Below are 243,793 nucleotides of genomic sequence, written 5' to 3'. Positions count from 1 at the left end.
TATATATATATCTTCATTGTAAAGGGTTTAAACAATGTTTTCCATGCATGTTCAATTACCCTTAATCAATTAATTAACATGCACCTGTGGAATGGTCGTTAAGACCTTACCAGCTTACAGAAAGTAGACATTTAAGGTCACAGTTCTTAAAACACAGGACACTAAAGAGACTTGTCTACCGACTGCAAAAAACACCCAAAGAAAGATGCCCAGGGTCCCTGCTCATCTGCGTGAACGTGCATTAGGCCTGCTGCAGGGAGGCATGAGGACTGCTGATGTTGCTAGGGCAATAAATTGCCATGTCCGCACTGGGAGACGTCTAAGACGGCGCTACAGGAAGACAGGAAGGACAGCTGATCATCCTCGCAGTGGAAGACCACGTGTAACAACACCTGCACAGGATCGGTACATCCGAATATCACACCTGCGTGACAGGTACAGGATGGCCACAACAACTGCCCGAGTCACACCAGGAACACACAATCCCTCCATCAGTGCTCAGACTGTCCGCAATAGGCAGTCCATGAGGAGGAGATGCACTGCAGTACTTCAAGCAGCTGGTGGCCACACCAGATACTGACTGGTACTTTTGATTTTGAGCCTCCCTTTATTCAGGGACACATTGTGAAACATTTTTAGTTTATGTCTTATGGTGTTGACTCTTTTAGTGTTCATACTAATATTTACACCTTAAGTTTACTGAAAGTAAAAACAGTTGAAAGTCAGAGGACGTTTCCTTTTTTTGCTAAGTATATATAGATAGATAGATAGATAGATAGATAGATAGATATACGAGATATTCTTATATTCTTGCTCATATTCCTGTTCCACTTCATAGCATTATAGTAAGTAAAAGTAGTAACTAAATTTTCAATATTTTTTTACAATGGTGGCTGGAAGTTGGTGTGAAATGTTGGGCATCAAGTAAACCTTTTTCCCTATAGTTGATATGTTGGAAATAGAAGAAATGGGCAGGCATAAGGATTTAAGTGACTTTGACAAGAACCAAATTGTGATGGCTAGAAGACTAGGTCAGATCAACTCCAAAACTGCAGCTTTTGTGGGATGTTCCTGGTCTGCAGTGATCAGGACATACCAAAAGTAATCCAAGGAAGAAAAGCTGGTAAACTGGAGACGGGGTCATGGACGGCCAAGTCTCATTGATGCACACAGGGAGTAAAGGCTGACCCGGGTCGTCCGATCCAATAGAAACTCTAGAGTAGATGAAATTGATGAAAAGGTTTGTGCTGGTTGGGATAGAAAGGTGTCAGAACACACAGTGCATCACTTTGTAGGGAGTCCCTACTGAATAATAGGCAGATGATCATAATGTTATTGCTTATAAGGCTATATATGCCTATACTGTACTTGCTTACATACACTATTATCTACTCTTCTGGTATATGCTAAACTGCATTTCGTTGCTGAGTACCTGTACTATGCAATGACAATAAAATTGCACCTACCAACATACTGACCTGATAGTACCCATCAGGATTTACACATATACTGGCTTTTAATCCTGGTATGGAGTGGGATCATATTTTCTGAACTAATGCATTTTATACTATAAATGCATCTTTCAGCACAAAATAAATCCTTCACCAAAGCACAAAACACAAATTATATTTCACTTCTAAAGGAGTAGCTACTGGCATGGAGTTGCCTGAGCGTTGAGGTGGTGGTTTCTACCAGGAGATCCAGATGATCCAAGCAAAAAAAATAATTGGTGCATCCCTGTATCCTGTACCACCTCTACCTTCTACCAATATACTTTAAAATACACACGTGGTGGTACATTTGCAGCGGGTATTGTTGCCATGTCACAGCACCAGGGTTTGATCTCAAGCTCATGTTACTGCCCGTGTGGTGCTCCACCTGTTCTTTCAGTGTCCATGTGGGTTTCTTAAGTGAGCTCCAATTTTCTTACACCTCTCCAAAACGAGCTCCGAGGTGCAAGTCATGCCAGATCTTTTAAATGGACAGTTTAAATAAATAATCATTCCTTCCTCTTTTCACTCATATTCCTAAGTGTTGATCACACTAGATTTCTAATGATGCAGAAATCAAATCTCTTTTTTCTTTTTCCTCCTAATTTTAAAAGAACAGCTTACCAAAGGTCAGAACAGAATAGTTTATGAGTGCTCTGCCAAAGACTCCCTGAGGGCAGGAGGAGGTTAACTTAGTTACGCTTCATTGCTGCTCTTCAGTCAGGTCGGTGCCCACGTGCCTCACACATGTCACTACCCAAAGCACACAATAATGTTTTGGTTAATTAACATTCCTCTTTGATCATTTGCCCAATTTTTTTCTTTTCTTTTTTCCCCCTTCTTTCTAAAACCATCTGGTGGGTATGTGATACCAACTAATGTGTTCAAAAACAATTGCCATCTTTTAATATGTAATATCATGATTAAATATGGATTTATAATGATGTTATTTCCTTAGTGTAAAGGCACGTGAGGCATTGGTGGCTCAGATATTTGAGGCTCTGGGTTGCTGATCGGAAAGGTCGGATCAAAAAATGATCCATTGTGGTGACCCCTAGAATAAATGGGTAAAGCCAAAGAAAAAAAAGGTAAGCAGGTTGCACATTCACTTTTTAATTTAAAATTGAATAGGATTAATAGGTCAAGTAACTTTTTAATCTATAGACCAGATCAGAATCATACTGTACTATAAACTTGAAAGCAACATTTTAATAATAAACTGCAAGCAAACTCCCTCAAGATGGCAACCAGCTACAAAAAGCCTGGCTGGTTTTAATATTCCTATGTAGGGCTATAAATGGGAGGTTAAAATAGGAATAAGCTCGTTGGTCTAATTATTCTTCCTTTTTTGTTGCAAGAGGCACTTAATCACTGCAGTTTTTAGTAAATCTGGGAAGATGCCAGTAAACAGTGAACCATTAACTATTTGCAGATTGTCCTTTCCCAACCAGCTGAACATCTGAATTTTATAAAACCAGCTAGTGGCAGGGCATCAAGGCAGCAGGTGGGAAGTTGAAAGCACTGCATGCTTTCTTTTTGAGAGAGAGACACAATAACTAGGTTTTAACTTTATTGCACGGAGTATGGCCTGTATGAGTGTCATTATTTGGCATTGAGATTTATGTGGACTATCTGTTATTAATCATTCCTTCTGCATTTCAGTCTTCAACAAGGCAGATTCATTGAGTGTGTTGACAAAACGGAGTCCAGAAGCCATTTATGTTTAGTGATTTGTTGTCAGGAACACTGACGCTTGGCTCTTGGAAATCATTGATGCATTCATTACTGATGTCTGTAGTAAACAACTGCCTGGGTGCAATATGACTAAGTTTTGCAGACACTTGACCATGACATCCATCACAGCTCACATCTCTTCTCTAAACTGCTGCCACAAAGCTGAAACCTGCACACAAAGCAAGGTTAGAGTGGAAGAACTCTATAAGGCCTATATTGACCGCAACCCCAATGAACACCTGGACTGGTATTCTCCAGGCCGGATAGTATATATGTTAAGGGTAAATTTTTTTGCAGTGTAATTTGTTGCTAAAAATTAAAATGACTGCTTTCACCAAACGTTCTATTGCTCGGTTTTTAAAGGTGTTCAGTGTGTGTAGGGTGTACTCTGTGAGATCCCCAGGCTCCATGTATGCTGACCATCATATGATGTGATGAACTGAAAAACAGAAGTCTTTGTATTTCACACACACAAGCACACACACACACACACACAAGCACACACACAAGCAAACCCACAAGCAAACCCACAATGTAGTAAGTGTAACCGATCTGCTTTGTAGCTTTAGGTGCTGTAGATTAACACTTGACTCTTTTTCACCAGAGGACGCTTTGCACTAGGTTCAGTGATCTGCAGGGAAAGAACTCAAAGGACCCTTTATAGGGAGGAAACGGATGATGTAATGCATAAAAAATTGGGGAGTTTTGACATGCTAGCAAGAATTATTCTGCTTAATCTGCAGAACTGCTATTCTAAACACTAATACTAAACACTTATGTTCTGAAAAGTGTACGTTAAAAATCTTAATGACACCTGTCAGTATAATACCTTAAGGTGTAAGTACCTACCTTCAGTAGGGTTATATGATCAATGTGGGAACCTAAACATATATGAAGTCAGGTTCAACAATATTGAATTTTTTGTTAATTTATCTGTCCATTACAGTATATTAAAGAAGTTACCCAATATATACAGTACACTACCAGTCAAAAGTTTGGACACACCCAATTCCATGGGCTTTCCTGATTTTTCTTTCATTGTAAGACAATCCAAAATATGCAATAATGTTTTATAAACAGTTGATATTGAGCTGTATTTGCTACTTACTGTATGCACTGTAAACCTTTCAAACAGCTCTAATAAGAGGTGCTGTTTGTTATTTGGTGATTTTTAGGGTGGTAACTCTACCGCCGACCTTCATGTCTTAAAATAACAAATTTCATCATGGTGCTTGATGGGTTTTGCAAATGCACTTGACAATATTGTTCTTGCAATAACTATTCAAGAAAAGCTGGCCTTTGTGCCTTAAAATAACAACTGGCTGCAAAATATTTTTTATATATATCGCCTCATTCTTAAGGCATCAAAATTAACTGGAAACACCAAAATAATCCTAAATTAACGTGCCAAAAAGGCATTTACTTGGCCAATCCCAAACATTTAATTTTTTTGCTTCTTGGGTTGGTATAGAAATATGGTCATTATCCAATCACATTGTGAAGCACTATTCAATAAGTTTTTAAGCATTTAGCTGAATGTGAGTAAATAATATAGCCAAATATTATCACTGGTTTACATCTTGTGTATTTACTTTGGGGACAGCTTCTTTGATTATCAACTTTGACACGGATATACAAAACTCCTGGAAGGTGTTCTTGATCTGGCCAACTGTTGTAGAGAGTTGTTCTTTACCAGGGAGAGAGTACTTGTGCCGTTCTCCAAAGTCTGCTTTCATGCTCCTCCATGCCTTTGGGTGCTCGGGAGCTCACTGGTGTGTTCTTTTTATTCAGGAAGGTACCACATAGTTGGTTTGGCCTCACATAACATTTCTTTCTATCTTTCTTTGTCAGATGGGTTTGTTTTGATATTTCAGTGTAATCATCGCTTTATTCACTGGCAGTAAAAGCGGTCATTTAAATTTTTTGTTCAGTGTTATCAGCATCAAATTCCAAATACAAAATGTGAAACTTAAATTTAGACCTCTTATCCGCTTAAGGAATAACCAACACCTGGCCATAAAACAGCTTAGCAGTCAACCATAAAATTACTCTTGCTTCCTTAAAAAGTGGTAAGGACATATAAATGTGGGGTATTTCCTACATTGTTCCTTACTTGCATGTAAATGCTCACATCAAAGCTGGAGGCGAGCTAATATTTATTATTTAATTAATCTAATATACTATGATGAACAGCTGCTGAAAATATGTGCCTGCAGACACACATTTTCAGTAGCTATTTAAAAGGCAAATCATTTTGTCCAGTGAAATCAACATGCTTTATTTGCACACAGTCTCATAAGACTCACAGGAAATCAGAGCGTAGGAAATAAACACCTCCAGATTTTGGCCATGAACATTAAATCTGAAATACAATGGGGTAGTAAAAACAGGGTCAGCCTTTTGGGGTAAGGTATTTAAATTGTTTTTTTTTTTCACAGCCTCAAAATATATAACTATTATATAATTGTCATAAAATCTGATTGGCAATGTGTAAAATTAATATAATTGGTCACACTGGACACACTATTATTTTAAACTATACTGTACAATATATATAGTGCGGCTACTGAAGCAGTGTAGAAAGTATTAAAAAATTAAAAAGATTTATTGCCTAAATAATGAGATCCATTGCCTAAATCCCTGCAACTGTCTTGCTGAACAGAACAGACACACAACTTGAGGTGACCAAGTCCCTCTCCTCACTCCTTAAAAACCCTGTGAAACTGGAAAATGTGCAAGTAATTCTGGAAAAGATTTCATGCTCCCAATGTGCTGGCGTAATCCATTGTTTAAATCTTCCTTTTCTTTGACCCTGAATGTGTGTGCGTGTGTAAGAAATGATGAGATCACCCACTACTGCTGGAAACCCCCGGTCTGTGCAGCTTGGAAACAAAAAGTAGGCGGTGCTTGTATAATAGACACAGAGTTGAACCATTCCCTGCATTCAGAATCTCTCCTAGCTGTAAACAGGAAACAGGTGAATAAAACCAGGAAACTGAGCAATGTTTTAGTCCTTTTTATTAAATTTTTACCAGCATGACTACCTTTACACAGACGAGTATCCCTCTCAGGAAAACAAAACAACACTTTTTTCTGGATTAGTTCAGAGGTAAATACATCAACTTAATATCTAAACACATTTCTTTTAATCATCAATTTAAGCCCCACTTTTTTTTTACATTTTGAACCTGTTTTAAGCGGGTTTGTTTTCCGTCCTGTGTAAAAGTTCCATAGCTGAAGAATTACATGCATATGACGTTTTCCATCACTAATCGATCATAATGCACATTATCGATAACAGTACTGTAAAATATTTCAAATAAATACCAACATATGGATGAATTTATTATTTTATATAAAGGTATCAAACTTTCCTTGCGGATCAATACTGAACACAATATGACTGTAGAAAGTTATCAGCTAGCTGAATAACACAACACTATCGCTTCCAGCAAACAGAAAAGCTCATTTGCTTCATATATCAGCAGTCTGAATTGCACTTAATTGACCTTTTTTAAAAAAAACTCACTTCCCAAACATTAATTGGGTTTTTTGCGCCTCAACAAACCAATTGTGACTTTCATGGCACTATTTAAGCTTGTTGATGCAAAATGTTTTCTGTTTCCTGAAATCACAATGCTTAAAGAATATGTTAAAAAAAAAAAGATAAAAAAAAAAAACTGGACAAAAAGAGGACACGAGTTCACTCATTTGTCAAAATACTATCAATAACACGTTACCTTCACCAAACAAAGCTATAGACACACCAATCTCCACCTGCAGACGCCGTGTCTAGCGTCTCTCATTTTTTTGTTCATTATGAGGCAAATAGGATTAATTCAGATTCCCATCACTTGATTTAAAAAAAAGACCTTTTGCGAAAACCCCTGAATTTGTTAATAGGGTCGCTGATCTCAAGAATTCCCTGCAATTTCACTTACCTAATGTCTAACAAAACACACGCTCATGAAACTGATTGTGTCTCGTTTGCACTTATTGCTGCTTCTAATCATCCTCTGAAGGAAGAAATCCTGGTCAATCCTCTTGCCTTCAGGAGAGGGAAACAACTACGAAAACTAAATCCTAGACTATAATTCTCTCTTGAAACAATGAAAGGCACTACTGGTCAAAACGAAGAGCAAAAATCAACCAACCAAAAAAGAAATTAAAATACCAACTCAAATGGAGGGCATGAAAGTAGAAGTGATTTATTTTATTTAAATCACCCCCACTTGGAGCAATCCTCTTCTTTCTGATTGGATTTTTTTTTTTCCTCGTATCAAATGTAAAACGGTGTACCGAGACTTGGCACGATAAATGAAGAGAGAATGAGACCATTCCAATTTGGAATTTCATTTGTAACGCTTGCAGAGAATTCGTGAAACCAGCAATCCTTTGAAAGCTTGAGCAAAGCGCCGTTGGAAGAATAAAAATCTTGTAGATTTTCTTCTTCTTGCAGGACGCTTTACTGTGTTAAGCCAAAAAATATCATCAAGTTTCTCCATGTTCACTTTGAGCTATTCCTAAGAATAATAAATAGACAAAAAAGCCCAGCATCTGACCACCCGGGATTTTGTTTTAGATTATGGCAGTAGAACAAACATGAAAAAAAAAAAACAAGAACAATAACTATATAAATGATCAAGTGACTATAAAAAATATAAATGATAAAATGCTCATAAATTCATTTCACAGAATACAATTAGGACTGGTTTGCAGTGTGAGTAGTCTGGATATGTGAGTACATCTTTGTTCTTTGCATACAGAGTGCATATACGTAGAAGAAAAAAAAGGAAAAAAAAAAAACTATCACTACCAATATATATGTGTAGTAATACCGTATACATAAACTGACTCACAATCCAAAGCACTACAAACCTAACCCTAGATTAATGATAAAAGCAATATATTCCTATATTAAAAGTGCAGAGTTTGCAAAAAAAAAAAAAATAAAGTAATAAAAATAAAATAACTACTAGTTATAGAATCATTTCTGTTTAACACATTTCTTTGTTTTTCAGTTTAAACTGAGAGTCTGAACTCTTGTGGGCGAGGTTGATTTGTAAGCCACGGCTTCCTATTAAATTTTAATTAATTTTAATTGTGTATTGTGATTCTTTTGTGAGGCCACACAGGACCCAAAGTAATTTTTTTATTTATATGTATATTTGAATTTGAGGTGGTCAAAGGTGTGAGCATACAGGTGGTGAACTTTAAAGTTTTTAGCATAGCATCCTGTTTGGTATGAGAAAATTATTTGCCAAGTTTGTATTGAATTGTATCAATAAAAAAAAACATTAAATCATATTTATAAAATTGTGATACTTTTAGAATTGCAATAAAGTTCAAATCAGCACCTAGGTATCCTGATAATATCTTATCAGGTGTTCCCTGGTGATTCCTATCTTAATACATATTTAGATAACATCTAACCATGTTAAGCTAGTTCGTACTCAGTTGTCAAATATTTCCTGTAAGAATTAAGTGTGGAAATTGTGTAAAAAAAAAAAATCAGATATTTTAGTCTCCTAGTGGATTTCCTTTGGTCTAAAAGCAGAACCAGTTAATCAGCATGATGGAATGGTGAGTTTCCCCACTCAGCTAGGAGCTGAACTTAACTGCAAAATCAAAAAGAAATAATGGATATTAGAATGTTGAGTTTAAAATTGTTTGAGTAAATCATTTAAAATTTTAAATTAAATGATCGCAAGAACTGCAGAGATCAAATGAAAAAGTCTAATTGGTCACCCAAAGTAAATAAGCAGCAATAGTATTAACAGGTTAGTCACCAGAAAACCACTGTGTAGGAAAGCCACTGGCTCACAAGTATTAAAACCCCGCCCAGCTCCTGTTAAGATTCTACCTGTCTTGCAAAAAGCATTACAGAAGAGGTCGCATGCATTTTAGTAGAAAGACAGGTGTGTGTTTTAATGCTGAGCCAGACAATAAGGAACCGGATTTGTAGGAATAAGTTCCTCAGACTCAAAACAGAACACTCCATGGACAATAAATAAAAAAAAAAAAACATACTGTAATCTGAATAAATGGTATTTGAGTGTATAAAAAAAATATCACATTTTAAACATTAATTCACTATTTTCGCCCATTTATTTCTTTTTATTTCTAAACTACCTAACCTTTGCTTGTGTCATAAAATGTTTTAAAAAGTCCAACAGATCTTAATCCTTCTGTTGTAGCTTCTAAAATGCATGAAGGAACTTAAAAGAGTGGTCAGATCCAAGCTGTGTGTTCACATGAGATTGTGAGAAAAGACGCGAGCGATAGCTTCGATACAGTACGTTATCTAAAGGCCTAGCAAGGGCTTTAAATGCAGCACAGGCAGAAGCAGAGTTGAGGACTGAGGTCTTCACATCTTCCACAGATTCGTACACACACAAACTTACACACGTGCATTTCCTCTGGGTAGGAGGAAGCTGGCCTGGGAGGGTTTTTTTTTTTTTCTTTTTACCTGAATAGTATTCCTTTATTAATGAATATATAATTCCTAATCATTTATACTTTCTCATCTGTCCTCAACCCTGCTTTTAGGCTAATAAAGCTAAAAAATTCATTTTCATCATCAGCATAAGTTTAAGATAACTACAAACCCCACACTCTTTTTTTTATTATTATTATTTCCCTAGCATTAGCTTGCTATTTTAAAGCTTTATTGTTTCTTTCACTAAACTACTAGTAGTGATGTAGTGCCATGGAAATATTCAGCTTGCGCATCACAAACCAGAACACTTAACACGGCTGGTTTGTTTCTTCAACATGGGACTTCAGCGCGTTACTGAAACTCATGTAAGAGGAGCGTGCATCGCGATATGACTACGTTATGAGAGGCGTAATTAAGGGAAAAGTGTTGAGGCAGAGGGAGCAAGCTGCTGAAAATGCAGTAGGAGAAGAGCAAGGGAAAGGCATCTGATATGAGAGGATTTACTCTCACACACACATGCCAATATACACTTACACACAAGCAGAATGACGACTAGCTGTCAGACACAAAGGACAGGGCTTTACACTGAGAAATGAACAGATGCCATAAAAAGCAAAAAACAGGCACTTTTCCAAAGGTGATGTTTTTGTCACTTTTCTGCATCGTAAAAGAATGTGCCTTGCGTGTTGTGCTCTTTCAAGTTGAATCACCACCCATCAAAAGGTGCTATTTTTATTTGTTATTAATTTTTCTTACCAATTAATCAAAATCTGCCTTTTTTTTGGCAAACCATGGAACCTGAATTCCTTAGCAGAAGTGCACTTGAATTTGAGAGAGGGAGCTGATTTTTCCCTCCTCTTTTATGCTCCAGTGTTATGGCTATGAAGTACTCTCTTCATTTTTGGATGGATTTATGTAGAGAGAAAGAGAAAGAATAATTATCTCCTCACGTAGAGCCCTGTTTTTAACGTGTGCTCGAGGTGGACAGTACAATATGTAGTATACATTTTTTCTTTTCTTTTTTTTTCTTTTTTTGCAGCCAAGAATCTACAGTAGCAAATTGCATGCAAACAATTAGCTATTTGGGTCTTGGCTAAAAACTTGAAATAAATACTAATAACATCCCACTCCTGCCCACAACCATTGAGTAAAGACAGAGCAGAAACCTCTCATAAATTTTTTTGGGAGCCCGTTGTTTTGTTTTCACTTTTTTTTTTTCTACTTTAGAACACCAGTGGTCCTCCACTACTATCAGAAGTGGAGGATTTGCATATTAAAATATTTATATACGTATACAATGTAAACATTAGTTACCTGATTAGAGAACGGGCTGCAACGTGTCCAAAAATGGTTTTTGCGGCAGGAGAGAGAGGGAATAAAAGGGCAGGAGGTGGTGATAGAGAGAAGGGAAAACGGGAAAAAGAGATCTACCGAGGTGTAGACGGCAGCTAGGTATACGCCACGAACGCACAACACAATGCCATTAGGTTACTAGTGGTCAGGAACACCACATGCGTGCTAACATATGCTCCTCTATATGGAGCTGCCACAGAAAATACAGCACCTTGAGTACAGAAGGAAGCAAACTGCCCTCTGGGAAACACATGAACGGCAGCTATCCTATGAGCCATCTTTCACCTAGCTACTGTCACACTGGTAGACATCAAAATAAGGCATAAAGATAACTTATACACCATACCATAGAGCAAAGAGCGAGCGAGAGAGCACATGTAAGTGGGGCTTTGTACATTGATCAGCGCTGTTTAAAAACATGCCACACAACACTTTTAGTCGCAGTAGATCTTGTACTTTTCGCTGCAGAACACAACCGGCGTTCCCAGGAGGCCGTTGGGCTCACCGCGCCCACCGCAGGTGGCAGTGAGGGATGGACTTACATGCGACTGTGCAGAGTTGTGAGCGGCCTTCGCCCGGGACGAGCCTGACTTGGACCTGCTGTTGGCTCCGCTCCGGCGAGTCTGCTCGTGGTCGAACTCGAGATCTTCTAGACGCTGCGTGAGAGCCAGCTTCTGCTGAATGGCCATGCGCAGGAGCGAGTTCAGGGTCTTCTTCTCATCCTCGGCTGCTGCCAGCTGCCTCTGCATCTCGTCCAGTTGGGTGACATACTCGTCACAGCTACAGTAGCAAGAGTGAGGGAGGGAGAGAGGGAGGGAAAGGTAGAGTACGTACAAATGTAGCGTAAGTATAAAAATCATTGCATTTTATTTATGGAGCACATCTAAAACAGGTACGTTGCCCTCAAATGCTTTAGACAAGAATATTCATATACACACATACAATCCATGAATGTATAAAAGTCTTCCAAGTGATAAAATAAAATTAAATAAAAATGTTAATACAAATCTTTGTGTGAAAATGTAAATGAATACCAAACAAAGGCATCTTTACTAGTGCTCTCAGAATTTGGGATCCCACTGTACACACATACACACACATACTTCACCAGTTAATTTCGTTTTTCTTTGTTTCAGATACTGTTAAGACTCTCACCCACCACTAGATGGCGCTCTTGAAATGCACGGGCCAATTCTCTTATTGTTTAGATGCTCAAAACACCCATATTTTTTCCCTGCTGGTTGTGTGAACAGTGCCTTTATAGCATGTAACATCCCTTCAGGGATTACAGGCTACAAACACAAAGCAACACGCACCAGCAGGAGAGACAGACACCGTGCAAAACATGCCTGGATATTGACCTCAACACCAAACCAGGCTATATTAATATATGCAGTGGCTATTTTTACGGCAGAGTCTAAAAGGTCAAGAATGTATGAAATTAGTAGATACTGGGTGACATACCACTTTTTATTTTAAAAAAAAAAAAGACAAAGAGATGCAAGGATCAAGGACGAGATACGCTGTCTCAGACCATAATGTTTTCCCCTCAGACTAAAACAGTGCACTCAAGAATACTAATAAAGATTAAAACCCATTAAAAGATTTAATGGTGCACTATTTGTTTGCTGATTATTTTCCATTTCTTTACTTCTCCCCATCTCTGGCTTCAGGTAACATGATGTGTCCAAATTCCTACAAAATATACCACACCTTAACAATCAGTTTCAACAGCTACTCCCTGGCTCCGAGCTGTGCACGACAAAACACGCATTGGACTTTACCAAGGTCAAGAGCGGCGTCTTCATTTGTAACTGAACACACCTCATTATATCTACTTAACCTTAACAGTTCTACAACTACACATGTTTAATAATGTTCAATAACGTGGTTGTTTTTAGGCTTGCTTTGCATTGTCTTATTAATGTTTAAAACCAGACCTAACATTTTTCTTTGGGGTCATAATCAGAATCCAGCCAGAACGATCTCTGCACTCAGAGGAAATCATCTCTGCTTCAGTCCTGACACTTTAAAAAAATGAAATAAAATCTACCATCCACAAAGCCAGAATCCATTGATTTAAATGTTTGCTCTAATGAACACTTTTTAATAAGTTTTTGCAGACCCAGACTTGTGGCTTCAGATATTTTAAATATACTTGATCTGGAAAAAAGGTTGAGATATCCATGAATGAGCCAACACTACTAAATAATTCTGCTCAAAGCTCAGCCAAGTCCAAGGTTTTTTTTTTTCCATCAAAGATGACATGCTATTGGCTGCACAGTTCTTTATTGACTGCTTCACCGTCGTTTCCCACGGGAATGATCTATGATCCCTGGAGTGCAGCTTCGGTGTGATTCACGCAAGCCTCTTGTTTGTGAGTGAAGACAGAGCCCGCATGCGTGTACGTGTGAGGCTGTGTGTGCTCCTCAGTCTGACCCAGACGTACACGTAGACTGACAAAGGAGATCAGCGAGGCTCCATTAGCCACAGTCTCCCCTTGGGAATGTTCGCTCAAAAGATGCAAAAGCTCAAATGGGGGGTGGGCAGACATTTTATTTCAAGGAAAAGGGGGTTGGGGGCACAAAAACAACCGTGTGTGGGAGAAGATGATAAAGCCGAGCTCTGGAGGACCCAGGGGTGGGTGGAGTCGTATTGTAAGACATGGTCACTGCATTGAAGCCAGTCAAAAAGAAGCTGAATGTTTCCTAGAGTTTTAAATGTACACAGTCCTCAGCTGTTTAAGCAACATAAGAAATGGCATGCTATAGTGACAAGGACATACTAATGTGAGGTTTAGTATTAAATAGTGGGTATAAACAAAATGGAAATGACACTAGGGTATTTCGGTCTTCACCTCTCCCTATGTTCTCATCCCTACTTCCAAATATGTGCATTTTAAAATAGTGAATCTTTCATATCATCACTGTCCATTTTTTTTCTTCTGATGTAAGACAGAATCATACAGTACAGTATTCTCTCATCATCTCCGAATGAAGCATCACTAAGCGTACCTTTTGAGACAGTTACCAAGAACCAGGCATAATAGGAAACAGGGTGGTTCTGCCTAAAAAAAAATCTAATTAGCATAGCATTACAATCCATCTTGCTCTTGGCCACAAATTATAAATGCACAAACGCGAGCCAATCTTTTCTGTTCAGAGCTTAGATGGGCTTGTACGAAATCTAATCTGTAAATATTAGAGGAATATACTGTGAGGAGAAACATATTATATGATGCTATATAAGACTATATGAGGTTTTGATAAAGCGGACATAGTCTTAGGTGTATTACATACCCATGTTACATAGATTAATTGTGCAAAATCTGTTAAGCCTGCAATGGTTTGGGAAACGCAAAAATATAGTAAAAAAAAAAGTAAGTAAATGTGATATGGGCTATAAAGCTGTGTCAGTGTCTGCTTCTGACCAGAAAGTTGACACCTCCATCCTAACGTGATCTGATACGACAGCAAAAAAAAAAAAAAAAAAGTTCTCTTTTTTCCTCTCTCTCTCTCTCTTTTTCTCTGTCTCTCCCTCATATACATGCTTTACTTATCAGGCTGCTGATGGTTTGCAATCGCAGCTACCCTGCGGTACAAAACAATATCGGTTTCTGTAGACTTTGTTGGTTGGCATAACAACAGCGCTCAACATAAATGTCTGTGCCTTGAGATAAACCATTTTCTTTCTCACCATAATTATTTAACTCGTAAAACTCAATAGCACCCAAACAGTATTAAAGTATATTCATAACATTTTCCATTACTCAAATATAACCTCACTTTTTCCTAGTTGGGTAAAAAGTTTAATATCAGCCACAAATCATAGTATAGCACTATTCATATAACAATGTTCTGTAAGATTATAATGCTGTAATACTACTTTACTGTATAAACACCCTGAATCCTTTCACAACCACATGGCTCTTTTTATGGAACACCCCAGCACCAAGCTAGTTCCTATTTGATCATCAAAGTTAATGGACTGCTGCAGGGACATGGATATAAAGTTACAAGGCATCTGGAAGCAGTCTCAGTGATCAGGTACAGATATAGGATTACTACAAGAGATGATCAGTAGAGTTAAAAGTCAGACCACCTCCAAGGAAATAGGACACAAGAACAACACACACCACAGACATCTATATCCTGCATATAAATGTCCATAAAAAAAAAAAGGTCGTATCTTTTACCATATGGACGTCTTGATAGTCTTGACTGAGAGTCAACACTTGGCCACTACTGCACATCCTACCTGTCTTGTGTCGTGCAATTTCTTTAATGGCACAGTAATTGCTACGTTTTTTGACTACTCACTACACATTACTGCAGAAAGACTTACAGTATGTTTAGGCAGCTGGTAAGGATTCAGCACAGCCCACAGATCAACAGCGTAAAAATTTAATTCTTCGAAATGCATGTCTAAATTGTTAGCAAAGCTGTGAAGAAAGTTAGTGCTCACCGTGTGGCAAACATGGCTCTAAGGGAGGAGAAGGTGGCAGCATCCTCCTTCAGGGCTTTGAGCTCATTGCGAAGCTTCATCATCGTCTCAGTCACCATGGCCTTCTCGTTCTCGTATTTGCTCTTCAGGTTTGCCAGCGCTACCTCAGCAGTCTAAAGGAAAAGGATAAAGTGGGACATTATAAGGCAAAATATCGAGAAGGCAAGAAGTCAGGTCAAAGTCTAATAAGGAGGAAAAACTTATCTTTTATAAGATGGATACACACTATTACCATTTCTCTCAAACATTGTTCAAAAATCAGTCTAAATGTGTGATAGTGAGCACTTCTGCTTTGCTGAGATAATCCATCCCACCTCACAGGTGTGCCACATCAAGATGCTGATCTGACATAATGAGTAGTGCACAGGTGTACCTTATACTGCCCACAATAAAAGGCCACCCTGGAATGTGCAGTTTTGTCTCACAGCAAAATGACACAAGCATTGAGGAAGCGTGCAATTGGCATGCTGACAGCAGGAATGTCAACCAGATCTGTTGCTCGTGCATTGAATGTTCATTTCTCCACCAAAAGCCGTCTCCAAAGGCATTTCAGAGAATATGGCAGTACATCCAACTGGCCTCACAACCGCAGACCACGTGTAACCACACCAGCCCAGGTTCACCTCCAAGATCGTCTGAGACCAGCCACTCAGACAGCTGCTGAAACAATTGGTTTGCATAACCAAACAATTTCTGCAAAAACTGTCAGAAACCGTCTTAGGGAAGCTCAACTGCATGCTCGTCGTCCTCATCGGGGTCTTGACCCGACTCCAGCTCGTCGCCGTAACAGACTTGAGTGGGCAAATGCCCACATTCGATGGCGTCTGGCACGTTGGAGAGGTGTTCTCTTCACGGATGAATCTCGGTTTACATTGTTCAGGGCAGATGGCAGACAGCGTGTGTGGCGTCATGTGGGTGAGCACTTTGCTGATGTCAGTGTTGTGGATCAAGTGGCCCATGGTGGTGGTGGGGTTATGGTATGGGAAGGCATCTGTTATGGACGAAGAACACAGGTACATTTTATTGATGGCATTTTGAATGCACAGAGATACCGTGATGAGATCCTGAGGCCCATTGTTGTGCCATACATCCATGAACATCACCTTATGTTTCAGCAAGATAATGCACGGCCCCATGTTGCAAGGATCTGTACACAGTTCTTGGAAGCTGAAAATGTCCCAGTTCTTGCATGGCCAGCATACTCACCGGACATGTCACCCGTTGAGCATGTTTGGGATGTGCTTGACCGGCGTATACGACAGCGTGTACCAGTTCCCACTAATATCCAACAACTTCACACAGCCATTGAAGAGGAGTGGACCAACATTCCACAGGCCACAATTGACAATCTGATAAACTCTATGCGAAGAAGATGTGTTGCACTGCATGAGGCAAATGGTGGTCACACCAGATACTGACCGGTTCTGAGTCCCCAGACCCCCAATAAAGCAAAAAACTGCACATTCCAAGGGTGGCCTTTTATTGTGGGCAGTATAAGGTACACCAGTGCACTACTCATGATGTCAGATCTCTATAATTCTCAGGCTCTAAACTATTCACATATTAGCAGGCAGCACAGCGTCCTGTGTGGTAAGAGCAAATTATTTGCAAAATTTCTAACAAAAGCTGAAAAAAAAAATGTTGCATTAGGATTTTTTTCCAAAATTGTAACAATTTTGAATTGCTGGGTTATATAAGGTGTATTGAATTGCAATACAAATCGAATCTGCACACAGGTATCGCAGTAATATTGTACTGGGCAGTCTGCTGAGAGACGGGAGCAGAAGTTTATACAGCGGCTTCAAAGTATTGACATGAACACTGTACACCCTGTAGGTTCTACACACCTGCTGAGGCTTTTATTTTTATACAGTACAGAGAACAGAAGGGTCAGCCGTCAGAAAAAGATGCTGTGATCCACCAGGAAAACAGGTGTGCCTAATTTTTAGTGCACTTCAACCACCACCGACCCCTCCTCCATGCCCCCTCTATTACCCCGAAATCCCAAAATGCTTTATCCTAAAAAGGATGGGTCATGGTTCTTAAAGTGGTGGTCCATATTATGTTTGTATAAAATAATTACTCTTAACACAATTCATTACAATATTGAAATGTTATAAGTAAAATGGCTACACTTCTTTCATCAAGAAAATATCTATCTATCTATCCATCTATCTATCTATCTATCTATCTATATTCATCTAAAAGCCTTTTTTGATTGTTTACCTACATTGATTTGGAAGTTGTAGGGATGTAAATAAGGTAAACTTTAACCTGATGTTGATTTTTTTTATAAAACTGCATTCTGTGAGTGAAAAGTTCAGATATAAAAAGAATTGCATGACACAAAACTAATAAAAGCATTACTCTCACTTTTAAGTTTAGTCTAACAACTCAATAGTAGAAGGCCATGAAATAAACATTTATTTTATTCAGTAAATCAGTTCTGAGTTCTGAGAACTAACCTGCTTGTTGGCTTTCAGGACAGTTCTCAAAGTGGCGATCTGCTCTCTCTTGGTGCTGAGAAGAGACTTAAGCTTGAGGATCTCTTCCACAGTGGCGTCGTGGTCGCGGTCAGCGGTGGGAACGAGCTCGGCAGAGGCCAGGCGCTGACGAGACAGCTCTGTGCTGCGGTCCACGGCCAGCTGCAGGTGTCTGATCTGGTCACGGATGATGGCCACCAAGTTGTAGATGTTCATTGGTTCCTTGCGTGGGTCAGCTACTGGGGAAGAGACAGGGGACGGAGATTCTGCCTCAGGGGTGGGGAAGAGGCCTCGTGTCAGCAGGATGGGTGAACGACGGCCACGGCCCTCGGGGCTGCCCCGATTGTTGCTGTTGGTGCCAGCGTTAGCTTTGCCCTCACGGTAGAAGTCGAGCATGACACGGTTGGGCGTCTCATTGTTGCACATGCAGACGTGGTGGTAAAGGTTGGCGAGCTCCTCGCTAAACGTGGCCAGCTCATCTTGTGCCACGCTCAGGCTTCCCTGGCTCTCGCCAGCTGCCTCACTGGCCCGACGTAGTTCTTTCTCCATCCGTGCCAGCTGCTCACGCTCTGCGCGGCTGCTGCACTCCAGGGTGCTCAGCTCAGACCGGAGTGACGCCACCTGGCTCTCCAATCGGCTTCTCTCCCCCTCAAGCTCTGACCGGCAGGTAGAGTATTCAGACTTCAGGGTTTTCAGTTCTTCCTTTAGGTGACCAGCCTCGGAAACAGCAACCTGGGATTTACAGGTTGCAAAAAATGTGTCAGTGAGAATTTTTTTTGTTTTGCATCATTTTACCAAACTTGTTTTATCTAGCAACGTTTGCCCATTCAAAACCACAGCCTTGCCTTATTCTGTACCCATAATCTGTCAATAATGTTGTGACAAAAACAAATACCATTAAATAACAAGTGCTATATTCAATGCTACATGGTTCCAGTCACACCTTGTATTTGCACTCCAGGATCTCAGGCCCGTTGATGTCCACCTCATAGTAGTCACTGTCCTCATTGCTGTCACGTTCCTTCTCGTTGTCCAGCGCTGACTGGCGCTCCTTGCTGGCATGAAGCTTGCGCATGGCGTTCAGATTCTCAGTAAGACGGCTTACCTTCTCATGCTCATCGGACAGAGCGCCATTGGCCTGCTCCAGCAGCTTTTGTGAGTCCTGCAGCGTAGACAGCAACGTCCCCTTCTCCCGCTCCACCTGACCGATCAAGACAAGATGGTCGAATAGCAAATGTTAAATATTTTTGATTCCATGCAGTGAGAATTACGAATATTAAAATTTATAGTTATGTTTCTGTGCCTTTCTTTACCATCATGACTTGTTTTTACATGTACAGACCTAAGAACAGTTTTGTTTTTAGTTTTTGGCCCTAAAAAATTGGAAAATAAAAAAAAAAAAAAAGAGAGAGAGATCGTGACTCACTTTGGAGCTTTTCATTTTAAAGCAAAACATGAAGTATGTCAAGTCAGCAGATCATTGTGTGTGTTAAGGCCTGGCTCTGCCACAAACATTTGCTTATATTAGTACTAAGGTTACATGTACACTGGATAGCTTTTGTTCACCTCTTGACTTTGGACCTGTATCTGTTTTGTGGCTAGAATATTTAGAAGGTTTTGGTTTTGTATTTTCTTTCTGATAATAAAAAAAAAAAAACTGATTTTGTTGGTGTTAAAAATTCTATTCCACATGTACACATACACAAGCGTGTGTGTGTGTGCGTGTGTGTGTATGTGTGAAAGGACTCTTGGGTTACCAAGCAGGACAAAATGCGGCATGAAGCTATTTTAGAAAAGATCATGTTTTATTCTTGAGTGTCAAAATTCTCGTTCACCTTCATTAACTATTCAAGAAGGTAATATGACAATACCCTCCACCTCAGGCCTTAGACCTTATGTGCCTGGATTAAATTAATGTTTCTGTTGATTATTATATAAACAAAAGTAATATTATAAATTTAAAAAATGGTCCAAAATTGTTAACTGTTGAGGTGATGTTTCACTTTAATATAAATTTTAGTAATGCACTTTATTCGATTCAAAATGTCATGAAGGCTGTAATGTGCTTGTCGATTTCTACACTACCATGTCCTGACGTGACCTAAATACACATCGGGTGGGATGGGAACTCGCATTGCTCGCTACTCCATGACTGAGCCATTATGCTCTCCCAGGGGCAGCCATGTTGGCTTGGCTATTTTAAAATGTACAGGATTGATTATTTGTAGGCAGACTGAGTGCTCTGAGAAAAGGGCAGTGAGAAAATATTGAGGATGGGAATCAGATTACTGTTTTACTGATAATCCTTCTGTATCGACTGAGAGAAATTTAATGTTCTTAGAGAGACCAAGATGTGTCTTTAAAAAAGCTTTGTGTGTTAGCTGTCTGACTTGCATACACATACTCTTGCAATGAATGCATACAATGCATCTCAGTTTCTATGGAAATGGCCCTTCCAGGTCAAAGTTGAAGAGTTGATTTCCTGACAGATGGCAGAGCTCACTGCGCCAAACGAGGGGTGTGGCCAGAGAAGCTACTTTCAAGCCCGACTAATGGGATTTAACCAGCAGAGCTGTCATCCAATCACAACAGAGAATGTATCATACTCAGGACACAGTGACAGGTACACTGGCTTCATTTTAGATAAAATACTAATAACATCAGATTATCTTGATTTAAATTTGCAAGTAATGTCCAAAGCACCATAATTCTCAACAACTGGTTGACTTATGACACTACTACAGTATACTGTTTAACAGCACTACGTAATACCTGCACAAGCTGTTGTTTAAGCTTCTGGATTTCACAGATGTTGAGTTCACTCAGCAAGTCGTCCACGAGGCTGGGGGCCGGATGGAACAACTGGCTCTTTTTGGGCGTGGACATCCGGTTGTCTTCGGCATCAGGGATCTTGTCAAAGCCGTTTTCGTAGCCGTGTATGGGGTCGTCGTTGTTGGGCTCGATCATCACATCCTCGCTAAACTTCAACCCATCCAGAGAGATGCTCAAGGAATTGTGGTACATGGAGTCGCCGATGTTCATGTACTGAGACAGTTCCTTCCTCATAGTTGCCTGGAGCACAAAATAAGATGCAATGCATCATGACAGGCAGTTTAGGTCGCAGTAAAGGTAAAATGGTTCAAAATATAAATATAAATTCATATAAGCTTACTAAAAAAATTTTTCATTGTTGGATTCTGTTGTTTCTTATCAAATACCTTAAAGCATGCCACGATGATATGAACTAAATAAACTGTATTAATCCTGAAGGAAGCAACTGGTTGCTGAATATAAGCTCCCATGACACAATTAATAGCAACTGCTCAGTGTATTATGTCTTATAGATAAATGAATGTAAATCACTGACACTCCCACATTCCAGAGTGACAACTGCAGGGTGCATAGAGGCAAATTTGTGTGTCTGGCTCGATAAGCATGAAGCAACATTGGGACACTACTGCATTTTTTTCCCCATTGTGTATTATCTGTAGCAGCTCTTGCCTTCTGCTCCCTCTCGGTCTTGATGGTTTCCAAAGCTTCTCCTAGTTGTCTCTCAGCTATCTCCTTCAGACGCAAGGCATCCTCCAACTGACTGTTTAGGAACTGCGTGTCTTCCTCCAGACGGCGAATCTCATGCTTCAGGCCCTCAAACTCCACCTACAAAAGACAAGAGGCCCGGGCAAATAAAAACATGAAACATTTTTTGATACTCTCTGGACATGGGCGTGCAGCCTATACATGTTATTATGACTCATGTGACTAAATGAATTTAGTGATTTATTCACGCTTACTAATAGCCAATTCATTAGTGGAATTAAATATTTATTGCGCAAGACTGACATCTAAAAAAGAAAATAAAGTTACCTGGCTCTGTTTAAGCACAGACACATGTTTCTGCAGAGCAATGTTTTCCTCCTCCAGCTCGCTGTAGTCCTGCAGCAGACGAGCTTCACGGAATTTGTACTCCTTGATGTCATCACGGAGTCGGGACCTCTGCAGCTCGACCACCTGACTGTTCTATAGGACAAAAAAAATATACATTTAGAGTGTTTACACGCAGCAGAGAGTGAAAGAGGGTGATTTTCAGTTGTCATGGAAACCACACATTTCATGATCGCACTTTGGATAGCCAAGCTGACACAGATGGTCAATGTGTGGGCAATGTACGTGTGTGAGACTAGGAAACAGCTGGTGAGGGCTTGAAAGTAAACAAAATGAATATTATATAAAAAAAAAATTCATTTTCTGTTTGCTGCATTTTTTTTTTTTTTTTTTAAATGGACTGAATGTCTATGCTGCAGTTATTTTGAGTGGACAATCTAAAATAGCTGGTCAGCTGACAGACCCTCACATTTATACTTTTCTTCATAAAATAAAGATTCACCATTCATTTTCCACTCCTCCCTTTACGCCTTTGTTTGCCATGTTACCACTTATTCCTTATTCCCCTCTCCAACTGTCTTTTTTCCACCACTTCTCATCAGAGAGGGAACGTATCCAAACCCAAAGGAAGCTCAGACAGAAACACACTGCAGCATATAACCGACTTTTTTTGGGGTCCTGGGAATACACAACCATTAGAGTATGTTTTTGCATCATACAGAGTTCAAACACCAAGCTAAACATAGACTCAAGTTCTAGGTAACCACACCCATTTCTACTCAGCAGGTGGCATCTAGAGACTTCTATTTGGCAAGAAGTCACCAGCCACATGTATACCAATAATTCTTTTATTTTCAGTATGAGGGTTATAATTAATTATCCACAGTGCAAAGTTCTCAAAAAAGAGAAAAAAATATCACTCTAGCCTAGGAATGCAAGGCTTTTTCTCTTTTTCTGGTTGTGTAAGCAAACTGAAAAAATAATAAGCTTTTAGGAACATGGTTTCAATATCTGAGTCTCATTAGTACATACTGAATAGCACAGTGTTGTATTTGCCATAAACTCAAATGGCTTGGAAAGGACACATTTTTTAAATTTTACAACGTTGAAGCTTTTGAAAGAGAATAATGGCCCTAGAATATGAGCCTCGGGCTTGCAACCTAATTCATTACAGGCTATACAGCTAGTTCATTAAACTTTATTTGGTATTGCATGAGAGTACAAGGGAGAGAAAGACTGGGAAAAGGGAACATACTGTATAAATAGAGAACTATTACTCAACTTCGAAAATTATTATTTTTTTATAACCACAAAGAAAAACATCCTAGCCTTTTGGTTTTCTACAAACTCACATGATGACAAATTGTGAATTCACAGGTCAAAGTTGACCTAGATAGAACTGTAGTGTTCAGTCATATGCTACATCACAAACAGCAAGGGGTGAAAATTCTTAAATGCTCCAGATAACTCATTGAATGTTGGCACCTTTGCAATTGATTGCAGTCAATTTCATAGTAAACATAAAAAAGAAACTCCACAAAACCCCCTTCTCCTCCACTTCCATGTTTTCAAATTAAGAACACATGGTTTGCACAGTAAAAATATTTTCTTCATATAGTATATCACAGCTTGCTGTAAAGCTGGGGTTAGAACACTAGGTTGACCATATTGATACTGTAAGTCATTTTTCGAGCAGGAAGGGGTTAACAAGACATGAGGCCCCATAAAGGAGCATTCTGCTAGGGCTTGAACCCGCGACCTTCTGATCAGCAACCTAGAGCCTTAACCCACTGAGGTACAACTGCCAGGAAGAGGAGACCTTGCAGCGCTCTTTCAGGAGGCATGTTGGACCAACATCATTGACCTATTGTTTTGAAACAGAAAAGACCAAATGACAAAAATAGACTTCAGACCTCCCCTGAATGACCTGAACAGAGTTCGAGTGACCTGGACAGAGTTCTGACCTCACCCCACTGAACAACGAACAGTTGGAATCCTAACAGCAGCATCTTATCTGATATCAGTGCCTGAGCTCGCTAATGCTCTTGTGATTGAATAAGAAAAGCACCAAAGATATGTTTCAAAACAGTGAAAATTCCTCCTCAGGACAATAGAGGTTTTTAAAAAATAATAATAATTATAACAGCGATAGAGAGATTATATCTGAAACTGAATGTTTCAGAAGCACACATGGGCATGGCGGCGAGGTATCAATGTTTTGGCCATACTGTATACAGAAGTCTACATTTAAAAGAACATCCCAAGATCATTATTGCACGTTACAGTACCATTTACAAAGGTTTTTTTTTTTTTTTAACCTTCTTGTTGAGCTTCTTTTGTTCACCCAGCTGCAGGGTTCTCATATTGTTCGTTAATAAATATTGAAAAAAAACACAGCTTCATTTTGATTCATACACATGTTTAACATTTTATACAAAGTTCCATAATTTTCTTTTGATTGTGTAAAGCTGATTTATGGTAATGACAATTGAACTGAATTGAGCTTTACTCAGACCAGTCAAGATGCAAAGTAAGGTCATGACCTCACAACCTGGGTCCTATTCAAGCACAAAGGCCCAAAGCAGTTGTTGTTATGGCTGGCTACATTTTCATAATATGGACGAGAGATAACCTAATAATGACTGAGAGCTGCCATTTCCTGCCAAAAAGAGAGGGACGTGGCCTGAGTAAGGATACAATTGGAGTCATGACCATGTCAGGACAAGATGAATGATATTTGCACAGGCAAGTGACCATGATCTCTCTAGGGACAAGCACATACAGAAGCATGGGGTTGTAATTTAGACAATTTGTGTTTTGGGGATTTCACTCTAGCATAATATTATTTTTTGGGGGGGGGTATGGGGGGGGGATTGGAGGTGGGGTGGCAAAACCACTTTGCCATGGTTTTGTTGAATACATTACCAGTGTTGAATGCTTAGTCGTGTTGTATATCTCACATCTCTTTGATAAGCATTATGAGTGAGGCTGTGGTTTAGGATCACTTTTATATTCACCAACACCAGCAGCAGCTCATGATCGCAGATTTTAAAAGTAATAATTACTTTTTTTTTGTTTTTATTATAATTACTAGCCAATAATAATTCAAGAGGCAGTTACACTCAATCTTACGCCATACAGCAACCCTGTAATATGGACCAGAAATCCCACAACATAACCCAGGATTCAGTCTATCAGCTAGTTTTGCATTAGTGTGCATTTAGGCATGACTACCTCAGTATACCTAAGGTGTGTGACAGAGATGGTGCGTTTCTTGTCCCACTTAATCAGGGTTTTCAGGTTTAAGCAAAATGTTCAGCACAGCTACAGTACATCTCCAAAATCACACAAAGGACCTGATGCAAACAAATGGGCAAAGACACACTATGTGTCTTGTGTGATCCACTGTCTGCACTTACACAATCTCTTTTGTTTGTGGGAATCTATTAGACTTAATAGCACTTATCGGTTGTCTGTAGAGCATTTTCAGATCATCCCAATTTGGCAACCCTGTCACTAAGCGTGTGCCTGCTGTTTCTCCTGAGTATGAGGGAGAACGATTCCTGCCCCAGTGAATTCCCGCTATAAATCACTGTCGTTACTTTTTAGTCGCCTAAAAAGGCCAAATTTGTATTTAAACAATATGAAGTTGTAAAACAAAATATTTTATTGAAAATCTTAATATACTACGGTATCTCTGGCCGCATGGATGAGCTGCCGGCACCCTGTCTTTATTGTGCAGAATGACAAACAGCTAGCTCATTGTAGCAGCAATACTCCAGTGTGCAATTTATATGAAGGGACAAATGTTTCCCTGGTATGTTAAATCCTCCAAATGAGTCTAAATTGAGTCTTTCAAGCAGAAACGGCATCCATGACAGCTGCGCTCTTCTATATCATGTCTTCCAGTGGGAAAGGTATAAGAGAGCTTACAGACTAAACATAAAAAAAATATATTTTAATCTTTTGTTTTTAGAGATGTCCTTTATGTGCTTATTATATAATTACAGCTTTAAGTAATCCCTTGACTGCAATTTAAATGTAATCCTAATAATATTACTAATAATTCTGTGCTGCACGTTTGCACTTCAGGAAATTACCGAGACATCCAGGCAGCATGAGACAGATTACAGATATGACAGAACAGCCATAACACCCCTCCCCCATCTCTCCCTAGTGCTTTCTGCATCTTTCTCTTTCTTTCTATCCTTCCCTCTAGCTCTGTGACTCACACCATCCCCCATCGCTTGCCTCCTGTCCATCGATTTAACACATTTTTTTTCCTTGACCTGGTTTTTATCTCTCCTCCCTCTCTGGCTCTTTCTCTCTTTTCATCTCTCCATCCCTTCCCCAATCTCTATCTTCTAGCTAGGTGTTGGATAAAAAAATAAATTAAAAAATAAAATGTTAACAATACTGCCTCCAGGTTATGAAATCTCTCTAGCGGATACCGACAAATGGTGGAAAACACATGCGCACACATGTACGTGCAGCAGCCGCTTGTTCAAGCAGCTCGAAAATACGTAAAAAAAAAAAAAAAAAAAAAGACTATGCTTTTGTTTGGAGTCAGCGAGAAAACCTGAACAGACTAATTTATTACTCAGTATTTTGTTTCCCCATAAAACAGAAAGAATAAATTCTGCTGAAAGACAAAGTGAAGGTAATGTGCTTGGATTAGTGTGTTAGGGACCGAGATGTTTGCCGTTATAAACTTCTGGAAGACCTCAATGCTGTAATACGATCTGAAGGTCGTGGCGAGACCTGCCTCCTGCCTTACAGCTGAATGTGATTCAGTTAGCTCAGTTGTGTGCGCACGTCGGTGTTCGTGTATGTGTGTGTGCACGCATTTTGGAAATGTGTGTATTTAGATGACCTACTCTATATGCAAGCCGAACACATGAATTATATTCAGTAATATTTATAATCTTCATATTATTAATCTGTAGAAATAATAGTTTGTGTTAATAATAGTAGTGTTTGTGTGCGTGTTTGTGTAATAGAGAGAAAGACACAAAGAGGTGTGGTACTACCACACATGATGGTGCAGTTAACTTCAAATGACAGTTTTCGAGGACATCAAATAAGCACCATGAAAAAGAACAAACGAATCAGAATTCTGTGATAATTTTAGAAACCCTATATATGGACACAGAGCCTGTGGACACCAGGAAATAAAAGTTAAGTAGTGCAGAAAATGTAACACAATGGCATGTTTTCTGTTTAGAGAAAAAATAGAAAAAAAAACATTTATTAGATATGGTTCAACCTGACATAAAGCAGTCATTTTTCCTATTAATGAGGTTGATTATTTTCCACTGAAGGCACAACCTGAAGCTGTTTACATAATTTGCTAAAGATTAACTCATTTATTCATCATCTATACAAATTTTCTTGTGTAGGTTCACAGGGTGGCCTGGAACCTATCCCAGGGCACTTAGGGTGCAAATTTGGGGTAATACAAGCTACTGTGCTTGTTTTGGGATTGTGGGAGGAAACCAGAGTGCTCACAAAGGTGGGATTCGAATCAACTTATCACCATTCTCAAATCTACAATACGAAACTACAGTGCATCATGACACACTCAAACTGCCAGCAACAGAGTAGTGCTGTGCTGAAAAGACATTTTTATATATTTAGATAATGTTAAAATTATTAGATTTTTTTATATCAACAATAATTTTATTTATGAAACTAAAAAATAAATGAAAACAAAACATATCTAGAGCACATACAGTATCGCATATTAGTAGTACACCGTGACATAACCCAGCCTTACAGTACTTTTACTTTCATGTTCAATTCCTCGTATCATTCCTGTAGAAGCCTCTCTCCCTTTTTTCCTTTTGTCTAGGTTGATAAGATAACAACAGCTCTTACGGAGAAACCTCGCATCAAAGTTCTCTGCTACTGAAGAGAATAGAAAAGAAAAGAGTAGTTCTCTACTACCCTTCCTGTGGTATAAACAGTCCTGACCTAACAGAACAAAATGCTAAAACCTTTCCATAAATGTTAAATATTACATTTTATTTAACATTCAAATAACTTTACCTTGTTAACACTTAAATGTTTTCCTCAATAAATATCAAGACCTCTTGTTATGCTAAATGATGTGGATGTACTTGAGTAAAAGTCTATCCACTTGTGATTTCCTAGGGCAAATATTACCTGAGTAAAAGTAAAAGTTTACTTGTGTACTTGAGTAAAAGTATAAAACACTCACCTTCATATTTACTTAACTATTAGTTCACAGGAACCTTTTTTTAAGGGTAAAAACCTCTCTCTTTCTCCTGATTGTGAATGTGCTGTTATTGCTGTCTGCAAACAGCTTCTGATTTCAAACGTTATGTTATTTAATGTGTTTTAAAGGAAAGGCAAGTTATGCAATTGCGCATAATAGTCAGCAAGTGCCAGTTTCAAATACTACATACCACTGTGGTTAGGTAGGACCACAACCATGCAGAGGCATAGTTAAGTAAAAGTACAGGTATTTGCAGTTACCTTCCACCTCTGCTTGTGGCCAATCAGAATCGAGTACTCAACAGCGCTGTGAAACAACCGTTTATTGTTCAGGGCGTCTGGGGTGTGTTCAAAAAATTGTGCTATAATGAAAGTGCGGAAAAAAATTCTACTTGGTTTCTCTTCTTGGGCGTCTCTCTATTCCAAGAAGGCACTGATTACTATTTATGAATTACTAAAAAGATGTTTACCCTAGGTGGAAGTTAATGTAAATCTCCATACTGTGTATGTGTTGTGAATGTGCTACGCTGCACACTTCTATAAATATTTGGATGGAGATTCTATTGCCTATAAATGGTGAATTAAACATTGCATGTGCACATTAGCGGCCCATTAGGTTCAGAGTTACAGCTGCAGCATTGATTCGCCTCTGAACACTTTGCAGTCACTAAGCGAAACCTTTAATCATTGCCGCAGCCTCAAAGTCTTTGAATCAGACTAACCGCTGCAAACACATGAAAGGTAAATCTCTGTTCGATGACTGTATTTATATCCATTTACACAAACAAAACTTGGCTGGATTAAGTACTGCGGCTGCTTTTATATGGTACCGCACTCTATACACCTCTGCAGAAATAACACAAGTTATCTTAAGATCTTTGTTCTCCTACACAATCTACTGTATTTGCCTTAAAGGAGTATTGTATTCATCTCGTAATATTCATACCATGATGCATAATTATAATATTAGAATTTTATATAAAACTTTGCAAAGTGAAGTTAATCCTTAATCATCTGCTTTTTAAAAAAAGGCATTTTTCTTTGTGTTCTTTCTCCACTGCTCCATGGCAGATTTCAGAAAAGCCCTTCCTGAACACATGCCTTACTGTGCTAGGACTTGTAGCTGCAATAAACAAAACCAGCAGAAGATTTACACCCACCCTACACACAAATACACACACACACACACAAATACACACACACACACACAAATACACACACACAAATACACACACACACACACAAATACACACACACACACACAAATACACACACACACACACACAAATACACACACACACACACACAAATACACACACACACACACACAAATACACACACACACACACAAATACACACACACACACACAAATACACACACACACACACACAAATACACACACACACACACAAATACACACACACACACACAAATACACACACACACACACACACAAATACACACACACACACACACACACACACACACTTCTCCTCCCACCAGCGAAGCAATTAGCCCTCTTTTTTTATAACGGCCTCCTGGCACCAAGTCAAGCTGTGTGCAAGCTTTTGGTTGGCATCTCTCAGGTATCTTTTATGAGAGACCATTTAGGCAGAACAGAAAATCTAACAAACTAAAATCATCATAAATGATAAAAATACCTCCTCCATTAGCAGGAATCAACTTTTTAAATATTTTTTATGTTAGTTTTTATGTTTAAATACTGTTAGACACTGAAAGCTGCAGCAGTTATTGGTGCTTAAAATATATATATTTTAACGTTTAACAGGCCCTCCCGGTAAAAATAATTATATTAATTAAAAAGCTTTATATTATATTTACACTTGATTTTTTGCCACATAGGGACTTAAATGGTGTATGTTGCACAAGTAGTTAAAAAATAAGCCTGGAAATGTGAATTAGAGGACAATTACTGTGAGGAGGTATTTATCTTACATTTATGGAATGAGTCTTCAGTGACAGCTTTATAACAGTTGCTACAGTATGTATACAGAGACCAAATTCCTTCAATTCAATCGAAATCCTTCAAGGATAAAGATTCCACCCTAAGTGTTTACATGGACGCAAGGTCTGCTAAGACTTGCATTTACATGCTCATAGCATTGAATCAGTATAAAACTCTTCTGCGTGTCCAAAGTGAGGTTGCCCGGTGTGAAGTGTTTAATCTGCTCGAAATATAACAGAAGTAGTAGTATTTTTTATCTAACTTGGTGGTTAGGTTAAACTTCCAATCTACAGTATGATTGTCAGATACTTTATGATGTATGAAATGTGAACCAATCAGTGCTTCTTAATCAGCTAGAGACCCAGTGGATGAAAGTAAAAGGAAATTCAGAAAGTTTACCAAATCAGGAACAGAAGCAAAATTTCCCACTCTGAAACGTCAACTAATGTTACCCTGACATTGGTCAAACATGTGCAGAAAGAATATACATATTTACTTAAGACAGATGCGATCGGATCAGTTCTAAGGCTAATATTTACATACTGAAAGGATTATTAAAGGTTTACACCATTCCTCTTGTTATGATTTAAATTAGGTCAGACTGTTCTGACTGAGGTGTTTACATAATGCAGGTTTTATTCTGATCTGGACATTATCAATATTTACATACTAACTTTGGAAACATTATGCATTCACTAAACTGAAAAAAAAAAATTTTGATTTTGAAAGTGTTTGTAAAGATTAAATAAAATAAACTTTTAGTGAGGGATGAAAGTGCAACGCTGCAAAGCAAAAGTTTGTCCTGGATGTCAAACACATAACGAGGCCAGGGGTAGCTCAGTGGTTAAGGCATTGGACTACGGTTCGTAAGATCCCAGGTTCAAACCCCACAACCACCAAGTTGCCACTGTTGGGCCATTGAGCAAGGCCCTTAACCCTCACCTGCATAGATGTATAATGAGATAAAAATGTAAGTCGCTCTGGATAAGAGCGTCTGCCAAATGCCCAAATGTAAACGTAAATAACGAGAACATTACTGCAAAAAAGGAATGCACAATAGTAATTTAATGTAGCTAAAAATTGTAATCAGAAATATAATTCAAATGACTGCACAGACCCAATGATAAGCTGTACTCCTTGTCAAGAGGGGAAAGAGAGAGATGGAAAAAAAGAGGATGGTGAAGGAACGACTCCAGCACTGCTCCATGATAACTGATAACATGAACTAACTTATGTTTTAACAACATAAAACATATCTACAAAGAAAATAGCCTGATGTGTCATTTTATAGTAAATAAAGATTGCTGAGGTATAAAAGAAATACTAGTAATAATACTAATAATAATAATACACATTAGTATCAATATCGCGAATCAATATCGCTCCTCGCTCACTAGCTAGGCGGCCTCCCCTTCTGGAGGTGTGCAGAATTAGGCACGGCTGGTGAGCCATCGCCGCTAATTATCCCGGGCTTCTCCCTGCGCTATAAAACACAGCGGAGAGTGTAGCTCGGAGTCTTTTGAGAGACTGGACGTTACTATGCGGCATAAGTGCGACGGGCGTGCAGAACGGGAAGAGCGGCATGCAAGTGGGGCAATAGAACGCGCCCCAGGGACTTTAAAAGCAGGGCCAGATAAAAGGTCTAAACTTTAATCACCGAGATCTGTTCTTTACCCGCAGAGAACCTTGTAATTCCAGTGTGTTGTGATCCAGCTCCTTTTTTCATCTGATCCATGTTGTGCGTGTTTCTACATGCGTCATGCGTTCGTAGACTGAAAAGGAATGTTTAAAAAGGAGGAAAGCCCACATTACAATAACTGCTTCAATTTCATCTGAGCTACAAATTTGTTCTGTCGCCTAAGGAGTCACAGCTGTTACACAGAACACGAAGGGACAAAGCAGTACCGTGTGTTTATCTGACTTGGTTGAAATGTGCCGAAATAAAGAAAAGGTTGACAGAAATTCAAGCACATCTCCACAGCTACTGAGTCGGAAAGGATTTGGCGCCTTAAGGTTTTTTTTAATGAAAAGATGCAGGACTATTAGCTTGACAGACATTATGCTTGAAATGTGATTTAAAGCACATAAAGGCTCAAAAAAGGGTTTTTTCCCCTCAAATTTTCACAGGGCAACCTTAATCCGTTATGCAAAAACGATAATTTAATTGCAAAACAGTGCCGTGTCTTCATTTCGTGTTACAAATTAAGTCTGCACAATTTCTGGAACGTGCAACAGCCAACAATGGGGTCGAGCTGGAAGATTTTCACAAGTAATTAACGAGGGATTAATTTGTGCTTGCGCAAGAGTGTATATGGACCTAGGCGTGTAAGTGGATTCCACTTGTTTCAGGTCATGGAGCAAAGGGCAAAGCTGGCATCATGCCTGGCACAGGTCCTTGCCAGATCAGATAGTGGGAGAGGCCAAGCAACAGCAGGACAAACCGCCGTCCACAGGGGATTTCAACACGATGGCGCTCTAATAAAGGCCAGTAAAAGGATATTCGTTGGCGGTTATTATCAGGATTACAATCTTTTTGACCTTGAACAGACAGAAATAACACCTGCATGTGTATGTGCAGTTAGCTAGCAATTATTGCACATCTGTTTTAATAGATCACTACAAAGCAGCTGGCTCTGAAGAAATCTGATGGAGTAAAAAGTCTAATTCACACAAGTCAGAATGCTATCATGCATTTTTATGTAGTAGGTACGCTTAAAATTTACTAAAAACTATAGCACATACTTCTGAATGTCGTACATTGGGTTTGGGGCGTCACGGTTTGAGAAGTTTTCAGTAATGTAAAAAGGTAGAAAAAGACATGAAATTTAATTTAATTTAATATGAATTTATATCATAAACATTTAAACTTGTACACTCTTGTAAACAGTGGCAAAATGGCCATATTCCTGAGGAATGCAGCAGTAAACTGCTCGCCTCGATCATTCAGAGATCATCAGTTAAATTCCCAGGTGATGAAATAGACATCCGTAACTGGGAATTTAAAGAAGGCCGTACTCTCTCACTCGCACTCAGACCTCAATCATAGCAACACTAACCAATCATGGGTGTCTGTGAGCTCGAGCAAGCGGAACGGATCAGATAGCACTTTCCTCAGAGTGTGTTTTGTGCCCTAATGGTGTGAGCGAAAGCTCAAAAAGATGTGATGGCGGCTTCCGGTGCATCGTAGAAAGCCCATGTAAGCCTACGTCCTCTCTGGTTGGTGGCTGTCGCTTATGTGGAAGTGCCACATCATGACAGGTGGGGACGTGAGGGATAATAACATATTTTGTTTAAATCATTATTTGCTGTTTGCTTCGGATGATGGCAGTTGCAGTTTTTGCACAACTTAGTAATACTTTCTTGATAGAGTAAATAGGGAGCGTGTTTTCATAATAACTAACACCAGCACAATAGAAGGCAACTCGGGGTTTTATTATCAAATCTGAGATTTTCTGTTTATGGAGTGACGATAAACAATGGTTGAAAATAAACTAAAAAAAAACTTCTTACTTTTAAATGAGTTACACTGTACATACACAAATTAGTTTTAGATCATTTAACATACAGACACTTTCATTTGAAAAAGAAAATATGAATTGTTCCTTTAACTTGGCTGGCTAGCATGCTGCTAACAAATAAAAAGTTTTTTCCTCACTTTGTCAATCGATCGTGTTAAAGACGTAAATTAATTTTGCCGGAAGTGCGATTGAATGCTGAGTTATATTTTAAATGAATTTGTCCTTATTAAGTCCTTAGTGGCATAATGCCCATTTCATTAACTTCAATCATCTGGATTAATGGAGAAAATCATCCTGCACTAGTTAAAGCTAACAGTTTTTACTCGGAGGCCAAAAGTATCGACAACATATGCCTTGTGTTATAGTTCTCCCTGTGTACAAAACAGGTGATGTCAATAATAAGTTTTCGCTTATCTGGCTAAAATGTTGTGCTAAATGACATCAGCTGGTTTATTTAATGGATGAAACAAACATGTGGCAAGACTTTTACTTTCTAATGTCCATTTCTGCACAAAAATTGCTACAACTGGGAAATTCTTAGGTGAATTGTGAACTTTTTTTTGTAACAAATTATTCTGATTATCTTGAACTTAATAATTAAAAAAATATAATAATGTTATTTAAATATTGAATTTCACTTTTGTCTCAATACTTTTGGCCACCATTGAACAAACATGTACTGGTACAGTTCTAACAGTAAAAGATTACAGTAAGTGATTAACACTAACAGTTCTGACGACATGGGTTGAAAACCCTGATATGATATTGGCAAGATTCATGAACGATAAGACTCATTGAACAGCCTGTGTAATGCTCACTGATGTGTGTAAGATTGGTCTTGTGAAACACAATAAACTGCTGAGTCATTAGTAGAATCACCTGCACAATGCAAAGGTCAGTATAGTGGCCAGCAATACAAATACAGTTGAATAAAGATAAATGTAAATATGACCATCATCATTAAACTATCAAAGAAAATAAACATTTTAGTTGTTTATGATTTTGATATACCATAACTCAATCATTTTTAAACAGTGATGACTAAAAATGTTATATTTTATAGTCCACCAAAAAAAAAAAGCTTCTAGTTTGCTAGCAGAAATGTTATTTCTTCTTCTTCTTAAAAAAAAAAAAAAAAAAAAAAAAAAACACCACACATAACTTTGTCTAGTTGTTTGTGACCTTGGGCAGGATACCATCTCTTACCTCCCTGAGCTCCTGGGCGATGGTAGACAGGCGCTCGTTCTCTGACTGTGTGTTGGTCAGGGAATTGCGTGCCTGTCTGAGCTCGGTCTGTAGCTCCTGCATGCGCTGCTCATAGTACGCTTCCTTACATGCTGACTCCTGGAGCAGAGATTCCTCCCGACTCTCACCATCAGCCGCCACCTTCCTCTGGTTGGAATGAGCCTGTCCAAACGCCTGGGGAAAAAAAAAGGAAAAGAAGAAAAAAAAAAAAGCATTCTGGTTAGGTACAGAAACAGCACACTTTTATATTAATACTGAATAATACCTAAACATGAGGATAGACAGCACTAAAGAACTGTGAATGATATATGGGTGTTTATATTTAGGAGCCTTTTGAATATTCTTTTTGCATGAATTATTTTCACACCCATTTCCAATGCCAGTTAAAATACACTAGCAACTACGGCTGCATGATTTGATTTAGAATTTAAACATATTTATTAAGACTCAAAACAAATATTGGTAGAAGAAGTTGCATTGTGGCAATGTATTTTTCTGGTCTCGTGTTTATTAGCTTCTGAAATTTCTCTTTTACAACAGGGCCATTGTGATCTTCGCCAAGGAAATACAAGACAGCATCAGTGATTTTCTTGTCTCTTTGATGTTTTCTCATTCGGCATAATGCCTGCAAGTGCTTCATATTAAATATTTATATTAATATTTAAAAAGAACCAAGTTAGTCTTTACTGGTCACCAAACCATGTACACACACACAACTCAGTCCCAAAACAAACAATGCACTAATAAACAAGGCTTTTGATTGGACAGATTTAGCAATTGTCACTGAGTCCATAAGTCACGTTCAATAAAGTTCAGGCAAAACTCAACATGAATATCTGAGTTCAAAGAATTACTGACTTTGTGTTAGGGGTGGGGATCACCAGGGACCTCTTGATACGATATTATCACAATATCTATCTATCACAATATCTTGATTCTGTATTGCAAATGCATGCAAACTTACATAACTTACCTATAAATATATAAATATACAATTACAGTAAATAACATTTATTTTTGAGTCAATGTGATGACACAAATCACAAAAGAACTGTGATATGTAACTGAATTGAATTGAACAGAAATAATAATAAAAAAAACTCAATTTTGTAGTCAGTGTGAGGATACATCCACAAAAAGGGAAAAAAAACATATACATAACAGATTTTTTACCCATCTCTATTTAACGTATTACCTTTTTTTTTTTTTTTTTTTAACAAAGACATATTCAATTTAAAGTTCCATGGTAAGGATTTCCCTGTTGTCTGCTGCTGCAAAAAAGAGGATATAGTTCTGTAATTTGTTAATCAGAGATAATAAAATGTACTCTGTCTTCAAACATGGAGAAAAAGAAAGGACAGAGTCTTGAATTCTGCTGAAAACTGAATGAGATCCTCCCCTAGAGAACCACCAAGGGCATCAGTGCCTGCAGATAATCTTTTCCCACTGCTGCCTAATTTCACTTGCTATCTTAACTGCTTAAACACAAAGAGAAAAGTCAGGTTGTTATAAAGCTCACGCAAAAGTGCACCAAGTCTCACGTGGCTTAGCTGAGCACACAGCTTACGAAAGTTTATCAAAAAAAAATCCATTAGACCAGGGACCAGTGGCCTGCCCTGAAAGCACACTGCAATCTTAAACTTCCTGTAATCTAATCTCTCAGACTTGGACCGTAGCCATGAGATCGACGGTTCAGATAATCCACATCGTGCGGGCCTTTGTTCAGGTCTTGCACAAACTTGTCCAGAATCATGATGCTTTTGCTCCGTCCTCACGACAATGTCAAACTTCTATTTATGGCTCGGTCACACTAGCTGTTTATCAGCAAACACTCACTATTTTTAACAGATTTTGTCATGAATGAGAACACAATGACAAAACTACCGGGACTTTAGGCTTGCCCAATTGTTGTTGTTTTTTTTGTAACACAGCATATGTTAAAAGTTGTAAAGGTACAGAGAAACACACAAATTAAAAGCCAATCTATACATATAATAAAACTGTAAAGTTGCCATGCCTGTACAGTACATTGAAATTTTTTTTTTTTGCGGGGGGGGACATTTTTTTGTCTGTTTGTGCATGCATCACATAAAAACTACTGAACGAATTTTATTGGGGTTTACTGGTGTATTTGGCCAAGCTTAAGGTTAAAAAAAAAAAAAAAGATCGACCTTGAAAAAAGTATTACTTCATCTCAAAATTCAACAGATGGTGCTGTAAATCTTTTAATACTGTACATGGTTATGAGTGTGCAGTTGAAATCTACTTAATAAACCCGAAGTAGCTGATGTGCAAGGCAGCACAACTGAGTAATTGTTTGGAGTGAGTTAGGAGTTTAAAAAAGTTGCATGATATTCTTAAACACATAATCTCTTAAAATAGCAGATTTTTTTTCTTTTTTTGGGCCAACAGATTGACACTTGATCTAGTTTTGAAACACACAAATCAGATTCAAGTTCCACTTTCGCCTCAGACTGACATTTTCATAAAGCTAAAACAGTGCTGAAAAAAAATGTTAAGTGCAATAACACTGCGGCTTATAAATTAACTTAAATTGTGATTTCTATGTAAAGTAAAATAATGATAATTCTAGCTGTAATTATTATATAAGTAACAGCTTCAACCCTTCACTAACTCACAAAGAGCTAAAGCGAGGAGGGAATGAAGGAGTTAACTATTGAACAGCCTCTGCATTGCAGCTCTACTATTCTGCAGAGAGGAGTCTTCACTCTCTTCTTCTCTTTCCCCTTCATTCTCCCACTTAATCACACACACACACACACACACACACACACACACACACACACACACACACACTCTCTCTCTCTCTCTCTCTCTCTCTCCCCCTCTCTTTCTCTCTCTTTATGTACACAGTGCCACTATAATAAAATACTGCATGTTTAAACATGAAGCTGTACAGATTTCCTGGAAGTCTATCCATTACGCCTGTCCCAGCATGCTCTGTGCATAACTCATTCCTCGGGACTTTGCTCCAGGACACTGATCTGCTGCTGCGAGTTAGACGATGCTCAGATTTACAAGTAGTCAGAACAGGCAATGAATGTTGGACAACACATCCTAATGGAATTCTGGAAAGTTTTCAGGGAAATAAAAAAATATATTGGTGGGAATTTTGCTCTGTCTGTGCTAGTCATGCAGTATGAAAGATGAAGGTCAGCATGATTATGCATACGCAGGATAAAGAGTGCGTGTGTATGTGTGCGTGGGTTTTTCTTCCCTTTGCATCATATGAAACCTCTCTGGTCACCTGTATGCAAAAACCAACCTCACGCTCTGCTCTCTCTTACTCTCGGACACATACATCCGCATGTGAAGAGTAAGAAGAAGAAAAAAAAAAAAAACAGGAGTTAAAGACCGTTAGAGACTGAATTATTTTTTATTTGAATATGCAATTGCTATTAAGATAGTTTTTTTCTTCCAGACACCACTAATTTCTCATATTTATTTATCCATCTACATCTATAAATATCTATTTTCCAAATCGTCTTACACACACACGGTCAGAGGGCAGGTGAATGTGTACTACCCTACTAGGGCCTCCAAAATACTTATTGACCAAAACTGTGTCAATAAGTAACAAGGCTCGGATTCACATTTTAAAAATAGGGAGATAAAACACTGTCAGCACAAAAAGAAAAGGTCACAGTGTGTCAGATACTGGGGAAAGAAAAATCCTCATAGTTTTTTCTTCCTTTACCACACTGCTACAGTATAATAAACACAATATTTTACCACCAACCAGTTACAATACTACAATGGGATTGGGGAAGGACAATACTTTCTCTTTGCCTTTCACACACACACACACACACGTATACACACACGTATACACACACGTATACACACACGTATACACACACTTATACACACACTTATACACACACTTATACACACACTTATACACACACTTATACACACACTTATACACACACACACACACACACACACACACACACACACACACACACACACACATACACACACATACACACACATACACACACATACACACACATACACACACATACACACACATACACACACATACACACACATACACACACATACACACACATACACACACACACACACACACACACACATACACACACATACACACACATACACACAAAACTCTATAAAGTCACTTCAGCCAGACAGGATGCAGCAACTTGGACTAACATTAGGTTAGTAAATTGTAAAATACAAATCCTTCCAACTAAATAGTGTCCCAGGAATTTAAAATGACAAAATAAAGGGAACACGAGACACGCAGATAGTTATCTGTAAACACACGTGGGGTGGGACCTTGCACGTTCTCGTCTTTCATCTCCCTCTCTACACATTCATGCCTCCTGAAAGTACCACTACAGCGCCTCCTCCATTACAGAGCCTTCTCTTCAAGGCTGTAGTCATCTGTATTCTTCTGTTCTGCATTGCCGTAGCATGACTTTCCTATGACATCAGTCTCAGCCTGCACAGATGACTTATCCAGCTGACCCCACTTCCTGTTTGAGTCAGGAAGGCAGCTGTTTCTTTTTAAAGTTTACTGGAGTGGCAGATTAAAAAACTGACCATTTTACAAACTAAGCCTGAGACCTTTAAAAAGACAACACAAAAGCAACACCCTGGCATTTAAGATTTAAGATATTTAAAAACTTAAATTCCAGCCAGGGTGTTGCAATATAACATACATATAGTATTTCATATTTCTTATAATAGTAAAACAAAGCAAAGGATAAACATCATGATTTATTTCTAACCTAGTAGTTTTCTATAAATTATTTAGAAATTAGTTTTTACAGAAAAAAAGATTCAGCTTGTTTTGGTTGTCAGAAAAAGATTGGAAATTCCTTATAATGTGTCTTAAAAAAATTACATCCTGAATTTTTTTTAAATAATGACAAATCAAGACAATAAGGATAATGTTATTTTATGCAAGAAAAATTGCAGTACAACAACCAATATTTAGTAAGAAGTCCTTTATTCTTTAAAATCTGTTGAATCCGAAAATTCGTCTGCAGTATTTTGGTGTCACTTGCTCAATTTCTTCCTGAAGATCAATTACAGACATTTCGCCACAGACGTTCGCACTTAACCTGAGAATTCCCTAGTTTTAGCCATTTTCGTGCACACAAACATCCCAGCTTTGGAAAGCGAAAGTTCACATATTTGCCCCATCGAGAAACTAAAACCAACAGATTCTAATTAACTCTTTAGCCAAACAGGCTTTAAGGAATAAGTGACATCACCCGTTTTGTGCACAGGAATAACTATAATACATGGCACATGTTGTCCTAAAACTTTTGGCCTCCGCTGTACTGTATGTGAAAGATATCTGATGTGGCACAGAACCAACCAGCATTCACGAATGTGGCAAAGGTCCCTTAATCTGATTAATACAGTTTGAACCACATGTACTTGTACTTGAGTCAAATCATTCAGCAAGTCTTGGCTTCAGCAGACCATTAGAAATGGAAATTCTTAACTGAAACATTTTAATACTTGTGTTTTTACATGAGACCAAAAAGCTTTTTTTCTTCCTAAAAACTTAATTTTGTGTGAAACAGAAAGAGAACTATCTCGTACATGTAAGACATGTGTCTCATCCTTGTATAATCTCATTTATCTAACTTTAGATACACTTAATCAAACGTCTAATGGATCAGATACAGCAGTTAATTAACTGTACATGGGGTGCGAAAAAGGAGAAAGGCGAAACCCCTGCATTTCATTTCAAACAAGATCATTTAATCCTCACTTTGTCAAGGTAAGCTTCACTAGTCAGCTGTACATGTACGACACTGCAGCATTTTATTACACCAGCATTAGTCAGGAAAACACTGCGGGGATTTCCATGAAATATTAATGTTTTTTCATCTTGGATATACCGAAACTATTTTTCAATTGTTCTCAAGATGAAAATGAAACGCTCCATCACAAGCAGACACATGAAAAATCATTAATAAGACTGACCCACCCATTTAAACGCTGGTTATATAAGGCAGTGTTGTTACTGTTCACTTGAGTCAACGCCCAAAAGAACCCAAGCCCAACTGGTTCCCACAGGAACACTGGCATTCAACCTTATACACACACACACATACATACACACACACACACAGCAGACCACATACACAACATACACACACACATCATTTCTCAGATACTCAAGAAGCTGGCAATCTTCCATCCCCTACCCCTAACGGACCAACAAATACCCACACGCATGCACACACACATACATACGTGTGTGAACACATTGTGCAGCACTTTTTGCTAGAGTTGTTATTGATTCTTACTACTCTGTTCTCTTCTCATAAAAGCCTGAAAACCGGAGTAGGGCACCAAGATCACCACAAATGTAGAAATTTTACAAAGCCCTTGTACACACAAGCTTTTTCAGCAACGTAAAATTGACTTATACACACACAAATGTTGCAATAAGTAAAAAGCTGTAAAAAGTTGTTATGCTGCGTTCACTTCGTAAGCGTAAGCTGTTTATGTCTAAAAGACAAAACTGAGATTTTCTCAGTTCTATAAAAACAAGGCACCGATGTGGTAAAGTGACAAATCTGATCCGGTTTGGATAATTCCTCGGGTCGCACATGGTTTACTCAGTTCCTCAGATGCATTTTCTGTCTAATGTTTAATGCACAATTCCATCTCTTATCTCTTACTGTATATTAAGCACAGTGACAGAAGAAAAAAATAAAGCTTGGGAAGAAGCAGGGATTGTCGGTGCATCTTTCTTTTCTCAAGATCTTTCTTTAAGAGAAAGAAGCATTCTGGATACAAATCATACATCAGATACAAATCAATCTAATATCTGGTGGCATCAGAGCACGGGATTGTTGACGTTCTGACACTGCCTGGTGGTTATGGGTCTGTCATCACACAGCCACAAGTGTCACCCTGCAATCAGGGCGGGTGAAACAAACAAGAATGGCAACTAACTGTGTTTGTCTACATTCCCATTGAGATGTACAGTAGTTCTTATCTCTTGCCATTACAACACTGCCAGGAGGAAATTAAAGGGTGGATTCTGCTATTCCTGACGATTGAGTTAGAAGAGATAATTGTTTTCCTCTCGCCCTTTTTCTATTCTCATGCTACACAGAAGTCTTAGCGTGGTACACCAGTTAACATCTGCTACACACACACACCCTTCAAAGTATTGCTTTACATACATTATTTTTGGAGTCTTTCGTTTGCATACAGAGCTTTTTCTATTGACAGTGAACAGTATCTTTATTAAGGCCATGCCAACTTCTATGGCTATATTCATGGCATGAGTCAATTTTAGTTATTTAGTATTAAAACTAGATAAGGTGCTTAAATTTTTTTCCGAGAACTGAATTTGGATTTACTTGTTTAAAAACTTTTTTAAAAAAGTGTCAACCGAATAATACAAGTTCAACAAAGGAGTAAAAGTATTATAATAATAAAAAAAAAAAAAATAGTCTGATGGACAGAAACTAAGGTTTTGCACGGTGAACACTGTGGTGGATTTTCTCTAGATAGTAAAAATTTTAGCGTAGCTTTTGAGTGTCCTATTCTGCATCTTGTATAAGTGAATTTATCCCAACGATTATTAAAAAGAAATTTATGTTTTTCACTTTCTCACCATAAAGTTTACGCCCACATAAAGTAGCTGATAATTTATTTCCTGCAGCCAGTACTCATAATAATTACGATGACTTATTTCTTATGGGTCTAATAAGACATGAACTTGTTTTCAGTTGGACATGCTGAAAAAAAAAAAAAAAAAAAAGTGCAGCAATTTTTTTTTACTTTTTCTTTCATTTTTAACTTTTGCACAAGGGCCATGATTTTCTATAGCGCAAAGAACTCTGCAATCCCAGCTTGCTTCCACACCCTGAGAAGACAGCTCTCTATTCGTGGTCAAAACACTTGTTTTAAAATATAAAAAGATCAAAATATATTTTAACGATTTAAAAGCTAAAGGAAGCAGAGATAAAAGTAATAACCCCATTAAATACATATTCAGTTTCATTTTCACTAATCCCAATTTAGGTAAACTAATTTACTGGATCATCATTATTTATTTATTTATTTATTTATTTATTTATTTTTTGATCAGGATATTAATAAGCTTGCCTTACAAACAAAGTATTAAAGACTCAGATGAACTCAGTCATTTATTTTTTTCCAGATCTTTCCGCCCTGTTGGACTGCTATTTCACCCCAACCCGGATGCTTCCTGTTACCGAGGGCCCCGTATTGAAGTAAACAGGAAGCAAGAATTGAATGGAGGGAAAAAGGGGGCAGAATCCTGAGATAGCTGCTGAAGGGTTCATGGATAAGCAGTAGACGGTACTGTAAGACAGGTTTACTTGTCTGAAAGAAAGGCTTGACTGATTAAACCGGATAAATGCATCTGTCTCGGGCTTAACTATATAACCTATTTTTAAAAATAAACAAAAGCAGAAACATTTCTGTCAAACAGTTTGATCACTAATGCTATATATGTGTTATTTTATAGTTTTGGAAAAAATCCAGTTTGGTGCTAAAATGTAAAAAAATAAATCCAATCTTTTGACTTGTGTGTCCATATTTTAGACTGGTTTGTACTGGTGATGTACTGTAAAAGATCATAGCATTTGTGCAATGTGATCCAAACATGTCAGTCCATTCTATCTAGAGCTATGAATCATGGAAAGACTGACAATCTGACTTTGATATTTTGACATTGTGATTTTCGATTCGATTCAATTTGAAGTATATAAAAAAAAACTAATAAACTGTAATATGCTGTGTAACTTGAGTTGATTCTTTAAATGTCATGTCCCAAACAGAGTGATAATCTTTGTCATTTTCTAAAATCATTTGATTAATTCTGAATCTGAATCACCCAACAACAGATCGATGAAGTATTAAATAAGACTCTTCACATTATAAACTGAAAGAACATTTTATACAAGTCGCAGTTCCCTGAAAATACAGCAGGAACCTCAGGGTGTCTAACATTCCTAAAACAGATAATCTCTTATCTGTTATAACAAACAGAGGAATATTTCTATTAGCTTTTTAAACATAAAACAGTTTTGACTGGCGCTTCATCGATGCGTTTCTGTGAACAAAACTGAAGGACCAGCATGTGACTGGAAATGCGAATACTCCCTTATTGTCTGACTTCTAAAACAAATTAACCAATGCTGATGCTGATTTTACATGGATTTGCATAAAGGAACAGCTTTCTCTCAGCCTGCTGGATCAGATAACAGAGCACCAGTGTAAAGCAGAAGAGCTTTCAGAAGGACATGAAGCAGGAGATCCATCTGAACTTTGAACATTCATCCGGCTGCCGACCTTCAGCTCTCGCTGATAACAGATGAGGTCAGCTGCTGTTTTTAAACACACTTCCTTTTCAAAGCTAACGAGATTACCCGTTCTGCTCTTCCTCTTTTATGTACAGCAGCAAAGAATAGATCCAAACAAGTGGAGTGACGAAGTGGAAAAATCAAACCTCGCTAAATTCAGCGGACACTGCAGGGAGATCCCATTTGTTACAAGAAGCAACGCTGAGTTTACTGAGGGACCAGCGCAAACCATTATTCAAAGTTTTTATATGATTAATAACACACACACAATATACATATTATATATACACAAATGCATATGCACAGATACAGTACACTCAATATACATATATACACAAATACGCACACGCACACACATACAGTATACACACACACACTGTATACACATACTGTATCACACATACACTGTATACACACACACATACTGTATAAACACACACACGCATGCACGCACTCGACCTAAAGCTTACTAGCTCCCTCACAGCGGTTATATCCGAGGAAAGCTGCCAGTCTCTGTAATCCAGCCTATTGAGGGCGTGTGGGCAGAGATTCAGACTCACTTACTGTAGATTTAGCGCTTAATTGCATCCTCTTGCACTCATTCATTCCCCCTTACACACTGCATTAACACAATCCTAAATGGGTTGGATTACTTCAGCAGGTTTACATTACAAACGCAGAGAGGACACTGTCGCCGACACGACCCCATACTCGTACTGTACCTTTCTAGAACAATTCTGCTCCAAGAAAAGTGTCTTCTCATCCTCTTCAGAAATATACTTCATTTAGTGTTCAGCTTTACAGTTCTGTGCAAAATTTAGTGCGATTAAATAGGAACTAAAATCCCTGGATAATTTCCAGCATCCTTCCTGCATCATTAACGCTCAGCACAGCTTTATTCGAACACATCTTTTCATATGTTAAACCTGAGAGGCCGACTCTAATCTCTTGATTTACACGTCCAAGAAACCATCCTTTGATAAGATGGTGCCCATCTTCTGAAAAGCCCAAGAGAAGGCTATTTAGGTACAAGAGGCAGCACTAGCCTTGGCACCTGCTACGATTTTCCCACGCCAGTGGTCGGTGCCAGGATTAAGGCAGAGACCCTAAGGCCTTGACCCAAAAAAAGAAATAAGGAGGCTCTCGAGACGTCCACCCGTTTACAGCTTCTTAAAAGCATGCCAAGCCAATCGGTGTTTGTCTTTAATAGTGTAATTAAATGTTTGTTTGTTTTTTTTAAATCCAGGCCATATCTCAGTTTGTGGGCAATTCTAGCAAGGCACAGTTGTATTTCACAGGCTGTATTGTCCTTTTAAGACATTTACGGCATTGACCATCGGGAACAATGCGAGTATGCAGCTGCTGCAGTGCTGCAGTATCAGCCGTGGGAGTGTGTGTGTATGTGTGAGCAAATGTGAATGCTTTCACTGTGTTCTTTACACACCCTACATAGTGCCACAAGGGTCTTTGTCATGGCAACAGAATGAAGGGTGTTTGTGTTTGCGCGTGTGCATGTGTGTGTGCGTGCCATCATGGCCTCTCACATTCCCTCATGACATTCTAAGTTAAACCTTGAATGTATCAGATCATATAGCACCGATACACCATCTGTTCTATATACATTATTATTAAACAAACAAAAAGGTGTCAATATTTGGCAAAGTGCAGAGTTAAGGCAGGTGACTGGTCATGACCTCTGTGTTCGACACCGTGCAGGGCAATGTACAGCACAGAAAAGCTGAGCAAAAGCATCTTCTTAGAGAAATTAACTGATTAAAATCGAACTGCAAACAGCTTAAACTGCAAAAGGACAAGGTGAAGGAAGCTGGAGGATTTTTTTTTGTCTGTTTCTGTAAAAGCAGAAACAAATGTGCACCTCTTTACTTTTCATTCGTTATAACCAATACTTTGCATAGCTCTGAGTGTTAGACTGTTGTTGATTGTTTAAATTAGAGATGCACTGTTACCTGGGATTATTATAGGTGATCAGTTGATTTCCTATGCATTCTAAACGATCAATTATGAAAAATGCCAACCAAGATAAATCTTTTTTTTTTAATTAATAGATAAACAGGAACTAGCCGTATAACTCAAACGTATGGCAAACCAGGAGATGAGATTTACGTTTGTACTAAATATACCATAACTTACCAACTCCATTTAGCTCTGTAGGACTGCAGAAGCTTCATATAAGTCGCAATTAGAACAAATGGATTCAGTTACACATCATGATTTTTTTCGTGGTAATTTATTGTCTCGCCACACTGACTCTCCACAAGGACTGCCAAGTTCCCCTAAACCTTAATACTGAAATATTTGAGATAAGCTTTTGCACTGTGCTGTAATGTTTATGTGGTATTTAAAGACTTTTTCTAATATATCTTGTAATATACAATAGAAATGGATTGATATCAATCACACTGAATACTCATAGACTAGAGTCACAAACAGAAATGAAAAACCTAACTCAGATTTTTGCCATAAAGCAAAAACTTAGACACTGCAAATACTAAAACTCTTAGTGAACAAGTGCAGCAATAATAGTAATAATGCAATTATGCAAAAGCTCGAAAGGGACCCAAATCAGTCAGACATCATCCTAACTGTAACCTACTACAGTCTGAACATCGGTACCCAGTCGAGACAGAAACCTCTATAAGCTTATAAAGAGATTGACTTCTGTCTCATGTCCTGGTTAGCCGTCTTGGTCGGAGTATATGGAAGAGGTTTAAACACTTGCTGTAATCCTAAAATGATGGACACTGTTGAAAACTCTCCGCTCTCACGGAATTTAGCTGGTATGGGTCATTAAGATTTTATCTCTGTTCTGTCTTCCGTGGAAATCATCCATCAGTATGATGTCACAGGCTCATTAAATGGGTTGTTATACAGACAGATACAGTCATAAAGCGCTGATGTTTATTCATGTTTAACTGTTTTAATGGTAGAATCGTTGTGTATATTAATTGGTGTTGGGCAATATAATGAATGATATCATAAAAAAGAAAAAAAATATTATTCATAAAATTCAATATCTGTAAAAAAAACAAACCAAAAAAAAAAAGATTTTTTTGTGCTAATCCTACTTTTTTAATATACAAGATAGACATTATATAACTCATTAAATAGTGGCACTACTGGCAATTCTGCATATTTAACCCATATATTTAATTGACCTGCACCTTAAAGTCAGATATTTAAAATGCATACACCTAAAAAAAAAAAAAAAACACCACAGGTCATGTATAGCAGAAATATCTTCTTAGTATCATAATTTATTATTATTATTATTTATTTTTTATTTTTTTGCTGTTTTAGCCCCTGACCCCAGTACAGGATTAAATTCCAACTCCAAAGTCAATTCATAAATACCAAAGACAAAAAGAACATAAATTCTAATGAAGAAAAGGGCCAACTGTGGACCGTTTTGCCCCTTGGTCAACACGGTGTGTAACAGCTGTTTCAGTCTCCAACAATACACTGTCATAAACCTGTCAGCCAAAACCTTCATCAGTCATTCTTTCCTTTTTTATTTCAACACAATAAATTATAAAGCAATAAAGAAACAATGATCCTACACAAATTTTCAGGTCCTGTCGTTAAATGTTCAGCATTTTATTAATATCAGCTTACCGTTGCACCTGGAGGAAAAAGTTCAAACGGTAACGTTCAGATGTTCAAAACCTTCCTTCAGCTTAGCTGTTTAAAAAAATAATACTTACATTTTTAATAGTTGCAATAAAAAATAGAACAGAGATTTGACACCTGAACTGGAAATTGACCAAACTGGAAATAAAACCTTCTGAAAAAACAGTTTCCAACTGTGCAAAATTGTATCATGCAAATTCTTCATGTGCACACTGGCCATGTTTAGAAAAATAATTAATCGCATTTCTCTCCACTGCAACCTTAAACCTTTTATCTAGTGGTCTACAGTTATTTCACACCATAATGTAATGTCTTACCACCAGGGGTAAAAGTAATTTTAAATTCTTACGGGTAGCCAAAAGGTAAAGGGAATAAACTATAGATGTGGTGGACACTCCTGTGACTTTCCTATAAGTTCAGTCCTGTATGTTTCTCATTATGTCTCTACTTATTCCACTTGTCCTGGTAAAAGAAAAGCTTTGTTACAGTGCATGTTACAATGTAAAATCCCACCACACAAAGTAGTGCTATTGTTCATGGGGTTAGAGAGGGATTTGGGATTCAGTCTTGTTGTACTAACTAGTCGGCTTCCAGCTCGCATTAGCTGTGGATACCGCGGTGAGGTAAACTTGTCAGGATGTTGGCGGAAGATCACACTCACATTAATTGATGATGAAAGATAAAAAAAAAAAAAACACTGAATGGTTCAGAGGGAATTTGGAATGATCTTGGTGCAATTATTAAGAAAAACTATTGTTTAAGATGACATAACATTATCAGATGTGCTTTCTTGCTGATAGTGCTTCCACAACTGGTTTTGAATGTGGGTTTTGGCAGACAGTACTGGACTATACTGGTCTGCGTTGACCCATGTTTACCACATTGTAATAGGTAAACTCGCCTTGTGTTTCTCTGAACAATGTAAAACAGCTGGTTTTTATTAACAATTTGCCACAAAAATGTTCACGTCAAGTAATACAGCAATTAATAAGGTATTTTTCTGACTTGCTCACAATGATCTAAAAAAAAAAAAAAAAAAAACAAGCAGGTGATGTTTATTCTGATAAAAGAAAAATGGTCCTTAAGATGATTACAAAAGCCACATCCTGTTTTCTGATAGCCTTTTTCTTTTTTAAACTGGAAAAGATTTACTGTCTTTTTGACCCATTTCTATTTTAAGGGTAAAAGCAGAAACCCCAGTGAGAGAGAGAGAGAGAGCGAGAGAGAGAGAGAGAGAGAGAGGACATTAAGAAAATCAGTACAAAAAGCATGACAGAATGGTGAAAAGAGAACAAAAGACAGATGACTAAACTGCAATAAACTGCTTTAACGTTTCCACTGCCTCCTCTCTCCCCCATTTTTCCTTCTCAATAAGGTCTTTTCAACTGCAAATATTTTCACCCTCTCTCCATATTTCAAAAAGATACGTCAGTGGGAGCAGCCGTGCCCACACCAAATGCTGGTTTCTGAGTTAAAGCGGTTGCCAGAATGTGTAATTTAAAGCATAATCAGAAAAAGGGGCCATTGTAGAGTTTTAGCCATGGATTTGCAACCAACAACAAAACTCCATGTAACAGAAAGAGACTCTCAGTTGAGGTTAAAAAACACACACCGATCCTGGGGTTTGTGGGCAAAACAGACATCTGCAAGACAAACCTACGCTTCTCTTCCTCAATATTTTGAACAGAAATGGCCTGCGAAGTAGAGCTCACCACACACTCCGCATTCCATCCAGTTTACTCAGACCATTCCTAATGTTTAAACAACAGCTGCGGCCGGCCACTTTCTCTCTTCTCTAAATCTCCAATATGACTCTGAAGAGAATGCAGATATCAAGAATATGTAAAAGAAAAAAAATTTATTAAAAATCAGCTTGAGGAATGACTACAGAGCTGTCGTTTATCTGGAGAGCTCGTTCTACATTCCCGACATGCCTGTGTGGGTTGTAACTCGTTTGGCAGGGTTGTCACTCTTTCCAGGCGGGAAAAGCACACTTCCTGCTTGAGATTTTTTTAAAATTTAAACTGAGCCCGCCATTTTTCTAACCGTGCTATATAAAGTCACATGATGGAGCTTTATGACAGTTGTGTAATAGTAGTGCATTTTCAAATGAGAAAATTGCATTATAGACAAGACTTAAAGGCACACATACCTCAGGTTCAGGATACCAGTTTATGTTCTCTTTTATCTTTTTTAGAATATAACACACTGTATTTATAGATGACCAGTCTGATATGAATGCACAGTATTAGTTCATATAAGTTCTAGCTTTACATTTACAACAGATCCACCATTTATTTGTTTCTGAAATTCTCTAAACGCTTTCTCCTTGTTGTATTCTTGTCCTAGTCCTAGTTTTTTATTTTTTATTTCAATGTCTTCATGTTTCTGATGTCAAAAATCCAAGTGTGTTAATACCACAATTGTAGTTAACATACATAATGCACTACTCCATGCATCTAGGAACCTCTGTAGTCCAGCTAGGAACCGTGGAGGCCAAAGGTGATTTACTCTCATTTTATGACTGTGGTAGGATCTCCAGTCAGCACTCACACGAGCATTAACACCCTACAGGCAATTACATGAACGGTGATTAACCTAACCTACATGTCTTTAGACTGTGGGAGGAAACTGGAGTACCAAGAGGAAACCCACCAAGCACCCCTTGCGCGCAGACCCGAGGCAGGAATCGAACCCTCGTTTGGATGTGCAAGGCGGCAGTGCTTAACAGTGCCACCATAACACACTACTGCTATTATATTATAGCAAATACTGACGCCACTGCTACTATTAATAATAACGAATTTAAGAGAATCCGTTAAAAAAAAAAAAGAATGCGCAATGCGCATGCGTAGTGGTATCGCGATAACTAGTAATGATCACACTGTCCACAGGATGCTATTAGGAATGTTAATGAATAACGTTATCACAGCCTTCCTTCGTTGTAAAGCAAAAAAACATTTTTTTAATTTATATTTTTTAATAATAAAAACGTCGAAAGCGTTACGGCATTCACGGCGACTACGTTTTCTGAGAGAACGCCGCATCCCTCAGACGCTAATAGGCGGCTATGAAGGTTACTGTCGACCTTGGCAGGATTCTTTTACGTTTCAAATAAATAAATATTTTTAAATAGCTTCGATATAAATGTAAACGTGTGCTTACCTCTCTAAGCTGGTCCAGCTCTTGTCGGACGCTGTCATACTCTCCCTCGAGCTCGTCGTACTGCTGCTTGAGCGCCTGCTTCTCCTCCAGCACCGCGAGCCCGTACTCAGCCGCCTGGATCTTCTCGCGCGTGGTCTCGTGCAGCTCGTTGGTCAAGCGCGCGATCTCCGCGCGCATCTCCTCCGTGGACATCTTGGACGAGTTTGTGAGGCAGATTCAATCCAACCTTCTGGTGTCACCGACAAAACCCTGGTATTTTTTGTCGGGGCGAATATTTTAGTTTCTTCTGCGCTTGAACATGTCAGCTTTCGGGCAAGAAGCTGATTTATTTTATTCTAACGATAAATACTGGTATTATTATTATCGTTGTTGTTTTTCTTTTTTTTTTTCCGTTCCTGCAGTACTACTCCATGGCCCCGGAGAGCTCAGCTGCTCCCCTGTCCGCTCCTTGCCTGTTAATGAGCGCAGTCTCCTCCGAGGAACCGTCAGCTGGCCGAGACTCCGTCCAGCTGGGAGTTGCGCTACTGAGCGGGGTTTCTGGGAAATGTAGTGCTCTGCTCGGTAAATATGCGGCGCTTGTGGAGACTAAAAACTCACGTCCCATAATTCAACGCAGGAGGTGTGCGCGCATGGATTACGGAAGCCGTGCCGTGTAGTGACGTGGAGCGCTCGGGAATTGTGGTGTGTAAGGAGCGCCATCTGTCAGCAGAGGGGTGAATTACAGAAGAGAAATCAATAAAACAATATCGAGCGTTTCTAATTAGCTATAAAATAAAATAAAAATAGGATTAAGGGTCATGCTGGATAATTAATAGAAGAAAATTTAGAATTCAATTTATTTTAAACAAAGCTAACAACTGTTGATTTCCAGAACGTTGCCACAGTGTTGTTTAAACTAACTAACCAAATAATTGAATAATTAACTAATGAACAGCAGGATATTATTTTTTTATTTCTTTATTTATATTGGTGCTATTTAAGTATAGAACATGTTAGAAAACCATGAGATAACATGAAGGGAAGGTTAGTTATTGAAAGAGGAAAAAAGGTATCCAAGAGCTTGAAAAGTGAATTTCCCTTGTACTTTGTAAAATAATTACAAGATAACATTGTGTTTGAAAGACACTGTAATCCAAAAGAACTTTCCCATAACATTATGAAATGGTTTTTAAAAAATGACCAAGAGACTAAAAACACTATTAAGTTAGTCTAGAGGCAGCATGGTGCTGTAGTGGTTAGCACTGTGGCCAGGCGCTGCCAGGGACAAGTGGTCGATACCCATCTCTGGTCAGTGTACATGGAGTTTGCATGTTTTTCCCTGTGCTTGATTAGGTTAATTGGCATTCCCAAATTGCCTGTAAAAGATGTCTGTAGGGTGTGAATGTGTGCCCTGCGATGGGTTGGCACCCTGTCCTCCGAGGTGCCTCGCCTTGTGTCATCTGAAGATGAATGAATAAATGAATGAATAAGGTAGTACGTTTCTGGATAATTTAGGGTACATATTTACGTGCACATGTTAAGGAAAACGGCATGTTCCAGTTTTAAAAATCTTTTTTTTTTTTTTTTTAATACTAAAGCTAATAATTTCTGCTCTATACTGTATATCTAATGTTTATAAATATTTAAGTTTTTATCATGTGAATAAAAAATACTACAAGTAAGATGACATGCACAGCTGCTTTATTAATAAAAAAATAATTCTAAAATTTATATAAAAATATATTACATTCAATTCTGTTGATTTCTAATATACATTTTTCTGTAAAAAAAAAGAATCAGTACATTTATTAAGTAAAAGTAAGACCTTGTCAAAATAAATATGAATTAACTTGCATACTATCAAAGATTAGATGTTAGAAATTAATATTTTTATTTGTCTTTGTACAGAAGTTAGCTCGAACATAACAGTGTATCTGTTGATTAAACAATAAAATAGCAATTCCTTTTATAGTGCATTCAGAAAGTATACACTTTTTTCAATTTTGTTATGTTGCAGCCTAAAACTATAATTGTTTAGCGGTACTTTGTTAAACCTTTGATTGATTTTTTTTTTGTTGATCTTTTTCAACCAGCTTTGCACACATTGAATGGATATTTTTTTGCCATACTTCCTTGCAAATCTTCTCAAGCTCAGTCAGATTAGATGGGTACAGTTGATGGACAGCCATTTGCATGTCTTGCAAGTCAGGGCTCTGATTGGCACACTCTGGGACATTTTACAGAGTATAGAATGGCCACTATGCATGATTCGCTTCACAGTAAGTTAAAGGTTTAGGACTCTTCTTCCAGGCTTTGATAATGTGTTGAACGGTTATACAAATCTCCTTAGTGGTTTCCTTTGCTTGATGCAAACTGCTTGATGCAGTGATGTTTGTGTGTGTTGTGATATAGTCTTCTAACACAGGTGGTGTAGACAGGCACATTATTTTAGGCCTACTGGCACTGATCACAGTGTTAACCGGGTGGCCTGATGCAACACATTTAGTTTTAACACCTGTCTCCTAACAGCTTTTAAATATAGTCTATGAAAACACGAACACAGCATTCATTTAGCATCAGCAGCTGTTGACATCACAGCTATTTAAATATTTAAGAAACCATACAAACATCTGAAGATAAAAGCTTTATTATATAAACAAGTGTGTAACTGGGTAACCTTTTAGGGTAAAAAAAAAAAAAAAAAACTTCATGAACACCATGTGTCAGATAAAGCATACATATTACATTCTAGCTATTTAATTGTTTATAATAATACTTTCAGTTATTTATTGGAGCTTTCATGCTTTCAATCTTCAATTGGGATTATTATACTATCAGACTGATTTTTATATTAATAACAATAATAATAATAAATATAAAACTAATAATTCAAATATTTGTCACATGTACCCTACAGCACAGTAAAATATTTTTTTCCACATACCCCAGTTAGGAAGCTGGGGTCAGAGCGCAGGGTCAGCCTCAGCAGATAGTGTGTCCCTAGAGCAGATAGGGTTAAGGGCCTTGCTCAAAGAGAATTAAAATAAAAATGATGTTAGTGAGGATTGGATTAAACCCATTTAATATGTAAGGAATAAAGTATAATAATTTAAATAATTGTAATTCTCAATACTATACCATTTTTTAAATCATAGACCCATGGCGGTTCCAGTTTAATAACCACTGGTCTATGCAGATCTGCTTTAATTAGAGCTAGAGTTTTGACTGGTTTCCCTTTTTTCTTTACCATTTCCGATTGCCATGTGTCCTAAATTTAACATTAGTTATAATATTCACTTTCGATAACTCTGCTTTATCTTGATCAGGGCCATGGTGCATCTGGAAACATTCCAGTCTGGGTCACCAGGCATGAGGTGGAGAGACACACACAACCATTCAGAGGCAATTAATCACTGATCTTCTAGCATGTTTTTGGGAGACAGGAATCTGAGCTCAGGATCAAACCCAGGACACTGGAGCCGCGAGGCGGTAACACTACCCACTGCATCATTACGTCACTCTGGTTTCAAGACATAAATAAATATAAACATTTGTATTAAAGTCATTACATTCCCTTTAACTGCACGGACCTTTCATCAAATATAATTGTTATATGCTGTACTCTATACAAACAAACTGGGGAATTATGGGTAAAGTATAAAGTGAGGACTGTACAATGGCAAAAACTCCCAGCCAAGTTTTTCACAAGTGCAAGTGGTGTTGAATGATTGTGTGTCTGGTTCCCACAGACAGATGTGTCTTTTCCAAAGTCTGGTGATTTGATTTTCAAGGATCAGGTGTTTCCCTTGCTGAACGTTTACAGGAGCGATTGCAGTGGGATCCAATCCACCTTGGCCAGGATCATCATTCACACATGTACAAACTTTTATTAGACACTTGCACCATTCAACTGTTTTACTGAGGCTAAGAGTCTCGTTACCATACAGTAAGTCTCCTATGAATATCAGCAGTTTTACTCATTCATTACAAGAAAATTATTTGAATGCCCCTGTACTAAATGTGTGAAGGAAATAAACTGAGGATGAAATGCTAATTTGTAAAAATAAGCCTTCTAATATTACCTGCACTATTGTGGCACTACATTTACATTTACATTTAGGCATTTGGCAGACGCTCTTATCCAGAGCGACTTACATTTTTATCTCATTATACATCTGAGCAGTTGAGGGTTAAGGGCCTTGCTCAAGGGCCCAACAGTGGCAACTTGGTTGTGGGGTTTGAACCTGGGATCTTCCGAACCATAATCCAATGCCTTAACCACTGAGCTACCCCTGGCACTAAATGATGTGATCCGGCTAATTAAATGGCCATCCTTTTATTACATCATATTTACCACAGTTCAGTGTGTCTTGGTTCCCTCACACACATTCTCATCTCTTAATAGATCAAAGCACCAGGACATTCTGAGTAAACATTCTACACTCTGATCATATTAACAAATTAGAATTGAATGAAACAACAATGCAGTCTTTTATCTCTATAAAACAGTTCCATATTTATTGCAAAATATTTTGTACAGTTAAACTTAAAAAAAAACAAAAAAACTGGAATGGACAGTAAGGCCAACATCAGAATGTTGCGTGCTGAACTGTACAAACATCAACAGTAACACTTTAAATACTCTTTTATCGCCGACGAACCCTATGCCTTTATCGCCCTCCTACTCTACGTCTGCTGCCGTCTGAATTCTCGCTATGAACATGCCAGTTGAATATATGCATCGTTTCTGAGATTAAATGGAATAGCCTTTTTCCAGAGCCATTCTAAGCTGAAATACAACCTCTGACGGGCAAGCTAGACACCACTGTTATACACACTACTGTATGTACTGCAATTACTGCCAAAAAAAAGTAAAAAAAAAAAAAAAGGACTATTATAATTCCCTTTATAAAAAAGAAAAAACAACAACAACAGGAATTTTGTTATAAACACACTTGACAACACAAAAGACAAGGCATTTACACACTCCTGCTATTCACATCTTGCTTCAAAACATGTCGAAATCAGATATCTTGGTTAAATGACACGGAGTTCATTGTTTAATAGGCTCTTTCTGAATGTCTACAGTTTGTCTATAGTACATATTTCCACTAATTCCAGCTATTTGCAAAGACAGGAAGGCTTTGATGTTACCCAAAAGTTTTAAATAAAACTCAAGTTTTGTGAAATCATAAACAAATACTGATGTCTCATAATTCATGAGAAGTTCACACAGACTTCATACACTTGTATGAAGAATTAATACACGTGTCTCATTATTTTTTTTGTTGATATGTTAAATTTGGCACTGATATTCATTTTTACTTTGCTAGCATGCTCAAGCTGTGATGCAGCAGGATCTCATCACCGACATTCCAATATATGTACATGGTAGCATCTCAACTAGCCCGGATACAGAATCTACAAAACCCCATTGCGTTTGATGTGGAGCGTAATACAAAATGAACTAGTAACAGTTAAAATAGATTTTCTTTGACGCATACGATACAGCGAGCCCTTCTGGAACAAAAACACACGCAACTCAGGTTAGGTTAAGGGAAGTTGAACAAATGTTAAGACACTTATTGACAAACGCACATTTTTTTTTTTTTTTTTTTTGGTGATTCTGTTGTATTTTACATTTTAACCTTTGAGAAAATTAACAACGAAAATAACCGTCGTATAGTTAGTGTTCGTCCTGCTTAGTAAACAGCAAACCCACAGGACACTTCCTTATCATAATGCATCACAAAAATAAGCAGCAGTCTTAAACAACTAATGTACAAAATTAGACTGGGAAAAAACGTTCCCACTTTGGGGACAAATAAAAAGAATAAAGGATTGGCTGAAAAGTCCCAGTTCAGATCTACGATCAGTTTATCCTAGATTAATGCGTTATGACATTAAAGAGCTGAAAACCTGATCTCTGATCGATATTGTTGCATCAAACCATACAAGCACAGAGGACATAAACGGTTACTTGAGACGTCACTCCAGAGGGCTGACATTTTCCGAATGCCATGCCATCCTTCAAAATTCATTCATTTCCTTCTTTAAAGGTTACAAAGACACTTTGATTGGATCGAATGTTTACGTTTCGATGCTTGACATCTTTCAGTCAGTGTCGTCCTTCAGTTTAGTGTCTCATACTCTATTTAAATCAACTTCCTTCAGTAAACTGACCCCTACGAAAAGTTAATGACCTTTTACTTATTCATTTTCTTTGCGAGTTAGCCTTTTGAATAAATTAACATCTAGAAGCAGCGCGGCGAGTTTCCTTGCTCAGCCCTCCTTCATTTGACCTCGGGGCTACAGGATGCCTTCACGCATAAATAATAATAATAATATTAATAATTAAAAAAAAGTCTGATTGCCTTAGAACACCACAAATGTAATCCATGTCACAATATATCATATAGATAATATGCATATCAGCATGCACTGTATATCCTTCACTTGTGGAAAGCTGTTTGGGGTCTACTGGGAGGGATCAGGAGGGACGCACTGTGTGTCGATGTGAAACTTAAAGTAGCAGTCTGTATGACTTCCAAAAATAGTCCAGCGCCATTCGTGGCTGTGCACCCAGCTGCAACAATCCTACATCCGTAGAGAGGTTTAGGAGGTTTTTCACAGGAACTCTAACAATAGCGTCAGTCTGTAAACATCTCCGAGCTACAGTGAGTCAGCAAATAATCAAATAAAAGGAGGAAATTTCACAGAAAGCAGTTGATGAGTCGCTGTTTAGTTTGGGGGTGACGCGTGCCTGCATTTTTCTTTTTGACGGAAAAGAAGGTGCACGCATAAACGATGGCCAAGTCCACACGAGCAGGACAATCATGAAGAGAAGTCAGGCTGATTGATTAAATACAGCACATCCTACATCCCCCCTCTGCCCATTCTCCCTACCCATACACACCCCCACCCTGCTCATTCTCCCGCCCCTCCAGTAAACCGTGACACACACCGTTCTGTATGTGAGCTAGCGAGCGGGCGAGTGCACACACATCGATCAAACGAAGAGCTGGATCCTCTCTCGGATGCTCTGCCGGCATATGGGACAGGTTTTGAGAGCGGAGCTGCACTCCATGCAGGAGGCGTGGCCGCACTGAAACACGAGCTTGATCTGGTTGTCGATGCAGATGGGGCAAGTGATGCGCTCCTCCATCTGCCTGTAGCGTGACTGCAGCTGCTCCAGCAGGTGGTGCTGTTCTGAGCTCTCCGAGTTCGGACTGCTGTCTACCTCTGTCTGGTCTGCGGGAGAAAGTGAGATTTGGTCATCGTCATCGGATCTACGTCTGTACCACCGTTTAAACCGCATGAAAAAATGCAAACTCGTCAAGATTCCTAACCTCAAAAAGCACAAGAGCTTAACGAAAGGTCTTACCTTGTCGTATTTTCTTGGTGATCGTGACCTGGCATTTAATGCATTTCTTCATTCTGTGAGCACATTCTGAAGAGAACAGGGATTGTAAATACATGCATGCTTTTTTTTTTGTCTTGTCTTTTTAGTCTTTATACACTAATCATTTAACCATATTTGCCATGCATTATCTTTATAGGATTCCAAGTTTAACATTACATTATAAAGTTCCAATCGAGTTATATACTGTAGAATGACTGCAGCAGAGTATCACATGAGGTTTAGTTGTGTCACACTAGATGATCTTAATAAACCATTTTAGTTAAAGACTCAAGAAAGGTTTTTCATGATTAGTGCTTGGAAGCATCATCATTTATTAGCTCCGTATATAAGCTTACAGGAAAAAAGGCTTTTGGTGTTTAATTAACAAAGTCTGCAGTCTGCTGCCACCTTCAGGTGAAAGGAACGATTGTAATGTGTTTACCGTCAGGTGATCTATACATCTTCTATACATTTTCTAATACACGCTTTTGAATCGACTTAATAACCATCATCTCACACCGTCATTCAACGCTCTTCACGGCAACACGTAAACATTATAGTTTATTCCAAAATTCAATAGATGACGCTGTATGTTTTTAAAAACGCTCGATTCCATCGATTCCAATTCCACCAGTTCCAATTCGAACAAAGTCGAGGACACATCTAGCCTGTCATACATTTTAAAAGAAAAGGTGACGGGGCGAGCCTGTTTGCATCTCTCTGCAGGCATGATCATGTGAAAAGCACTGCTGGAAAATCAGAGGCTCAGCAGAGGAACAATATCCTATTATTACCCTTGATTTTGGAGATATTGGAAGATTTTGGAGATGATTTTGGAGTATGAATGTCCTCGTCACCCTTACAAGCAACACTTCATGTGAAAACATTTGAAGAAGTGTGTCTTAGTGTTAGTGTGAGTCTTTTCACCTTCGCAGGCGACGCTGTGCTGGCATGGGGCGAAGAGCACAAGCAGGGCGAGCTCGGAACAGATGAGGCACTCGCTCGGGCCTGGTGCGCTGGGCATGACGAGGTTGGTCATGGTGTTGGGCGTTGTGTGGACCCGCCTCAGGCTGCTGCTCCCGCTCCCGCCCGTCCCACATGTACCAGCCTGCAGACTGTCACACACACACACACACACACACACACATATAACTAACCTTTTTCTTTTCCCCCTACCATTTTTGTATTCAGCCATGTTTATATTGATTACAGCTTATGTATTCCATTTGCAGACTTTTTTTTTTTTGTCATTTTACTTGAGTGTTTGGAATATTTCTATTCATTTGTATGAATGCCTGAAGTTAGCTTTACACTGATGCGACTAAGACCAGTGCATTTTTTAATTTAAAAGAACTACAGGCTTCCAATATACAGTAAAACATACAAGAAATGCAGGAAGTTGAAGGAATACTGAATAAACAGGCATACCGGTATTTCTCGGAGAAGCTCCTGATCAGCTGTAAGATGATGCTATCGGTCACCAAGTCCAGTGGACTCTTGCCTTTATGGTTGGCGTAGTTTATATCAGCACCCTCTTGAGCCAGAAAACAGGCGATGGCAGCCCCGACATTTAGCTCAGTGTTCCCCAGCAGCCCCGAGCCGCTCAACTTTGACACAAACACACACATAAACACATTCAGCCTGAGCTCTGTGTTGAAAGACTGAATAGCCTGACATTAATGAACTACTAATTTCTCTAACTCGTTTAATTAGGATATTACATATAATTATAATACAAATGTTCCAGAACACGATCTCCACAGTGAAGCATGGTGACGGTAGCGTTGCACCGTGGGGAGACGTGCATCAACCATTATTGAGAATTTTGACAGGGTTTGAATAGCACCAAATACCAGAGCAACGAGAGAAGTGATTCTTCTATAGATTCTTGAGACTGGTTCTAGTCTACCAAGAAGCCAGCCCAATTTTAACCAAACTAGGAATCATTGGTCAGGCAAAAACAGTCAAGAATTCAATCTGACAAAACTTATTGTCTCTTTTTGCTAAAAAGAAGAAGCAAAAATACCAGGATCCAAACAAGCAAAGCAGATCGATACAGTTCACAGAAGCTGGAACTGCAGCCAAAAGTGATTCTGTCAAGTATTGACCTAGGGTGTGAAAATTTATGCAACAAACAAATGCTTCTTTGCTCCATTGGACTATTTTGGTCCCCTGAAAATAGTCCTACGGTATGAATGCGAGAAGATGCACTTCTGATGAAGAAGTAAAGACAGTGGTGCATTCACAGCGCAGCCTAGGTTATTTTTTAATGAGGTAACAAAGAATTGTTGACAGACGGACAAAGTGTATGATAATATCTTAAAAATAAAATGTGTCTTGACTTAAATAAATACAGCCAGAGTGTGGATCATTTTTGACTCATATTATAGAGATTGAGTGATATCTTAAGGTGATGTTTAATACAACAACAAGTCAAACTTTAATTAAACTCCAAACCCGCAGCACCAGACACACACACACATTTCTGCTGATGCAGGAAAAACAACTTAACTGGCCACCTTAACGTCCAAGTGCATTTCTTCCTTGGCTCTCCCTCAAATTCAACCCTCTGAGCTCTAAAGAGTGATATATGTGTGTGTGTGTGTGTGTGTGTGTGTGTGTGTGTATGCCCTTCAGGTGAGGCTGGAATTACTCATCCTGCACCCTCCAAAAAAATAAGACCAACAAAACCACTTTAGTGTCAACTACAATTTAAATCAAGGTGTCTCAGTATAACAAAACAAACTGTATTATAGGACTGATCAGAGAAAAGCAAATGCATTGCTGTCACTTTTCCATCCTTGAGCATGATCTTTAACCCACAACCTTACAGGATATGCATCTCTCCCTCTCTCTCTCTCTCTCTCTCTCTCTCTCGTGCACTTACTCGGGTGTAGAGGTTTGAGGCATCTCTCTCTGTGCTGCTCAGGGTGGTGGTGAGCTGTTGGCGGCTGAGGGCCGTGTGCATGGCCGTGTCTCCCTCCTCATCCTCCGCATTCACGTTGGCTCCCTCCATCACTAGAAGCTCCACCAGCTGCATGTGGCCCTGAGTGACCGCCAGCTGCAGGGGCGTCTGACCCCGGTTGTTCCGGATGTTGACGTCGCAGCGTCCCTGTACAAGGCACGAATCAGACACCACACTTCAAAACTCCTGATTATTACAGTATATTCCGAATAAAAAGGAAAGGCACAATGGAAAACGACTCGCAACTCCATTCCACTAATAAGTAGTCCCAGTCCTTGCCGAAGCTGCGTTCATTGTGCCACCAGAGGGCAAAACAGCGTTCTACAAAGCGCTCCCTGTGACCGCACCTGGGAGATGACAATTTAATGTTTTCCGGCACAGGCAGACCTGCAGGGGATCGAGATGGCCACCATTTCAACGGCAAATCACCTTCCATTTGTTTTCTCAGTGGCAGAATTGTGTCCCGTACACACACAACCCACAGCGTTGTGGTGCTTAATCCATCATAGGCTTAAACATGCTGCTTATAAATACTCAGCTTGCAATTTTTTTTATTTATTTATGAAGATTCAAGGTTGTAGAGTAATTTAGAACGTTTTTTAGAGAAACTCACCTCTTTGATGAGGATCTCGGCCACATCGTAGTGGTTATTGAGAGCGGCCAGGTGAAGAGCAGAGAAGCCGTCTTCCTTCTTCACATCGGCCAGCTGCCGGGCACGCGCCAGGATCATCTCTGTCGCACTGTAGGGACACAAGGTTTTACACACACTTTAATAACGGACTCTGGCCATGACACTCAAGAAATACACAGTTGTTGAGATGGTGTGACAGTTCTGGGAACACGAGCAGCCAACAATGCTGTTACTGATATGACAGAGACGGACTTTCTTCTTTAATTCCTTCTAATGGTTGGAAATGGTTGTGTACAGGCATGTCTTTTTTTATCTTTCTGTTTTTATCAAGATAGCAACAACTGATTTGTTTAAACCTACATTAAGGTCACGAGAAGGAAAATACAGCTTCAATTTTAAAAACATGAGGAGACAAAATGTTTGCTTTTTGTTACTGAGGCCTAATGACTAAAACATTTAACGCTGCATGTCAGTGGAAGGTCCTTACAAAGATAATACACTAGTAAGACAAGTGTATTGGTTTCTCACAAATTGCTTAAGCCAACAAAGCAAGTAGTATCCTTGAAGATCCGTCTCACCCTGGTCACACTATATTTGAGCTGTTACCACCAGGCAGATGGTACAGAACAATCAAAACCAGAACAACCAGAGTTTTTACCCTAGAGCAGTACAAGCATTAAATGCAAAGTGAAATTCTCTGGAAATTATTTTCTGCCAGTCCATCGCAGGGCACACAATATGGGCAATTCGGAAACAACAATAAGCCTACTGTACATGTCTTTGTACTAAGGAAGGAAACTGGAGTACCTGGAGGAAACCTGCCAAGCACAGAGAGAACATCCAAACTCCATGCTCACAGACCCGAGGTGGGAATCAAACCCTCTACCCCAGAGGTGTGAGGCCCACAGTGCTAACCACTACACCACCATGCACTGAAAAATTGCCAGTATTATTATTGGGTGAGCCTGGTTTTCAAGTGGCTAGTGTCAGGGCCACCGAATTTCAATTACACTGCCAGATGTAATGCTGCTGCCACAAGTACTAAAACTAAATAAGCCAAAGGGTTTCCTTTTGGTCTTTCACTGTACGAGTGTGTGACCTAGCACACAAGCAGGCTGTTTCCAAATCGGATTCTGATCAAGCTGATCCAGGTGTAGGCTATTAATATCTAAGGGCTTAATGCTAAGCTCGTTCTAACCCCACCCCCACCACATACACACACATGCAGATTCATGTAAAATATAAGGCACACAGTATTTTATCACAGTATCATTTATCCCTCGCTAAACTCCACCTGAACGACACCTAGCCTGCCTCTTGCTCTTCAGATCGCGGCTGTTAACTATTGTAAAGTTAGTTTCCCAAGGCCGGGAAATGCATAAGAGCAGTGTAATATGGACGTGCTTTCACTTCTCATTTCCACAAATATCAGCTTTCAATTGACATTGTGTACGTGTTCAAAGACTAGCCGCCTGTTTGCTGTTTACACAACCGTAATGAGCATAGTGGCATAAAACTGTTACTATGGTTAGCTAACAGCATAGTCACGTCTGAGCAAGTTTACTTTAGCATGAAGCCAGGGTTTTGCCGATTGTCCTCAGGTATTTTCATCACATCAGCAATGCGGTAATTTTAGAAAGTAGACGATGTAAATTAGCGATTTTGTCTGGCATGAGGCTGAGAGAGGGAGGATCTTGTGGTAACCTGCTTAACTTAATGACACCAGCCTTTATATCTCAGATGATCGCAGACCTGCATCCAAAAATGGAGCAAAATCATGTCTGAGTTTTTCATGAATTGTTACCTGAAAGATCTGTCTTATTTTCAAGTCATAATTCAGGTCAGTACAAAGAGCCAGTATACTGACAAATAAGTTCAAATTATTATATTATAAAAATGTCAAAAACTTAATAAGTAAGGTGCAGAGGAAATGTATCTGTGTGTATTTACAGTGGTGTGAAAAACTATTTGCCCCCTTCCTGATTTCTTATTCTTTTGCATGTTTGTCACACAAAATGTTTCTGATCATCAAACACATTTAACTATTAGTCAAAGATAATATAATTGAACAAAAAATGCAGTTTTTAAATGATGGTTTTTATTATTTAGGGATAAAAAAAATCCAAACCTACATGGCCCTGTGTGAAAAAGTGATTGCCCCCCTTGTTAAAAAATAACTTAACTGTGGTTTATCACACCTGAGTTCAATTTCTGTAGTCACCCCCAGGCCTGATTACTGCCACACCTGTTTCAATCAAGAAATCACTTAAATATGAGCTACCTGACACAGAGAAGTAGACCAAAAGCACCTCAAAAGCTAGACATCATGCCAAGATCCAAAGAAATTCAGGAACAAATGAGAACAAAAGTAATTGAGATCTATCAGTCTGGTAAAGGTTATAAAGCCATTTCTAAAGCTTTGGGACTCCAGCGAACCACAGTGAGAGCCATTATCCACAAATGGCAAAAACATGGAACAGTGGTGAACCTTTCCAGGAGTGGCCGGCCGACCAAAATTACCCCAAGAGCGCAGAGACAACTCATCCGAGAGGCCACAAAAGACCCCAGGACAACATCTAAAGAACTGCCGGCCTCACTTGCCTCAATTAAGGTCAGTGTTCACGACTCCACCATAAGAAAGAGACTGGGCAAAAACGGCCTGCATGGCAGATTTCCAAGGCGCAAACCACTTAAGCAAAAAGAACATTAAGGCTCGTCTCAATTTTGCTAAAAAACATCTCAATGATTGCCAAGACTTTTGGGAAAATACCTTGTGGACAGACGAGACAAAAGTTGAACTTTTTGGAAGGTGTGTGTCCTGTTACATCTGGCGTAAAAGTAACACAGCATTTCAGAAAAAGAACATCATACCAACAGTAAAATATGGTGGTGGTAGTGTGATGGTCTGGGGTTGTTTTGCTGCTTCAGGACCTGGAAGGCTTGCTGTGATAGATGGAACCATGAATTCTACTGTCTACCAAAAAATCCTGAAGGAGAATGTCCGGCCATCTGTTCGTCAACTCAAGCTGAAGCGATCTTGGGTGCTGCAGCAGGACAATGACCCATAACACACCAGCAAATCCACCTCTGAATGGCTGAAGAAAAACAAAATGAAGACTTTGGAGTGGCCTAGTCAAAGTCCTGACCTGAATCCTATTGAGATGTTGTGGCATGACCTTAAAAAGGCGATTCATGCTAAAAAACCCTCAAATAAAGCTGAATTACAACAATTCTGCAAAGATGAGTGGGCCAGAATTCCTCCAGAGCGCTGTAAAAGACTCGTTGCAAGTTATCGCAAACGCTTGATTGCATTTATTGCTGCTAAGGGTGGCCCAACCAGTTATTAGGTTCAGGGGGCAATTACTTTTTCACACAGGGCCATGTAGGTTTGGATTTTTTTTCTCCCTAAATAATAAAAACCATAATTTAAAAACTGCATTTTGTGTTCAATTATATTATCTTTGACTAATAGTTAAATGTGTTTGATGATCAGAAACATTTTGTGTGACAAACATGCAAAAGAATAAGAAATCAGGAAGGGGGCAAATAGTTTTTCACACCACTGTATGTGCAAATACTAGTCAGCACCGTTTCTACTGACTGGTGATATTTTCACTCTGGTTTGGGGGCTTTACCACATCCTGAACCCTGCTGAGGCTAATAAAAATTTTTCTTCGAATCACAACAGAAAGGTACGAGTGCATTAGTGGTAAAATGGCACAGAGCATCGCTCAGTGCCAGGAGTCTCTTCGAATGCTGGAGGTCAGATCTAATAGGAAACAGTTCAGGAACATCAAATCCCTTAATAAGGATTAATGAGCACATAGAGACTAATAAAATACTGAAAAAAGAAGGAAAAACTGACAGATAGACTAACTTTGCCCTATTGTTATTTATAGAAGTGAATTAAGCAGGTAAAAAAATAAGCAAAAAAATAAATAAATGAAGTCAGAAACAGATAAATATAAAGAAAAAAACAAAAATTATAATCTTGCCTTCATCTAGTGAACAAAAATGTGTAAAACCTAAAGTATTGATAACTAGAATTAAGCAAAAAAAAGGAAAAGAAACCAATAATTTGTCTCTACCTATTAAAAATGCAGGAGAAAAGAAATAAAAAGGGAAGATGATGCAGTGAGTCAGTGTGTACTGTATGCACTGTGCTGAGGGAGCTTGAATCCCTCGCTGCTAATATCATCAATCTTCCTCGTAGCGCCTCGTCCCTCCCACCAGAAAAGGAAGGCCTTGCTTTTGTCCCACACCTCCTGCTCTCCATCCATCTCTCTTTCTCTTTTTTTGAAAAGCCCTCAGTAGTAAGAGCGGCAGCACACGGGCCAGCTCCCCCACATAGCATGAAATCTTAATGTGGGAGTGGAAGCGCACGTCTATCCCCTAATGAGGAAGACTGCGGATTGGGCGTGACCCAAAACCGAGCATGCACACACAGATGATTACATTAAACTTTTCACTTGGAAGATCAAGAGTGTGTGCTATACACACACTTGTGTGTGTATAGCTGGATTCCACTAGTTTTCAGAATTTAACTAGTTATGATCACAAAGAGTGAGTTTGTTGCAGGCACAGAATATGATGTAGTTACCCTACAGAGCGCACTCAGTTGTGTGTCAGGTTGTGTTAGCGTGCGACGCTGGGTGGCAACCTGATTCGGTTTACTAGGCAGATTATACGCAGCGCTTAATATACCCCGCTCCGTACTCGGCTGGCCTTTGACCGGCAGCAGCTCCATGGAGATGAGATTCTCACAGCCGATTTCTCTCTTCTTCTCCCCGCCTCTTACTTTCCCACATGCATTATGAGAAATGCGGGGTTCCTGCTTTTTCCATTTCCTCTCTGAAAACAAACAAACCCCTTCCTACACAAAAGGAAACACGTTGAGTACGGTTACCGTGAAGCCGAAATGGTGGTTGTTTCTGTCTATGCTAGGTATACAAGAACATTGAGCAAAAAGACAAGGTAGAAAATATATGCACAGTGGTATTCACTGTTTAAACACTGTGGGCTGTTCTTTTTTAAGTAAATACTTCTCTGATGTAGGGTGAATGACTTCTAAGCCAAAAATGCTAACCTGCTATACCGCACATATGACACTTGCCAGAACAAATCTAACGTTTATTTTATGATTCCTCTGGCCTAAGAGAGAGAGAGAGAGAGAGAGAGAGAGAGTCTGTGTGTGTGTGTGTGTGTGTGTGTATTTTCTCTTTCCCCTTCTCCGTCTTTCTCTCGCCCTCTGAGAACTCAGCATCGTTCTCCCCATACAAGGAAAAGCCTGTCACTGCAGGGTGTCCTGAGAACAAGAGCCAGGGACAGGAAGAGTAAAGGGGCTCTGTGTGCGTGCTCGCGTGTGTGTGTGTGTGTGGGGGGGGGGGGGGGTGGATTCCTCAACCTACTGTATGTGAGAGAGCAATAAGACATACAGTACAGTACATTAAGGCTATCTACTGTACTGTACATGTCCGATTTCGACTTTACCTGGGAAAAGCAGGTAGTGAGAGAGTACAGGAACCCTGCTCCAGTACAGGAACATGCTCCATGTTAGATTAATCCTAACACTATAAAATGTTCTAGTGTCTATTATATTATGGTTTACAAATGACACAGGGATTTGTAAGATGGACGCTCCACATAAATCAAATAGTTTAAAATAAAACACAAGACCGTTATTATGGTGAAAAATTTAAAGCATGAAGGAGTCTCCAGAGTGAGCGTCTTGTAATAGTCTCAGGGTATAAACGTGGGAACTTTAGGATTAAACCCGACAGAAAAGGGAGGGTTTTGTGGTTTCTGGGTAGACTGCATTTTTTTGGTTTTACCAAGAGAGAGAGAGAGAGAGAGAGAGAGAGGGATGAGGCTGGTGAGAGAGCAACCAAACCTTGTTTAGCAGGAGTTCCACAACATTAAAGTTAATGATAAAACAGTTAACATGTATGATGTTATTTTTCAAGGTGGCACACTGGTGGTGTAAGTAAAATAAAACACTTTCTTTTAAATAAAATAATAAGATACTGGATGGTGATGCAGCACAATGGGAAACAGAAAACCATTACAATCCTAATGGTACTGTCACCTTGCACCTTCAGGGTCCAGGTTCGATTCCCACCACAAGTCTCAACAGTGGCAACTTGGCAGTGTCAGGGCTCAAACCCCGACCTCTCAATCAAGAACCCAGTAACCCACAGCCTTAACTGTTTAAGCCACCACTGCCCCTATACCAGGATAAAGCGATATATACGATGAGTGATAGTAATTGCAATTTGAGTCCTGGAATATGCTTGCGCAATAAGGGAAGAAAAAGAAATCCAACCTGGTCATTCAGTACATTCAGGTCATCAGCTGACTTCATTTTATTGCCACATAACGTTGCTGAGTCTAGACCTGACCAACTAAAGTAACCCCGAATCATAACGCTGCCTCCAGAGGCTTGTTCAGTGCTCACTATGCATGATGGGTATATCACTTTCCTTCTTGCGTCTATCGCTCTGGAATGGGAGTCATCAGATCTCACGACCTTTTCCATCGCTTCGAAGTCTCATCTTTATGTTCCCTAGTAAATTGAAACCTTTATGATTAGTCTTTGTAGCAAGTGTTTTTCTTATGACAACAGAACTGTTTACCCATGATCCTCGAGGTCGCATATAACATTGTGTACATGGAAACGCTCTTACAGTACGAGTTTGTTATTAAACACGCTGTGTAAACAAGATTTGACAGCGGTTGTGATTGCTACTGTCAAGGTTTTTAACAATTTAACTTTACCAAGCATTTAAGTGATCTTCTGATCATCTTTTTCAATGATTTAATTTTTTTAAAGCACAATGGCTCCAGGTATTAATAATGTGATGAACAGTTCTTAACCCAATCTCCTTAGTCGTTTAGTTTGCATGATGCAGGCCGTTCTGTAACGGACACATTTTCATGACCAGGCATTATATAATTGCACTTGCTTTAACCCTAAAATGCCTCACATATATTTTTGCAGTGTAAAACGTTGCATTTCAGACCTTAACAAGAAGTGCACTTACAGTAGATTTCCATTTTACTGTATGTGAGCTGCTTAAATCTTGTGTGTGGGACTTGCACGAACATGGGCGATGCTGTAGGTTAAAGATGCAGTGAGAATAGCGCTAACAGCCCTATGAGAAACAGTGCAGATGTGATTAAATAATGTAGATCAAGTGTCTGGTCTGGTGGTGTGTGTACATTTGTGATGGTAAACAAGAGCACATGGATACTGTAGGTAGAGTGGCAAGACAGTCCCAAATGACAGCATGCGCCCCACTTAGTGCCCTGCCTCCGACCCCTCACGGTAAAACTCCAACAGTGACACACTTGTACTACTTGACTAAACAAGCAGCTAATTGGGACTTTTTGGAACAATGGCTAAAATAAGACTTAAAGACAGACATCTCCAGAGGCGTTCATGCTTCACAGCTCTGGGTTTTTATTACAGCTCAACTAGAACATTCTGCCATCAGGGAGCTTTGTGTCAGGCAGGACAAAAGAAGAATGTTACCTTGAATGTTTTCTGTGTTACTACTGTGATTGTACACATAAACCACACCACATGAACAAACCTCAGTGTGACCCTACACTCGTCTGACTTACAAGCTGAAGAGCTCTGGTAGTTTTTTTGGTTTATAACGATCAATATTCAACAACACTTTGTTGCTCTTGGTCTTTCGGCTGCTCCGCCACAGCGGGACATCCAGTCCGCACAACAACCTGGCACAGGTTTTACGCTGGATGCCCTTCCTGACGCAACCCTCCCATTTATCCGGGCTTGAGGCCGGCACTGCGTCGAGTGGCTGGGGGGTTTGGGCACTGGCTGGAAATTGAACCCGGGCCTTCTGCATGGCAGGCAAAACACCTACCACTAAGCCACCAGTAATATTCAAAAACACTGTGATGTGTATAAAACACAGCCATCAAACACAACAAAAACAAAGTCCCAACTGAAAACCATAAAAAGCCATAGAGCAAAGTCAAAAATACCACACACAAAAAAAACTGCAAAATCATAAACCCAAATCAGCAAAACCAAAATCCACAACACAACAGCAAAAAACAAAACCCAACCGCAAAGTAAAAAATATTAACAACATTTAAAGGCAAACAACAAAAGCACATGCACGTAAAAAAACAGCAGTAAAAAAAAAAAAAATCAAAAAACACAACAAAAAAATACAACCAAAAAATAAATATACAAAATAAAGTTAAGAACAGAGCAGTAAAACTAAAAACACAACCACCACAGTACAACCAAAAACATTACAGCATAAAAGCAAAAACACAGCAAAACCCTGTAATCATAACAGCGAAGACAACATCAAAACCAAAAACCACCTTTTAATCCAAAACACGTTGAAATCACAACAAACGTAAATAGACGATGAAACAAAACAAAACAAAACATAAACATTAAAAATATATAAACAAAATTTAAAAAAAGCACAAACAACATGGCTTTTCTTGTGAACGTGCAATACGTTTCCCTGATGGCTTGATAAAAACCAAGTGCACAGAAGCATGTACGCATAGTGGTGGGTGGTGGCCAGCCGATAAGATAATAACTGGCAGGGTTGTGATAGCTGTGTAGTGTACACAACAGACAGTCTGTGGGCTGCAAGCCTGAAGCCGAGACTAAAACACTGCAGAAACGTCGGGAGCCAGTGAACAGTGAACAGACTGTACCATTCCCAAGCTCAAGGAAGAACTTCAGGATGCCAATTACATAAGCGGATGAGACAGTGTATTAGAAAATAATGGTAATTCTGCGCGGCTGTCTGGAAGCACTGGATCACAAGTTCGAGAGTCTTATACACACATGTACACACACACACAAAGCAAACACTATATTGTATAATCAATAATAAAAAAAGCAGGACAATTACCAGAAAAAGAGAGACAGTGGAACAGAACAAATGGAGTTAGCATAGTGTTAGAAACACTAATATGCACTTGCCCTTAGGAATACTAGCCTTATGAGTTTATGGTTCTAAATATATCCTGCAGTATTAGATCAGCATCAGGTTTAGCTGTGTGTAGCCTCTAAAATGCACCTAGCTCGCAAGAAGCATTAGGTTAAAAACTGCCCAACCTTATTACAGCCTTAACACTATTTCCAAACAAAGCAACATAAGCAAAGTGAGCTTGAATGAAATGCGAATGAAATTCTTTAAACACATTATTATTTCTACAGCAGCAACTTACAAATACTTATGATGGGAGTCGTATGACGGACATCCCACCATACCAGCCGAGTAATAATCAGACTTTTAAAAACGTGTCTACGTGAGGCTACGTTCACATTACAAGCCTGAAGTGAATCAATTTAGACTTTTTACCCTAAAGTGACACGAGTCAGGTTTCTAGGACTGTGTGAAGACACGAATCTGATGTGGTCTTAGATATCCGATATGTGGTCATGCGACTTGAACTTCATTGATTTTCATACGACTTTTTGCCTTTGCGCATGCGTACGACACTGACATCAGTCAGCACAGGCAGTGTGAGGATTTCACAGCAGTGCTAACAACAGCTGAGAAAAACAGCTGAAGAGTTGCGTCTGACTGTCATCCTTCTTCTGGACCACAAAAAATACAGCCGACTAACTCCTTGCCGTCCTGCAGAGCAAAATCCCAAACATATATAGTAATATACATTTAGTTTGTTTGTTTTTTGTGGATTAAATCACATCTATTGTTTAAAATAAATGAGCACTGGCACGAACTACCAACATGCTTTAACCCAGATGGCATGAGCAAAGACATCAGAGGACAGATGGATCCACAAAGTCAGGTAAAAGTCATTTGTATTTATGAATGTAAACCGTCATGACATGCAAATCTGATCTGATAAAAAAGACCAGAACTGAAGAATGTGGTTTATAACGTGGCCATATGGTGAAACCTATTAAGAGTTTTATATTGGTTTATAAATAGACTAAGCTTCTTTCATAAATATAGAGTATACTGGTTTCTCAAAAATTTGACAAGCCATGTTTTTTTTTGGTTTTTTTTGTGGTGGAAAGAAAGGCTAGAGAGAGGACAACTGTGTTCAGCTGGCACATCATAAATGTTCATAACTATAGGCAAATAAATAGCAAAAAGCTAAAAATGTTTATTTAGAAAAACAGCCTATGTCAGATCAATACAAAACTTCTGGATGTACAGATTAACTTTAACAATTCTTCATGTCTGAAGCATTATTCCACCTGAACGTGTTCCCATTTAACCTAATCTCCGTGTCTTTGGACTGTGGGAGGAAACCAGAGTACCCGGAGGAAACCCACCAAGCACGAAGCCCACCACGCACACAGACTCGAGGCAGTAATCAAACCCTTGACCCTGGAGGAGCAAGGCCACAGTGCTAACTGGAACCAATGCTAACCACTAGGAGGATTTAACCAAGGCTTAGTGTTTGAAATAAAATCTAACCTTAGCATTAGTGACAGTGTGAGGACTTACAGTTTGTTGCCTTTCAGGGCGGCATGGTGCAGCAGATTAAAGCCACGGTTGTTCTGCTGCGTAAAGTCAATATTGCGCACCACGATCAGGATCTCGATGATGCTCCGGAAGTCCTTAGCGATGGCATCATGCAGAGGTGTGTCCCCGTACGAGTCCTGCAAATCAAAAACAGAAAAGTGGTTTAAGCCATGAATTTCAAAGGGAATCATGGGAGATGTGGAGTTAAATCGACTGACCAATCAGCTAGAAGGAACGACAACACCCTGCTTACTAGATATCCAAAACTGAGACTGAAATGACAATATCATGGCATATTATGGCATTAGAACCTTTAAACCAAATTCAGAGTGAGGCAAAGCGGACAGCTGAAGATTGCAAAAAAGGAAAAGAAAGGGTCTGGTTCAGGTGAGCTTATGTATACTCTTATGTCCACTGTAGCATCAGATCGTTGTTGTTGAATGACAGAAGTGGAATCCAAAGTGGAATTCAGCTGTGGTGGCAAATCGGTCTTGGAAGGTTGTGCACTTTGTGATGCATTTCTGCACACCCTGGTTGTACAGAATACTCTTATAAACTTGGCGCCTGTAACCATGCCAAAGTCATGCCAACGTTACAGGGATCACATTTTTTTCACATTTTTGATAAAGTGGTTACTCGCCGTGTTACACATGTTAAATAGATTGATTTTATCCGTATACTCTTGCGTTGGAAAAGGTTTAAGTTTTTAGCCTGCATCAAACAAATGAAAACATTTAATTAGTGGACAAAAAACTGTCCAAGGCATCATTAACAACCTAAAATGATAGCAGTTAACAGTCAACTCCATGGAAGAAATTTTGTCGAAAAAAAAAATCTAAAGTAAAGACCACAGCTATGTTTAATAGTGAAAATTAAAGCATTTCCTCATGCAAAGTGTGACAGGATCTGAACAGCTGTTAGGACTAAACAGCTGTGTGGTCATTAGACAACCAGTTGTTGGGGGGACTAATCGAATAATAAAAAAGGCTTGCATTTTATCTTCCCTGAAGGCACAACCATATCCCAGGATTCAAATTGTAAAAGAGTGGTTTTGGGGAGTATCAGGAAACTTTTTTCCTAATCAAGGCTAACTGACTTTTTTGTTTTGACCAGGCAGTGTATTTACGAACTGCTTTAGCATGCAATTCAACTGTTTCTAATTGGTGGCCGAAATAACCTATTAATTGTTAGCTATAGGTACCTTGTAGCTCCAGTACACTATTAGAATATTCACGCACAACCCATAGAGGCTAATTGCCGCCATTTGAAGTACCTGTGGGGGAAAATGTGCCACTGCTTTCAAGAGCTCTAGTTTACACTTCTCCCATGGGATTATGCCAGTGTTCCTGTGTTTTGGTGTGATCAGCTTTTTAAAGCTGCTAGCTACTGGAAATTAGATCCATCATCCTATCAGGCAATGGATGCTATCTCTCTACCACATCAGAGTGAGCTCATGAATTACATGTGCATTTACTTTAAAATGAACAATCATTATTATGCCTGCGGATGCCTGTTGCATTTCCTTTATTTGCCCGTACAGTCTTGTGTGTCACTTCCTCCACTTCCTCACTCATTTTTAAAAAGTGATCTTTGTTCATTTTTGTTGTTGTTTGCTGTATGTGTCTCCATATGGATATAATTACGCCTGGCATATCTTCATCTTGGTGGTCATATCCAAAAGGGTATTTATGCTGTTTTTTTTTTTTTTGTGCTTCTACTGCTATCTAATGTTCAAATAAACAGCAGAGACTATGAAATGTGTGCCGGCTGGAGGCAGATGATGTGGTTTAATCAGGAGGCATGCAGCCACACTGCCTCCCGCAATGCTCACCCTACTGACCGAGTAAACACACACACACAATGTGTTTGCACACTGTTGTTAGTTCATTTGAAGAGTGAAAGTGATTCAGAGGCTCTGAGTGAAATCCTATTTTCATTCATTACTGGTCGTTTTCTCCATGGAGCACTATACAGACCTTGCACCAAAATCCAGACAAGACTTACTTAAACAGCGCAACATCAGGAATTGAAAAATCCTAGCAAGCAGAAAGATATTTATTCTTTTATTTAAAAGTTGTGGTGTTTTTAACTCCATTAAATTTAGAAATCTGGACATGGATTTAGATGTATTAATAATAAGCAGTTCTACTCTTCTACTGTCCAAAAAGACACCAGTTCCACCCACATGATTTATACCAGCTCGCACAAATTTTTGCACATTCACAGTTCAAAAGTGCATGAACTCAAACCAAAGCAGAAGTAATTACACATATCTCATGTTCTGTGTTTCCCCATTTTTTATGCTTTGTGTCTGAGCCCTGTTGAATGAGAATGAGGAAATTAAATCATCATAGAAAGGAATCAAAAATCATAAATGGCTAAACCATAAATGTTGACAGCTGTCCAGTAATTAAGTTAACTAGTACATAACAAGATGTATTGCAGTCGGAAACCTATGGCAGCAGCACCTTTAAACATTCACATATGCAACCTGAAAACACTTAAAGTGTTTTAGTATGCCTACATAACTAAAAACTGCCTTAATTTAGTGGTCATAAAATCATATTTTCAATCATCTGCAAAGAAATTTTGTCGGAAAAAAAAAAAAATCTAAAGTAAAGACCACAGCTATGTTTAATAGTGAAAGTTAAAGCAGTTCCTCATGCAAAGTGTGACAGGATCATAAGTTATTTTCAATCATCTGCAAAGATTCTCGGTCATCCATCTTCACAGACATTTAGCTATACATTTTTAAATCATTTACATAATTAGCTGCTCCTGGTGTTGAGGGTTGCCAGGTCTTTAGCTGTATGATAAAAGCTAATAGCTAATATTTCAGCTGCAATATTTATATACTGCAACAGTTAAATATCATATGATACATTTTATACAAAAGCAGCATTTAAAAACAGCTTTCATAACTTGTTACAAATATTATTTACAGTATTGTGCAAAAATCTTGAGCCACTAGTAACTTCTTCATATTTTGTTTTCAAAGCACCAGACTTACTGTATATAGTCTTATATACTGTAGGAATAGTTCCTTCAGGTTTCCTGAAGGACTTTTTTGGCACTTATTTATTCCAGTCCCTGTACCTGACCAGTTTCAGAGGATTGTCTTTTCTGCCATGACATGCATATTGAGGAACATACAAATCTTAATACACAGGGTAAATATGCTGATGTCCCTCCCTTTGTAACTACAACAGCTTCAACTCTGAGGTCAGACACTGATGTTGGGTGAGGCGGACTGGCTTGCAGTGTCCGCTACAATTCATCCTAAAGGTGTTCTATTGGGTTAAGGTCAACACCAGTCAAGTTTTTTCACACCAAACTCGCTTTTTCATGTCTTTATATACCTGTGTTATAGTGGAACAGGAAAGGGCCATCCCCAAACTGTTCCTACAAAATTGGGATTGTCTTGGTATGCTAAAGCATTAAGAGTTCCTTTTATTGGAACTAAGGGGCCGAGGCCAGTTCCTGAAAAACAACCCCACATTATAATCCAAAAACCCTCCACCAAACTTCATCCAGTCAGACAAGTACCATTCTCCTGGCAACCGCCAAAACCAGACTCGTCTACCAGATTGCCAGTCTCCATTGCTCTAGAGTCCAGTGGCGGCGGGCTTTACAACACTGCATCCAAAGCTTTGCATAGCACTTGGTGATGTAAGGCTTGGATGCAGCTGCTCGGCCATGGAAACCCATTACATGAAGCTCTCTATGCACTGTTCTTGAGCTAATCTGAAAGCCACATGAACTTTGGAGGTCTGTAGCTATTGATTCTAAAGAAAGATAGCGACCTCTGTGCACCATGTGTCTTAGAATCGACTGACCCTGCTCTGTGATTTTACTTAGCTGAGTCGTTGTCGTTCCCAATCACTACCACTTTGTTATAATATCACTAACAGTTGATTGCAGAATATGTAGAAGCGAGGAAATTTCACAACTGGACTTATTGTACAGGTGGCATCCTATCACAGTACCACGCTGGAATTCACTGAGCTTCCGAGAGTGCCCCATTCTTTCACAAATGTTTGTGGAAGCGGTCTGCATGCATAGGTGTTTGATTTTATACACCTGTAAATATGGAAGTGATTGGAACACCTGAATTCTATAATTTGGATGAGTGCGTGAATACATTTGTCAATATAGTGTATATACACAGGGCAACACTTACACATGGAACCTAATCTGACATGGTCTGTGCCTTTGTGCAGAGCAAAAAAAAAAAGACGAGGCTGGCATGCGTGTGCGCCTGTGTGGATTCCAAAGGTCCTTCAGGGAGCCTTTCCACTCCAGCTGAGCTCCCACAGTTCAAGTGGAAAATGTGGAACGCGAGTCTCAGAACAGAGCAGCTCAGCAGTGCAAGTCCAAATCAGCAGTGTGTCACTGCAAAGACCGAGAATGAATTCAGATGGGCTAATTTGCTAATTGGCCCTAATGATGCAGATAAGTCACCAAAAGCAGCGCTTGTAAAGTCAGATTTCCAAGTTGAGTTGATCATTTCCTCTTTTCTGTTCTGGAACTGATAAGGAAGAATGCGATAGACAGGAATACGGGGAGGAAGATAGGCAGATATGCGGAAAAATAGCCTGATTGATAGACCGATAGCTGGAAAGCCAGTCAGATCCTTTCTTTTATAGAGCACTTAACGTTAATTGCTTAGTTACTTTCAACACTCGCATAATCATTCCAAAGGGACCATGCGTACCTGCAGGTTGACGTCGGCAGAGTGCTCGGTCAGTACCCTCACTACGTCCGTGAAGCCCTTGTTGACTGCGATATGCAGAGCCGTACACATGGAGTTGTTCAGCAAGTTGACGCTGACCCCTTTGCTCAGGAGGAGGCGGGCGATTTCTGCTTGGTTCCTGAACACACACACACACAAAAACACAATGACATGCATCGTTAATGCCAAGATGAGCTAATACACATCTGAACTTGTTTTACTATTTAAAAAAAAAAAAAAAAAAAGACCAAAATGGCTCGGCACAGACGTAGAGCACAGACACTCAGCTTTGCCAAACTATGATCAAATCAATGGAAACAACTACATAAGTGGGAATATACGCTTGGACAAATAAAAACTTCCCCCAACATCACCACCGGCCAAATGTCCCTCTGACCTTAAGAAATTTATCTGAAGTGACACAAAGTCAAGATTAAAGACTAATTACACCAATTCATGCTTTGATTTAATACAAAACCCCTTTTATGGCTTATTATTCACCCGAATGCAGTGTAGTGCAGCGCTGCATCTCCGTCTTCATCCTTGGCTTCAATGTTACTGTTGGCCTGCAGCAGGACCTTCACTACTTCCATATGGCCCTGGTGAGCAGCCACCTGGAGAGCCGTCTTCCCCTGGTTCTTTATATCCACCTACAAACAATCAGTCAGCATACAGAGAGCATCAATATTGTTTACTGAGGGCTAGTAAATGACTAAGATTAATCATCACACACATATGTCAGGCTTCTCTAAACTGTTGGAAGCACACCAATCGTAAAGCATGTCTTTGTTTGCTGTACAGTTACAATTTCCATGGACTGGAACTAAACCTGTTCCAGCATGAAAATGCAATGTGCACAAAGTGAGCGCCAAGGTTTGCTGAGGCTGGAGTGGAAGATCTGCACAAAGTCTCGACCTAAACCTCAGTAAAAACTAGATATGAAAAAAAAAAAAATCGATTCATGTATTGAAGCACGATTCTTTTGTGTGGCGATACATACTGACTGAGAGGTTGAGTGGCTAAGAGTGATCTCGTCACAGTTTTAATAGTAAGAGGAGTGACACAAAGCACACAAGTCAATTCTCTGTTCATTTTCTGCCTTTACTCCATTCCAGAAGATCGACTGTTGCATATTTAAAAAAAAGAAAAACTTTTTTTCCTTTCTTTTTAAGTAAGTAGCATTTGTTAAAGACAATACAATATCAATGTAGAAAAACCACGGCATCCACCTTATCCGGATGTTTCTGGACAAGTTCTCGGACTTTAGCAGCGCTGCCGTGAGCAGCCTCGATGACCAGACGTCCTGGGTTGTCCTGCTCCGTAGACTGAGACAACAGCTTCTCCAGGACTGAAATGACTGTGGCTGTAAAGAGAGAGATACTGTAATATTCACTATGCTATTTACTCTAAAATCTTTACAGATGTGGATGAAGAATCTAGAGTTTCTTTCTTTGAGCCCATAAGCTAAACAGACAGGCAAATGAGTCAAAATGTCACCATGCACTAGTGGTCTGTGTTAAGTTCAAACAATTTCAGCATTTTCCTGTGTCATGTGGGAAAAGAAAAAGTGAGTTTGGTCAACATGAAAAATCACAGCGATAAATGGGGATAAACTCTTGGTTAGAAAGAATAAATGGAAATCCGTTTATCTGTCGCCAGACGTTGGGAAACACAAAGAGTTCAGCATGCAAAAAAAAACAAAAAAAAACAAAACAAAAAAAGAATTAGCAAGGACATTGTTCCGAGGAAAAGAACAGCAAAGTGTAAATATCATCTGCATTACCATTAGCAAGAATGGAAAGAGAAAGAGAGAGTTGTGGTACATTCTAACAAGACATGTGATGAAAGGGAAGATTGGGGTTTCCTGCTTACTTCTGGATTCACTCGGGTTCTCGGCTGTCATCAGATTGGCGTCCACTTCGCCAGGCTGAGCCGAGAGACACGCAGGGTTAAAAGTCCACGTTTGTCCTCCAAACGCTACACGCAGGTCACCATCTGCATATACTTTCAAAACCTTGCCGACCTGGCCCAGGGCCTGACAAACACACACACACACAAACACACAGGTCACAAGGTGAGCACAAAGACCATTATCTGCCTCTATTGTTAGCTCTGTTTTATCCAGCAATCCTTAGTCTAATATTTGCCGTCTTTTTCAACCTCACTGGATAACTGTCGCAAAAATAGCACGCGCAGCTAATCAAACTTGTGGGCCGGAACAGAGCAGGTAGCAGTCAGAGTTACGTGTCACTGTTACGTGTACAACGTACAGTATCTGTACAGAATTTAAACACGATTTTAGCGTCACCTTGAGAATCGCTGAATATACAGGATTTCCTAATCCTACTGATACAAAAGCAGTGCAGAGGTGGTTAATAATTCCCACGATCACCCAATCTTGCCTCTAGAGCTACTAGATAATAAATGCCTCATTAATAAATGACGAACCAATAATTTAAAAAAAGGAACACATATTAAAGAGTTACTCAAATAGGAACAAGACCTGTTTACACCTTATAATTAATACAATTAAAAACAGGATTCGGTTACATTAAACAAATGTAATTACATTGTTATACTCTGGATAATAAATGTCATGTAGAGCCAAATAAACCCTAATGATTTAAATAAACTGGAATTTATAACACATGACATACATTTGACATTTTATTGCTTGCTGACACCCTGGTGTGTGGGAGGCAGAAGTGAAACCTGATGATCACTCTTGATTAATTGTATTTTGCATCATGAAAATCTTTGTATCAGAACAAACCAAAAGTAACAGAAAAAAATAACAATAGCTGTATGTTGTAGTGTTACAGATTAACGACAAGGAACAAGCAAAATGCCTTTTTTTTTGTAAACTTGGCTTCATGTACAGAAGGAAAGAAAAAAAGAAAAAGAGAGGTTTGGAAGGATTTCGCCATGGCTCAAAAGTTCCATGGGCAAAGCCAATGACATTTAGTCAGACAGACCCATAACCTACTTCCTGTTTTGATTCTGTGACACAAGATTTCGGAAAGCTGTCTGAATTTAAGAACGTACTGCCCTATCTGAACTAAATGCAATTTTTCATAAGTAAAGGTTTTATCTTTGCACTACCATCTCTTTGTATATACAAAAATATTTTGGTGAGTTATCTGCACTCTGGTTATATTAAAACTTCTCTCTTATCAGCGCTTTCCGTTCAAGGCTACTGTCACTGGTGTGAACATGTTCATCTGTGACTGTGGTGTGAGCAAAACTGGATGGCCCACTTGTGATTTGGGTGAAAGAAGAGTGTACGTGCATGTTATTCACAAGTTCTGACGCGTGTCTTTTTGTTACACAGTGTCACTGACGACTCCAGACGTTCGTTGATTTCTTTGTCTCTTGTTTATTTTCAACATCAAAGTACAACGGTTGTTACAGTTTCTTGCATAAATCCACTGTAGTCACGACAAGTCGCTTGCTTGCGTGTTCTGTAGCTTCGATAGATTACAGTTACAACAACTTATTTTACTGTATTCCTTTTAGCTTACTGTTTCACGGTCAAAAGCTTGTGTGCTCCACACCTTTCTGTATCCTTCCGTGTCTTAACAACAACTAACAACTAACGTGCGTGATAGACATGCAGCTACATAATTGTGAGATGATGTCACAGAACAAATTATGAGTATGACACTTAGTGCTTAATGCTTAACTAATAGACTGAAATCAAATAAACACAACAACAAATTACAAGAATGAAATATGGCCCTTACAAAGAGTATCAGGCAGTGAATCGTTTTTGTGGTCTGAGGGGTTACCTAGTGCATAAGCAACACATGGAAAAGCACAAACAGAAGCGTCTGGATACCTGCAAACGAAATTTAGACCGATACTCCAAGAAAAAGGTGAACGTTTCGTTAGGAGAATCATTACTGGTGACAAGACTTCACTTCAATCATCAGCTGGAAAATTGATGTTTACAGTTTTGTGTGTCAGTATTTGAAAAAAGGTTCAACAATCAACAGTGCTCATTACAGTAAGACCTGAACTTTAGATTAGATTAAACGCAGAGGACTTCTATCCGAGGGCTTTGCGATCCTTCATGACAATGCACATCCGAACACGTCTGCCTTCATTCAAAAGCACGCAAAACTTTTTGAGGTGTTATATCATTCTCCCTATAGTCCTGATCTGGCTTCATCGGAATATCAGCTGTTTAGTCCTCTGAAAGCAGCCCTACAAGGACAAAGATTCACTTCTTAAAAAAGACAGCAAAAAAAGAGGTTTTGTCTGTACATTGTGGAGAAATCGTTCTTTCAATGACATCTTTACGTTTTATAAATTGGAGGACCAGACCTAGGTTAAAAAAAATGTTCTGTCTGTCCAGCTGATTTCGTCACAGCGTCATGCAAAACTGGCTAGACGGAACTTAATGAAACTCTGCCAGTCCTTCAGTAGTTTCCTAAAGTTAAATCTGCACCATTAAAATGCTGAGTAGAAGGGACATTATGAGCAGTTTTGTGCCGGATTACATCACAGCAGCCATCGCTTTTTTTCCCTCAAGGTGGTCGTTGCTATACGCATCACTCAACAGAGCCAATCAACGCGATAGTTTACCGTAAATGCAGATTATGCAGAAGTCACAGAAATGACAGTCATGCACCCATAAGACCACCAAATCCGAAACAGAAATGAATGTGCGACACAGCATGGGTTACTCCAAAAAAAAGGCAAGTACACTATGAAAACTGAACCTTCAAAAATGTATGGACTGATCACTGTATGTTTATTCGTCCTGTGGGAAGTTTAAAACCAGTTTGTCCCATATATTCCAAAACTGTGGTGCTAATAAAAAGCAGTAATGTGGAACGCCACATTAGTGCAAACATACTGTGTCCACAGGAGTCATAGATGAGAGCATGTGAAATACCTAAACTGAAAGCGCAGTGTTATGCCAACATCAAAATGTTTACCTTTAACTGTTAACGACGGGTACTAAGGTTAGTCGGATATATATCCAATATGAGGTCATATGACTTGAATGAAAATGGGCAGATGGGAACTCATGGGACTTCTTGCCCCTGCATATTTGAGGGGCACTTGCTGATGTCAGTTAGCACCGGTGGTGCAGAGACTTTATAGCAGTAATAATAAAACAGCTAAAGTGAGGCATCTGACTTTTGCAAATACAGCCGACTAAATGGTGCCAGCCGACCACATCTTTATGAACTGCTCGCTTGGGGGTGGCGGAACACACTCGGAGGACAGAGCTATCTTCTTTTTCCGCCTGCGTGAGCTCACAGAAGCCCCTGATTGGCTGTAGAGCCGTGATTAATGTGGGAACACCAAGTACCTCTCATCACTCCCCTGTGAGGGAGCTCGGCCAATCAGCTCTCTCTAGACCTTCGACTGAGAGATGTTTACAGCATCACCCGGAAATCGAACTCACGAACTCCGGATGATAGGGCGAGCGCCCTACCACTGCGCCACTTTTTCAAGTAAATGCTGTTTATGTGTATGTGTGTGTGTGTGCATTTGTGTCAGGCCTGAGCAACATACAGGTGCCATGCTGTCGGTCCACTCTCCATGGCCATCTTGCAGCCTCTTCACAGTCTCGATGTCATCCAGTACCCTCACCAACTCACCCACTGCAAACGTGTTCACCTAAAATTATTCAGAGAACAGACAGAGATACGAAAGCTTGATCAGACAAGACTCTAAGGCTCTATTATGGGACAAGCAACTTCTTGCAAGCAACCCATCAGCTCAGACTGACTACTAGCGATCTTGCTAATTATTGATATGGGGTGTATGCCACGTGTGAGGGCGTCTAGTCATTATGCTCTATTTATCAAGGGCTTTTACGTTTATTCAAGCTTTTGTCATGAGCACTCGCGCTCGTTCGATCATTGAGTAAACAGCATTGCAGCTTTGTAATCTTTAAGCTAGACTGTGAGATTAAAGGTAATTTAACATGAGAAATGAACAGGGTGCTGCTTGATCCACTACGTGCACAGGATACTGTATCGCAAATCAGATAGAAATCAAATGAAGGTGAGAGGCCCAGGGTGAAACAGGAGATATATTTAATATGCTTGCCCTGTTGGGAGAAACAGTGCAGCTGTAAAACATATAGAGTGTAACACATCTCTCCCACTGAGCATTAAAACAATGCCATCTTTTTTTTTAAGATAATTTCCAGTGTCAATATGTACAATACCATGATAAAATGCAAAGAAGGAAAATTTATTTTTTTTAAAGTCAGTAAACAAAAGTATTACAGTATGTTTCCATGAAGTAATTTTGTGTGAAGGCAGGTTTTTTTTATTAATAAATAAAAAAATTAATTTATATTTAAATAATTTTACACTTTCTACACACTCCTGGTACAACCTTCTTTTTTTGGAACATTTCTAGTTTTCATTTTAAATGCACATAGAAATAGGTTTCCTCAAGAGGTATTTCAACAATGAGGAGTTCTTTGCATTTTCTGAATGCACCTTTTTTCTGTTATCCCACTACATTTATAATTCTTCTCTTTGGTCTTCATTTAGTCCTCCTGCCTGGCAGTTCCAACCTCAGCATCCTTTTACGCATATGCTCACAATCTCTCCTCTGAACATGTCTAAACCACGTCAATCTGGCCTCTCTAACTCTAACCAAAACATCTAACACAGCCTAATTCTAATGGACTCATTCTCGATCCTATCCATCCCTGTTACTTCTAAAGAGAACCTGAACAGCATCTCTGATACCTCCAGCTCTGCCTCCTGTCTTTTCTTTCTGTCACTGTCTTTAAGCCGTAGAGCATCGCTGGTCTCATCATACTGTCCACAGTCATTCTCGCTGATACTCTTTTATCACATAACACACCTGAGACTTTTCTCCCCCATTTCAACCTGCCTGTACCCGCCTCTTCACCTTCTTTTCACACTCTACGTTGCTCTGGACCGTTGACCTAAATATTTAAAGTTCTGCACCTTCTTTACCTTTGCTCCCTGTAGCCTCACCGTTCCATTTGGCTCCCACTCTCTTTCACACACATCTATTCTGTCTTGCTACAGGCTCTTCTTTCCAGAGCATACCTTAACCTTTCTAGATTTTCCTCCACCTGTTCCCTGCTCTCGCTACAAAGCACAATGTCATTCTGTCCATCATCATAGCAACCAAGAATGGGCTTAGACCCGATCCTTGATGCATACCCACCTCCACCTTGAACTCTTCTGTCACACCTACAGCACATCTCACCACTGTCTTACAGCTCTCATACATGTCCTGCACCACTCAAACATACTTCTCTGCCACTCCAGACTTCTTCATATAATAAGCTCCTTTCTCGACACCCTCATATGCTTTATCTAACTCTACAAAGATACAGTGCAACTCCCTATTACCTTCTAAATCAGCATCCTTAAAGCAAATACTGCATCTGTTGTACTCTTTCTAGGCATAAAACCATATTGCTGCTCACAAATGCTCACCTCTGCCTTTAATCTAGATTCCACTACTCTTTCCCAAAGCTTCATTGTATGGCTCGTCGGCTTTATATCTCTGTAGGTGCCACAGCTCTGCACATCCCCCTTGTTCTTAAAGATCGACACCAATACACTTCTCCATTCCTCTGGCATCCTCTCAGTCTTCAAAATTATTTTAAACAGACAAGTCAGAAACTCTACTGCCACCTCTCCTAAGCACTTCCACACCTCCACAGGTATATCATCAGGACCAACTGCCTTTCCACTCTTCATCCTCTTCAATGCCTTCCTTACCTCACACTTACTAATGTTTGCTACGTCCTGCTCCACAACAGGAACCTCTTCTACTCTTCGTTCCCTTTTATTTTCCACATTCATCAACTCTTTAAAGTACTTCTACCATCTTCCCATAACCCTCTTGGCACTTCAGTACATTTCCATCCCATATTTAATTACTCCAACATGTTGCACATCCTTTCCATCTCTATCTCACCAACCTGTACAGAACCACCTCTCCTTCCTTACGGTCCAACCTAACATACAAGTCTTTCTATGCTCTTTGTTTGGCCTTTGCCACCTCTACCTTCACCTTATGCTGCATCTCCCTGTACTCCTGTCTACTCTGTTCAGTCCTCTCCGTCTCCCACTTCATCTTAGCTAGCCTCTTCCCTGTATACACTTCTGAACTTCTTCGTCCCACCACCAAGTCTCCTTGTCCACTTTTTTCTTTCCCCATGACAAACTTTTTAAAAAATTTCTGAATGCACCTAACACACGCTATGTGTCCAAAAGTATAAGGACACCCATGAGTTCAGGAGTTTCAGCCACACCTATTGCCTAACAGGTTTTTTAAATTAAGTATGTAGTCATTTAATCCAAACAGACAAACCCTGGCAAGACAAACACTTACAATTATACTAAAGAGCTCAGTGAATTTAGGCGTCATTGTCACAGAGCTCCAAGAGTCAGTTTATAAAATTTCTGCACTGTTAGATCTGCCCCAGTCAACTGCAAATTATGGATATTGCAAAATGGAAGCATATAGATTAATTAATATTATCTTTAATTGGAATTATGGGGCCCAAACCATAAAAAAAACAGCCCCATACTATTATTTCTTTTCCTCCAAACTTTACTGTTGGTACCATCTATTCTAGTAAGTACTGTAGAGTTCTCCTGGCATCATCTGATAGTGAGGTTTGACTCAGATTTCAGCGATGATGTGCTTTATCCTATTCCAGCTGATGCCTGGCATTGCGCATAGTATCCTTAGGCTTGTGTGCAGCTGCTCGGCCATGGAAATGTATTTGCCGCTCTCTATGCACAAATCCTGAGGCAGTTTGGAAGTCTGCAATGTGTGATGCGGTGGGCGATTTTTACACTCTACATGCTCCAGCACTCGTTGGCTCCATTCTGTAAAACTGTGGTCTACCATAGCTGAGCTGTAATTCCCCCAATCAATCAAAATGTATTTATATAGCACCTTACAGCAACCTAAGTTTCATTCTGTGAAGCAACCAAAGTGCTTCACAGAATGAAAAGAAATGACAGTAAAAGAACTGTAGGACCTACTAGTTCTATGATCTGTCCTCTGAAAACTTTATAAGTTCTATGTAGCATCAGCCGAAGTAAAATCTAAATGCTGAGCTACAGACCCATACCTATACAAAAAAGAACTGTTTTTCTGAATGCAAATGAAGATGAATATTTAAAGGCTGAACTAACTAAATTTTGCATCTAACTATATCTTGTGTGTTTAATATACAGTACTGACAAACCCCTCATTTCTAAATACTGAATTAAATTAAATGATGTAGATTTTGTTACTGTGACAGGCTGCAAGGTGCAAAAAATTACAATAAATGATCATTTAAAAAAAGACTGTTTATGTAACAACAGCAAGCTTGTTTCCCCTCTCATCTGTTCCATCCACTCAGCATTCAGCAGCACCAGTATACTAATCAAAAGGCCTGATCAAGACTTTTGCACTGTACTGTACAATTTACACCGTACTGTTTGGTAAAGTTTACTTTTGAGAGGTTTCATTTAAAATCCTGAAGGAGATCTTCATCTTGGAATAGAAAAAAAATATTTCTGAAGAAAACTGAAACTGGCCGTGAGTTTCAGGCATACATTGTCCCAGTGAGAAAAGCTTTAAAGTTCCCTTGCAGAATTCTTTATATGGTGGTTTCAAGGAGAAACTAATAAAAGCTAATAATCTTTTAATTATTAATTTTTTTTTTTATTCTTAGAGTGTGTTATAATCTAGCTGGGTTGATCTCTGCTTACTTTAGTCAGAGCGCCTGGATGGAAAGTCCAGCGTATATTGTTACTGTATTGGACTCTGACGTCCCCTCGGTCTGTTATCCTGTGTACAGTCCCGATTCTGCAGATGTACTGTGTGGGGGGGGAAGCACAAACTTTAATCATTTGAAATTTTGTCAATCCAAAGCATGTCAAAGCAGATAATCAGAAAAAAAAATAACTTAGTGAATTAAAGAGGTGTATTAAGAGGTTAGTGTATTAAAACCTTTTAGATAACTAATTTTTACAACAATACATCACCGGTCAAAAGTTTAAAGACATCTAATTCAATAGTCTTTATTTTTTTACACTGTAATACAATGCTGAAGGCATCTAAAATATGCAATAATGTTTTTTGACATTTAGACATTTCTGCTACTTATGCTCTGTAAAGCTTTCATGGCTCTGATCTGAGGTGCTGTTTGTTTACTGGTGATTTCTGAGGCTGGTGACTCTAAATGAAGGTTCGGTCTTGCTTTCCTGGGAAGGTCTTCAAGAGAGCCAGTTTCATCATGGTGCTTGATGGGTTTTGGAAATGCACCTAACAATACTGTTCTTGCAATAACAATTCCAGAACAGCCGACTTTTATGTCTTAAAATAAGAACAGACTCTTCTTGTTGTTAATTAATTATGTAATACCATATGTGTTGTTTCATAATTTAGATAATAGAAAGCTAGTATTGTTCTAGAATGTAGAAAATACATCCAAACTTGTGTCCAAACTTTTGACTAGCACTGTATATTTTCAACAATAATCTACAGTATATAAGCTCCATAGAGAAAGATAAAGCTATTATGGAAAAAAAACAATGACAAAAGGTTATTGTTAAGTTCATGTTAAGTTTATTCACCTCTGCCATTTTAGGATTCCAGCCTCCGTGTCCCTCCTGCATCTGCCTGAGGATGTCTACTTCCAGCAGGCATTTTACCTTATCCCCCTGCTGGAATGTGTGACCATCAGCGCTCTCCTGCCTCTGCAGTTCTGCATGCTCACCTAAACACACACACACAGAGGGAATCTTATACTTCATGCTGGAAGGTCAGTGTCTTTACTCTTAGCCAAGTCATTAACATTACACCAGAGATGTTGCCTTGTGCCCAACTGTATTATTCGGACATCTGTGCGGGTTAATGAACGGATATATGGTTAACCACTAAGAGAAAGGGGAAATAGCACATTTTATATGATGTGTGGAGTATCATTTTCCATTGTAATTAAATGTTCCTCCTGTCAGCAGCAGCGGCATGTGTTGGTGTCGCTGACAGATGTAATCCAGAGAAGTAATGGAACAGGAGGACAAAAATGCACAGCAAAAGCTTTACTGAATGCCAGCTCAATATTCAACTTCTATCATATACCTGTATGTTAAGCGTCCTAATTTCTAATCAGTGAATTAAGTCCAGACGTCACATTAATATTTTACCAGGAATGCTATGCATATTTAGGTATGGGAAGAATTTTCTCGTCTCCATGTTCGGTTTATTAAAATCACCTGCGTGAAGGTCATGCCTCCAAGCTTGCCTGATTTTCTGGAATAGAGTTCTCCGAGATGTTTTTCTTTTTTTTTTTTTAAATAGACTACTGCAGTTAACTTTATGCCCTGCCAAAAAAATGTGAGAAAACAGCTGAGTTCTGTTGTTCTGTGAGTGCTGTTAAATGTAATAGAGTACTGTATATCCAAGAAATATTTAAAAATGTAAATAAGGACTAATGATGTACTGTATGAAGCTATGTAGCTGGTTAATTTGACATGTGATCCTCAGTAAAGGAAACATGGCCATGATTTGAAGGAAATCAGCTACCTTTCCAGCTTATTTCATCGTCATCATTATCATACATTTAATTATTTTACGCTTTTATGTAGGGATGCACCGAAATGAAAATTCTGGGCCGAAAACGAAACCGAAATTTTTGGATGCACTTGGCCGAAAACCGATACCGAAACCGAAAATAGCTTCATTAAAAAACATGTTTAAAATATTTTCTTTTTGTTTGTATTAAAAAAACTACAAATTAATTAAGCAATAAAACTTTTATTGATAATAAATAACAGTAATAAGGCTGTTTAACAATAACAAAACTTGCTTCCAAGTGCTTCCAAACCGCCGACATACTCCGTGTTTGATGCGTAATGACAGCGCGAACGAGACGGGAGGATGGGAGAGGCGTGGCGACAATTTCGGCTTTTATTTTCGGCGCTTTCTTACGTTTCGGTCGAAACCGATAATGCTATTTCGGCCGAAAATTTTCGGCGGCCGAAATTTCGGTGCATCCCTACTTTTATGATGTCCACTAAAATATCAATTAAATATTTTGATTTGTAAATAAGCATTCTGATGTACTGTATGCTTCCATTGGCACCATTACAAGAGAACATATGTGCTGTGTATCAACAAAATGAACAAATTAAAAGTAACAGATTTTTGAACTAGGAGGAGCGTTCGAGTCAAACCAGGAGTTGTGATAAAATTCCTTGAAACATCTAAATAGTGCAAATATTTTAAAGTAGAATCCTTGAAAACAATGAGACACAGTTCCACTTGAATACCCCTCATAGTCATAGTTCGATGATGAGAAACCACACCCTGGCATTTTCACCTAGTTTGGGCAGGTGCTCCTTGTAGTAATAACCTCCTTGGCCATCTGAGACGTATTTGAGGTCCACCTTGCCCTTGTGACCCATCCTGTAGACGTTGGTGGTGCCGTTGGACCAGGTGACACTGGCCACGCTGCGTCCCGACTCCTGGTCCCAACCTCGGATATCAACCACCTTCCCGATCTTCCCCTCTCCTCCTGTTTTAGTAAGAGACAACACAAAGACAGACATGCGAGAGCACAGCAATCTAAGTACAACTTCACATCAGGGAAAATCTACTTGTGGATAAATATAAATTTAGGGTAAGGAGCTACAATTGGGTCCAAAATCTCTATGGACATCATGCTCACTACTACTATCACTAGTAACAAACACAACTACAAATATAGCATTTACAATTTTGTAGAATCATATAATGAATTATCTACAAGATCACAACCTGGACGATTTCAGGGTAACCAAGTTAGAAACGTAGCAGCAGAATTTAAACAGAACGAGTCAAAAAGTACAAGGCAGTGAATATAAAAGAAAATGCAGGGGAAAAAAAGGCAAGCTGTTTTGTTTCTCTCTCTCTCTCTCCACACCCTGTGGGGTAGAGCAATTATCACCATCAACTCACAAGAAGATATTTTACAAGCACAGCATGGACATTTTGACTCATTTAGCATCAAAGACATTATGCAGTAAAAAAACAAAGGGGGAAAAGATCAGATTATTAAGAGTTCCAGTCCATAAGCTGACAAGACATCATTACAGTCATCAGAAGGCGTCTTGGTTAGAAGAGGAGAAATGAGAGTCTAACCATCCGGCACAATATGGAGTAATATCCAGAAATAAAACGCAGACTATTCTTGCCTCGCAGTACATAAACAGCGAGCCGGGAGCCGTGTCTAAGCCATTTCCCATTTAAGACAGTAGTGTCAAGTGCCGATACAACAGCAATTACTCATAACCTGCATTCCAGCATGGTTTACTGCGGGCTAAATTTAGATGTTTAGCATTTGGTGTGGTACTGCTCGTTTGAGCTAAATCTACCAACACAAGGACCAAGAATGTGGCTTTTTTTTTTTTTTTAAGGGAAGACATCTGTCAAGCATCTGTCACTAGTGACATTAAAGACAACCACAAGGAGCCATGTTGAAACTGAGCTTGATGAGATCGCATCCTAGTTAAATATTTTCTACAGAAAGATGTCAAGTTACGTGACCCTGATTACAGTATGAAGTGGTATAGATGAGTGAGTGAGTAAGTGAGTGAGTTATGAAAAGCATGCCCCTTTACTTACCGTCTTGGTTGCCCCAATCCCAGTCGGGTCCACGCACAACTTTTACACCCTGGAAGATTCCCTTAAGTATAATCCGTGACAGGTTTTGCCTTGGTGCCAAGCTGACCCTGAGTCAGGAAAAGAGAGATACAAACAGACTTTATACAAACACATTTAACACAATTAGACTGACACTAGCTAAACAAAGGTGACTTTGAGCTCAAGTATGTGGAAGAGGGCAAAAAGCATTATCTTTGTAATAACAGCCAGTCATATAGAGTCTCGTATGAAAGACGCACATGTTAACCTTCAACTTTTGCATTTTGGTAGCTTATGTATGACGAGGGGAAAGGTTCTTTAAGGTGACTAAATCACGGAGAAAACAATTTAAATTTAGAATTTAAATCCTAGCAAGCATAAAGACCTTGATAGTGGATAAAGTGTCTACATGCTAAAAGCAAAGACATTCCCATGTCTTTACACTGTTATTTCTGACATGAAGGAAAATCATCAAACCCATTAGCTTATCTGGCTAAAGAGGAACACAAAACCATAAGATCCTGTCCAGGACACATAAAAAATGTCCAGTATGTCAACACAGAGATGCAAAATATGTGCACTTCTGTTTTCTTTTAGCACAAGAAGACTAGAAAAAGGCATTTGGCTGGCATTACATGTCTCAGAGGAAGTATGTTCTAGGCCACAGGCTCTCCAGTGTGTGGCCGTCATGTTACAAGGGGCAGCTGGTTAGAGAGTGGGAATTGGTAGATTCCTGACTGGGTCACCTCATAGCTTTTGCCCACCGCTAACTAGCTTCTAACGCCAGGCTGAATCCCAAATCCCACTCTAACCTCCGAACAATGGCACTACTTGGTGTGTGGAACAATGGATTCTACATAGTGCATAGTGCACTAACTTTACATTTATCTGCTGTATGTGATTCAAGAGACATAAAGAGAAACTTGTGAGATGTAAAGGACTGTCTAACACATCCATGGTTTATTCCCCTTGCTTTTTGCAAACATAGTATCTGTCAGAATTTTAAACTACTTTCACCTTTGGCTACAGCTTAACAAAATCTAATTTTTATTGTTGTTTTTTGTTTTCTCCTAAATTTGAAACAACAATAGTTAAAAAAAAAAAAAAAAACTAGAAAAGTTCCCGACATTACACAACATGATGTCAGGCAACCTTTCCAAAAGCAGCAATTTCCAATATGTTGAAAATGTCCTTAAATGTGATGAACAAACTCAAGACTATAAGAATCGTAATTAGGAGTTTAACATTAAGCTAGATTTAACAAATAATAAAACTACATGGCACTAACATATTTAATTCTACCTAGCTTTGATGTGGCATGAAATATCCTCACTATACTAAAAACCTGAACCAGATTTTTTGCTTTTCAGAACATAAAAATCAGAATATGTCAATCTGTTTGAAATTAAACAGCAGGCATGATTAAAGAGAAAAATAAACACAGAACAACAAAAGAAAGGTGATGGAAGCCTGAGCAAAAACGAGATCAGAAAAAGACCCATTGCCTCGAATCAACTCTGTGCCAAATGGACAGAGCCAACATGTGCTTAGCTGTTATCCCGAGTTAAACACAAGCCTTGTGTTTCTCATATGTCTCTCATTCCCCGAATGTATGTGCATCTGTGTGATTCGAGGTCTGTTCCAAAATCAGGATGGATTAGACAGATCTTGAACAGCATACTACCCTAAACCTAAACCATCTGCCTACCAAAAAAAATCCCTATACAGAATGGCACAGAGACTGCGTTATATCAACAAAAGATAGCAGACTTAGTAGCCAGACCATTGCGAAACATTTCAAAACATTCCCTACGCCTCGTCAGGGAGCTGACCTACAATACGTACCTTATTGTAAAGATGTGGTCTGATCTTGGTGCAAAGGAACTGCCTATTCCCATGCTCACATCAGTCAAAGTGTGTCCAGCATACGCATACTAACAGGTCCAGCACATGACGCAAATCAGCTATAATGAGCCTGAAACTTGCTCCTTTTGGGACGAAAGGTTTTCGGTCTCAGATAGCGTTCCGCTGATGTTTCTGATTTCCCAAAATTAATCCGAATAGTTCAGGGAGTAGAGAACAAGACAGGTCTTAGCTTGGAGGCTTAGGACGAAATAACAGCAAATCTTTAGTTTAGCAAAGTAAGCTGAGGTGCTTGTAAGAAGACGGGGGCCAGGTGTAATCTCCCAGACACTCTGTGTCAAGAGACACAAGAGATCAAGAGTTAAAACTAATCTCCAGATGCTAGCAAAGGAAACAAGAGAGCACAACATCATTTTATTAGCACGTAAAATTTAACGAGATCTGACAAGTCTGCCAAGCGTCTGTCACAATGCATAATCTTCTTTGATAGGTTAATCGTTTCTACGTTTCTAAAATGGTTCTATTTGCAAACAACTTCTTCGGAGACAACCCGAAAAACCCCTCTGTATTTAAACGTATTCCCCATTTTAAAATCTTAAATTCTTAACCCACTCCCATGCACACAATACAACATAATTCCGGTTCACAAACCGTTCCTTGTAAAAGCCTAATTTGAGGTGACAACTTCTTCTACGATGTCATTTTCTCAGTCCCAGATGGCTACAGTGTTTTTAAACATGTTCTTAGAGATTATCCCTGTATATTCCTCAAGAACAAGTGCTGGAAAAACAGCAAATAACAGCCCTAAAAAAATTATTTGATTAAGCATGTCATGACAATATTGTTTATGTAAAAAAAAAATAATAATAATAATAATGAAAAAAAAAATCCAAGTTGGAGGGTCTTATCCAAAATGTTATTTAAAGAATGAAAAAAGCTGAATGTTTTGTGTTGTGCCTTAAATTCTCTTTTTATAATAGATAGTTCTTATTGCTTGCATCTTCACAATCTTAATGTGTTCACAATCTTCACAATCTTAATGTGTACTGTGCAAAAGTCTTGACCCATCCTTCATTTTTTCACATTAAATTAAATTAAATGATGTAGATTTAATTAAAGAAATGACAGGTGGCTCAAGACTTTTGCCCAGTACTGCCTCTTCTTATACATTTCTTTGGAGTTCTAAACTTAACGGAGCTGATACAACAAACATGGGACAGTCTAAAATGAACGTTTACCTTCGGTGTAGATGCTAATTTTCTTTTCAAATTTTCTTTAGATTTTTGTGAAGCTGCTTTGAGACAATGACCATTGTTAAAAGCGCTATATAAATAAATACAACAAATACATATCATGGAAATCCTGGTTTTTCACATGGTGAACACCCTGAATGCAACCTGGATGCATCCTTGGTCCAACCACTTTCATTTCAAAGACTGATTTCACTGCCCATACAGTCTATACTGCTATCTTCTGTATACAGGGTGACAGGGGACCTGTAGCTTATAACAGGAGACTTAAGGCATGAGGCAGGGTACACCCTGGGCAGGGTGCTAATCCATGGGCGAGCACACACACACACACACACACCACGAGCATTTTGGGAATGCCAAACCCACCAAGCATGGGGAGAACATGCAACCTTCATGCCACATGGAAAAAACAATCCGACACGGACGCAAAGGCAACAGTGCTAACCACTAAGCTATCATATCGCCTACACACATATACTATATACATATATAGTAAAAATTCTTCAAACAGCATATGATATTTTCCCATGGTGCACCCCTCTGTATGATTTACTTCGTCAACAAAATTTGACACACACAGACAGGGATGCTCAAGAGATGATGGTCACCGGACCCCAAAGTTGATACACTTTCGATACTACACGCTTAGTCACTAACATACCAGCTTATCAAGGAGCATTCGGAAAGCTTTCCTGTAACACCACCAGGGGATGTCTGGCATCAGCGGAAATGGAATAAACGCTGGGTTACCTTGGGATAAGGATTAGTAGCTAGCAGGCACGACAAACTAGCCATGCGTCAGGCCTGAGCCGATTAACAAGCTGTGAGTGTTATTTTGTTTCCTTCTCTTGGTGAACATACGGGAGGCCATATGCTCTTAAGCCCAACATACACACACTCTCATTCACCTCAAAGGACAGATGTCCCCGTTTAAAGTGAAAAAAACATCATCATTACACAACAGTCATATTTTCCTATATCAGACACCGTTCATGCTTTGGCTTGATTTTCTTTTTCAAGAAATGACGACACTAATCCGATTATGTGGGGTGTATTATATGATAGAAATAGAAAACTAGGAATCCTCTAATCATTTAGCTAAAAGGCTTTGTTGAACAAACCTAAATTTAATTATCGCCCTCAAAAGAGGTCCAACAATCATAATCGTTGAAGAAGCATTACACCTAATACATCACATGAACTTAAAATTGTTTCCAAGCCCAGAGCTTTCTCTAGTGCTTCTGCTATTTGCAATATAATCAGGTTTCCTGCCAAAATTTTCATTTTAAAGAAAATCCTGTGAATCCTATGACGCTATTCACAGCCTGATTACTTCATAAAGAAAGCATCAAGCTAATTCTGTCCTTTTTTCTCACCAATGAATCTCCATTCATTTCTTACTTTATCAAATATGACCCAATGCCAAGTACAGACAAAAAGTGTAAGTCTCCAAACAGTCTAATCCATGTTCCAGTGGCAACGTGACACAACTGGCTCCCGACCGAGTTGATAACATTACTTGTTTGTTCTCTTGCACAACACTTAACAATTTAGGGAAGTGGTAATGACAAGGTGAAATACTCTAAGAATATCTAAAATAATTTCTACAACAATATACAGTCAGGGTAATAAATGAAGAAACAATAAGTCTTTTGTCATTTGGTGTCTGTACTGTACACCATCACATTGAATGGAACACTCAAGATGTAAGGATTTTTAGCTAGAATTTAATGGTTTTGACAAAACTGCAGCCTTAAACATTCAGGAATTACCCATTTTAGAGTGGCTCATAAATAATGGAACAAACTAACATAATTACAAACATAAGAATTGTCTTTACAGAAGACAATTTGCAGTCAATTGCTGCCTGAGGTCTGGAACCTCTCGACATGACCAAATGCGGAGTTTCCTCCCTCAAGATGCCTTGCCAGGCCTGTTTTTACAACCTTCTGCTGCTGCTTGTGGGTCTTTCTGGTCTTAGTCCTGTCTTCCTTGACATCAAGTGGTTGACTTGGCCAGTGTAGAGTGTCCCATCTTTTTTGATTGAGAAAACCTTGGGGAGCTTTCACTGTATGTGAAGGCTACCCAAGCTTTTTACATACCCAATATGAAGTGATGTCCTATAATTTTGCAGCATTTGGCTGAACCAGAGCAGAGTGTTAGCCCAATACTCATCTAAATTTATTCTGCTACTTTAATCAGCGGTCAGGTCGTCAATATACACCAGAGACCCGGTTCAACCGGCAGTCATACACGCTGATTCCATATGCTTTGCATCATGAGACGTTCCTTTCTTTGTCCATACTTTACTCTTTCCAATACATTAAAACATATTAATTTTACCTATATTTATGAACCTGACTGTACTTCTGTAAATTGAATGAAGTCCAAACAATGTATTTTAACGAGCGCACCAGATGTTGCTGAAGAAAAACTACCCAGTGTCCACTGTGGCATATGATTCCTGTTCTTGATTGACAGGCGTGAAACTCGATGTGGTCTTCTGCGGTTGTAGCTTATCCACCTCAAGTTGGTTCACTCTTTCTGTTCACTCTTTATAATCGTAACGGTTATCCACAGTACTGTAGCTTTCCTGTCAGCTCAAAACCCTTCTGACCTGCTGCTGCAAAAATCCCAGCTCAACAGTTAGAACATCAAATACTCAAACCAGTCCATTGGGTAGCAAATCATGCCAAGTTGAAATCTCAGAAATTAGGTGTTTGATATGAACATGAACTGAAGCTCTTTGCTTGTACAGTATTGTACATGACTTTACACACTGCACTGTTGCCATATCATTGGCTGATTGGAATCCATCAGTGCTGTCTATGCTTCGTCGACAGCTAGTTGATATGAACTGACTGCACATTTTATACCAGCTGCACTTGAATATAAAAATAAGCAAGTCAGATTCTCATGCAAAGTTTCATGCCACCTTGTTTTCTCACAGCCAATACAGTTTGTGTAAAGGATTCTTCAGCTCTTAGTCGACTGCACCCTTTGGGTCAGTCACTGCTCGACTAAAGAAAGAATGAAACAACCAGGCAGATTTTCCTGTTTACTATTAGTTTCCTTATCCAAGTAGTTCATATCCTGTTTAGAAAGCAATTTGATGAGAAAGAAGAGCTCCTAAGGTATTACTGAATAATAAATATGATAAGGCAGTTCCACAGAAACTGTCCTACACAAGAGTCAACGCTTTTATCTTAATGAAAATCCAGGTTTTATACATATGCTAATTAAAATGCCTTTGACCAAACAAACACAGACCTAAAAAAAGGCTGATGCTGCCTGCAACCAGGTTGACCTTGAACGATTCTGCTGAAAAGAATGGAAGAAACATCCAAAGGAAAGTTCAAGCATCGTTCATATCCAGTTTTGAGAGCTTTAACCAAGTACCAAGTGATAATATGTAAATGTAATATTTCTGTTGTCTGGGCGGCGGGGGGTAAGTACATTTGCCCATGCTTTTTAAAAATCTGCCCAGGAGAACGATGCATCCGCAACCGATTAACTAGTAGCAAACAGTAAACCTCTTGCGTGCTACCTCTCCTGTACCTGTTTATTCTGCTACCAGCTATCAGAGAGGTGTACAAAGAGGCACTAAATGCACCAGAAAAAAAAAGCCCTGCTGGTGTGTGTCGATGAGGGAGGCCTCAGTCATCTAACTGGAGATCCTGGAAACAAACATGTAAATTTTTCTGCTGCTTGAATATGGTAATGACTCCACAAATAATCTTAAACTCACAAAGTGCAAATATTTAGTTGGTCATAGAAACAACCTAAAACAACCATAAAAACATGTGATCTTATGAATTGGAGATATTTCTTTGCTCATGTGACTCTTTTTCCCTAGTCATGTTTTTATAGTAGATTAAAATGAAATAATTACTTCGTCATACTGCCTAGCTAGTGCTAAAAAATGGATATGTCACTCTATACTGCATAATCCAGAACTCCATGTATATTTGTAATGTAAACAGTAATGGGGGAAAAAATGGCTAATACGCTATAGTTTCTAAGGACTCTGAAAAACAATGTCATGTTTGTACATCAGAAAGAGTTTAGTTCTTAATGTTTTCACTTCTTCTTCAACATACTGTATTGGAAGATGGAGGGAGGAGTTTGGTGGGTTGGATCTCAGAAATGTGGAATAAACAGAACTATCAAATAAATCACTATATTGTGTTAAAGGTCATGTATTTGCTGTTTGTTGTACTGTATATAGTAAACCACTTATTATTATATTATATTTCAGACATGTAGGAGACTGTACAGAGTGAGCATGCTGCATATGAACATAACAAAACTTTTACAATTACAACTAAAGCACAAATTGCACCTCTAGCTATTAACCTATGTTTTAGCTGTACTATTCTTCTGTCAGGTCAATAATCAATGAATGAAATACAAATGAATGCTAATCTTCATTTATATAAAGGCCCAATTTATCTGTCTATATTATTAAACTGTTTATGTCAAGAACTCTGGTCTAATCTGATTTGACCCAAGTGGTACTAAGACTTAACATAATGTAATAACAGGCCTGTTAAACATGTGTTCAGGCAATAAGACCTTGAGAAATGAAGATACCGAACTGCCAAAGTGAGAAAGAGACAGAATTCTGGTTTTATGTAACACGATACAGTACAGAGCCTGCTTGCTCTTCACACCTCCACTGTGGCAGTCTGTAAGATTATATTTTTAACCGTGAGCTTTTTCATTCATTTTGTGTCCAATTTTCTGTTATTAAGGACGAACATTTCACAAGGGATTTAGTTTTTAAACAATAAACAAATAAAATAAGGGATGTTCTGAGTACTCCGGTGCTAAATAAAGGGCAATAAAAGGCAGAGATTGAGATCGAGCTGCAGGAGCAGTGCCTGCTGGAAGATGTACTGTAAGTTAATCTCATCAAATCATAACAGCCAAATATGGATCTCCTGTAGAGTTGGCCAGCGTGCTCGGAATAACCGTCCTGTTTATGGTCCGAGACTCCTATCAGCACCAAGACTCCTCGCCACAACTCTGCATGCTACTAGCACACAAAAACAAAAGAGGCTTAACCTCAACTTCGCCTCAGTAATGGCCTTTCGTTCAACGATCTTGTTTACAAAAGAGGTCAAGTGCGCTGTGGTTAATAATAAAAAAAAAATTATTGTGCAAGTTCTCAATTCTAATGCAATCCTAAACGAGATGAAGGAGGGAGAGGAAGTGACTAAGCTTCAAGATCACATGCCATCAAAATGGAAAAAAATAATAGCAATTCAGTGATACTAAAAATAGACAGTTTTCAGTGGGTGAGCTCCAAATCAACATGTAAATTGAATCATCAGAGTCAATGATGCAGTGGGAAAAAAAAACAGCAAAGAGGTCGTTATTAATACAGAGCACCATACAAAAGTCACAAGTACTTAAAATTGTTTTTTCCCCCTTAAAAAGATGACTAAAAAAGCTTCATTTAAAGATGAATAAAGAGTAATAAGGGACAAAAAAGTCAGTATTTGGTGTGGTGACCTATAGCCTTTTTTTAAATGCATCAGTAGTTACATTTACATGGACAGTGTTTCTTCAAGCTGACTGAAATCATTCTAATTAGAGATTCCAACTTAAAGGTTTACGTGGACGCTGATCCGATAAGATGTGCGTTTTCAATGCTGTTAAAAACCTTTTTTTGTTTGTTTTGCATATTTGTCACATTTAATGATATCTCCACAGCGATGTAAAAGACCCATTGCCAGTTATTGCAAACGCTTGACTGCAGTTGTTACCGCCATAGGTGGCAAGCAGTTATTAAGTTTAGGGGCAATTACTTTTTCACGGAGGGCCAAACAGGTTTGGGTGGCTTTTTGTCCCCCTTAGTAAAATAAATCATTGTTTAAAGACTACATTTTGCATTTACTCTGTTTATCTTTGTGTAATATTAACATCTGTTTGATGATTAACATCTGTTTGATGATTTGACTACTTTTTCACAGCACTGGTCATGTAAAACAAACCGCTGTGAAGCGTTTAACCTGCCTGAAATATAATAGAAGAAAAAGCATTTTTCTTCTATTAGAAAACTGAGGTTAGGTTAGGCTTCCCATCTTTTCCGATAAATCCCACCTACTGCGTTAAAATTGGTTACAAGAACTCTGTCTCACCTATGATTGGTTAGATATTATTCATGAAATGTAAGCCAATCCATGCCCCTTCCTCAGCCAGAGACCCTGCTGATGAACGTCTGAGGTAAAGACAGGTTAGAGAGGGTTGTCACACAGTTTACCGATCACTAAAGAAAGCTAAATTTCCCTCCCGGAAACTAGTCACATCATCTAATGCATTTTAATTCCAATTGGGCTTTTATTGCGATTAAATCTGCACTATCACGATCAACGTGAATCCACCTAATTGGCTCAGGTACTTGTTTTGTAAAGAAATTGGCTGCGAGTTTTCTTGCATATCCTAAAGTATCTGACACAGTTCTTAAGAATTCAATTGTCACAACTGCAGGTTTTGCAGGAAGGTGAATATTTATTTCCTATATATACACATGATGAGTGTTTTCAGCATCAGGAACAAGCACAAAATTGACACCGTGCCAAATGACAATTTGCCAAAAAGGTAACAAATTACATGGTAGTTGGTAGTACAATATATGCAAATATGCTCTGATGTGGTAAAGCCAAAAATCCAAATGACAGACTAAAATGATTTTCAGACCATTTATGGTCATGCTTACACAACTACGCATAAGAACATTACAAAAAGTAAATACTTTAAGGAAGTTCTTAAAGGCTAAACCAGTCTCTTTTTCCTTGTGAGTGTGACTATAAGGATAGACTTTTGCACCGATCTTCATTCGATAACCTGTGATAGAAAGATGACTTTTATCCTTATTGTTACACAAACAGACAGCTAGCCACACTCACAGGATAACCAGATTTTGTGTTCAGAAAAAGCACTTTTCTTTTGTGGTTACAAGGGGCGTTCAGTTATGAGAGTAAAAACTACCAGTATTTCTCTATATAATCCCCTGCTACACTAATGCACTTATACGAATGCCTCACTAGTGCTTGGATAACATGAAGCTCTAAAGTTTTCTCTGTAAGCCATAATCAAGCTGCCTGGTTTACTGAAACACTGGCTTTCCAGGAACTTCTTTAAAAACTCCAGGACTGTACGGGGGACGTAGCAATAACTCCCAGCCGAGTTCCTGTAACATGCAAGTGGTGTTGGTGAATGATAGTGTGTACAGTCAACCACAAGTTGGTGACAAGTTATCCACCCATTTTAAGGGTCAGGTGTTCCACTCGCTGAATGTTCACAGGAACAGTTGAGGTTTGCTCTGAGGCACCTCGGCCAGAATTGTCATTCACAGATGTATAGCCTGCTTTAAAATGTTCGCACCTTTAAAATGTTTTTCTGCAGCACAGCGTCTCTGAATCACTGTACTGTGCTTGAAATCCTCTGTAAATGTAAATCAGTTTTATGCCTACCAAAACAAAACATAAGCAACCAAAACATAGTGCACTAGCTTTACTATCTAACTGATGTAAAAATAATAATAAATTACATAAATTCAATCCAACATTAAATTATTTTCCATCTGCACTGTAATTCTTCTGTATGCTGGTTGCTTTAAATTGCATCTTATGTAAATGTAACGTGATATTGGTGACGAATTATAATGGATTATAATGATTACATTATAACGATACAAAACGATTCAAATGCCTCCAAAGTCTCAAAACTCAAATGGATAATGAGCGTGCGAGTTGAGTGGCTGTGAGCAGGCGGAAATGCTAGGCTTCAAACGAACGCGATTTCTGACTAATTAAAACTCGCGGTGTTTTGTGAAAGGTCAGAGGTTTTTGCTCAGAGTTTGGAAGATAAAAGCAGATCAGAGGCTTTTAACAAGCGCAATTTTTTAATAAAATGCCATAAAAATGCGTTTCTCTTGCACCACTCGGAAGCGCCTGCATTTGGGACACGAATCATTTCTATCTGATCACTGGTCACGACCAATCAACCTGAAAAACAGTCAGTTCTGATCTGGCTCATATCTATGATAAATGTCAAAAAAAAAAAATTTCGATGCATAAATCGCCACTTCATTCGCCATCGTGATTCATACAGTAACTGAATCGATTTTTCGAGTGTATCCCTATGTTTAATGTCATTTTGATTTTATCTTTAGGAGATGTAGATGTAGCAACTAGCAGATGTAGGAAATAATCTAGACAGAAATTCCTGTTAACTTGCGTAATGGTATTAATCATTTAAAATCTTTTCCCTGTTCACATTTATGATGCAGGTGTGTCAGGAAACATGACACGTGTTCAGTGGACTGGATTTAAAAATGCAACTCATCTGACACTTATCTGATTTTCAAGACTTGTCTGTTTGGTGACTGATAAAAAATTTTTCTTTCCTGTAGCTGCTGGGTAACAATTCGCTGTGGGGTTTTTCCCACACTACAGATTTTCCAAACCACAAAGTGTGTATTCCAAGAATTTATTAATAAACTGCAGAACTGATTGTAAAATGGTTCCAAGAACACAGGATCATCATTAGGAGTCCGGTAAAGGATGCTTCCGACACACAAATATGTTTGCTTATTGCAGGCAGAACTGTGCTAGCTGTAACAGCTCTCATGAAAATAAAGGTATATTATCTAACATCATGCAGGACACTTTCATATGCTAATTTGAATTCCATTTAATATTCTTTTGACTTGTGCTTGAGTGCAAGTCATGTGTTATATAACAGCAGGCTATGTTGGGAAAGGCAAAAAACTGAACAATGTGACATTCAGACAGAGCCGGCAAAGAACAGCCGAAAGTTTAGGACACAGAAGACGAGGTCGGGTATACTCACGGCTGCGAGTGCGCTGTTTCGTAGCGCTCGAAGGCGTGCGAGAGGTCGTGTTTGTTGTTCATGTAGCAATGCGTGCACAGATCGTAGTCGAAGCACACCTTGCATTTCCAACGCATTCCCATGATGCCGTGCTTCTTACAGCTGTCGCAGATGATGTTCGAGTGCCGGACACCTACGAGAGAAGGCAGATAATGATATGCGCTGGAAAGCAGAAACATTTGTGCGTCATGGAAAGTGACAAGTCTTACAAATTTGCATCATTCGTGATCATGACAAATCAAAAGCGTCATTTCGGTCGCTTAATTTCTGTGAAAAGTGCCGATTTGAGTGGATTTTGCTACTTCCTTTGCTATGTGACCGCGATTGTGATAATGCAGGACTTTGGAGTAACTGAACAGGCCTGGTCTAATCATCATGTGCAAAAAAACAAAAAAAAAAAATCTAGAATCCTTCAACAATACAAGCATACACCGATCAGCCATGACATCCACAAGACCTCTGTGGTGTGTTGTGGGTTGTGGTGTGGGGCCTCCATGGATTGTTCTTGTTTGTCTGTCGCAGTCCATGGATGCTCGTGCTATGATGCACTGGGTGTTCTGATAGCTTTCTACCATATTCAGTATTCACTTTTATCAGCAATTTGTGTTGCATTAGCTTTTCTGTGGGATCAGCCCAGATCAGACATAAATAAGCTTTGGGTGCCTGTGATCCTGTCACCATTTTACTGTTATATAATTGACCTGACAGGGCTGTTAATGTCATGACTAATCAGTGAGAAGGCGTCATTCTGATTAAGGCTCCATTTTTTTATGGCTCAGACTAAACCTTCCACTTGTGTTCCCATATTATGCTTATGATTTATTATTAAAAATCAAACACCTCCTGCTCAGTGACAGTTCATTAATATAATAATTTGATAATAAAATAATTGTAGGTGAATTTCTGGAGTGTAAGTGGAATTAAAACACTTCAGGGCATGCTGTTATCAGTAACTCCGCTTTATATCATTCCACATCGCAGATTGATTTCCTGTTACAGCACGCCATGTCGTGTTTTCTTCCTTTTATATCTGCTGTGCCTTCATTATGGCTGAATTTCTTTTCAGAAACGAACTCTATTTCTCCATCTGACTTACCTTGCATGGCCATTCAGGGTGAAGAGGTCATTGCTATGTCAACAAAAAAGACGCCATAAAGTGACACAATAAGAAGGGCTATATGAGGAGGAGTAATCTGTGCTATGGACTTCTGTCCAAGGGTTTCGTGATCTTGCATGACGATGCACGTCCGCATACTTCTGCCCACACTGAAAAAAGTTCATTTTGAGGTGTTAAAACTATTCTCTCCACAGTCCTGAACTTGCTCTATCGCACTCCAACCCGTTTGGTCCCCTGTAAGCAGCCCTTTGAGGATAAAGAAGTGAAGACAGCGGTGCATTTTATATTGAGGGAATATGAAAGCTTGTTGACAGATAAACAAAGTGTAATGAAAATTAGTAGATTATTAGAAATCACAGCACTTATTCTGTCTACGTCCAGAGTGCGGATAATTTTCGACTAAACCTACGTACCCCTGTAACAAGTCGAATACTAAGCGATACTCATAAAAGATAAGAGATGTGGTTCTAAGCTCGAGATGACATAAGTCAAACCTGAGCTCGCACCGCTCTGCATTCTTTTTAAAGCAGTGCATAACAAGCATACGGAGCTACAGTAGTGCTCTTTTCCGTGTGCACTCTCGGCCTCTCTCTCGCTTCCTCTCACTTGCTCTTTATTTCACATGCTCTTTCGCTCCATTACTCTGAATCATTCACGGCAGAAGAATGCCGCTTTTAATGGTGCGGGAAACAGGCATCTTAGCTTAGCAATGAGCATTTACTTGGCTATAAATACAGCCAGGGCATCTGTGTATGGCTAAACTGCTGAAAGAATTTGTGTGTGCATGTGAGCATGTGAGAGAGAAGGAGAGAGAGAAAGCGAGAGAGGGAGAGAGAGAAAAGGAGATAGGAAGACAGACAGTGACTCTGCAGTTAGAGGGAAATGCATGTAAATACCAGTTTTTACAGACCTGCAGCACTGGAGCTGGTGGAGTAAGAGAACTCCACGCATATATACTGTATATACTACTCTCTCTCTCTCTATATATATATATATATATATATATATATATATATATATATATATATATACACACACACATATATATATATATATATATATATATATATATATATATATATATATACACACAGTATACATATATACAGTATACATATACACACACTCACACCATAACCCACTCAAGGTGTATAGTAACTAAAAGACAGTTTAGCTGTGATTATTCTACGACATGTTGCAACTGGACAAATGATCTCATTAAAAGGATGTTTGCCAATATTTACTTATCATCACAAAAATATAAAAAAAAGAAATAAAGTAATATTTAAGTAATCGACAAACTGTATATAAATTCCTGAATATGCATATTTTCCTGTAAAAGATTGCACGCTTTTGTGATGAAATAATTGCACAGGTCCAGACTGCGGTTTCCATTTTTAAGTGATTGATTGTGCAACTAGGCGGCACGGTGGTGTAGTGGTTTGCACTGTCGCCTTGCACCCCTTGGGTCCGGGCTCGATTCCTGGCCAGGCTCGATTCCCGTCTCCGTGTGCATGGAGTTTGCATGTTCTCCCCAAGCTTGGTAGGTTTTCTCCAGGTACTCCGGTTTCCTCTCACATTTCAAAGAGATGTAGATTAAGCTAATTGGCGTTCCCAAATTGCCCGTAGTGTGTGAATATGTGTGTAAGTGTGTGTATGTGTGTGTGCCCTGCGATGGATTGGCACCCTGTCCAGGGTTTACCCTGCCTCGTGCCCTAAGCCTCCTGGGATAGGCTCCAGGTCTCCGCGACACTGAATACAGGATAAAGGGGTTTAGAAGATGAGTGAGTAAGTGATTGTGCAACGCTAATCTGAACCGTTTCCTGATAATATCTTAAATTGCGAACGTTTAAACGCCTACCTTATACTCAGATCAGACTGCCACTTGATGACTGCGGCATCGTTTGGATTTAAAACATGCGCTTTAAATGCCTTTAACTTCAAACTTTAGAACTTTAGAGCGCATTTCTTTCACAATATCCAGCACCAGTATCTAACCATTTGTAGTAACATTTCTTATGTTTTATGTCCTTCTGCCTTATGTTACTGTAAATCTGCACCCTTAAGTTAAACGTGTGGCGTGTATGACATTTAAATATTTGCACAAAACCACATCAACAGGCATGCAACTAATGTTTAGTGCAGACCTTAAAAGGTCCCGTATTTTCTACAACAAGTTAGCAAAGGTCTCAGAGCTCCCCTAGAGTGTCTCTGGTAATGCTCCAGCTGAAATAAAATGCTTTTTTTTATACATCAATCTCCCTTTATTTTACTCCTCCTAACGCACTGGTTTATTGTCTATGTAAATAAGCTATTCCTTAGCAGAGCTGAGCAACAAGTCCAGGAGAAGGGCTCTTAAAAAATAAAGTTTCGACATGTTGTGTGTACAGACACAATAGAGACCCATTTGCCTAGAACGCTTTAATATTTACACTCTTTGATACAGCAGGTATCCTACTTGGTTTGTAAGATGCCATTAAATACAAGAGAAGAAGACAACAAGAAAGTTAAGCTAATGTTATGTCTACTATTATTAATAGTTTATAGGAAAAAAAAAACATTAAAAGCAACGCTCTCTTGTTCCTTCCTGTTGTATCAGTTATGGCTGAGTAAGTCAAAGATGAGATCAGCGAGTGCTACACATGCACTGACATTTGGGATAAGACAAATGGTCACATGATAATGTCATGTCTAAACAGCAAGCTACTTATGTTCTCAGGTAGGTCAAGTGTTTTTCGGAAATGATTCCGGAGTCCCAATGTCAAACTGTCCTCAAATTATTTTTCTACAATCACTGAAAGCCATGTCTTAATGTACCAAGCTTCGTGCATTGCCATTCTGGATTTTTTTTTTGCGCTAGTATTGGTTTTAGCAAAGGGACATCTTTATGCTACAGCATCCTGCATGGGCATCCTACTATATACAATTGTGTACTATACAACGGTTTGGGAAAAAAACAAATATGATTGTGATGGCCAGTGCACATATTTTTATATGATGTCAGCCGTATTGCTATCTTTGTGTCATTATATGTAAGCAGAATGGTCTTAAGATTAATTCTGACTTTAATCACCAGTTCTGACTTCGACCCACAATCCTAAAATTCAAGAGACATAAAATAAACAAGCATAAAAACAAGCTTAAATTTGCATTTATATTCAGTTCCTTGTGTGAATGCATATTATGCAGTAGCTACTATGAAGTACTAGTATTTTACAGTGACATTACACTAAAACTAGACATCATACAAATTGAGACTGATATAACTTTTATATGATCTTCCTGGTAGTCCGAGATATATTTGGATACTGAATAACCACCGACACTCACCGATCTGTGCGTTGTCGTAAAGCAGCAGGTCGTAGGCACCCTGGTAGCCGGTGCGGTAGTTGGTTCGAGTGCCACTGTCCCATTGCACCACTACTGTCTTGTCAGGTGTGCTGGTGCTGCCCTGGCGCCCCACTTCCACGACTGTGCCCACGTGGCCCTCGCCGTCGTCCTGATTGCCCCACTTCCAGTCAACCCCACGCACCACGCGCATACCCACCTCCATGGCGCCACGGACAGGTGGGCTAGCGCTGCCGCTTCCGGCCTCGCCGCTGCGCTTCCGGTGTGGTCGCGCAGGCGGCTCGGCGGGAGGATGGGTGGTGGGGCCGCTGCTGGGGCCGCTAGTGCGTGAGCGAGATGGTGGCAGCGGAAGGGTGCCGAGTAGAGGGCTCTCAGGAGACAGGTCAGGGGTGACTGAGAAGACAAAGCAAGAGGCATGGCTGCTATAAGACTGCTACAGTAAATCAACAAATTTAACAAATCCTTAGACATGACCAATCTATTGCTTATAATTAAGCAATATCACATGAAAGGGAGTCCTGTACTGCTCGATATAGCATGCACCAGTGTTGAAGCCATCATGGCCATGCTTTACCCATGCTGAAATGATAAGACACGACATGATATGTATAGCTGAACATCTCAGGTCTGTTACCACTCGTGGAATGTCCCTTGTTCAATCAGATTGCTCGGCAGGAGCTAACTCTTAATAACAATGAATAACATGCAATGTAAATGAAGCACTAATCCTGGCTTTTAACTTGAAAATACAAGAGGTCATTGTGTGATATGAACCCAGGCCATCAAGGCCTCTGGCATACTGACTCAGTCATGCGTCTGTGTATTATAAGAAGAGGGCAAGTTGACCTTATTACAAAATTGGCTGCATCCGTTTTTTTCCCCCTTCCACATCAATAAGCACACTGATGTACATGGGACACAATTCTCTTGTGGATGTAAATTAGTTCTTGCGGTCAGACTGCACTGAATGACCTACAGTAAGTAGTAAGCGCTAGGTCACTCCAGGCCACTAGCAAATTTGTCATGAACCCGATGGCCAAGACTGTAACCAGCTGTAGATAATGACTCACTCCTTTTCACGCCCCTCCTATACAGTGTGGGAAATTTTATATGTATAATATATAATAATATATTATTAATTAAAGGAAGTCAAATATTTTCCTTCTTTCCTCATTTATCATTATATATATATGAAAATTTTTGACCTCCTTTATTTATTGCTGCATTCAGTGTTGACATGTTGCTTCTCTTTGTCTTTTGTGATTGGTGCAGTTAGACTCCAACATTATTAACGACACAGTCATTAATAGTGACATTCTCCGCAAGTCTTTTGTGCTGCGTTTCAACTGAGAACCTGCTTGATATAACTGGTGGCAGATTACAGTAACTGATATTCGGGCTGCATGGATGTATTACTCCCGAGAGAAATGACAGGCCTAAAGCATTGATAATTAATGAGCGTGATGCTAAAAATACTGCAAGGCACTGACTTTGAGAATGCATACGAGTATTTGCCGGATAGGGGGATAGTTTCTAGGCCCTGGATGCAACTGGAGTAAAAGATAAAGTGGAGAAGGAAACAGACCACACTGGAAAGGGAAAGTGGGCACGGTATGAGACAGGCTGCATGTAGTGGGAGGTGGACGGAAGTGGGAGTGGTAAAAAGGTGGACAGGTCGATGCAGGACACAGAGATGAAGGAGGAGGGGTAGAGTATTAGGCGACACTGCTGTTGGGCGTATATGGGGCGAAGACAGGACATGGATACGGCAAAACAACCGCTGTTGGTTTCTATGTTGTCAGTCAGTCAGTCAGTCAGATTCATAAGTTACATAAGAAGGATGAACTTAAGTGTACGCATTTTGTCATTATGACTGACAGCATAACAATGGGGAGTGTTTCAGTCAGGTATACGATCATTATATTTATGCCTGAGGCAGGTAATTAATATTTGGAAGCCTTTATTACCTTCCTCAGGTGTGCTCAAACAAGAAAAAAAACTGGTTCGGAATCTTATATATCCTGACCACACACCTTTTTCTGGGTGTGCAAGTAGTGATCCTATAAGATCTGGCAGTTAGTGGGTCTAACCCACTCAAAATATTACTCTGACATTTAGATTGTGAAAATTGTAATTATGGTCATGTCAGACAACTAAACTGGAACGGTAAATTCATCCTGAACTACATATATTCTTTTGTATGCATGTGCTACTTCCCACATTTACACAGGCTCGGACTTTCCACCTAATGCTACTCTGATCACTGGATGGGTATTCCTTATTTTTTACTTAACCGGTTTGGTAGGAAGTGTAAATTTGCATGCTTTGGCAAAGCTTTACAAAAAAGCAGGAAGTGTCTGAAAGGGCGCGTGTCTTTCCGAGGTCACTTAAAGCTCTGAACAATACATGAGGGATAAAAAAGCAAAAGAAAAAAGACGGACATGCTCTTAAAGGAAAACTACCGATGGAAGACTGATTACAGCCCGATGTAACGCATAGAAGTCTATTTTAACTTGAAGTGCGATTTCAATTTCAATTGCTCATGCAGAAACATCATCCTCCTTGACAAACTCTCCTGCATATCTTTTGTACGGCCAGAGTAGAGATATTAATACTGTGGGGAATATGTGTATAATGTGATGCAGGGCTGCTTGCAACCTGTATTTTTTAGTACGCTTAAGAGCTGTCTTTATTACATACCTTTAATGTCTAGGTGCAATGCACGCACATGTTACCACACACCGAGTGAATGAGCTAGTGAGCCTGAATCTGATTATTTTGCACATTACTAATACAACACCAGCATTCAACTATGATTTCGCTACAGCATGCATTTCAAAGGCCACACTCTGTGTTACTGACAAATATTATCTTTTGCTCATTTCGAGGCTAGGAAATACTAGGAAATAACATATTGCATTAGGCACAGTTGAACCTTGGAATGCGAGCATATATCATATATCATATATATATGCACTCATATATCAAAGTGAATTTCCCCATAAGAAATAATGGAAACTCAGATAATTCATTCTACAACCCAAAAATATTCACAAAAATAATACATATAAAACATATAGTAAAAATGAAACAAATTATCCTGCACTTTACATTTGAAACAGTCATTTGTTATTTTAAGTAACGAAGGTCGGCTGTTCTGGAATAGTTCTTGCAAGAACAGTATTGTCAAATGCATTTGCAAAACCCATCAAGCACCCTGATGGAACTGGCTCTCATGAAGACCTTCCCAGGAAAGCAAAACCAAAACCTACCTTATTTACTATAATTTGCATACCATCAGTATTGGTTTAAAATGTAGAAAGAAATAAAAATCAGGAAAGACCTTGGAATTAGAAAGTTTGTCCATACTTTTGACTGGCGGTGTATGTACATTACCGTGGGTCTTAGTTGTTTTAAATTTTCCTGCTCTGCAAACTGACCGTGAAGTTTGTCACCCGAAACGGTCCTTCGGCTGCTCCCTTTGCAGGGTCGCCACAGCGGACCATCCGATCCGCACACGACTTTGGCACAGGTTTTGCGCCTATAATTTTATCCGGGCTTGGGGCCGGCACTGCAACCAGTGGATGAAACTAGCCACAAGGCTAACCAGAACTAGCTATATATGGATAACTGGAACTATATAGCATGTTCAAGTAAAAAAAAAAGTGTTAAGTTTAGTAATAAATGCACAAAAACATTAAAATTGCAACGGCACTGCAGAAGTTTCATACGAGTCTCAGCTTAACTTTGGCATGCATTTTGCACAGAACGAGCATTGTGGAATTTGGCTCCAATTACTTACATTGTACTTGCTTTCCGGGTGACAAACTTCACACTCGGTGTGCAGAACAGAACAATTTATAACAACCAAGACCTATTGTAATGTACTGTACTTACATGCACCTCCATTTTTATTTAAAACCTACTTGAAAAAATCATCACGTTAAATTAAATTCATGAAATCATATAAACTTCAAAAGATGAATAAAGAGCACCTCAAGGGCTTATGACCTATGATTGTCATATGTCGCTACTGATGAATAATTCTGTTCTGTTATGATTAGTTACATAATCTTATATTTCCATAAAATGATTTATCTGCTTTTCCAAAGTGTACCTGCCTTGATTATGGTTCTGGGATGGTCAGAAACCATTCTTTGTTTCAGATGAGAAGTGGTTTAAAAGATGTGTCTGAAAGGTGTAATATATATATATATATATATATATATATTTTATGAAAAGTGGAGCTCATGGTGAAACTACCTCTCATCTGGAGGACTAAATGCAGCATTCACTACAATTATCACCTTGAAACTGAAAATTCCCGTCAGTCTGGTTTCCAAGTCGCACTGCAAAATGTATAGCGGTATCATATGCAGTAATTAGTTTCACCAAATGCACTGCTAGCTTTCTGCCATAATTAAACAATAGCATACAAGAGGGAGTGCTTTTGTCATGAATATTGTGATGAAAATATTTTTTTTCCCCTTTGAACAAGCTATTTTGCTCGGACCAACTAACTGTGACTGGCGACTGACAGTTAGCGAACAACAGGTAAGTAAATTAAATTTAATGAATCGAATAATTAAACGATGAAGAAAGTAGTTTTAAATTCTTAGCGGTGCTACAGTACGTGTCTTAAAGGTGAGAAGAACTAACCATGGGGTCATGGACAGTCCTGTAAACCTCACTAGTAGCTATTTTTATTTCCACTTTAGAATATCAGCTCCAATGATTTCTGGTTTCTTTGAGTTGAATCCCAAATAGTCTTAAATAGTAAGCTAGTGCGCTGGGGAGTTAAAATCCCTTGTCCCAGACACCAAGTAAGGCCCAAGATTAAAGTTTAAAGAGGATTTTAAAATTTAGTCTTGTGTTAGAAGCTAGTTAGTTGGCTTGTCTAGCTTTACAACATTCATAGTCAATAATTTGTCAAATAAAGGAAATTTAGAAATCTAACAAGAGAATTTAGAGGGTAAAAACCATGCGCTTATACATTATACAGCAAGTGAAAAGCAAGGTACATTATACAGCAGGTGAACAATCAGTTCTAAAAACTGATGTGTTATAAGCAAGAAAAACTGGCAAGCGCAAGGATCGACTTTGAGTGACTTTGAATTTGAGCGGCCGATTTGTGATGGATAGACGACTAGGTCAGAACATCTTCAAAGCAACAGGATTTGTGGGCTGCTCTCAATTCAAAGTGTTCACTTGGCCCTTTAAATTCCCCAGATCTCGATCTGTGCCCAAATATATCTGATCCATGGACAGGGCTAACGCTAGGCCCTCTGGGACAAACTGGAAGGCAACTCCAAATTCGTGAAGAACATTACACAGGCAAGAGCAAGCAGAACTTGCAGTACCCTCCAAGTGAGCACAGAGAAGGAAGTCAAAGCCTACTTCTTCTGAAGTAATAAACTACAACCTTGGGAAGCTGTTTTACATTTAAATCAAATGTGAATGATTTGAACTACAGAGGTAGAACTCTTCGAGTAATTGCTCAGGCCCTCTTTTAACAAGCAGCAGAACTGATCTTGAATTTTGCAGGAAAGTAAAGCAAATGATTCATAAAGTAAGTTGAAGCATCATGTGAATTCCTGCCACATGATACGTATCTTTTTAATTAAGGAAACGGCATGCTTGTCATGCTAAAGGGACTTTTTACAGTGCTATAATTTACAGCACTGCAGAAGTCTATCCATCTATCCATCCGTAACCCTAATCCCTGCTGCTTTACAGGAATGCACTGCTTCTTCCAAAGAACACTGCTAGGTCCAATTTTGTGTAACATGAATGTTAATCTTCTTCATTGGTCTCTTCACAATGCATGCAAATACCTTAAATTTAACCTAAAATAATAAATTGTTTACCAAATGAAGCTAACTCCAGCTAGTAAATAGTATTCTGAATTTACTAAAATAAAAAATTAATGGGAAATTGATATCCTACTTAATATTTAAACTATTTAAAGAAAAAAAAAAGCCAAAATGACTAGTTTTTGACTACCAGTCAAAAGTTTGAACACCCCTACTAATTCCATGTTCTTTCCTGATTTTTCATTGATTTCATTCTACATTGTAAAACAATACTGAAGGCATCCGAAATATACAATCATTTCTGTTGAATAGTTGATACTGAGATGTATCTGCTACTTATGCTCCGTAAATCCTTCATAACGCCTCTAATCTGAGGTGCTGTTTGTTAATTGGTGATTTCTAAAACTGGTGACTCTAAATGAACTTCTCCCCTACAGCAGAGTTTCAATGGAATTAAAGGGTGCGTCCAAACTTTTGACTGGTACTGTACAGTATGTAACTGTTACATAATTATCTGTGGTCATCAAGACTACGAGAAACACCTTCACACTGCCTGGTGCATGTACAAGTGTGCAGAGTTAAATCGCAATGTACGACAGAGCATTTACAATAAATACCACAATCTTACCACGGTGTTTGCCTGGAACCTTATTGCTGTGACAGAACTCATTGTGTATTACAAGAAACCCTTGTGGTTATCCATGAATCACTGAGTTACAGTTTCACATGTGACACCCCTTCTAACCACGAAGGTAGTGAGAAACAAGTATGCAAACAAATGCCAGAGAAACAGAACTCACTTCAAGACTAAAAGGTAAGAAGGTTCTCAGAAATTTCTGCCACATTCATACTGACAGGGGCATTTTCAAACTTGTAGAATCTGGAGAAAGTACTTAGAGATGTCCAGGTAGCAGCAGGACAGATGTCCTAAAACTGAGAAATAGACACTGATTTCACAGCAGGAGCTGGGAGTCAAACCCATCTATGGGCTATAGATAATGACATCCACCACCCAGTGGCCTAGCTTCTGCCTACACAACTGAGCCACTCATGGCTTTCCTCTGTAGCAGATAAACAAATAGGTCTGAGCATCAGATGGCTGCCATCTGGTCTATATAATACTATTGGGTGCTTACTGGCACAGAGAGGAATTCTCGGTAGGCTTACACTTTATTAAAGACTGCTGGGTCACAAAGATCAGTGATATAACCATTAACAAAAATCCTAGACTTAATTGCAAGGTCACTGCAGAGTCACATGGCCACCAAAGCATTCTAGGAAAGCTTGTCGCCAGGGCATGCAGCTCCCCAATTCTAATTGCTGAAACTGCAGTTTTAGACTATCCATTTTAAGCACTCTGCACACACTCCTAAGAAGAGGACTTAAGAGACTTCAGCAAAAAGGAAAAACCAATGCAGTGTTCATAGAGGACTGTGGTGAATAAAAGCAGAGAGAGAGTTACCATGCATTGTGTTTTGGTGCACTGCTACAGCTGCCACCTTTAGATGTAGACTTGGCATAGTTTAGCATAACAGAATAGAAGTCAGAACCTAGGAAATCAGGAAATAAACCTGGGATAGTCAATGACCTGGCCTGTGTTCATTTGTACAGAGGCATTTCCTGGACTGCTAGGTTAAAGGTCTCAGCAGAGCCAGACTCAGAAGCACAGATAGGTTGTGCCCAACCAGTACCTTTACATGACAATGAATAATTCTGATTAATTGTCTTGGTCTGACAAAAACTCACTCACTCATTCACACACTACAGGCGATTTGGGAACGGCAATTAGCCTAACCTGCATATCTTTGGACTGTGGGAGGAAACCGGAGTACCCGAAGAAAACCCACCAAGCACGGGGAGACAGGAATCAAGCCTGGCTGGGAATCGAACCTGGACTGTGAAGGTGCAAGGCGACAGTGCTAACCACTACACGCAACCGTGTCACCCTGAAAAAAACTTTTCAAAATAAATGTAAACATGTTAGTCCTACAAAAATACTAAATAAAACTTTTTAAAATCGTACTAGCATACCCAGTTTTTGGGAGACGAGATGCACCTATAACTCAATTAAACAAAAAAAATTGGGCTTGGGGCCCTACTCATGCGCCACAGTTCCTGCTCCAGCATTGACCCAAAAAAATGAAGAATAGTATGTTTTATTGGAAAAAGCTGCCAACAATACAGCGGTGTTGTCTGCCTTCGGATGATAATATAAACACGAGCAATAGTGTGCATCTCATTTGTACGTTTTGTTTTCACCGCTTGATATGCTACTATTTTGTCGATAGCTAACTTGTTTATTGATTTGTTTGCTCTGTGATGTAATAGGTCAATACAATACTAACAAACTGAAAGGTGACACCCATCATAGATGGGTTGGACATACTTCAGTCAATAAATCGATTCCCCTGCTGTACTTGTAAAATGAGACAAAGACAGTAGTCTGATAAAATGCGCATGTAAACATACTGAATGAGGCCAAAGAGATGCTCGACATTTTGCCTCCGGTAAAGCACTGCTCCTTCATGCCTTAAAAGTCCTGCTTCTTGGAGTAAATGGGGTCAGTTTTTCAAGAATCAGAGTATCCTGGTGCCACTGGCCTTCCTACTGGATAAAAGAGAAGCACTCTGATGCTCACCAGGGGTCTGAGAGCATGGCTTCAAATGAATAAGATTGGTGAGAAGCAGGATAGGCCCCAGTACTGTGAGTTGTTGCTTAAAGTACTTTCAGCATTGTAGCAGCAATCTTATTAATGTACCAATGATAAACTCCCAATATGCTCAAATGTATCGATTTCATCTTGGCGTGTAGTCCAGTCCTAAGAGTAATGTGTGAGAATTTCACATAAATTGCATGTGATTGAGCTATTGTATAGAACTACATGATTGTAATACGGAGAATATGACAGCTGTGTTGATGCGTCTTTAAACGTGGTCTGTGTAACTGCACAGTCCCGTGATTTTGCAACTCTATCAAACAGCAAATAATCTTGCTTAATTACTTGGCAGCGAAATTGAACGCACCCATCTGTGGAAGATAAAAATCCTGCAGTGTCTTTCAACACCAGTGTTCCAAACCCTGGAAGCAGGAGCAGGTCCAAATAAATAGGCAAGGGATTCAAATCCAATCTAAAGCCAAAAATTCTGCAATAACCCACTCGAAATAGATCTTAAACCTAGCTGGTTCCGTTCGGGTTTCTTGACTTTGCCTCACAGACAGCTTCCGCAGAGTCCGTCTTGCCATGCAGGCTGACTTTTGGAGAGGGCTTTCACAAGCAAGATCTGTGCCAAGCACACGGAGTGATTCAGCAAAGTCAAAGACGCGTGGCTCTGGACCATTGTTCTCTCTTCTGCTGTACGGTTCTAACGTTGTTGGACAATGCTCCATATTAACATGGACAGCGAAACAGAAAAATCTGCAGGCTGTATCGCTCAGCTTAGCAATTATGAAGTCAGATCACGGTTCACTGATTTGAATTAGCGCTGATGATTTGCTGAGCATTTAGATCATGAGTTATAAAAATCCTAAATAATAAGCACTAATTGTCGAGCACGTTTTGAGTATTTTAAAAAGGATAACTGCATAAATGATTTTATGTGGAAGATAAGTACAGGGAACGTTGTGTGAATGAGGGTTGTGTGTGTGCTAAATGTTTTTAATCACTATGGTGGTGGAATCGGATCTCAAAATGAGCCCCCAGGGGACACAAACTAAAACCTGGCACACATATGCACAAAGAAAAAGATGATTTAATGGTGGTTTTAGAGTGGAGTGAAGCGAAGCATTTATTTGTTTGCTGCTTGGTGGGAAGCTAGTGAATGATGTGCAAATAACTTATGCGCATTGTAGAATTTCTATCATTACACAGTAGTGACGTTGTTTGTCTAGACTGTTCTGTGGTTTGACACATTTGACATGCTGAAAAACAACTAGGCCTCATTGGCGACCAAATGCGCTGCCTGGCAAAATAAATAAATAAATAAGTCACTATTTCTTTAACGACAAACTATTAGGCTGCTTGAGGCTAAGAAAACAACTAAATTATTTGAACCTAGTTAAGGTCCCTTTGGCACATTATTTAAGGATGGTTCTGGACCGTCAACTTTGTGGAAGAAATTATGAATAGAGATAACTTAAACACTTGAGGTTGCATGGCAAAAAAAAAAAATCTAAGAATAAAAATAATCCAATAATAATTGGCATTTGGAGCAATAAAAAAAATGGTCATGACAAGTCCAGATTCACCCTTCTTCATGCATAGTGGCCACTACACAAGACTCTGGAGGTAGTGTTATGATCTGGAGTTTCTTTAGACAATAAAATAAAGTCAATAATGTACTGAATGACCAGTTTATCACATCAATGGAGATTTTCTTCCCTGATCTCACAGGCATATTCCTGGACTGTGAAAAAGTGGTTCTAGGAACATGAGGAATCATTTTTACACATGAACTGCTGACCACACAGTGTGCTGTAATCAAAGCTAAAAGTTATTGAATGAAATCTTAGATGGTGTAACTTTTTTTGGCCGGGCAGTGTATTTTGTCAGTACACCCATAGCTGTCATTACTGATTACTCAATAGCATAAATTATGCAATTTGTGACACAGCCCAAATTGAATGTGTTTGCTTACAGCTGTGAAATTACCATGTGCGGAATTACAAAATATTCTTCCACAAGTCCAGCAGATTTGCAAAATCTTGCATCCAGCAGCTTTAAAGGACCCATATTTTACTATTTATTTAACAAATTACCACAGGTCTCATAGCTCCTCAGAACTGCATGTGTATTATTCTCCAGCTGATGCATTTTTTCATACCTAAAAACAATTTGACTCCACCTCTGAACATATGTTTCAGTGTCCATGTTAATAAGCAACTGATAAACCAGGGCCATCATATACAGTATGGCAAAAAAAATCATCTAAAAGCTTACTTGTTGAGGGGGTTATTACTTTGCAAAGCACACCACATCATATACGAGGTTTTATTAAGAATTAGGTAGACATAAAATATGCACTTAAAAGGAAAAGAGATGGGGTTTTGTGATGAAGTAAGACTTTCGATCAAATATGATTTACAGTACTGAGCAAAAAAAAAAAAAAAAAAAAATATATATATATATATATATATATATATATACACCAGTATTCACTCACTCACTTATTGTATACACCACTTTATTCTGTATACAGACACATAAACACTCGCAAACTCATTCACACACTGTGGGCAATTGGGGAACACCAATTAGCCCTATCTGCATGTCTGTGGACTGTAGGAGAAAACCGAAGAACCTGGAAGAAACCCAACAAGCACAGGGAGAACATGCAAACTTCATGCACACAGGGGCACACTCGAAACCGTCTATGCTAGTATTATGCAAAAATATATACACTATATTGCCAAAATAGTGTGTAGTATATCGCTCACCTGCCTTTACATGTGTATGAACTTGAGTAACAGCCAATTCTTAATCCATAGGGTTTATTATGATGTTGGCCCCGCTCCCTTTGCATCTATAACAGCTTCAATTGTTCTGGGAAGGCTTTCCACAAGGTTTAGGAGTGCGTTTATGGGAATTTTTGACCATTTATCCAGAAGCACATTTGTGGGGTCAGACATTGATGTTGTGAGCTGTTTGCGCTAGCTTAGAACAAGCAGTCTATCACTATATATATATATATATATATATAAAAAAGGAAGCGTCAGAAATGAGTTAAAAACAACCATAAAAAGATTAAACAAAGAGGTCCAATAAATTTAAATAATCGATTCCTTTCAATGGTGTCGCAATTTGTTCTGACTGCAAGTATGTGTGTCTGGACTTTTATGTAAAATCACTCACAGTGGTGCTGATACCGAAAGTCTCTGAACTACAACACCTATTTTGGATTTGGTCCTACAGAAGTTATTTTAAAAGGTAGAAATGTAATTTAGTACAAAATGTTGTGCAGCTGTTGCATTTTTTGGACTAAAGCAAGAAGTCAGATTACATGCACTACACTACACATTCCTACAATAACTAAGAAATGTGTGGGGCAGAAAATAAAAAAACAACCTACAGGTACAGTATGTGTGAACTGAAGAAAAAAAAATTGCACTCTTATCTATAAAAGTGGAACACACCCCGAATACACTTCAAGTATCCAAGCCTGAGCATACTGCTTGTTTGTGAGAATCAGCACCAGATGTTTTCTCCTGAGTCATACTGTACAACTACCATCCCTGGTACGTATGTTATTTATTACTGCAGCTTAATTAACTCAAGACTCTCATTTTCTCCTCAGACTTCGGATGTTACTGATTGAACGAGTAAACAAAATATTTGTGACTTCAGACGTAAAATACGCCAATAAGGAAGCACTCTCCCAAAATTCTAATTTGTGAAATGGTACGCTCCGACAAGCCTTCCCACAATATCTTGAACAAATGAGTAAAAAATATAAATGGTAATATTAAAAAATTTAGGTTGGCAATTAAGCTAGAATGCCATTGTGTTTACGAGAGATTCCTCCGTCTCTTTTACTTGTTAGATTTTTTTTTTACTTAAAAAATCTATTCTTTTGTGTGGCAATCATTTATCACCACTTTGACTCCGAAATAAATTTTTAATAGAAAACTTGTGTATTTGTAACAAAACTAATGTATTTGTATTTGAAGTGGCATAACATCACTGTTCTTCTATAATCCTACAAGCACTGATTCGCATTTGTGCGCTCGGTTTGTCAATCAGTGCACTCGATTTAGGAGTCAGCCCGCTTGGTTTAGTAATCAGTGCGCATGTTTTTCTAGTTTGTTTGTTTTTTATTAACCACATGACCCCTGAAGAGCTCTGTAAGTTGGTATTCTTGGTATGCTACAAACCAGCTTAAAATTTATGCAATTCTTTTGCAGAAATATCACCATATTTCACAATATGCACGAACACACTGCCTGCTAATCTTCGCCAGCTGAAAAACACTGTGCAACCCTCTGTTTTTAACGGGACGTGTGTCCTCAAATGTTTCATTTGGTTTAACGTGTTTCTCCCTTTAACACGCAAGTGTGGAAAGACGTGCATTGCATGTCATGGTGTCGGAAATCCTTTGTTGTGAAATACAGCGACACTTTAAAACATTTAGCTTCATGCATTTTAATTGAAGCCTGTTTAGCTTAGCAAGCTAACGCTACCTGCTGCCGTCAGAGATAATGTTATTACTCATTATTTCCCGAGTTGTGCTTTGAAGTCGGAATGTGGAAACAACATGGACATTTGCGTTACTGTGTCTCAGCTTTCCGACTCGCGTTCACGTGCATTTGCTCAGTCGGAAAATCACACGGTGTGGGTGATGATGTTTCTTGACAGAAACATCGTCTATAGAGGACGTCTATTTCAGAGAACCAGAGGACAAATATCTCAATAGGTCACCCAGGCATTTAAGTGGCACCAAAGTAAGGCACTGAAATCTACATTCTGATTTAGTTCTACTACCGGTTATATAGGTACAGGTGCCATATTGGCACCCATGCTACATAGTGTTTGCTCCAAATATTGAAGGCGCACACTGTCACAGTGCTTCAGACTTACTGTACCAGGCTGACTTGCTGCTACTTGATGCTACATGAAGGCTGTACAACAAAGTTACAACAAAGACTAATAGGTTACAACACAATTCCATTAGCAATTGCACAAGGTGCCGGGTGCACTGACATTACAAATGATTCTACACCGTGTAATTCTTTATTAAGCTCTTGTAATCAGCACTTTCACATCAAATGTTGATTCACTCTGGAGGAAAGAGAGGTGTATTTACACCGAAATCTGTGAAGTACGCCATTACTAAGTGCCAATCTGTTATTCTTTGGTAACCCTGTACTTTTCTGTGACTTTCTGTACTTCCACGACACAAGATACGCATAATATTTTTTTTAAAGGTAAAAGCTTTTAAAACTTAGCTATATATTTGTGCAATTCAAATTCTAAATATATAACAATCATTTTGGTTGTAAATTAGAGATTATGCATTCTTATGAGCCAGAGATCTCTGCTTCTAAAAGAGTAATACTCTTCAAACCTCTGTGCTCTTTCACAGACATTCCTGTTTCCCTACTTTCCCACTGTAAATCAAATCTTTCACAAACATTTAACTTGTTTATTCTTACTGTAAGTGTAGCCGCCCAAGCACGCCGTGTTCTAAATAAGGTTACATAGAAAAAGCTAGCTGATAAACCAAGAGGATAGATTTATCATACGCAATGACTTGTGTCAGAGTTTTAATTTTAAAGAACCCATTTGAGCTCCTGGAAAAATGGAAAAATGTGTCCCTCAAATTATCTTTCAAAGATATTCGGACCATTTTTATGCGTCGCTGACGCAGGTACTCGGCGTCAGCTCCACTACTGGAGTGTTAAGGTGACACTGTCAGAAGTAGAATCCAGAAAAAAAACTCCACATCATTTTCCTTCATTAGGATTGCAAAATTCATTTGTTTTCATTAATCGACTTTAAGAAGTCATCAATTCTTTCAACCCAAACTGATGCAGTGAGGAGCTTCTTAGTTTTTTTTAAGAACTATGTCAGAAGACGTATCCTGTGGTTGTGGAAAAGATGCTACTATCTTCCAGAAGGGTTTTTTATGTTATAACAACCTGAAGGGTTGTGCTGAAATGTTAATATAATGGGAGAAATGTGGTCGAGAGATGACAAAAGCTTGGTCAAGTTGCATCGTGAGAAAAATCGTCAGTAGAAATCACAGCTACATGCAAAAGTGAAATTTCTATACACATACAATGCAACAAGAACTCAAGGGATTTGGACTAAACAGCTGTGTGGCCACAAGAAAACCACTGGTTGGTGAGACTAATAAGAAAAAAAAGTTCTACTGTTTGCTAGGGAGCCTGAAGAGTGGACTTTAACACAGTGGGATCACATGGTCTGATGAGTTTAGATTGACCCTACAATGGGCGTGTCAGGGTAAGAAGGGAAGACACGAAGCGATGCACCCATCATACACTGCCCACTGTACAAGACTCTGGAGGCAGGGTTATGATCTCGGGTTACTTCAGTCGCTCAGGTCTGGGCTCAGATGTTATGTGGCAATAAAATGAAGTCAGCTGACAACTTTTGTATTTAAATATGGACTCAGGTGTAACCTCAGGAGTAAATTAAATGGAACCCCACCATACAGTCTCACTAGTGAATTGTTTTCACCCAAATGAGGATGTGTTCCCTGTTGAGCCCGGTTCCTTTTAAGGTTTCTTCCTACTGCCATCTCAGGGAGTTTTTCCTTGACACTGTCGCCGTCGTCCTCGGCTTGCTCATCAGGGACAATCTTGTCATTTTGATTTGTACACAGTCACATTTCATACAAACTTTTGTCAATTTTTTTTGATTGTGTAAAGCTGCTTTGTGACAATGTCAATTGTTAAAAGTGCTGTACAAATAAAACTGAATTGAATTTTCCAAAATAATAGCTTGAATTGTTTCTACGTTTTGAACTATATGACTAATCACGAATATACATATGAAAAAAATGCCTAATGCAGCACATTTTTAGTAAACAGTTTTTATCTCGAAGAAGAAGTATGCTCTTTAAAATAGAATTTCTTTGCTTCTGATGTGGAACCTTATTCTGTTTTCCTAAAGGATATAATTAAACACGCAAGCTTAACATAATGTATGCTCTATTAAAGTGATACAGAATATTATTTCTTTTTTTTTAAATGGAAAGAAGACAAAGTGGCATTCAAATATTGCAGAAATACTACACTGTATACTAGAGGTAGGGACAATCGATTTATTTAAGCATCATAAATATTGTATGTGAAAATTCATGCATCATCATACTGACAACAAAATCCTTTTAGCTTTTTTGTGTTTATATTTCTATACGTTTGCACTTGAGCTGGTAAACTGTTAGAGTTCCTTAATGATCCTACCAGTGACATGCTCTAAACTATTCACACACTCTTGCAGGAAGCACAGCATCCTGTGTAGGAGGAGCGAATTATTTGCCAAGTTTGTTTAGAATCGTGAAAAAAAATGAAGGAAATGTCATACTGGATCAGGATATTTCTAAAATCCTTATACTTGCAGAGTCGCAATCCCCACAAGTAACAGAAGAGATGGGAATAACCAGGGACTACACTATACGATACGTCATGTAATCCCTGGTTATTTCCATTCTTCCTGTATACACACTACATACACATTCAAATTCCATACAAACCTAAATAATTCTTTTGATTGTGTAAAGCTGCTTTGGGACAATGCCAATTATTAAAAGCGCTATACAAATAAAATTGAATTGAATTGAATTTGATATACCTCTATATTCTTGATTAATCTCTTAAGCAGCCATTTAACACCACAAAATAAAATGGAAAATGTAACAACTAAAAAAAAAAATGCTGCAAATATAGGGCAACGGAGTACAAGACTAACCTTGTTGTAGCCCCACCCACTTCTGTACAGTAAGACACTGACATAGGTCTCCATGCTCCCTGTGCCCCCATGGTGCCTTTCCTCAGCTATGCCACCTGTTATCATTCATTGATGCCAGTTTACTCGAGCTTGTTCACACTGGAGAGAAAAACCACTCAGCTAAGAAAAACAGATGGATGAGCGTGCCACTGTGGGTATGTTGAGAAGGCCATCCAAACAGCACCTCCCACCATGCTTTAAACAGGAACCTGCTTACAGATGCATGCTCAAAACAGTGAGTCGAAAATCCAGCCAGCAGGAAAGAAGAGGAGGTTGAGAGGCTGCTGCCTTAAGTGTAGGTTTCAGTATTTTTCTACCGTCCTTGTTAGGAATGCATTCCTTTACTACAGAATACGTGTTTGCAAAGTCACTTGTGTGGTTTGTGAAGTGGAGCTAAAAGATTAACGCTTTTTTTCCATTGAGTTACATTAAAGTACAGGAAATTCTTAGTTATTTTACTGATCCTGTGAACTGAAGGAGTCGAACCGCAACCATCTAAACAAATTAAAAATCTTAGGGATCCAATAAATGAACAGAATATTACTGTATGTTACATCTGTGAATCATTGGTACTCAAAGGGCAGCCAATTCAATTTGATTAAATATTTGGGCATTATGATTTTTTATTCAATTTGATTCAACAGACCTAATGTTTATTGCCAGATTTGTCTCTAGCAGCTTTATTTCCTTGCAGATTTTTAAGTACTGTTTTAAAAATTGTAAAAGTTTCTAATAAACACTGAATTTCTGTAATGGTCGTGTTGCACTAACCAAATTCAAATTCAAATTTTATTTGTCACATACACAGTCATACACAGTACGATATGCAGTGAAATGCTTATACGACCGCCAGTGACCTTAAACAGAGAATTAAAACTTATAAGAAATAAATATAAATAAAGAAATATGATAGAAAATTAAATTTAACTAGGATAAAAATAGAAATTGAAATAGAAATATACTGTACATAAAAATAGAAATAGAAATATATACTGTAGATAGAACTTTTTTTTTAAAAATTGAAATTTGGCGAAGAAAGATGGTGTGCAAATGTGCATAAAAAGTGACTTATGAAGGTGCCGTATTAAAGTGTCTTTGTGCAATGGTCCATTATGTAAACATAAACATGTAAGTGTAGATGTGAGAGTAGATGTGTGTAAATGTGTCCATAGTGTCCATGGATGTTAAAAGATTGTACTAGATCTGCATGGTGATGTGGTTGAGAGACCTTATCGCCTGCGGGAAGAAGCTCCTCCTCAGTCTCTCTGTGTTGGTCTTCAGGGAGCGGAATCGCTTTCCCGACCTCAACAGAGAGAACAGTCCATTGTTGGGATAGCTGAGGTCCTTCACGCGCATAAACTCAAACGAAAAAATACTTTCGCAGGTTTTATACAAACCACTCACATCTTCTGCAAATACTCAAATTTCACTTCTCCTTTTGAGTTTATAATACTGTAAGTGGGTGCAATACGAGGACCTAATAAACTGGAGCGTAAAGCAGAAGGAATTGGTCAATTTTACCCCATTTACATGTTTAATGAAACTTTTATATATATATACATACACTACCACTCAAAAGTTTGGGATCACTTGCAAATTTCTTCGCTTTTGTTTAGTTATTTTTTTTCCTACATTCTACAACAATACTGGGAATTTCACAACTATGAAATAATAGATATGGAATTATGCAACAACAACAACTGTCAGTTGTTATTGGTAAGACATGAAGGTCAGCTGTTCTGGAATAGTTCTTGCAAGAACATTATTGTCAAGTGCATTTCCAAAATGCAAAGTGCATTCCCATAGAGCACCATAATGAAACTGGCTCTCGTGAAGACCTTTCCAGGAAAGCAGGACCAAACCTTACCTCTGCTGCATAGGAGAAGTTCATTTAGAGTCACCAGCCACAGAAATCACCATTTAACAAACGGCACCTCAGATTAGAGCCGTTATGTAGACTTTACAGATAATGATTAGCAGATACATCTCAATATCATCTGTTCGAAGGAGATTATTATTATTACATATTTTGGATGCCTTTAGAATTGCTTTACAATGTAGAAAGAAATAAAAATCAGAAACAAACCATGGAGTTAGAAAGTGATCCCAAACTTTTGTGCAGTAGTGTATACAGTATATATATAGTAATGCAGCCTAACAAGCACTCTGGTTACATAATTGATGTGAACATATTGTTTTTTACTGTAAGCACCGAGTGGCCCACTCTGAATTTACAAAAACCCATGTCTTTAAACAAGTTTTAATCAGGTCTGTCCTTGCTAAGCTGTAGTTCACCAGAGCACAAAGACAACATAGCTAGGCTTCTTGCCAGCGTTAGCTGGGCAGCCAAAACACAAGCTCTATAGATCCTCAGCTCTGGTTTCATAGCACTTTGCTTCTGTGCATAATATATATTTACTTGCTCCCTGTGGTGCTTCAAGCAGCCCCGAGACTGATGATAGCTGGCTATGTTTAGCTGAAAACACAGTGCATGATTGTTTTACTGTGTATCTTAAATTGTTTTAAAATGTCTGTGTCTTACAGTAAAGCTGGACTTCTTTCTAAAACTGGCCATAATGATAAGACATATCTAATATAGTGTATGACAAAATAATGAGTTCTCCCTGCGCACAAAACCAGTGAGGTCACTAATTAGTTCGAGACTGTCTGGCTGAAGACTTATGCTAATTCGTCTCAGCTGGTTTAGTTAACAAATGGAACAAATACTGTATGTAGCAGAACTTTTACTTTCCGAAGCCGGGGTGTTCAACTGTGCGCAAAAATAGCCAAAACAAGGGAACTCTCAAGTGAATTGTGAACGTCTGTGGCAGATCTCTGGGCATGATCTTCAGGAAGCAATCAAGCAGGCACGGATTGAGCGAGTGACCCTGCTGTACTGCAGTACTGCAGACGTCTCTTTGTCTCTATGCCCAGCCGTATCCAGCAGGTTTTGCAGAACAAAAGGCTTCATACTGAATATTGATTAATGTAGAGCAATTTCATTGCATAAAATAACGTTGGTCTTATTATTTTGATTGTCCTTATTTAAAAAAAATTGGAGGATGTCATTAAAACATTGAATTTTCTTTTCGTTTAAACTAGTCAACTAATCCTGACTCCATACCCTACACTAACACTGCAACATGTTAAATATCCTGCAAATTAGACAACTTTAATCTTTGTAGAATCATACACAGTTGTAAAGGTCGTGCACTTTATAGACGCTCCCTTTCCGACTCCATGACCATAAAGCACAAGTTATTAGAGTTTCTGATTAGATTCAACTTGATTTAATGAAAACAATTATTATATATATTTGCACCTGGATCTCGGTCTACTACATAGTAAAAATTATTTGGTTCTTTTTTGGGTTTACTTTCTAAGAAATAGATAGAACCAATAGAAAACCAGCTTTACGACAGTTAAAAACAGCGCTTACACAGTGGTACTGACATCTTTAGGTGCTCATCTCATTTTTTAACCAAAATATTTCCATATTTATATCTTCAGGCTTTTTTTTTTTTTTTTTGCTGCTGCTCCTGCCTCTTCAAATCTGGTCTCTGAACAAAACAACAAAAATGATTCATATGAAACCTTCCTTCCAGTCATATTACAAACTCAGTCAGGGTTTTTTTGTTTTGTTTTTTAATCCCACTACGTCACACACGTTACTGCTGTTAGCATTGTGCATGAAGAGACCCAACAGCCACGGATATCCACATACTAAATTTGTTGATTATTTTAAATTGCTGGTACAGCACTGATTTGGAAACAACAAAATACTAATACATACTGTATACCTCTGAAATATCTTGATATGATTAAATCAGCAAAGCTTTAATGACAAATTTGGACATGACCCATCAAACTGAAAGAACCTATAACAGGAACTTCTGCTTCTTTGGCTCGGTGTAGTCTAGTTCCGTGTAAACACCAAACAGACAAGTTCCTCAGTTTCGGACAGTATAAAGGCATATAGTAACTATAGCTAAAGCGGCAATTAGAGTTAGAGGGGGGGAAAAAACCTTCTTGAACCATTCCTGTGTGAACTATTAGCTCAAGTGCCAAAGTGGTGTACTTAAGAGGTAAGTGTTGGAGTCAGTTTGGGGATTAGAAAGGCTTGCCATTGGCAAGGGTCTACAAAACAGGAAATGTTTATATATATATATATATATATATATATATATTAAAAAAAATATTTAAAAAAACTTAATTCAGTTTGGCAATAAGCAAAAATCTGAAAAATCGTTTAAATAATTCAGAAGAACCTGATTTGTTTTTTTTTCTTTCTTTTTTTTGGAAAGTACAACCTCCAAGTCTACACAGACCTGCGAGACGTAAATAATCACCCATAGTTTTATAATATAAGATGTTAAAATATACAAAGCTTTCCCTTTTCTTATAACTATTTTGATAGCCATATGTTTAAACTGGAATGTCCCCCTTTTTAAAAGCGCCCAGAAGGGAAAATTACAAAGATATTTCAGATTTTTTTTAAAGCAACTAAATCGTTCATTAATCTGACACTGGACTGTCCTTTATTTAAGAGACACCTTTTAAATAACCAGCAGAACTCTGAACCTTTGCATATTAATGTGAAAAAAAAAGGTATGTTAAGCCAGATCCCCAAAAGAGCAAAGGAGTATACTTTGAGTCTAAATGTTGAATAAAAATCCAGTTCGTCTTACAGCGCACAGACTAAAACGCTGGAACTGGCTTTTATTACAGGCTTTTTGTTAGACACATATGGTGACCTGCAGATTCCAGAGGGAAATCAATAATCATCCAGGATAAACAACGCACCGGGAGCATTACATGAACTGTCCAGAAACGTTGAAAACACAGAAGGTGAATGGTTTTCCATTTCCTGTCGCTGGCACTAAAGCAGCATGCTTCTTTTTCTTCGCAAAACATTTTAATGTTTGAGAAAAATTAACCAACGTATCCTCTGAGTAATAAAACCCACTTTAACCCCAACAAGCTTAAATTCAACCGATGTAGGCAAATACAAGAAGGACAAGAAAGTTTACTTGTAAAACAACCTTAAATGTTCTTAATAACACATTTACATTTTTGTACTACTTAAATACAACCAACAACTAACAAGAAAGAAAAGACTTACACCACATCACCCTCAACTCTGAGCATCCTTTGTGGTTCAATTTCCGTTTAGACATTAAATGTCGCTCTTCTCTGACTTGCTCTCGGTGTGGCGTGTCAGCGAGCTCTGCCTCGTCAAATCGCTCAGCCGGTTGCCCTCGTCCATACCTGTTTGCTTTTTTGGGTGAACTTTGCTCTCTGTTCAGAGACTGACACTTTGTTCTCGTGGAGCAAAAAGCACCTCTCGAAACTACGACAAACGTTCAGAAATGACATTGAGAAATCCACAAGCCGGCAATGAGCCTGCCTGCTCAAAAACATTTAATACGGCAGAGAAAATGATCAGCTCCTGCATCGCACACAGACAATCGATATTATTCAGATGGATTGTCAGATTAAAGGGCGAATCACTCTATAACAGGCTTCTGTGAAATGTTCTGAAAAACTATTAGGTCCAAAGACTTAAAACTCAGAAATCTAACTAGACAGTCGAGATGAAGGAAAAAAACAAACATATGGCTATGCGGTGGCATAGTGGTTAGTACTGCTGCCTCAAACCTAAAGGGTCGAGGGTTCGATTCCCACCTCCCATCTGTGTGCATGGAGTTTGTACAGTATGTTCTCCCTGTGCTTTGTGGGTTTCCTCCAGTTTTTTACAAGAAAAACCTTTAGATTAGGTTAACAGTCATTCCCAAATAGTAGTGTGATTCTCCCTACTAGATATATATGTGTGGTACACAAGCATTTTAAAAAAAGAAATCTTTTAAAATATTGTTTTTGTCAGTCATTTCTCAGTTTTACCTGGAACAGTTAGTGCGGTATGGTTTTAGTTAAGCTTTATTCTCATAAGAATAATAAAAATGAATAATACTGCTAAACAGCTTTTACCGTTTAAGACTTTAAGTGTTTTATAACATCAGTTGCATGAAATAGAACACACGGTGGTTTCTTTCCCCATGTGGTTTTCCTTCAACAGAAACGTTTCTTGTGTTTTTTCAGACCTGCGTGGTGGGGAAGACCAGTACATGGTCGCACGCTGGAGATGAATTCCTCACCCAGCCAACGGAGAAATGACCCGCGTCCTGAAACAGCTGAAGAATTCCTAGACCGTTTGGTAACTTTACTTCTGGGTAAAAGTTCCTTAGATATGAGTGTGTTTCAAACAGATCTGCCACCACAAATAACCACATTCTTTCCACTTCCTTCACTTTTATGTTGGTCGCTTCATTACGATTTACAGGGTAATGTCGATCGCTACAGCTGGTATGCAAACACTTCAAAACAAATGGTGATGATAGACACCTGTTGTCATCCATATGTGGTCAGCTGTGCTAGATTTCACAAGAAATAAATTCCCCATCGAAAAAAGTCAAATAATGAAACCTGAACCAGTGCTGCTTGTAGAAACTGGCTGCTTTATGTTCCTTAAACTCTCTGTTAATTTGAATGTCACTGTTTTATAAAGTGTGCTTTATCTAATTAGGTCCAGTGTTGAAGGACGTTACTTTTTAAAGTAACTAATTACATTACAAAATCACTGTCTTTAAAAAGTAATAAGTTATGTTACTGCATTACTTTCTGATAAAAGTAACTAGTTCGAGTACTTTTCCATTGCAAAAAAATGAAAACTCCTTTGTGATTCCTCATGCATGTTGTTTTAGACAAGACCTTTATACTGTAATTATTCTACCATCATCAGCCAGCGAAGTTTGGCCCATAATCTGTTAACTACTAATACCCCTATCTCATCTACGCGGTTTCACGCAATAGCCGTAAGTACAGTTCATCATGATTCACCGCGAGTTTTGGCACTGTGATTAGGTTTTCATTTTTCGCGCGTCGGTCCTCACATAGTAAAACAGCATAGGTGAGATAGGGGTATAACAGCAGGAATAACCAGGGGGGCAGGTTATCGGGGGTGGGGATTGTAGGAAAACTTTCACACAAATACACTAATGGATTGGAAATGACTGCTGTCTAGCTTACGGATTACATAAACTGTCTGAATAACGGATTACATTTTTTTAATAATAACTAAATGACTTAGTACTTAAATGGCGGACCTCATTCTATCAAAAAAGTAATCCAAGTACTCTAACGCGTTACTTTCTACTTTGTAACGCATTACACTCAACACTGATTGGGTCTGATGCAGCATTTAAACTAGTCGGTCAATTATGCCTAAAACACTACAGTGGGCTTTGCTTTTTAAAGGTTACTTTGAGACAAATTTAGTAAAATTCAATTTTGTAAAAAATAATAATAATAATAATACATTAGAATCTGCTGTAAAACATTCTTTGACTCCTTTGCAAAAGTCAAGCTGACAAGAAAAGAGTAAAACGGTAGAGCAAATATATAGATATGATGAAGCAGAATGTATACCCCACCATAAAGTTCAATCCTTTTAAAACCAGATCTTAAAGTGTTTTATTCCATATCTATTATTCATTTTTTACTTACACTAATAGAAAAGATGTGTAATTACGAGAACAAACAAAAGACACTAAAGTCACAAAATTAATAACAATTTCTTAGTATTTTCAGTTACTAACCTTCTTAAACACAATTCACACACACACACTACTTCAAATACTGTAGATTCAACAAGAAAACAATAGTTTCACACGTTTTTTTTTTTATCACACACCAACATTTCCACCAATTCCTTGCCGTTCCACATTGATAAAGGTATAATTTTTTTATTCTTTCTCTCTCTCCTCAGAGCCAGCGTGCCCATTCCAATTCAGCATCTCAGCATCAAAAGCCTACTGTGAAACATACAGAGTGATGAGATCGGGCCCGAGTTTGTTTAAGCTTAGCATTTTCCCCATTGCTCAGATTAAGACGAGCTCTACTCTGTACGGATAATGAGGACTTATCTTCTCATCATACTGCAGATGAGATCCACTGAAGTACCGCTGATAATGACGATAATATAATCAAGAGCCAACAGATACATATTAGGATCAAACTGGTTACTTTTACTGTTGGGTCTGTCTTTTAGTAGTAGGAAAATCGGTTTTAACTTTGGACCTATACATCTTTGTGCAAACCTCATACCTGTAAGAACAGTTTGGTAAAATCTTTTGCAAGACTTTTTTTCTGCTTGGAGACATTGATTAGGTTCATAGCGATCAGGTTCTAACAAAGAGAAACCTACTAAAGAGGAGAAAATGCAGCGTTCGCAACTTTAGCGTCCAGGCCTCAGGAAGTTAAAAGGTCATACAGTGGAATTAGCATTTAACTGCGCAAGTAAGACTGACTGATGCAGACATGTAACGTACACAACTAACTATCACAACCTAAGCTAGTGATTAGAAACAAGGACAAGCACTATTACTAATCACTGGCACTTACTCAGCAAGGCCTTTCGGATGTATTCTCTGTCTCTGAGCTGCAAGTTACAGGAGCTGGTGTATGCTCCTTGAGCAACTGGTCGGCGTTTAGTCCTTTGTGTGCCTTATCAGCAGGGATTAGGCAGAAGGGCACGAGAAATGCGAATGCAGAGTTTTCGGCTCACGCTCCTGCGCCCACTGCTCTCTTACACACATAGCTATTTCTAGTTCTGGCAATCCCCGGTCACCCACACACACACACACTGTAATATACATACATGCTACAATTTTACAATTTCCAATACAAGTTGTATGGGTGAATGTATGTAGGCCTATTTAACTATGTATGTGGTATATGCTTGTATGGAACATCTGTCATATTACAGAGACTGTGGGGGGTTGTGTCAGGGAGAATAATAAAAGAAAGAAAAGCATCAAATCTTAGGGCTTAGTAATAAGGATCTTCCATCTCATGTCTAAAAACCGTAAGAGCTAAAGCTCAAAGCAGAAAGAAAGATGGGTGTGTGCAAGAGCATGGTTTGGGAAATACGGCTTCCAGGATTAATTGTTTCCTGTTCATGATTTGTTTTTAGGTAATTCTAAAAATAATCACAATAACCGATTTACTCGTCCATGACTGATAGCCAAGAACAAAAGAAAAAAGAAATCCCCATTTCAGGTTTAGAGAGCACAAGATTGCAGAATAATGTCAGCTGTGTGATAGGGGACTGTCTGTTCAGAGTTGCTACTGCCTGCAATGGGCAAGCTGCTGTATTTAAATCACAAGTTGTGAAAACACTTGCGTAGATCGTTTCACATCTTACTGGGGAGAAAGCCACTGACCTTTTGGCCATTTTTGGTTGCTAACTTGGATGGGATTTGAATCACCAGTTAACATCTGAAACAATATTATCACGATGCCTAGGTGCTGATGCGATTTGCATTGCGATTCTGTAAATATTAAGATTTTATAAATTTCGTGATTTTGTTAGAATTTTAAGACCTTGATCCTTTAACAAAAAAGGAAAGAAAAAAAAAGTGGGTCATAACTCTTAAGTTTTATATCTTAGCTTTATTCAACAGCTTCACAACTGAATTGATCATAAGTAATTAAATGTTGTTAATTCCTTATAACATTAGTTTTTCCTCACTTTAAAACCAAGTGCAGCATTTAAACGATACAAAATTACTTCAAAGCAACGCATGTAATTTTTTCTAGACTAATTTTGCGCTCTCTGTGTTATGAGGCAGGTGATGAGTGGGTTTCGAGACTAATTTGCTAAGAGTTTGTAGAAAAAGGCTGATCGGAACTTTTAATAGTGTAACAAAAAAAAAATGTGTCTCTGCCGCACCACACGGAAGCTCATGCACTCAACACAGAATCGATTATAACCAAGGCCGATCAGTCACAGCTGATTATCTTTATTACAACATAAGTAAATGAATAAATAAATAAAATTAGTGTGGTGATATATGAATTTTATGCCTCCCCAGTCCCCACTCCCAAAGTTTTTTTTATACTAACTTGTATTCGCCTTAAATGCTAAATAGTTTCATTCCTACAAATATGTACAGTGTGTCTTTTCTGTCAATATAACAATATAAATATTACATCACACACCCAGTGACCTTCTATAAACAATTACATGTGGTTATGAAACAATCGTCAAATAGTCAACAAGAATCGGTGACTGCAACTTCATTTCTATAACATACTGTATATGACAACTAATCACAGTATTTCCATAACTCTATAATACATGTTATTACAACACAGCGTTTTTAAATCCTCTAATCTGGTCGTAAGTGCTGGTCGTTCTTATTAACAAGGAGTTAAATGGTAGATTATCTACAAAATGTTTTTTTTATGTTAATTAACAAAGTCGACGTGGGGACACTCCCTATAAGGCTCCAGTGCTCTGAATGCTCAGATGTTTTTCCACGACAGTAACGTCTTCAAAAAGTCATAATAAGCTTCAAAGGAGAGAAAAAAAAAAGAAAAAGATGCTGATGAGGGAACCAGTTTTTATAAAGCTCCTGTGTGTAACATCAGACTAAAACCAAACCAGGTACCATTTTGTCTGGCAGCCTGTCTGCAGTATTACAACACCAGACAGATGTTGTGTATGGGGAATGCCACAACGTACAAGGTCAGAACTGAGAGAGAATTTTATTAGTTTCCCACTGACAGAAAGGAAAGAGATTCGTGGTTATGAGCCATGCAGCGGGAAGACGAGGCTAATCTGGATTAAGATGAGACGCTGTTGGTGATTGATCACTGGCGCTTATGTAGTGGTCAAGTTATCACAGCAGGTATAATCGTAGAATTCATTTTCGGTAAATTTACTCTCACTCACTCACTCACTCATCTTTTATACCACTTTATCCTGTATTTAGGGTCACGGAAACCTGGAGCCTATCCTAGGAGGCTTAGGCACGAGGCTGGGTACACCCTGGACAGGGTGCCAATCCATTGCAGGGCACACACACATACATACACTCACACACTCATTCTCACACGGCAATTTTTTTGGGAACGCCAATTAGCCTAACTTGCATATCTTTGGACTGTGGGAGGAAACCCACCAAGCACGGGGAGAACATGCAAACTCCATGCACACGGAGACAGGAATCGAGCCTGGCTGGGAATCGAACCTGGACCCTGGAGGTGCAAGGCCACTACACCACCGTGTCTCAGTAAATTTAATACAATAAATATCCAATGTAGTAACATTTTTATGGTATTCAATGAGCATTTGTGATATTTTAAATGTTTTAACCCTGTTTCCTTAAAGCTTAAATAATGTGATTTTTATTTCATTATCAATTGCAAACAATTTTACTTCATGATAGTTTAACATTAAATCTTACCTGATGAAACAGCTGTAAATATTACTGTATTGTAAATGTGTCAGTGCACTGTCCTCTTAGTGTTTTAAAGTTTAATTAAAAAGACTAATATTTTATGAGCAAAATGCCTCAAATGACAAAACGCCTTTATCTTCTCTCTCATCACCTGTTTAATAAAATCGGTGGACATAAATTTTTGCGAGTAAGTGTTCTTTATTTGGCTTGAAGGTATTATCAGTGGAAGACATGATTGCCAGATAAAACTGGTTCACATGACTGCAAGAGTTCTATAGCTGCGATGAGTTAAGTGATAACTCATCGCAGCTATAGAACTTAAGAAGATAACAGCTGGCAACTTGTCTTGCACATGTTCTACATTATTATATGGTTATTGTTTAAAAAAAAATCATTATAATGTCTAAAATAAAAGACATTGAATAATAAATCAAGACTGATACAGGAAGGCACAGAGTGGTAACAGCTAATCTTTAAATGAAATCACATTTAACCTATGTACATTATAATATGTAAATTAATAGTTTTACTACCATGTAATAATGAAAATAGTATTAATAGCAGATAAAACTTAAGTCATGTTCATATTCAAAGGATATTTTCCTAACATACACCAAATGTAGTGCCAGGCTCGATTATTTAGGGTCGAGATGATCACCAGCGTTCATATTTAGTCAGAAAGCAGGCCAGTCATGAACCTGACGCATCGCTGACGTCTTCACACACACAAAAACACACACACACACACACACATCTGGGCAGATCTACAAAATCCCCTACTGGACAAACAAAACACTTTTCATGACTAGTCACATCCAGCATGCAGGTCAATATATTATCAGCACTTAAGCTGTTTACCAGTTGCACAAGCAAGCCAAGTTGATTCGTCCAAGTCCTACATAAGACCCATGATTAAAATGCAAAAAGTATGAGGAAATAACTTTTTTTTTCTCTCTCTCATTTCTTCCTTTTCACAAAGCCTTAAACCTTCTTCCACATGCCCATGTTACGCTCCTGTAAATCTTCGGTGGTTAGATAATAGCGGCCGATTAAGCATGACTTGTTTCTTGGCACTTTCAAATCTCAGAACCCTGAGGCGTGAGAATGTGAATGCCAAAGTTTTACAGTCATGTAGGAAGGATATGATTGAGTCAGAGAATCGATCGTAAATGACAGCTGGCACTGGTGGCCTGATAGCCATGTGGAGCTGAAATGCAGGCTTAGATATGACCAGGCAGAGTTGATGTAATCATGGAGTAGCTAGGAGTAGCTCAGTGTTTAAGGCATTGGACTACGGTTCGGAAGATCCCAGGTTCAAACCCCACAACCACCAAGGTGCCACTGTTGGGCCCTTGAGCAAGGCCCTTAACCCTCAACTGCTCAGATGTGTAATGAGATTAAAAAAAAGTAAGTGATTCTGGATAAGAGCGTCTGCCAAATGCCTAAATGTAAATGGAGTCATTTTAAACAAGAAAAGGGGGGGTCAGTTACAATCATTTTGAATTACATTTCCCTAAAAAAAAAAAAAGCTTTTAGAGCATAAAAAGTCGTTGTTAATTAATTGGCGCTGGGTTTTGAAGGCAAGGCAAGGTTTTACCAAGGCTTAGGTGTTTAACCAGATACAACATTGGACATCTTCATGCATGCATAAAAAGCATGCATGCAAGCGATAAAAAACCAACAACAATAATAATAATAATAAATATTATTATCATCTGCAAGTTTGGGGTTGACAGACAAAAGTGCCATTAAGATGATGTAATGCACACACTATGTATTCTGTATGCATCTTATGGCTCTGTTTATGCAGCAATGAAGACTTGTCCAGTTTAGTTCATGTGTCCAAGACTCAAAATCAATCTCATCAGCATCTGTTCTATTCATTTAAACACCCTGGAAACATAAGACAGCTAGCTAGCTACAGGCATAGTATTGCACTCGCATTGTTTTGTCATCCAAGAACAGAGAAGAGAAAAAAAAAAACCCTGTGCATGTCTTTAAATCAGGAATGTTGAGATACCTGTTACTAAGGAACAATGGAGTGCTGGGACTGCGCTGAATTCCATGCGATGTATTGACAATGCATGGAGCAGAGGTTAAAAACAAAAAACATCAAGCCATCGCCCATCACCAATATAGTGATTTTTGAAGAGGAAAAAATATATATAGAGAGAAATCCTTTGAGCTTACCTGTCGACAGCATTAATACCGCGGCGCAAACTTCCACAGTCGCAGATACTGTATGCGTTTAAAGGCCAAGCTTTAGAGGAGCGCGCGCGACGACCATAACGGACCAGTCATGTGTGTGTGTGTGTGTGTGTATATATATATATATGTGTGAGTGTCACCAATACAGACAGCGCTTATCTCCCAGCAGCCAGGCTCGGCGTCATCCGCGGCGGCGGCAGATAGCGTCCGTGCGCGCTTCACTAATCTCCCCTGGTCTCGTTTTCTGGCGTTAATTCAACTCCATGCTGGCGACGACCGCGTCAAACACTCGCCATCTCTGCCCGGGTCTAGCGGAGACGTCGAGACGGAAGTCAAAACACAGGAGGCGTGCTATGCTAACGGCGCTCCAGATTGACACTCCCACGCGCCCCACGTCGTCCCTTGCTTTTTATTTTTTTTTTTATATATTTTTTGTGTCTTTTTATTTATTTTTTTATTTTATCCCACACCTAGTGTATGCACGTGTGAAACACCAAAAATGATTCGTGTACATATGTCAGGGCACGTGTTTAAATTGTTGCATGACGAGCTCCCTCAAATGACAGCTGGACGTCACCCATTTACCTTATTGTTAGAGTTAGTGCGCATGCGCGGATGTTCACTTTACGCGTTATAATCAATCCTCCAGCATTTTCTCTCTCACGCTGTTCTAATAGTTCGATTTTTTTTTTTTTTTTACATTAAGCCCGTCGAAGTTTGTTGCTTTCTGATTTTTTTGTGGTGCTAAATTTGTTTATTTATTTAATTATAATAAATATCATATTCCCAAAGTGTGAACGCGTTGTTGCCATGGCAGCGCGTGAAGATTGCCAGACGTGGCACGCATGCGCCCTCTACAGTTCGCAGTACAAATAGACACCTGAAATTCCTATTACAAATTGTGATTTTATATATATATATAAAATTAGTCCCATTTAAATAAAAAAAAAAGTGATAGAAAGTCGTGTGAAGTGCTGTTACAGCTTGGGTGCAAAAAATATAATAAAATAATAAATAATTCATGAATCTATACTGCTTTATCCTGGTTACATGGTCACAGGGTGCCTGTAGCTTATCACAGGAAACTTAGGACACAAGCAAGGGGACGGGGTGCCAGTCAATCGGACAGCACACACCCTACGGGCAATTTGGGAATGCCAATAATATTGTCATCCTCCCATCACCTATACCACTTTATCCTGTGTTCAGCATCGCAGGGGCCTGGAGCCTATGCCAGGAGACTTAAGGCACAAGCCGGTTTACACCCTGGGCACACACCTAAACACACTCACATATTCATTCACACACTATGGGCAATTTGGGAACACAGGAGGCCAATTAGTGCTGTTACAGCTTGGGTGCTGTTACAGCTTTGGTGTTTAACACATTAAGGTGTCTTTGTTATCCTGTCTAAAATAAATGTTAATAAAAAACGAGAAATTGATAGAAAAGCATGCTTATTGTGATGTCCCAACTGTAACCATATCATCACAGCGAAGGAAGGTACACAGGATTATTTATTTAATGACTAGTTTCTTGATTGGATGTGCACCATGTGATATCAAGTGCACATTTTGTCCCAAATGTGTACTCAAACAGTGTACAGTTGTTATCAGGCCTCCTCATCCAACATCAAGGCCCAAATTCACTTACGCTCATGTGGATGATTGAGCAAATCCTTACAGCAACACTCTAAAACCTAGTGGAAAGCCTTCCTGCAAGACTTAAGGTTTATATAAAACTGAAGTGAGGTTAAATCTAGAACAGAATATTCAACAAGCACATCTGGAATGATTAGTCTGTTGGGTGGATACTTTTGATCATATAGTGTACACTGTAATGAATAACAATATAACAACACAATTCATTCATGTCCTAGACTTGCCATTCTCAGCTGCTAAGAAGCAGTCTAGATATCATGTTCAGCATAACGCCAACCCTGACACCTGTAAGAGAAAAAGAAAATATATTCATTCATCTCCAGTAACCATTTTATCATGGTTATGGTCATAGTGACTATGGAGCTATTTTGTGGCAGTCTTGAGTGCACTCCTTAATTTGTTTAATCATATTTATTTATCTATCAGGTATGAACAACATTGTTTATAGTGCAAGCTTGCTTCAAAGAAGATGAAGCCTTTTATGATGAAATAAATTTGTGACATCATTTGTGACAGCTTCTGTTACACTGTGGGATGCACACGAATTGCACGTTACCTTACACCCTATCAGTATAATTACACATGATTACTGATTTTCTTCAGTAAACTTGGCCATCATCCTATTAAATAGTATTTTTGTTGGGTTTTTTTTTGCAGACTTACTGTGTTTTAATTTGTTTATTAATGAATTGTTTAGATTTTTTAGGTTTGCATTATGTACATTGGATTCATTGTTGAAGAAATAGCTTAATTAAACATGCAGATTGGATGATCTGCTGTTACGATCTCTAACATGAGCAAACAAAAAGAGACGAGTTGTCGACTTCGGTGCCCTTAAGGGTGAGGGTTGAGGCCTGTAGAACAGGTGTAGAGGCAACAGCCGCTTACACAAGCAAAAAAACAGGCACTTGCAGGACATGGTTTAAACAATGGCATCTTCAGTAGATCATCAAAGTTAAAAGCCTCCCAGTATAAACAGTACTATTGTACCCTTTTGATTTAAAAAATTCCTCTCAATCATCAGTTCATGCTCATATCATTTGTGTAATTTATCCTCATGAAGTCATGTGTTTATTCTATAAAATAATAATGAACAACAGGTTTATTTAGGAAAAAATTGTGATTTCCAACCCAGACATAGTGGCGTGCTTGTTGGGTTCCCTCCGGGTTCATCGGTTTAAAACCTATTATATTTAATTTCATTTCTTCTATGTAAAGCACTTTAAACTACCATTGTGTATGAAATGTGCTATACAAATAAACTTGCCTTGCCTTGACTGGTTGCAGGTTCTCCAATGCATGAAACGTAAATCATCATTCATTGACAAAGTGAGTTCTGACCAATATACAGACAAAAATCTTTTTTATTTATGGAGATTACCTAGGAGGGTACTAACTACTGGTATAAAATATATGACATTTAAATGTGATGTTTAAATGTGATGTTTAAAATTTCCTGTCTTAAAGTAGACATCTAATCTAATATTTTTCGTGACTGTTACCTTTGAGTAAATCCTAATAAGAGATCTTCCTTAAAATATTAGTGATTTGGACACAATTTATCTGTTTATTGCAAAAAAAAAAATGCTGAGTCACTTATTTTAAAATTTCATTTATTTTTTAAAGACCTGATGTTGTTCAAATCTTTTTTTAAAGACCGTTATTTATATGAGATGTACATAAATCACATTTTTATCCCCCGTCCTTTAAAGAAGGCCTCAGCTTGGTTTCAGACTGACCAGCTGCTTTAACATGTGACAATTCTGCCCGTGTCATTCACACATTGAGACACAGCCCTGTTTATTCCTACGCAGTCCGGAACTGAGAGGACTAAATGACAGCTGTTAATTTAGTAATGTGATGTCACTAATACTCACCAAAGTCCTGAAAATAAATTGTTTCCCCAGGTACATTTCGCTAAAGTTCCACAAAGTTCTGAAACTGTGTCGATATAAACACGTACCGTTTCAAAGAATACTGACTTTTCCATCTTTATAACTGCAAAGTCTTTGTTAGCCGTGGGAAACTGAACAATCTGCAAATTAAACAAAGGAGAAACTAAATTAAGGTCGAAATTAAATGGTGGCAAATGAATGGGTGGAAATCAAATTACAAATTTTATACCAACATTTACAAAATGGGCAACAAACAAAAAAGCTGATTTTCTTTCACCATTTTCCCAGGTGATGGAAGCGATCCTGAAGATGGCTAATCCCCCGAGCAGGTTAGGCATGAGTATATTTTGAGTTCCACTGATGCAAAAAAAAAAATTGCTATAAATTATTAAGAAGGTACAAATAGAAGTACTTTGCAGACAAAACAACCATGGCCAAAAATAGCAACAGTGACAAGTCAGGTTCTTTTCCAGCATAGAATTGAGAAACGACAAGATCTTTTATAACAGTGGCAGGCTCCCTGTAGGTGAGAGAATGATCCCAAAAACGTAGAAGAGTCCCACAAGCAGATTGAGCTTGGCTGTTTTCTGTGGGATCTTGGCGTAGTGCTGACTGCGGAACTGGCGCTCCAGTGGAAAAGCCATGGGCAGTGTAAGCAGGGGCAGGGCCATGCTGATAGTGTAGCGTGTGGCCAGCACACAGAACACCACGTAGGGAGCGAAGAGGAGCACATTGTAGAGGACATAAGAGAGCGCCGGGCCAGCAAGGATGGCGAGCGTGACGATGCCGGCGCTGCGATCGGACTGCATGTCGCGCGTGTTGTTGCTGTGAAGGATGGCCTCGGCGTGCATGGCCAGCGGCAATGCGTACACCAGCGGCAGCACCGACAGGTGACCTACCTGCACTGCGTGTGCAAACAGCACAGCTAGGGGACCGAACGTGATCAGAATCACCACATCCCCCAGCGCTACGTACTTCAGGCCGATTCCTGCATGTCAAAAGTATGAGTGAGAATTCATTCACTATGAATGCATATATATACAGAGGCTATAACATTAAATACAGAGGCTATCAATCAGGATGAACATAAAAAGTAATAAAAATGTGTCTTAGACTGGGTACTTTCTATAATGGGCAAAATAAAATACAAAAAAAAGAGAAATATGATTTGTTTTGTTTCCTATTGCAGTTTGCATGGGGAAAAATGTTAACAAATACAGATGAAGAGAATGTTTTTAATGCTGGCCATAAAAAAAGATGCTTACAGAATGAACTCTGAACTAAGTATATAAATGCTGAACTGTGTTTATGGCGAATCTGGCGAATACTGATTTGGGTATATAAATACTATGTGTAAGCACTGCTGTTTAACAATGGAAGGTTTAGCTGTTACAAAATCAGGAATTGGAGAAACAGTTTGTTTTACCTCCAGTGTACAAAAAGGAGCTTGACAGTCCTCCGAAATAGATGAGTGCAAGATGCTCAAGCCTCAGCGTAGAGAGGAAATACAATAACGTGGCACAGAGACATCCCACCGAGTAAAGCATGGCGCCGAACAGCACCACGTCCTGCGGCTCCAGGATCCGATCCACCAGAGTCCTGTCATCACTCTTCTTGTGATCGATTCCCTTGGAAAAATCATAATAAGTGTTCACAAGATTCCCAGCACCATGCACCACCAGGACAGCGACGGCGCACACTAGTAGAATTATCAGGTCCACCGAACCCTCCAGTTTGTAGGCCAGGGCGCTTCCTAAAGCCACAGGCGTCAGAGAGGCGCTGAAGCTCCACGGCCGCAGGGCCAGGACGTACGCTGCGCACTTCTCCTGCACGTTTGAGGCCATTTTGGCCAGGCGGGAATTCTTGCCATTGCAGTTTTGATCTGTCGATGTCACTCCTTGGGCTTTTGATCCATTCAGGCCGTTGGAGCTGGATAACAAATACGTTTCCGTGCTGGATTTTTTCTGGCCAGCTGCCATCGCTATATTAAAGTACCTACCACACACACACACAAAAATATGAAGACAAAGAGTGCATTCAGAGATTACAAGAAAACAGTCTGGTACAGAGCTTTGTACATGAATACATGAAACACATGACAACAGGAGCATCAGAGAGACTTTTAAACATAGGTAACAGTAGGTTAGTCAAGGGCATCGATATAACACGTGATCAAAACAGACAAAGACGGGCAGTTCAACTGAGGTCAAGTGGTGGATTAGTTAGCAAGGTGAAATAGTTCATTACAACAGCAGAAGCGACCAAATAAACCCCAATTGTCCCTTTACACAACTACTTTTACCTAAACCCTCACCACCACGACCTTTAACTGGCTTTTTAACCAGATCTACGTGTATCTCAGATTAATATTTATTCACTAAAGTAGCTAGAGGCTAATAATGACTAGCCAGGCTGGGATTACACAGGATTAGGAGACACTCCTACGTATTTAAAGTTCAGGACATAATCCAAACTAGTTAGCATTCCGCCCCCCGTTACCTGTCCTCTGTCCCACTCTGAGAATACGGAACGCTATTTCACATGCTGTCGACACATCCTTCTGCGGTTCCCTCCAGCGAAACGCTCAGACCCTGACCCACTACCACACTCACAGGGCTACGTGTCAATTCTCAGGGTAATTAGCTTAGCGATACTGCTAACACCCCGCTGCCAATATCACACAGCACACGGACGTTATTAAGCCCCGCCCTCTAATGTACGACAACTTCATCCGTCCGGGCGGAAACAAAAAATGGTCTTGGTAAAAGATCCGCGTGGCGTTTCCAAACAGTTTGGAAGCAATACATGTTAAATAGATCCGATAAATTCTAAGGCACATAATATTTTTTAATGTAATTATTGTATCAAAAACGTTGTCTGTTAGGCTAATTACCTAAAAGGGTTCAAAAACAATTATGGTTATTTATTTAGGCAAAAAAGGGTTTTATTTCAGAACTGTTTAGTTTATAGGCTGCCTTTTTTATAACCCAGAGCAGGGGATTAGCCTGTTAATCAGCAGGCCTCCAGTTCGAGCTCCAACACTCCTGGGTTGCCGCCCTTCACCACCTCAAGTGCACAGATACAATGGGCCATCAATGCTGGCAATCCGACCCCGAAAGCAACTGCCACACAAATTATGGATATACCTCCAGGGTGGGGAGTATCCCTCTTTTTATATGCAGGATGGCTCGTTGGCAGACCTTAACCTTATTATTCGGCGGCACAACCATATTCGCTTAGGCTACTGGTCACCTTGCACCCCCAGGGTCTGGGTTCGATTCTCGCCTCAGGTCTGTGTGCCTGGAGTTTGCATGTTCTTCCCATGCTTGGTGGGTTTCCTCCAAGTACTCCAGTTTCCTCTCACAGTCCAATTACACACTAATTGGTTTTCCCAAATTGCATTCCCATTAGCATGTTAATGAGTGTGTGCCCTGTGGTGGATTGGAATTAAACCAAGTGCCCCTGGGACGAGCTCCAGGCCCCTGCAACCCTGTATACAGGATAAAGTAGTACAGATGCTGAGTGAGAGTGATTCTTCTAATATAAACCCATTCAAATTTAAGGAACAGATAAATATAACTACTTTCATATTTTTAGATTGTGAGCAGCTCTGACTTCCTTAACCCTACTGTGAGAACCAGTGCTGAGTGGTCATAAGTCTGGGTAGTGTTATGAGTCTTGTACTTCTGCAAGGACAAACCGCAGCACTGCCAAACTGCCACTTGCTGGACCATTAACCCTCAGCTGCTTGATTGTACAAAATGAAATACTGTACATGGAAGTCGGCCTGGATAAAGATGTTTGCCGAACCCAAAAACGTGATGGCGTATGCCCTCACGAAGGTGTAGAAAAAGTACAAGGTGTATTTGGGACATGTTGATACACGTACTTTCTTATTACTTCCACCTTATTTTCACACATATAATTTTTTTGTTCATCCAGGAACAGTGTGTCTTCTTTGTTTTCCACAATGTTGTGCAATTATACAACATTATGCAACACCAGCATGTTTATATCTCTTACTGCTCTTATTTATTGTTATGTATATACATATATACATCCTCATATTTATATCACTCATCGCGCCTTTGCAGTTCATAGATGAGTAACAATTGAAGACAAACCAACATAAAGTGTCTATAAGATGATTCAAAACAAGCTAACCCAATTCCCTCAATTGAAGTTTGACCATCATATAGGTCCCGTGGTAGTCACAATGCATACGGCATTAACTACCATAGAGTTATGCACATAAATTATTTTAAAAATAGTGACAGACAGCATTCAGTGCCCTCATTATAACTGCATAGCAGTGTGATTTACAGAGATGGCAAATCCTTTTTTTGTAATAAATATTGTATTATATTAAATGTCCCAAATCGTAAAATACATTTATTAGCATTAGAGTAGGGTTTTTGTCACTTTGATTTAGAAAAGGTTATTTTTTAATAAATAAAAACAAAAAAAGAATGATATTAAAAAGATGCTTTGTTTAATTACATTAAAACAATGTTTGTCTATATTAATGAATTTGAATAAATAGCCTAGTAGCTATCACATATTAAGGGGTTGAATAGAGAACCTACTGTTTTACTTTTGTAGCTAAAACACTCAATTAAACCAGATAACATGATGATCAAAGTTTTAATATTTATATTTAACTGTAAATGGAAGGTTTTTCAAGTCACATGAAAAAAAAATTCTTTTCTTACCTGCTGCTCATTTGGAGACCTACCGCCATGTGACTTGAAAAACCTTCCATCTACAGTTCTCTGTTCAGTTCTACAGTTTAGTTCTCTGAAAGGGCGGCATCTCAGGAACATTAACACGGTGTTCCTAACATTGATTGAAGTCATTGCATCAGAAACTATTTTTCACATTTTTTATGTCTGCCAGTTTCCAACAAAAAGCAGCAGTATTGTCAAAGAGTTAACAGATAAATGTTTGACATTATTGGCACCCACACAGTTTATTCCATTGTCCAGCCTCATAGGTGTGTTGTTTATATTGTTAATTAAACAATTAAAATTGTTACAAAAACAGTTAGATTTTTATTTAACATTTAATAAAAGGACAGCGTTACTGCTTTGTTACTCTGTTACAAAAGTACATTTTCCTCCATGGGAATGACAAGATGTTTTAATTTTTTTTATTATTTTAATTATTAATTACATAAGACAAGAAGCAAGGCTTTTAATGAGTTTCTAGCTTGAAAACATAAATCATAATATAAACTTTATGTTCTGCAAAAAACATTATTAGGAGTTGTTAAAGAGTCCGGCATATCATTCATTAATAAATATTTAATGCACACTTTTATTTGTAATATTGTGGAAAATATTGTGATTTTCTATATAGTAAGAGTTAATAAAAGAACATGACGTTATTGCTTTTAACAAACTTTAAAATTGTTATTATTTTACAGTTTATTGTACATTCTGACTATCTGTACATGTAGATGTATTTAATTAATATTACATTTTCCAGTATTCCAGTAGTTTAATGTTGTGTGAAAGGAACTAAATTATAATTTTATTTTTTGAACACATCAATGTAAACTAAATTAAAGGCACACATGATTACAACTTTTTAAGTAAAAGATTTGAATGTGCCGCTACAGTATCTAGAAAAGGTATTGTTTATGTCCTCCCAACATTTGTCCCTCCACATAAAATTTACAATATATATATATATATTTTTTTTTTTGCCAGACAGATTTTCTGAACTTAAACAAGTTGCACTTGAAAAGATTATCCGTGATTTTAAACTCTCATGGGAAAAAGTTTTACTTTCCTTTTAAATGTTACAGTATCCTTAGGGTTACAAGCTTATACCTTTAGTATATATATATATTCCATCAAATATGACGTATTTTTGTAATTTTACTATTTAAAAAAAATACAGTCTATATCTACCATAAATCATGGTCAGGCCCAGTTCTTGTAATAGAGGTCTCTTGAGGTTTCTAATCCACCAGGGGGCCCCAAGATTTATAAAATGGTTATGCAAAAAGCATTTTTACTAGCATTAGAAGAAAGAAAAAGATGCCATATCAGGCAGTTGTAGGGCTAAGGCTTTATGGTGTTAAAAAAAAATCACTGCAATTTACATAACTAAAAAAAGAAATGCTTTTTTATTAGCTTGTTGATGCTGACACACACACACACACACACACACACACAAAAAAGGGTTAATGGCCAGAAACTAAGTTAGTATTTACTAAGTCGCTAGATCGTTACTACTAGCTATGGCAATTTTTACTTTTTGATTTTGTCATTCACCAAAACTTTTTTTAAAAATTAATTAATTAATTAATTAATTTTTTTAAGCATTTCAGATATGATCATACTAAATCTGCTTTAGTATATGATTTTCTGGTACATTAAGCCAAATTCAACTTCTCCCAGTCAGGTCTAAATGTTAGCCAGGGCCAATAGCTAGCAAGTGTTTCAGTGTTACAACATTAGCATAACATATTTTGCTTCCCTAAAGTCAGACGTTCTTGTATTTTTAATGTAGTCATGTGAAATAGTTCTCCAGGCTTCCTGAATAAATTTTTGTCCTGAATTATTGGCTCTCAATTTCACTCCAGTCCCTGTACCTGTTTCATAGGATTTTTTTTGTTAAGCCACACAGTGATATATGATTCATTCAAGCTTAAAAAAACATCTTACTTAAGGCATGAACCAGTGAGAAACAGGTGCAGATGATGACAGATGATCAGGCCGGTGATTAGTATCCTGGGGATGCTGAATGCTCAGTGGTTGGAACAGACGAGAGCGAGATTAGGTTGCTGCTAAGGCTGTTACATAAACAACCAATTTTTACATTTCGTCTCTAAGACACTTCTTTAAGACACACCATTTTTTTTAAATCAGCATCTCTAAAAGTATGGCAACCATTCAATTCCAGTGTCTGTTGAATTCCAACTGAATCATACTTCATTCTGCTTTATGAGGAACAGATTATGTGATTTCCTGAATCAAATCTGATTTAATGAGGAAAAGTACAAAAACCACTGCATTACTCTCCTCTTTTAGACTGTGACCATTTGGATGCGGAAAAACAGTGCTAGTAGTTTCTTAAAGGTGATTTGAATTTTAAGAATAACCATTGACCATGCCCAAAGAGTTTAAAACAAAAAAAGTTTTTGAGTGCCTGAAACAAGGGTTCAATTCCTAAATGTTGTCAGTAATTTTAGAATAAAACAAAACTGCCATTTTTACGCAAAAACACATACATATAAAAAGTAACGTAAAACCTGAGAAACTTATTTTGCAGAGATCTTTTAGTTTTTCCCCAGAGCTATATACCATGGTATACACATTGGTATGATGGCACATGCCTGGTTCCAAAATGTTGGAATGTTTATAATCCTGTAGAACTTGTACCAAGGTACTGTGAAATATGTGTTTTACATGTTTATATGTATATCACCATGGCTACCAAAATTCGTCTGGTATCTAATATGATACTGTCTGTACTATACCACACCAGTAGTACTGTATGAGCTAACATATCTGCTATGGTACAAAAGGTACAAACATATTAGGTACCTACTAAACTTTGGTACGCCACTGTAACAACCAATAAATACAATGGTATTCACCAAATTATTGTGGTACTCACTGAAGTGCCACAGTACCTACCCAGGTGCTCTATAAAGTCCTATTTTGGAAATATCTGAAGTACTATGGTAATACTATGAAATATTGTAGTATGTATTCGGGTTTACCATATTAACCTATAGTACATACTATAGTAATTCTTTTCTGGGTAATTTAGTGTTACTTCTACACATTCTTGAATATAAAATAAGGGGTGTGGGTACACTAAAGTGCGGTGAAAAATTATTTGCCCCCTCTTGATTTATGACTTTTTTGCCACGCTTAAGTAATTGAGATCATCAAACCCACTCACTCACTAATCATCTACACTCCTATACAGGTTGACGGACAGCCTGGAGCCTATGCCAGGAGAATTAGGGCACAAAGCAGGTACCCGCTGGATGGGGTGCAAATCCATTGCAGGGCGCACACACACACAGAGTACATGCAATTTAGGAATGCCAATTAGCCCAAGCGGCTTGTCTTCGGAGTGTGGGAGAAAACCGGAGCACTTGGAGGAAACCCACCAAGTGTAGTGACAGAATGTATTTGAGTTGCCAGTACTAATCTGACCACTAGGTGTCAGTAGTGTTACACTCACGGTGTTTGTGTAAAGACAGTGTGAAGTTGCTGCTGCTCGAGTTCCTGTCCTGGAAATATAATAAACTCAGTTTGCTACAAAAACGTTTTCTTAAATTTTTTTAAGTAACAAGCACGGGGAGAACATGCAAACTCCATGCACACAGAGTCGAGGTAGAAATCGAACCGAATATATAGTTATATCATTCTTTATTAATATTTCAGGTTGTACACACCACCCAATAAATTGCTTTGGAGACAAAAGTGACAGTTTTTTAGTTAGTTCTCTTTATTAAGTTATAGCACAGATTGAAACTATGTTACAGACTTAAATCTTGATAAACCTGCCATCCCTGCCTGGCTGGACTTCAGTGTAGTAGTCCACAGCTGCTTTCCTTTCCAAATACTTCTGATCTCAGTTGGGGAAATGTGAGACCGCGGAGGTGTGTTGAAGAGTCCAAAGGGGGGAAAAAAAGGAAAAAGTGCAGCTCCTCAGTTTGGAGCACAGCCACTCGCATCGAGCTGAGTGAGGAGAAGCGTTGAAAACACTCGAGCGCTCCAGCAGGACGTCGGACAGCCTCGCAGCTCAGATGGAAAGCAGAGGCGTGAAAGATTAATAGATGGTGGAGAAACTGAGCACGTGCTGTTTGCGGGTACACTTCTGGACGGAGACATGGTGCGGGGAAAGGAAGAGCTGGCTCTGGCTGTCGGGCTGCTCGGCGTGTTTTTAGCGGCCATGCAGCAGCAAGCCGCAGCTTTTCCTGTCTGGACGGTTGAGGTAAGGTGTGAGTTGGGATTTGCGCGGTAATTCGCCGTAAAAAAAACGCTTTAAACGGGTCAATGACATCTCAGCTGCAGCGTCCTAAACCGCGTCATATCCCCTAGACACTACTTACAGCGCAGGAAAATAGTAGTCTTTTATTGATGGATTGGCTGAAATAATCTCTAATTTATTGAGTTAAATTAATTTAGTATATCCAGGATACTTTTTATCATGCTAAAATAAAATAAATCAAATTCGCAGCTCGGGCCTGTACTTTTGTTTTACTTTCAATTGTTTTAATGAAATTCTATAGCCTATATTTTATACAGTTCCCGTTATCCTGGTCTTCTCGCGAGATTTCATAATTAATTGGTTTACCTTAGCGTTAAATGAATTACTCACGCGCGCTCTACATCACTTAAACTAGTAACAAGAAACGTGTTTAACCAGAAATTAAGGTTTAAAGAGAATTTTAAAATGTAAAATATTTGCAAAATTATCTCTAAAATTTAATTGCCCAAATATTTAATATTTGTTTCAATGAAGAATAAGGAATAGATGTAATCATCATCATCAGATTTAGTGATCGTCAAGCAAGCAATAAATATGGAACAAGAGATAGGATTCGCATAGATCTGATTACGAATGTGGTGGAACAGTGGTCTAGTGGTTAGCACTTGCACTTTGCAGGGTACGGGTTCTATTCCCGTCTTGGGTCTGTGTACATGGAGATTGCATGTTCTCCCTGTGCTTGAAGGGTTTCCTCTGGGTACTCCGGTTTCCTCCCACAGTCAAAAGACATGCAGATTAGCCTGACTGGCATTTCCAATTTGCCTGTTGTGTGTGAATGAGCGTGTGTGTGCCCTGTGATGGATTGCGTCCATTACAGGATAAAGCAGTATAGAAGATGAGTGATTACATGTTCTAAATGTGAGCAATATAAAAAAGGTACAAAAAAAGACAAATATAGGATGTTCAGATCGAGTGATGTACGAACAATGTTAATATAGAGAATGAACAATATTAAGATGTAGAAAAGTATTCAAATATATGAAATATGTGGAATGGAATGTGCAAAATAGGCTACTCATCTTCCTCCTCCTTCCCCTACTTCTGTAAGTGATAATAAGAGAAGCAATAATAATAATAATATATATACATTTTTTGGGGGGGTAAAGTTTTTTTTTTTAATGGCAATACTGAGGTGTGAGAGTTATGAAGTGGCCCGTTCACCAGTCTAGACACTAAAACAGGGCATTTGGAGAATAGTAAAAAAGTGAACCTTTAGGGACCTTTAATGTGGTATGTGATTTGGAGATTTAGGATTCTAACCAACAGAGTCACTGTTGTACCTGATGTGCTGGAAACAAATGCAGAGTATTTTTATTATTGGGAAATTTATAGGAAAAAGCTCTTACTCAATTATATCTTATAATTTAAATTCTGCACAAAAAGCTTTTTCTTTTTTAGCTAGACACCATAAAAACCATGTAAACTGAACCTTTTTGACTTTTGCAATAAACTAGTTTAAACTCAACAAACCGGGGGAAAAAAGTCAAGTCTGTCAGGTCCATATGGAAAGACTTTTGCAGATGATGAGCTGAGCAATTTTGCACGAGAACTGTGACAGTAAACACTGCACGAGTCAAGTGTAATGTCAGGTTCAGGTTTAGTGGTTCCTGGCAAAGTTTGTGACAGGAGGGTCTGTGAAGTAGCTGCGCTATTCATGGATTCATGCGAGCAGCAAATGCCAAGACTCTGTTACTTTAATACCAAGCTTTAATTCACTGTTAGGAGTAAAAAAAAAAAAAAAAAAACTTTTATAAGCTAAATATAGGCTTGTTGGGTGGTGTCTGAGAAGAGCTTTTCTTATGTTGACTAGATATAATGAAAAAAAAAACATGCATCTGAAATTGGGTTAAGAATCCTATCACAATGTGGTTGTTATATATTAATAAGTCATGGTGACTTCTGTTTAAATAAACCAGTCAATGATTGATTAATAATCAAATAAACTGCACAGTACAGTGCTTCTTGCACTCGTTGTGTTTTTTGTAAATCAATCCCACGACCATTCACTGTTATTACACCCAAAGTACATTACCCACACATACACACATCAACTAGGATTACTCGCACAAGCACCTATTACTTAATATATACACTGCCCGCCAAAAAGTCACTACCTGGAGTTAACAAAGCAAATAAGTAAGAGGCTTCCATTGGATAATTACTGCAGTGTTTCATATGGATCAGGTGCCAACAAGTTGTTAAACCCTAACTGATGCACTGAGTAGCTTTTCATTTCTTAATTTTCATTTCGGAAGACATTTCCTGTAGAAATGGCAAAGATGTTGGCAAAGATGTTACTCCGTTTCCGAAGGTACAAATTATTGGCCTGCATCAAGAAAAGAAAACAACTAAGGAGATTGCTGAAACTACTAAAATTGGGTCAATAACATTAAAACCTGGAGGGATAGTGGTGAAACTCATTTTCGAGAAAGAATTTGAGTCAAAAAAACCATCCTGAATAAGCCTGATGGGAGATCAAATAAACACTTAGCGAAATCAAATCAAGTAGAAATCACAGCTGTGTTCAATAGTGAAAGGAAGAACATTTCCATATAAAAATGCAAAGAGAACTCAAGGGATTGGGGCTAAACAGCTGTGTAACCTTAAGAAAAAACACTTTTCAGTGAGGCTTATTGGGAATAAAAAGACAAAGAATAATGAATGGACTGTGGAGCATTGGAAAAAGGTCATGTGGTCTAACGAGTCCAGATTTATCCTGTTCCAGAGTGATGAGTGCATCAGGGTAAGAAGAGAGGTGGATGAAGCGATGCACCCATCACGTAGAGTGCCTACCATACAAGCGTGATGGGCAGCCTTATGATCTGGGGTTGCTTCTGTTGGTCATGTCTAGGTTTAGCAACATCATCTGCCTAAGCCAATGAGATCACTTGACTAATTGAATCTACTGAATGACCAGGTTTTTTCATCAGTGGTGTTTTTCTTTCAAGATAAAAATGCCAGGGCTCATTGGGCTCCAATTGTGATGGAGTGGCCCAGGCAGTGTATTAATGTTACAAACATGACACAGCTGTCAAAGGCATGGCACATTTGGGATTTTTTATGTATTACAAATGATGGTTATTTTTCATAATCAGTCGTTTGAAATGCACAGGAAATCAACCGATCATCGACCATAATCAATGATTGTCCCACCAATACTTGCATCGTATCACTCCTATGACAACCCCAAAAAAAGTCAATGTCTTTATTTAACCAAATATCTTTTGAAATGCGTATACTGTACATTGACGGACCACTTTCATAGGAACACCCGTCAGCAGCAGCAGGTACAGGCTAGCAACTTGATCTGTTTCTAAGCAAAATAGGCTGGTTTAAGTATTTCAGAATTGAATTTTTACACATAGTTTCCAGGTTTAGACAGAAAAAATTAAAATAAAAAATGTCATTTAATGAATTACTCGATAAGTAAGGTCAGAAGGTCCGAGGAAACTGTCCATTGGATCTTGGTCCCACAACTGCAGAAGACCACATTGGTTTCGACTCCTCGCCTAGTCTTATTATTAGTTTGACGTACAAACTTCTGCTAATTGTTTCGCTCTTCAATCCATGCAGAAAAAGGCACAATTAGTCTGGATGATACATAAAAATAAACCCGAGGCATACGACATTTTTTGTGATCAAGTTGATCCTCTAAAGCAGACTTGCCATCGTTTGTGGGTCTGACACTGCCACGCTCGCCTTGGACTACAGATGTCATTTTCCGTTGACTTTCTTTTGAAAAAAAGAGAAGACGTCTGCCAAGAGTGCAGCTTAGAACAACAAGCCTGAAAAAGCATGTGATAGAGAGCCAGGCTACATGGCCTGTTTTGGGACTGTTTCCACTCAGGAATGTCTCCTCTCCTATACTGGCCCAAAAAAAAAAAAAAGCTGTCTGTCTTCTCTCTTTTTCTATAAACTGCTGTTATCAGTTTCTACAAGAAATCCAGATGGGTTCTATTGACCTGGGGATTAACATAATGGAAAGTTCATCACTGCATATTGCAACACATTTAGATGTTGTTTCTGTGTTAGTCTTCACCTAGACAATGAGCTTGACGTTCTTCATAAAATGTGGAAGAACTTGACATTTCTTTCCAAGTCTGTAAACTTTTAACCCAGACACTTGTTGGCTTGCTGTTGTGCATGATGTGTGTCCCAGCGTAGAGGAGTTTCAGTATTAGGTTACGTTTGCAGTAGTTTAAATCTTCTTCATACACAACTTAATAGGACTCAAGATGGATACAGTTACCGAACAAAGGAGCTCTTACTTCACTTTCTACACACATAAAAAAAAAAGAATTTCCTGCAAAATATATATAAAAGAAAAACGGTTATTTTTTTGTGCATTTGTACCTGCTTAGTATTTTAAAAAAAAGACAAATGATTGATTGGCTTTTATAGAATAACTATTGCAAGTGTGAGAGACAGTAGTGGGGATGATTCCAATAGAGCACTGTGATCAAAAAATTTTTATTTCCTCTGCTTGTTCCAAAGTTACGCTTTCCAACTCGTGAAATGACAAAGCCACCCAAATTTTCAACTGTCATCCTCGGATAGTTACATAAGACCCACGTGTAGAGCACCATTTCAAACATGCATGCTAACGGCAGAGGTTGTAATTCTGCACTAGATGTTTGACTTGTAGCAGTATTCTTTATGAATGTCTTTCGTTACAGCAGCACGGCTAGTGTTGGCTGCCTCAAAGACAAGTCAAGCTTCATCATGTGCTGGGTTGCCATGTCCACCTTGGAGAGTCAGTGAAGCTCCTGTTTAATGCATGCTGCTTCTGTGTGTGAACCGAGTGATAAAGCTCTGTTGTCATATTATTTCAAACTCATCAGGCATTAATGAAAAAAATCATTCATTAATTCATGTTGTATACATTTGTTATAACTGAATACTAGTGCATATTTTTACGTACTACGAAAAAATGTTTTTCGAGTCAAACCAGGACTTTTGATTGTGCCAAATAATAACAGTTATGAGAGTAAAAATTACCTTTAATTCTCTATATAATCCCCTGCTACACTAATGCACTTATGCCAGTACTTCACTAGTGCTTGGATTATATCAAGGTCGAAAGTTTTCTATGATCATATCTGAAAGTCTGGCCTCCCAGGAACTCCTTTAATAGTTCAAACATTAGAAAATGGCTTGGAGTGAGAGGTCAGGACTGTACGGGGATGTGGCAACTCCAAACTTATGAATGATTGTGTGTACAAGTAATCCATCCATTTTCATAGTTCAGGTGTTTCACTTGCTGATTGTTGCCACCCCCGGCCGCTATCGCCTTTTACGCACGTACAGTCTTCTTTATACCGTTTCATTAAAAAAACAGTACAGTGATTAGATTCTTATCTATAGTAAAAATTTAATCACCGTACTATGCTTGGAATGTCAACGTCAATTGGTTTTCTGACTATGTTTGACTTGGACTACCCTCAAACTTTGTCCATAAACATATGAACAAACATATTGATTTATTCATCCTTAGAAATTGCCTGGTCTGGGTTGTGGTGGATTAAAATCAGGCTATTGGTTTGTTTACATATTAGGAAATAGAACCAATGAAGGGCTCCATAGAACCATCAGCCCTTTGTTACAGTCAGCTGAAAGTCTTCCAACATGTCTTTACAATGTTTCGCAGGTGTACAGTAACATTTCAAGCAGATCACTTTTTGCTTCATTAGCTTCAAGTCATTTACAGTTAAGCTTAAAATATTTTTAAAAATACTGTATGTATAGAAATTGCCTACCTCAATGATGTTTGTTATATAATATTTAATTAATTAATTTAAGATGTTGTCACAGTATAAGAACACAGTTGTTTCATGGACACTCCATGTTATACCAAAGTGTTAAAAAAGGTTGCATTCTTAAATAACATATTGGGAAATTTGCCATATTTGTCAGAACATGCTGTTATAAGAAAGTAATCAACTTCATGGTAGGAACAGCAGCTCCACTTCATGCCAAATAACTTCTGATTAGTTTCTTGTAATAGTGTTTTATTCCTGACGTATTGTCTTAAGGGGATCAGAAAAAAACTAATTGCATAATTATATAATACACATGGAGATATCGGATAACAGTTTTTTATGAATACAACGAAATATTACAGACTCCTCCGCAGAATCTGATATACTTTTAATGAGGCCACTGCAAGTTTCATAATACATTATTATACACATTGATACTTCATTTATAAAAATGAGTTGTCACTTTGGTTAGTCAACACTTAGATTAAATCCCCAAAGGAATGATTTCATTTTTTCTCTCTCTTTCTCTCTCCTGTCCACATAAATCTTTCACAACAGTGAGGGTTGTGTAACTTATTTAAATCAATCGTCCGTCTGTTTGCACGTTTCAAATTCAAATCTATTTGACTAAGCCCTTCAAGATGTGCTTCTGCGTAGTAATGAGAAACATTGACGCTATCATAGGAGTGGTACTATTAAAACTATATCAGGAGACGAAGCACGAATATTGGAGCAAAAATGTGCAAATTTAGCCATTCACCTAATCTGAGTTTTTTTTGTCCAAGGAAGAAGCTCACATGTCTGGCTTCTTGATTATTGGGATCCGCAAGGATGCCCGGTCCCATGTACTTCACCTTTCCAGGAACAAGCGGTACACTTTGACCCCCGAGAAACTGAAATGGGACAAATTCAAGCTAACCTACAAGTACGAATGGTGTTTGTTTATTTGTTTAAAAGTGTTCAAGGCATTATTCTGTCTTTATTATTTGCACGCCTGTCGAATAACGACAACAGAATATACTTTAAATGTACTGTTTATATATGTATAATTCTTGCTGTAGACTGCTGTCATTCCCGAGGAACCTGATGAACGCCAGTGACACACGCAGGGGGATCGCCAAGGCCTTTGCCATGTGGGGTGACGTGTCACCTTTCAGCTTTAGAGAGGTCCCTGCTGACGAAGAGGCTGACATCAAAATCGGTATGAGCGTGGACTTTCATATTAACGACGCTGCGCGTATTAAAGCAAAGTTAGAACTACATAATCAAGGTACATAATGAGGAGACTGAATGAATTCAGCAGAGAATTACCAGTGATGACAAACATTTGCAATATACATCTTTTACATACATCTTAGCCAACAAAATTTTTCACATTTCAATGTCAAAATGGTAGTAGAGAGATTTTTCATCTTTTATTTCTTTCATCACATTCCCATTGAGTCAGAAGCTTACATACACTTTAGTTAGTAAGCTTCTTTGGTAATATTGACTTTAAATTGTTTAACTTGGGTCGAATGTTTCAGGTCCCCTTCTACAAGCTTCTGTGATTTTAGCCTATTCCCTCCTGATGGAACTCGGTGTACCTGAGTCTAGTTTGTAATCATTTTTGTCCTCCTTGCTTGCACACGCTTTTTCAATTCTGTCTGCAAATTTTCTATTGGATTGAGGTCAGGCTCACGCCAATACCTAGACTTTGTTGTCTTTAAGTCATCTCTAGGAGACAGAATGGCGGCCTCGTGGTCCCATTCTGTTTATCCTTGTGTAGTATTGTTTGCACAGATGAGCATGCTGCCTTCAGGCATTTGCAAATTCCTCCCAAGGATGAACCAAACTCCAGATTTGTAGAGGTCCAAAAACTTTTTTTCTGAGGTCTTGGTTGATTTATTTTAATTTTCTCATTATGTCAAACTAAAATGCACTGAGTTTGAAGGTAGGTTTTAAAATACACTGCCTGGCCAAAAAAAAAAGTTGCACACTCCAATATTTTATTCAGTTACCTTTAGCTTTGATTACAGCACACAATGCAGTGGCCAGGTCATGTGTGAAAATGATTCCTGATGCTCCCAAAACCGCTCTTTTACAATATGAGTTAGTGAAGAAAAACTCTGTAGATGTGATAACCTGGTTATTCAATGCATTCAGGTCATTAAAGTCTATGTTTATAGTTTATTGCCACATGATGTTGCTGAGCCTAGACCTGGCCAACTGAAGCAAACCCAGATCATAACGCTGCCTCCAGAGGCTTGTACAGTTGTCACTATGCATGATGTTTCCCCTTTTTCCCCTGATGCACCCATCGCTCTGGAAAAGGTTCAGTCTGGACTCAGTACACCACATGACCTTTTTCCATTGCTTTAAAGTCCAGTTTCTTTGCTCACAAACAAACTAAAGCCTTTTTTTTGACGAGTCTTCCTAACAATAGTTTTTCCTATGTACTGTACACAAAAATGTTTAGTTCACATCACATTGTGTTTATATGGAAATGCTCTTACGTTGATTTTTTATACCATGCAATTTCAAAGTGATCTCTATTCATGACCACAATTCTCTCACAAACTTGACAGTTCAGCACATCCTTCCAGGTATTGATAATGTGTTGAAGAGTTCTTAACCCAGTTCCAGTATTGTCAAATCTCCTTAGTTGTTGTCTTTACTTGACGTAGCCCAATAATTTGACCCTACCCATAGGCAACTTTTTTGGCCAGGCAGTGTACATCCACAGGTCCACTTGACTCAAATGATGTCAATTAGCCAATTCGAGCCTTATAATGTCATGACATAATTTTCTGGAATTTTTCCAGCAGTTAATAGACACTGAGTGTATGCAAACATTTGTCCCATTATAATTGTGATATAGTGAACTGTAAGTTAAATAATATTGTAAACAATAGTTTGAAAAGTTTGTTAACATGAAATCTGTGGAGTGGTAAAAAAAATAATTAATTAATTAAACAACAACAAAAAAAACCTTTAATGACTTTACCCTAAGTGTATATAAACTTCTAAAATGACTTTAGGTTTATGTATAATTTATGAAACATTTTCAAAACCTGTGGTTTTAAAGTGTTTATCCATTAATATACTTAAACGCTCTTTGATTAAGAGGTCATCCAGATCCATTTAAAGAACCCATCTTTGCTCTTTGCACATTAAAAAAAAATACTGTATATAATTTTATACTGTGTATGTTAAAAAAAATCATGATATAGTGTCATTTAAGAAATGAAAGCAGGGTAGTTTGTAAAAACCCACCAGAATAGTAAACCAGATTTAATCCAGGTTTTAATTTAGTTCACCAAAATTTCTGGCCTTGATTGCAGACATCATTTGTTAACATATTATGTCTGGAAACTATCACAACCAAACACAACTGAACAGGGTATAATTAGTTCCATTCATTTGAAAGAGCCCTAAATAACTAAATGACGGAACAGTGGATGAAGTGCAGATTTTGTGCCACAACTTTGTTGTCGTACTATTTGTTAGAATGTCAAAATACTTGTGGCCTGGCACAAAAATCCTGAATGCAAGCCTGACAAAAGAGGCATAATGCCTTTTTTACATGAGGGTTAAGAGCCTTGCTCAACGGTCTACAAGCTGTGAGTTTCAAATTCTCCAGCCACAGAACCATAGCCACTACTGGCCCTAATTATGTTTAGACAAATGAAGTCGAAATGATTTGCACCAGACTTAAACGAAATGACATTAACTAAATATGTAAATATATGTGGCAGTCTGAGAGAAGGGGGAAAAAAAACCTAAACTTTTTTGGGCAGGAAAAAAAAAAGCCAAAAATGACTCAAAGTAACAAAAATAAATAAATAAATCAGGGTTTTGCCCATTTTTCTGCCAGTAGTATACTTACACTTACTTTAAGAAAGCAAGCACATATTTAGCCAAAATGACATGGAAATTTTTAGGTAGGTTAGTTTGCCTTGACTTTTCTGCCAGATCACATCAGGTAAGGAGCCAGAATAACAAAACACATTGGCAAGAGCAGTCAGTCTGCCTGAAAATGTGTAAATGCTACTATGCTTTTTAATGATTTTATCATGATTTTGGATTAGATATAAGTCAAATTATTTCCACTTGTAATCAGACACCAGCTTTCAAAATGCCCACAATGCTCATGCAGCCTCGTCATCATTAAAATGGTTACATGGCTTAAAGGGAACAGAAAATATCATGAAGTAAAATAAATTTGAGACAGTAGACAAACGATGATGTCTTGATGCCACAAATGACAGAAAAATTACTTATAGCTAGAAAATGAGACGTGTGGAGGATGCTGATAATCCAAAATGAAAATGTAAACTTCTTAATTTTTTTTATAGGTCAAAAGTAGTTGTAGTAAATAGAACTTAAGAGATAAGTGGCATGTTTTTTTCAGTGAAGTTGGGTTTAAACAGACTTTAAAATCACAGAAAAACAAACAAACCTGTGTTTTGATAATTTTGATACATGGATTTCTTCCAGATTAAGTACATTTTAAATTATTGAGGAAATGCACTGTAAATTCAGCTCACTTTTCTGCCACATACAATAAAAACCTATCAACATGAAAATTCTAATAAAAACAATACGTACCCCAAATGGTTTCTTTCAGCGGTTTTAATAAATGTTTGGCAACACTTGGGACATTCTGAGCCGAATAAACTGGGGATTTGAAAAATGTACGCCAGAGAAATTAGAGCTGTCTTCCATGTATGTGGACTTCTAGGAGAAAAAAATCTATTCATAGCCTACAAGTGAGGACTACTGGAATTTATGCACCTTAGAGCCTTTGAAGAGTGCCTTGTGTTGATCCATGGTCAATCATATATATATTCAACGGTCTGATAAAGAGATATGTTAACAAGCTCTCCGTTCCTTTCGGCAGGCTTCTACCCAGTAAATCACACAGATTGTCTGAAGTCCTACCTGCATCACTGTTTTGATGGCATCACAGGTGAACTGGCACATGCTTTCTTCCCTTCTACCGGAGAGATCCATTTTGATGATGATGAATACTGGATTTTGGGGAACATGCGCTTCAGCTGGAAGAAAGGTGAGTGATTTCGAGCTTCCCCACATACATCAATCTCAGTTCTCATTCTCTGTCTGGCCTGTGTTTGGACTTCTGAGTTCAAGTCAGCAACTGGACCAGAATTTATCCCAGATTTTCTTTTTTTTTTTTTTAAATCAAGATTTCTTGTAAATGCTGCATTTACAGCACAAGCCAATTATCCCCAGTAGGAAAAGATTAAACATTGATAACTAAAGGAGCCTGAAATCACTGAGTGTGTGGCATGATTGCTGTTTTTCCACATCTTGAATGTGTGGATTTAGGAAAGACTCTTTTGGAGAAGGCGTAAATGCTGGAAATGTCACTGGGAGACAAGAGTGACTAAACTTAAACAAGTCTGTAATCCCAGCCCAGGGATCACGTAGCAGTTAATATGCTCATGATGGAAAAACATCAAAGCGTTCTATACTGAATTTGAGCCAGAGGCATTTGGACAACAATTCAGAGCTTGACTAATTAATGTTTCTTTAAGAACCTGGGTCATAAGAGGTCAAAATAAACACCATCATCGGCAAGTCTATTATTATTGTCTGAATGTCATTTTGACTGATGAGAAGATTAGTCTAATCACAAAGATAATCAAGCAATACCACATGCAAGGCCGTGCTGTTGTACTGAATATCAGCACAGCTGTAATGTGGCCGAGGATATCACAGCCATGCTAATATAACAGCCAGACCCTGATTGTAATATTGCTTTTATACAACAGTTCCACAAACATTTATTATCAACAGATTATGATTTGTTTGTTTAATTAATTCATTATTGGGCTCCACCCACACACAAATAGTTCTGCACCAGGATTTGACCTCTTGCTAAGCAACACAAACGATGAGCATATTTGCAATATAGCGTTAATCTGGCACCCGAAAGTTAGTGTGATTAACAATTATTAGTGTGATATATAAAGTGTTGTTGTTGTACTCTATATCAGCACTCCTGGAATGCATCTCATCCAAACAGATTACTTGGTCAGAATTAACTGTTGTATAATAGACCATAATATACTTGAAAAGAAAACTGATTAAATATAGAAGCCTTTGGTTTGTCCCTTTAAGGCACTGTACAACATCTAAAAGTGTTCAGGTTATTGTAATCATATCCAAATGTTTAATATCTCTTACTATAAAGCAACCTTGAGTGTAAATATAGTACACTTACCAGCCACTTTACCAGGAACACCCAGATAGCCTTGGGTTCCTGTTCTTGACTACCAGGACTCGCACAACAGTATGCACTTTGTGCTGCTGCCACATTATTAGCTAAACGAATGTCTAAATGTGCAACTGTACTGTACATTGCCCTAAATAGCACTAACACAGCCAGAATATAATTTAGACCTTACATGAGTGTGTGTGTATGTGATTATTCTTTGAGCAGGGGTCTGGCTGACTGACCTGGTGCATGTTGCAGCTCATGAGATTGGTCACGCCCTGGGTCTGATGCACTCGCAGAACCCGACGGCCATAATGCATCTCAACGCAACGCTGACTGGTCGCAAACTCATAACGCAAGACGACGTCTGGGGACTCCAACGACTGTATGGTGCGCAGATAGAACAGCTGGTTTCATTTAATAGAGGACCAGTGAGATAGGTTAGCCAAGACAGGGACTTGTAAAATGCATGCTGATTCAGTGCTTAGTAATAATTTCGAGGAAACCGACTCTTAATGTTCTCAGAAAAGTGCTTAAAACAAATTCTCTAGATTCTTTTAAAGTCAGTCAGCAAGAGTTTATGTAAAGCCTTCCATCTACTTTGGAATTTCTAAGGCTCTATTTACATGATCTCCGTCGCTTTCTTGTCCATCTTTCCCTGTCTTTCTAATTCTTCTATCTCTGCCTGCAGGATGTTTGGATAGATTATTTATCTGTCCCGCTTGGGCCAAGAAAGGCTACTGCGAAAGCAAAAGAAAACTCATGCAAAAGCACTGCCCTCTCAGCTGTGACTTCTGTTACAGTAAGAGTTTTTTTTTCATCTGTGGGGAAAAAAAAACCTGTTAGCTACACTGGTTGTGCCAAAGTCTAGAAGCAAATGTTAATTATAAATATTGATTTCTCTGCAATATTGTATGTTTGATTAATGAATTAATTGGTAGTCTACTCCACATTATTCATCAATATGAACAGTAAAATACTGAAATTGATTGTTCTTTTCACATGACATTTAAGTTCATCAGGCAAAATTTTAGTACATTTAAAAAGTAGCAACTTTTTTATAAGTACATAATTACTAAAGCTCTGCAATTAATTCAGTTTATTAAATTTTTTAGTCGGTTGGTTCAATTAATTAAATCATTAATCGGTTTTCAATTCAGAATCGATTGAAATTATTTAGGTAAACTTACAAATGTTAAATAGGCTAAAATTAATGAATTCCTTGCATCCTCTACAAATAGTCACATTTTGTAAAAGTTGTCCGTTTTATCTTGAGTTTATGGGCATTTGAATTACACATTAAATACTTTTAATACTTTAAAAACCTGTACTGTACACCTGTACATGACTGCATGAGACAAATCAGAACATTAGTGCTGTTAGATCAAATCGAATCGATAATTAATGGTCTGTCTAGACTTCACAGCTCTAGTAATTACTCGGGAGATTTTCCACCCCTGCATGTCACTTTTTACATTTGGACCAGGACAGTTTTACTCATTCACTCATCTTCTATACCGCTTTATCCTGTATTCAGGGTTGCGGGGACCTGGAGCCTATCCCATAAGGCTTAGGGCACAAGGCAGGGTACACCCTGGACAGGGTGCCAATCCATCACAGGGCACACAAACACATATACACACACTCAGTCACACACTACAGGCAATTTGGAAACATTAATTAACCTAACCTACATGTTTTTGGAATGTGGGAGTAAACTGGAGTATCTGGAGGAAACTCACCAAGTATGGGGAGAACATGCAACTCCATGCACACAGAGATGGGATTTGAGCCTGGCCAGGAATCAAACCCAGACCTTGAAAGTGCAAGCCAATAGTGATAACCAACTCTAGCCAAAAAAAGGTCATAGTTTCAAAAGGGTCAAATTATTGGCATAAAATTAATGAAGTAATTTGAGGTTTACTGCAACTGGGTTAATAACCTATTAAGAACCACCAACTTTGTGGAGTAAATATGGTTGGGAAAAGAAATCATGAATATGGGTAATTTAAGTTCAGTTTTAAGTTAAGTAAAATTCTTTATTCTTTGTATATCCTAGCTTTGTTAGTTTTATGAGTTTTATCAACAGTAAAAGACAGCCATGTTAAATAATGAAAGTAAGAGCATTTCCATACGCACACAATTTGATGAGAATTCAGGATTGGGACTAAACAGCTGTATGGCCATAAAAAAAACACTTGTTAGTGATACTAATTAGACAAAGGCCCATAAATTTGCTAGGAAGCATAAAGATTGGACGTTGGAGCAATGATGAGTGCAGATTGACCCTATTAAAGAGCGATGGGTGCATCAGGGGAAGAAGGGAAGTGCACATCATGCATAGTGACCACAAGCCTCAGGAGGAGTGTTAAGATCTGAGGTTGCCTCAGTTGGTCAGGTCCAAAATGAAGTCAGCTGATGTACTGAATGACCAGGTTATCACACCTATGGAGTTTTTCTTTTTTTTCCTTTCCTGGCATATTCCAGGACTCAAATTATTAAAGAGTGGTTCTGGGAACATGAGGAATCATTTTTACACATGAACTGGCCACCACACTGTGTGCTGTAGTCAAAGCTAAAAGTGCTTGAATTAAATCTTAAAGTGTTTTTTTTTTTTTTTGCCAGGAAGCGTATGAAGAGAATAGACCCAAGGCCCACTTATATTTCTAGCCAAACAGGAAATGTTGGCTAGTAAACGGCGTGTCTTAAACACACTCTTCATGGAAAGTGTTGGTCTGATGTGCGTTTCTCATGGCAAGTTTGAAACATTGCTCCGTCTAAAACAAGCCTTTTATAAACTGGTAGTAGTTATTTTATTATACAAGTTAAGAAATATATTCTTAAATATTCTTATATTTTACATGGTTTAGAAGGAAGTGTTTGTCTCTGCTCCCCAGACATACAGTATTGTTTAACAAGTTGAGTTTCAAATCAGCATAGTTGAACCACCGCTGGGTTGGTAGTTGGATTAACTTGTACTAAACACCTAACAGAATAATAAAGGATGGAAAAAAGGAAAGGATTAAGTGTTAAAGTGTTGAGGGTTAATTTAGCCAGATGCAAAGTTCAAGAGTGTCTGAAATGATACTTTCAAATTGATGTTTCCAATTAGATGATGTAACTCCTAACATGTCAGTTAAACAGAAAACAAAAAAATAAATAAATAAATGGACATTGGACAATTTGCCCAAATTTGTCCTCAAATGGACATTTGTTTTTCATGGAAAAAAACAAGCAGACCAATACATACCATTTCAGATAAACAGTGATTTTCTCAATAACTACCATCCATTCCTTTTAAGAATTGAATAAAGTTAAGATCTCATAGCGCTGACAGGTGAATAAAGCGACCCAAACATTTTTTCGAGACAGGTCTGTATCGTAGGAGAACACACAGAGAAGCTGTGAAAAGCTGACATTTAGATCGCTTGGAAGAAATTTTCGTTCCTATTCTGGTTCTCATTGCAGTCAGGTTAAAATTCGGTCTTCCAGGGAACGTGTTTTGCATAATTACAAGTCACTGAAGTCCCAGAATGTGGCTTGCGGGTTTTGGATGCACGATCAACACTGCATGGCGCAGAACCAAAACGTTTGAGGTTATGATGAGTTAAAGGAAGCTAGTTTCCAGAAATTTCTGTATCCAACAATGCAGCTGACATAATCATTCATCTTCAGAACTCCAAGTAAACATCGTCTGTGGTCGCACTTTTTTGGTTCAAACCTTGAGAAACCAGATCAGGCTTCAGGATGTGAAGATGAATTCGGTAAACTGTTTTTAAATACAGACACTGCAGTATCACGTATCAGTTCTTTGAATTGAAGTTGTCATTATGCTCGAACAGACTTCCCTTTTCCTACCATCGCCCCAACTCCGAAGCCACCACGGACCAAACAGAAGCTGGTTGCTGAGGGAAGGAAACTTACCTTCCGCTGTGGAAAGAAAATTGCTGCAAAGCAAGGAAAAGTGGAGTGGGTGCTCTTTTTTTTAATTATTATTATTATTATTATTTGGACTGAACAGCAGTCCAGCATGACCGGATTGTACTGATGAAGTTTGGAAGGTTAAAAAAATATTAATAAAAAAATTTTTTTTTCATTCGTTATAATAATAATCCACTAAACTTTACCACTCTGATCTTTATAGCTGGTATAAAGACGGTGAGCTGCTGGAGTACTCTCACCCTGGCTACATCACCCTGAAGGAGGATCACATTAGTATCGTGGCTAATGCCATAAACGAGGGTACGTACACCTGCATCGTTAGAAAGAAGAACAAGATCTTGACAACCTATTCGTGGAAGCTCAGAGTGCGCTTCTGAAGACGCTAAGCCACAATATGATACAGTACTGACAGAAACCACAGACTGGTTTTGTCCACAACAAGTGCTCCAGTTTCTCTGCCACTGTCTTATCCTCAGCAAAATAATAATAAAAAAAAGTCTGTGATCAATGCTGTATATGAGGAAAAGGAGAACAAAATGACATGCAACCAAAGGTTTAAATTCACTAAAGCACCATGGAACCTCACGTACTTGGGCACATATTCCTCTACATTCATACATAAAGCTATCAGTGTTTTGATGTCAGGGTTTTTTTGTTTTTCATAAATTTGTTTCCTTAGGTGCTGAATAAAAAAAAAAAGGATTATGTAAAAGTTCTGGCTTTTCTCCATTATTGTGGTTCATTTAGTGAAAAAACTAAAACAAAATTTTGAATAGATTGCCTGACGCAGCAGTTTTACATGCAGCTGCATTTAAAATTTTATATTTTAGACTTATAACGTGTCATGAGAACATTAGGCTTTCAAATATTACTTTGGAATTTGGATCACAAATGTATATTTATTTAAAGTTTCCTGCTATCAAAATAATACATTATCAAAAGTATACACGTCATTAGTCTTTCGGCTGTTCCCGTTGAGGAGTCAAAACAACGGACCAACTGATCTGCACAGGTTTTATGCTGGATGGGTATTGGCTGGGAATCGAATTCAGGCCTTCCGCAAAGTAGACGAGAGATCTACCACTGACCCACCAAAAGTATACATACAGGCTTGAAATTAACTTGTGCTAAGAGTCCAAAGGGGTTAAACTGTGCTAAAAGTCCAAAGGGGTTTTCAGTCCAATCCGTCTCAATTTCCTGTTAGATTGAGTAGCTTCTCTGTCAGTGTAGAAAAAGGTTTGTTTGACAGCACTCAACAGGGAAAGTCCAGTGTGCTCAATGCTGATCTAAAAAAAGAGGATGGTAGATTTACACAAGTCAGGAATATCTCTTGGAGCCATTTTTTAAACAACTGCAAGTTTTTGAAAGGTGTATCCACGTTGCCAGAGTTTGAAAGATGACCCAATCAATCACCCTCAGCTGACAGAAAATTCTTACAGATGGACAGGAACGACCCAGGAACAATCAAGCCACAGGCTTGGCATGAACTGGAACATCAGCATCACTGTCTACATTCAAGCGAGTTTTGCCCATGCTCCAAAATAGACCCCTTCATCTCAAGTTTGACTCAACTGAAGTTTGCACCTGGACAAAAGAAAACGCCTTTTGTTGGAAAGCTTTAAATTGATTTGGTTTGGAAGAGTAACAGTAAAGCATCCAATGCCAAGAACATTGTTAAGCAAGGTCCTGGTAGCATCATGGTATGGAGGTTGTTTTGCAGGTGCATTGCACAAACTGGAAAGAATAATGAAGATAGATTGAGCTAGGATGTCAAATCATCTAAATGGTTTAAAAAAAAAAAAAAAAAAAAAAAAAAAAAAAAAGGGACTCCGCCCTTGCCCCCAACGGGAAATACTTCCAACTAGACATACAAATTTGATGCATAATGGAGAAAGCAGGTTAACCTTTAAGATTTTAGGGATCCAACCCTATGGGAAATTTGTGGACTGTGTTTACGATTCCAGTCAGTTCCAAAAAGAGATCAAATTCACCTAAACGCAAAAAATTCTGCCAAATAAAAAAAAAAGGTTGTCAAATATCCAAATAGAATTTTGCCATATTCTTGTTAACATCTACCAAAAGCACCTGCTAAAGGTAAAGCTTGATATGGTGCATTCAACATTTTATATTAGGTGGGCTGTACGTATACATTTTGAACATTCCTTAGAATTTAAAACATGGCTTAACCCTACATTCACACTATTCAAATGATGCAAGAAGTTTATTAGCCATGTCATAGGTTCACATTTTGATAATGTAATAACCTAATAACCTGTTTAAAAACGCATAATACTTTTCATTTTGCTTGATAGGAAATCATTAAAAACATTCATAAATTGAAAATGTTGAAACTGCATTGCATTTTACACAGGACATTTTCATAAAATCGATTACATGGTCAGTATACAATGCTTAAGCCACCCCTGATTTCTTCATAATATTTCCAAAGAGCCAGACATTCAAAAGAGCCTTCCTCAAAGACTTATTTTCATTCCAGTCCCTGACCCATTAATCATTCAAGCATAAAAAAACCCATTAACTTTAGGCATTAACCAGTGAGAAACAGGTGCAGATGATGACGGAGGATCAGACTCGGTGATTAGTATACTGGTGATACTGAATGCTGAGTAGCTGGAACAGACAAGTGGGGAAATGAGGTTTCTGCTTAGATTGTTACATAACCATTTTTTTTATTGTATCTTTAGGCACTTTGCAGCCTGTCAGAGTGAAACATTTGCTCCCATTTCTTTAATCTATATAATTTAATATGAAGAAATAAGGGGGTGGTTCAAGATCTTTGCACTACACTGTACACTATGACTTAACCAAGAAAGCATAACAATAATATGCATTCTGATGAGTTGCTTTCATGATAAAAAAATAGCCTGTCACATGTACAGTATAAACTCAGCTAATGAGATTTTTAGCTTTAGTTTATTATAATGACATTTTTCACAATTTGATCAGTAAATCCATAATCAATTTTAGCGGCCTTAAAATTTGTTCTGAGGTGACTGAATAGACATTCAATGAAACCAGCATCTGCAAAAGCCCATACTCAAAAAAAAATATAAAAAATGACCAGTAATTGTAATTCAGACAACTCCCACCTACAGGAAATTTCAAACATTCAATAAAGCACCTGTGACTCCTGAAGAAATTAAAGGACGGTCAGATCATCCAGTGAATCGAAACTTCACAAGGAAACAAAATGCTATGTAACATCTGGGAAATTCAAGCTCTTTCATTTCTCATTTTCAATTTTTAAAACTCCTAAATAATTAAGTATCCATGACTAAAGTGGAGAATATCATCTTCAACAGAAAAGCCACTCTGGCTCCTTCGCTAATAAAATGGAGGAGGCAGACTTGATTGTGCCGAGTGTGTGCGCACAGCGATAGAATGACATCATTTCTGGACATCTGGTGCTGGAGCTGCTTTCAAGGCTGCCCTGACTGTTTTCTCCACTTTTAGTTATTTCTGTTTAAAACGTCAGCTTTGTAGCTGTAGTCAAACGCTGCTTTAAAAATCACCGCTGCATACCAAGAAATGTAAGAAATAGTAAAAGTGTATAAATAGACTTGGAAACAGTTTATTTCTTACAACAGAATATCACCTGTGTCAATGACCAACACTCTTGGCAAACCGTGTTATTACACAACTCCGGTTATGAGTCCAATATGTGTAGGCTGGAATATGGTTTTAAACTTGAACAGTCCTTTGTCTGTTGCTTGAAAACCATATGAAGTTTAAAATCTGATGGGATCAGACTTGAAGTACAGTGGGAGCAAAACCTTTAGACAAACACCAATGAGACAAACGGCAGTAAATGATGGAAAATCTTTAAAAAAAAAAAAAAAAAAAAAAAAGAAAGAAGAGGAAAGAAGAAGAAGAAGAAAAAAAAAAAGATCCTATAAGCACCCAGAACCCCAGTTCGGGATTGTGTGTGATGTAGAATCAGGATATTGCCTTTAACTGCTGGGAGTAGATGAACAGGATGGAACTTGAATTTCTCCATCTTCTTACTGTTTTTAACAGTGTGCGTCAAGGAACCGCGAAGGAAAGTCTGGTCAGCTTTCAGTGAGTCTCTTTTAAACGAGTCCTAGCATTAGTGCCACAAAGAGCAAACCATTTCCCTTGGCCCTTTTTTCTTTTAGAACTTGAGACTGAATCCCGGACCTGACTTGGATAGTCCTTGGTTGGCTGTTGTCAAGTGGAAGCCAGTGTCTTTTAGATCATCATCACCCTAAAGGCGGGGGAAAAAAACAACAACAATGAACAAGGGGTGAGGAAGGTGTCTACAAGAGAAATTACTATACAAAGTTTCTCATCTGTTTAAAATTGTACTCGCTGAAACAGCACTCAAATCATTCCTTCTTGGCACTTATTCAGTCAGAGAACATTAAATTTGGTTGTTTTGGCTTGAACAGTTTGAATTCATGGAGAGATGCCTAAGGATCAATGTCAAACAATACTGTATAAATGATATCTTGGGTTCCACATGTACAGTAAGCTCTCCAGACAAAACACTGGCAGTTGAACAGTGGTGTCTCCTACCAGCTGGCTGTAGCCCAGTCCTCCCTCCGGGGGTCGGGGGCTCGTTCCCCTTTTCACCCGCTGCTGTTCGCTCTTTGCCGGCCAAGTCGGGAACATCGAGGGCTCGATGGGGAGCGGCGTTTCCCGAAAATACTCGTGCTTCAAAGCCTCGTCTGCGCTGATCCGCTTGGCGGGGCAGTAGGTAAGGAATCTGGGAGAGAGAAGAGAAGGTTGGCTTGATTTACATGAGAGACAAACTGGCTCGTGAGCTAGCCCGAGCTTGTATTTTTCACAAGCTTCTCTTTTACTTAATCCACTAATCCATCAACTGAATTGTAAAGCAGCTGACTTAAAACACCATGCAAAAATATTTGGGTTTTGTGGATTACTTAGCTTTGTGTAATCTGGCAGCCTGCTCCACTTTGTCTGCAGCTGTCTTTTCCCTACTGCTTTTAACACTTCTTAAAAACAATAATTCTACTGTAAAATATGGATAAATCCAAATCACGGATGGTCTGGCAGAGTTTGCTGTTAAATGCAATAAATGTGCAACGATAGCAACGAGGTAAGGCTCAGCATCGGCTGGACTGTGCAAAGCATTTCTCGACTACACATGGCCTGATGTACTGCACACCAGTCTAGATTCCACTAGTACCTTCTTTGCAACATCTAGCATGACCAATCACAACTGTTTATGCAAAGGTTGCTTGTTTAACTAACAAGTGCATTTTACTTCTGCGCGTGAATAAACATGCCTTGTCTTTTATTCGATCTGCGTCATCTCTCAAATAAACAGTCTACCAAAGACACAGTCTGCGAATCCTGGAGATAACAATACAAACACACACACAAAAAAAAAAAAAGCAGCATCTGGGTAGGAAGGATGGCATCCTCTTGCTCTCCTTTCAATCACAGTGACACTAACTAATCATGGGTGTAGCTCATGTATAAGGAAGAGACAGCAGATATTATTCTAAAGATCATGTATCTCACAGGAAGCATCTGTCAACTTTTATTTTTCCAAGCTGTTGTATATTAGAGGATAAATGGGAATTGGTGGGTGACCACTGAGAAACTTTTCGAGAAGTAAAAAAATAAAATGCAGCACGAAGAGGAACCTAATACCAGATTTTTGTGATACCTTTTAACTAGACGATGCGAAATGCTGGAAACCTACAAGAGCAGTAAAATGAGAGTTTTTAAAAAAAGATTGAATTAAAAAATAAATGTATCAATCTATAAAAACTGTGTCGAAATAAACAGTAGTCCACAGTGTAGCAGTCTGGGTTATTCGTGATGTCATTTGTGTACTGGTGCACCACTGTCACTTAGGAAACCTATCCATAAATCCAAGTAAGCAGGAGGGGAAAGAAGTAAATGGGTCTTTTCCTGACCTCATCAGGGCTGCATACTCGCATGTGTAATCTGGCTGCTGTTTCTGTCTGCCCTGTATCTAGCAAGCCAGACGGATTCCTGACAGACAGAAGCCCCTGCTGCTCCAGGCAGACCCAACTCAAGAGCACCTACAGTCATCCACTCACAATAAACGTGCGGCACATACTGCAAAAGTGTGTGCACGTAACACACAAGCACCCAAGTGTGATATTTGCAAATAACCGATGATGACCTACTGAAATATTTAGGAGAGTCCGCCATTTTGGCTTAGCATGTGCATGGAATAGAATATTAGGGGTGTCCCGTTATAAGAAAAGCATCAACGCTGAAAAAATTACTTATTTATAGCCACTAGTACCGTCAAGCTGGAGACCTATAGCACATTCTGACCAATCAGATTAGAGAATTTAACAAACCTGTTATATACGATAACATACAATAATACACAGCACTAACTTTATTAGTATTTATTTATGCATTTTTATCCTTTTTTATAAAATGCTAAGTTCTACTACAATTCCTAATCCATAACTGTCGTGGGTAAAATAATTCTTCTTATTATACTCATTATTATTCTTATTTTTCCTGTCCATTTATTGACTTGTAATAAAATACCCACCTTATACAAAAATAAAAGAAAAGCACATCCCTAAGTTGATTAAAGTACCAAGTGAACCCAGTGCTGTGAGAATGGAGCTAGAGACTCTCACTCTCTGCGAGTGTGCGCATCACTCAAAGCAACTTGAAAATCCAAAACATACTTGTTCATGAGGTCGAAGCCTTGGTCTGAAAGCAGAGCTCCAAAGCGTTTGCGCAGGTTGTTATATGGATATTCTGTAAAAGTCATCTTCTTCACCGCAGGCAGCTCGTTGTAGCCGGGCCAAATCTTCTCACTGGGAGAGCCAAGGTCCTGTGACGCATGAAACACAAATGCGCAAACACATACTTGCGTTAAACACAGCTTTATGAGGATTGTAAAAATACATGTAAAAAAAAAAAAAAAAAGTGCAATTCAGCGGGTTTGGGGAACTTGCTGAACACCACGGCTACATTCATTTACTTATCTGATCATTACTGTTATAAATGATGTCATAGTCGGTGGTCTTTCTCTTTAACCACCTTTTTAGATTTTTATAAATCGGTCTAAATTCTCACCTTAAATATTTTATTGATCTGGTCGATCTCCGACTTGCCCGGGAAGAGTGGTTTCTGGGTGAGTAGCTCTCCAAATATGCAGCCCACTGACCACATGTCCACAGCTGTGGAGTATTCCTGTCATGAAAAATATCGATCTGTTTACACATCCAAATTTAAATAGCATTAAAACATTCTTAGCTTTAAAATTAAATGCCTAATTGTAGCTTTTTTTTTTTGATGAATTACTGACCTTTGCCCCCAAAAGAAGCTCTGGGCCGCGGTACCACAGAGTGACCACCACCGGTGTGTAAGGCTTCAGCGGGGAACCGTACTCTCGTGCCAGTCCGAAATCGCCAATCTACTCAACACAGACACCATGCACGTCATCATACAAGAACAACAATTCTAATAAAATTCATCCAGTTCAAAGCCTTAAAACAATCTAATACGGCCTTGTCAAATTTAAACAACTTTGATGAAAAGGGTAAATTACAACTTTTACAGTTTATATCTAACCAACATATGATCTGCAACCGTAATACAGATGCATGCAAATGTTTAGGCAGCTAGGATCAAATTTTCTTCTACTGTGAAAAGTAAGAAGAAAAACTGATCTCCAAAAGGCATGAAGATGAAACAAATTTCCAACATTTTAAGCAAAATGAGTGTGTCCTTTTTTTTTTTGGTACAACTTAAGAGTTGAAAATGGAAAGGAGCACCAGATAAAAGGTTGGCCATTTTAAGATTTGTGCTCTCAGACAATGTTGAAGATCTCAGTCATTAATTAGCTCAATAGGATTATAACATGTTCACAATCGTCATCAGCAAAAGCAAGCTGAAAACTATTAATAATCGAGGGGGAGAAGGCAATAAGAGGACAGAAAAGCATTTTCAGGAACTGTTTCACAGTTTATAGTATCATTTTTAAAAGATGGCGGTTTACAGGAATGGTGGTAGTCAGGCAGATAGATCTCCACATAGGATTGCTAGAAAGCCAAATAAAAACCAAAGCTTGGCTTTTGTAGAACATTGCTATTCCAGACAACCTTCGTGGAACTGTTTTTGGAAGGAAACCTTTCGTGTATATAAACAAACCTGATGCAGTTTAGAAATGGTGATTGTGGACTAATGAAATCATAATAGTCAAATAAGCACAATGATCAAAGATGTGTTTGGAGAAGAAAGAGTAAAGAATAAAAGGAAAAAATAAAAAAATAACCCTCTCAGACTGTTAATTATGGGGTTGGACTGATTATACGAGGGCTGTACTGAAAGTAATACAAAAATGGCCATTACTTTATCACCTCTATGTCATTGAAACTGTACATATTGGTAGAGTCTGTGGATAAACCTCTAAAGAGCAGTGCGTGCAAACCAGTCAAAGACTTTCACAGAACTTGAAGTCTTTTCAAGGAAAAATGGACAAATGAAAACCCCAAAAGAATTGAAAGACTCCTAACTGGCTGCTAAATGCATTTAAAAGCTGTGATACTTGCTAAAGTGGGTGTTCCTTTGTTCCATCGACCCAAAATGTTTTTGTAATTTTAAAACTCTTCATTTAAAAAAGGGGAAAAAAAACAACAACACTTTTTGCTTTTCTAAATGACAAAATTGTGATAAAATTTCTTTCTTGTGAATAAAGGAGTAAAACTAATTAAAATTTACCTTTAAGCCCAGCAGAGTGATGAGTCTATGATGTGACACAGTAAAACACTTGAATAAGGCAAAGGTTTTTACAAAAAAGTCTGGAAATGGTGGTTCTGGCCGAGGTGGCTTGGAACCCACAGGTCAGACCCGTGAACATTCAGGGAGTGGAACGTCTGATCCTCGAAAATCGATTGATAAGTTGTCACAAACTTGCGGAAGAGACGCACCAGTCTGTGTGAACGGTACAAACCATTTACCAGCCGAGTTACATATTATAGTAACTCGGCTGGGACTTATTCCCACATTGATGTACAGTAGTGGAACTACATTAGATATTAAAATGTATGTGCAAATTTGCTAAAACCACAGAAATATTCTGTTGCTAGAAAAGGTGAACGTATCCCCAAACCCTAAAAGTGGTTTTCAGTGTAGACATGGGCACACCTTTAAAATGCCCTTGTGGCTCAGCAACAGGTTGGAGGTCTTAAGGTCACGATGCAAGATCCAGTTGTCATGGAGATGGCGGACTCCCCTTAGTAGCTGAATCATCAGAGTCTTCACTTCACCTAGAGAGATAAGCATAGTGAAGTGTGATTTGCACATCACTTTATACTGAAAAAATAACCTACCAAACAAAAATATTTTATGAAAGAGACACCCTACCTGGGAGGAAGGGCTGTTTCATGGTTTCCATGAGACTTTTTAGGTCATGTTCTACATAATTCATCACTATGTAGATCTTATCCATATTACTGCCCACCACTATTTCCTGCAAAAAAAAAAAAACAAAAAAAAAAAATAAACCTTACTAATATTGGCTTATTTAATTATCTAACAGATCAGAAAAAAGTTTAAGCGCACCCTGACAGTGACAATGTTGGGGTGCTGTGCCTTCAGGATGGTGTTGATCTCTCGGAGGGAGGTAATTGGAAATCCCTCTTTCTCCTTTTCCATCTTCAGTCTTTTAAGAGCTACAATTTCATCAGTTTTCTTGTCTTTGGCTCTGTATACCACCCCATATGTACCTTCTTCTATGCGGTTCAGACACTGGAATTCCTCCACGCTACGGCATCCCTTGAAACAAAGAGAGGCAGCAGTCATGTTTAAGTGGTCTGTAAGATGGTGAGAGCTTAAACATTTAAAATTCTGCAATGACCAAGCTTCCTTTAAATAATGTTAGAAGCAAAAATAAACATCCAAGGTCATGGGTTTAAATTCCAGCATCCCCAAGCTGTCCCTAATAAGCCTTTGAGCAAGGTCAATTTAAAAGTAAATGTAATCTTATGGCATTATCTGTCATGTGAAATAATGCACGTATCACACATGGTTCCTAGAGAGGTGGGCATTTCATGGAAGCTTAACAACCCGACCAAACATACCACTTGCCAAACCACCAACCCATCCACGAAACAACCCACAGAAACCCATAATTATGTCTGAACCCAGAACTGTGAAGAACTAACTCTATCCACAGCACTACCATGATGCCACTTTCCACAAACTTGAGTTTTATAAATAATTTCTACTTTCAGTGCCTAGACATTACTGGTTTTAAATTCCACATTTCCTGCTTTGGGGAATAATAATTTAAAGCTAAATATCCACTGGAAGAAGCATCCCTCTCGGCTCCTTTTGCCAGTGCACTGCCAATTGAAAGGCGCATCTGACTATAAGCACTATAGAAGAAGAAGAAGAAGAAAAAAAGTAATACTCTCATAAAATGTGAGTACTTGCAGAATATGCAAGCAGTTTATGTTTTTATAAAAAAATTTTTTTTTCAATTTTAGACCAAAGAAATTATTTGGTTATTTAAAAAAAGGCTAAATAATAATAATTTTAAAAAGTGTTAACTGATTCCAAATTGAAAATCAATTCATTTATGACAAATGTATATGCTGTGCAATGTAAAAGTACTACTTTATTTTGTAAATACGGACAACGGAAAGATGACTTCTGTCCAATTGGTCACTTCATGTTGTTCGAAACCAGCTCAACTCTTTGCACCTCGGCCGAAGTCCCAATTGGCCAGAAATTCTGCGTGACGAACTCCAGATGTGCAAAACGGAAAAAAGGCGGTAATTGGTTTCAATGAACTGTCCCAATTAACAAGACAGAGCTGTGGCAAATGTTTTGAGCAAAGCCATTTTTGAAAAGAACAACATTTTGTATTTCATTCATTTAATTTTAGACACCCACTGATAAAATGTATATAGTGTCCAAAACAGATTTGGTTAATTAAACACATCTCGGAAAGAAATGTTTTAGTTTGCTTCATAGCTATTTGAAACATCAGCCATTTTTAACCCTCCCTGATGACAGCCCCACTGCATACCTGTAAGGCAGGCAGATATTTGGGCAGCTCTTTTTTCAGCTCTACAGGTGAGACTGGTGGTGAATCTGGGACATAATTTCCCTCTGGTGTGGCTGACTGAGAGTGAGACTGAGGGGTCACATCACCTGCATCTACTTCCTCATCCTCATCTTCCTCAACACTCTCCTCCGAGTCATGATCAAACCGTGACTCTGGAACTGTAGACAGACACATGTTAATAACACAAAACATAAACATACATAGTATAGCTAGAACCCATTAAAATGACTGAGCACAAAACCTTAGAGAATACTGTAATAGTCTAAAAGGCTTTTTATATATTATAACTTGCTAAGAATATTTTGAACTAAAGTATAAAATAATAAAACTTAACTTAAATACAGGCTGTAAATAAGTTTGTACACCACATAAAAAATTTAAACAGTTTTTAACATATTTGGACCACAGCTACTGTATGGTTATTTTTTTAATTTTTTCCAGATTTTCTTCCTAAATTAGTCGCGTCCAGGTTCTCCCCGTCACTAGGGGGCTCCCACATTAAGGCCACTACTACCACTCAGTCGGGAGGGCCAAAGACTATTACATGTTTCCTCTAAACCACGTGACGCCAGCCAACCGCATCTTCCCGAACTGCTCGCTCACGCATGATGAAGATCACATCACTTCATCTGTAGGTCGATCTTGCCAAATGTTTATGCCAAAGGTGCATGGCTTTACCATTAAAAGGAGACTCTGCCAATTTGACCAATAGAAGAGGGGGAGTTGTTTAAAAAGAGGAACATGTCAAAGCTTATTTTTGATAAAGTTTGCTGAGCAAGGCAGTACCAGGAGCAATGTTTGGCGCAAAAACAAAAATTATACCTACTGAAATGCATTATGGAGCAAAACGTCTGGTTTGTGTGACTACTTTGTTCCCTCAGAGCCTGGTTAACTCGCAAACAGACAATCAACTTAAAGCAAACTTAAGTGCTTAAGAGACTGTGACACAAAAAAATAGAGGATAGGGACAGAGATGCAAAAACAGAGCTATGGAATGACCTACTCAAAGTCAAGATGTATATCACAGTAAAATGCTTGTTGGAGGATTCTAAAAAGATTGCACAGAAACTTTTTTTAAAAATCCACAGTTGAAAGAATTCTGCATCATTAAATGGGGAAAATATCAGTTACTGAAGCCAAGGGAGTACATACTTTTTAATGATTTTAATGAGACAATTCTATTGCTTTTCATTCTGCTACATAATGCTTATCTCCACATACTGTACTGTTCAGCTCGGAAGATCAAATGCTGATGACCACTATTGTCAAAATACAGATATTGTTCATAAATTTATTTAGCACTCTAATATTTACTGTCTTGATGGGCATCTGGATTTGAATAACTTTGTTTGTGACTGCTCCTTTTTTCTTAGGCAGCACTAAGCAACTTTAAGAGCTGCTTTTCAGGAAAAGACTACAGAGCAAATCAACTGGCCTTCACAGCAGCCAGAACTTCGAAAAAAGCAGCTCATAAACTAAAAGACTGAAATGAGTCATATCATGTCTGGGTTTTCTAAACCCACCCTCACCAGCAGGTATGTGTTCGCCATTCTCTCTTTCGTCTTCCTCCTCTTCTGATTGCTCCTCTTCACTCACGTCTTCTGTAAATTAAAATAAAAATTAACTAAAAAGTCATTAATATTAAAGACAGGAAAAATATGGATTATGTATTATGTCCCACTTTCATGACCGGAACTGGCAAGTCAGTTTTGTGACTAACTCTTGCTAGAAGTAACTGGAAAAGCCTGTAATACTGACCTAAACTCTAAACTTCGGTCCGATTTAGGAGGAGGTAAACAGGAGTATTAAAGGTCAACAGCTGGATGGATACTGACCTGCACTCTGATCAGATCCATCAGACTCTGATCCCGACTCTCCCTCTTCATTTTCCTCACTCCGGCTGCTTGACTCCTCTTCCTCCTCATCCTCCTCTTCCTCTGAACCGGAAGCTGAGCCTTTGATTGCAAACGTTCATAATGCACCGGTAACCGATTTCATAGATGTGCAAAACAGATCAATGTTTGCCTGCAGATTTAAAATTCTTGTGTGTATCGTGTATGCGCTTACCAACTGAAGACTCTGCAGTGCTTGTCTTTCTTTCACTGTCACTGATGTCCTGAAGATCAGCCAGTAAATCCTCTTGTTTCTCTTCTTTCACTGCAGACATTAACGGTATATTAACGGTCATGTAACCAAATGTTGGCGATGATTTTGAAAACTCAGACATTCGTGTTATAAATCCTGTAAACAATGTTGAGAATGCTTATCACTTTTACAGCGTTCTTGCAAAAACTGCAAAGGAATCAGAGTGATCTAATGGCCTTCAAGCTGTAGACCACATAACATACTCCGCCAGTGAGAGAATGCTAATCGCTAGCACACGCCACTAAAAGTGTCTTATTACCACACAAGTGGGGCTAGAACGGTCTATTAAGACTTGGAGGAAAGACGTTCACTGAAATTTATTTTACAGCATGGAAATAACCTTATATACACTTAATAGCCATCATAACATTTGCAATTATAGCAGACTACTAGTCTTTAAGTCATCGACTAGACTAATAAAATATGCATGTGATTATCATTATCTCGTGCTATGTCTACTAAAACCTACATAGGGTTAACTTAAAAAAATATAGAAGGTAAAGTGAATTGAAAAAAGTCTGGAGACATCATACAATGAATGTAGACCAAACCAAATTTTTTTTTAATTTAATGAATATTCTGAATAGTGCCCCTTTAGGTGATGTAACATTAGGATAACAAATATATAAACTACTGATGAAGGTTCATATGGAGACTGCAGACACTCAAGAAATGCAATTATCTTAAAGGAGTAAAAAAAGTAAACCAATGCGGTTCGGGTGGATTTATAAAAAGGCCTCATGAAATCCACATATGGTGTGGTTAATGTCTTGTGCCACTGCTCTGTCTCACAGCTGTGCCCTTGAGTCTTACTGATCAGGGGCAAATTTAATCTCACCCTGTGCTCTGAACAATATTTCTAATAATGTTTGACAAAGTTTAATTTAGTTACAACTTATTATGCGCTTCAAGCGAGTATTTATATTTTGCTTCATAAAACATTTCAGAAAAGTTTTATCAAAACAATATGAAGAAAATGTGATTTGGTTAAGATTTACCCAATTTCTAATAATAATAACAATAATAATAAAAAACAATGATTGACTCTTTAAACAGTGTTTTAGCCAAATGACTCTTTCAGTTCAAGGTTGTACATCAAGGATACAATAGACCATAATATTAAAGGGACGTGTGAAAAAAAAAATCTACATAGACTGTTACTATGTTAAAAAAAATGCAAATTGTGGCAACATAATTATTCACTTCGAGTACTATGACACATCTTATAGTTATTTTTGACCACTAGCAGTTGCTGGATGGCTCGAGAGACAGAGAACATGTCTAAACAAACAGAATAAAAAACACCAAGGATCCATTAATAAAAATAAAAGTCTGAGACAATGTTTTCATAAAACATTATGCACAAAGCATAAATCAATTACAAAAAGAAAAAGAAAATGTGTATCCATGGCACTGACTTGAGAAAGCCAGTTGCTAAGAAAGGACAGCATTAGTCAGACAGAGATCCAGATGGTGGACGCTGTTCACAGGAAAACCATAACCCATGGAACTCCACTTGGAAAAGTAGTAATGGCTAAAGGCAAGATGGTTGGAACCAATATAAGCTAATGCTAGAAGACTTGGCAAAAAGGTTCACCTTCCAACCCTAAAACTGCTGCCAAATCTTTCCTAAAGTGGTTTAAAACCAAAAACCTGAACGTGCAAGAAAGCCCCGATCTCAATCTGATTGAGAATATGTGGTAAGACTTCAAAATTGCTGTTCCTCAACGGTCTCCATCCAGTCTGACAGAGCTTAAGCAATTTTACAAAGATGGATGGGCACAAATACTAGGATCCAAACGTGCAAACCTGCCTTCCCATGGAGACATAGCCCAGAAGTCTTGCAGGTATAACTCCAGCCTAAGGTGGGGTCTTCCTAAGTAAATTCAAATATAAGGGTTTTTCCATTCAAACCAGGACATATGATTGCAGAATAACAACACTGATGAGAGTAAAAACCTCCGTTACACTAATGCACTTATTCCAGCATTTCACTAGTGCTTAAATAATGTGAAGGTAGAAAGTTCTCTCAGTACACTAGAGCCTTGATCAGACTGTCTACTTCATGTTTGAAATGCTCATGTTCCAGAGCCATATGGAAATGTCTTGGAGCAAGGACAGGACTATACATGGGATGTGGCAATAACTCCTAGGCGAGTTCCTGTAATGTGCAAGTTGTGTTCATAGTTCCCACAGACAGTTGTGTCTTTTTCACCATTTGGTGACAATTATCCCTTGATTTTGGACCATCACGTGTTTCACTCTCCGAATGATTCTCAGAAAACAACTGTAGAGGGCTCAGAGCCACTTTGGCCGGGATCAGCATTCATGAATGTACGGTCTTCGTCAAAACACTTGGATGTTGAAAACGTTTTAATAAAGCTAAAAGTCCCATGATTGTACTGTGTTTAAAATCTTTTACAAATTTTTAATCAGTTTAACATAATCATTCAGGAGTCCCTGTTTGACTTGAATACCTCATGTCGCAATCCCAATTTAAATTCTTACACTATACAAATAAATTGTTCCACTACAAAATGTAAAATGGTCAAAAGGGCTTGGCAATGGAGACTTACACCTGGTTCTGAACCAACAGTTTCCTTCATGCGTGCGAACAACAAGTAGCAAACAAGGCAGAAAATCTTGTTTTAACGCCTTGTTTTAAGATAAAATTCTTATTTTATATTAAAACAACAACTACCTACAGTGACAAATAAAAAAGTGCATTAAATAGAATACCACAATATATTAGAATAAATTATTTGACTAACTATATTTGACTAACTATATTGGTTAATACAGCGAATCCTTCAAAATTTCTTAAAAATACATTCAAAATAGCTGGATTTCTTTTAAGCCCATTACTGGCTCAAAAAGCAAATTTTCCTTTGGGAAAATAAGATTGTTCATGTTAATATGTCAAAATTAACAGTAATTACAGTGGAACCTTGGATTACAAATATAATTTGTCCATGAAGCGGGCTCATTTCAAAACACTCGTAAACCAAAATCGAATTCTCCCATAAGAAATAATAGAAACTGAAATTATTTATTTATTTATTTTTGACTGTGTATAAAATGCATAAAAATAATAAACACAAAATATAAAGTAAAAAAACAAATTAACCTGCACTTTACCTTTAAAAGTAAAAATAGATCTTGACAGATAAGTATGTCCGTTTATGCGCGCAGGCGCTATGTGTGTGTGTGTTTGTGTACGTGTGTGAAGCAAAAGTAAGAGGAGAAAAAAAAATCAGACCTTCCCCCTTCTCATCTTACACAGTAAACCTTCCTCCTCTCTTATTTGAGTTTCACACACACACACATTAATGGAAAGACTGTTTAATCGGAAAAATTAGCAAGTAACATCGCTAATAACTCTTCGCATGAGCACACACTAACGGAAACACACATAACGACAGGCTAATACACTGTGGGAGGCAATGCATTTTTAATCTTTCTAATAAGACTTGCTTTTACACGCGCACACATGTGTATTAATAAACAGTGCATGTGCGCTGTACACACGTGTACAAACACAAGATAAAATATGTTTTACGCGCACACACGTGGTCACAGTGTTATAGTAAATGGATGTTGATTATACCAGTAAGAGACACGCACTAAGACCCAGCAGGGAAGACGATTAACCACAATTCCGCAGTGCAGGAGAAAGGAAAAAAAACGTTGGCTCAGTTGTAATCACGTGACGCTCGGCGTCAAAACAAGAAGCGCATGCAAAATACATGATACTCGGTACTTATTAACCAAGACTTGCTCATTTTTCAAGTCTATGCAATAATTCTTACCAAATAAAAACAGCTTGAGAAGCTGTAATATTAATAAACAATCTTGACTAACTTAATACAGAGAGTCTAATTGAACATTTTATACTGTATGATGTACATACATCACATGGAGAAAATCAAACATTTTTTTCTTGTGCCTCACATAATCCTGCCTTATAATTACTTACTGTTCCTAAGGATAGCATTGTTCTTATTTCCAGTCAAAATGGTGAGCAAAAGAAATGCTTATTTTATATTGATGGCTAAATAAAACAAACAGGGAGAGAATATGAACAGAAGATAATGTACTGAAACTCACTTCATACAAAAATTCTTTATGAATCTGTCCGTATTGATGAAACTCACCTGGTCGTCGACGCTCACTACTCTCTGGTCTTTGCTCTCTCTGTAGGCGGACAGGACTCCGGCTACGGCTGCGGTGCCTAGACTTGATCTTTTCTCCGTAATCCTCCAGGGTGCCGCCTCGATGGTGTAAAGGAGGACCTGCAAAAACAGGAATAGCTGAATTACTGGGAGTTTTGTTTGCAGGTGAATGTTGCAGAACCAAGCTTTCAAGATGTTGTACATGCTACTACCTTCTCGCCGTGCCTCCCGATCCTTACGCCTCTCCTCAGCCCTTCTTTCCCTCTCTTTCTGCTCACGCTGCTCTCTCTGCTCCTTTTGTTGCTGCTCACGCAGCTTTCTTTCCCTCTCACGTTGGCGCTCCAGCTGCTCCAGGCGGTCCCTGCAGATGAAACAGGAAAACTGGTCAGTGCGTTTTCGGATTCACTAAATCCGATAAATCCTGGTGTGTAGCATTTTTAATGAATGAGCATCCCAAAGGCTCTTCAGCCAATCAATGACAATCCAAGCAGCTCAGTGGTCTGACACAGTAACGACAATCTAATCCATATAAACTGTATCCATTTTCACACAAAACTAATTAAATGAAATGGACATAAACCAAAATGCATTATTTCTTTTAATGAAGAAAACATTGTTGCTGTTAATTTATAAGATAAAATGTATAGAGATATTATACATCATAAAGCAATCCCAACTGTCACCAGACAATTATTGGCATGTTGTAGCCCTCCTCTGGGCAACCAACCATCCACCAGAAATTACTTATAACCCTAGTTTGGAAAACTGGATACATTTTCTTGGTCAGTGTTGGCTAGACTTTGCTTTTTTGGAATATGTAACAGCACTGAGAAAAAATACTGCCACATATATACCATCAGCAGACATGAATGTGAACTTGCAATGTTGTGTTTATGACAAACAATGCTATTGTTGCTCCCTATTTCCAAACAAACATGAAAAAAGGAGAACATTTTGCATCCCTGTGTTGTACATTACCTCTCCCTGCGTGAATGGGCCCTGGCCTGATCGCGGCGCTTCTGTCGTTCATAGTCCCTGCGAACTTTGGTGTCGTCCTGCCACTGTCGTTTCCGTCTTTCGTTCTCCCGTTCCTTTTCTTTGTCCTTTACGCGGATGTGTTTGCCCGCTTCGAAAGAGACTACTTAACGTCATAAAATGAAACAGTTTGAGAACTATGACATAGTAATCACACCATCAGGCACCTACCACCCTCTGCAGAGTGGCTCCTGCGTCTCCTTTTATCCTTCCGCTTCTCTTCTTTCCTGTGGTAAGACTTGTCTTTTCTGGACATCTGCTGAGGAGGTTTTATAGCTAACGAGTCATCTTCCTCTCCTCTACATGATATTGGGGTATAACAGTAACATGAGGAAAGTTATTATTGCCCTCCAACAAAATTTAAACACCTTTAGACGTTGTTATAATTATTAATTTAACATAGCAAAATTTTATAGGAGTGCAGGGAGATATTTGGAGTACCTGTCTTCTGTTGAATCTTCCCTCATGTATGGAGAGTTGCGAATGGTTATTTCCATCCTGTGGTCCCGTAATTCTCCTTCTTCTGGAGTGTCACGTTTGGATTCCCGATCATCCGGCTGTCCAAAGAGAAAACAGACTGAAAGTTTTAGAGCCCTTTGATGCCTATAGGATGAGCTGAGATAACTCTCCCGGCATAACTGCAGCTTCTGCTAATAACTGATTTACAATATCAGAGACAAATTATTTGAGCTTACTGAACTTCGCATCTAAGTCAAAAGGTTCCTTGAGATAACATGAATACAACGAAAGTGGGTGTACCGTGAGGCAGTAAATGCCACAGATGCCAGTTGCCGTAAAAAGAATAAGAAGGGTGTACTAATGATCTCACATGCTCTGCAGAGAAACAGTTTCGCACGGTGAACAGGCGAAACCCAGGAAAATCAAAACACTTTAAACTCAAGAGACATGGATCCATGCCAGCAACACAGCATTGGTCAATGACTGATTTAAAAAAAATAGAAAATAAAAAAACTTGCTTATATACAGTAGGAGTCTTGCCGACATGTCCACTGTGGACGCTAAAGAAATCGAACTGTGCATTTTATGTTTCAGAATCGTCATACAGAACCAAAGTTGTCATTACTTTTAAAATGTGTGAATTTTTCTGCTATCGGACTACGCGAATGACGAGACAAAAATGTAGAACTCACAAAATGCACACAAATTTTTGGTCAAGGCAAAAACCTACAATAACTATAAAAACATGTGATCTTATGAATCTGTGCTGTTTTCTGCCCATGTGACCATTTTGAAATGGAAAAATTTTTTTTTTTGGATTGTATAGTCGGTTAAAGTAAAACTTTAATTTAATTGAGTTCATCATATTGCCTAATTTGTGTTTGGGGGTGGGGGACTCTATACTGCACAGTCCTGACTGCTATACATATTCCTATCACAAGAGTCCTGATTTTAAAAGACTCAGTGCTCTGACAAAAAGTTCTTAATATGTTCAGATTTTTATTTTTACTTCGTCTTACTGTCCACGTGAATAAAAACACTTTGTTTTTAAGTCAATTTCAAGGTATTTTCCAATAATTAAAATACAAAAAAGGTTTTTAAGCATGGAGAGCAAACAACGGGGGAAAAAAATTGAACTTACATTTTTCAAGCGCTTAGGTTCGGTCTTCTCCTCAAGCTCACGTCTGCGTTTTTTCTCTTGTAAAATTTCATCCAGTGTTTTAACCTTCCAGGTGTCTTTTTCGTCCCCCATCAGCTCCAAATCACGACCAGCTGCAAGAAAATGAGCAGACATGCGTTTACATCAGGTGATTAGACTTCAAGACCGTGCTCAGTACCTGATTCTCCCCGGCTTAAGGGTTTGTTGTTTGTCCTCCAGTCTGTCCTTCTTAATAGATTAGGAGTCATGAGATGCTCAAAATTTACACTCATACTTATGTTTACATCCCCAGTAATGACAAACAGATTGACAATTTTGTATTTATAATGCATCCAAGAGCATTAAAAGTCAGTTATAGTTCGCTCTGTAAAAACTTACAGAAGAAGTGTTTGTTAGCTTTTAACAGTTTTGGGAAGAGTTTAAAAAAAAGAGAATAGAAATATTATCACTGATATGTGAATGTAAGATCAAGAATTTTACATGATGAAAAACACTAAATCTTTAAAAAATAAAATAGATGAAAAAAATGATGAATAAAAACTCCTTCCGTTTTCGAATAATTAACTTACATACAAGTAAAACAATGTTCATTAATTTAATAAGTACAGTGCCTAAAACCATGGTATTCAATACAGTATATATAAAGTCTAAAACATTACTTAATTCATAAAAATCAACAGTTTATAATCCAAAAACTACAGTAAGTTTAGCCAGCTAGTTAATCAGAATGAGCCCGACTTTAGATAACTGTTAAACATTATCTACAAACCTAGGTTTGGTTTAAAGCATGCTGATTAAACTAGTCGTACATTCAGCTGTAACGTTAGCTGTGCTAGCAAACGTCGAACAACGTCGGGTTAAATTTCAAACGGCTCCACAAAGACAAGGCACATGCACTATGTCGTGCTTGACATGAATGCGCAGACCGCCCTTCTTAGGGCACTATAAGGTTATTTGATATGCGGCCCACTTTATCGCGAGGTTAAACAGCTTAGGAGCGATTTGCCAGCTAGTATAATTCACAAAACATAGCTAGTCGGTCATTCTGTTAAAGTTTTATAAGTCAAACATAACCGACCATTTAGCTAAGTAGTTTCGGACATATCGAAACTTGCCTAAATTTAAGTACAAGTTTGTTACAAAAACAGTCTTACAAACCTGAAAGGTACTCGGCGCGTTTTTAAACTACCGGAAAAACAAAATGCTCCCCTCGCCTCCTCCGAAAGTACTTCCGGGTAACGGACGGGTTGTTAGATAATTATTGCCATCTAGTGGACATGCTCGTGTAAAAATGTGCCATTTTGTAGTACCTGCTGAAAACATAATAAGATGCAGTTCTTTAATCCCACAATGCGATAGGGAACGTTCTAATAGTGGGCATGTAGTACAAAGTAAAAGTGGTTTTTGTTGTGTTGCTTGACTCGTGTGCGCCCCCAACCTGTCACTGAGAAAAACAGCTAGTCACTGTACAGCCGTGGCCAAAAGTTTGAGGACACAATTATTAATTTCGCAAAGTCTTTTTAGTGTTTTTAGATTGCCTTTTGTCTAAAATGGCATATTTAAGTTTAATTACAAGCATTTCATGAGTGTCGAAGGCTTTTTATCATAGACTTCATCACATTAAGTTTGTGCTTTTGGAATTACCCCAGTCCTCAGCAGTCCAATCCCTGTATCTTTTGTAGAATATCATATAAAATAGCTGCTTTGCTGCCTTTTTCGTAATGTATGAAGGTGAGCGCTACCATGAGTCCTGTATCAGCTGTATCATGCCAACAGTAAAGCATCCTGAGACTATGCGTGTGGTGGTTTCTCAGCCAAGGGAGTGGGCTCACTCACTATTTTGCCTAAGAACACAGCCATGAATAAAGAATGGCACATAAACATCCTATCAGATCAACGTCTCCCAACCATCCAAGAACAGTTTGGTGATAACCAATGCCTTTTCCAGCTTGATGGCAAGAGTGATCTACAACCTCAAGTCAGAAAACGTTGGGACAGTATGGAAAACGCAAATAAAAAAGAAAGTAGTGATTTCTAAATGTACTTTGACTTGTATTTCATTGCAGACAATATGAACACAAAATATTTCATGTGTGGTCTGGTCAACATCATTTCATTTGTAAATATACATAATTTCTTGTCATTCAGACCTGCAATACAAATTGGTTAAATAATGATATGATTTGGTACAAAGGCAGCATCCAAGAAAGGTCTAGTCCTTTATGAGCAAAGATGGGCAGAGGATCAGCAGTTTGCCAACAATTCGTGACAAAATTAATGAAATGTTTAAAAATAATGTTCGTCAAAGAAATATAGAAAGATATTTGCATATTTCACCTTCAACAGTGCATAACATAATTAAAAGATTCAAAAAATCTGAAGGAATTTCAGTGCATAAAGGGCAAGGGCGCAAGCCTAAGCTGAACAACCGTGATGTCCGATCCCTCAGGCAGCACTGCATAAAGAATCGTCATTCATCTATAAGTGATATCACCACATGGGCTCAGGACTACTTTGGCAAACCTTTGTCAAGTACCACAATACGTAGTTACACAGGTACTTGACTGGCCTGCCTGCAGTCCCGACCCGTCTCTAATAGAGAATGAGTGGCAACAAAGACCCTGTACTGTTGCCCACCTTAAGGCTTGTTTGCAGGAAGAATGGGACAAAATTACACCTGAAACACTCCATTATTTGGTGTCTTTAGTACCTAAACGTCTTTTAAGTGTTGTGAAAAGGAATAGCAACATTATAAAGTGGTAAATGCTTTACTGTTCCAACTTTTTTCTTTCTTTTTTTTTTTTTTAAATGTGTTGCAAGAACCAAAATTGGGATATGTGTTTACTTTAAAAAAATAGAATAAAATTCATGAGGACCACATTAAATAAAGTGCTGTTGTATTGTCTGCGATAAAATACAAGTCAAAGTACTGTAAATTTAGAAATCACTCCTTTCTTTTTTTATTTGCGTTTTCCATACTGTCCCAACTTTTTCTGATTTGGGGTTGTAAATGATTTGGTGACAAAAAAAACATAGACATGTTGGTTCCATGGCCAAGAAACTCCCCAGACTTTAATCCCTTTGTGAACTTGTGGTCAATGATCACGAGGTGGGTGGACAAAGAAACACGCACAAATTCTGACACACTTCAAGCATCGTGTATGCAAGAATTGACTGGCATCAGTAAGGACGTGGGGACATAATTTGATGGACAGCATGCCAGGGCGAATTGCAAAGGTCTTAAAAGAAGCATAAACACTGCAAATATTGCATAAACTTAATGTAATTGTCAATAAAAGCCTCTGACACTCATGAATTTCTTGTAATTATACGTCAGTATACAATACTGTTCTCCCCTGAAGAAATTTCAGAAAGAAAACGGATTCACTTGCTTGCTAAATGCAGGGCTGTATTGTATGCTATTAAAGGAAAGTAATCAATTTCCTGGGTGTGTAATGCATCTCAAATCAAAGACAGATCACTGTTATCATTTCAACACACCACAAGGTATTTAACACATGTTCAACACACACATTATACACATGCACACATTATACATGGCACATTTGCACACCAGTGTACAGTGAACTTTGAACTGCATCCTTGCACTAGTGGTGGGTCATCCATGAACAATTCGTTCTTTTTGAACGAATCTTTAACGTGACTCAGAAGAACGAGTAGTCTCGGAGAGTGATCAGGCCAATCTCAAATGCCTGTCGATGTGATGCCACCATGACAGAGGCCGCTCCTACTATAGTTGATTGACACTGGTGTTTTAGCAAAGACCCGGCCCGAGTGAAAAGAAAGCGGTCGGCCATTGTTTCGACACTGGAGCAAAATGTCGCCTAAGCGAGTGTGGTGTACAGTTGTTGGGTGTAATAGCGAACACAGCAGTCATCATTCACTACCGACATCTGAGCCGCTGAGGACGCAGTGGCTGAATTTTGTTTTTGAAGCTAACGTCCCCGCCGATCTACCTAAATGCGTTCATGTTTGTGCTAATAATTTTTCACCAGACTACTTTATAAACAAGGGTCGATATAAAGCAGGTTTTACTAGGAAGCCGCTCCTTAAAAATGGATCTGTACTAACGCTTCGTGTTCCTGCTTCATCTTCACCAGGCTCACTGAGTAATTTCTTTTTCTATGAATCTTTGCCGATCGCCTTTTCTAATAATCACGTTGAATGTGGAGTGTTAACTTACACTCTCATAGAACATGGTTATGTAGTCTTCTCTATGTACAGCCGTCTCTATATAATTCCTAATCGCCCGTTTATAATAAACAATGCATTAAGGTTATTGTCTAGTTGCAAACTGTGTACGTAGTCGGAAAACTATATTATGCTTACCTTTGTAACGCTAGATGGTTTTTAACGGTGTCTGTCAATGATTAAGAAGTCATGTAAACACATCAGTAAACACATCGCGTTCGTATCTCTCTCAGTATGCTACTTACCCTGTGTTAGCTCCTCCGCTTTATGTTGTTGTTGCTTGCGGCAACGTAACAGCCCGTTAATTCATGCCCATGCAGTGATGAGAAATACAAACGAGTCGATGCATGTCCATTCTTTTAATTTCTGCGTTGTCAGGCGAAATGACAAACTTCCGTGTGGGTTCCGTACTTAAATTAAACCAAAAACTACTTAAGAAAACAGGTCCAGGCTCTATATTCCAGCTTATCTCACATTTTCTCGTTTTCGCACTTTGGACTGCATTACCCACAAAGCATTGCCCGCACTGGACTACACTCCCGTAGCTATACGGCCCACGTGTATTGTAAAGACACGCCCCCAGAACTCATAAGCATTTAAAGGAGCATGTACTGAAACAGGTTGCTGAGAACAGAGCTAGTTTTTACCAGGTAAAAGTAGTGTTTTTTTACACAACCTTTGAGAATTTTTAATTAAAGTATATTACAAACTTTTCATTAGGACCCTAAAAAATCATATTAACATTTAATGAAAAATGGGACTGGATGACCCCTTTAATGACTCTACTAAAAGTAGTAGCCTTAATGTGGGTGACGGGAAGGAATAAAATAGTCCTTTACAACTAAAGTTTATTTCCATATTTCTAATTTGTAAATTCTCTTTTTTAAATAATTTCTTATTATAATCAACCACTCTCTTTTTCTTTTCTGGGGATTATAAAACCAGATCTGCAGTTTGCCACTTTCCGCCTTCCTTTGTCACAGATGACAAAGCAAAAATGAAGCACAAAACCCTTTGTCCTGCAAGCTTTCATGTGGTAAAACACTTATGCAATTCGTTATTTAATCAGCCAATGGCGTGGCACCAATGTCATGCATACAAGCTAATAGATAAAGGTCAAAAGCATCAGGTTCACGTTAAACATCTGAATGAAAATGGCTGTCAATGCCTGAATGGGTGGCTGGAGTATTTCTATAGATCTCCAGGGATTGTCTTACACACAACAGTCTCTAAATATATAATATACTCCGAAACTTGAAGTGAGATACAGTTCTGTGGGTTTAAATGCCTCTTAATAATTACCACATTGGTTTAAGCCAACAGGAAGGATACAGTAACTCAAATAATCATAAAAATCATCCCAGAATACACCGTACATACATCAAAGCATAATGTGAATAAACTATAGGTGATACTTAAGTCGCATGTACATAGGCGACAAGTGATGCTCATGGCTGCCCAAGGCTTATCGGGAGTGGGAGCAAGAAGATGGCCTGTTCTGATGAATCACGGTCTTTTACATAATGTGGATGGCTGGATGTGTGTGCGCGTCGGTCACCTGGGGAACAGATGGCACCAAGATGCATAAAGTTCTGCTTTGACAAGTGTCACCTACCTAAAGATTGTTGCTGACCCCCTTTATGGCATTAGTATTTCCTGATGGCAGTGCCCTCTTTTAGAAGGATAATGCAGCCTTTGAAAGGAACATGACAGAGTTTGAGTAACAAGATGCTAACTCAACCTCTACATTCTTCCAATCTCAATCCAGTGGAGCATCTGTGGGCTGTGCTGGAACAAGTCTGATCCATCAAGGCCCCACCTTGCAACTTACAGAACCTGAAGGATCTGCTACTGACGGCTTGGTGCCAGATATCACACCAAACCTTTAAAAGTGTAGTAGACCCATGCCTCGATAGGTCAGGTGCACAAGGCGAGTGGTTTTAATTTTTTAATTTGGAAAAAAACAAAAAAAAAAAACTATTAGATGTTACACAGAGGGCTGTATATAAAGCTTAAACAGACTCCCTTCCCCCACCACCTAAAGGCACTTATCATATAAATTATGTAATGCGTGTTTCTGAAACAAAATTTATTGCATAATCATTAGGAAAGTTGAAAAAACAAAGTTAAAAAAAAAAACACAATGAATGAAAAGATGTATTGCATTTAATACAAATTTGAAACTAAATTCTTCTGAAATTTTTCCTCCAAATTAAAATTATAGCTGTACACCTCAACAATGTACAGGTTGCACATTTACACACCTATTTCTACAGACAAAAATACATAAGAAACCTCTTTAGTCATTATTACAGAAACAAAAAAAAGCATGGCCATATCAGTCTTTCCGCTAAGAAGAAATTCAGTATGTTCACTTGCACTAAGGAAAAGAAATTAAATTACACTTTAAAAAGACGGCTACTAATTAAATCAATTTTTAGAAATCAAAATGTCAGTACACAGGTTTGGAACCCAAAGCTTTGTTTACATCTCTACACACATCAAGTAAAAAAAACAAGAATATAAGGCTCTTAGTTGGGTGTAAAACAGATGAGTCTGTAGCTCAGTAGTCTAAGGACCACAGGTTCTGTCAGAAACATAGAGCACAAGCACGAGTCACAAGTTCTGTCTTTAATATGCCGTCATTGAGTAACAACAGACATTTGGCCCAGTGAGAATGGAAAAAGATAAGCTGTAAGCTCAGGTAGAAACTGTATCTTGTCCCAAAGACACTCTTCTCTGCATAAAAACAAATCTGCATGACTAACAGTTTTCATAAAGGGAATAACCAGACACAGGTTCAACATCATTCAATATTCATGGATCCTGTTCATCATCATAATCATTATCTCTGTATACCAGAATAAAATGGGTTACTGATAAAAAAAACAAACAAACAAATATTTCTATTCTTTTCTGATCTGTAGAACCAGGGATACAAGAATACGTCAAAATTGATAAACAGGTGACAGATTAATACCAAAGCGTGCACCGTGTCATGTGCCATTATGGAAAAGATCACGGTTTAAGGAATCTCCACAGTCATGACAAAGTGGTCTCGTAGCTACCCATGGCTTGTTATTCAGTCTGAATACCATCCTGGTATCCTGGTCTATTTTGTGTCTGGTATAAATCTTGGAATGAGAAACAAAGTTAGTACAAGGGGTGTTCATGTCAAACCGGAACTTTTGATTGTGCAACACATTATTTCTTTATATAATCCACTGCTACACTAATGCACTTATCCCTGTGTCACTAGTGCTTGGATTACCATCAAGGTAAAATGTTTTCACAGTACACCAAGACCATGCTTGCTGCCACTGTCTGCTTCAAGTCTGAAATGCTAGCCTCCCAGGAACTCCCTGAGTGGCCAAACATGCAGGCAAGTCCGATCATGGCTTTAGCATATTGAGAAAGATTTCTGCCTTGATGTTATCGAAGTGCTAGTCAAACACTGGGATTATTGCATTAGTGTAGCAGTGGATTATATAGAGAAATAAAGCTAGTTTTAACTCTCATACCTGCGTTGTGTTATTATGCACAATAAAAGTCAAATTTCGGACTCGAACACTTGCATTTAAGACAATTCCCCCCTGAAATTCTAAACTTTAAACGGTTTGTTAAACAGTTGGAGAAGATTTCGCTAATAGTCAAACTTGTATTTCTAGAACGAAGCAAGAATATCTGAAGAAAACCTTTAGAAAATATGACAATTTTGACTACTGAATAAGTTATTTATAGAAGAAATGATAAAGGGATATTTAGGGGTGGATCTATAGGCAATTTTGCCTTCGATGAGATTTAAATTTTTTAATTTTTTTTTTTTATTCAGATTTATGATGGCTTTGATACGAACCATATAAGATTACCATACCACACCTATTACCCCCGGGTTTGTTTTTTATTTGGTCATCAAAAGTCAGTAATCTATCAGAATTGGCCCAGAACAACATTGCTGCACTATAAGAGGAAATCATCTCCACATGAATCATCTTGTAGTATCTTGAATCATCATGTTCTTGTAGTAAGTAGTCTTCAGTTTGACTCCACTGTAATAAACCACAGTTTTTTTTTCTGTGTTTGGTCAGTCATGGACTGGAGTGGTTTTAATGTCTTTTTTTTACCAAATATTAAATGTAGAGGCTTTGGTTATAACCGTAATAGTCGTCTTTGCTGCATCTTTAAAAACACATAATAAAAATGTACACTCTGACTGCAACCTAAAACATTTATGAAGGGTTCTGGCTTATTGGGAGACGTCTTATTAGCAGCCTTATTTGTGAGTGGTTAAACTACCTGATCATTTTTCAAAATCATTGATGATAAAATCTGAAAAATGTTAGAATTCTAGTGGTTGTACAGAATAGTTAAATGCCCAAGCTATGGAAGTAGATTACTGCCACCATAAAAATGTATTTGAGTTCTAAATTTTTCCCCCTCAAAAACTTATTTTAGAATTCTCACTTTTCTTAGAAGTTTTATCTGAGGTTAAAGTCATAATTATAAAAAAAAAAAAAAGTCAGAACTCAAATACACTGTTTATGGCCATCCTCCATTTCAAGCTATACAGACATTGAGACATTTAATAAGAGCATGACTGACATGAATTTGACATTGGTCAATAGTTATTCTACAAGTAAGCAGAGGATTTTAAGACACGCTCAATGAACATGCATTTCTGGATCAGTCAGTCTCTTGGATTAAACCTCCAGCACCTTTTTTTCCCCCCGACGTCACAGTTGGATGGTGGTGCTGAAACAGCAGCTTGTCTTTCTGCCGGCCGCAAAACCTCTGTTACAATACTAATTTTACAACACAACCTTGCTAATGTTCCCTTACCACATGTCCAACATTTTGTTACCCCATGTGATTAAAGTAAACTTTTTCAAAAATTGTCTATTCTGAACAATTATAATCTGCTCCTTATTAGGCCTCGACATTTTGATGCAAGCGGCCACTTATGTAAAGTATCTAACACGTCATAAAGGGAACTCAGCAAGGACATGTTGCAAAAAGAGCTGGGATAACACTTTTCTTCACCTTTTGGAAAGCTGAAATAAACAGAGAAACTTTTATGCCTGTAGAATTTAAGTCTCATCTGATTCAGTCAGCTGCTTTCATGTTGGACTCTTGAAGTAAGGGTCTGTGGTCCGAATCTGCAGACTGGGCCAGAGCCTGCAGGGTGTCTCTCTGCAGTTGTTTGGCTTTGTTGTACAGCATGACTCCCAAAAACACCAACACAGTGCCAGCAGCAGACAACAGGGTGATGGGGTTACTGAACACGATGATGCTCAGCCAGACTGACATAGCGTGCTTCACTGTACTTGCCACACTGATAAGAAGAGGAGGGAAAAAAACAAAACACATGCACAAATTTATTATACAAAGCTTTACTCCACCTCTAAGTCAATGTTAAAGGGTTAAACCATTTACATGGATACAACATTTGGCAGAAGCCCTTATCCAGAGTAACCATTTTATCTCATTATACATCTGAGCAGTTGAGGGTTAAGGGCCTTGCTTAAGGGCCCAACAGTGGCAAGTTGGTGGTCGTGGGGATTGAACCTGGGACCTTCCAAAACTGTAGTCCAATGCCTTAACCACTGAAGAATGTATTTAAATTACCTTTTAGAAAAAACACAGACATAATTTTTGACATAATATCCTTGCTTTTCAATAAACTTTGTCCATCTGTAAACAAACCTTCTTATTCCCTCATTAGAAAATGTTTTAGGCTGAGCTGCGAACCAAGAATGCACCACTGTCTTCATCTCCAATCACCTTTTATTACCTCCATACAAGAGGCATGTAAAGTTATAAAAAGCATGCGTGGTACATGGAGGAAAGACAAGCGCAATGGCTATCATCACTATTATTTTTAATCTCCAAAAGCAAACACGAGCAGATCACCATACTTCTTCTTGATAAGTTGAAATCTTCCTCTTAATTTAACTAAATGCTTTTTTCCCATTTTGGATTTCCATATGATCACACCTTTCATCAAATTCAGTGTATTTTCAGTCATGGTGCTTACAATGTCCTATCAATTCTTTATTGACCACAGAGATTGGAAGAAACACCAGCTGCTGTTCCTACCTGAAAGTGACAGGTGATATGCGACCCATCAGGGCGTATGCCGTGACGCTCTGCAGATGAAACAGGACTCCGTCACACAGCAACAGCACCACAATGTCCTGGGTCAGGTTTAAGCCTTGGCCACTTTTTCCAAACAGATGGATATCCTGGGGAGGGGTGCCAAGAGAACCAAAAAGCGGTACAGGTGTCAGATGTTGCGAATGTTTTGTGGCCGGTGTTTTAGACCAAAACAAACATGCACTTCCTGCTTAGTAAAACCTCGGAAATAAAAACTAACCGATTTCTTGTGTAGCCCGAAAAGGAACTTTAAAAATATAAGCGAGGACAATTTCATATTTCAACATAATCTAAACTTACTGTATTAAACCAACCTATTAGGTATTGTGCAAGTGTTTAATAGCCTTATTTTCCTGACTTGTGTGTTTTGTGTTATTACAAAAAAATGCCATCAGTAAGATTTACAGTACACTAAAACATTTGTTTGGAAGATCAGTTCTCTTTTAGAAAGTGAAGTCCAAGTACAACTGTTTTGTGGTGCAAGCCGTTAAAGTTACGCAAAATCTGGTTGAACAACACAAATCCACGCATCACTAATCGTGCTGATAATAAAACACTCTATAAATAGAATAAAAAGCTCGATGGCATGCTGCCACTTACTGCTGACTTCCCTAAAGATACATCGAGTGCTACAGCTACAACTTCACTACGGATTCATGTACGTACATGGCCAACCCTATAATGCCACTGCGGTGAAAAATCACACCCTGTGTGTGTAGTGCAATTTATTTATAATCCATGCAGCTGAGGGATTCAGATTAAATCTACAATCCTAAGGGGTGTCATGGTCTGAAAAGTCTAGATAAGAAAAGTAAGATAAGAAAAGTCACAGTTTAAGTGTGTCATGCTAATCATGTGACAATGAACAGAAACCTTTCATTACAAGATCTTTACACAAAAGTGACCTTATACTTGCTTGTCTACAAAACCAAAAAAATAAATAAATTAAACAAGGTTGTTCATTTTGTGCATTAGCTTTTCAGGCACGTGTCTGTTTAATAAAGTTGCTGGATGTCTTTTGGAGTAATTATGTTTTTTTGGGGGCGTGGATTAACACACACTGTGTAAAACACAAGGGAGGGGCATGTGACATGAGAAATTCCAATAGTATTACATAAATAATAAGTCATTGTTGATCACATGATCAGTTTGCCATACCTGACACTTCTTGTAAGGCATGTAGCTCCACAGGTAAGTTATTGTTATTTGTAGGTTTACCTTTGATCTTTACAAGTCTTTTCACAAGGTTGAAACCTGCCGTTATCTCTATATTCCTATCTGCTACACTAATGCACTTATCCCAGCGTTTCACTAGTGTTTGAATAAAATCAAAGTAGAAAGTTTTCTCAGGAGACACGATCTGTACAACACATATATGTTTTCTACAACCGTCTATTTTTTCCGAATTGTTTTGCTTTAAAATTGTGCTTGCAGCATCCTTCTTTAGGATATGGTTAGAAATCCAGACATTTATAAGTGTGTCTACCTTAATGGTTTGCAAGCACTAGAGAAATGAATGGATAAGTGCATTAGTGTCCAAACACTTTTTTTTCCTCTATGACCTGGGCCTTTTTCTACAGACCATTTCAAGCCAAAATAATACAAGTGAAAGTAGGACATGTGAAGTAGCTGCAAGGAAAAGTGGCATGCTAATTAAAGAACAGAAGCACTGACTGACCATGAGAAAGGCCCAGGCAGGAATGAGCATGATCATTCCAGCTGCACTAGTGAAGAACTGCAGTTCTGGAGGGCTAAATAGAAAAAGAAATACATTAACTACAGTATATGAGACACTTTTACAGCTGATCCAAATACATTAAAATGTATTTATAAAAACAAAAATGATGAAATGCTATTTAAACTTCACTTAATATGAAAGAAAGCCTATGTACTGTATTTCAGGTATACTGTATATACATGTTCATATATATTCATAAGACGAAATTCATCAGAGTAAACAGAACCAAATCAAATCAAAATGTTCAAAATGGCATACAGGAAGTCACTGCTAATAAACACTGTGTTTTAGCATATTAAAATATTCAGTCCAGAGAAAGGTGTGTTGATAATAGGCATATAATCAGCAAGCTAGTAATGTGATGTGGCCAAACACAAAGCCGAGCTTTACGACCTTTAATCTAATTATTTAACTTTTGCAGCACACCCTGTAGTGTGTACTTATGTTCTATTGAAGCAATTATACTCTTATTCCTTAATCGGGTTTCCACTGTGTAAGGATCTATCCACTTTTGCAAGCCGTTTTGGACTGTCTGCCAAATGCATAAGTGTAAATTTAAACGAGAGCCAAAAACAGTCCAGAAAGCCTGGAGAATTATTATTTCTATGCATTTCGAATGCTTTTTGCACCCGTTCCAGGGTGTAAAAAAAAAAATCTTTGTTTTCAGTATTCACCTGTGAACAGGTTAAACACGTTTTTTTTTTTTTTTTTTGGCTTGTAAGAGTGTATGCAGCATACACTTCATCACCTGTGTCCAATGCCTGTGGGAACCTTTTCAGGTTGTGTTTACACTTTTTGAGAACAAAGAAGGAAAGAACATGTTTTGAAAAATGCCTGTGTGTACATATCGACATACATAACTTATACGGAGCATCACCACACAAGCCCTTTGTTAGCTATTATTTGTTCCCTGCTCATCATTTTCCATTTTAAAAGGCTGCAATAAATTATTTCAGCATTCAGAGCTCAAAAACACAACACATTTTGAAATAATCTACAATTCAACAAACTGGCTACTACATGATCAATCCAGAGAAGTACTAAAGATCCAACATACTATTTGGATTACTATTAGAAAATGTTTGGTAGTTTTGTGGAGTTTCAAAACCTGCACAAACCATTCCAGTGTTCTAGTCAAACCGAGACTTTTGACTGTGCAGAACTAGAGAGGTACATTTTCTGAAGAAACTGTGAGTGGTGCTTGCCGTAGCAAAACATTGCAACATGCTAGTCACGCTAGCATCATGTTAGCGACTTGCTAATTATGTGGCTAGCAACATGCTAATATATTTAGCATAATGCTAGCAATATTCTAATGTTGTTAGCCTCACGCTAGCAACATGCTAATCATATTAGCATCATGATAGCAATACAATCTGCTAAAATAGTTAGCATAAAGCTAGAAACATGCTAATCATGTTAGAATAATGCATGCAGTTTCAAAGTTCTTATGGAAGTTACCAAAGTCTAAGGGACTTTTGCCCCAGCAGGGCAACCCCATTCCTAAATAGCCCGCATAATTCCACACCTCATTTATGGGCCTACGACAAACAATACAGGACTTGTTACATGCCAAATAAATAAAAAATTTTCAATAAGCCTGTGAGATAATAATAGTGATGCTTTTTAAGCACCACTAATTATGAGTAAAACTACTTTTGTTTCGCCATTTAATCCTAAATGTTCACAGGAACGACTGTAGTGGGATAAGAGCCACCTCAGTCATACAGACTGCTTTAAAGGTTTGCAGCGTTCAAATGTTTTACATTCGAGTCTCGTCTCGTACTGTGCTTTAAGTCTTAAGTAAATCTTATCACAAGTCTTGGTTTGACTTGACTTGATGGTTTAGTGGTATATAGGTCTTAACAATCAGTTCTTTTAAGTGGCTCATTGTTGTCCATGGCTTAAATTCTGATACAGCATGTTTAGATAATTCTAGTACACTGAGTATACAAAACACTCACCTGAATTTATATTTTTCTCCACTAAGCAGCTTCTTAGAAAACACATTCTGTAAGCTGCAATGCAAAACAACAACAACAAAAAAACAAACAAACAGAGCACTTAAATCAGTGATTACGTTTTTTTTTTTTTTATTGTTAATGAGCACTACAAGATTCTGGAAGATGTACCAGTCCATGATGTTGGTGGAAAGAGCAGCAGAGACGCCCAACGTATTGAAACTGATTTCAGTGGCCGTACAGAGCGCCAGACCGGCCATTACTGGGAACAGAGACAAGTTCACCCAAAGACCTGTTGATCAAACACACAACATGCTGTCAATGTATGAGGTCAAATCTATGGCACAATAATTATTTGCAACTTTCCTGTACACAGAGTTTATTGTCTATGCATCCTGTTGTAATCAGAGATCTGCTGTCGTCTCTGGCTTCTTAACAAAGCCAGCATTTAAAGAAGAGTATCTATCCACAAAAAATGTAAATTATAAAACCCTCAGGGTGTGCTGGTGTGGGAAAACAACCCACCGCCATGGTGGGGTGGTGCAGCCTGACGTGAATTTAAGTTAGACATCATGCTTTTGAATATTGTATAATGTCCTCAAGATAAGTTAGCTCATGTTATCAAATTCAAATTTAAATTTTATTCGTCACATACACAGTCATACACAGTACGATATGCAGTGAAATGCTTACACAACTGCCAGTTACCTTAAAAAATAAAAGCTTATACATAAGAAAATAAATATGAATAAAAGAAATACGTTAAGAATAAAAATTAACTAGTAAAATATGCTGTACAAAAAATATACTGGAATAAAAGAAATATGTTAAAAAATAAGATTAACTAGTGAAATGAGAACAAAATATCAATATAACAAATATAGAAATATAGAAAAGAAAATAGAAATAGAAATTTGTCAAATATGCATAAAAAGTGACTTCGTGAGTGTCTTATTTAAATTGATTTGTGCAGTGGTCCATAGATGAAAATATAAATATGATAAAGTGTCTTCTTAAGCATCAAACGTCTTATCAAAGCATAATAACGATCTTCCTCATTAGTACTCTTTTCTTCTTAGGCACATCAATTTATTATAAAATAAATCTTAAACATATGTGTTTTGTTAATACAATATTTAAGGAAGCTCTCAGCCCTGTTTGCTCAACGGCTAAACTTAAAACGAAAGCAGAAAGCAGTGGTTAGACACAGATGATTTGTTTATGAATTTATGAATATTAAAAGCGTCGATATTTAACCGTCCACTAATTCATCCCATCAAATGCTTAACAATATCTAACATTCTATAAAGTTCTGGTACACAAAGATGCCTTCGTGCAGTTTTTTATGGCTCCATTTTAAGAGTATATTGAATGAATCAGAGATAAATCAAGAGTTAATGCAATGCTGTAACACCTGACAATAATTTGTTAATCATTAATGCAGAGGAACACTGATATGACAGATGGCTCAAATCAGTAAACATCCTTTTTGTTAGCATAGTGACTGATTTCAAATTGCATTCCTGTGTTACCTGTGTATTCGCCCAGGATCAGTCTGGACATTATGACGGTAAAGATGGGCGCTGAGCTTTTCACCGTCTCAGCGAATGACACGGCTACGCTTTTCAGACTAACCAGCCCCAACACCACAGTGGTGAACCTGACCAGAAAGTGAAAGGGAAAGGGGAAAAAAAAAATATTTTTCCATGAGAATCATATTGTAGAAAATATGTTAAATACCAGGTGACAAACTACGAAGGTAAAACTGAACTGTTCCATTTTTTTAGTGAATGTTTTTGTACAAACTGAAATCCTAGACCCAACTTATCCTGTTGGCAGAGATATAAGGAATAAAAAGTTCTTCAGTAAATATGCAGAATAATAAGATTTCTGCGATTTGTCAATTTGATTTTGATTATCCTTAGTTAATTAATAAAGTTTGAATCAATTCCGAAAACTAAAAACTGACCAACAAAAAGGCATTGTGCAAAACTAATAAATAAATACATAAATAAATAAATAAATCCTAACAATTGTAAGTTAGGAGTTTTACCCCCAGTATGGAAGGTACATGGATGATTTCAAAGCGCCGTAAGCAAAGCAGATGGAACCTGAACCTTCTAATACTGGCGGTCATCATACAGCCTCTTAATAAAACTGATGGATAGGAAAAACCAACAACAGTAGTGAGGCACACCTCATTAATCCCACGAAGAGCATGATCATGAGAAAGTTGGGGGGGTATTCAGCACGGGATTTGTGCTGGTACAGGCAACAAGGCACAAACATCTTGATGCAGCCAATCACTGTGGTGGAGAGCATCTGAACAGCACCTGAAAGACAACGTGAGCTGGGAATCACACAAGGGACACGTGCTCGACGCTTTATGCACGGAGCTAGAGAGCTGCTGCTTTTTGAAGTTTACTTGTTGGGAAAAATGACACGGTTGAATACAGACACTTAATTTATCAAGGGTAAAGGGTCTATAGATCACCAAACACATATTATACATTTCACTTTTATAGACAAAGAAGTAACACTTGATGAATTGCTCAAAATAAATTAAGAAATCTGACACACACAACCCCAGTTTTTTAAAGCTTGATTTTAAATCACCTCTAAATTAATTACAGCTATATGAAAAGCCAGTGCTGTGTTGTACATAATATCATGGTAATTATTAATACACAAGAGACGCACACACCAGAGATTTCACCACAGCTTTCACATGGTGCTGAGATAGTGGATAAATGGAAGTGTGTGCTGAGAAACTGTGTATCCATCAAGATGACCCATGGGAAAACTGTACAAACCACCATGCTGAAACTTAAAGGAACAGCCTTCCCTCAAAAGGCTGTAAAGTACTCTTTAATAAATAAGAATATGCAATATGTATCCTTGCAGAAGACTTTGCCATAATAGTGTTTTATTTATTTTACATATTTAAAAAGTCCAGTGCGTACACATGGTACTTGTGCTATATACACACACAATCTGCACATACTGTGTAATATCAATTATATTTTGATTCATTTATTTGTAACTTTTGGAAATGTTTTCAGCGATTACACAAAAAGCCTGTGGCGGTTACCACACTAAACACCTGATTATGGAATGTTCACAAATACACTACTACACCATCAGTCTATATTGCACTGCTTTATCTGCTGTGCTTCTTTGCAACATCCATAATTCATCGTTACATTACTGCAGATGTTTGTAGAGGTATACTGTACATTACCCTATACAACAAACCCTCTGCACCTTCTGTACATTAAATCACTCACCCCTATATGGACCCATGTACACACTTACCACACTGTTTTTTTTTTGTAAATATGCCACTTACTGTAACACATGTCTGGTTGCATGCTGTTTGCATATATTTTGCACAATGACAAAAAAGTTGAATCCAATCGAATTTAATCTAAAATATAAACCTGTGTAATAAATTATAGTTGGGAATTCTCTCCGAGCTGCTGCTATAGAATATTATACCACAAGTTTGTGGTAAGGTTTGTACAGGACATTCGTTTATGAAGGCACTGAAGTCAGAAATGACAAGTCCAAAAGGAAACAGCACTTAGGGTGGACTGCTTTAAAAAAATAAACTCATTCGTCTCTAAATACTATTTTCCTGTGAACTTGATTCAAGTGAAGCAGGAAATAGGACGGTTTTGTTATTCAAAATGCTTGGCAGTTAACTCTCTGTAATCTTTTTCCAATCTTTTTCACTACACGCCTAGTAAAAACCTTATAATAATAATAATAAAAAGTGCTGTCATGTAACAATAGTTGATATGGTCACATGTTTTGTGACTTTTTGTGCAGATTTGGTATTGCACTTGCGCCTTATAAAGCCTCCGTTAATCTTCTGTCGCAGGAAAATCTTTGACGTCTGCGATTTCATTTTAGACTTTTATGAGGAACAAAATGAAAAAACAAGGGTAGAAAACATCCTAGTTGCATAACTGTAATATTTTTAAGACAAAAAGTAGATTCATTTCCTAGAACAGCACAACCACACAGATTTTACCATCTCATCAGATTTGTGGATTTGATAGTGATATGGTAGACTCAATTTATTTCTCTTTCTACATACTTTTCACCTCGATTCCAAACAACATTTTATTTAATTTATTGTTAATGCACTAAAATGAACAACCTTTAGAAATAACACTATACTCAGGATTTCTCATGCAGTTAACAAATGTCAAAGTGGTAAATACAGGCATGGTTGACGTCTTACGCCCATCTGTCTTTAATACCTTCGGTGCACAAATAACAGAGGCTTCACATACCTACACTGACATGCTGTAGTGACCTGTAACGCGCAACAATCGTGGTGTTTCAAAACAACAAGGTGTGAACAAGTAACTTCATTCGTGCGTGCAGAAATTCTGCAGAGGTGCAAATCACTCACCCAGGACGCTCGGCTCTCCTTCCAGCAGAGACAGGATGTACTTGTTGAGAAAGAGCGTACAGAAGCTGAAGAAGTACCACAGGCCGAGGTACGCCAGCGACCTGGAATTCCAAACGCCTGAGTCAGCCTCAATAATTGTCGTCTCGGTGATGGTGACTTTGATGACATGCTCGCTGGGGACGCTCTCGCTGCGTGCCAAGATCACCCGCTCCGGACGCGGTCGTCTGAACGGCAGAAGGAACTTCGAGAACATGGATCTCCCCGCTCGGCCATTGCCCGGCATTGCACTCATAGCGAGTGTGGTGCTTACAGGGAGCACCCAACTCTTTAGGACGCAGGGGGAGAAAGTGTTCGAACAGATCTACTCCATCGCTAAGGGAATAAGGTCGCTCAGAGAACGAAGAAAAGCATGGTGAAGAGTTTAGTGGTGGACGTCAGTTGTTCTCTGTAATAAAAAGCAGAAATTGGTGCGTTCAGTACAGCTGTGTAAAATTATTATTAGTACAGTTAGAATGAGCGTAGGCCCTATGTCTAAGTCTTACAAAGTAGGGGTTGTGTCATGTGTATGCACTAGATGTAGGACAATTACTGGCTCTACTCCAGCATTACTAAACTGGATGCCATCACTTCACCACGACCAGTGGAATGAGAATAAGATAAAAATGATCAAGATTTCTCAAAGTCATGCAGCTGCAAAAGAAGTATACTTGTACTGCAAAAATAAATAAAATAAAACTTAAATGCAAGACAAAAGAGCAAAGCTAGAAAATAATGCTTGTTTAAACGTATTGCAGTTTTCAATAGGATGGAAAAGCAATATAGAGGATATGCGCCTTACCTCTGTGAATCCAGGAAATTAATTGTAAAATGATTTCCATAGACCTCATTGAACATAATGCATCTATTTAAGAACCAGGTTCATTATTCAAATGGGTGGAACACACTTGTTTCTTCCTGAACATGTTAGGTTCAAAAGAACTCTTTTTTTTCCCCCCTTAGGATGCTCAGTTTTTTGATGTTTTAACCGATTCTTACTTGTATCGTACCGTACTTACATCCACCACGCAAAACCGCGTAGGTTTATTAGTAGGGGTATTAGGAGTTAACAGATTATGGGCCAAACTTCGCTGAGTGATGATGGTAGAATAATTACCGTATAAAGGTCTTGACTAAAACAACATGCATGAGGAATCACAAAGGAGTTTTCATTTCTGCAATGGAAAAGTACTCGAACTAGTTACTTTTATCAGAAAGTAACGCTGTAATGTAACTGATTACTTTTTAAAGACAGGAATTTTGTAATGTAATTAGTTACTTTAAAAAGTAACGTCCTCCAACACTGCTGGTTAATAACTATGAGCACTCAATTACAAATATAGCAAGAGTGATAATAGTGCGTTGTGATTTCTAGCACTGTAACAGACAAAACATCTATCATGGACCCATGGTTCAAAAACCTGGACAGAACAAGTGGAGAAAATCATGAAATACAAGAAACCCAGATTATTGACTGGCCATCCAAAGACCCAGCTTTTATACTCCTGATGTTTGCTGATGACACCATCATTGGATTCATCCAAGAGTCTTGGCAAAAAGTGGAGTGGTTGCTGGTCTGGTGCAGTCAGTACAACCTGGAGCTGAACACACTTAAAACTGTGGAGATACCCATGGAATTTAGTCTTGCTTCACAACATTTACATTTACGCAGATGCTTTTATCCATCTTCGAAGGTTTTGTCATTGGATAGATCCTTACACTGGTTATGATGTAAGTACCATCATTTAATCACTTTTGGGGGGGGAGGGATTAACCTAAATATCTAAGACTAGATTTCTAGGTCTTTAGTCATCGCTTGAAGCTTGCCAGGGACTCGGCCGTCCAGCCATCGAAAGGGAAATTCATTCCACCAGCTAGGAACCAGAACAGAAAACAGTGTAGATGTATGAATCCCTCTATCTTTTAGAGATAGTGGGACGAGCCGAGCAGCGCTGGAGGATCGGATGGACCGCGATGCGTTGCAGGGTGTGATTAGTGGGTGGTGATCCGTTTTTAGCTTTGTAGGCGAGCATCAGCGTTTTGAATTTGATGCGCGCAGCTACAGGAAGCCAGTGCAGGGAACAGAGAAGTGGGATGGTGTGGGAGAACTTAGGAAGGTTGAAAACAAGTGGTGCACACAGGCAGACCTCTCAGGAGCGAGTTGCAGTCCAGTCTTGAACAGGCACTACATCCAACAGTCCAAGTGTCATCTGTGGAATGTGTCAGGTTTCTGCGGAAACACCATTTCAAAAGACCTGAAGTGGTAGCTCAACATATACTCAATCCTCAAAAGGGCCCAGCAGAAGATGTACGCCAGCTGAGGAAGTACGGTCTGCCACAGGAGCTGCTTTTCCAGTTCTATACTGCAGTCATTGAATCTCTCCAGTCCTGGACACAACCTTTTGCAAGTGCTCCCTTCTGGCAAGTACCACAGAAACCTGTACCCCAAAACTTCCAGGCACAGAAGCAGTCCCTTTCCTCCCACAATCACCCTCATAAAAGCACACCAGGATCACCTGCTATCTGCTGCGAAAAGACCACCATGCTCTTTGCAAACTTATCACGACCTACTTCACACTCGAGCACACTAACCAGTATAAACACATCAACTTCTTTCTAGAAGATTGTTTTTTCTTATATGAAAAACATTGTGGTTTGCATTACAAATATACCTTGTACTGTACTGTATATTGTGTATTGTACAAATGCATAATTTCTAATCATGTGATACATGTGTGATACACACCCTCACTTTATGTACACTGCTAATCTGCTTATATAATCCTTATATTAATATTGTTCTTATGAGATTGATATCATATCTTTCTTGTGCTTGAATATTGTGTTTAACATGTTGGTTGTTATTTATTTACTTCTGTAGATTCAGAATTGAATTTATTGTGTGTACGCTGCCAGGCCAAAAAAAAAAAAAAAAAAAAACACGCCTCCAAGATTTTGTTTAACCACCTTTAGCTTTAAATACGGCGCGTAACATGGTGATCAATTCGTGTTTAAAAATGATTCCTTAAGCTCACAAAAGAAAAGAAAAAGTATACATAATGGCTACTGTACAAGTCTCTACAGGCAGTGTTACGATCTGGGGTTGCTTCAGTAAGTCAGGTCTAATCTCAGCAATGTTATGCGGAAATAAAATAAAGTCAGCTGTCGATCTGAATGGACTGAATGGACATCTCTGCCGTTTTTCTTCCTGGATGGAATGGGCATATTCTAGGACTCAAAAAGTAGTTCTGAGTGCACGTGGAATTATTTTCATACATGAACTGCTCACCATGTTACACTCTGTAATTAAAGCTAAAGGCGGTTAAACTTAATCTTAGAGTGTGCGATTCTTTTTGGCGAGGCAGTAAATCTTATTCTAAAATACACAATGCTGTTTTAAATGCAGACAGCGCTAGAGACACTCCCCAAAGACAGAACAACATGATATGATGAACAGAAGCAAAAAGCACATGGCATGGACTGTATAACAAGGTTGCACATGATAGATTTTGCTTTCCCTGGATGTTAGCTGTATGATTTAGTAAACTAGCCAGCAAAGTTGATAAAAATCCAAAAAGAGTGATGCAAAAAAATCAGTTTTTTCCATTCCTCTGGAACAACAAGGTGTCGGTTTTAAACTTGTCGTGGCAGATTTTTTGCAAGGAGACATGACGGTGCATGACAGTTATGGGAAAATATTTCCTAAATCTATTCTAATCGTAGGTTAAGAGCTGCAAGTGATAAATAAATGTCATCTGACCTGACAAAGTGTGAAATCGCACCACTGGTTTTTTTTTTTTAAAGCCATTTAAGCCGTTTAAAATACATACAAAGCCTGACACTAATAATAACCCGTAGGTGCTCCATAAACACATCAGCAGGGTAGAAGAAACACAAACGTCTTACAGGTATGGCTGAAGAAGAGGAACAATTACCAGCCAATAAGAGTGCGTTTTTGCAGGTGTGTGTAAGTATGTGTATGAGTGTGTATATGCAAAATTTTATGTGAGGGCCTTGTGCCACGAGACATTGGGCATCCTAATGGCAGCAGAGAGGCGGTCTGCTGCCAATTTTCAGGAGTTTTTGAGCATATCATGACTCCTAAAGAGCCCAAAATGGGAAAAACAAGAGGAAAACATCTGTAAGAAAACATCAATGCTTAGGAAAACAAGAGGGTTCTGCTTGGACCCTATTTATAATAACAATAATAATAATAAATGTTTTGGTTAAAAAAAAAAAAAAAGAATCGCACGAGAAAATCATGATCTTAATTCCCAGGGGAAAAAAAATCCTGATTAACATTTTATTAATAACTGTGCAGCCCCACTTACAGGTGTATTAAAACTAACTATAATAGGTTGAAGTCAGTTTAAGTGCAACATTAGAAACATTTGTAAATGGCTTTAAGCAACGAAAAAAGTTTTAAACGCAGCCCTCAACACTGTACTCAGACACACAGTTTATCATTTAGTCTTTGACACAATCTATCAACCTTATCAAGGGGCCTTACTCGAAATAATGACCTTTGATCTTCTTGGCACAGATGCGGAATTTCTAGAGGCAAATGAAACACGTTCAAAGAGCACGTGTCTCAAACTGACTATTACAGAAGTGACGTAAACGTATTCATGTCAGTTAAATGTATACAGGAATGTATGGCCTTGCCTGGCTCTAAAAATGTCTCAGACTTCCACCGGTAATGAAGGATAATAATGCAGTGACTAAAGTGTATCCATTACTGAAGAATTTTAATGACTTTAATTATGAAGCAAAGTCTGATGTTTGTGTACAGTATGTGCCAGCAAGATTTGCAAGTTCGCGCTGAACCAAGGCCGGTAATTTATCACCTTGTCTCCTGTACACCATGCGTTGTGTATGTACACACATGATAAGGGTGCTGTTTTATACACGAGACTAAGGCCAAGCTACTGCACTATACTGGTCTTCTGAGAAGTCATAGGAAAAGATATGAGACATCCAGAATTATCTCTAAACACATCAGTTTGTGAACATTTCCACAAAGTAGACCTGAACGTAAATATATAAATAAAATATAACTCAAACATTTCATAGAAAGCATTCAGGAGAACACTAAAATTTATACACAGTAGGATTCAGTTCTTCAGACTGCTTAGGTTTTCTATAATAAAATGATTCAGCCAATTCCAGGAGAAATTGTGAAGAAGATGCAAATGCAAAAAATGGCTCATTTATAGCCCATGTGTTAAGTCTAGGGAACGTGGCTTGTGCCACTTGCTGCAGCCGTCCCTCCACCTGTACACCAAAACCACAGGCACAGAGGACGTATCCAGCTTTCCCTTCAAAGCAAACGGCACAGCTGTGCTATTTTTACTTATATCAGAGGAAATATAGGTGCTACAGCTTTCTTCGATCGTTTAAGGGAAGAGGCTTGTGGGAAATTAAAGTTTTAAGTATGTATTTAAAAAATTTAGCACAGACCAACATGATTTTTTTTTACCAAAGTTTTAGAGTTTTTCGAGCTCTTTGACGAGACGGGAATGAGCTCTTTTGTTCCCAACTAATGCAAATTGTGTCAAGGTTAAAATGGGTCCATTCTGCTCGGGAGACCTTGCTGAATGCTTTGATATTTGATATACTTGTATTGTTTTGATATCTTTGGGGAGTGTGGTATAGCTGCCTGGTCCTAAAATGGAGAAATGAGAATTTTGGTCAACTCCCCAGTGTGCTCCTACTAATAACTCTAAGAATTTCTAAATAAGAATTTTCAAAACAGCAGTGTTTGTAATCTTATCAATGTTCTGTATGTAGCAAAATTATTGGTACCCAGCGAATAGGCCAAATAAATTAGGGCTGCACGATTTTGACTGTTTTGACACGTAGTGTATTTTGGTTGCAATTTAAATCAAGTTTTGTATTCAAATGTATTTATCAAGGCTAACAACAGAAAATAAAGGCACATATGATCTCAACGAGACAATGGTTGCCAGTATTTAGTCATCACATAAATAATGTATATATAAAAAAAACAATACTTAAATTATTGACAAACGTCCATATCATAATTTAGAATTTTAGATTTTCTAACGCTAACATAAGATGGCTGATGGACTTAAATAAAATAAAAAAAGTCAAATAAAATATTATGACATATGTATATATGTCATGGGAAATTTTTGGAATCATTCGAAGTAATTCAAGAACTTACGGAACCCATATAGATCACCAAAGTTCCCCTGTGGAAATGCTTAAGGTTCTCTCTTGTCCTGAAATGATCTGAAAGCCGGAGGCGTTCTGCACTAAATGCACCTCTTTCGGCAAACTGACAAAACATAATTGACTTAAATAATCTTTGCTGCAGGCTACAAGTTTTTTTTTTTTTTCCCAAAGCAAAGCAAGTTGGGTCAGCTTGCGACTAAAAACTGGGCCATACTTAAATTGCGTAAAGAATGATTTCGGACATGACTTTCAACTCATCAAGCACATCATAGCTTCAGGAGAAGCATCGTACGCAGTAACAAAGTCAGGCAGAAAACAAAAGATGCTGGATCGACTACACTGAACTCCATACGACACCTGAACACACACCCAGTCGGCTCGGTTTACATGGGCATTAGTTATTGCTGTTTACGCTGTTCTCATTAGCAAACATTAGCATTTAATGCTGTATGTTCATGGTGTATAAAGTGAGATTTATCTCCATGGAGTGTTTGGTAACAATGTATCTACTGTTCATTTGTTTCCCACTTAGAATATATGCCTTCCTTTGGGACGGAGATGCTTGTTAATTAGGGGGGTCAGAGGAAAACTGCAAGATTCAAGGTTCAAGCTCAGTCACTTTTTAAAAGTGGCAAAAAAACATGTCAGAAAAGAGAAAATGTCAAATATTGAAGTGGATGCTCTTTAAGAGCAAAACATCACCACAAGTTCCATTTTTTTCCAGTCATCAACTTTTAAGTTTGGGTGATTCTGTGCCCAGTGTAACCTTAGATTCCTGTTCTCACCAGACAGGAGTGACACTTAACGTGGTTTCAAAGTTCAACTGTTAATTGATAAGAGATGACAAGAGCAAATCGGGACTGTCATGTTTCACCTTAACCTTCCTGTATGTGCAGTATCTACACAAAGGACTTTTAAATATCTATATTTATGCAGATATTTATTTATATCTATATCTAAATTTCTATGGCATTTTTCAAATAAATAAAGGAATTGAAACTATACAATAATCTCCTTTGAGTAGTTGATCTTGAGATGTATCTGCTATTTATGCTCAGTCATAACTCTAAGTGTCCTTCTCCTCTGCAGCGGAGGTAAGTCTTGGTATTGCTCTCCAGTGATGGTCTTCATGAGAAATATTCTAACAATATAGTTGCTCACAACTGTTACTCTATTGTGTTGTTCTTCCCTTTAGTACAGTTTACGTTCCCATATCTGCCTCCTGTACATTCCGTTCACATGGGATGTAAGGTGTAGGTCTTGGTTGGTATAAGTTTTCCTGCTATGCACACTGAGTACAATGTAAGTAATCAGGGCCAAATTCCACAACCCTAGTTCAGTTCAGAAATGCATACCAAAGTTCAACTAAGACTCAGATCAACCTTCTGCAGTCCAACTGAGCTAAATCAGGTGGAATATTTCGATTTAGCATAGTTACTAAAAATGAAAATCAGATGGAGATCAAAGATCTGAGGGACCTCCCAATACGATATAATGACGCTAACTAGGTGCTGATTTGATTTGTGTTGCACTTATGCAAGTATCACAATTTTATAAGTATCCTGAATCGATTTTTTCCACATCTATAATATTTAGTATAAATGTAACGATTTTATTTTCCCTAGGAGATATTTCCACAGTGTTGATACCAAAAAGTGAATGATTGCCAAAAGAAGCACGGATTGATTGGACTACCGCAGAGATGCGATTTTTTTTTTGTGGAACAAGAGTTGTGGAAGAAAAACCTAGAATGACCAAGACATATTGTAATGTACTTGTATGCACCTTAAGTTTGATTTTAGGCAGACTTGGAAAAAACAACAACAATAAAAAACAAATTAAACTTTTATACAGAAAAAAAGAGAAACAGTTTGTTTATACTGTTAATGCTACAAGTGGGGTTTGCGTTAATCATGGTAAGATTACTGTATAAGTTGTGTGGTGTTTTTTGACGTATTATTGAATTCAAGTGAGCGAGAAGAAAAAAAGAGGGAAAAAAAAGGTAAGAAGTACTACAATTCTAAAAGGTAGCTACAATAAATAAATATTATATTTGAATATTCATGGTATAAAAATAATAAACACTTCAGGGCATGTTGTTAAAGGTGGACCTAAAATAACACATCTCAAATATTTTATCCTGAAAAAAAAAAAATAGCCTAGTGTATTTCTTCTTTGATAAAGTAGTTACAGCGAATTGCTAAAGCTAATTACTTCATGTTGCCATAACAACTGGGCGGAGCTTAAGGTAGGTTTCCTTCCCGGAAATGCCAAGAGCGGTAATTAGGCAGGTTTAACTAACTAACTAACTAACTAACTAACTAATTACATCCCTGGTTATTGAGTTAGCTTGCTTCCTGAAGTATCCCTGTGGGGTGTGTGGTCATGGACACGTTGACACGGTAGTCTGTAACAGCAGAAGAGTAAAAACTCAAATTCGGTTTCTCACTGTAATTAAAACCATTTTCATTCATCCTAAAATTAAGGAAGCGTTTACAGACGTGCAGTTCACCGTCAAATAAGATGTCAAAGCGCTTAAATTGGATAAATAATGTGTGTTTTAGGTTCATGCCAAAAAAACACTACTGAACTGAACTGAGATTGCACCGAGTTGAAGTTCAAATTCAACAGAAAGGAATTTGGAAAAGACCTTGGCTGTGATCAACATGACCACAAAGAGAAGAGCTAGACAACAAATCATTTAACTTGCAATAAACAGGAACCGAAAACATCACAGAGAAGACAGAACAGGAAATAAGAGGACGTTACCTGCCACATCGTGGGCAGCTCTCCAACAACGAGTTGCACCACTTCACCATCGCCAGCACGGCTACATTAACAGTGCAGCTGGAAATCAGATATCGAGGCTCACTGCTTTGTTGTTACTTTACACGGGTGATGTTCCTCTGTGCCGCAAGACTTCCCTTTGCTCCACCACAACGTGTCGACGTTCCATGCACGCGTGTCAAATGCCAAACCGCCTTCCTACCGCCTACTCAAGTGCACTCCAAACACTCCAAAACAATCGCTCCTAGTCCACTCTGCGTCCTGCACGAATTAATTTGAGATTTAACCGACCTCTTAGCCGTGGTTGGCCCGTTCGAAGAAAAGCGTTGATTTTGTTTCTAACTGCGCAAAAATTGCGCATTACAGCTTTTAAAATGTTTTGTTATAAAATGTATTTCAGCTAATAAAAATGCAAATGCTAAATTATTATACATTAATTACGAGTAATATTATGCCTTGTTTAAGTTAAATGAATACAAAATAAACGTAAATATTTTTTCGGGAAAACAAATATGTTGCACTTTTACTACGCATTACTGACTGGCTAAAACGAGGTAAAAGCGGAAGTTCGCGTGTTGCCGTCTTTCAGCCCCTCCCGCTCCTTGAGGTGCATAATAAAATGTAGCGACAGCGAGTAAGATTGGATATTACATGCCCGATGTACAGCTGAAAGCATTGCTGTCCTGGTTGGATTTGGCTCAATGGACGAGATTCGGTAAGCGTTCAGCTCAAAACCCACTTGTTGACGTTAGCAGGAAGCTAAAAACAGTGGGGTCCGGTTACAAATACCTCCCCTTTTGACGTAGTGCACTATGTAGGATGCAGATGTTGAGATCCGATACCACTTTTTTTAGACGACCGTTTGTGTTGAGATTTTTATGATCAAGCCATAACTTATTGTAATCACTTATCAGAAAATAGTAGAGCAGCTAGTGAACATATGTCATGATGAGTGTTGAACCATGTGGGATAATCAGGATGCAGAGTGTGAGGTTCTGAAAACTTTGCTGTTACTTTGATTTACTGCTGTTGAAAACATTTGATCTGATTATTAACATATATATGCTTGCATTGCGTTTTAACAAGCTGATTTAATATTATGATATATTTGCATCTCTATCCATCCTTATCTATTTCTTCATCTATCCATCTTTGCAGTCCATTGCTGCCTGGGCGCCATGAGAGCATGGAGGCTCTTTCTCCAAACCTGAGGCCAAGGCATGAGGAGCTTTTACCCACACCATGTGGACCAGTAAGTCATCTGACTCTGGAGCATAACTTCCATAAACTCGCTCTTTCACATCCCATTCAGTACTATCCCCTTTTGTTTTTTGTTGTCTAGGTGAAGCAGTGGTCGGAGATCCAGCTGTTGGTGAAGATCTACTTCTGCTTCACGATAATCTCCATGCTTGCCCTTTTCATCCTCACTGTAGTTAACCTCGCGACAGAAAAGTGGAAAAAGGGTGAAGATGATGACCTCTCCATTTCAATCATCCAGATTGTGGGAATCGGTAAGGCGTTACATACGCTCCATAATGTACTACAGAAATAAGAAATAATAAGAGCCAGCAACAAGCTTAAAGGAATGATGTCAGTGATCCCTGTCCGTCAGTGTTATTACTACTGAACAAAATTACGAAATAACCAAACATGTTAATTTTATCTATATATCTTTACTCGCAATAAGGGTGTAAGATGAGCTGTTGTAAGTAAGCAGTCGTTACATTTTAATAGACAAATTCAAACCTACGTAGTCTCAATGAAAGCATGTTTTGCAGTGCCCATGAAATTTATCATGGCTTATAGAATTTCTATTTCAGGTGTTCTGTGGTTTGTGTGCTCCAGTTACAGCATAGACGGATCTCAAATAAATTACTGACAACTTCTGAAATGTGATGCTTTAATGTTGTGTGTTGTTAGATACAATGCTCCTGTGGTGTTTTTCCAGGGTTCTGTGTGTACTATATCATACGAGGTGTGTGGCAGGAAAACAGGCAGGAGCTGATTGTTTTTGTGGTGTGCGTCCTCGTGGTCATGGCGCGTTCCATCATCAACTTCAGCGTACTCAAAGAGAAAGAAACGCTGATAATGGTACGTCTGCTGTCTTTTTGGCACCATCAAACCACGGCTGACCTCTTCCTTAGGTGTGGTTCCATGTCCTGTTAGAGCTTTGAGCTTGCAAATTCTACAGATTTTGCATATATGATGAACTTTGGCTGGGAGAATTGCTTTTACTAGAAGCTCAACTAAAGCATCTGGGGCTTTCCAAGTGTAGAGGTTGAAATAGGAACAGAGTGTAAACACAGAAACGCATGAGCTTGTGCAAAAAGGAAGTCAGTTCACTTAAGAGGAAACTAGATGAGACGGTTAAATATTACACACAGTGGGAAATAAAAAGCCATTCATCTTCTTGTAATTTAAATATTCAAGTATTTTAGGAATCTAAAGTTTGGTGTTGTGTTAAATTAGCATAAAGAAAACAAACCTGTCAAGCACAATTGACATTTTAGGAATCTAATCATGATTGGCAGCAAATGTCTGACTGATTTCCTCAGGTTATGCTGATTTGTTTTGCAGGTGCGCTTTGTGTGCTTTATATGCGTGGGTGTGGTGCACTTGATCTGTGCCTCGCTGCTCATCTGCAGGCCCAACATGATGGACTTCAGGGTAGGCGGAGCTTTGGAAAGCTTGCAGAAGCAGTACCGTCTGCTCAACCTCTGCTTCTCAATGGTGACTTTTGATCTTCAAGCGCAGGTGCGTTCTTCCTTTAGTTGTAGACAAAAAAAATCCTGTAATCACATGAACCACAAACGTCTATGTACAGACGAATGCTTGGACAAAACCAACATACATGCACTTATAAAGGACATGGCAGTTCCTGGATTTCTGCAGGAGCGTCTTTTTCTGTGACATAATGATTAGGACACGGGGTGACCGCTTCCAGTCAGCTTTCACATTTCAATTTATGACCCCCTGTGATCTGGTATGATCAGGAAGGATGCGCTTTGGTGGTTTCACATGTCTCAGAGGAAGCATGTGATTATCCTCACCCTTCCTTTTTTATAGTAGTTGTACGACAGGGGGGACAAGTGACTTGTAAGTGCAAATTTTACTAAGACTGAATTTGGGAGAAAATTACACTTTAATAAGACTTTAATAAGTCGCTTGCATATTTGAACACCCATAGTCACTTCAAAAGTTTTACAAATTTCAAATTTTTCTTCTATATTTCTATATTTTGTAATATTTTTATTATGCCCTTATTTGTACAGTATATATTTTTAGTTATTTTCTTTTGTATTTTGTATTTTTTTTAGTTATTTTCTTTCGTATTTCTTTTTATTCATATTTATTTTTTATGTATAAGCTTTTATTTTTTAAGGTCACTGGCGGTCGTATAAGCGTTTCACTGCATATCGTACTGTGTATGACTGTGTATCTGACCAATAAAATTTGAATTTAAATAATCAAGTGCATGGAATATGGGAAAGGACAGGGGACACTCTAATGTCTAATTCAAGCTAGAACGGAATAAACATTTTTTAAGTTGCAAAGTGAGACCTAGTGTAAAAGGATCAGCTCTTCTTCATGGAAGAAAAAATGAGCCTACATTGGCAGCCATATCATCTTAATATATGAGGAGCATTTAAGTAAAACCAGGACTTTAAATTGTGCAGAACTACAATAAATACAGATGACCTTTAACATGATATTTTTATGTATTTGATATTTCTATTCATTTCATCTTTAGAGATCCTACCTACACACCTTCTAGCCATACATGGAGGGTAGGGAGAAGTAAACAAAAAATTAAGAACAAAACACTCTTTTGAGTATAAAGATGGCACTGTTTGTTAGAGCAAGTAGCCCTTACAAAAAACAGAGCATTTTTGACTATGTTGTAAAAATATGGGGGCAGGATTGTGCACAATAGATTTATGCTTAGACATATGCTTTTTTCAGCATGAGTTAAACCATTCAAATGTTTTACTTCGGCTTGGAATCTCATTACTGTACTTTGCTTGAAGACTTCTGTCTATCAATTTTCACGAGAATCCTGGTGTCCTGGATGTGCCTTGAATGCCCCTCATTTATTTATGTATGCATGTACAGTATGTATATACACTCACCTAAAGGTTTATTAGGAACACCTGTTCAATTTCTCATTAATGCAATTATCTAATTAACCCATCACATGGCAGTTGCTTCAATGCATTTAGGGGTGTGGTCCTGGTCAAGACAATCTCCTGAACTCCAAACTGAAGGTCAGAATGGGAAAGAAAGGTGATTTAAGCAATTTTGAGCGTGGCATGGTTGTTGGTGCCAGACGGGCTGCTCTGAGTATTTCACAATCTGCTCAGTTACTGGGATTTTCACGCACAACCATTTCTAGGGTTTACAAAGAATGGTGTGAAAAGGGAAAAACATCCAGTATGCGGCAGTCCTGTGGGCGAAAATGCCTTGTTGATGCTAGAGGTCAGAGGAGAATGGGCCGACTGATTTAAGCTGATAGAAGAGCAACTTTGACCACTCGTTACAACCGAGGTATGCAGCAAAGCATTTTTGAGACGGATGGGCTACAACAGCAGAAGATCCCACCGGGTACCACTCATCTCCACTAAAAATAGGAAAAAGTGGGTCAGGGGTTAGCGTTAGTCTCATAAAAGGGTTTGGAACAGCTTCCATCTTCTTCTGCAGCGAGGTTTTAATGAAGAATATTTTTTCTACCTCGGTTTACGACAATTTTATTGTAAAATACTCTTAATCGAATGCCCCAGAGATTTATTTTACACTGTAATAAAGATCTATTTTGAGTTTCTGCTCATGCCATTGGTTCACATCATGCTGCCGCAGGTCTGTGTTAAGCAGCTGATGATGAAGGCTCTTTTCCCTCTTTAGCACAAGATGTTCACAAGGGAATGGCTACAGGAGAAAAGAGATCTATCCTTTGCAATGGCCCTGTCAATGCCCAGGTGTAAATTCTCTTAAACACCTGTGGAATGACTTTGTGCAAAAGATGTTTGTGCAACTGACAGTTTAATATAAGGGTGGAACAAAAATGCCAAATCAAGATGAATGCACAACGTGCTGTACTGTAAGTGCTGCATGAAAAGCACAGGGTGCAACTAGGTAATAAGTGAAACTAATCATGGAAAATGATCTTTGTTAATTTTTTTTCAACACATTTTAAAAGCCTGCAATGTTCTCAGTAGTGTGTAGACTTTCAAGTCTCTGTAGTTGTATCTGTGTAGTGCATTAGTTACAAGCCTGTGAGAAACTTAGCAGTTATTTTTAAGAAGTGACTGTTATTATGTGTTTTGCATTGTTGACTAGACGTGCTTGTGCATCTTGATCCTGACCTCTGGCAAGTCCGTGTCCTCCACTCATGCAACCATTCTGGCGATTGGAATCGCTTGGGCGATAATCACTGCTCTGACTGGAGCCATTTCTGTAAGTTACTGTAAATTTCACAATTGTAATTTGCTCTGGTGATTTGCTAACATGCCCTAAAAATGCATTTCCTCACTGAGATATGTTACAGTAGGGATTATACGAAATTGTGGTGGACTGCATGCCTCCCAGAGACGCAGGAAATCCCTGTGCAACTCTTTTGTGTCATTTACTGAATGCATTCACTTGTTCACAAGAGGCTTAGTTCTGGTCTGTGCTTCCGTGTATATATATATATATATATATATATATATATATATACACACACACACACTAGCATTATTATGTGTCGTTGATTTAAAGTGTTTTTAGAGATAGTTAAAGGGGTAAAAATAAGCTGATCAGCCTTAATGTAATGAGTGATATTATTATTATTTCAGGTTGAAGCTCACCTACATGTCTGCCTGTCTTTCTGTACGGTAGACCTTTCTGCCTAGTTTATTAATACAAACAAATAAAAATTTGTAAGGTTGAGTGTCTTACACTTTGTTAACACTAAGTTGTACTTCTTCCGTATTCTGACAAATACACTCCCTATTTAAAGTAAATTATTAAATCCAGCACATAACTGTTCATAACATCACTTGTTAACCCTAACATTTTAATTTTGGCACATAACACTGGGCTCGTTTCATCTCATATTGGCGATCTACATCATCTACATGCTTTTTATTAGCGCCACGGCTTCGGAACATATGAACCAAACTTCCTGCAAAACGATTAAGCATACATTGATCTGCCCATTCATCTTTAAAGGTTCAGTTTCACTGTGCAATTGCCTTTTTCAGGGTATTCCGTGCTGTCTCGTGCACCATGGTAAAGTTGATTCGAATTTTTAATGTCCAACTTTAAACCAACTATATTGTGGTGTTGTTGCACGTTCGTTCCTGTTTTATTGAACATTTGGGAGCCTAATAGGTGCATTATGGCCGCTTCTGTGTTTTCCCCATACTATATGTATTTACGGTATCTTTCATGATATCATCTATCATCACGCCCACCTAAAGAAAAAAATGCAAGTCTCCAGAGTTTGGGTTCGATTCCTGGCCAGGTTCGATTCCTGCCTCTGTGTGCATGGGGTTTGCATGTTCTCCCCTTGGTCTGCTTGGTGGGTTTCTTCCTACAGTTCAAAGACATGCAGATTAGCCTGATTGGCGTTTCCAAATTGCTTGTAGTGTGTGAATGAGCATGTGTGTGTGTGTGTACAGTATGTGTGTGGCATGTAATGGATTTGCACCCTGTCTAAGGTGTACCCTGCCTCATGCCTCAAGTCTCCTGGGATAGGCTCCAGGACCCACGACCCTGTATACAGGATAAAGGGGTATAGATGATGAGACAACGATATACAAGGAGCTATCGAAAACGTTTAAGATTCCCCACTGATCCGGTCGCTTACATTGTACGTCGTCCCTCAGACGTCTGGCAGTAGAATTTAATATTCATGATCTGGAGACTATACAGTAAATGTTGATGAATAAGGTGTATTCTCACTATCCGATTATTACTGCCATATTGCAATCAAGCTCAAATCAGTTTTTACTTTGCATCTGTTTTTCAGGTATTAAAAGAAAAGAAGATATTGGTCTGGGTTTTTGTCCTCATGAACTTACCTCAGCTTGCTTATTTCATTTACCTGCTATACACGGTGAGTCTGGAAACACACCATAATTCACAGTTTTGTTTACGTTGTTGGTGTAGAAGGGTGAGTCAAAAATGATCTGCACTCTGGTTATATTAAACCTTCTGTTGGCTGCAAGGCTACTCTCTCTACAGTCACTGCTTTACTTCTGATGAAGAAGCGAAGACAGTGGTGCATTCATGGCTCGCAGCTCAGTTTAAAATATTTTTAATGAGGGACTATGAAAGCTGGTTGAGAGATGGACAAGGTGTATTAAAAAGCAACAAGATTATGTTGTGTTTGTCTTACTTAAAATCCATTAAAATAAATTCTACAGCCAGAGTGCGAATTATTTTTGACTCACCCTTGTGCATGGTTCTGTTAAACATCTTGGTCGAAGTCTAGATGGGAGTGAATAGTCCACATCCTATTCTAGCGCTTTTTGTTTTTCCTCCTAGATAATTACTGACTGGGGCCAGAGTAAAACCTTTATCCTGGAAGCCGCCTCCATAACAGGCTGTGTGACCTCAGTCATCATCAAAGGTGTGCTGTTCTGGGGCTTGGTCCATCTGTACCGCAGCTTCGGCCAGGGTCTGCGCGAGAGAAGTAAGGGCTGCTGTGATTATTTTTTTTTTAAAACTTGTTGCTGAAAATATATTTTGATTGTAACGGGTACACCTGCACATTCAGGTTGGTTCAACCAATCATGTAGCAGCAGAGCAACAGAGAAAATCTTTAAAGATTTTTAATTTTTTTTTTGCCGTCCTGCTTTTATTAGTGTATGCTCACAATAAAATGATTTTCTAATCAACAAGGATGTAAAGAGTGCCTGAGTCACCATAGATTAAGACCCACAGACACCATAGTCCCCTGTGCAATTTGTTGAAACTAGTGCAATTTGTTTGTTTAAAAGTGCAATTATTGTTTTATCTTCACTTTTTTGCTGCTATAATGACCTTACTTGCGATGGGCACTTGTGGCTCAGTGGTAGGTGTTTCGCCTGCCATGCGAAATGCCCGGGTTCGATTCCCAGCCAGTGCCCAAACCCCAGTCACTGGATGCAGTGCCGGTCCCAAGCCCGGGGAAAATGGGAGGGTTGCACCAGGAGGGCATCCAGCGAAAACCTGTTCCATGCTTGTACGTGCGGACCAAGTGTCCGCTGTGGCGATCCCTTGCTGGGAGCAGCCGAAACACCACCACCAACATTCTTCCTAGCAAATTCTCAAGCCTTTTTCCCTGATTAGTCTTACTAATAAGTGGTTTTCTTTCGGCCACACAACTGTTTACTCCCAATCCTGTGTTGTTGCTGCACTGTGTATGGAAATGCTCTTACTTTGACTATTATTAATCATAACTCTGATTTCTACTGTCATTTTTACAATCCCAGTTCCAGTCATTTCTGCAATCTCCTTAGTTGTTTTCTTGGCTTGGCGCAGGCCAATAATTTGTCCCTTCAGAAACACAGTAACATCTTTTCCTCAACCGTGCATTTTTTAAGAAATGAGAAGCTCTTCACTGCGTCAGGTTTAAAGAATTGTTGCCAGCTGAAGCGTATAAATCCTTGCAGTTATTATCTAATTAAAGGTTCTCTAGAAAGGCACTATTTGTTGGCCATGTGCTATATAATTACTGATTCTTTATAATCAACTTAATGAGCTATCATAAAAATATCAGATTCACCTGACGAGTGAATCAGGCACTGCAGCATTGCTGGGATATCGAGCCACTCTTTTCTTCACCAACATTGCTAGTCAACAAATGGGTGCAAAGTAAGAATTTTTTTATACACCGTGTGTGTTCATCCTTTTCTCGCTCTTAATTAGTTTTGTCCATAGGAGTGTTGATGGTGAAATATTTATGCTTGGCTTATCTCAACCCGGCAAAGAGCTGATTAGACCTTTAGCAGAGTCTGAATCAGATCCAAATGGATACATTTGGTTTGGATTGTTTTTTTACCGTGAAACATGCGTATCCATGGACAGAGCTTTAATACTGCAGAAATGTGGTGTGTTCCAAATATTTGGACTAACAACCAAAAAGTAAATGAACACTTATTTAAGTGTTTTAAACTATGAAAGTGTATTCATTTGTTTAGTGACAGCCCTTTACTCTGCATACTTCCGTAATGTCTGTGATTTCTTGCCAAAGGGTTGTTAAGTAAAATAATTTTACGAGGACACACCATTAGGCAATCTTCATGTTTGTTTTCCATTTAATTTTGTACAGTGTGATACCAAAAAAAAAACAAAATTTATGCTAAGCAAACAGACTGGTTTAAAAGCAGGCTAGCCTGCCACCTAAGGATTAAAGGATTAAGTTAGTCAGAGTTTTGAGTCAGAATTAACCCTTGTTTAATTTCCAAAAACGCTTATTAGACCAAAACCACTGTTTTTTTTACTTTATATAAAGCAATATATTTCTTTATATATTACTGTGCATGTCTGATTTTGTTTCTCTGTTTCTCTTCAAAGTGTTTGCCCCAGATAAGCCGTAAGGATCGTAGTGAAGAGCACCAGCGTGAAAACGTGCACTGTGGCCAGTAAGCAGGAAGAACAATAATGCAACTTTATCACACAGCTGAATATGATCTTACAGCTAACCAAGTCTTCACTTGAATGCCGTTTCATCAACTGTACAGTAAGAGATGTCTGTGAATCAATTTCAGACAGAAAGTGAGGGCAATGAACCAACACTGCCATTTAGCTTATTTTTAAATCATTTTAAAGTTTTTAAAAATTCAGCGAGCTAATTTTAAACTCTGAAAAAAAATTCTTTTATGTTTAAATGATAAAATTATTGCACATGAAAATGCCAAGTTAATCGTGTAATCCATGTACTTTTATAAGTTACAACTTATACTTAATTGTCTTTTAAGCATTTTAGAAATTCACATTATCTAGTATAATCAGTATTTCTTGTAAACAGTAAAAGTTTCACTAAAAGTGTTAATACACTCAAATCACATGTCTACAGATATATATTTAGTGTCTGTTATATTAATTTTATAGCTTCAGTATAAATCCCCTAGCAAATAATAAGCATGTATCCTATTTGGGAATGGGAAATCTCTATCAAAACTCTTATGTCAGATGTTACTGTTTTCTTTTACAGCAGCAATCCAGCTGTGTTGTAGTAATAACAATGAGGTTGAGGTTTGTGGTTTGTTTTCACTTAATTAAAAAAGATTTTAGTAACAGAAGAAAGAGAATTGAATTGTTACTAGTTTGATATCTGTGACCCAGAAATGTGAATTCTATGCAGAGTAGTGTAATTAACTTTTAGAGCAAAGCTTGAAAAAAAAAAAAAAATCCTAATTTAATGCTTAATCAATTGCACAGTTTTTCCCCCCTTATAACATTAATGGAGTCTTTATATTTTTATAGTCATAATTGTTCCAATCTGTAAATTGTTGACTGACCTGCTACAGTATTTTTTACAAAATAAGTAAATATAGAAATAAAATAATAATTAATTCATGTTATTTGTACGTACAGTGGGGCCCAAAAGTCGGAGTTGGAAATTCTGGGATTCAATTTTTTATTTTATTGTGGAAATCCATTTCTGAACATTTGAAAAACAAAATCTGAACTATTCAATAAACATGACTCTGCACTATCTCAAAGTTTCACTTTAAATGTACAGTAAGCATGTTACTGATTTTAAACACGTCATTGTAAGAACCACATTTGTTAGAATGTCTGTGAGTCTTATGTTGGTTCTGAAATGACATGCTGATGGTTTTGATTTAAAATGGATTGTTAAGTATGTGCCAGCTCGAGTGCTTTCGAGCAGAAAAGGAGATTAACCAAATAATAAGAATTTACGTTTTTAAGTTGTTGCTCCTAGTGTCATTTTTAATGAAAACTTTTAAACAGAAGCCTTTGCACTAGTGCTCTAAACATTAAAATTTGGTCTTTTTTTCATTTTGTTTATGATATTTTAGTGCACATTTTACGGTCAATGTGAGTTTTTATTAGGAATTTATGTACCAACCTGTGAACTATTGTTTCGTCAGGGACTGAGCTCTGTGTTAAACGGGAGCAAAAGGTCATTGTTCTCTTTTGTGATATTTCCCATGTAGAGACACCAAAGTTCATAGACTTTTGAAAATAAATTCCTTTTTTATTGGAAACCAATGTTCATTTTTTGTATTTCCCAGCACTGTTTCTACCTTATATTCACCTTGTATTGTACAAAACAGAACTTTAACCTTTTAACTATTCTAAGTGTTTTGTTTTCTGTTTTTTGATATCAGTTTTTTTTACTTTTAGAAACATGTATTTATGATGCAAAAATGTAATAAATTCTTTTTAATAATTGTGTCTTACATGCTCAAATCAGTTTTGTGTATTATGTCGCAACAGGGGAGTACAAGAATTACTGTTGGTAAAAAAAGGGAAGTGAGAATGTTTTAAAACTTTTTCTTTTGGTTTGGAAACTCACAAACTGTGCAAGTTCGTAAATTGAATGATTACTTCTTTTTATGAAGAATAATACAGTCTTCAATTGCATGAAAGAAAACAATTTCAGTTTTTGAAATTTTTAAAATCAAACAATTTTAAAATTATTTCTTCAAATTAATGATTTAACTAAAAAAAAAAAATCAAAATAGTCTTTAACAACACTGTCATGATCTTTATTTACGTGGACAATATTTCTTCAATCTGATTAAAATGTTTACATGGACGCTGATCTGATAAGAATAGAACTTTTTCTGACATGCATAAAGTGGTTCTGTGTGCAGTAAAGCCGGAGATGTAACAAGAAAACAGTATTTCAGAGATTATCAGGGAGAAGTGATCAACAGCTTAAGCGAGTAGCGTGGATCTACTACAATGCGTTTTGACATGTACAGTAAATAATCTGTAATGGCTGACTCATTAAAATGTTTCAGAGCATGTTCTTCCAGTGCTTGGTAGTTTCCTCTGGGACTCCAGTTTCCTTCCACAGTCCAAAGACATGCAGACTAGACTAGACTAGGCTAATTGGTGTTCCCAAATTGCCTTTATTGTGTGAATGACTGAGTCAGTGTCTGGGTGTGTGGATTGGCACCCCGTCCAGGGTGTACCCTGTCTCGTGCCCTAGGTCTCCTGGGATAGGCTCCAGGCCCCCTTTGACCCTATATACAGGATAAAGCGGTATGCGCGGTGAGGGAGAATAACACAGTTATAAATGTAAAATTTATGGGCTAAGATTTTATGGAAGGAACAGTACAAAGAGTTCAAAGTTCCTTATATACAAGTGCATTTCGAGTTCCCAGCCTCAGAAATCACCAATTAACAGCACCACGGATTAAAGCCATTATTAAGGATTTACAGAGCATAAGTAGCAGACACATCTCAATATCAACTTTTCAAAGGATATTATTCCACGTTGGATGCCTTCAGGGTTGATTTACAATGTAGAAAGAAATATATATATATATTTATTTGATTTGAGTAAAAGGTCAACGGCAGTATAATGTACTGTGTGATGTGAAAAAAAGGTTCTTTTTATACAGAATCCCCTTCTTTCAAAAATTATCCAAGGCCACACAAGCTTCTTTTAAAGCAAATTATCGGTGTTAACATAATCAGTTTCTATGAACTATGCTTTTGGCAAACCAAGGTAAGGTGCAGTGTACTATATCTGTCTGCAGTGTAACCGTTGTTGTAGGAGATTGAGAGAATTAAAAGCATGTGGTAGATCATGTAAACTTCTAGACTTTAATGTTTATTACAGATCTTGATCATGGTGAAAGTGTGCCTTCGAAAGGTTTTTGGGATGCTTTGGGTATTTTTACTGAAACTTGGCAACTTCATGATGTACTGTACTTTTGGTTTGGCCTTTTGGGTTTGGTCTACATTCAGACATCAGTAAATGTGTGAAAACTAACCATGGTGGGCTGAGTAACCTTTATGTGATAGTAAAATCTCCAGTCTAGTAAAGCACTGAAATTCATTTTATTATACGAGTCAGCTCAGTGGAGACGGCTAAACCAAGGCAGGTGACTCTTCTGCCAGGAAATAGCACAGATTTACAACGTAACTGTCAATGTTCAAATATTCATGCGCCCAACTGTGTATACTGATAGTGAGCGCTCTGCTGGTGAACACTTAGGTGCTTTACTGTTCTTAATAGATGTTAATTTTCATTTCAATATTTCTGTCTAGTCTAATTGTGTGTTAGACAGATTAGAACACAGTTACACAGTATTTTGGATGCTCTCTGTTTCCTATTCGTCACAGAGTTTGTTCTTTGGGTTTATACGTATTGATGTTTCCTTCTTACTTAATTTTTAAACTAAAATCACCTAAAAGTTTCTTCGAATATTCAACTAATTGCGCGCGCATGACGACAGTTTGTTTTATGTTACAGCATTGATTCCGTTAGTATGCGCTCATGCGAGTGTCTTACGGGTGTTCCTTTCTAATTTTTTCGACAAAACAGTCTTTTCGTTAATGTGTGTGTGTGTTTGTGTGTTTGTAAGAAAGGAGAAAGGTTTACTGTGTAAAATGAGAAAGGGGAGGCTGATTCCTCCTCTTACTTCACACACATACACTAGTGATGGGAAGTTTGAAATATTTTAGTAACTCGGTTCTTTGAATCTCGTTCATCAAATCGAATGAATCTCTTTTTGCGTCATTTAGTTCATTTCGTTTTAATAAGAAATAAAATAAAATGTTAAATTTTCAACAAAAAGACCTCCAATACATCTACATACACAAATTTTGGCTATAGTTCCAGTAATAGAAATATTACAATGCAGCTAAGGACATATTATAATACACAGAATGAGTAGCTCATCTCTTATATCTTTCAGTCTGAGTCGTTCATTCTGTTGTCAGGTTAATTCAATTTTCAATTCAATTCAATTTTATTTATATAGCGCTTTTATCAATGGTCATTGTCTCAAAGCAGCTTCACAAAGATGAAAGAAATTCACAAAAAAATAAAAAATAAAAATAAATAAATAAATAAATAATAATAAATTGTGTATGTGTGAGAAAAGTGTCTCTAGATAATAACGAGATGAATGAATGAAATTTCTGTGATGAGCAAGCCTAGGGTGACGGCGACAGTGGCAAGGAAAACCCCCTGAGATGGTAATAGGAAGAAACCTTGAGAGGAACCAGACTCAACAGGGAACCCATCCTCATTTGGGTGATAACAGATAGAGATAATATAACACCATGTGTGTTATGCAGCTGAGAGTACAATATAAACAGAAATTATTTAAATTAACATGAAGTCCAGTTCAGCATAGGGATGAGTAGGTGCAGAGGGCAAATGGGGTCTGGCTCACTGGGAGCACAGGAGCAGGATGTGTAGCTCCAATCATAATAAGGCAGAATTCAGCTGGAGCTGGTCCTTCTCTGGATGCCTCAAAAACTTCGCAGGGTTGGCCTTTATCTACTAAAGCTGGTACAATCTCCAGATGCCTCAGGATGGGTAGAAAAGTACAGAACAGATGGAGAGAATTAGCGTAGTTGCCATTCAGAATAGATGTACTGAAGTATGAAGTTATGGGATGAGTTACGCGTATGCCAGATTAAAGAGATGCGTCTTGAGTCTACTTTTGAATTGGGAAACCGTGTCTGCTCCCCGAACACTGTCTGGAAGGCTATTCCAAAGCTTTGGAGCTAAATATTAAAATGCCCCACCCACTTTTGTAGATTTTAAAATTCTGGGAATTACCAGAAGTCCGGAGTTTTGTGATCTTAAGGAGCGTGGCGGATTATAGCGTTTTAGAAGACTGGTTAGGTATGTGGGAGCTAAACCATTTAAAGCCTTGTATGTAAGTAATACTATTTTGTAATTAATTCTAAACTAAACAGGTAGCCAGTGCAGGGACGATAATATTGGGGTTATATGATCATATTTTCTGGATCTGGTGAGAACCCTGGCGGCTGCATTTTGGACTAACTGTAGCTTGTTTATTGAGGGTGCAGGACTACCACCATGCATGAACTAGCTTTTCTGCATTAGATACGGATAGGATACTCCTAAGTTTGGCGATATTTCTAAGATGGAAAAAGGCTGTTTTTGTGATATTGGAAATATGATTTTCAAAAGACAAGTTACTGTCTAATATTACGCCCAGGTCTTTTACTGTTGAGCTAGTAGTAACAGTACATCCTTCTAAACGCAGGCTGAATTGTGAAAGCTGTTGTGTGCGGGTTTTTGGGCCGATGAGTAATATCTCTGTCTTGTCTGAGTTTAGTAAAAGGAAGTTATTGGTCATCCAATCTTTTATGTCCTGGACACACTTGGTTAATCTAGACAATTTAGGTATTTCGTCTGGTTTTGTTGAGATATATAATTGGGTATCATCAGCATAACAATGGAAACTAATCCCTTGTCTTCTAATGATGTTACCCAGGGGAAGCATGTATATTGAGAACAGCAGAGGTCCTAAAACTGACCCTTGTGGGACCCCATATTTCACTGGCATTACACCAGACAGTTCTCCATTTAGGTCTACAAAATGGTATCGATCAGACAAGTATGATCTAAACCATTTTAATGCCTGTCCCTGAATACCTATGTGATTTTGAAAGCGATCTATGAGAATGTTATGATCTATAGTGTCGAATGCAGCACTAAGATCAAGCAAGACTAGAATTGAGGTGCAGCCTTTGTCCGAAGCTAAAAACAAGTCGTTTGCAATCTTAACTAGTGCAGTTTCTGTACTATGATGGGGCCTGAAACCTGACTGAAATTCTTCAAGGATGTTGTTTTCCTGCAAAAATGTGCATATTTGAGCTGATACTACTTTTTCTAATATTTTTGATAAAAAGGGGAGGTTTGAAATCGGTCTATAATTTGTTATTTCATTTGCGTCCAAATTAGATTTTTTAAGGAGCGGCTTAATAACTGCCAACTTGAAAGGTTTAGGGACGTGACCTAGATATAATGAAGAATTAATAATGTTTAAAAGTGTCTCTCCAACCGTATGCATCACTTCTTTCAAAAATCTGGTTGGGATTGGGTCTAACAGGCACGTTGCTGAATTAGCTGAGGTGATAAGTTTATAAAGCTCTTCCTGTCCTACACCTGTAAAGCACTGAAAAACTAAATGTGAAACTTTAGGCTGAACTAGATCATGAGATGCTATTAGAGGTTGAACTTCCGTTATTTTCTTCCTTATGCTATCGATTTTTTCATTAAAGAAGTCCATAAAATCTTCACTACTAAAATGTTGTGGAGTACTCTCTGCAGGCATCTTAGGTTTTGTTAGGCGGGCTACTGTACTAAATAAGAACTTGGGATTGTTTTGGTTTCTTGCTATCAGTTGGCTAAGATGCTCGGTCCTAGCAGTTTTTAGAGCCTGTCTATAGCTGCACATACTGTCTTTAAACGCAATTCGAAAAACTTCTAATTTAGTTTTTCTCCATTTTCGCTCAAGTTTACGGGTTGCTCTCTTTAGGGCGCGAGTATGACTATTGTACCAAGGAGCAAGTGTTTTATCTCTAACTTTTTTTTAATCTGATGGGAGCAACAGTGTCTAATGTACTGGTAAAAATAGTACCCATGCTGCTAGTCATTTCATCCAGATCGTCTGCATTTAGGGGTCTAATAAGAATTTGGGACAGATCTGGCAGATTACTTGTGAATCTGTCTTTAGTGGTCGGATTCATATTTCTAACAAATCGATAACGTGGGGAGACACAGCTAATCTGTTCTACGGGTAGAGTATATATCAAGAGGTGATGATCTGTTATATCATTACTTAGAGGTAAAATCTCTATATTAGAGACATCTATACCATAAGATATAATTAGATCTAGCGTATGATTACAGCGGTGAGTTGATCCATTTATATTTTGTTTAACTAAAAACTAAAGGTTAAAAACAGAACGAACGAACGATTTATTGAGAAAGAATCGCGCAATTCTGTTTCCTGTGTACGGCACTGCATAGTGTCTATGGAAGTCACGTGGCAAAAGAATGAACGACTCGGGACTTGAAGATTCGTTGGAAGCGTTCAGTTCTGTTTCCTGTGTATTGCACTGCATAGCGTCTATGGGAGTCACGTGACATGATGAGTACAATGATGGTATCATTGTATTAAATTAGGTTAGAAACCCCCAAGTGGGTTGTAGTGTTTAAAAGAAATATTTATTGCATTTAATTTTTTTTTTGTTTTTTTGCACATTGGTATATAAACCTAGCAAAAAAAACAAAAACAAAGGGCAACTTGTGTAATTTTTTTTATAATATCAGTATTTAAAAAATATCTGTGATCAAACACCATGACAGACTATAACTACTGAGGATGTACAGTATATGTAGCTTCCAGTAATATATCTAATGTAAATACCGTATACGCATACATTCACTATGAGTGATTTTCCTTTGTACAAAATCTCACTATCTCTTCATCTCCTTTAACCCAGTAACATGGATGAAGGAAGTTCTGCCTGTCATACCGCCTTAAAGTGATCTCCACTATTACACTGTGGAGATTGAGGTGTATGATGAAGATTACATTCAGGACCAAGTGAGTAGTTCTTTGGTTTCTGTGGATGATGTCGACATGGGGAGGAGAAAAGGGAATAGGAGGAAATAGATGAAGAAATAAAGGGAGGTAGACGCCGCACCAAAAAGAAGACTGTGTTTGGAGGAAGAAGATAAGGACGATGAAGTTTTTGAGCTCACTAATTTGGAGAGGAGCTCCTCCCCATTAAGGAGCTTATTCCTTAGATTGGTGCGCCATCCCAACATCATTGTGTGTTGCACCAGTGCGGTTTTCTGGGAAGGAAGAATGAGTGGTCAGATGATGGACAACATTGAAGAGGCCTCTCCCAGTCGAAGGCAGCATGCAGAGGAAGAGGTTGAGTGTAAGGAGCTAATCGATTTGGAGAAGAGCTAATTTTCTTTGGGAAGCTTATTCCCAACTTTGCAGTTTCCAACTCCATCCTCTACCCTGGACAGTGGGCACTGGTCGGAGCTGCTTAGTGACAATGATGATGTGGAGCAAGATGAAGATTACGATGAGGAGTTTAAGCAGACTGATTCGTAGAGCCACTCTTCCTCAGGAAGATTTTTCCAAAATTTTCCGCACATCGTCATGAATCAAAATTGTAGAAATTGTTTCTCATGCCGTGGGCGACAGTGGCAAGGAAAAACTCCCTGAGATGGTAAAAGGAAGAAACCTTGAGAGGAACCAGACTCAACAGGGAACCCATCCTCATTTGGGTAAATCAGAAAGCAGGAATTGATCTGCATTTATACAGTGTGTTAGGTGGCAGGCAGTTCAGCTATAACAGTTAATGTTAATTGATGTAAATATGGAGTCCATGTAGAAATTGAAAACAATTGACTTGAACTATCGAGCAACGGCAGCCAAGTCAAGTCCTCAGAGAAACAGCTGTCAACACCAGTTGAGGCCAGAACCGTCTTCATGGTAGAGTGAAACCATCCCCAGACACCAGACGCATTCCAAAGAGACACACGGGGCATCCATGCGACGAGATCTCCAACCAGGAGCGGGGCACCAGGATGGGTCAGACAGGTCCGGAGGGCAAAGGGAGTCTGGATCACTGGCAGCTCAGGAACGACATGTGTAGCTCGACAGAGAGAGGGAAAGAGAGAGAGGGGGAGAGAGAACAGGAGAGGGAAGAGCAGAAGAGGAGACATAACAGTTAGGTATGGTCGCAGTCACATAATGTATAATGTGAATGTATATTTAGTACAGAGTGCAAGCAGGGACTCCGGCAGGACTAACTATAACAGCATAACTAAAAGGGAAAACCAGAAGGAAACACAGACATGAGGGCTCCCTGAGATGTAAAGCAACAAATCACCTCACCGTCAACAAACCTGAGTGATCAATGAGAGTGAGGAAGACAGCATCTAAACATACCAGTTCACCATAATACTCTACGTCCATGAGTCCCCCATGGACTGCTCCTTTACCCAAGGCAAATCTATTTATAAAAATGCTTGATTAAATAAATAGGTTTTTAACCTGGACTTAAACACTGAGACTGTGTCTGAGTCCCGAACACTATTTGGAAGACTATTCCATAATTTCGGGGCTTTGTAAGAAAAAGCTCTGTCCCCAGCTGTATTTTTCATAATACGCGGTACTGACAAGCAGCCTGCATCCTTTGATCGAAGTAGGTGTGGCGGATCGTAAGACACTAACAGTTCGCTCAGATACTGCGGCGCGAGACCATTTAATGCTTTATATGTCAAGAGTAGTATTTTAAAATCAATGTGAAATTTCACGGGGAGCCAATGGAGTGAAGATAAGATAGGGGTGATGTGCTTGTATCTTCTGGTTCTAGTGAGAACTCTGGCTGCTGCATTTTGGACTAGCTGAAGCTTGTTTATGCATCTAGTGCAACTACATTATTCACCAGTCTACTACACCATTAACCAGTCTACTACACCATTCACTAGTCTACTACACCATTCACCAGTCTACTACACCATGCACTAGTCCACTACACCAACTCCACCGGTGCTTGTAGACTTCAACAACATTTCCATCATACTTCTGGTCCCTGCTGGTTCCTCCCACCTGTAGATGTGCCTTGACAGTTGCTTGAAGCCTCTGTTGGAGATCCATAGCAGGTTTTCCTGACAAGTGGATTAAACGAACCCCAGCATCGTTCTTCTCCTCCCAGGTAGCAGGTTGGCAGAGGCGTCAGGCTAGACTTGGTTTTCCACTTTGGTGTTGAAATCTCCAATCGTGTAAATGATGTCATTCATTTAGTGTTTTGGAGTTACTGTGTGATCACTTATACTGGGAATTTCTATGCAATTTTTTTGTACTGATATTTTCTCTGTGATAATTTCATACTGAGACTTTATTCTTCAAGCACTTCCACTGAGATGTTACTGTAGCATCACTGCATCTACAAGCACTTCCGCATCAACTGTAATCCATCAGCAAGATTAATCTGCAATCAATCCTGCAGTAATATTCACCATCACAGTCGCACAGGGATGCACTTCATGCGAGATGAGCTTCAGGAGGAGCAGAGACCACACCCCATGACTGGTGGAGCGTCAGACCAGAAGTGAGTTAAATAACGATTTTTTTATGCCATTTTTCGGTGCAATTTTTTTTTGCAAAAACTTGGAACGTATTTTGAATCTTCCTGACACTTGATTGCAAGTTAATTTAAAGTTAGAGTTATTTTGGTTTAGGTATCTGATTGCAGTCAAACAGTGGCATGTTTTTTTTACTACTGTAGGTTTGAAAGTATTTTGTGTCAGACCTTTTTAAACGTGAATGTACACTGCTTGTAAGTTATAAATTTTTTGACTTGAAGGTTTCCACTTGATGGAACAGCGTGAGTCTAACTGTAGGCAAATGCCTGCACAGCTGTCCTTGTGTGAGACTGATGATGAGGAGATCGACATGACACCCCGAGAGCAGAGCTGCGTGGCGTGGTATTTCCAGGTAGCAGGACACAAGATGGCTGTTGCAGAATCATCTGCTGTGACTACTGAGGACATGACTATTATTCTCTGCCCACAGCTAGACTCATATTGGCAGTGGTGCCAGCAGGCCCTGCAAGACCTGGATGAGGTGCTCCTCTCCCTCAGTTACGTCCCCTGTGTGCTCTTCATGCTTGAAAGCTCAAGGATTCTTCCCCCAGAGTTTTACGAAATCAACATCAAGGCTTTGGAGCAACGAGGCAGTCATATGAGTTTGAGACGTTCCATGTGTTTAAGGCAGCTGTTTCTCACTCTTTTTGTAGCGGATCTGCTTTCTAATATTAAGCTGATGGTTTCCTTCATTAGGCTCTGTTTTCTTTTTGTACTTAGTTAGTTTAATAAGGACTGTTTTTTTCTAGGCAGTGTTTAGATGTTGTGATGCAGCTTCCACTTACTCATTATTAATATATATATATATATATTTTGATTTTTTTCCAGATTTTCTCCCTAATTTTGTCGTATTCAATTCCTCCCCGCCACTAGGGGGCTCCTACATTAAGGCTACTACTACCGCTCAGTCAGGAGGGCCGAAGACTATCACGTGTTTCCTCCTAATAATGTGGCGCCAGCCGACCCTCTCTTTTCGAACTGCTTGCTCATGCACCGTTGGGATAACACACTCGCAGGACAGCGCTATCTGCTTCTTCCGCGTGTGCGAGCTCACAGACGCCCCTGATTGGCTGTAGAGCTGTGATTAACGTGGGAGCACGAAGAACCTCTCATCCCTCCCCTCTGAGAGAGCTCGGCCAATCAGCTCTCTCTAGACCTCCAGCTGCGAGAGGTTACAGCATCACCCGTGAATCGAACCAGTGATCTCCGGATGATACACTTTACCACTGCACCACTCGGAGGCCATTTCCTCATTATTATTCCAACATTGCATACTGCAATGTCTAACCTTATAGATACATTTTAACACCCCTTTTTGTATATATTAGTCATAATTTTTATACCTTTCTTTAAGACGGTCTATTCAATGACGTTTTAACCAAGGTGATTGCTGTATAGAAAATGAGAGCTACTTTAATATTTGACAGATGAAGGCCAACTATAACTCAGGTGTGTGCTTATGCAATTGTTGGTTTCTTTTAAATATTTCCCAACCTATAATTAACATCCTTTGAAAATGTACTGGCAGATAAGTTTATAATAAAAATGCTGACAGAAAAAGTATGCGAAATACATGTTTTTATTATTTGTTATTCAGACAAATATTTTAAATATATTTGCATTGTATTGTGCATGTATTATAAATAAAGTTATTATGGGGAAAAAAAATACAAAGTCGGTAAAACATTTTAACAAAAAGATTTTACACTCCATTACGGAACTGCTTCCAGTCAGTTTGTAATTAAATTAATTTGTTTTGCAATAAAAAGTTCACAGTATCTCAGGTCTCAGAAAAAGCATCTTGTGACATAATTTCACCCAACCCAGAGACCACTCAAACATGGTGAACAGTCTTAAACAGTGTGGAGCGTTACTGCAAAACATCACAAGGAGTTCTCACGGAACTGGATTTAGAGTTGGCTAAATTTGTTGAAGGACAAAAGTCCGATCAATATTTAAACAGGGAAATTTGTAAATATTATTTCTTGAGTGAAGAAAGGTACAGCATAAGTCACTGTCTAAATTTTGTTTAATATTAAAATGCTTCTCCTCTAATGTACGTTGTGTAGGAAAGAGAGAGACAAACAGAAACTTTTCCTAGACTTTAGATTTCTGTGTATATAAGTTCTGTACATAATAGAGTCATATTTATGGGTTTAGTTCTCATCTCAAACGGCATTTAATTTTTTTCTATTTTTAGCCCACAACAAAGTAACAAAGAGCAGTGCTGGGCTTAATACTGTTATCAGGTTAATTTATTATTGCAGAAGAAAACTGTGAAGTAAAACCTCATTTAGGAGGTGATTGACTAAATTCTTTGGATAATACATAAAAAACAGTATGTATAAAATTTTTTAACTGAATCTTACTGCTGATTGGTAGTAAACTGCCAATTTAAAGGTCTCCTTCTCCAATCTCCAGCGTACCACCGTCCTCACAAATCCACCTGGATATCTGTTTATCCTGCATTAAGAAGGGAGTTTCTCACGCAACTGGATTTAGAGTTGGCCAAATTATTTAAGGCCAAAGGTTCGCTCAATATTTAAAAAGGGAAAATTTGTAAATATTGTTTCTTGAGTAAAGAAAGGTATAAGTTACTGTGTAAAAATTTGTGCCATACTCTTTTCATTTTTGGATGATAGATTGAACAATGCTTTGTGAGCTCTTAGAAGCTTGGGATATTTTTTATAATCTAACCCTGCTTTAAACCTCTCCACAACTTTTTCCTTGACCTGTCCGATGTGTTTCTTGGGCTTTATGATGCTGTTTGTTCTCTAATGTTCTCTAACAAGCCTCTGAGGGCTTCACAGAACAGTTGTATTTATACTGAGAATAGATCACATGTAGGTGACTTAATTTACTAATTAGGTGACTTCTGAAGGCAATTTGTTGCCTCAAACTGTAGATAACAGATGTCCAGGCCAAAAGGGTAACACATTTATGCTCGTTTGCAAATTAAAGGATATCTTAATATTTTTCTTGCATAAATAGTAATGATGAAACTGATTTTACCACATCTATATACAGTGGAACCTTGGATTACGAGCATAATTCGTTCCGGAAGTGGGCTCGTATTCCAAAACACTCGTAAACCAAATTTAATTTTCCCATAAGAAATAATAGAAACTTAAATTATTTGTTCTACAGCCCCAAAAATGTATACATAAAAATAATTAATACAGAATATTAAGTAAAAATAAAACAAATTAACCTGCACGTTACCTTTTAAAAAAGTTAAAAATAAATCCCGGCAGATAAGCGTTTCCCGTTGTGCATGCAGGCGCTGTGTATGTGTGTGCGTGTGTGTGAGGCTAGAGTAAGTGGAGACTCTTGCTTTCAGCCCCTCCTGTCTCTCTTTCCTCATCTTACACATTAAAACTTTCTTCTCTCGTTTAAACACACTCACACAAACATTAACAGAAAGACTGTTGTTCTGTTCTAAATTATTAAAGCTTCTCCGCTTTATTTTATGTTGCTCGCGACAACGTAACCGCCCGTTAATCCATGCTCGTGTAATGATGAGATGGACAAACTCGTCGATGCCTTCGTTCTTCTATTTTCTGCATTGTCAGGTTATACAAACTTTCCGGTGGATCCTGCACTTAAATCCAACAAAAAAAACTACAGAAGAACAAAACTCAGGCTCAATATCCTAACTTAAATCTCACATTCGCGTTCACACACACAATGTGAACTGCATTACCCACAATGCATCTCCCGCACTGGACTACACTTCCATAAACAGGAGTCATAAATCAACGTCTCTCTCCCGCTACACTGTTTAATCTAAAAAGAAAAAGCTATGAACATCGTTAATGACACTCGTGTGAGCGCAAACTAACAGAATCACTGCTGTAAAGTAAAACAAACAAACAAATGACCCAGCACCTCACCTCTGAAAAGATTTGCGACAGAGTTTCTTCAGAGAGCAGAGTGTGTGTCTCTGGCCTTCATTTCTGTGCGCGCGTGTGTGTTTGTGAATGAGGGTTTCACACACACACACAGCCGGCACAGTGTCTAATTACACTCGCGCGTGCGCGCGCACAAACACACACACACACCGTGATGAGGAAGAAAATAGATTTTTAACCTCTGTTTCGAGAATTTCTTTTGCCTTACTCGCGCGCACACAAGTGTGTTATAAGAAACAGTACACGCGCTGTACACACGCGCTTCCTAACACATAATAAAATATGTTTCATATACACGTAGTCACAGTGTTATAGTAAACAGTACACACGTGCACAGATGTTGATTATACCATTAAGAACAAGCACTAAGACCCAGCAGGGGAGACGATTCCGCAGCAAGAGAGAGAAAAACCGTTGGCTCAGTTGTGATCACGTGATGCTCGGCGTCTAAACAAGAAGCGCATGCGTGAAACATGATACTTGGTGCTCGTAAACCAAGAAAATGCTCGTTTTTCAAGTTAAATTGCAGAACACTCGTAAACCGCGTTACTCGTTCCAAGGTTCCAAGGTTCCACTGTATATATATATATATATATATATATATATATATATATATATATATGACAAATTAAAATGAAAAATCTCATTATATTCAATTCAATTCAATTTTATTTATATAGCGCTTTTAACAATGGTCATTGTCTCAAAGCAGCTTCACAAAGATGAAAGAAATTCATAAAAAAAATTAAAAAAAACAAGTCGTTTGCAATCTTAACTAGCGCAGTTTCTGTACTATGATGGGGCCTGAAACCTGATTGAAATTCTTCAAGGATATTGTTTTCCTGCAAAAATGTGCATATTTGAGCTGATACTACTTTTTCTAATATTTTTGATATAAAGGGGAGGTTTGAAATCGGTCTATAATTTGTTATTAGATTAGATTTTTTTTTAGATATTATTAAATTAGATTTTTTAAGAAGCGGCTTAATAACTGCCAACTTGAAAGGTTTAGGGACGTGACCTAGATATAATGAAGAATTAATAATTTTTAAAAGTGGCTCTCCAACCGTATGCATGACTTCTTTTAAAAATCTGGTTGGGATTGGATCTAACAGGCACGTTGTTGATTTAGCTGAGGTGATAAGTTTATAAAGCTCTTCCTGTCCTACACCTGTAAAGCACTGAAAAACTAAATGTGAAACTTTAGGCTGAACTAGATCATGAGATGCTATTAGAGGTTGAACTTCCATTATTTTCTTCCTTATGCTATCGATTTTTTCATTAAAGAAGTCCATAAAATCTTCACTACTAAAATGTTGTGGAGTACTCTCTGCAGGCATCTTCGGTTTTGTTAGGCGGGCTACTGTACTAAATAAGAACTTGGGATTGTTTTGGTTTCTTGCTATCAGTTGGCTAAGATGCTCGGTCCTAGCAGTTTTTAGAGCCCGTCTATAGCTGCACATACTGTCTTTAAACGCAATTCGAAAAACTTCTAATTTAGTTTTTCTCCATTTTCGCTCGAGGTTACGGGTTGCTCTCTTTAGGGCGCGAGTATGACTATTGTACCAAGGAGCAAGTGTTTTATCTCTGACTTTTTTTAATCTGATGGATGCAACAGTGTCTAATGTACTGGTAAAAATAGTACCCATGGTTTATATTATTAAACCTAATATACAGTATAAAATATTATACTAATTCTAAATAATATTTTATACTGCTGGCCTGTATCAGTGTCGGTTGGTCAATAGAGGGCGCTCGGGCGCCTTTTATTTTAAGATTATTTAATTCAATTCAATTTTATTTTATTTTTATTTTTATAGCCCTTTTAAATAGTGAGTAAGAATCTAAAATAAACACAAAACATTTTGAACATTTATATATTTATATGTTCTTTCTTTCTTTCTTTCTTTATTCCTTTTCTTTTTTAACTAAACATTTTCTGCCACTGCTGTACATACAGTACTAAGCTCTATTTATACAGTGCTCAGCATAAATGAGTACACCCCCTTTAAAAATTATGAATTTAATCAGTAGCTCAATGAACAAAGGAACAATTTCCAAAAATTTCACAAGGCTGAGTTTTATTAAACACTTGTTTAACTCCATAACATGAAATTAAGGTTAATAATATACCTTAGGTCACAAAACCTTCAGTTTTACCCAAATTGGTTGAAGCAAAAATTAATACACCCCGCAACAAAAACTACTACATCTATTATTTTGTATGACCACCGTGATTTGTATGGACAGCACCAAGTCTTCTAGGCATGCAATGAACAAGTTGGCGACATATCGCAACATCTATCTTTTCCCATTCTTCAAGAATGATCTCTTTTAGAGCCTGGATGCTGGATGGAGAGTGATGCTCAACTTGTTGGTTCAGAATTCCCCACAGGTGTTCGATTGGGTTCAGATCAGGAGACATACTTGGCCATTCAATCACCTTCACCCTGTTCTTCTTCAAAAATGCAACAGTAGCTTTAGATGTGTGTTTTGGATCATTGTCGCGTTGAAAAAGTGCACGACGACCAAGTGCACAGAGTGATGGCAGCATCTTCTTCTTCAGTATAGAGCAGTACATTGTTGAGTTCATAACGCCATCAATAAAATGCAGCTCCCCAACACCAGCAGCACTCATGCAGCCCCACATAAGGACACTGCCACCACCATGTTTCACTGTAGGCACCATGCATTTTTCTTTAAAATCCTCACCTTTATGACGCCATACAGTTTTGAAACCATTAGTTCAAAAAACAGTAATCTTTCTTTCATCACTCCAGAGTATAGAGTCCCAGTAGTCTTAATCTTTTTTATTATGGGCTCTAGCAAATTCTAGGCGTGCTTTTTTGTGCATGGGCTTTAGGAGAGGCTTTCTTCGTGGACGATACCCATGCATGCCATTCCTCTGCAGTGTGCGCCGTATGGTGTCACAGGAAACGGTCACTCCACATTGGCTTTCTACTGCTTTAGCTAACTGCAGTGAAATTGCATGGCGATTTTCTTCAACGCTTCTCATCAGAAGATGCTCCTGTCGAGATGTTAACTTCCCTGGATGGCCTGAACGTCTCTCTAAGATGGTTGCACTTCCATCTTTCTTAAATTTTTGTATCACTTTTGCTACAGTATTTTGACTGATATGTAAAGCTTTGCTGATCTTCTTGTAGCCCTCACCTTTTTTCTGTAAAGAAATTATTTCCTTTCTCAGATTTTGTGACATTTCTCTTCCATGTGGAGCCATTGCTGACAGCATGAAATGAGAAGAGCTTTTCTTTGTTAAGTAATGCTCTTTTATAGTCACCTGTCTGCTGGACACCTCTTATATGAATCATTAGACTCACCTGTGGTTAAATGCCTGTTAATTAGTATTTTGTAGTATAGTATCTTATAGAAAATTTTAATTCTGAAAGAAAACTAAAGGTTTTCTGACAAATGTAGTGGGGTGTACTCATTTATGCTGAGCACTGTATATGAATTAAATATAATTATCGTGTGTGCATGGAATACACAATAAAATATCAAAACAAGATTAAAAAATGCATCTTACTTTAATAACCCAGTGTAATATAATATGAAGAAACAACGCGTGCCACTCTGAGAAGTGACGTCGGGTCGCCATGGTGACGGTATAACTGCATCATGTTTATTTTCCAGTTGCGTTCTGCCGCCCTAATTGATAACTGAGAGTTTTACTCTTACTTAATCTGTTACTGAGATTTCTCTGTGTGCATTGTTACTGAGACCTCACTTTGGGCTGCAGTTTCTCACTATTTACTAATTTATTAATCTAAGTTCAGTAGTGACTGTAAACCTGATAGGAAAGAAATTAGTGTTGATGTGATCAGATTTTAAAGAATACTAATATTACAAAAGAACAGGCATGAATGCTTTTACATAATACTGATGTTAATGTTCAAGTAGTCATATATACAGTATGTATATATTGTAGCGTTTTTTACTAGGGGTGGGCGTATCGATCCTTAATATCGATACTTTCAATATAGGGGTTGTATGGAAAATGATCCATCCAAAAGTCAAAATATCGATATTAAGGGCTTTTTTTCAATCGGTGATTTGCATGAAATATAATATTTAAAATGAGCTTGTACGTAACGCTTTCTCTTATACAGCAATATTCATAAATCTTCATTAATGTTATTTAATGAAAAAAAAGATTAACAAATAACTGCACTGCGCCGGGTGTGTTCACGGTGTGTGTGTGTGTGTTTAATTTAACCATGGAAGGGACACTATAGGATTGCTTTTTTAAGCTACAAGTAAATAGGCTATAGACTAAAATTTATATTTTTGTAGATGTAATTTATATTGTGTGCCTTAAAACTAAAAAAGTATCAGTATCGGTATCGGTATCGGCGATATTGGCCCTGTATTTACTTGGTATCGGATCCAAAAAAATTTTTTGCAGTATCGCCCACCTCTAGTTTTTACCGCTAGAAGGATCGTGGAGAACGAGTGAGCTTGATTGCTGCCTAATGCAATGGCTGGGAGAACTTTATTTCGTCACTCAGCATGAGAAGCATACTCACCTGAGACCCACACAATTTAGTGCAAGCATGAACTGGAGCACATTTAACAGGAGGTCACACATACACACACTTAACACAAAAACAAGGCCAAAGCCACCAACCTAAATAAACTTCCCCAACAGGGTGAACACAGAAAACTCCCCGCAAGGCATGATGGTCGTCAGCCGCCACCCTGCCTACGCCACAACATAATGATTACAATCAGTGTTAAAATAGGAAAAGGTTCTAGTTTCTGTTTAAGTTATTGTATTAAATTAGGTTAGAAACCTCCTAGTGGGTGGTGACATTTAAAGGAAATATTTATTGCATTTATTTTTTGTAAAAGAGTTCCTTGCACATTGCTATATACTGTATACACCTAGCAAGAAAAACTGAAATAGAAACTTGTGTAATTGTTCCTGTTTTTAAGGTTTTTACTAAAATAAATTTTAACGTCAGTATTTGTCATGTTGTTATGAACTGAAAGAGACTACATCTTAGAGCATCGCATTTTAATCTGTACTTTGGGAAGGTTAAGAGTGATTGAACTCTCTGATCAAGCCGCGATATCGTAACAGCCCTACTGAACACCTGTACATGCAGATGTGATATAACCACTGAGCCTGTATATGCAGCTTCCATTAATTTATCTAATGTAAATACTGTATACATTTACCATGAGTGATATCTCTTCATACAAAATCTCACTATCTCTTCATCTCTTTTACCCAGGAACATGGATGGAGGAAGTTCTGCCTAGCATGCAGCCTGAAAGTGATCTCCACTATCACACTGTGGAGGTTGAGGTGTATGATGAAGACTACATTCAGGACCAAGTGAGTAAATCTTTGGTTGCTGTGGATGATGTTGATTTAGAGGGAGAAGAAGAACGAGGGAAGAGATGACCATCAAAGAGGAAATTGATGAAGAAAACAAAGAGGAAGAGGACATTAATGAAGAGGATGAAGCCCCACCAAGGAGAAGACTGTGTTTGGAGGAAGAAGAAGATAAGGATGCATAAGGAACATTGAAAAGGCCTCTCCCAGTTGCAGACAGCGTGCAGAGTTAGAGGATGAGTGTGAGGAGCTGACCAATGCGGAGAAGAGCTTCTTTGGGAAGCTCATTCCCAACTTTGCAGTTTCCAACTCCATCCTCTGGAAAAAAGTAATTCATGCGCAACATGGATAAAACATCCAAACTTTTCAGAATTCCACAAGTGCCCTGCAGGTCATGTGACAAGAGCCAACCAATCAGGTTTACCCCTTCTCTCTTTCTGGGTCAGCTGGTGAAATTCAGTTTTTTTCTTTATGTTTGCAGGATCGGAAGTACCCAAGCACATGTCCAAAAGTAAATTTAGTACTAGAGCTTAATAAAAGACATTTTTGGTGCCAAAAATTCATTTAAATCATGAAACTTCCTCCTCATCATAAAGTACGCCACTCATTGTTTATTATCAACAGCTGGCGTCACGCCACATTGCTTGAGAAAAGAGATAGCATTTTTATATGTGATGTGAAGGACCCCTTATAGTACGGTATAACTTTAACCTTAAAATCCTTTTAATATTACAGTGATACGGTAATCCTTATAATATCAGTTTGTTTAATCAGTTTATTTAGGCATAAAGGCAAATACACTTTGCTTATTTAGTTTGTTTTGGCATGAAAATCAGTGCAGTGCAGATTTTTCTCTTCTAGGCCCTTATCTTAGGCCTTTTCTACAACACATTTATCCCCAGAATTTTTCTAATTCATTTCTTCAACCATCAACCATATGTAGTGTCTCCAAGAAAAAGCACAAACATTTTAAAAATTCATATAGTAATGGCATCGGGCATAAAACCTGTGGCAAGCTGGTGTGCAGATTGTCTGGTCCGCTGTGCCGGGAGCAGCCGAATGACCAACAACAGCAACAGCTTTGAGTCGTGATACTACAATTGGTTTAACCTCCCAGAAGCATATGACCTGTATAAATTGTTGCTTAAATTGAAGCATTTTGTTTTTTGTAAAAAAATAAA

At 38.4% G+C, this 243,793-nt stretch overlaps 7 protein-coding genes and 1 pseudogene across 15 annotated transcripts; 3 read left to right on the top strand and 5 right to left on the bottom strand.

The window, feature by feature from the left end:
* Positions 1 to 6,225: 6,225 nt before the first annotated feature.
* zgc:171572 (protein bicaudal D homolog 2) lies at positions 6,226 to 51,499 on the bottom strand. Of its 2 annotated transcripts, XM_053503706.1 has the most exons (10): positions 51,030 to 51,499; positions 34,813 to 35,025; positions 21,867 to 22,019; positions 21,504 to 21,659; positions 20,775 to 21,074; positions 18,946 to 19,203; positions 17,985 to 18,734; positions 15,481 to 15,632; positions 11,559 to 11,796; positions 6,226 to 8,842 (listed from the first exon to the last, which is right to left on the bottom strand). In XM_053503706.1, the coding sequence occupies exons 1-10, from the start codon at positions 51,219 to 51,221 to the stop codon at positions 8,822 to 8,824; spliced, it is 2,433 nt and encodes an 810-aa protein (XP_053359681.1). In that variant the 5' UTR covers positions 51,222 to 51,499; the 3' UTR covers positions 6,226 to 8,821. The 2 variants fall into 2 exon arrangements, with proteins under 2 accessions (XP_053359681.1, XP_053359680.1); XM_053503705.1 differs by having other exon boundaries at positions 6,226 to 11,796.
* Positions 51,500 to 55,504: 4,005 nt separating this feature from the next.
* mib2 (MIB E3 ubiquitin protein ligase 2) lies at positions 55,505 to 137,605 on the bottom strand. Of its 4 annotated transcripts, none has more exons than XM_053503773.1 (19): positions 137,144 to 137,605; positions 107,355 to 107,765; positions 102,869 to 103,040; positions 90,873 to 90,979; positions 89,590 to 89,784; positions 87,842 to 87,984; positions 86,975 to 87,082; positions 82,770 to 82,874; positions 79,113 to 79,275; positions 78,470 to 78,603; positions 77,742 to 77,890; positions 77,223 to 77,379; positions 72,491 to 72,645; positions 61,989 to 62,115; positions 61,298 to 61,522; positions 59,839 to 60,017; positions 59,338 to 59,525; positions 58,393 to 58,458; positions 55,505 to 58,259 (listed from the first exon to the last, which is right to left on the bottom strand). In XM_053503773.1, exons 1-19 carry the CDS (start codon positions 137,154 to 137,156, stop codon positions 58,018 to 58,020), a joined length of 3,039 nt encoding a protein of 1,012 aa, XP_053359748.1. In that variant the 5' UTR covers positions 137,157 to 137,605; the 3' UTR covers positions 55,505 to 58,017. The 4 variants fall into 4 exon arrangements, with proteins under 4 accessions (XP_053359748.1, XP_053359749.1, XP_053359750.1 ...); XM_053503774.1 differs by having other exon boundaries at positions 137,312 to 137,604; XM_053503775.1 differs by lacking the exon at positions 137,144 to 137,605 and adding an exon at positions 132,111 to 132,163.
* Positions 137,606 to 140,411: 2,806 nt separating this feature from the next.
* ubiad1 (UbiA prenyltransferase domain containing 1) lies at positions 140,412 to 143,414 on the bottom strand. Its single transcript, XM_053503338.1, has 3 exons — positions 143,217 to 143,414; positions 142,144 to 142,712; positions 140,412 to 141,705 (listed from the first exon to the last, which is right to left on the bottom strand). Exons 2-3 carry the CDS (start codon positions 142,694 to 142,696, stop codon positions 141,218 to 141,220), a joined length of 1,041 nt encoding a protein of 346 aa, XP_053359313.1. The 5' UTR covers positions 142,697 to 142,712; positions 143,217 to 143,414; the 3' UTR covers positions 140,412 to 141,217.
* A 5,884-nt stretch (positions 143,415 to 149,298) lies between these two features.
* On the top strand, positions 149,299 to 166,351 carry mmp23ba (matrix metallopeptidase 23ba). 2 transcript variants are annotated; one of them, XM_053503429.1, is made up of 8 exons: positions 149,299 to 149,681; positions 156,283 to 156,422; positions 156,559 to 156,698; positions 160,380 to 160,547; positions 161,946 to 162,110; positions 162,412 to 162,522; positions 165,563 to 165,689; positions 165,865 to 166,351. In XM_053503429.1, exons 1-8 carry the CDS (start codon positions 149,577 to 149,579, stop codon positions 166,037 to 166,039), a joined length of 1,131 nt encoding a protein of 376 aa, XP_053359404.1. In that variant the 5' UTR covers positions 149,299 to 149,576; the 3' UTR covers positions 166,040 to 166,351. The 2 variants fall into 2 exon arrangements, with proteins under 2 accessions (XP_053359404.1, XP_053359405.1); XM_053503430.1 differs by having other exon boundaries at positions 149,554 to 149,681; positions 156,287 to 156,422.
* A 2,229-nt stretch (positions 166,352 to 168,580) lies between these two features.
* On the bottom strand, positions 168,581 to 186,933 carry cdk11b (cyclin-dependent kinase 11B). Of its 3 annotated transcripts, none has more exons than XM_053504032.1 (19): positions 186,877 to 186,933; positions 185,701 to 185,831; positions 184,542 to 184,657; positions 184,272 to 184,399; positions 184,044 to 184,203; positions 183,278 to 183,426; positions 183,048 to 183,185; positions 178,816 to 178,905; positions 178,584 to 178,703; positions 178,278 to 178,349; positions 176,710 to 176,906; positions 175,239 to 175,451; positions 175,041 to 175,146; positions 174,822 to 174,943; positions 172,981 to 173,088; positions 172,749 to 172,865; positions 172,355 to 172,503; positions 170,220 to 170,409; positions 168,581 to 169,908 (listed from the first exon to the last, which is right to left on the bottom strand). In XM_053504032.1, exons 2-19 carry the CDS (start codon positions 185,809 to 185,811, stop codon positions 169,816 to 169,818), a joined length of 2,379 nt encoding a protein of 792 aa, XP_053360007.1. In that variant the 5' UTR covers positions 185,812 to 185,831; positions 186,877 to 186,933; the 3' UTR covers positions 168,581 to 169,815. The 3 variants fall into 3 exon arrangements, with proteins under 3 accessions (XP_053360007.1, XP_053360009.1, XP_053360008.1); XM_053504034.1 differs by having other exon boundaries at positions 184,044 to 184,191; XM_053504033.1 differs by lacking the exon at positions 186,877 to 186,933 and adding an exon at positions 186,488 to 186,562.
* A 5,071-nt stretch (positions 186,934 to 192,004) lies between these two features.
* LOC128529975 (solute carrier family 35 member E2A-like) lies at positions 192,005 to 213,542 on the bottom strand. The gene is made up of 9 exons (XM_053503628.1): positions 213,209 to 213,542; positions 204,206 to 204,650; positions 201,980 to 202,115; positions 201,315 to 201,442; positions 199,954 to 200,074; positions 199,786 to 199,839; positions 197,762 to 197,834; positions 196,027 to 196,172; positions 192,005 to 195,262 (listed from the first exon to the last, which is right to left on the bottom strand). The coding sequence occupies exons 2-9, from the start codon at positions 204,495 to 204,497 to the stop codon at positions 195,034 to 195,036; spliced, it is 1,179 nt and encodes a 392-aa protein (XP_053359603.1). The 5' UTR covers positions 204,498 to 204,650; positions 213,209 to 213,542; the 3' UTR covers positions 192,005 to 195,033.
* Positions 213,543 to 213,793: 251 nt separating this feature from the next.
* Positions 213,794 to 224,559, top strand: LOC128529976 (uncharacterized). Of its 2 annotated transcripts, none has more exons than XM_053503631.1 (9): positions 213,794 to 213,941; positions 214,385 to 214,478; positions 214,569 to 214,737; positions 215,175 to 215,317; positions 215,804 to 215,980; positions 218,561 to 218,677; positions 220,236 to 220,322; positions 220,754 to 220,901; positions 222,767 to 224,559. In XM_053503631.1, the coding sequence occupies exons 1-9, from the start codon at positions 213,928 to 213,930 to the stop codon at positions 222,787 to 222,789; spliced, it is 972 nt and encodes a 323-aa protein (XP_053359606.1). In that variant the 5' UTR covers positions 213,794 to 213,927; the 3' UTR covers positions 222,790 to 224,559. The 2 variants fall into 2 exon arrangements, with proteins under 2 accessions (XP_053359606.1, XP_053359605.1); XM_053503630.1 differs by lacking the exon at positions 213,794 to 213,941 and adding an exon at positions 214,065 to 214,218.
* Positions 224,560 to 243,599: 19,040 nt separating this feature from the next.
* LOC128530117 (MAD2L1-binding protein-like) overlaps positions 243,600 to 243,793 on the top strand; it is a 3,292-nt pseudogene continuing 3,098 nt past the window's right edge.

Source organism: Clarias gariepinus, chromosome 9, assembly GCF_024256425.1.
Source record: "Clarias gariepinus isolate MV-2021 ecotype Netherlands chromosome 9, CGAR_prim_01v2, whole genome shotgun sequence".
In the NCBI taxonomy this organism is placed as follows: domain Eukaryota; kingdom Metazoa; phylum Chordata; class Actinopteri; order Siluriformes; family Clariidae; genus Clarias; species Clarias gariepinus.
The sequence above is the reverse complement of the archived record's forward strand: the minus strand, read 5'-3'. Positions and strand labels throughout refer to the sequence as shown.

Bases quoted from the DNA above. Each gene is read 5' to 3' on its own strand.
- cdk11b (XM_053504032.1), bottom strand. From the start codon at position 185,811: ATGGGGGACGAAAAAGACACCTGGAAGGTTAAAACACTGGATGAAATT. The intron at 184,400-184,541 runs GTACTCCAAATA...AATATCATGTAG, and splicing joins GAAGATTCAACAGAAGACAG to AGGAGAGGAAGATGACTCGT. The intron at 176,907-178,277 runs GTGAGGGTGGGT...GTCTGTCTACAG, and splicing joins TGGCGAACACATACCTGCTG to TTCCAGAGTCACGGTTTGAT.
- ubiad1 (XM_053503338.1), bottom strand. From the start codon at position 142,696: ATGGCAGCTGGCCAGAAAAAATCCAGCACGGAAACGTATTTGTTATCC. The intron at 141,706-142,143 runs GTAAAACAAACT...TTTGACATGCAG, and splicing joins CTCCTTTTTGTACACTGGAG to GAATCGGCCTGAAGTACGTA.
- mib2 (XM_053503772.1), bottom strand. From the start codon at position 128,827: ATGTCTAAACGGAAATTGAACCACAAAGGATGCTCAGAGTTGAGGGTG. The intron at 59,526-59,838 runs GTATGCCTGTTT...TGTGTGTGACAG, and splicing joins AGCTTCTCCGAGAAATACCG to TCTGCAGGCTGGTACATGTG. The intron at 58,459-59,337 runs GTGAAAAGACTC...TGTTCTCTTCAG, and splicing joins GCACAGCGTCGCCTGCGAAG to AATGTGCTCACAGAATGAAG.
- zgc:171572 (XM_053503705.1), bottom strand. From the start codon at position 51,221: ATGTCCACGGAGGAGATGCGCGCGGAGATCGCGCGCTTGACCAACGAG. The intron at 35,026-51,029 runs GTAAGCACACGT...TTTTTTCCCCAG, and splicing joins AGCTGGACCAGCTTAGAGAG to GCGTTTGGACAGGCTCATTC. The intron at 19,204-20,774 runs GTATTACGTAGT...TTGATCGGTCAG, and splicing joins TTAAACAACAGCTTGTGCAG to GTGGAGCGGGAGAAGGGGAC.
- LOC128529975 (XM_053503628.1), bottom strand. From the start codon at position 204,497: ATGAGTGCAATGCCGGGCAATGGCCGAGCGGGGAGATCCATGTTCTCG. The intron at 201,443-201,979 runs GTGTGCCTCACT...CTTTCTGGTCAG, and splicing joins CTCTTCGTGGGATTAATGAG to GTTCACCACTGTGGTGTTGG. The intron at 196,173-197,761 runs GTCAGTCAGTGC...ACCCCTCCCCAG, and splicing joins CTGCCTGGGCCTTTCTCATG to GATATCCATCTGTTTGGAAA.
- mmp23ba (XM_053503429.1), top strand. From the start codon at position 149,577: ATGGTGCGGGGAAAGGAAGAGCTGGCTCTGGCTGTCGGGCTGCTCGGC. The intron at 149,682-156,282 runs GTAAGGTGTGAG...TTTTTGTCCAAG, and splicing joins TTCCTGTCTGGACGGTTGAG to GAAGAAGCTCACATGTCTGG. The intron at 156,423-156,558 runs GTACGAATGGTG...TTCTTGCTGTAG, and splicing joins AAATTCAAGCTAACCTACAA to ACTGCTGTCATTCCCGAGGA.
- LOC128529976 (XM_053503630.1), top strand. From the start codon at position 214,172: ATGATGAGTGTTGAACCATGTGGGATAATCAGGATGCAGAGTGTGAG. The intron at 214,738-215,174 runs GTAAGGCGTTAC...GTGTTTTTCCAG, and splicing joins CATCCAGATTGTGGGAATCG to GGTTCTGTGTGTACTATATC. The intron at 215,318-215,803 runs GTACGTCTGCTG...TTTGTTTTGCAG, and splicing joins AGAAAGAAACGCTGATAATG to GTGCGCTTTGTGTGCTTTAT.